This window comes from Bombus bifarius, unplaced genomic scaffold (genome assembly GCF_011952205.1).
Source record: "Bombus bifarius isolate JDL3187 unplaced genomic scaffold, Bbif_JDL3187 scf7180000009432, whole genome shotgun sequence".
NCBI classification, from domain to species: domain Eukaryota; kingdom Metazoa; phylum Arthropoda; class Insecta; order Hymenoptera; family Apidae; genus Bombus; species Bombus bifarius.
The window spans coordinates 335,613-623,970 of NW_022885113.1; the positions used below are offsets into that span (position 1 = coordinate 335,613).

The 288,358-nt window shown below is 35.9% G+C and overlaps 12 protein-coding genes across 17 annotated transcripts in view; 6 read left to right on the forward strand and 6 right to left on the reverse strand.

Annotated features, from left to right (window-relative positions):
* The first annotated feature begins 56,030 nt into the window (after positions 1-56,030).
* On the forward strand, positions 56,031-185,186 carry LOC117215177 (hemicentin-2-like). Of its 4 annotated transcripts, none has more exons than XM_033461585.1 (15): positions 56,031-56,159; positions 88,492-88,700; positions 94,600-94,716; positions 103,156-103,359; positions 105,385-105,536; positions 106,833-106,977; positions 115,320-115,450; positions 120,176-120,335; positions 156,717-157,010; positions 161,242-161,562; positions 170,363-170,707; positions 181,886-182,173; positions 182,806-182,900; positions 183,526-183,795; positions 184,836-185,186. In XM_033461585.1, exons 1-15 carry the CDS (start codon positions 56,032-56,034, stop codon positions 184,911-184,913), a joined length of 2,937 nt encoding a protein of 978 aa, XP_033317476.1. In that variant the 5' UTR covers position 56,031; the 3' UTR covers positions 184,914-185,186. The 4 variants fall into 4 exon arrangements, with proteins under 4 accessions (XP_033317476.1, XP_033317478.1, XP_033317477.1 ...); XM_033461587.1 differs by having other exon boundaries at positions 170,363-170,677; XM_033461586.1 differs by having other exon boundaries at positions 170,366-170,707.
* A 7,336-nt stretch (positions 185,187-192,522) lies between these two features.
* On the forward strand, positions 192,523-193,146 carry LOC117215181. Its single transcript, XM_033461595.1, has one exon. The coding sequence runs from the start codon at positions 192,523-192,525 to the stop codon at positions 193,144-193,146; it is 624 nt and encodes a 207-aa protein (XP_033317486.1).
* A 5,573-nt stretch (positions 193,147-198,719) lies between these two features.
* On the reverse strand, positions 198,720-199,931 carry LOC117215182. Its single transcript, XM_033461596.1, has 4 exons — positions 199,903-199,931; positions 199,483-199,667; positions 198,856-199,408; positions 198,720-198,753 (listed from the first exon to the last, which is right to left on the reverse strand). The coding sequence occupies exons 1-4, from the start codon at positions 199,929-199,931 to the stop codon at positions 198,720-198,722; spliced, it is 801 nt and encodes a 266-aa protein (XP_033317487.1).
* An 8,260-nt stretch (positions 199,932-208,191) lies between these two features.
* LOC117215180 (cytochrome P450 6B1-like) lies at positions 208,192-217,661 on the reverse strand. The gene is made up of 5 exons (XM_033461594.1): positions 217,142-217,661; positions 212,655-213,177; positions 208,973-209,194; positions 208,524-208,775; positions 208,192-208,389 (listed from the first exon to the last, which is right to left on the reverse strand). Exons 1-5 carry the CDS (start codon positions 217,478-217,480, stop codon positions 208,214-208,216), a joined length of 1,512 nt encoding a protein of 503 aa, XP_033317485.1. The 5' UTR covers positions 217,481-217,661; the 3' UTR covers positions 208,192-208,213.
* Positions 217,662-227,813: 10,152 nt separating this feature from the next.
* LOC117215176 lies at positions 227,814-230,393 on the forward strand. Its single transcript, XM_033461584.1, has 4 exons — positions 227,814-227,988; positions 228,262-228,417; positions 229,759-229,920; positions 230,175-230,393. The coding sequence occupies exons 1-4, from the start codon at positions 227,938-227,940 to the stop codon at positions 230,319-230,321; spliced, it is 516 nt and encodes a 171-aa protein (XP_033317475.1). The 5' UTR covers positions 227,814-227,937; the 3' UTR covers positions 230,322-230,393.
* A 2,824-nt stretch (positions 230,394-233,217) lies between these two features.
* LOC117215189 (centrosomal protein of 290 kDa-like) lies at positions 233,218-245,226 on the reverse strand. The gene is made up of 8 exons (XM_033461607.1): positions 244,723-245,226; positions 243,945-244,355; positions 241,488-243,806; positions 239,286-241,155; positions 237,643-237,756; positions 236,575-236,765; positions 235,923-235,967; positions 233,218-233,674 (listed from the first exon to the last, which is right to left on the reverse strand). Exons 1-8 carry the CDS (start codon positions 245,224-245,226, stop codon positions 233,348-233,350), a joined length of 5,781 nt encoding a protein of 1,926 aa, XP_033317498.1. The 3' UTR covers positions 233,218-233,347.
* A 10,663-nt stretch (positions 245,227-255,889) lies between these two features.
* Positions 255,890-260,303, forward strand: LOC117215183 (uncharacterized protein PFB0145c-like). The gene has a single exon (XM_033461598.1). The coding sequence runs from the start codon at positions 256,353-256,355 to the stop codon at positions 260,286-260,288; it is 3,936 nt and encodes a 1,311-aa protein (XP_033317489.1). The 5' UTR covers positions 255,890-256,352; the 3' UTR covers positions 260,289-260,303.
* Positions 260,304-264,130: 3,827 nt separating this feature from the next.
* On the reverse strand, positions 264,131-265,169 carry LOC117215188 (26S proteasome non-ATPase regulatory subunit 9). Its single transcript, XM_033461605.1, has 4 exons — positions 265,023-265,169; positions 264,774-264,873; positions 264,511-264,695; positions 264,131-264,434 (listed from the first exon to the last, which is right to left on the reverse strand). Exons 1-4 carry the CDS (start codon positions 265,131-265,133, stop codon positions 264,207-264,209), a joined length of 624 nt encoding a protein of 207 aa, XP_033317496.1. The 5' UTR covers positions 265,134-265,169; the 3' UTR covers positions 264,131-264,206.
* A 243-nt stretch (positions 265,170-265,412) lies between these two features.
* Positions 265,413-270,390, reverse strand: LOC117215184 (tetratricopeptide repeat protein 30A). 2 transcript variants are annotated; one of them, XM_033461600.1, is made up of 9 exons: positions 270,140-270,390; positions 269,039-269,104; positions 268,627-268,965; positions 268,419-268,554; positions 268,164-268,328; positions 267,807-268,075; positions 266,134-266,541; positions 265,659-266,043; positions 265,413-265,583 (listed from the first exon to the last, which is right to left on the reverse strand). In XM_033461600.1, the coding sequence occupies exons 1-9, from the start codon at positions 270,170-270,172 to the stop codon at positions 265,441-265,443; spliced, it is 1,944 nt and encodes a 647-aa protein (XP_033317491.1). In that variant the 5' UTR covers positions 270,173-270,390; the 3' UTR covers positions 265,413-265,440. The 2 variants fall into 2 exon arrangements, with proteins under 2 accessions (XP_033317491.1, XP_033317490.1); XM_033461599.1 differs by lacking the exon at positions 270,140-270,390 and adding an exon at positions 269,313-269,574.
* On the forward strand, positions 266,537-268,220 carry LOC117215187 (nucleolar protein of 40 kDa-like). The gene is made up of 3 exons (XM_033461604.1): positions 266,537-266,704; positions 266,786-266,904; positions 267,005-268,220. Exons 1-3 carry the CDS (start codon positions 266,701-266,703, stop codon positions 267,674-267,676), a joined length of 795 nt encoding a protein of 264 aa, XP_033317495.1. The 5' UTR covers positions 266,537-266,700; the 3' UTR covers positions 267,677-268,220.
* Positions 270,391-270,401: 11 nt separating the features above from the next.
* On the forward strand, positions 270,402-287,069 carry LOC117215186 (egl nine homolog 1). The gene is made up of 5 exons (XM_033461603.1): positions 270,402-270,798; positions 270,997-271,697; positions 281,691-281,810; positions 285,312-285,522; positions 285,802-287,069. Exons 1-5 carry the CDS (start codon positions 270,402-270,404, stop codon positions 285,831-285,833), a joined length of 1,461 nt encoding a protein of 486 aa, XP_033317494.1. The 3' UTR covers positions 285,834-287,069.
* Positions 287,070-287,448: 379 nt separating this feature from the next.
* The window catches only part of LOC117215185 (DNA polymerase epsilon subunit 2), a 2,525-nt gene continuing 1,615 nt past the window's right edge, over positions 287,449-288,358 (reverse strand). The window contains exons 5-6 of one of the 2 annotated variants that reach the window (XM_033461601.1): positions 287,850-288,358; positions 287,449-287,772 (exon numbers count right to left, since the gene is read on the reverse strand). The exon at positions 287,850-288,358 is cut by the window's right edge and continues 175 nt beyond it. In XM_033461601.1, coding sequence (XP_033317492.1) covers positions 287,497-287,772; positions 287,850-288,358 — 785 coding nt within the window. In that variant the 3' untranslated portion in view covers positions 287,449-287,496. The remainder of the gene's footprint in view (positions 287,773-287,849) is intronic. The other variant, XM_033461602.1, reaches the window with a different exon arrangement.

Sequence of the window (288,358 nt, forward strand, 5' to 3'; positions counted from 1 at the left end):
ATTCTTCGTGGACAGACTATTAGTTTGATCTCCTAATAAAATGCTCTGTCTATAAAATCAGGCTAGATCTTCTAAAAGAGAGATATAGAGTAGCAATTTTAAACCGTTATAAAAATCTGTGCTTTAAATTTGACTGGATTTCTCTCTCTCTCTCTCTCTTTCTCTTTCTGTCTCTGTCTTGAATTGGGAATAAGGAGCGTCAAAGAAGATGAGAGCAACACAGGAGAATCTCTGAGCGCATCCGATATAGCATTCTAGGGGGGCATTCAGGCTCCGGAGCACGTCGTGAACGAGGAATCCGTTTCATGGGGCGCAGCGTTAACTAGAAGCTATCTAAGATAGCGTACGAATCGCGATGATAACGAGTTAGGAACGAGGAAAACGAAAGGGAAGAGTAAAGAGCAGAATATGAATATACGAGATATAAATAAGAAAATTACATGTTAAGGGAATTAACAAAACTGAAGCGAGATAATAAAGGAAGGAAAGAAGAAAACAATGTACAATTAAGAGAAAAAAAGAAAAATTTGAAGGGGAGGGGACAAACAGATCATTGGAAAGAAAAAAGAGGAAACAAGAGCGGAGAGTTGGAGAAAAAGAAAAAATGCAACTACGACCGCGTGCAGAAATTTCATTTTTCTAAATACAGTATATGATGTGCATATATGCGGTGAAAGATAAATGACAAGATACTTCAAGTTTAGGAGAGTGTTTAAATTATTACCATATATATTTAAAAATCGTTATTTATGCAAGGTATCTCAGTTAAATGATTTAAAATATCTGCCTTGTTTAAGATTGTATGACAAAATTTTTCTGGGCAAAGTTATACTATTTCAAAAGGTACACGTGATGATGAAAAGAATCTTCTTTTAGGATCATTCTTTCAAGAGATTTCGAGGTTATCGGTATATTTTAAAATAGAGCCCTATATATTTTTTATCCATCAATTGATGAGTTCCTTTATTCTCTGTACAAAACTGTAGAAAGCGTATACGATAATTATTTAATTTATTACTATATCGTAAAGAAAAGTATTCCCATACCATTGTCATAGTCAGACAATTTACTCGGCTTGAATGTCACTGAAAATATCTGGAGCTTGATGAAATCGCCTGTGTGTTTATCTTTGACATGAATATAAATGGAAAGATTGCCAAGCACTACAACAGAAAACAAGAAACGAAATAGAAGAAGAAGAAGAAGAAGAAGAACGTAGAATACAGGAGGCATGAATGCAAACAATGGCAAAGACTATAGAATATAATGGAAAATAAGATATAAAATCGTAGAAGAATGGAGACATAGAATATTAAAACGACGAATGAGAAGAGTACAAAGATTTACAACATGAAACAAGAACAAAAGAACATAAGAAGGACTCACGGTGTAAAAGAGAAGAAAAAAATGTGGAAAAGAGCAAAGGAGATTGATAAAAAGAAAGAAAGGAGAAGAAAATTCATGGAACGAATGAGTGAAGAGAAAGAAGAAAACAGGTGTATATAAAAATGAAGATGGAGCAGAAGAGGAAGAAGTGGCGTAACGCGAAACGATCGGGAAGGATTTGCCAGTCTTATTCGGCAATTTACATTCTATCGGCCGTAATCGATTTATAAAGCCTTCGAGTCCTGAAATAATTATGGAAATGGGATCGCGCGGGGCACAATTGAGCGTCGCGCGCATTTGCTAAATTACCGCTGTCATGAATTAAACATTCTTTCTTTAAGCCAAATGAAATAAATCTTTGCTCGTTGAGGGATGTATCTCGAGACGATGCATTGGTTCGATTATAGGTTCTTTCTTTGTGTATCTTCTTCCGTTCCTTCGCCTTCTGTCTGTTTTCGTTAGTATACTACCTCTGGAATTAAATACGGCGGAAATGTCTTGTTTTGAGAGTTTCAGTCTAATAGGTTAAATGCTATGGTTAATCTTCAATACTTTCTATAGATGGAGAGTTTCAGATGGTGGCCCTCGATTATATTTAATCTTATAGCTAAATAAAAAAACAACTTTGCAAATGTAAGATTGGTTTGCAATCTGTATTAAGGGGAATTCTCTTATAATAAAGATGGAAGCAAGTGATTTTTATGCATTTCTTTTAGACTGATTATTAATTATATGGGATTGGACCTTTTTGAAATGTATAGTCTTGAAGTATAAATGAAATTTATTTTCACTTCAATTTTTCACAAATTTTTCACTTCAATTCCTCTTATTGCTTATCAGTATTTTAAACTGGCGTGCACGATAACTGGAAAACTAATTGCTTAATCGATTTCGGATAAGTCTCATTCACTTTGCAACCAGTTTCTCCAAGGATTCCGTCTCAAATCTTTCTTTAGTTATTTATAATATTTGTTTAAACAATATACATTCAATCTATATACCAAAAAAGGAAATTTTACATCTAAACGCTACAACTTCCCGATTTTTCATGTTTTTCTTCCAAAAATGGGTTTAATGCCAACATCTAGTTCCATATAATCCAGTAGTTAGTCTAGAAAAGCTCATAAAAATGATTTGCTTTTATCGTTTGTTACTCAAGAATCCCCCCTTAAATTTAAAAACTCGAGACAACACAGAACAGATAAGTTTATTTTTCTGATTCGAATGTTACTTGGAAAAACAGAAATATCTGATATATCTAATTAAGAAAAGCAAAGAATTGAATCCAAAAATATAGTAGAATACAAGTCTTTTAGAAGTTTTGTAAAGTATCCATGATAGATTAATATTATAATGGTTAACATTTCTTAAATATTCAGGTAGAATACACATGGTAAGAATACACATTCAATTCCGAAATCAAATAATTTTATTTAATAGGAATTTATTTAATAATATGTATTCGGTTCACAGCATATTGAATTTAAAAATTACTGTCCCATTAAATGTTAATCTTTTTCCTATAGTCTTCAATTATTCTTCTCCAAAATAATTAAGAAAACGGTTTACCATATTTTTCCCCTATAATTTTCGTACGATGTATTATGATGTTATGGCACTCTTTTCTCGGAAATACTTTAAATTCTTGTCTGTTTACTTCTTATCTCCAGGTCCAAATTTACGCGAAGTTAGGCTCATTTAGGGAACAGAGACTAGAAAGTTTGACTTATGAGGTCCAAATTGATAACTAAGAGTTAAGATCATCCTACTAAACACTTCACTCTCACAATTTATATCAAAAACCCTTAGTTTATGTCAGACGCTCGTCAAGTTGATTTCTATCTTTAGACTCTGCCGCAGGCTTCGCTATGGCAAGAAACTGTTGCTACGAAATATATTGTTGTAAACTACGTGTCCAAGTCTGTCCTGCTCTGAATTTCAACGAACAACCCCTACGGGCAATATCTCGTTTCTCTGCCCGATTGCAATCAGTCAACGATCATTCGGAATATTATTTTAGACAACCGGTGCTAATGGAAAGAGCTATAACCAAAATTGCCGTAATTTAATATTACGGCTATAATTATAATATCGAGGTTGAGTAATTAAAGTGTGGAAAATTAAATTGGACAGGTAAAATGAAAACCTCGGGAATTAAGGAAAAGTAACGTACCAAAGATAAAAATATTGATGGCGATGTAAAAGATTAAACTTGTCGAAGTTAAAATGTAGGAAATTAAAGTATCCGAAACGTAGGAAGTCAAGATATCGAAAATTAAGTAGTCGAAAGCTAGAATATTAAAAATTGAAATATTGGAAATTGAAATATCGAAAAGTAAAAAGTTAGAGGGTGAAGTATCGAAAAGTAATATATTGAAAACTCAGATATCAAAAACTAATCTTTCCACCTTCATTTTAAAAATTCCTATGCAGATACTTTTTTATTCCAAGCACTCTCGTTTTTCCACTAACTCTCCCATTACACATTACTATGTATCATATTCTTCCATTTATCCATTCTACCATCTTTCAACACAAAACGTAGAAAAACGATACATCTGAAAAAGTTTCACTGCTCCTTTGCCAAACGATATCGTTAAATTTTTACGACACTGGGTGTTCCTGCCGATGCTTGTTAATTCTAAGCTAATTGAGCTTAAAAAATTAAGCTTCAGCTTGAAATCCAAGGTTTCGTGAATCCTGAAGCCACGTGGTTGCGTGGCGAACCGTAAACTAAAGAGGAACTTAAATTGTTGAATCCCACCAGGGAGCCTAGCATGTTTATTATTCAACGACATGGCAGGTTTCGTTTCCTCGATCCAGTTATCGAGAGAGTAAGGAAGAAAGGAACTGAAAGAAGCGACGCGGATAAGAAAAGAAAATTACATTGCTTTCCTTATACGTATCCGTATTTTCATTATTTCCTTATTTTATTTTTTATTTTATTAATGCTTACAATCGTACCACCAACGTACAACAGTACCACCAAATGATATGAAGTTAATTATAGTTAGACCTAATTAAATTGTTATATAAATGTAATAATAAATAATAATATCCTTGTTCTGTAATGAAATGTTGTATACAATTTTTGATTTTCTCTGAGAAACATTTTCGCGAAAATATTGCGAGATCCAACGAATATTTTGCTTGGAAAATTGAAGAGCGCCAAGAATTTCTTTATTTGAAGATCGTTTCGTTTCTTCTTTGCGACTTTCTTTTTGAATTGCAATCTCCCTGCGACAAGAATGAAACTACTGTTCCTTCAATTCAAAAAATGCAAAAGGAAACGTAAGCAAGAAAATGTAAACTGACGAATTTAAAAAAGGAAGAAACTATAATTCCTTTTGTCATTCAGAATTATAAATAATTTATTTCTTCTTATTAATAAAAATATATATTTAAATTAACATCAAATTAACTATGAAGAAAACACAAAATTCACTTTTTAAATAATAATTATATAATATATAATATAATAGTAATACATCATAAGTTAAAAAATGAATTTTATAGAAATTGTATGTTGTATATGGAAGAAAGAGAAACATTATTTTAATTAAAATACAGACATATACAAACACTTTTGCAATATAATATTGCAAGATTCAAAGGGAGTTTTATAAGGTCGATACTGTAGCTATTACGTACTTAGTTCTCGGAATAATCGTTGCAAAGTATTACGTTTCAAAGGACAATTGTGGAGAAGTTGATACCTTTTGCGAGAGAATGGCCATAAAAGTTTCACCTATACGTTAATTCGTTATTACCTATATAATATAAAGAAAACTTTTACATTAGCTCAAATACGATTTGAATTGCTTAAAAAATAAAAATCACGATAGAAAATTATGCATAGAAATAAAAAAGAGTTTATGAGAAAAATAGGTCAACTCTAAGATTACTCTCGGACTATCAGTTACGTGTATTGTCGATATTTTAAGGTTCTCAATTACAGGAATCTATATGTATTATCAATACAATATCGTCAATATTATACAATGATGTTGAGAAACTTAAAATATCGACAATATTATTGATTGCCTGAAGGCACCCTAAGAGGTACTACGAATATTAATAAAAAAACATCGTTATTGCACGTGAAACGTTATCAAAAATAAAAGAGAGGGACGTACATGCAACTTTTACATATATGTAAAAGTGAAAGCGAGCACTAAAAATAGTACTCTATCGTTTAATCTTAAAACCAGAAATTTTTCGTGTGAAAATCTAAATTTATCATATGTATATAAACATTTTATATGTAACCCATGTAAATGATTATATAATAGTTAAAATGGCATGGGGAAAGTAACTATGAATTTATAATCACGACATTATTCTAATAAAAGCCAATATTAACTTCATCAAAAAGGGAAAAAAATACTTGTTGTTTTTAATGATCGCAACAATAAAAAACCTAAAACCCGTTTTACCCATAAAACTCAGTTATCACAGATCGAGCTATACAAGCATTTATGTCAATAAAAAAGATAATCGTCTCATTTGCATCTCACAGTCCAGTTCTTGGATCATTCTGATAAAAGAAGTTTCACTAAAGCATCTGCACGCCGTATACGATTCAAATTAATCCGTTCCTAAGCCCGTAAGGAAGAGGAAGGGGGCACTAATTACAAGAGCTAATGACCGAACTTCGTACAATTACTCAGAAACGTGTGGCACGTTTAAACCAGAACGTCAGTGGTGCTCGTTCGCCAGAAAATATGTGCGGTCAAAGATGAAAGCCGCAAACGGGAAGAAAGGTGAAAATGTGACCCGAACCGAAAGTTCGTCGAACAAATTTCTTGACGGCTACCGGGTAACATTTCATCGTCGCCATTTGAAATTTCATACCAAATTTAAAGAAAAGAAAGGAAGAAGAAAATGAGAACGAAATTAAACTTTGTTTCTTTCCCTTTTCTTTCTCTCTCTCTCTCTCTCTCTCTCTATATATATATATATATATATATATATATATATATATATATCCTTTCAGCTTCAGAAAAGATATATATATATATCTTTTATATTATTTTTATTTATATATAAAAGATATATATATATATATATATATATATATATATTTTCTGAAGCTGAAAGGATAGATTTGATGAAAATAAAATTCAAATATCTATGTCTTCACTCTTTTTCTTCTTCCAAAAATGGAAGGCGTCCTGTAATGAATTTGATGAAAGTGAAATTAAAATAGTTAGCAAAGGGTAACATTCCCCATTGTAAATCACCGATTTTGGTGATATATTTTTGTCGTAAAACGACGATCCATTTCAAAATTGTTAGGTATAAACTTCAAATAGTTATACAAACTACGAATAAATAGGAATTTTAACATTATAACAAAAATTATTCTCTCCGTTAATTTTATCAATTCTACGTATTTACTTACATAAATGAAGTCGTTAAACAGTTATTTCGATGTAGTAAAATGGTTTCATTGCGACGAAGGCGATAAAAATGGCGATTTTACATAAACAAAATCCGCAAAAGAAAGTTGTAATGAAGAGAGCCTCCTCATGACGAAGCATTCGTGGCGTTCGAAAAGTGATTCGAAATACCAAAGGAATCTAACGTAGCGACATGTTATTGTCTGTGCAGCCACATGTGTTGAAAGAACTACGTAACTTAGCAGTCAAAAAATGTACGAGATGCGTAAATATTTAAAGAAATTAATCTTAATCCATAAATATTCGAATAAATTAAACTTCATGTGAGAAAAGTGATCGTTCCGTTATCCGAAAATTCCATTATTTCAAAAGTTTTGTCTGTCTATTAGTTCGGATAAGGGAGGCTCTACTTTAATTACCGGTGACTTTTCATAAGCGACCTCGAGATCCGAAAAACTACATCCCTCGCTAGAAACTAATCTACGTCGTGCACTCCCTAAGAAACAATTCTTTCCGCATGATTCACCCTGCACAGATCCAGGTTGCCTGGTCACATACGAATTTCGAAGGGTGCAAGGGTGCGACGACACCCCACGAACGACGGAGATTGCCCGCGTGAAGAATCCAGTCACAGCGTTAACGAAGATACGTCTTGAAAGCGTCTACGCGTCTACGCGAGGGATTGAAATGCAAAGAGAATGAGGAAGGGAAGGTAGTGACGGAATAAAGCGTCGACGAGGATTCTGAAAGAGTTCCGTTCGTCGTGCGAGTACTTGGAACCCCTTGTCACTTTTTTTCGCTCTCATTCATTTGTCTCGCACCGAGTGGCTGCCAAGCTGATCCCAATTAAAGCGAGCAGATACGAAAGGAGGCGAGAAAGGGCCGGAAGTGGCGCGGTGCCGATCTTAAACTCGCGAGATTCGACAGTTAGATGAGGATCCTTTCGAATTTACGCAGAGATTCGGTGAGAATTGAAGGAGAATCAGGGATGGGAGGAAAATTGGAAAGGGGGAGATAGAGGGATTTTTATATGATATTTTATTTATTGCTATATCAGAAGGATTTTGACGCGTTGTTTGATTTGTCGCATTAGAAGGAGGGATTTTATATGATACTTGATTTATTGTTGTATTAAAAGGATTTTCATATAGTTGACGTATTGTTATGTTAGTAGGGCTTTTATATAATATTTTATTTATCGTTGTATTGGAATAGATCACTCGAAAATTTCTTTCTTCTGTTTATTATCGAGAGAAATTTGATTCACCGTGAAGAGTGTAATTTGCTCTTTACGGATGCATTTTAAATACGATTCATTGAGAAATATTTGGCGCCTGCTCAAATCACTCGTGTATCTTGATTATCGTACAATTTGAATCTGAAATTTCATAAAAAATTCAAGACGTTTAGTAAAATAATAATTTCCCTCTTTTAAATGGAAAACTTCTTCGATTCTCGAGTTTCTCAAATTCTTTAACTGTTTCAAATAAATCGTAACGAATCGATTGATAAAAAATTCGATAAATCAGTTTCGACTTTTCTTTGGTCACGATTTCTACGATCTTTGAGCGGATCCTTTAAGAAATTCTTCAGGAGGAATAACGAACTCGAAAGAATCCAGCCGACAAATTCTTTTAAAGAAAATGTCCTGTTTCTTACGCGAACGACAGAATCTTCAAAGAGTCAAAGGTCTTTCTGTTTCTTTCTATTCAGAATTTGAAACGAAGATCAAACGGTTTCAACGAAGCATGAATCTTTCGTGGAAAGAGTACGAGTTAATTATTTACCTTCAAAGGACAAATCATGCAAATTATATTTACTAGTATTTAAATGTGTTTTCGTTTAAAGATTCAAAGTTTTGTAACAAAATTTCATTTTCTATAGTAAAGCTATATCGTCCGTTGCTAATAACCATATTTGTACAGTGAACTATTTAATGAAACCAGGTTAGAACACTATGCAAAAGTTTTCGCTATCTACCTTACAAATCTTATAATGAGAACTAAACATATTTTTACACATATTGTTATATGAAAATAACTATTTTTTTTAAAGATATTCTCTTTTTTCATGCTATACGACTCTCTTTTTTAGATTGTTGTAGTAGATTCATTATTATAATATTCTAAAACACGTATATAATTATTTAAAATGAGAGAAAGGGTTTCTAAAAAAAAAACGAAAATAAGGAAATGCAGAAGAAGTTTGTTAAAAAATTGTTCGAAAATAATTACATAAAATAATGAAATAATTTTTGAAATAATAAAATAAATTTTTGACGTTATTATTACTGTTTCTTATATTAAGTACTTCTTACGATATGGCAACAAAATTGAAAGAACACCAAATCTCGTTATATTCAGATTAAACAAGATGAAGCATTTCTACTTTATGAATGGTATAACAGCAGGACATTTGCACAGTACTCTATGTAGTGATTTAACAGATCATCCTTAGAAGCATAGGGGCGTACCCGCTCTTTAACACGATCTTCATTTTTCTTTACGAAGATACCCTCCGTTGTCTGCCTCTTTTTTTGACAACACCCTGTCCTTGTCTTTCCTGATGTAACACCTTATTTCTTCTGTTTTTCTTCCCTAATCTACAAGCTTTCTTCGTCTTCTTCCTCATGACGAGAGTGGCAGTGGACAAATGACCTTGACCCGCCAATACATTTACCTTGTACTTTAAGTTAACGAGGAAAATCAAAGGAGGGCACTCTAATGGAAAATACTATATGTGACCATAGACCAGTGTATCTTTTTTTTTATTTCTATTTGTTTCGACATGAACGCAGAAAGCTTCTTCTTTTTTCTCGATAGAGCTGTACAGTAAAATAAAAATAGTCCGTATCTTCAAAAAACTGAGCAGATGAGACACGATTTGAATGGAAATTAACTTTTTCTAGAACCCGTAAAAAATGTATCACGTGATCGTTTCTGTGATACTTTTGAGATAGTATCATTTCAGCATTTTTAGAGTATTTAGAGTATTTCGTAGAAATTCTCGACTTTGCTATGTCCTTTAGATCAATGTCGACTAAATCGTGTTTTTCTATGGTTAGGAAATTTGTTATATTTACAGAAGAAAGGAGAAAATCGTTATTACGAGGGACTATTTTATTTCTATCAAAAATATACGATGGCTTTTAACCTGTTTAAAGGGACTGTTATTGACAATATCGTTTTAATTATTATTTACGATCGCTAATAACGTATTAAATAGTGATTAATTACTCCAGTAATACATTAAAATCTTCCTTAGCTAACGTAAACATTTTGACGTTTACACAACGTAACTTCGGATCAGTCCTACTAATCCTTTAATTAATAACTTCTTACTAACAATTAAGCATTTCTATAAATATTGTTGTGTAATCATCATTCTGAAATTAATAATGCAGCCAATTTATCCAGATGGCCGGATATCCGGGATTTCCAGAAGGTAACAGAACGCATCTGTTCGACGCGTTATTCGTTTATTTGATTGTTTCGATAATATCCAGGTAATTATTTGGAGTGGTTAAATAATTAGACATGAAGGGAGACAAGGATAGGTAGAATCTTTCGGGAACTTGTCGATTTATTATTGAATTTCAATGCAAAATTAATACAGAAGTTGAAACATTAAACGATGCAAATGTAGGAAGCAGAGAATTCCGATAGAAACATAAACGGCTTTATAATATTACAATACTGCAGATATTAAGATATTGCTTCCTCAACCTACCAACTTGCTTTTAAAAACTTAGCTTTTTAGGTCCAACAGGTCGTTTTCAGTTTCGATTATGTCATATTAAAATCCTCTTGTTCAATTATAGAATGATATGGAAACCAAAAAATCGACAAAAATATATTTATTAAGTTTCTATTCTGTTATTTTCATATATGTTATATTTATTGTATGTTTATTCCTATCCAAACTTGAAACGGAGCTCAAATAGTGTTCAACAAGCCTTGTTGTACAAAAAAATATTATCATTTTATAAAACAGATTGTATTTGACAAGAGAGATAAATACACGTGATATGTGCTTTAGAATAGAAATATCTTTAGAATAGAAATGCGATAGTTGCTAACAGGTGCAAGTAAATTTCATATAAAAGATTAAACTTTCTTTTGTCTAATAATATTATTATTTCAATCGTTGCTCTTCTCGAATATAATTTCATCTTATAAAACTATGCTGTTTTTTCCAATCCTTGTCTTATACAATTTCTTTCGTATATTATAGAATTTTAACGCAAGAAGATATTATATAATAGAAAAATCATTTGACCAGCTACTTGACTGTGTTAATTATCTCGATGATCCGTGGCTTTGCGTTTCGCCTCTCCTGTTTGTCAATCTGGTCGTGTAGCGTAACCAAATCTATATTTCCGTCTAGTTTCCACGTAGCTCAATACCTCTGTGCGTCGGTGTATCGATATTAATCGATCTATTGACTCATGTCCCTTGGATCAGCTAGCCAATGATCCGTTGATACGCTCGACGATGATCTACTCACTCGCCCGTCTGTTTGATTATCTGTTCGAATCGAGTCGTCAGGAACGTGAATACTTGATGAAGTTCCAACGTATCGAGAAACAAACGAAAACTTGTAAATGGATTTTGTTGTCTTAACATGCGCACGTTCGCTTAAGATACATTGATTGGTGACTTGGTCTTGATCGAAAAATTAATGTTGTTACAGGATTAAAGAGCAATAAAAGGGAACATGTGCTCGTTTTAATGCGCGTGCAAATATGATTACAGGAGAAAAATGTTCCGATGATGGAACTTTCAGATGATAGATCACCCATCTGACGTTGTTTAAAACACGCTGGACACTGTGAAGTTCATTTATACGAAGAAAAATTATTACTATTTTTGAGAGTTTGAATATTTAATTTGTTTTAGACTTTTGAAGCGATTAGGACTTTCGAAGCGACTTACAATTCGTGTCACTCCGAATTGTTTAGAATATTGAATTTTGATTATATATTATACATAGAAGAATGGTCTTGGAGAGATTGTATAATGCAGATTAGTTTGTTTTGAGAAACCTTGGAGGCTCTGAGAAAATATTTGGGAAAGTTGAAAGCATCGACTTCATGGTTGCAGTGAGGATGTTTTCGAGATTAAATGTTGATTCCGACAATATTTGACTGGAAGATAACGTACTAACCTCGTGATTAATACGCATTTAATCAGCTTCCTTCGTTTTTTTATTTCTTTTAATTAAATCACGAAATTCCATCAAATTTGTGACGCTTATTTTTCGCAAATAATACTTTAAATGTAATTATTACTTATTTTCCATAGCGATTCCATTGCTGGTTCTAAAATTGATAATAACTAGACTACGGACTTTTGTGCACTGTGAGGAAGTTTGAAGGTTGACATAATATGCAAAGATACATGAAATGTCTATAATATAGTAAAATAATCATCTCCACACCTTTCATTTCATAAACTATATTCACGAAAGTATCAATCCGAATAGATAATCACAGTTTGACAAGAAGGGAATAATTATAACAGTGCAACGACAACAAAGAAATCCACACAGACACAAGCAAACAAAAATGGCGACTCTAATGACTAGTAGGTAAGTACCCAAAAACGTAAACGAAAGAAACTCGATTCGTGAACAAGCCGAGCGTTACGGCCGCTTAATAAACGAGACGTCGCGATGCCAAAGAAATCGACTTCGTTTCATCCATGGTGGCTCTATGACGTGGTGCACCGCGTAAGCGTTCCCATACGCATCTTGATGAACTCTCTTCACGAACGACGACATTGGGAAACGTGGGCTTTTATTACCGGCTGTGACCTTATTAGCGAACTTTATTTGGATGGTCCTGGACTCAGAAACTAACGGAGGCTTGCCTTTTGAACACTCGGCAACCAAACGAACGGGATATTTCGACGCTTTTGGTGTTCTATGAGATCCCGCGAGGAATCATTTTGTGGCATTGTACAGGTGCAGTCAAGAGAATAGAGGATGTTTTCCTGCGCAGAGTGATTTCCAGCGTAGATGATTCGATGGCCAGTAGATTTCAAGACACGGTGATTTCGACAACTATTCTTTGGGAATTCGATGATTGAAAGCGAAAATTATGACGATTAGGGTGACAGCTGGTGCGGCTGTAATTTCTGACGTGAAATTTTGGCGATTTGGAGAACTGTTGTTTGAAAATTCTGTGTAAATATTGGAGGTAGTGAGGAATGTAATTATATTTTGGAGATGGTCGATTTGAGAAGCTGTTTCAGGATTCGACAAGTAAAGACGAAAATTTGGAGGATCAGAGCAATTAATGTAATCCTACTTTGCTGATGTTGAGAACTTTTATTTGAAAATTCCGTGTAAACATTAGAAGTTGCAATTAATGTGACTACGTTTTAATGGTTGCTCCATTCCGAAAGCTGTTGTTTGAGGATTTGATGGGTAAAGATGAAAATTGTGACGATTAAGGATAATAACTAACGTGACAGCTTTATGATAGGATTTTATTATCGTTTTTAAGAATTCGGTAAGCAATGATGAAAATTGTGGCAAGTACCCAAAAGTAGAAAATAACATGACTGTATAGATATAAATTGTTTCCCAATGAAAGTTATTTACTAATTTCATTCGCATCTTCATTCCCTATTAACGCGCGCCAAGTTTGTTTCGCGAAACAGGTTAAGATTACGAAAGTATCAGACGTTTTTCGCCGAATATAAATAACATGCGACGTTTAATTATTAAAATCTTAAGTGAAACAAGGGGATGATAAAAAATACATAACACGTCATAAGAAAGTAAAACTCTCGAGAGTTCCGTCTGCGTTGCTTTCAGCGTTTGCATTTGAAAATGTCAACACTATCATGACAAGCATCTAGGTGTTAAAACTCACCCCCTATCCTCTTCGTTTCATAGTCCTGCAGATACCAAAGACAGGGTGTTTAAAAAGAGGGTAATAATAATTTCATCGTGCTACATTGCTGCCTTGTTACGTTAACCGATAAACAGCTTTTCTTCTACCTCTTTCCCACCTCTTTTGGCTACAAACTTTTAGTCTGGCGCTGATATTCTCGTAGCCTGAACGAGATGAAGAAAATTTTTATTAATATCTTGTAAAAAATTCGCAAACAGGATCCTGTATATAGTTTCAATTCGCCGTGTATAATAATTTTTATTTATCTCAAGGAGCAATTTTGAAGCGTTCCACGTTTATGAAACTTTCCATTGATAAATATATTATAATCTAGTCTATAGAATATCATATATTTCTAACATTTTAGCGAATATTTGAAAGCGTTAAAATTTTCTTGTAATTTTGGCCTTTATAAGCTTCAACTCGATTCTGGTATATTAAATATTAAATAGTTATTATTCCACAGAGTTAGTGTATTGAATTTTAATTATCAGTAATTACTGGATATAATAATGACTACAGTATATTAAATATTAAATAATAATAGATATTGTATAGAATTACTGCATTGAATTTAAATAATAATAATTGCTGAAAATAACAATGGTTATATTAAATATTAAATAGAATATCGTAAATGTGCGGTACTGCAGCCACGTTTCGGTTAACGAACTTTCGCACAAATCTTTTCCGTTTCTCTTTCCCAAACTCTTCTCTTTACATTTTCACTTCGTTATATTTTTGCTTCTTCTGCTCATGCAGAGCATGAAGTATGATGATACACGTGAATGAAACAACTCTTAATTGGTATCGCTGGGTCATGAATGAATATAATAATTTCGATAAATGTTTGATTCGCATTCTAAATATATTGATTCTTATCACTGAAATATAAAATACAAAAGAATATGGAATACTTAAAGATTAAGTGATATCATTTAAAATCGTTGTACTAGTCCATGATCTTACGATGACGAATAATTAAATATTAAATTGAATAACTGAACATTACGATTGAATATAATTTACACACGATAACCATAATTTTGTCTCTAATCCTTTCTATTTCTTTAGTTTTTTAACGCAATTTGAGTCAACATTAATAAAAGAAGCGAATGCCTTTGTTGGGAATAATTTAATAACACAAAGCGCTATATAAAAGAAATTATTTCTATAAGATATATTTCAATTATATAAATTGCTCTTTAGATTAAATCTAACAAATGATCAACTATTTTAATTAAATACAATATATATTTTTACTTTGTAGAAGGATAAAATGATAAAACTGCCTCTTTATGAATACAATTACTTTACGTACATTAAGTCAATATACGGGCATCACGTGTCTGACACAGTCGTATTATACGATTGGCTTTGCAACAAAGAATGCTGTGACGAAAGGATTAAAACGCGTTGAATTCGTGCAAGTACGTTCGGGAAAGGGATAAAGCAGAAGAATTTTGTAATTATTTCAGGACTTTAAATAGCACAGGTTTGCGGTTCGTTAAAAAAGTAATTTTCTTTTAGCTTGTTTAATACACGACATTACGGGACATAAATTCGCGAGACGGACTGCTTCGTTACAACACGCGAACACGGAATACAATCAAGTCTTTCCTTCTTTGCGTAATGGTGCCCTCTTTGAACCTTTAAAGCGTGGACTCTTTGTATGTGCGTTTGGAGCATAATATTTTAATTATTAAAAACACACTATCCCTTTTTGTCTGTATTAGTCAAACTATACGAGGAAAATGTGCATATAAACTAAATTGATTACAGGATTTGTATATTGTTAAGCGTGGCAATAAATAATAATCCTTTCGTTTTTGGGAGAATGGATTCCAAATTTCAAGCGCTCAACATCATTTTATATTAAATGCGCAGGAAAATATGATGAGAATTATTTGATTATATTTGTGATTACTTGCATATCGTTAAATGTACGAATAACTGATAATCATGTCGTTTTTGAGAAAATGGATTTCAAACTCCGCGCGTTTACGTTTATCTTGTGTTAAATGCCGAGGCAAATATGGTGAACATTATTTACAATAAATATATCAAAGAAAGAAACATGAACTTGATAAAAATTAATAGATTTTTTATTGGTATATTGAGTGTTAGTTTTGTAATTATTATACCACTCGAATTTATGCTTCGTTACTCAAGGTAACCCAATCAACTTTAATCTTTCTGCACACGACGAGTGGAAATTTGAATTGAAATTAAAAACTTTCCGTTTATATGACAGGATATGATTTTCCTAATCGACTACGTAAAATAAAAGATGCTACTGAAAAATGCAAACATGCAAATGGTATAGTGACTTTATTTATTTGACCGATTTTTTATAGTGATTGAAACAGAAAAACGATGATTATTTAATTAGAGCTTAATGTAGTAATGTAATACAACTAATCGACTACTCATGACTCGTGACTAACTCCAACTAACTGGCAACCAACTTTCTCCACTAAAATATCTTTTCATCACAGTTTTCGTACTGCCACCACATGCACGTGTTCCGCAGTCGTTCATGACCAATGATAGTCACGTACGCCTTTTTCAAGTAACTACTTTTCGGAAGGACCGCGGACATATCGATGGGCAGGCCCATGTAGTTCGTACAGCTAGCGAGTTTTTTCTTATGATTATTCCACGATACTACAATAGTATCATGATACTATAGTAGATATTATAGTAGAGTATAATATAGTATTGTATTAGGTTGTCCGAAAAGTTTCTTTCATTTCATAAGGTGATAATAGATGAACAACAATTTCTGTTTTATATTATTTTATTGAATTAGGTATGATCCATTTCGATACATTTCTATTATTATGTTCGTGCATAATTCAATAAACTAATATAAACAAAAAACATTGTGCGTGTATTATTTCCTTATAAAACGAAAGAAACTTTTCGGACAACCTAATAAATATCACGATAATACAAATGTGCATACTACAATAGTATGCAGAAATACATATAATATATGTAGTATAGAGTAATTATAGTATTTGCTGAATATATATATAATATTTGAAATTCTATTTCTTTAGTTACATTCGTAAGAATTTCAATTTGCATGAGCATCCTCTGTCTAATAACAATTAATTCTGGTTTATAATGATAACTCCCATACGAAAACAAAAAATTAAAAATCAAAATCACTGATCAATACAAAGCTATTGACCTCCATAGCAACGAGAGTGTTATAGAATGAATTCCAATACATATTGGAATACCACAAATATGCATAAATAGACATATATTTTTCCATATATATATATTATATAACGCATATATTATACTAATATAACGCGCCTATTTATATATTTTCTTAATAAATATAAAATATGCATTATATATAATATATAACGCATATATTATTTCATCTATATTCATATATATATATATATTCCATATATATTCCATATATAATATATAATATATAACGCATATATTATTTCATCTATATTCATATATATATATTCCATATATATTCCATATATATATATATATATATATGAATATAGATGAAATAATATATGCGTTATATATTATATATAATGCATATTTTATATTTATTAAGAAAATATATAAATAGGCGCGCCACGTACTAACAAAATAAGCATTATTCCACATTTTGAATGAAAAATGTAATGGTCGAAAGAAGGATCAGGAACAGGTACGAGCGACCCATTATTGGCAATGTATTGACCCCACGGTCCAGGTGCATTTCATCGTTAATGCCAATTCTTCTCAGCCTCTGATAGGCCAATCTGATGATATTTGCATGGAATATCGAACAAAATATCATGGGAATTTACGAGAGCGATCGCAATTATGGGGAAATGTGTAACAATATTGACTCACGGCTAAATTACATTGGACTTTATTGCTAATTTGCTGTTTGATTATTTGGTAGCATATGTTAATCGAGATTTCAATCGTATGTTCCATCGGCTAACATCAGGACTCTCTTTAGAATCGTGGATAATTATGGGTATATTAAAGTCAGATCCTTGTTTGCAAAGATACCCTTTATCAGTATCTCAACCGAGGAGAATGGATTAAATCATTGTTTACAGGATTTTGCCACTTTTTATATGGTTTTTTTTTATATATTACCATAAATATTTATCAGCAGCGAAATCTTCGGTTTTTAACTTTATCGATTTACTTACATATGTTACAATTGTTACGACCTTTCGCGGAGAGACGCGGTCGCGAGGAAAACGCGTCAGCGAGAGGCGTAAATTCTCGCTACGATTCGGTGAATCGACGCCGCGAAGTAGTCGTTCCCCTGTTTCGGTTAAGATAACAGAGGTAGTTAAATGAATATGACACAGCAGAGTAAGTTATATTTCACCGTTTATTCCAACAACTTATAACGAAGGCAGTTACGCTGATGCGTATGTACGAGATGAGTGAGTGACTGATCTGCGGGTGTGTATACCCGGTTAAAGGATGTTGACCGTTCGAAGGATGTAAAATCAGTACTGTCTTGGGAGACGATGCTGTCTCGGAGGAAAGCTAAGGATGGGTGTGTCTAGCGCACGGGACCATCGGATTTGTTGGTGCCGATGTTAGTTAAGAGAGTGAGGGAAATAGGCTTCGTTGTTAATTGGTTAAACGAAGGGTCTTAACCGCCCTCGAGAGAAAGTGGTTAGTGGGAGGAAAGTTGCAGCGTACGTGAGAAAAACTAACTTTCCCTTGTCCCGCCGTGGTAGACAATAGTCTTTAGAAATTCTTCGGAAATAGACGTTTGTTTGGTTTGAAGGACCTTTACTAGGAAATCTATGAGATTTATGGAAGGTACTTGAGGCTATTGAGGGTACGCAGTGAGTATCCGAAGACATCTGATTGCCATCTTGCCCGCGGTGTGTGGCCTGGGCTAGGTAGAGTGTTTACCCGACGTAACACAATATTTATTGTTATGAAGTACGAATATTTGATTTATCCATATTTAATACTGTAGCTTTTGATAAAATTAATAAAACATCTGTGCTTCATTCATTTGAATTAATATTTTTTTATATTATTACGTATTGCATAGTGATGTTAATTAAAAAAATACGAATTGTATACGTGTTATTTAAATATATATATATATATATATATATATATATATGTCGGAGCGGACATTAGAATTAGGGTTAGGGGCGTGAAACGAATCTTCGTTTGGGTTACACGTTGTCGTTATGCAATAGAGAAGACATTGACTAGTGCAAATACGATTATTATACAGCCGGACAAGTAACCGTGGTAGTTAGGCACTCGAGAAACTAATGACAATGATCCTAGGTTCAATAACGAATCCGCGGTCGACGGGATGATAGATGAACGTACTCACAAAATCTAAGTCGGATGCGTGATATTCACTGGTCGTAAAGGGTTACTCCTTTCATCAGTGAGATCGCGAACGAGAATGCCTTTCCCGTCCCGATGATGCCACAGAGGAAAACTATAATGGGGTGTGTCTAAGGATACGAGATCATCGGATTCGTCGAGAAAAGCCTTCGTTCAGAAAGTAAGGGAAATTGACGTTGCTGCTAATTGGTCAATCTCCATATCGGTGGTTAGAAAAAGATGCTAGCCGCCTTCGAGGGAAAGTTGCTAGTGGGAGACGCCGCTCGTTGAAAAATATGTCTCCCCTATCTTCCCGTAGTTGGGACAAAGACTGTTTGTCTGTTTGAAGGACTTTAGTTAACTAAACCTTAAGATTTATAACGGGCCCTCGGGCTAGCCGAACATGTACTGCGGAGACGCATCGACATCTGACAATCATCTTACTCGAAGAATAGGGTCTGCGTGTGGCGAGCCACGGGACAGAAACCGTTGGAATGTTTACTGTCGCGTGTCGCCACGAATATTTCCTTTAAGGAGAGCTATAGAATTACTCCATACCTTTGCTAGGCAAAGCGTTCATCCCGTGACCGCGGCTACGTTCGGCGACTGACTGTCGCCTCGAGCCCAAGCTCATTATCACAACTCTCGAACAATTACAATCGGATTGAATAACTACAATTGTTCAATTACAGACTCCGGTGTTCTTTCATCTCCGACATATATATATATATATATATATATATATATATATATATCGCACAGAGTACGCAGTTAATATTGAAAATATCATCCTAATACATATAATTATAATATTTTATTTCCTAAGGGAACTAGCTGTAATGTTGGAGGAACGTCGAAATATAATTCCTTACTGAACGTTACTGAATAACTGAACAGTATATTTCTGTTAATACTCTTATTAAAAATATTGCTGATATAAGCTTCTTTCGCGAATAATTCTTCTTTTCATTTTCGAGTCTATAATTTAATCCCGATATATACTGAATGAACTCGAAGAGAGAATACCCTGATGACTGCAGTGCAGGTAACAATTAAAAAGGAGTCATTGAAAGAGAGCTATAATTACGAAAGGAAAAATTAAGAAATAATTTTGGAAATTTAAAGATTAAAAAATTTGAATATTTAAAAATTCGAAAAATCGAGAATCTCAAAACTCGGAGATTATAAAGTTCAGGAACCTGACTATTTCAAAATTCAATAACTCAATAATATGAAACTTTGAATACCTGGAACTACCTACCTGTAACGTAACAAAACCTTCTGAACTAATAGAATTCCGAAGAATAATCTATACGAACTTCAAATAGTACAAATGAAAACAGTAGTGCCATACACAAAACACACACTGCGTGGTAGAAATCATCGAAGTGTGTATCTATCACCACGTCAAACTGTCGATTCGAATCTACAATTCCAAATGTAATAAACTCAGGCCAGAATCGTTTTTGTGCCTCGGTGTCGCTGATTTCAACTACCATATACCCAAGTACGTACTCTCGTTGCGTGTACATCCTCAATTACCATGAAGGGCGGCGCGAATCAAGAACAGACAAAGCTGCAGTCTCAGAGTTTTATCTTATTACCGTTATGTATAGTGACGAATAAAAAAAAAAAAGAGTTTAAAATTAATACACTACGAATTTTAGCGATTGTTACATTAAAAATTTATTACCATATTGGTAACAGCTATTTATTCTATGATGTATATTATATTCACCCATTATTAATCCTCAATGGCGGATAAAAAAAGAAGATTTGAAATTAATACACAATTAATACACAAATTACATACAAAATACATACATATAAATCAATACATACACAAATTTTAGTTACACTTTTGTATTAAAAAATTTTATATTATATTTATTCATTACTTTGATTTACCTGCAATTGTTACCGTTTGGTATTGTAAGTGAACTTAGACGTCTACAACAAAACGCATATTCTGCAGTCTAAGTGATGAAGTTCATCAATGACGTTGAGGGAGATGTAGAATTTAAATAAAAATTAAATATTTCAAAGATAAGAAACTTAATCTAAACTGAATAGACATCTACTATATAGCACAGCAATAGTTACATTTTTTATTTTATAAACAATCCTTTATTTGCCACTGTAATTATCATCACTACTGAATTTATTTTCTCTTCTATATAATATTATATACCATATATTCAAAAACAAATGCATACGCTCTTGTCGCGTGTGCACCCCTAAGTTATCATGAAGAGTGGCACAAATTAAGAGCAAACAGAACCACGTAGTCCACCAACCAGAAAGGATCGAACATAAAATTGATACATTACGAATTCTAGTACCTTCCGTAATAGCGCATGCTGCATGTAATTATATTTATACATTGCTCTTATTAGATATAAATCCATTTTGTAAAATTATAGTATCCCGTTGCACTCCTTATTTCATAAACTTTCTTCTGTCCGCCACTATAATTATCATTACTTATCTTCTTTTCCATATATTATTATGTACCATATATCAAAGGACATATACTCTCGTGGCCTGCGCACCCTCAGTTCCCACGAACAACGACACAAGTTAAGAACGGACAGAGCTGCACTCTCAGAACCTCGCGTGCCACCAACTAGAAGTGATCGAACAAGGATCTCGTCAACAAACAGCGACAAGATGTGAAAACGTAGAAAGAGTGACACTGGTGGAGCATGTTATCCGCGCGAATTGAGACACACCAGCAAGGACAACGATAGGTTGAAACTCGAAACACAATGAAAGGAGTACAAGAACAGAAGAGGAACTTGGAGGGAGGGACGAACGGAAGGTAGCATGAAAACAAGTTCTGAAGGGATGGAAATGGCACGAAGGGCTGGAAGAGGGATGCTTGAAGGACGACGGTGCAAGAGATACGCGGCAATACTCTAAGGTCGGGAGGATGAAATGAATTCATATTTACGAAAGCTGTATGCATATGCGGAGGCAAGTTTGCAGCGCGAGATAGGAGACGCGGGTGCACCGTGCAGCTATATGAACGCGTGCACATAATACGAAGACCAAGCCGTAATGTTTAAGCCAATTTCACGCGATCTCGACACTTTGCGTGCCAAATTAGGCTCCGAAATAAGGCTACGTTTAACGGATGGGGTGACTCGCTGCACTTAGTCGTTAAGGTTGCTGCTGTTAGAGAATTCGTAGTTTATGTATAATACTAGTTGCGAAGTAGTTGTAAAGTGTACGTGATGGGAGTATGTGTACAGATTCATGAAAGTATTTGGTGTATTTTTAGACACCTTTTATGAGTAAATTACATGCGTTATGTTTAGAAATTTCATTAGCAGTTGTAGTAGTTTCAGTTCACTAGCATCTGGTGCGAAATGACCATTATAGCTATATTAGTTATCGTGATTATATTACATAGGAAATAAAATACTCATGAATTGTACTACGTAGAAGGTTAACTTAGGATACTTATATAAACTACACATAACAAAGGATACAGCATCAGCTACAAAACAACTGTATTAGCTAATTAGGAGAAGATTGAAACTGAAAATAATAAATAGCAGGTGATATACACAACAATGGTTAAACCAATATGGACATATGGGGTAACATCTGGAGTATAGTTACAAAAAACAACCAAAAGAAAATTACAGAAAGTTACATAATTGAAATAATGGAGAATGACGCTGGATACACCATATCACAGGAAGAACGACGATATAGAATACACCCTAGACATCTCATGAGCTGAACAAATTCTTAAAACCATCAAACAAAAGATCAGAATCAATTCCATTCAATAAAATTCGACGATAGAAGATTGTGTGATATTCTGAACAAATGCCCAGTGCCACCACTGTAATACTATGAAAGCGAAGTCACGATTACGAATGAATGTGGAAAGAATGAGTGGAATGAATGAATGAATCGAGTGAATGGCAGTAAAATAAGTACAAATCACAGAAAAAGGCTATAAATAGTAAGATTGGTGTATAAATGAAGTTATAAAAAAAAGTGATTACATTGACGAGTTTGTAACAAGTTCGAAAATGTATATTGAATTTACATAATATTTATTGCTGATACGTACTTCGCGAAAGTCACAGAAGTATTTAAACAGCCAATTATCCATTCAAACAGAAAAATAAGCCTTGATATTTAATTGGATTATCTTTAGCATTAATTACACAGGTTCGTGAAAGTATTCGAATACTTGTAGAGTATCTTTCAATGGTAAATTTATCTAATTTAAACTATCATTTTTGATATAGATAGCATAGGATTTAATCGTAGGTCTCCATTGTAATGTTTCTTTCATTTATTGTATATAAAAGTTTCGCGTACGACTGTCTTTTCTGATAAAAGTAAATAAAAACAAAAATCAAACAAAATACTCGGTACACTGTAACAAACAAGTTGTGGTTTTATAGAACTCGTTCTTTTACGGTTCATAATTTCAACGTATCTATATATAGATGAAATGTTATATCGCTAAAAGACGGTACTTCGACAATGGACTTCTATTTAACGATTCAATTGCTATATAGATACTGACTGACAAGATCACGTCTCGGCAGTATTTATGGATTGCATGAAATGGGATTTAGAGCGATACACCATTCAACTATGAAACATAGTTAATCATTTTTGCTAGTTCTGTGTCGATCTTTTTCTTAATTCCAACATAACCTTAAACGATCAATAACTTACATAAATTTAAATTACTAATAATATTCTAATAAGCAACGTATGCTTAATCTAGCAATTAACAATGTATATTTTCATATTATATATTATTTACTGTTATATTTATTATTATATTATATTAATATATAATATATACATAAATATTATAATATTATATAATAAAATAAATAAAATATTATATAATATATATATTATTTATATTATTAATGATATAATTAATTATATAAGAATATTATATAATATATATATAGTAAGTATATTATAGTATAATAATACATGGTATATATAATATATATATGTGTATATATTCTAATAACATCTATAATAATATAATATAATATATGACAATATATATAAATTGATGTAACCTTTCTTTTCCGTCTACACCTAAAATTTTGGCTACTTTCTTGTGATATTATACCCCGTACATTTGAACATTCTCTGGAGAGAACGAACGAACAGGCGACAAAAGAGGAAGAGATCGTTTGTGACGTCAGTGTCTACTTTCCACTGGTGTAATTGGGATTAACGTTTGATCCTGAACTAGAAGACCGGAGAACGTTGGCGGAATATAAAATACAAATGGAACGTAATAAAGCGGAAGAATGACGTGGAGGAGTTCGCTTTAAATCCATTAGCAAACGCTCCGACTTCACCGCTTGTCGGAAAGTAGCCGATTCCTTTTCCCTACCTTCCCTCTTTTTCCTTTTTTTCACTCTTACTTAGGGTAATTTACTTTACACACCGTGAATATTCGTTTTAATGAGCGTAATAATGAGATTAACCAGTTTTGCAATGGTGATAGCGTTAGTACTGTTCTCTCGCTTAATTTGAATACGGTAGCGCCAGACTTACTGTCGCATTCTTACTAATTTCTCGAGTTGGTATAACAATCGGTGTTTTATGATTTAGCAATTAGTACATCGTTGTGTCTGTTTTAGCACTTATATACTAATTAATTAGGACTGTGTATGTATAGTAAATTGTTCATCGTTTAGTAGGACATTCGACTTCAAAAATTCGATACTGTAAAAATGAAACGTATATCTACGTAATTTTATAAACAAAATGTTTCATTGGAAAATACATGATTACGTCAATGCCTTTTTGTAGCATTTTATGAATCGTGCATTTAGTGTTATGTCCAAATCTTCGGATCCATATATCCAAATATCGCAAAGAATTGTTCATAAAATGTTGATCCTTGTAAAACATTCTATTTTAAGGAAGAGGTATCTATATCAGGTTTGTGGATATTTCCAAGTACATTAATTGCTTCTAGAATATTACCAAATCGATGAGAGGAATGATGAACTGAAATATTCGAAACGACATAATGGAAGATATAATCTTAAGACTCCCTGAAGAAAACTGAAACACAACCTCATAAAAAAAGCAAAATTTATTAGATAACAACCTAATAATGATTTGCTAAGTTTAAATAAACCTTCTAGCACAATTTTGAACAGTCATCCATTTGACTTACACGTATTGTCATCGAGAAGCACGAAGAAACGCGAAATGTCTTTTCATCAGGCAATTAACCAAACTCGAAAACGACGAAACGGGGAGGCAGTCTGTCGACTAGATCGTAATCCAGCCTCTAACCATCCTGTGTCTGGCATAGGTCGTTAATTTCAAAAACGGCCATCCCCAATAAGCCAGTTCAGCCCTCGGAAGACGCTGTAAACCCGATTATTAGCCTGCACACTCAAGGAAATTGGATTCCCAACTGCGACAATAACAATGTACTGCAATATCTTTGGTTACCATTTCGAGTATAACCTTGTTACACGCGTATCCTCGCAATGAAAATGTAAATACCGGTTGGCTGACGATAAACGCGATTCCCTTCCAAGCTGAAATTTCAAACTGCAGAAGTTTGACCAACGAAACAGGTGTGTTAGTCAACGAAATTCGCGTTGCCGCGGTTTTCCACGGGGAAACTAATAAATTTCGACTGACTCGCTGGCATAAGTGATTTATTTCGTTCGAAATTCTAGCCAGTCGAGGGGAAAACGTCTGCTACACTCCCCTTTACTGTTCGTCCCTCTTTTTCCCTCGACTGTGCCCGCGTAAATGAAATTGGTTTCGTTAACTGACAACCGCGACGCGTCGGTGTCGTTATCAATTACGAATCGAACGATGGTTGGTTTTGTTTGGAAGGAAACCAACGTAGGGAGATTTTCCAAAGTATTCGTTCGATCGAAACTTCGCTGGATGCTTAAGCACGCGGGCGAAATTGGTGAATCTAGCATACATTGAAATAAGTGAAAAACGTTGTATGAACACACACATACTCGCTCGAAAGTCTTAGGACAGTTCATATGTTGGCTTCGGAATTGAAGAAAATAAAGTATGTAATAAAGATAGCAAGAAATGGCATTTAATTTTTAGATTGTGTATTACTAATATAATTACTGTTTCGTTGAAACATAAATGGGGTCTAAAATAGATATTCCATATTGTGGCAATTAGAAATACATAATCCACATTAGAAATCACAATTCTATTACAAGTAGGTGTTCGGAAACTTCTTAGCGATGGTATATGCACGTTAGTTTTCGTCTATGAATGAAAGAAAATGTGCAAAATGTTTGCTTCGATATGTAAGACTCAGTATGTAGATTCAATATGTAGACTCAATATGTAATAATGCACTTCTTAATGTTGCATATCTATATAGATAATATATATTAATGTATAATAGATAAGCTATAAAGATATTGTCTGAATGACATTTACAACTGATCTGCAGAAAAGTTTCTATGTTCGTGTATTTATAAAAAGAAATTCATTCTCAAAAATAATTTCTTGCCTTAGAAAAGTGTTTTACAATACGCATTTAAAAAGATCGCGCGATTATCCGAGTATCATTAATAGTTGCCCGGGGAAAAAAAGTGTTAAAGAATAAATAAGTTTTAGTCGAGCTAGAGCCAGCCACCTTAATGCGATTAAGAGTAATGGAATTGCCGGAGAACGAGGTTGAATCGCGTTTGGAAGTACTTGGGATGCATAGTAAAGTGTATGCACGTTTACTGAAAGACTACACAAACCGGCTATTTATAGGTGTTACTGAATGGTAGCGTGCAGTTAAGACGATTAGGTGATATGATATAATGGACTGAGTTTTGGCACGTCCTGTGTTCGCCGCGATGCGCGAAACAAACCCTCCAAGAGCAATGGAATCGTCAATTTATGCCCATTATCTAACAAACAAGTATAATATAAGTAGTGCTTCATTTATCCGTTTCAGTAATTTTCATCACTCAAGGCATTTCTAAAGATTCTAAAGACTGAATTGTTTCATTAGTATTTCGTTATTCGTTGTTTGATTATATTTAGTGCATACTAAATTACACTTATAAATTTGTAAACTTATTAAAGACATAAATAGAATATTTATTGAACTTGAATTTTGAATTACGCAATGTCGAATAGATATAATTATCTCATTCTCTATAATTATCTCTATTTCGTAAAATAGTGGTAGTGCTTATTAGGTGATCAAATGTAATAAAAATTATTAACATAATAAAAATACATAATAACAATTGTGGTTTAACTGATACATTAACGCATTAAAAAGATTAGCGGAAACATTATTACGTTCGTCGTATTTGTTATTTCAATCTGTATTAGCTTGTCTATACAGCACGCCTTGAACAAGAAATTAGTTTACCTGGGAAATCAAGAGTCGTATTAAGATCAGAACGAAAGGGAACTCTGTAGAACTTCATATTTATGCGCCCGAGTCCGTTTAAATTCCCGAGGACAGTTTTTGCAACATCTTAGATAGCACAAGTGTACTTTAATTTATTCTTACAGGCATCCTATTAGGACTCCAGATTTTATCAAACATTCGCGACATGGTGAATGTCTTGTATGAAAATTGGAAAATGCCTTAGCTTTTAAAAATAAATAGCTAATAAATAGGTTCCTTTTAGTAGAAATAAATCTTCAATTAAAGCTAATGTTGCAAACGTTCGCTGGTTTTTTCATTTCTTATTTTTATCTAAGATCATCCGCATTAAACCTAATACACTTCTAATAATTTACTGTTTGATAAAAGATAGTCTAGCGCAAGAAACAATCCAGTCAAAAACCTATATACTTTAACAGGGTACTCCGAATACATCATACTAGTGCCACCCAGTGAGATCGTTAATACGAATCAGCAGAGTATTCAGCAATCACCAACCAGTCAAAACGAATAACCAACGTAGCGCGGCACCGCGAAACGCAGCCACCTCAATGTGACACAAAAACTATACAAATTGCTTCGCGCACCTCTCCAAGATGCTCTCTCGAGAGCGGAGTCAGTGATTCCGGCCCCATCAATGAGACCTCCTGGCAAAAATATCGCCAGCGTCGACCAGCCACGATGAAAATAATAAATAATGCGCGTCCTGGCGCGATTATTACGCCCATATATTTCCCTCGAAAGAAAGCGAGAAAAAAAGCGACTAACAACAAGATAAAGAAACAAAAAGGAATCCATTGGACGGACAGAAACGCTCGAGCGCCAGAGAAAGAAACGCCCCACGGAGCGCGTACAGGAGCTCCTACACGTTGAAAAACAGAGCGTTAACTGCTGATAGTTACCCTCGCAGGGACAAAATCGGGACACAGTAGTCTCATTGTCTCCTACGTCCGATTGTTCCACGAGCGCGAACATTCTTTCTCTCTCTCTCTCTTATCCTCTGGTTGTGTTTTCACCGGCGACGCTTCGGCACCCTTCCCATTTCTTTCATTTCTTTTTTCTTTTTTTTTTCTCACGAATCCTAGCCACGCATATGGTGTTTGCAGGATGAAAGATAGAGGACAAGGCCTGTTTATTCTGCGAAAATTTTTCTGCGCGATACCGCGCGTGCCATATGCCATTAATTCAAGCCATTCATCAACATCACCCCGGGTGTGCCGCGCACGCTGATGCAAGGAAGAATTATCTCGGTCCGAGAGTAGTCCACCTAGTCGCCGTCGCGTGTCTCCCGAACCCTGGATGAACTAATGTTTGGAATGTAGACCGCTAAGTAATTTCGCTGGATCCGGAGCGATTGGTGTCAATAAATTCAAACTTATGTAGTTTTACGTAAATTGTAAAATTTTTCATAAATTGTAAGATTACGTAAGTTTGAATCTAAATCGTAAACACTTTTGCTGCTCTATATAGACAATAATAATGGAATTGATTTTGGAAATTAGAAGTGAAGCATGAATGTAAAACATTGGTGCTATAAGATGTTCATTGTAATACTTCTTACATCCTTAACTCTTGCAGAGCCCAGGGGAAATAATTGACTGTAACTAAGACAACTTCTCTTAAAGCATATAAGGGGAAAAGCGGACCTTCTCTCACAGATGGTTGAAATGCAACCACTTATCACTGCTGGGGCCCGTCATGCTTGTGTCAAAATAAGTTGACCACCCCTTTAAGGGAAGGGGCCGCTATAGAAGTATATAACAGGTTTTTAAAAATAAGTAACATTTATACGCAGAGTTTCGTTGGTGGATTCTGCACGGGAAGTCAATACAAAGAGTTTCGTATAAACATACACCCTATTTAATCTTGTTTTCGAGTTATTGCGGTTTCTTTTTAAACAAACTGCATCTGCATAGTTCCGCAAGAGATGTTCAAAATGATCTTCTTGCATCCATATACAAGACTGAAGAGGCTTTATCATTGATTATTTGCTCCCTCCTTTATTTCTACAGATAATGTTCGTTAGATACCTTTTTGATGATGACAAGAGATGTTCAACATGATCTTCTTGCACCCAAATACAAGACTGAAGACCTTTTATCATTGATTGTCATATTCTCTCCTTTATTTCTACCCTTTTCATTTCTATGGTTAATGTTCGTTAGATACTTTTCTTTATCGTTTCCATGTGCAGAATCCACTACCGAAACGGTTGCCCAATATTGCGGGAAACTCTGTACTGTGTATTTGTGCATTCTATACAGCAAACAGTATTTCTATTTATTACTACCATTACGTGTGATATTTCATTATCATTTGCAATGAATCTACATAAACATTCAATGAAAATTCACAGAATATACTCACGATTGCCTCACTATTCTCTATAAATTCTTCAGCGATTTACACACAATACGATTCTCTAAGAACTCATAAAGGTACCATGAACAACTTTTTCATTTCTTAGGCTACGCTTATAGCAAATGCATTAAAATTTACTCTGACGAATGAAACATCTGAAGGCCGATGCAGTTAGTCTGATAAAAGTCTGTGCATTTTCTATATATTCGTGGGAGAACGCATCACCCTAATCGTAGCCTTAACTATAAATTGCGGTACCGCGTTACTATTACCTTGCATATCGCCCCTAAATATCGAAGTCAAACTAAACGAAACGAAGTAGAGAGGAGCCAAAGGAAAAAGAGAAGGAATAGTAAAAAGAAGAACGGAGCAAGAAAGACATTTAAAAACGACAAAGTCGTTTAAACAGGCAATCCCCCAACGACCCGAGGCGACATAAAAGATTCTAGGAAAGAGGCCGCGAGACATTACCGGCGAAGGAAGTTGAGCCGAGAGGAGCTGGAAAATAAATAACCGCACGAATTACGGTATCCGCTAACGGGCAACTTAATTAAACCACGCTGGCTGGAGGGAAAACTCCGAAAGTAGACGATAAGCTGTCTCCTCGCAAATAAACTAAGAGCATAGTGAAACACGTGAGCAGAGAGCGCAGCTGCATATTACAGTGTGTTTGTCCGTGTGGCCATTTACATGGCCGCCACAACGTTCGTTAAATAATTAACCGAATGCAAATATCAGAGGGACTACTAGACCAGACCTTCGTATTGTTCTACAGGTTCGTACCAAAGGACCAGCGGCGCGTAATTAATGAAAAGGAAAACACGAGCGTTTCCTTTAGCAAGAGAAAGAGGGTCGATTTTAATCCGCGACGTGTCTATCGCCACAAAGTGCAAGGGACCAAGGGTGTGCACCCAAACAGCATCCGAAGATTAAACCGATGTAATATCGCGTCCTTGATGGAAAGTTATGGTACGGAAGACGTATTCTTTTAGTAGTTTGTCTTTGGATATTTTTCGTGTTGGAGGATTTGTTTCTTGGTTTGCCTTTGATGATACATTCTAGAGCATTTGAATTTCGAGGTCAAAGATTTTTAAGCATATAGTTGGAGAAAATTGGTCGTGAGATGATGATTATGGTTTGGGTTAGTCTATTTGTTCCTTTTTTGTTTTTGATGATACGTAGGGATACGTAGGGAATTTGAACTTTGAGGTTAGAAGATTGAAACGGAAGAATGGATTGCGAAATAATGATGATGGTTTCGATGAGTGTACCTCTTTTTACTGTATTAGTATAGTATTAGTATAATTTCTTTTTTTGTGCTGAGGCGATTTGTTCCTTTGTTTGTCTTTGATGACGCATTTCAAGTGAATGATTTGGGTAAGTTTATTTACGTCTTCTTTATTTTTGATGATAGGGAATTTATATTTCGAGGTCAGATATTTTCATATATATATAATTGAGGGGAAATTTATTATGAGATGATTATTATGATTTGAGTCTACTTGTTTCTTATTTATCCATGATGATGCATTGAAAGGAATCTGAATCACGGGAGTGAAGGATTGCGATGAAAAAATTCATTATGAGATAACAATAATTTGTATGTGTACTTTGACTAATTTCCCATAAAAGTATAATATAATATAATTTCCAATCAGTAAAAGTATTCCACAATATGTATTAAATATAAAATCGAAAAAGTCGCGTTAACGCTGCACTATTCTTATTTAACACTGAAACGATCCTTAGTACCTTTGTTAAAATTTCCAATTCACAAAAATACCTCGAAGAAAACACGCCTCGATTTCATATTCAAAGAATTTCACATGAAAGAGACAGTCATGCCGCAGACAATACACGATAGTGTATCCCTATGCGAGCGTTATTGAAGGAAGAAGAGAAAGAGGAAATCCGACAGGTAATTAATAATGTGGCGTAACGTTACGGCAAGGTGTTTCAAAGGAAAACGGCGTCATGGAAAAACGAAACGGACACAGGGAGGAGTGAGCGGCGCTTCCTGTTTCTCAACCGCGGCATTGGGGTTGTCTTCAACGTCGAGTAGAAGACATTCGAGGATTATCCAGAAACGACGCAGTGCAGCTCGCTGTCGCTTTTATGATGATAATATTTCAACGGTACGTCAGTCTCGTTTCTGTTCCTCGCGTCGTTTCGAGGATAAGTAAGTAGTTGCACGTCGGAAAATCGCGTGGATGGCATGATTTCGCGGAAAATCGAGGGGAAAAATCACTCTATATTCTCGACAAGACGCTCTTCGAATATTATTCCTCGTATTTTGTATCGCATTGAATGAGAAGTACCTACTTGGAATTTTGTTACCTATTTTGATAACTTGTCCGTTCCTTTAACGACGATTTAGGGGAAAAATTATTTTTACTATATTCTCGACGTGGGGTTTTTCAAATAATTATTTCATATATCTTTGCCTATCTCGTTTGACAATTTAATCTTTTCTAACTTTTGTAATATAGATCTAATATAAAGCGATATAAGCGATATATTTGTAATGTAAATGTGATATATTAGAAAACATTGAAAGTTACAATGGAATTAGATCTTTAATCTTGGAGAAGTAGAGGGAACATTAGGTATTTAAAGATCAAAGGATGCTTACGAAGAACTGTTCAAGATACAACTAAGAACTTTTGAAGAATGAAGTTTTGGCGTTTAGTAGATCATTTGAAAAGCAGTATGTATTACGTGACAGTTTACGAATGAACAAGCTATAAAAGTAGTCTTCAAACAAGATTTTGATATTCTATGCTAAATGTATTACTTCTACATAACAGTGAAAGGATAAAAAAAATTACTGCGAGATGCATCAAAAATCAAAACTATCTATACTTCAAGAACCATAAAAGCAAGCATAGAAATCTAACTGTCTGAAATAATCGAGAATCCAATGAACCCAAAAATTATCATAAGGAAATGGTAAAAATTCAAATTTGACAGCGAATTAATACCTTGAAGAAATATCAAAACAACCGAAACTCTCCATAATTCGAGCCAAAACTACGAAAGGAAATTTCTGTGAACTCCTTTTCGATGTTTCGATGTTCCAATAATTCGAATTCAAATTACCATGGTCGAGCATCGACGAGTTTGGTCTATGGATCGACGTGTGCCACGGCAATAACAACTTTTATTTGCACAACGGCTGGCTGCAAACTGGGTGTTTTCGCGTGAACAACTCGTACAACTATAAATTAACCGATGCATGAATGCAGGATTCGCTTTTGTACGATATTATCCAAACGGGCGGGATTAACTAAAATGTCACAGCTGCGATTACAATCCGTTCGATCGACGCTGATTCGAATGCAGGATCGAAAGATCGACAAAACGAAGAAAACCGGCTCAACGGCTGGGCCAATAGCGCGTATTACTTTCAATTCGCGCGATAAACGAACGCGTTATTCAATTTACCTTATGCCTGTGCTTACAAACTCTCTGTCACGAACGGAGAAGAAAAGAGATAATAAATTTCCAGAAAAAATCCTTGTTAAATGGATGCAGGAAAACAATGGTTGCTAACGCTAATCTTTTTATATTACTTTTGACGTATCGAATTTCGTATATAAAGTTTATGCTTTGCGAAACTCGTATCAGCGAAAGAACGGTGTTATCACTTCCAATAAGGATTTTACGCGACAGTGATTCATTCGTTCATATTTGAATTTCTTCATTCTGCGACTTTACTACTTTAATTTTATTGCTTCTATCTCTTCTCTTTGATAAAATTGCCCTTCGTGATCCGTATCAGCGAAAGATCTTTTTTATTCCTTTGAATAAGTATTTTACGCAATAGTGGTACATTCGTTCATATTTGAATTTTTTTACTCTGCTAGGTTAATTTCTCCGTTCTTAAATATAAAGTCCCGAGATTTGTATCAGTGAAAAATCGGGCTTATCTCTCCTAATAAGAATTTTATACAATAGTAATTTATATTCGACTTTTTTACCCTGCGATTTTACCCCTTTCACTTTTCTATCCTATTCTTTAAGTTTTTTTTTAAATATCATCGACTCTATAAAATGATACCACATATCTGCAAACGTATGTATATCATACTAATGCACATCGGTATATTTTTTTAACACTTCCACACGTCATCGCTCCGATCCTCAAGAAAACACTCCGCTACACAACAAAACAAAAACTCCACTCTCTCGTTAACAATCGATCCAGCCCAACAACTGTATTTTCTCCGAGCTAGCCTTCTGCATTTTCCGTGTTTCCCCCGCGGGACTCGTCTCGCCGTTCTCATATAAAGATCACGAAAACACAGTTGCCATTTCTCTTGCTACTGCGTATCTTTTTCGTGTGTCTAAACGGACCGAGACAACGGTGTCCCCGGTGCTCAGGGAACGCTGAAATCTCGATGGCGGAACCGTCGTTCCCGAGGGAGTATTCTGACTCCTCGTGCACGCACACACGTCACACACGACTTACTTACACGTGTCCATACGTATGCATCCCATCAGCATGCATATAACATCCGAGTAATTAATGTATGGCTGTCTTCCCTACTATTTCTCTTCTCTGTCTCCCTCTCTTTCTCTTCCTCTCTTGTTCTATATCGTTCCTTCTTTCTCTTGCACTCTCTGTTTCCACACCTCTCCGTCAGCGACAAAGTTTTCAAGTCATCCACGTAAGCACCTCTCCTATTCCTGTTCCCCACCCTCATTTCTTTTTTTCTCTTTCAGTTTCGAGCGTTCTTCCTTTTGTTCACCACTCTCTGCAAAACCACCGTGACTCTCCCCAAGGTCCGCCACGTTCGGTTATTAAATTCGAGGCGAAACCGGTTTCGGGGATCGCGATCCGCGACGTGTTCTCTCTTTTATCCGTAGCTCGCGATGCGACATGGTGTTAATAACTGCTGGGGTTCGTGGAGAGAATATCGGAGTTGGGGAACGCCGGGTGAAGCTTGTGGAGAGAATACGTGGTTAGATCTCGCGAGAGCTGAGATGGAATTAATTAATGAGAATAGGATTTTTTTGTGGGTCTGGTTGAATCCACCGGTCGTGTTGTCTTCATAATTATGGATGATGAATGCAGAGCATATTTCTGAGATATTTGGCGTTTGATAGGAACTTTGAAGTGCAGAGTAACGTTACCGAATACGAGATTCCATTTATTCTTGATTAATGATCAGGATTATAGAAAGAGAAAAAGTTTCATGTTTTTGTGCTTTTACATTCGCCGTTTATTTGCATATACTTCAGAAAAATATTAGTTTCGTAGATATTATTATTTATTACGAAAGTAGAGAAAATATAAAAAAGTAGAAAATCGATGCTTGTAAAAAAGTGTTCCCGTTTAAAATCTGGATTAAGACCTAGAATTATGATTTAAAATTAAAATGTCACTCATTCTTTTGTCTTTTTAAGACAGTTCGTACACATGTAGGCAACTTCGGTAGCCCCATAATATAATCCATCTGTAGCACTTGATGCATTTGAACCCATTGTTCATCAGCTTAGTCCTTAGAATATGGACACGAACAAAATAAACATTCTGCGCCGTCATCCAATTCCGATTCAGAACTGTCTTCCTTGCTAGTCTGCTCCTCTTCCGAATATTCATAAGGCGCTTCTGTCTTTGACGAAGTATCTCATATCAGGAACTACATAGGGTCTCGTATTAGGAACATCTTAGATTCTCTCTCTCTCTCTCTCTCTCTATATATATATATATATATATATATATATATGTAGAGAGAAAGAGATATATATGTAGAAAATCGGGTTTATTTTAGGAATAATTAAATTAAATACAATAACAAATCCACTACAAATTTTACCTAGAAAATCGAGAATCAATTTTCTAAGTCCTAAACCTTACCGTTCTTCTCTAGTGACCTATTCTATTGAACAAATGACTGTCGGTAAAAAAAAAAATAAAAGTAAAAATGTCGGTTGGCAGGTAGTTTGAATCCTATAGAATTTACATATATAATAAAAAAAATATATAATATATATTATGGTAATATATATGATGATAATATGTAAAGATAATATACATGACAATAAAATTAGTTGATAATACTAAGACTTGAAACTAATAGAGGAACTAATGAAATAACTTACTTTTGACGTTACGTAAACCTTCTTTGTAAATAAATGTAGAAACTCGTGAGAGAAAAGAACACACTTAATGACTGAAATGATCGTAACGTTCTAAACTTTACCGCAATGTTGTAGCATTTCTTTGCAAAATTACGACGAGGTCTCATATTAAACACATATCCCATGCTCAGTAGCATTTCTAATACTTTTTAAAATACTCATTGAAATCTTTTAAATGTATTAATAAGAGAAAGTGTAGCTCCTACGGTGAAATATTCAGGCATGTATTCTGAGAAATATAAATATAATTATATGTGGATCATCTTATTGATTGTAAAATTTTCTCGTAAGACAATATTATCGCCAAACTTCGTGTACATAAACCCAACCTAGTTTTGCCCAATTAAAACCACCATACCGCAACAAATGTAAACACTAATCAAACACTAACAACCTCACCTCAAGCTAACATCAATCTCCATACTCGTGCATCTATATCCAACAAAGATCAGAGTAAACCTAATCTTCGGCTTCCAAAATCAACCACCAATTGTCTTCTTATTACATCAGCATTCTTCAACCAAAAAATTAGTCAAAAATTCAGTGAAATCCCATCTATTGTCTTATTGATGACTGATTGATGTTCTTGAACCAAAAAATTAACTAGAAATTCAATGGAATATCAGGATATTGAGAGGAGGGTGTTAGAAACGAACATAGTCACGTAACACATATTACATTTTCTTTAGAACATACCTTCACCAAAATGAAACAGTCATTGTTAATTACAACTGGCCAATATATTTGAACCAAAAAATTAATCAAAGATTCAATGTAACACCAAGATATTTTGTAAAAGGCGTCGAAAACTCACATAGTCCTGTAATATACCTTCTACCGAACACAATCACCGGAAGAATAGACCACTGCTTTTCAATAACTGCGCCTCGTGAATCAGTTCAACCTTTCTTTTTCTCTCCCCCCTCCCTCTCTGTCTCCTCCCTTTTTGCCATTTTTTTTGTTTGTGCGAGTCGAACGTCGAACACGGTGGGACTTTTTTCGCGGATTCGCGAAAAAACGAGGTGTCTCTGGAAAATCAAGCACCTTTATCCGAGGCTACCTCTCTTCCGCGGAGGTTGTTTTAAATGCTCCCCCAGCATTGTTTGCGGCAACTTTCAGCTGCTTTTACCGCCGCAAACAACCATTTTCATTTAGTTTTCTTTTCATTCGGTCGATGCGCTAAGTGAATTTTACTGCCCACTTCCATTTCGTTCTCCTTTCATTTCCTACGCGCCGCTCAACCCTGTTTGGTAAATCTAATCCTTGCTTTTCATAAAATACCCCGCCACGCCTCCACACCCGCTTTCCTTGCTCTTTCATTCATTTCCTTCGTTCCAGTTTACTTTACTTTTCTTCTTCCCCGTCTTTATTTATTTCTCTCTTTCTTTACTCTTCTCTTTGTTTTCTCTTTTCTAGCACAACTTTCCTTCCATTCTTCCTTCTCTGTTTTTTCTTCGCCAGTCGTCATCGTCGTTCCACTTTCTTCTTTCTTCTGATTCTCATATTTTTCACTTCTTACGCAGGTCGGTTTTGTTTCTAGGTTGGTTCCCTTTTTGTTTCTCGTTTATTGTTTTCCACATGATATAGGCCGTTTACTTCATTCGCTTTTCAACGCGGGTCGCCTATGTTTAACTTGATTTAGTTTCGCTCTGTTTTATAAGACTCTTATATCTACTTCCCTTCGCGTCTCTGTTTGACCGCGCTGTTTCTCTACCTTCCCAGTTTTTCAGACATATTCGCGACTACCTTCTAAACTTGACCTGCTTTTCACATTTTCCCACCGTTCCCCGTCTTTAATCCTCCCTCTCTCTCTCTCTGTCTTTTAACCGCGTTAATTTTTGCTGCAGCTCGTTCAATGGGTCTGAGATAATTCTGAAACTGTTGATTTTGCGATAAAACGAGAAATCTGCTTTTAAAGAAGATGGAATTATTTCACTTTATCGCTAATTTTGAAAATATATTTGTATAACTCTTTTTGTATAATTTAGTATAATTTTAATTTTTAGAACTATTTCATTACTATTTTAATATTAAATGTCAACATCGTAATTTTATTATGAAATTAATTTCACGTTGATATCGTGTATTACTGTTTGACAATGCAATTTAATAACAGCATTGTATTTTGTATTTAAAATATTAAAAAATATATTCAGTAACTGAAGCATTGGAAGTCATATTTGAAGAATTTGGAATATGGAATAGTTGAAGAATCCTTGATTTTTAGGAATTATCAGCAAACGATGATTTTAGAATTTGATAGATTTATTTTAGAGATCATTTTCAATTCAATTCTTTTTGCTCCTGTTTATATATCTACTTGTGCAACCTTTCTGAATAATTTGGTGAGATCTTTTTTCATATTTCGCAGAACTAGAATATTATTATTGTAATACTTGGATTTTTATTTTATCAAACCTAAATAAAAAATAATGAGTCATTATTGATGTAAAATAATTAGAAATTTTACAAACCAATGAATATGATCGTATCACATATTGTATAGCAATATTATGTTACACACAATTACGTATATTTAGATGGAAATGTAAAAATATATGAAACAGATTTATTTGGCGGAAGATCAACATTTGGTGTAATGTTCTATGATAATGTTAATCTTACATTCATATTTCCTCTTAAGACATTACCATTTATATCAGAAATGATGTTTTGTGTTTATGTTCTTGATTGGAATTTATATGTATCAAATAAGTATGATTATAAATCAATGGCAGATATAAATAGCTTTATTAATAATAAAGATATGAATAATCGAAACTTGTAAATAATAATTAACTTAAGAATATTTCATAACAAAAAATAACTCTGCTTGACTCGATTAGAGGTAAAGTGTCTATTCTGCAATGTATTAAAAATTAAATTCCGTCATCCAATAAGTGGATTGTAATAATCATAAATGGACATATATAATAATATAATAAAAAATAAAAATAATAACATAATAACTGAGTATGAATCGAGTCATTTTTTCAGCTGTAGAGTAACATATATGTATACAAATCCAGTTAAATTTTTCACAGTGATTTGTAAGAAGACATCGAATGTACTGAATATAGAAATATAAGAAATTTCTGTACCATTACTGTACAATTATTTCACGTAACTTCTTCTCCTTTCATTTTAACAGAAAATCATATTCGGTTTTTAAAGTAATATTTATGGAATATTCGATCAGAATCTGATTAAAATTGTTCTTTTTTCAGCAGAAGCACATTTGGTTTTTGTAGTAATATTAATTAAATATTCGACCAGAATCTGATTAAAACTGCTTCGTTTTTTTCGGCAGAACCCATATTCGATTTGTGTAATAATGTTAATAAAGTACATTCGATCAGAATCTGATTAAAACTGCTTCAGAGATTTAATGGATGTGTGTGACGAAATTTACGATTCCCCCATAAGAATGAAAACGACTTACAAAGAATTAAAAATCTCTCAAATGATATATCAAAAAATCAACTAAATCGAAATTACATTGCCTACTAAGAAACTAAATTACAGAGGAATAAAATTAAACGTTGCAAAAGAAAATAAACCTTGTACATATTTACAACTTGGTAAAAATTTTCGCAGCGACCTTTTAAAAATCCATCACCTTTCAATTTTTTCATGTTAAATATCAGAAGCCCGCATAAACGTTCAAATATATCGAATATACATATCCCTTAGGCTGACCCATTTTTCGTTAATTGTAGTATTTTTTATTACGCGAGACCACTCGAGAAACGATCTTTTTCCACCGATTGTGGCTGGACCTAACTTTTCGACCCATTTCACCCTGTTCCACTTCCATTCTCCCTTTCTCGTTGCTTTTCCTCTGGAACACAGAAAAGTTAATCTCCTGCAAGGTTGTTACACGAGATCAGAGCAACTCGTTGAATTGGAAAGAAAAACGTAGAGAACGGTAACGAACGAGAAAGAGAGAGAGAGAGAGGAAGAGAGAGACAGGGGAATGTGAGAAAAAAGGGAAAGAAATAAAATTCGTCAATCATACATTCAAATGTAACACGCGGTACGTGTGACAAACAGAAGGTGCAAATATAATAAAAAAAGGAAGTGAGAAAACAAAGGCTCCATTTAAAGCGGTTTCCTGGTTACGATATCGGCGACGTGTAAACCCGTTTCATGAACGATATGGATTTTATTAATTTCAACATCCTTGAAAATGATATTGAACCGTATAAAAAAATATTCAGTTCCAACTTCGATGGATATCAGAGGGTTTAGTTCGACATTTTGTTTGCAATTTGTATTATATTCGATAAAAGCTGATTCCCACTGCAAATTGTTATTTTATAATCCCTCTGTGCGTGGTTTTGTTGCCGAGTTTATTACCATCTCTATTAATCTTGTTTTTATTTCGTATTCAAAAAATAAATAGAATTTGAAATTAAATAGGTTTGGGAGAGTATCGTTGTTCGTGATGAAAATATTAAAATGTAATATTTTATTGGTCTCGATCAAAGTAATGGTAACTGTTTGGTAGTTACATGAAGGGATTATTCGTTATTATTTTATAAATTATTCGTTGTTGATTATTCATTACTCCTACATTCGTTCAGTCCACCTACGATCTGATATTATAATTACTGAATAAACATGTTGTAAACGAGTGGATGAAATATAGGTGGAGTTAACAAAGAAATAATTCGCACGAACAGATGTAAAGCAGTTCTCTGATATGATAATTTGACTGTGTAGTGAGAATTATTATGTAAAAACTTCGAGGATTAAAATATGGACTCTCATCACGTACTTTCTATACTAGCGAAGCTTTCGTTTTTTTAAATATCCAGGCATTGTTTTACAATGAAAAAATTGCTCAAAATACATAAAATACATTAAATTATATATAAATTCTTATTCGAATATATTATATATTAACTTTTTCAAAAAACGTTGCATGAATATACATAAATTCATAAAATTCATAAAATATGTTCAATTTATTAGAATCAATGGTATTAATCTACCATTAAAACTATTATACAGATACTCACTGAAAAGGACTTGTAAGGTTCTAAAGTTCTTCAGTCTACTGAAAAAGGTTCCTATGATATAAAATGCAAAAAGAATGTAACTCTATGCAGTTACTCGCGTAATCCACAAATATTTGAAAAAACTATCGATGAATCTTAATTCGTGTTTAAATAAATGAAATTACTGTTAGTATGGATAATTACTTTATTGTATATCAGAATTCTCAATCGTAATATTAGGTTGTCCCAGAAGCTTCTTTCGTTTTATAAGGAAATAATAGATGCACAACGTTCTTTGTTCTTTTGGAATAAAATGGATCATACATTCATTCAGTAAAATAATATAAAACAAAAAATGTTGTGTATTTATTATTTCCTTATGAAACGAAAGAAGCTTTTGGGACAACCTAATACATTTCCATATTGACTTTAAATTAAACCCATATATCCGTAACAACGGTGTCTCAGCAGTACTAACAAAATTTCGGAATGTTTCACATAATAATACGCATACAATATAGGCGTAAAAACTTTCTGTTTTAGGCATTCAAATATTTTTACGAGCAGATGTATACACTGTATACGTGTACATATACATTGCGTATGCTAAGTATAATTGAAACATAAATGATTTTCCGCAGAAATCCCTGACAATTGGAGAAAATGCATTAATAGGTATACTTGCACGGGCCAACAACGTAATCGATTTTCATACCGACGATTTAATCGATAGTATCGCCTACGCGGCGATTACTGCATTAACGAACACGATTACCCTGGTGTTGGCAATTAATGTTTGATCAGTCTACATCGTTTTAACCATGTCGTTCATTGTCCCGTTAAAATCATTGCGAAAGGATTGGATTTTCCAGTTATCGATTTTCGGCGTTGCGAAACGCGTAAAACCCCTGTAGGAATTGTACGCGGGTACAATGCTCGAGCTCGACGGGGGTGAAATCCCAAAACGAAACGACAGCATTCAACGTTTCGCCCCAGCGCGTATCGCTGAAAGAAATAAAACGATGTTTATTTTCAAAGGTGGAAACATTTTCAGGAAATTGCGATTTCCAAGAGATTAAAAGTAATTACAGATATCATGGAAGATGTAAAATTCTGCTGAAATTGAATTTCAGGTTGATATATTTCGTATATTATACTTTCATAATGTAACTTAATTAGTGATGTTTCACATTAAACTTTAATGATGTATTTAGTAATTGAATTTGTATTTTTATGACAGTAAAAAATATATAGTTATAGTTAAAATAAATACGATACACAATGGCCCATGAAAGTGTTCGAATACTTAACACAGAATATTGTTGCGAATATATTACGTCTATTGTATGAAACATGTGAGATTTCGTTGCTATTGTAACGAAACACGACTATCGTGATTGTAACGGTGAAGTTTGAGACTAATCCGAAAAATTATATACAAGTTACGAAATATTTACTGTAAACATACACTTAGTGAAAAATTAGTATTTACTTAAACATACAATTGGTTATAAATATGATTAATATGATATTAAGACTAAATATTGTGGCTTATGAATATAGTGACTGTTAAAATATTTTGGTGGTCTTTGCAAGGTGTATTACAATTGTTGAGATATGTATAATTTTCTGTGCTGGACTAGGTTAAGTGCGTAGTAGAGATACTTGTATGTGAATATCAGTGTGTGGAAGTATGTGTCCGAAGCGTCTCGAAAACAAATGAATGTAAACTCCACAGTCGGTTAAGGGTCGTCGAAGAGTCGGTTTACAGTCGGGTATAGAAGAAAGTGCTGAGACGCGTGCAAATGTGTATCAATGAATATATAAGGAATCTTCCATGAAATAAATACATTATTATTTTATTATTAATCCTCAGTGTAAATTTAGTGTTCCTATAACATTATTTCGGCCTCAAAGATCCACAATTCTCAACAACAATAAATGTTTTGTAGCTTCTATATAAATTTTCAGACGCGTGTCACATGTTACAATACTAATAAGATTTCAAAGTGTTTTGTATAATACATACAGTGGCTTACAAAAACATTCAAGTATTCCTAGAAACTTTTTATGTATGTGTTATACGAAACATTTTGAAATCTCATTAGCACTATAAAGAGACATGATTATCGTGATCATACTGATAAAATTTAATACGGAGCTGAAGAAGTATATAGAAGGTCCACGATATTTATCGGAAGCATACACCTCGTAAGATCCTCAATTGTTTGAACAGTTATTCACTACATTAATAGTTCGCAATATTTGGTGAAATCTAACGTTGCTAACTGACCTAACTGTAATCCTTAACACTAATTATATCTTTAAGACTAAAATTTAAGATTAAATCTTACTACATAATCACGATAGCGCTAACGAAATTTTAAAAGGTTTCATATGATACGCATATTATATTAATACAAATTTTCTGTGGCAATACTTTCGTTAGCCACCGTACACGAAAAGTTTTTATTTGTTCCTACATTTAGATTAAATAAAAGAAGTCAAAAAGTTGCAAGTAATTTCGTTTACACCAAGCGATATTTATGAATTTGTTACTAGCTAATTTCGAGCTAATTTGTATTTCTAATGTTAAAACCGACTTATCACGAGTCGTTGGTTCAGTTTCTCGTTTCCGGTTCTTCCTATCAGGCGAAATCGAACACCGCTTGGGGAATCTACGTTTGGCCTACGCGTGGAAACCGGATTAACCATCGTCCAATTTTACTTGGCGAGTCCGCCCTCGTGTAATCTTCCGTGAGTTTGATTAATGAGATTCGGTTTGCCGCCGTTACGCGGCGAACCTTCCTCGAGATTATTCGAAAATTAAAAATAACTCTCCTGTGTCACCGCCATACCTAGCTACCGTATTCGATTATTCGTTTCGCTAATGAATCGCCGTCAGCCAATGAATCATTTATTTCGACGTAATTGAGTCGCCTGTTTCAAATGGGCCGCAAGTAACCGGATAATAATTCAACGTTCAAACGCGAAAGAGAATTTAGATCAGAGCGTATCATCTGCGAATTTCTGTGATGCAAAAGTTAATTCTGGAAAACGAATGGTACTGTTGAATTATATCGTGAAGCAACGGGTCTTCATTTTCGCTAATACAGTGGCTACAAAAAATATTGGCACGTTACTGTGTATTTATTTATGTATATCAAACGATTAGTATATTAAAGCACAGTATAGTTCAAGTATATTAAATTTCGTATGAATTAGACCTTTGCGCTCGAGGACTTTTTCAGTCGGGCGAAGTAGCAACTTGAGATGATTTAGCGCATAAGTGACGCATGTCTTACAGGTAGCGTAAAATGATTTCATACACACGTTAACGTACAAAAACATTATATTCTAATAATTTACCTATATTTACATCTTTGAAAATATGATTTTGTAATATTAATTTCTGTATTCTTTTGTATGATAATTTATAAAGCATTTACCAAGATGCATCTTTGGTTTGGTCAAAGTTCTTCCTTGGTGACATTATGCCAAACTGAATGTGATGATAGTATCCTCTCCCTATCATTCTTCCAGCATAATTATTTCTTTCAGTTGTTATTTGATTTATTAGCTCGTTGGCAAAAAATATCTTAAAAAACATTTTACAACATTGTTGCACGACATTTGAGGATACTTGCGGCTCTGTAGGTTTTCCGCCGGCTATGAATTTTATTCTCTGTAGTGTTTTGCTAGATTCTTCACAAGCTGTCGATTTTGAATTATTAGAACCTTGTGGAGCATCACTGTCACTTTCGCATTCATTATCTATTATTGTAATTTTTCGATTTCTTACACCTAATACTGTGTCACTATCTCCATCACTGTTTTCATTTTCTCTATCAATAATTCATTCATGAATGCAATCGATCTCATTTTTCAACAGTTCAAGTCCAGTTTATCTTCGTTTGAACTAATTTCATTTCCGAAAAGCATTTTTCTAGGACTTCTAGACTATAATACTTTTGCTATGATCGTCGAATCCGAACTAATGTTGGAGACGTTGTCAGAACCATAGTTTCGGAGGAATTTGGGATTAAATATTTTATCTCCATTATAAAATGTTACACTTTACACTTTCTAACAAAGAACATAAAGTGCTAAGGCACCTATTTATGAACCAATACTACGCTCTTATCAATTGGAGATGTCGAAATCTAGCACAAACAGGGATTGCCGCCTCTCAGTCGTCACTCGAGTTAACGCATGAAACGCCGTGGCGACTGACTCGCCTCTCGAGCGCAAAGGGTTAGTAATACTTTCATATAACTACAAAAATTTGATAGATATGAATACAAAATACAAAATCTGATAAAGAAATGTTCTATTGGAAAATAAGGGAATGTATTGATACTTTTTGCAACCACTGTGTGCAATTATTGTGTACGTTACGACTCTGTAGTCAAAAACATGTATTGTGAAATGTAAAAGGATCAAACGAAATGTTGTCCTGTACATAGAGTTGCGGGGATAAAGTAGCAAATCACGATGTTTTTATAAAATTCAATTATAATTGACAAAAGCAATAAATAAACAAGCCACTCAGAAGCCACGTCGATCAACACTATACGTCGAAAAGCAGAAAAAACTGACGATGCTGCGATATTTTTTAAATTGATTTTAGAATTTGCTATTATTTATGTCATCTTCTTGTAATGGATGAATTCATCAAAACGAGCAATTTGTTTTTCGACAATTGAACATTAATCATGTACTTATGTAATGAGATTGAGAAATTGATAAAAGTGCGATATTAATCAGTTTGACAGCGAGGTTCAAATATAATATATACTCTACAACAGACAATTTTTATCAACGTAATAAAAGAATTCCAATACAAAACTTATTAACACTCGCATACGCAAATACCTGTGACGGATGAAAAGAGAGAGAGAGTGCGTTTCGTCCCGGGACTACCGGTGGACTCGTCAGTAAGGCTATGCCCGGTAGTCCCTGCCTTAGACGTAGAGGGAGTCTCGCTAGGTGCGGTATTTGTATCAATCGCTCGTATATTCGACCGCTAGCGAGTTAGACAGACAGACTCGTTGTCGTCGTAGCCCTCTAGTATTGGCGGTTGGTACCCGCGGCTCGACCTGTCGGCGTCCTATTGATACCGATCCGCCACATACCAATCCAAAATCCTTGTTCGTTACCGATCTGTTTTTCTATAAAATATTATCTCCAGTTGTGCAATATTTTCATCCTTGTTTTAATAAACAATAGAATCATAGACAGATATCGCGATAAACAGAATGCCTTTCTCTGGCTATACGCCGTAACAATCGAAAACTTCCGCTTTTGTTCGAGCGCGAACGTAATACAGCCGAATCGGCGGCGATTTTTCATCGGCTCGACGACAGGTAAATTAAAATTGGTGCGGCGCATAAAACGCCACGGTTGGCGCAGTTCGATTTCTCGAGCGACAAGCCCTCGAAAACATTTGTCGCCTAACACCGTACCAATCGTCCCTCGATACGTGTCCATCGTCGGTTTTTCATTGATATGTTAAATGGCTCGGAAGCCCGGACCCGATGCCATTTTCAGTATTCCTCTTTAAACCACTGTACATGCGGAAAAACAATAATTAATAAGAGGCATCGATTAATCGCTCTTCTGTTTCGCACCACGTCAACGACAAATTTTCGACCACGGTCGATTCGTTACTGTTCACTGTTCATAAAAATTACCGTGTTTCATCGAACTTTTCGCATCGAGAGAAAACATTCGCAAAAAGCCCGTGTACCAACTATTTCACTTACGTCCCATTCCTGACCGAGGAAGCGAAATTTTTGAGCGGCTCGTTTAGTGGATAGAGGAAGTACAGCATATTTGGAATATCAGTTCCTTTAAGATACATAAAATATTACGGCGTAGGATAAGAGCAAATAAAACTGCATAATATCATAGGGAAACTTTTATACTTCAAAGTATGAAACTCGGTAATAGTGAAAGAAAGCAATCTGGAAGTTTGGTCTAATTGAAAAATGACTGAAAAATGATTGAAAATATAAAGTAACGATTTTGTTACAGTGCAGGTAATATGCAATAGCGGTATTCCAGTTTATCTTCGTTATATAGAATTAAAAAACAAGTAGATGATAAAATTATTTTCTTTTATGATCTAATCATACTTAGAACTTAAAATTTACTTGCAGTAGTTACAGGTGTAATTTCCACGATCATAACCAACACATCCACAATATACTTGTGTGTATTCATCATGTATTTCACATGAAACACTGCAGCCACTCTTTCCCTCTTTTGCCTTCGCTATAATTCACAGCGCAAAAAAAACACACAACATCCATCTCAGTAGTTTTCCTGAATTTGCAACATAAAATTGAATTTCATGTCACGTTTTGTATTTGTATAAATATTATATTTATTGTAGTACATATTATATTAGTAAATAATATAATTGTGAATATATAATATATTTGTAAAATTAGCACGAAATAGTAGATTAAGCGATCTACTCTAAAAGTTTTGACATATTTTAACCGTGATTGCAACAATTGTTATTGGTTATTGGAATGTTATGGGTTAACAGGTGCTTCGTCCCTGTTATTTGCGGCGTTGCGAACTAGATAACGTTAGTAGTTTTTTTAGGTACATCGATATTCTACATTACCAACAGTATTCCAAATACGCTATATTTCCTCTACGTTTCATCATTTTCAACTCGAGATTCGAGCGTTGGAGTTTGATTTCCAGCGTGTTCCTTTGTTACGCTTTGTCGTAATTCAGTATAGCAGGTGCTAATTAAATACCGGGATTGTTTTTTGGAAGCCCTCTTGAAAGTGGAATTTGATTCCATTATCCACTTTTAAGCGATTCACTTTTGGTCTTTTGTGTGGAGTTTTGATCCACTTTAGACTATAGTTCGATATTTATATATGGGTGATTTTACAGATGTGAGAATTATTTGGCAGTGATTTTGTCCACATACTTCTTCATTTAATTTATGAATTGTAACAAATTTCAGGTACAGCAGAAGATATGTCGGTATTGCTACAAAAATGGTCAAACGAATAAATACAATAACTGTATATGATTTTATCGGTATTTTTTTAATAACTATCTACAGAGGATTCAGCAAATGTTTACTCACACTCTTTGTCACAAAGAATTAGTTAAAAGATAATTAGTCTTCTCAAGAATTACTTACGAAATTTGAACATTCAACATCATACATAAATAGTAATTTTTAATCATTTATATCATAAATGAATCAATTACATTAATAATTGGTAGTTTAACTTCAAAGTGAAGACAAAAATAATTAACTTATAAAATAATCAATACTTATTATAATCATAAACGAACTAGCTATCAATCTCAACAGTTGTTAGTTAAACTTAACAACAAAAGTCATTGCATTTTTATAACCAATGAATATTTGTTCCTTACATAAACAGACCAGTGATCAATCTTGCGTTCATTATTAAAAATTAAAATAGATAAATCGTACACTTTGCATTTTCTAACGCTTGTAAGTATTAACTTCGCTTGATTACTTTCGAATTTCTTTACGTGATTCTGCTTTTAATACCATACGTATCGTTTCTTTCTTGTTTTTTTTAGGAATAAGTTTACAGACAGAGGACTGAGATGTAAAAGCGTCGACAATGATGGTAGATGTTTTTTGTCAATAAAATGAAGTCGACTGAAATAAAAATAGATATGAATGATAAATGTGACTATTATAAAATATATATAAAAGGGAAAAATTCGTAAATAGCATCAAATTCATTCATCGAGCATGAACCGTAGTGTAAGTATCGTAGTTGGGACATGGCAGTGCACTGAAGATTTCATGTATAAAAGTAATTTTTGGTATATAAATAAATTAAATTGATATCTCTTATAATAGTCTGTCTACACAGTTATTATCTTTCTCTGCCATGCAAATATGGTACAATTTACCGTTTTTAAGAGTGTTAACAAGAAAGAGCCGCAAACATTCTCACGTCAGTAGAACCACCCATATTCTTTCGTTTCTTCGGAAACAAGAGTATTGTGTTGGTGATTTGTTTGTAGTAAACAGTAGTGAAAATTTTGTGGTCACATTCGAGAAGAAGCTAGAAATGCAAAGAAAAGATTCGTAATACTAAAGGGATAACAAAATGAAGATCTATTCGAAAGCTATTGACAAAGGAATTAAAAGGAGCGTCCTTGATAAAATTTAAGAAATGTTTAAATGGAACTATTCTAACCACCGATACTTACTGACTACTTGAAGAAATATTGCTTTGACCGACTTCTGTCTAATGAAATTTGCAAAAGTGATAAATCATCTACGTTACTGGTCTTATTAATGGCAGCTTTTATTTTCCATGCTTTTACGTTATATGGAAATGCGTTTCTACGTGCTGTTATATGGAAACGAATGTGAGTGTTTCTCGTTTATGAGTTCCTCTGCTACACAAATTTCATTTTTAGAAATGTTCCAGCAAATAGATGCTTGACCCAAATGTTATAAAATATGCACGGAATTGATTATAATGCAACTAGGACATCAAAGGAAGTTAAAAGCGTCTATACAGTAGTCTCTTGGTATATCGAAAAGAGAAAAGCAGAAAGTATGAAATAATATATTATGGAATTGTTCGATAATTAAATCATCTAAAAAAGTGATGTTATTGTCACACAAGGTACTAATTATTTCGAACGAATATCTTACGAAAGCCGCGATCAAATATTTTTTAAGAAATAACGACAGAATTAAAATAATACTACATTTAATTCATTTACTAGAAACAAAACATTTCTCTTCCACAGTCTAAAATTCTTGCTCAGTAGATATATTATCACATCTATTCTTTAACCATGTCGAATTATTTCATCAAGTGAAAAATCAAATTGATAAAAATCAATTGAAAATAGAAACTTTGAAACAAAAAATTATTAATTATTTATAGTCATACAAATTTTGTCTACAATTTGGATAATATTTCTTTGCTTTTGGGAGTATTTAATAAAATATCGTGTATGTTTGCTCCTCGCTGTGAAACAATATGGTTAAGCAATTTCTATGAATATCTATACTGTACTTATGACCATTCTTCAGAAACTTATAAATATTCTTCAGAATCAATATTTGTAGATATCTTAAAAATGACAATTTTTTTAAACGTATCGCGTTTGCTCCTTTAACAGATTTTCCTCTTATTCTACGAAAGAATTATTCATTTTTTGACTCTCACACCAGTCAGTGTCAATATCTGCTCTACGTCCGAGTTTACTTAAAACTATTGTGTATCCTTTCTACATCTGAATCTACTTAAAACTATTGTGTGTCTCCTCTACGTGTAAACCCCTTTGAAACTATTGTCTTTCCCTCTATATCCGAATGAAAACTACCATTTCCTCTCGAAGTACACAATCTTTCACATTGATATATACTTACAATACGTTTGATCCCACCTCGCCTAAAGACTACGGCCCCGTGAAATATTCAATCAGCCCTGTAACATCATTATCAGCTGTTGAAGAGATCGTTCGCTACAGCACGTGTGTATATAGAGATAGAAGACTGTTTCGCTCAGTTGCAACTTGTCCCCTATTAGGATCGTTCGTTCCAGATTCCTGCGATCGACAATCGCATCGACGCATAGCGTCGAACGAACACGTAGTACCGTCTCGATCGATTGCCACGCGTATTAATAACATCGTTCAAAGCGAAGATGCAAGAGGACGCACCACGGGAGACGCCAGTGTTTTAATGTTTGCGGGCCACGCGAACAAATAGCCGGCGCATTAAAACGCGTTTGCATATTCATAAGCGAAGGAACGCACTTAAGCGAGTTAACGACTCAACGAGCGGCTGAATATTCTTGACAGCCACGCGAGCGAGCAACCGGCCGTTGCGTTTTAATTAACGTTGCGAACCGTTGTTGACTACCGGCTATCCGTTATGCGTTTCAAATTATCGATCCGACATATCAGCGCTTCAGATAAAATCATCCACGTTTCGACACGTAACGAGTGTAATAATATGGATTAGTTTAAACGTTCTTACAGCAAGAAGTGTTGTTCATTTCTACGCTGGGTAAGTTGTCATGAGATGTGATCTGATAAAGTTTATTAAGTCTTTATGTTTCTTTCTAGAATTGCTCTTCATCAACGTAGTAGTTGTCGTATCGGACCGTAGATTTTTATGAACTGTGAATTTTAATAATGAAATTTTATGAAAGTTCTGCTTTATCTCCATTCTTTTAACCGTTTGAGTCTCAAGGATATTGAAAAAACAGGGTCAAAAGATCCCGAACAGCGCGATAGCGCTTGTCTTAATCGATTGCGAAGAGAAACAAGCGGCGTAATAGCGCTCGTCATATTTGTTATTTTTATGAAATACATCTATATTATTATATATGCATATTATTGATTTATAAATATTTCAAGTTTTGTTCAATAAAAATTATTGAGAAGATAACAATGAAATACAAAATTCCGTCAGTCGTCCATAGCGTTCAAATGTACTGTGACCTTTCGACACAAAATCTAAACAGCGCGATCGCTCTGCTTGGGACTAAAACGATTAAGTTACATCCATAAGTATATGAATTTGTATAAATATTTATAGACCACTTATTAAAGTAATGATAGGTGTAGATTAATTTATATATATATATATATTGGGTTGGAAACTAAGTGATTGCGGATTTTATCATTAGGTGGTATTGATTGAATTTAGGATCTGTTTTCTGATTTATGTGTATTGTTTTCAATCAATGTATGCACCATTCCTTTCCATGATTTTTTGTCACCTTCGTGTTAAAACTTCATTACTCCATCGGCGTAGAGTTGCTCTTCTGAAAAAGAGAAACGTTCCAATTCGTTTTTATACTCTTCCAAAGCAAACGAGTTCTTATTGTTGAGATAGTTTTAAACGAGCGGAATGAATAAATGATAGTCTGGACGTGCAAGATTGTGGAGAATATGATAGATGGAGTAGAACATTCTATCCGAGTAGCACCATCTTTGTCGCATGACGATTGACACGTGCAATAAGGCTTTGTCTCTTCATGAATTATATTTGAATTTATGTCAGGCCAACAAAAAGCAAGTATGTATTTCCAAGAATGTTTGTTTTATACTTTACAGTTGATTCTTAATTAATCAGCAATACCAAGTTAGTCCAATTAAAGTTGGGGTGAATAGTTATTGTTTAAACTTAGATCGAAAAACGGAACAAATTTCTGTGCAACCCAACATCAATTAAATTTTTAAAAATTCTCTTTCATAAATCTGCAAAATTTCTGTGAATGTTTGCTCAGTGTTTTGCCTATTCCAGTGGTTGCGATATTAAAATAAAAGGCTATAAAATTTTACTAACAGTAATAACTGTTTTATCATTGCATTATATATTAAGAAATAGTTCAGTAATTGTATAAGCTTCGTTTAAATAAAAGTGGTCCTTTTTGACAGGGTACAAAAGCTTTTGAGGAAGATCGTATATGCTTTTTGTAAATTTCCATCATATTATTTATACAGTAGTCAGTCAAATAATTTTGTATGTCGGCTCGGTTTAACATTGTGTTTCAAACATGTCAAGCAATCTGTTCGCGGTCTTTCGCTCTCGTCTCAGCGATAAGTAGTGAACCGTTCTATCTGGTAATTAATTTTGCATAATAGCCATCGATTAATCGGCCATTCTCGTTTGCCGCTGACCTGGAATCCGTCATTGTCGCTGTCGTGTGACAAATCGACTACATCGTTTTAGAACATCGTTTGATCAGGAGTAGAATGTGGAATTTACAATAAAAAAACATATCGGGGATCACCGTAGAGACATATTAATTATCGTTGTCGCTAAAAGTAATTGAAATGTAGAAATAACATCAGCTTTTTTTAAGAAACTATGGGTGAATGTCGTCAAGAGATAATTACAGAAGATTCTGTGAAATAGACGAAATTTAAAGGAAAATGTGAAGATCAAGACAAAATGTATAATAATCTTCTCGCTTTGCAAGAGAATGCTTTACTTCGAGCATAAAAATGTAGCAATATATTAATTAGAAATAAATACATAACATACATAGAGCAGGTATTCCGGAATGTGCGAAATCTTTAACAACGGTTATATAAATATGTAAATATTAGCGTTCTTAAAAAAAAAAAAGAAAAAATAGAAAACAATAATTTTTTGGTACCATTAATAAATCTTGCCTCTAAAAAGATTAATACAACATTTAATGTCGTTTCAAATAAGAATGGAATGTTCATGATGGATTTTCATAACATTTTAGGAACGATGATAACAAAGGCAATGCAATTTCCGATGAAAAAACCAGGAAACGAAATTTCCTCCCTTTGGTCTCATAAATAGTCAATTTGGTGGTATTTGACGTGCCATTGACACGTTTCAATATTCAGCGCCAGATAGGCGATACGGGTTTATCATGTTTTGGATACGCCTCGCGTTTTCCCTCGACGAAAGCCGAAAAAAAGCGTCAGACATACCAGCGTCAAATCATTGTGAATTGTTACGTTTCCTGACCTTTGTTTTCTTGATATTATAAAAAACAATCGATAAAATATCTTTCCATTATGATATTTAAAAAATAGCAGTCGATATAGTTGTTGGAGGAAGTGATTGAAATCTTTGAAACGAAGGGAACTATGGTTTACTCTAGATGAACACCTGCCAGTAAAACATAGCGCAGAAACAAATTTTTTTCTTAGTAATTTTTCGATCAATTTGTTGAATGTTAAATATAAGTAAAGTAAGGCCAGTTTATGAGAGTAATTATGAAAATAACATAAAAGTGTTTAATTAATTTGTAGCGGCATTCGACAGGAACTACGACCAGACGACGGCAGCACAGTGGTTAGCGCCTTTGGTTACGAACGTTCGGGACCCGGGCTCTTCAAATCCCGACGCCCGTAGTCCGATTTTTCCTTTCCGCGCGTGCTTTGAAAAATGCAGAAGAAACAAAAGGAACCAATTCAATCCGTGCAAGTCCTCGGCCTACACAGCAGCAAGCACTATCATCTACATCCAATATCCACCTCAAATTTACAAAGTGTTTAAGTAATTTGAAAAATTTAATTGAAAATTCCGTTTGCATTCAATTTGGTGCAAAAATTTCTAACATATGGAATAAAGAATTCTTGAAAATAAAGACCTATCGTATTATTAATTTCATTAATCTTTTTGATAAGAAGGATTTTTATTTCGAGGAAAACGTGATTGAATCGAAAATAACTTCTAACTTCTACTATTTTTCTCAAAGTGTAATTATTCAATTATCATACAAATGTTTGAGAATTCACAGTTTTCCATTTACAATCTCGCCAAGCTTTTCGAAAGAAGTATTCAAAATGCTACAACGAACGAAACAAATAAATCAATCTACTCAAATATTTTGCTCGTTTAATCTTCTCAATTCCTAACGCTCAAAGGACTTTTTAGCGAACACTTTTGGATAAATCATGCCAATACGATTATACATCAAATATTAATTTTCCTTATTCGTTCGTGACCGCGCTGATTCACGCTCGGCTATACCATAGCTCGTTACACGGTTAGAAAAAATGGACGAGCAGAACTAAAGAAAGTGTAATTAGAGGCATTAATCAAATGTAATTGCAGCAATTAACCGAACCGTTTTAAAGTCTACCGGTCTCTCTATACCACGTGTGGTGAATGCATAATTTTCCTTAATAATTAGAGTAAGGACAAATGGAGGCTAAGTGTAACGCAACACCGGCCAAGATACTCCGTTAACGACAATTAGTCTGTCTATATTTTTACCCGACATGATGGTCGTGTGAAGCCATTCCACCCACCCTCGTTTCTTACACAAAAGCTCGCCAAGAAGTCGCGTGAACTTTATATCTCGGGGCAATTGGCAAAAATTCGTAGCCAGTTAAGAAAAGAAGAGATATATTTAGAAGCGCAAATTTCGACGAATAGCTCTGACCATCAATACACTTGTTTCTTCTTTTCTGAGTTCGTTAATTCTTAGATTCTTACATTACATCTTTCGTTACATGCGGATTACAGATGAAAAATGTAATAAGTATACTTTTGTTGAATTTTTGATCTTAACGTCGAATGACAGATTAGTTTTTAAATGAGAATACTGGGTGGTCTTCGAAGAAAGTGCTCTAAAAAATGAACGGTCGTGCGATACTCTAAAGATTGAAGAAAGCGATTAAAGCACGTCAGATTCTTAACAAACGAGATAATTGGTGGGTAATATATCTTCTGCGATCATCCGATTATCTTATTTCTAAAAATTTGATGTGCGGTTTAGTAGAACGATTTTAGTGATAAATGAAAATTGATATCTGCAATATTTTCACAATTTACTTTTCAAGTTTGAAATATAAGGACTATATATATATTTTTTTTATTACATAGAGAAATACACGAAACTAGATAATAATTGTAGTACTGATAATCTTGGTATTTTTTTTATCAGTATGAAGTTTTGAAATTTTTCTTTACTTTTATGGAAATAACTGACTCCGTGTAATACTTCAGGGCTGGCTTTAGAGCCATGACTTTATCCATTTAAACAGTCAGATATCCATATCGATAAATCTTGATATTTAATGGGACCATTTTCAGCATTAATTACGCAAGTATGTAGATACCTTTTATGAATATATTACATGTGTTATATTCAGGGTAGTCCACTAAAAATTACCACTGGAATATCTCCAATGTTTTTAGAGATATGGAAAAGTTTAACAACGAAAGTTGTTAGGTATGATGGCGACTATAATATGGCAGTAGTAACGTTTTTGCAGCCAAAGGAGTTTCGGAGATTTTAAGATGACTTCCATTTTAGATGGAATCCTGTATTTTTGTATGCATCACTTGATGCAGCTTGAATACAATGTAATAACAATGTCTAGAAAAATGTAGTAACTAAGAAATAGATCAGGGGAAGAAAAATCATATTTTTCTATCGGACAAAATACTTTATCAATATATTCCCATGCGATCGTAAAGCCAGACGATTTGACACAAACTGCAGTCACGCTTTGCTCTCATCATATGATGTACCTGACTCACAGCCCGTCTTTGTCATTACAGTGACAATGATAGATGCGGAAGCAGTGGCAGGTGGAACTGCTCAGTTACCATGCGACGTGGAACCGCCAGTCCCTGGAGACAAGTTGCATCTAGTTATTTGGTACAAGGAGGAAGCAGACGCGCCGATATACAGGTAAATTCCACTTTTGCATTCCTTATTTTCGCTTCTCGTTGTACGGTTCAAATCACTCCTGCTTCGCTGCTCGCCTCCAGAATAGAAATCGAGGAAAGCAGCGAGACACGCGGTTTCCTCTTCTAACGACGAGTCCTGACAGTTAATCCTCCACGAATAAAATTTCATTCGCTTATCCAGACAGGAATTAAGCGTGACTATTGTTTCTCATCTGCGTTTAAAAATTTAGAGATCAGTAATTGTTATAGATGTTGACGTAGAATGCGCATTATTATGAATATACAATTGGTATATAGTATTCTGTCGTATAATATACTGTATGGTGTAAATGCATAATATGATATATTATGTGAAATGTAGTTGTAAATTGTTTATAACTTGAAAGGTAAATCTTAAATAACATTTCGCAAATTAAAAAATTTTGAGATAGAAGCTTAATGAAAGTAATAATCGTAAATTAATACATTTTTTATGATGTTGTTACAAAATATCATTTGTTTCAGCGGGCTTTTATCATAGAATAATGAGTCCATAATAACTCCAAATAACGAAGTCCGTAATATTTAAATTAGGGATCCATAATAAACTTTTTCCAACAACTTCTGCTTACTACACATATACATCTACTTTTATGTTTAATAAAAAATATCGAAACACGCATTATTAATTTATTTCGAAGTAAAATTAAATGGAAACTCGATCTTTAATGCTTAGTAATACTATTAAATGAAACATTTGTATAATAGCATTATTCAGTAGAATACCGGTATATTAAAAATTATTGAAAAAATCTTTACGACAAAAATATTTAATCGACTGAATATTACATGAATCGTCAAGGCAAACAAATATTCCAAGGCAAACAGTTTTCTTAATTAAATTCAACGCGTATCGCTCCATCACCCTCAAACCACAGAACAACACTTTAGTCTTCAAACAAGCCGCTCGCGCTTCGAACCAATTGAGTTGCACTTGCAACAAGCCTTAATTAAAGAAGCAACTCTTCGCGTGTGCTATAGCCTGTCTGAAATCAATCGACTGTTCAAGGCCACTAACCAGGAAACCCCCCACCATAGCACCTAACCACTATCATCGTTCAATTTCAATTTAGTCAAAATTTCACGTCTGTAATGTCTGTTGTTACGCCGGGCGACTCTCTGCCTGGCCCAGGTCACACACCGCGGGCCAAACGGACACCAGATGTCCGCTCTTCCGTACGGCGTACCCTCAATAGCCTTAAGCATCCGTCATAAACCCGAGTCACTTGCCTGCTAAGGTCCTTCAAACAAACATCTGTTTCCGAGGAATTTCTCGAGACTATTGTCTACCACGGCTTAACTAAGGAAAGTTGGTTTTTCGCACGTACGCTGCAACTGTCCTCCCACTAACCACTTTCTCTCGAGGGCGGTTGAGACCCTTCGTTTAACCAATTAAAAACGAAGCCTATTCCCTCACTCTCCTAAATAACATCGGCACCAACAAATCCGATGGTCCCGTGCGCTAGACACACCCATCCTTAGCTTTCCTCCGACACATCATCGTCTCCCAAGACAGTACTGATTTTACATCCTTCGAACGGTCAACATCCTTCGAGCGGGTATACACACCCGCAGATCAGTCACTCATTCATCTTGTACATACGCACCAGTGTAATTATCCTCGTTATAAGTTGTGGAATAAACGGTGAAATATAACTTACTACTGTGTCATATTCATTCAACCACCTCTGTTATCTTAACCGAAACAGGGGAACGACTACTTCGCGGCGTCGATTCACCGAATCGTAGCGAGAATTTACGCCTCTCGCTGACGCGTTTTCCTCGCGACCGCGTCTCTCCGCGAACGGTCGTAACATCTGTAACGTTCAATTAAATTGTTAATAACCCTTTCCTATTGATTAACATGAATGGAAATATAAAACGAATGAAATGAAATGAAAATATTTCTTTGATCATCTTTCTAAAAATATAAATTTATATAAACGATCTAGTCCTCCATCTAATGATTCACCAACACAAATATTTTCAAGATTTTCGCAGAATATATAGAGCAATTACATTATTACCGCTGAATGTTCCATTTTCGAGGAAGCAGGCGAGGAGAACTATTTACCATGAGCAAATATTTTGAGAAACCGAGTCAAGTATACCAAAGAAATCGGCTGCCACGTGGAAATCGCGTATCTCACTATTTCGATATCTTGTTATTAACCCCTTAACCTACGATTTACGTTCGAGAATTTTGGACCGAAAACGTAAACAAACTATTATATATTATATTATATATTATACTTGGCCCGATCATCTACTACGGGCTATGCCCGTAATATTTACGTTTGGCCCGATCATCATACTACGGGCTATGCCCGTAAAATCTCGATTATTTGAATCTAAATGTAATCCAACTCAAAGAAATCGAGTGTAACTTGCAAATCGCATATCTCACAATTTCGACGCACTTATTAAAAAAGGAACTTAATTATTTGCAAACTTAAACCTAAGCTAAATCGAAAAAGTCGATAGCCACTTATAAATCGCGTATCTCAAAATTTCGACGCCCTATCATTAAAAGAAAAAAGTTACAAGGAATTTTATAATGATTGTGCAGATCCTTCAGGCTGTTCATGATGATCCGTGCAGTAGAATCGCAAAATTCGTCCCTCTCGAACACCATTCTTTTCGGAAGTTTGTTTCCGCCCGTGAAGGACTTTATACCTCTGAAACGTTCTCAATCTCCTCTATTTATTCGCTGTTTGTATTTTCGCGTCTGGTCTCTTTATTACCATCACCTTGCCTCACGTTCCTTCTTAATGGAGATTTAAATTAAGTTTCGTGGGATTTACAGAGACTCCTTTAACATTCTACTTCATATTCTTTCATTTCGTTCTATATCACTAAACTTAATATACGGCTTAGTCGATTGCAGATAATCGAGTGTTCCTCGAACAGAAATACCTGGGTCATTTGAAAAGTTCTGGGACGAGATAGAGACAAAGTACAATAGGAAATTTCTAATTTATCATTTTTTGATAATTTTATGGTAATTCGTAGCCTTTAGTTTATTTTACTCTCTGGCTGATTTTCACTCTCTGATGGCAATAAACTGTAATAGACAACGAAGAATTTAGAATAAACGCTTTAGAAAATAATTATCTCCTTGTCCATAAGATTTCCTGCATTTACGGCATCAGATTAAAGACATAAATAGGTTCTAAATTTTTGTAATTATAATATTCATTTGTACCTATGCTAAATGAGCTGTCTCGTAAGTTACGAATAATGGAATACTCCTAAACATAATTTAAATAAAAGATTTGAAGATTTCAAGCAGACATTCTATTTATCACAACTTAATAAAATTATTCGTCATAATAGAAAAAATAGCTTGAAAACGATATAAGCCATTCCATTCCATTCCATTCCATTACAAGAATTTCCTAATAATAATCCACGTATTAAAATCGTTATACGTAATTGCACAGGATAATTAAAGTAGAAGACAGATGGGAAAATTTAAAGGATGGGATTTATCCTGTCAAAGCGTTAGCTCCGTTTGAATTTTTAAATCGTTGCATAAATCGGCGGTTGCGTTTAATTAAAGTTTTCTTCCGGCAACACTATTATCGCTTGACCCAAGTCGCAACGTTATAAAATCTCGTCGAGCGACGAAACTTATAAAAAAGAAGAAAAAAAAGAGAGAAAAATGATAAAACGTCGCGTCGTGAATGTTATTCTCGTCGAGAGATAATTAAAATTTGTCAAACCCGTTGATATCAAAATGCGTGGAAAGCAAATTTCGTCGGCGAACATTTTAATGAGAAACCTCTCGCTTCTCCTTCTCCGAATGACATCTATTGTCACGGTAAAAACGACAGAAACAGATATACGTATAAATATTTATTTAAAATATTTCTCTGTGGTACAGATTAAAAATCAATTTACGTATATAAATTGTGTTGAAACAATTAATATCGATGGATTCGTTTCATTATCAAAGCATCACGATTTGTTTTGCTATTTAATGTTGCCCTTATTTAATATTATGAGTTCTTAAATTTCTGGTCTACCATTTCTTTTCTAAAGATTCTGTAAGAAATAAACAAAATTGGAGTTCAGAGCTCCTTAAAAATACTCACGAGCGAAATTCAACAACTCGGTACTTTTATAATAGTTTTGGTTAAATGTATCTTTCAAATTTTATAGAAATTCCAATTATAAAATATAAAGATTCTATGATCAAAAAAGAAGAAACTTGATTGTTTGGATTAATCGTAACACAGTCTGTTCGAACAATCAAACTTCGTCTTTGTCTGAGAGATATAAACTAACATCTAAGTTAAATACAATAATATAAAAATCCGATATAAACATCATTAAGCTGTTTAAATACTTGGTCGAACAAAAACCTAGTTCACTTTTTAATTACTTTTTCATTAGAATCTTTTAATAAGGCACTTATGTATGGACCACCTGTGTATGTGAAACTTTTTTCTTATTTTTACTCATAGAATGCGCTAACTTTTTTTTACTCGTCGTGTAAAAACTTACGCTTTACAACCAATGTCGCTTAATTCCTTATTTTCTTTGCTGCTCAAACACGTTGACGTTAAAAAACATCTAAATAGACCAACATTTATAAAATATACCAATCGATAAAATCACATTTCTATTTTAAACTCCCCTGTCGCAAGGTCGCTACCAGGATCGCTAACATTCCAAAAGAGCAAATGAAACGACGAAAAACGAGATTCGTAAAAAAAGAGAAAAAAAATGAGAGAAACGAAGAAGAAAGAGAAACATTCTCGTCTGAAATCGATACAGTACAGTTCGATGGCGCGAATTGCGAGTTGGACTGGATTATTCAACCTGCACCTGGACAGGTGTTCTCGAATCTTTCCCTCTGATATAAAAGGCCACGGGCAGGATGAGGTTGTGGCCGACCGACGCCCCCTGGGGCTGGCTCTCCGAACCGGTCCTGGGAGGACGTTTATACGCCCGTTCCGATCGTTTCACCTTGTCAAGTCTCTCTGATATCGTGTGAACGACTTTCCTTCGTTCCACTTTCGGCCCGAGATTTTCTGCGATCGTTCAAACGATGTCTTGAGTGCAGAGATCGCAGTTTTGAATGCGTTTTAAAACGCACGTGTATGGTACAGTGATGAGAAAATGAATAACCGAACGAAGGAATGCGGATCTGATCGGTGATTTCCGATTGACCGAATACAACCATACAGATAAGTATTGACTTTGAAAATGTCGCGTGCAGTGGCGGATAAAAGAAAGTTAAAAATTAATACACTACGAGTTTTAGTAACCTTTGTAGCAAAGATTGTTGAGCATATTGGTAACAGTCTCTATATATACATGTGTATACAGGGCATAACAGAACATGTGGTGCTCACTTCAAGACCTGATTCTAGCAAAACAGTGAAAAAATCTCGTATACGCATATGCTTTATCTGTCTTCGTTTATGAGATATAACGAGTCTATTGCGTACGCAACACCTATTGAAAATATTGAAATACTAATATTCAGAATAGAAAAAGCTTTTCAAGAAATTCGGGAAATGCCTGGAACTATTCAGAGTGTAACCAGATCCGTGACAAGACGTCTATAGGCTAGCCTTGAAGCTAAGCAGTAATTTTGAACATTCTCTGTAAAAATGAATATATCACGGCAAAATAGAAAATCTGTTACATTTTATAAACGAAAACAGATAGAATATATGTTTATATGACATGTTTTCATCGGTTTTTAGATATACAATCAACTCCTAAAGTGTATCCCACATGTTCTGTTATACCCTGTATAGTAAATATAGGGTGGGGCGATAATCGTATTATAATCAAGCAGAGGGCGATTCTACGTGAAAAAATAAGAAAAAGGTTTGGTATAACATTGTTTCATTTAAGGCTTCGTTTTCAAGAAAATCAACTTTGAAGATTTGACAATTTGGCTAATTCCGGACTGGACAAAGGTAAATAATCGATAGAGTTTTAAATTGCATTTGAAAATAAGTAAAAAATATAGAATAACATTTTTTCATAAAATGTTTCATTTTCGGCAGAAGTAAATTTGGAAATTCATCATGCGTGTGTACAAGACCAGTTTTTAATTTAACATGTTTAAACCTTATTTTCTTGAAAACGAGACTTTAAACGGAAAATTTTATTTTACATTCTTTTTACTTATTTTCATATATATTATAACCTGCCGTGAAACTCCCAATCAATATTTAGCCTCGTTAAAGTATACTTGGCAAATATATATATTTTTAACTTATTTTTTCACATATATCGAAGTACATCCAAATTCGTACATGTCCCATCCTATATAATACATATCAATTCTGATACGTATTATTTAATATTAGTGATGTACACATGATAGGAATAAATTAATAGAATTATAATAAAATAATTAAGAAAATAGAAGCAGTGGAAAGCATACAATTTAAGTTAACATGAGAGATCGACCAAATACTTATGATCGATATTATATTGATTGCAGATTGGTAGTTTCAGTGTTAGTAAATTTTAACTGAAACGTACGATGATAATTGTTATTCACACTCTTTTATCGAACATTTCGCATACAAAATCACCAAACCTCGAATGTTCGCCACTTCGAATTGGAAACTCTACTTTTAAACGAGACGGTTTTTTAATCACCAACGATCGGCAAATGTTTGTGTCGGTGCTTTCATTGGCGACCCTCGATGATATTTTCGTGCGTTTTAAACGGCTTCGAATCGGATCGATTTTGTTGTAATAACGTGACAGGGTAAATAAGGGATGGACAGGGAAAAAACAGGACGTTCATTTCAGAGCGGAACGAACGTTTGTTTGAAGTACTACGCTTGAATGGAAAGAAAATAAAATTCGTGATGTTGCCGATAGTGGATTTGATCTTGAATGATCTGTCGAACTTGTAGAGATTTACATGTATGTACAAGTTAATGTTTTCTCGATGGATCACCCAGGTTGAAGGATTTCAAATTATTAATATGTAAATAATGATTGTAGTATTGGACGTTTTATGTTGCTTTTATTTATTTATTTATTCTAAAGTGGTCACATTAACAATGAAGTTACCAGTGATCATCAAAAGTAAATAATTAGTAATTAAGTATTTACAAGATTAGATGATACTCAACTATTTAGAATATTGAGTAGATTTATATAATACGTTCAAAAAATACCGATGCATTATGAATGCTTTTAGAATTATCACGTCAGACTTCAAGTCATGTTGCTTTATATTGCTTTATGTTGTTTCATGTTGCTTCATGTTGCTTCATGTTGCTCTTGCTGTGTATCATGTTTGTTTCTTTCTTGCTCATGTTGTGTATCTGAATGATTATCAAAGATTTTTAAAAAGTCTTATTACTTTAAAGCTTTTATTCTTTTATTAAAAAATGTCAATATGTGCATTTCTATATTCTTCACATTATTTGATGATTACTCGTGAATGAAATTTTCCAAATATTGAAACAATTAGCCTTCTAATATTATATAACCCCATTAATAACTTATACAACGCTAATATAGTTCCACGTTCTTACAATAATTACACAATGCTATTCTATTACTACGTGAACAATCTTATAATTTTGTAATTTATCAACATTATGGTTCTGTCATTCTATGAATATAATTCTGTAATATTAATCTCCATATTTCAGTAATAAAAATTTCACTATTCTTTCTATCCTGATTTCCCAACATTCCACATCCTCCTACTAACGTGTTTCGGCATTGCCATCTTTTACCTCTTAATTTCACTATTTTACAATAGTACGATTCTACAACTCTCCCTTATTCCACATAGTTTTACACCTCTCACTAGCATCGTATCATACCGCTACATTCTATATTCAATACTGTCGCAAAATTCTTCGCTCTCGCACGTCGTCATAGTATATTTACGCAATATCCGAATTCAATTCACGCTTCCGTAATTCTACCATTTCATTTCCATGCCATTCCATATCTTTTCATCGCTTGGAAAGAATATGACGACCCATTAAATTCAATTTATCGCGTGAAACGAAACGAAACATCCTAGGCTACGTCCTCCGTATCTGTACATTGTCCCGCGCGCGGTTGAATCATATTGTCCCATACATATTGTACAACGCGCGTACATCACGCATATCCGCTCGCTGGTTTATTGTTACTAATAAATCTACTCATTTGACAAGCCTTCTGTCCCAAGTCCTCGACTCTACACTCACGAAATTGTCTCATCCTCGCACCCCTCTTATGCGTGGCGCGCCAAACGGACGTCCGTTTTGAATCGTTCTCCACAAAAATCCCAATTTTCATAGCGCTACGATAACATATTAGAGATTCCGATTGCTGCTCTATGACTTTCCGCAGGGAGGACTTGTTTATGTGAGTCTATGGGGGCTGGCAAGCCCACGTTCCCGAAGCCAGGGAGGACCGTCGGGATAAGCGTCCCGCTTACGTGAGTCCTCTATGTACACCGCAGGGAAGATCGCCGGGAGTGTTGTTATTAAATATAGGTTTGGGGTTGATATTTAATTGATTCATACAGATTCAATTTACCTTTCTATATTTCACCTCCTCGTACAATACGTCTGAACACACCGGATACACTTAGATAATTAACACGTGGTCGACTCCTAAGACAAAAGAGCGTCGTTAGAAGTCGTACCAACTTAGCTTGTAGGAACTAGCGATCATACCAACTTAACGTTTCTCAACAGTCCCAACGTTTCTACAAGCCCCATAGCTTTGGTAAAGTATTGAGTTTTAACTCTATTTAAACCATTGGTGAGAATGTCGGCAACATTCTCAGACCTAGATATATAGGTATAATCTACTATCTCCTTTGACACGCACTTCTTAACATAGAAATAACACACTTGGACGTACTTAGAACACTCAGCAACTACTTCATCTTTTGACCATGAAATAGCTCCGATGTTAACGCAGAAAATTTTACATGGGCGAGGGCAATATGACAATTGACCCAACTCCCTTAACAGTAAGGATATCCACACAGTCTCCCTTGCTGCCTCTTGCATCGCTACAAATTCTGCTTCGTATGTCGATTGAGATATAATTGGTTGTTTCTTTGACAACCAAGATGTTGCACCACCAGCGAGTATGAAGACATACCCACTCCTAGATTTCCTATCTATTGAACAGCCCGCAAAGTTTGAATCACAAAACACCTTCAAGGGTTGTCCTGTCCTTTGGTACACTAGTTTCAAGTCTTTGGTCTTTAACAGGTACTTGAAAATCCGCTTCACTGCTCTCCAATCAGATACAGTCGGATTTGTGCATCTTTGGCTTAACTTTCCTATTGCACACGCGATATCAGGACGGCTTACAGTGGCGACATACGTTATAAGCCCCACAGCCTGCTCATACAACTTAGCATCGAAAGGTTCGTTACATTCAATGTCAAAACCGGCTTCACACTCCTTAGCTGGCGGTGTTGACACTCCAGCCTCATGAACAATGTCAAACAGATCCAGCATTTGACTTATCTGTACGGATTGATCAAATACAACAGTGGTACCGTTTGGCTTGCTCGAGTGGATGGATAGAAATTCAGTATCAGTACCCAGCATCCTCACATTTAATTTCTCCTTAATCCTAGTTTTAAACACATCAATCATAACCTTCGTTCCAAATGCAAGAATGTCAACTACATACACAACTACAATCAGATCTTTGGATGCATTCACATACACCCACGGATCACTCATACATGGGTTCAGACTCATACCTTTCAAAATACTGTTAATGTATCTAAAACACATTCTCCCGACTTGCTTCAGTCCATACAGGCTCTTTTTAAGTTTGCACACATATTGAGTTCTGTCTTTTCCTGGAACTTTAAAAAATTCAGGTTGCTCCATGTATATATCCTCATTCAAAGGACTACTGAGGTGTGCACACTCCACATCAATATGTTCATAACTCCACTCATTCTCCGCACACAGAGCAAGCAAAATTCTTAGTGTGTTGCGCTTTACAATTGGACTAAGTGTTTCTGAATAGTCTACTCCAGGCTTTTGCCAGAATCCCCGAGTTACGAGTCTAGCCTTATATCAATCAGGGTCCCTTTTTATGACAAGTACCCACTTACAGTCAATCACATTTTGTTCAAAGGTCTTTGCACTATGTTCCACACTTCTTTATTTGTTAAATTGTCTAATTCCTTCGTTATTGCATCGGTTCACTTTTGAGCATCTGGCTCTTTCAGGGCATCGTACACATTCACAGACACACATAAACCTTGAGTCTTGCAAACTGTCGCAACGTGAGCACAACTGTTACACGTCTTTGGCTTATGCAATCTTGGTGATCTCCTAGGCACAGTCGGTACACTCACAACCTCCTCCTGATTATTCTCTGATTAAGTCGTTCCTGAAATAATCACTTTCCCCTTCATCGTTTTCACCATCACTTTGAGTTTCTACATCAATTGGATCGACTTCCCTTTCAAGTTCGAAATCTTCCCATATCCATTCAGAGAGTTTCCTTTTGATGTTCTTCGTGTCCACTTTAATGTTTTTGTAGGGAAACACATTTTCCTCGAACCTGACATGACAAGAGATTATTACCTTCTTGGTCTTCGATAGGTAGATCCTATATCCCTTGATCTGTCGGTCGTAACCTACAAATATCCCTTCGTCTGCCCTGTTATCAAATTTTCCTCCGCCTTGGCTTCTCAGGTACCAGACCGTGCATCCGAATACCCTTAGCCTGCTGATCTCCCCTTGGATGTCGCATCCCTCACTTTTCCATAATTCCAATGGAATTTTATCTCTGATAGCGGTGGATGGGCATAGGTTTCTAATGTGACACGCAGTGTTCACAGCTTCTCCCCACAGGTAGTCAGGGAGCCCCGACTGAATGAGCAAACACCTGGACATCTCAACCAGGGTTCTATTTGCTCGTTCTGAAACTCCATTTTGCTCAGGGTTCCTTGGGACGGTCTTCCTGTGCAGAATGCCTTTCTCCCTTAGATAGCTCTCAAAATTTGCTCCTGTGTCACCTCCATTGTCGGTTTGGAGGGCACTTATTTTGGACTGATGTAGAGCCTCCAGTTCCATCTGGTATTCCTTGAGGCACTTAAATACTTCGCTCTTCCTGCTGATGATCCTAACGTGCATGAAACGAGAGAAATCATCGATGAAAGTTACAAAATAATTACCTCCACCTAATGACCTGCACTGAGCTCTGCCACTAACATCTCTGTGAACAATTTCCAAAGGGCGTTGACACATATGATGAGCTGTCCTCGGGAATGGGACCTTTGTCATTTTTCCCTTCACACAGACTTCACATCTTTCATCGTGTTGCTTGGAGTCCTCCTTCACGCTCCTTACAGGAATCTTCCTCATTGCATTACCATGCAGGTGACCCCATCTCTCGTATCACGATGCGGTACTCTTGTATGCCTTTGCCTCAACATCTTCAATGTCTTCGTCATTTTGGCCAGGCTGATCGTTTTCCACGGAGACATTTGCTACGCGCCCTTCAAAGGGTATTGTCTCTAAGTAGTATACATCATTACCTACCTTTGAGTTGAATACGACGTCTCCATCATCGTGTGTCCCAACGACCTCATCCCTTGTACACACTGTAATGACACCCTTTTTTGCCAACTGTCTGATCGAGATTAGATTTAGATCTCCGGCACCCACAGAGCGTTCGACAAAGATAGGGTCCAACCACCACAGGACTCAGCCATTTTCACGACGATCTTTCCCTTTCCCTTAACTTCCAGATTCCCCTTGCCAATCCTGATTTGCCGGGTTGCAGGCGCGAAGTTCACAAAGCGATGCCTGTCCGGAATCATATGATTTGAAGCACCTGAGTCAAGGTAGCTAATCCTCCCCCTATCCATGTGGCTGATGGACGATAAAGCCAATGTCGATATAAGTCTCTTGGACCTCGAGTTGTCTTCTGATCCCTTCTCCTTCTTGTTATCTTCCTGTCTCTTCTTCTCCCTTTGGCTTTTCTCCTCTTTATCTCCTTTCTCCTCTTGACACTGGTGCGAAATGTGGCCCCATTTTCCACATTTGTAGCACTTCCAGTTATGTGGGTCTCTGTTCTTTGGTCTCGCGCCATCTTTGTTCTGTTGTGGCTTGGGCTTCCATTGTCTCCTGGTCGCCATTGCGCTGCCTTTCTCGGACGAGTCCGCAGCCGCATCGATCCTTCTTTCTTCGAGTAGAAGGTCGACTTCATGGCCTTCGTGGTCAAATTCTTATCAATTCTTGTTGCCCTGAGGTACGTCGAGTAATTTGGATCCGCCACGAGGCCGGCCAAAAGGAAACATACCATAACGTGGTCCTCGATTTTTATACTGGCATTGGATAACTTATCACACAGGTCTTGGATCCTTCCGCAGTATGCGGAGATATGCATGCTAGGGGTCTTCTCGATCGTGCCACTGGAACTGTCCCGCATGCATAAAACAATGTCCATCGACGCAAATCTCCCATGGACATCTTCCACTGCTTTCCAGCACTCCCTTGCCGTTTGTTATCCATTTTTATTCAGTTTGGTCTCAACCTTTCTGCTACCGTTAATCCTGACTCTACTGCATCCCAGCAGCCCAGGAAAACCAACAAGGCTTCCATCATCGTCTTGTAATATTCATAATTGCCCTTATTCATGATCGGATTCATATCCTTGTCCACATCACCCATTTTCTCCTGGGCGTGATCTCTTCTCGGATAATTTCAGAAAAACACAAAAACTCAACAAATAAATGTCTTTACTGTCGCAGTTTACTGCCCTGGGCCCATAACCTGTTATTAAATATAGGTTTGGGGTTGATATTTAATTGATTCACACAGATTCAATTTATCTTTCAAAACGTACAAAATCGTACAAACGTCTGAACACACCGGATACTCTTAGATAATTAACACGTGGTCGACTCCTAAGACAAAAGAGCGTCGTTAAAAGTCGTACCAGCTTGTAGGAAATAGCGAGCATACCAACTTAACGTTTCTCAACAAGTGTAAGGCGTTTAAGCACGGTTACACTATCTCTACGTGGCCTTGGATAGTAGCGCACCCACGACCCTGAAGCGAAAGATGGAACCGTTGGGATAAGTTCCCGGGTACTCTGTACCTTGAGGCCCTCGCTTACGTGAGTCTCATCTGGAACTGTCGAGCACGGATAACAGGTCGCTGGCCGGCAGTGACGTGACCGTACATCCACACGATAGTCCCACCAATGACTAAGGTTGGTACCACGAGGGTCGAGTAAAAGCCCGGAGGGAGTAGTGACCCCTCAGCTCGGCCAATTATGGGTTTGGACTCGTGGTGGCAGTGGTTTATGGCCAAGATGCTGGCAAGAGGGCCGATTTAAGGGGTACTTGGATCACCCGAATGGTTTTCAGCGGGTGAGCAGCGTCCCACCTGCTCCGGAACCGTCCTGGAGAGACGGTAAGGCTTAGAAAACGCTCCGTTCGATCTGAGACGAGTGACAGCTCCTGCCAGGCTTAACTAATCCAGGTAGCAAGGTACTGGGTGCCTTGTGCGCTGGTTGGGCGTAATCCCAACCCCTATGGCCCTAGGGGTGCCCGGGTACTGTATAGCGATAGATTTGCGCTCAGGAAAGCACCCGTTACCAAAGATGACAATACTTGCTGTTCTATGACTCTACATGATTTACAGATGGAATATATATGACATTGAGTTTCAAACGTACATAGTTAAGCAATTACCGTAGAAATCTTTTTATCTTCATATTGTGCATTGCACAAGGTGCTCCAGAAATCGTGACAAAACCGGAAAACAGGTGAATCATCGTGTAAAAATAAATCGGAAAAGTATAACAAAATTTTTTTGTACGAGGCTTCGTTTTAGATGAAATTGCGTATGGAAATTTATTAACCGTATTAAACAGGACTCGTTGCTACTCTATATGTAAAAAATGTAAATGAAAATAAGTCGAAAATGTGGAATAATATTTTTCACAAGACGCTTTGTTTCCGCGAAAGATAAATTTAAAAATTTATGTCTGGGTGTACTAAGTCACTTTTTAACTGAACATATTCGAACTCTAGTTTCTTAAAAATTAACTCTGAAAAGGAAAAATTTAATTTCGTATTTTTCGCTTATTCTCGCATGTAGAATAAATTCCAATTCGACTTCTTTCCCCTAGACCGGAATTAGCCATGTTCAAGTTCAACGCTTCATGAATTTTTATATTCATTTTTTTTTTAAACAAAGCCTGGAACAGAAAGGTTTTATTCTATATTTTCCTTCTACTTTCGTGCGAGAAATCAGAACCTTTCCGGCTCTACCACGATTTCTGGAACATCCTGTATAAAACATTTAAAAACTAGAAATTATTAAATTAAATTTAATTTTGAAATCCGATTGTCGTAATTATGTTAGACAAATTTGAAACTAGTCCGAAAAGGTACATAGAAATTACAAGATATTTGTTACAAAAATATACGTATTTAACGTAAAATTAGTATGCGACATGAATATAGTGGCATAATAGAATAACAGAATAGAACCATAGAATAGAAAAATTCTTGAACTCCGTGGAAAAATAAAAAAGTCTTTAAAATAATCACGCAAAATAAAGCTACAAAATGCAGAACATGCAAAATTTTTCTATAAGAAAATAGAGCATTGTGGAGCTATGAGACTATAAAATTCTAAATCTCTGACAGCAGAGGACAAAAGCAGAATGAAAGTATAGAACAATAGAACTGTGGGATTATAAGGTTACACAACTACAAAACAGAAATATTGTAAAATTTTTAAATACTAGGGGAGATAATAAAATAACGTTAAAAATAACCGAGCAATTCTACCTAAAAAAAAATTGTTTTACAAAGTCACAGAAGCCAAAAACCAATAAACGCAACAGATATAAGTTTCCAACATAGTATAGAGACATTTAAAACAATCCAGAGATTTTGTTCCAAGAAAAGACACAAATTGCGGACATAATCGCAGACATAACAAAATTAAGAAAACATAAAATCTAATAAACCTACAAATACGAATTTCCGAATGAAAGAATTCTATTCTCCAAAATAAACTATAATAAACCTATTATTCAAAACCTGCTGAAGATTCTATGAGGGAGCTCCATCAAATCTAAAGCTACGTATTGAATCTTTTGATACGTGTTATCTCTCTCTCTCTCTCTTTTTCTCTTTCTCTCTCTCTTTTTCTCTTTCTCTCTCTCTCTCTCTCTCTCGTGCATCCCTTCTCCCGATTTTTATTCTCGAAAGTTGCTATCACGATTCGATCGCAATTTATGCATAGAAACTAGAAGAAGCAGAAATCCCATCTTTCTTGCTATCGTTACAGAGGATCGCATGCTCATCTTTTGCTTTACGTACTATTTCTGCCGTGTCTACCGCATAGTCGTTTCCCTTATACCGGTAGAACTTCAAGATCGTGCTTCTTCTTTCCTCTTCCATGGTGAAACCCTCCTCCAAGCGTTTAAAATGTATGAACATGTTCCAGGTTAAAATTGAAATTATATATAAGATATTTCGTTGAACTGCTTCGATGCTTGTGACGTTATCAAGAAGAAATGGGTACTCGTGTTAAAACTACTCGAAGCTCATGTACGAAAAGCACCACAGCTCTTACGGGGGAACGTTTTATGAACTTTTCTTTCGTCCCCCTTTATAGTGTCTGAAAGCGTATACAGATTGTTCGTATTATTACGTCTCAGAGGCTTTTTGTAGGTGATGAATTTATAACGACATAGAAGAGCTTCATTATTTTTAGTGTTTACAAATTTTTATTATTTTGTTATTTACAATGGTGTTTCTTTACGCATAATTTAATGTCGTTTGAAATAGATTTGTTAAAATGGTTTAATAAGAACCTTTGAATTATTTATACAGTTTTATCATTTTCGCTATATATATAATTTTATTATTTACGAAGTTTTATTATTTCTACTATTTATAAAATATTGCTATTTTTATTACTTACAAAATTGCGTTACTTCCTACGTGTATATAGGTTTTTTTAATTTGTCATAGTTTTTATGTAATGACAAGACCATGAATGTTTTTAAATTCATAATTATAATTCTTTCTTAGCGAAACATTCTCGTTCTCCATGTTTGTAACAAATCTACCAATTGCGAAAAAAATGTTGGGAACTAATAGTTAAACACTGTAGATTACATTCGACATGCATATATTTTTGTTTTCAATCTTTTTGATATTTTAAATATCTTTCATTTTTTGTTATGATCTTTTCTTTTTCTCCAAAATCTCTTGCGTTTTTGCTTTTGATATTTTCACTGGGAAACGAACTAAATTATTATTTACGCAATTAGTACAACGTTATACTCGTAGTCGGCGAAGGTCAAAGTGGAGTATGTAATTCACTTTTACTAATTGTTAATTTCGCGTTTGAGAGAAACTTCTCGTGGAGGAACGAGATAATCAAACTTAACAGATTAAACTTCACATTCAAAACATCAAACAAGGCCAATTTAAAATTGAATCTCGTGTGACTTGCATATAGAGTAATATATTCTATGTCTGCTGTATTCTCTTAATAATAATTGAATTATCCTGGATTCTACAGATTATATAACAATTCAGAATTCTGGATCTTTAATTAATGAATAAACGAGACATGATGAAATAAATAAAAAAAAGAAAAAAGAATCTAGACATGATTCTCACCCTCTAATTTTGGTTTATGACGTCTTTTCGATCTTAGAGCTACGATTTCGCCTAGTTGCATGAAACACTATAAATATTTATGAGGCCGTAACTTTCGTATTTATTAATACGAGTACTGTCAGCTAGGAGTTAAAGGAAGCTCCCTAACACAATTATTTAGACTGTACTGCAGATGATTTTTTCTTCTGCTTAATGTATTCAATTATAATATCGACACTTCATTATTATAACGATATTAATATGAGATCGAGTGAGGTCGAGTTTAGTCTATTTTTTTCCGATATAGATAATATATCATGGGAAATCAAGAAATTTCAATATTTATTAAGTGGAGTGAGAAATGAGTGACACCGCCATTTAACAATTGAGGATTCATATTTTCTACCATTAATAATGTTCTTCGTTGTACCATTATTTTTAATCTAACGATTAGAATAATATATATAATCATATAGTGATATATATATTATCATATATATATATATATATATATATATATGTCGAGTCAAGTACCGAGTCTGGGCCCGAGTCGTCCTCGTGGCGGGGGCTTGGGACAGGTAAGGATTCCTCACTGAAGCTATCCATGTTTTCTTTTACACTGAAATTATTTTTATTGACACACGAAATTGTTACAGAGTTGACACAAACTCACAGTGACCACACACTCTCGACGCTAGTGACAATGGTCTTAGATTCGATAACGAGTCCGCGGACAACGGGACGGTAGTCGTACGCACTCGCAAAAGTCTAAGTCGGATTCTATGTTGATATTCACTGACCGTAAGGCGTTAATCTCCTTTTCGGTGAGGTTGCAAGAGAGAATGACTTTCCGTCCCGGTGATACCCCAGAGGAAAACTATGACGGGGTGTGTCTAAGGACACGAGATCATCGGATTCGTCGGGGATATCACACGTTCGGAAAGTAAGGGAAATTGACGTTGCTGCTAATTGGCCAATCTCCATATCGGTAGTTAGAAAAGGATGCTAACCGCCCTTGAGGGAGGGTTGCTAGTGGGAGACGTCGTTCGTGGAAAAATAGGTCTCTCCTGTCTTCCTGTAACTGGGACAAAGACTGTGTATCTGTTGAGGGATTTTAGGTAACTAGATATTAGTGTTTATAACGGTCCTCGGGCTAGCCGATCACGTACTGCGGAGAGGCGTTGACATCTGGTAAACATCCTGCCCGGAGAATAGGATCTGCGTGTGGCGAGCTACGGGACAGAAACCGTTGGAATGTTTACTGCCACGTGCCGCTACAAATCTTTCTTTTAAGGAGAGCTATAGGGTTACTCAATACCTTTGTTAGATGGAGAGTTCGTCCCGTTGACCGCGGCCACGTTCGGCGACTAATTGTCGCCTTGAGCCCAAGCTCATTGTCACAAGTCTCAAACGAATACAATTGGGTAGAGTGACAGCAAATCGTTTAATTACAACTGTAGATTTTAATTACAATGTTTCTATGGATTTACCCGAGGTTTCGGAGGGAAGGCATCGGTGTCCTCTTATCTCCGACATATATGTCGGGTTTACATTAGAATTAGGGTTAGGGGCGTGAAACGAATCTTCGTTTGGGTTACACGTTGTCGTTATGCAATAGAGAAGACATGGACTAGTGCAAATACGATTATTATAGAACCGGACAAGTAACCATGGTAGTTAGGTACTCGAGAAACTAATGACAATGATCCTAGGTTCAATAACGAATCCGCGGTCCACGGGATGATAGATGAACGCACTCACAAAATCTAAGTCGGATGCGTAATATTCACTGGTCGTAAAGGGTTACTCCTTTCATCAGTGAGATCGCGAGCGAGAATGCCTTTCCCGTCCCGATGATGCCACAGAGGAAAACTATAATGGGGTGTGTCTAAGGACACGAGATCATCGGATTCGTCGAGAAAAGCCTTCGTTCAGAAAGTAAGGGAAATTGGCGTTGCTGCTAATTGGTCAATCTCCATATCGGTGGTTAGAAAAAGATGCTAGCCGCCTTCGAGGGAAAGTTGCTAGTGGGAGACGCCGCTCGTTGAAAAATAGGTCTCCCCTATTTTCCCGTAGTTGGGACAAAGACTGTTTGTCTGTTTGAAGGACTTTAGTTGACTAAATCTTAAGATTTATAACGGGCCCTCGAGCTAGCCGAACATGTACTGCGGAGACGCGTCGACATCTGGCAATCATCTTACTCGAAGAATAGGGTCTGCGTGTGGCGAGCCACGGGACAGAAACCGTTGGAATGTTTTCTGTCGCGTGCCGCTACAAATCTTTCTTTTAAGGAGAGCTATAGGGTTACTCAATGCCTTTGTTAGACAAAGCGTTCATCCCGTGACCGCGGCTACGTTCGGCGACTGACTGTCGCCTCGAGCCCAAGCTCATTATCACAACTCTCGAACAATTACAATCGGATTGAATAACTACAATTGTTCAATTACAGACTCCGGTGTTCTTTCATCTCAGACATATATATATATATATATTATATATATATATATATATATATATATATATATATATATATTCGATTGAAAAATGAAGTCACGCCTGATTTTACTTCCTACGACTATTCCTTATTTTCTAACGTAAAAGTTTCATCAAAAGATACTGTTAGGGAAGTGATACATTTACACTGTACATGAGAGTGTGTGTGTAAGGGTTAGAGGGCGTCAAGGTCTTAGTGGAGACAAAAGACTGTTGCCAGATGTTAGAAGAATCTAGGATAGTCGGTTGGCGACCAGCGTGCGTGCAAGACGTTCTTCAGAGAGTAATATAGATGTATAACTGTTGTGTGGGAAATATAGTCAATAATTTGTATTCCCAAATCCTCGAATTTCCTTAACAGATACTATTTTCAAATGATTGATAAAGTGAAACGAAAATAATTTGAAAAAATAAAAATCCCTTATCTAAGATCATTTTTCAAAAAGGTTTATAAAGAAAGAATCGTTTTAAAATAGAAAAAGAAATGATATTCGACTGATGAATAAATGAAGCTTCATACGTTAAAATCTCAGTCTATAAAATCATACTATCTTTTACTATAAAATATACACACAAAAATATACAAAAGAAAAATATAAATGTTCAGGAGAAATATACAGAAAAAAAATATGCAAGAAATATACAGAGGGAAATATATACACACACAGAAGTGAATATACACAAATATACAAACATTTTTTCCATACAGATCGCTTCCACTAACGCGCAAAGATATTGAATTCGCCTCTCGCGCATAGCTTTCAACTCCTTAACAGAAAACCGAACAGCAGCATACCAAAATTCAGGCGCATAAAATTGTTTTCCTTTTTCATCTTCCCGTATAGGAATTATTCTCAATTGCCTGGAGAATTTCTGTCCAATTACACAATATCCCCGGTTGACAGTCGACCATTAAACATTAAAGAAACGACAGTAACCAAATGCACGCGCCGAGCACAGGGACGAGAATCCTTTTTGGGATGGTGTACGCGCCATTTCCAACTGTACAAAGTGGTCGTTTGGCAGGTGGGACGTAATTAACCGTGAACTTTAACGCGTAACACCGGAATAATTGGTTTGCACGGCGAAATCGCCGCGAGATCGAACCGGACACCAGCTGGATTTAATAAAAATCCAGCTTTGGTTAGTCGGTTAATTTCAACCCCCTCCCGTGCGCCTTGGTAATTCCGTTGACTTCGTTTCGTAACGGGAAAACTTCGTTACCTGGTTTAATTCGATAGAACTAATAACGTCCGGTGTTGATACCAAAATCAAGTTTAATCCGCGAGTTCCGCTTCTTTTTTTACTCTTTTAGCGGCCGGTCCTATATGTGACGCGGAATATTTCCGAATGGAAATTTTTATCAGAGCGTTAACTCGTTCAGTACGAACCATTTGAAATTGGAAATGTTTCCTCCGATGCAGAAATCGATGTTTATTTCGTAGGTCCTGTGTATAAGGTTTTATATGTGCTCCTTTTCTTTTTTAGAAACGAAATCTATTGTTTGAATTAAATTTCACAAATTTCATTGAATTTTAATAATTAACAGCGATTGAATATTATATTGTACTTATTGTATATTGAAATTTCATATTATATTTCTAATTTCTTCTACAAGAAACATTCTATTCTGAAGAATAAAAGAAGAGGAGACAATATGAATAAACACAGTACTGTTACAGTGGCCTACTATTAGTACACATATACCCATATTGTAGTATCGTGGACAAAAAGGCCTAAGAGATATCGAGTAAACTATAAATAATGTCGCGAGAGCTGAGGCGCCGTCGGGCCCGTCAATGTGTCGTCCTTCAATTGAATAATGTAATATCATAAATATATATTGATGATTTATTTACAATAAGTGGATTGTACAGATGTTGATTAAACAGAAGCACGATGGTTGTTTAACGTGAACCAATCACAATAACGTATTATAGTCTAGACAACTCAATAGTTAATTTGCAACTCTCGTCACAACGGATCCAACGCTCTCTCTCTATCTCTCTCTCTCTCTCTCTCTCTCTCACGTGGACCACACTCGCACGATCCACACCGCTAGTGTCACGTAAAATTGATACTTGGATTGTACGAGAAAAGAAAGCTGAGTCGTAACCCAATTAACTATCCTTTATTGAACTTTATTATAATTTTAGCACTTACAATAATAGAATAACACTAAACCGGAGAAAGGGGGTTGTACAAGAACAGCGACTAGAACAAGAACTGCCCGACCTGGGTGAAGCCTCGGTTTATATACGTTTTGGCTTAAGGATGTTGAGGGCTCTCGGTGTAGGTTATGATGTGGAAAAGTGTCCACAGGTCGGGGGTCGATATCCTATCTCTGATGTGGACTAAGGTGCATCACAGCCTTGGTGTAGGATATGATGATAAGGTGGTGATGTGTCCAAAGGAGTCCAAAGCGCGGGGGTTAATGTCTTATCTGTGATGTAGGTTGAGATGTGATTGATGCCACACTAGCAACACTATCCCGACAACGCAACTCGCACTCTCTGACTTCTCGATTCACACTTTCTGGCTTCTCCACCGACACTGCTTGTTCTAGCATCCTTTTGTCTTTCCTTAGGCCCACCACGCACGTGTTCCGTAAACACTCGTGGCCAGGGTCACGTAGGCCTTTTCTACGCATCGCGCGAGCGGTGGCAAGCTCCCTGTGGCGCAACGTCTCGTGCCACCAGCGTCCCCCGACCAGGACCAACGTGTCGTCCGCGTAACATACCATACATGTGAGGTGGAATAGTGTTAGTAGTTTGTTAGTGATAGTGCTATTGCTGGCTGTAGAGCCCGAGATAGGTTCTGCTGCTGGTATAGATGTAGCTGCTGGGGTACTGCTGCTTTTCTTCTCATTCTTGTATCGTGGAAGAAAAATCGGACTACGGTCGCCGGGATTTAAACCGGGGGTTCCGAACGTTCGTAACCTAAGGCGCTAACCACTGCGCTGCCGTCGTCCGACACTAATTGGTGTCGCGTGCCGCTACACATGTGTCGAGGAGCATAGAACCGCGAGGCACCGCGTCGTAGCCGATGGTCCCAAAACCCAACCCCGCGAAACCCGCGCTCGATGGACTGCAACCCCTCTACATTTTTGCCGGTGTACCCGACCCACCTGTCGGTCAGGTAGGTCCGTATGATACGAATAATGTAGGGAGGCACCTCGAAGAATTCAAGGACTTCTATTATCCCGTCCCAGGATATGGTATTGAACGCATTGACTATGTCTAAAGAGACTGCCAGCGCTACCCCACCCCAGGAAATCATAGCCCGCGACATCTCCCGTACCCGGTTCACCACATCCACTGTCGAACGACCCCGCCGAAAGCTGTACTAGCTTTCGTGCCAACCGGACACTCGTCCTGACATGGTTCCGGTGTCTGATTCGGCGCTTGATGCCATGACCAGGTCTATGACTGAACCTTCTGATCTGTCCATTCTATCTGCAATCCTCTTGGAGTTTTTGGAGACATACTCGTGTGGCGGCGCTGTCGGCGCGTGTCCTAATATGGCCTCCTTACTGCCTCGTCGACAGGGCTGAATTTTCTTTACTTTCCTGTCCCATCCAGTCCGTTACTTATCAATTTTCTTGCGCACTTTTGCACACACAAACTGGCACAACACTCTGGTCCACTTCTTTTGTCGTCTTTCCTTATTTTTTCTATAATTTCGATTGCAGAGTACGGAGTGACGTGAATGCGTCCTCTCTGCATGCCGCCATCTTTGGAACCCCCTCAATATATGTCAGCTAGAGGCTCTTTATTTTCCTTCGCCTGGAACGTCGCCGGATATAAAAATTCGTCAGCCGAAAACCACGCTCATGCCTCGCGCGCTAGTAAAATAAGCTCGCGAGATGCCGGCCTCTCCAGCGAAACGCAGCCTCTTCACGAGAAAAATAAAGTCGAGTTCTCCACGTAGTTGTAATAAAACTATAGATTGTAAAGTTTCCGCACGGTGATGCGATGGCCGTAGTAATTCCTGGATAAGTGGTCGCATTTTTTCCTCGGTAAAGCCTCGCGAAGTCATATAATCGGTTTTATTACTTGTTTTTTTATGAATTGGAGGGTCTAGCGGCGAGTTATGCTCGGGCTTTGCGCGGTTAATTGGTGACTGATGGGATCGTTAAATTTTGAGTGCTCGATGATTTATGCAGTAATGGAAGCTTGGATTTTTATATTTCGGAACATGTAAAATTCTCGATGTCAGAATGTTGTAAATTGTCGTAGCGATTTATTTATACGATATTATATTATATTGAAATGACCGTTATGTAGTATATTCCTTGACATATAAAAAGTTTTCATGCTATTCGTTAAAAGAAAAACTATATTTTTATTAAGATCTTAATGCAGATGAACCTGTGTTAAAAAAAGAGTGTAGATAACCGTTCTAGAAACTCAAATAACTGTCAAAAAATACTTACTCGGTAGCTTAACTAACTTTCGCATATCTCATTGGTTAATTTCCATCATCTTCCAAAGCAACACACACACACACACTCACACCTATAACACTGACCAAACAGAAGCTCTCTTTAAGCTTGAACCCTCCTCGAAAGCGCAATATGTTTCAACAAATCGTTTCACGTAGCTCAAGCATTTTCCGCACGACCAACTTATGAAATCTTATAATGAAGATGAATGTTATTATTAAATTTATTACTAAATTTATTCACTATTAAATATATTTGTAACATCATTTATATTTTCGGTAGAGTAAACTTCTCACCATCTCCTAGATCAAAGAAAAATGCCGGAAAACAAAAATCTCAGATTTGTATAATACGCTCTCAAACTTCCCTCTTATTATGTACTGCCAGTTCGAAAGGATCAACCAGGTCGTCACAATTGTCTTAAGTAAAATCACCTGTTCCATCGACTGAAATTTTATTGAAAGCTGAACAGCGCACACGTGTGTGCATACGGCATCGGTTGTCGACGAGCCGTTAAGGAAAGAAAGAAATATGCGAACGACGTTACAAAAGATACGTTCCCGAGCCGGCTCGTAAACATTTGGAAAAAGATCTCGCGATAACTGCCGCGGTTGTGATAAACGGCGTTACATAATAACGCTGACAGAATGTGGCTCGCGCTGATTGCAGAACAAAACGGAATGCTCACGGGAAATGTAGCATACGCACACCGCCAGATAAGAAAAACGTTGTGGTTAATTATATGAGAGAAGTTTCAGGCTGGTTGCAATTCCCAGGGACGTGTCGTTGATGATGCAACTAGAATTTAGGGCCCAGGGAATTCAACGCGTTGTAACGTGTCTGTAACGTGTTGAAACCATGAATACTTCTTGCTGTTTGGATCTGTAAACATTTGCCAACCTAATGTTCAACATCGCTTAAAATGAAACCATTAACAAAATTTTGTGGTAAAAAAGGAGATGCTTCTTTTACTTTTTCGTATTTCGGTGTAGGTTATACACATATATATCGAACGAAGTAACAATAAATCTCTGTTGACATGGAACGCTTCTTTATAATAACTCTTTTACAATAAGCAGTAAATTTCTTTTAATGTAACACTTTGCTCTACTTTACTCTATTGTTTTTATCGTCTCGCAAATAAAGTTGTCCAGAGATTTTGTTGCAGGAAAAGACACAAATATTATGAAATTAAGGAATCATGAAACCTAATAAACCAACAAATACAAATTTCCGAATGAATAAAAAATTCTATTCTCTAAAAAGAACTATAATAAATTATTATATAATATATATTCGAGGTTCACTTAAGATCCGATAAGGAAGCTCTATTAAATCTAAAAGCATATATTGAATCTTTTGATACGTATTTTCGTTTCTCTCTCTCTCTCTCTCTTTCTCATGCATTTCTTCCCCGAATCCCTGCCAAGTTTTTTTTATTTTTGATATTTTAATGTAGACTATGCACGTATTTGAGAGGAAGTAATAGTAAGCCTTTATCGAGATATTTTAATAAATCTTTACACTCAAATTACTCGAAGTATTCCGTCTTTCTACTAATTCAAACATATAAGATCAATTATATCATATAATAATACATATATTTCAATTCACATATAATATATATATATTATATGTGATATGTGTATATTATAAAATATATATATTACATTTCAATCATATAATAACATATATATTATACTCTCGTTTGGAGAAGAAAGGAAACACGCGGCAAGATGAAAAAGAGAAAACATAAATAGCATATTAGTAAAATACATTCGGCCAGAGGTAGAAATAAATAAGTAACGAAGAGAGGTGCTCTTTAAGATGCTTCCACACGCCATCGATACCCCATAAATTTAGTTAGATCCCGTCACTATAGCAAACTGCGGGGTAATAAAAGTAGCGTCGCGTAAAAGCGAGATATTAGATAGTGAACTGGCTGAAGATCTCGTGTGACTTCGTGCTTTTCTTTGATAACCGTCCCGTGTCCGGACGTATTCCTCGATTGATCGCTTCGCGAGAGTTTAGCGCAGGCAATATGGAAGTTTTGTACGCCCTACCTTCTTCTCACGCTCTTGCTGTTTCTTCTTCTTCTGCTTTCTCGAATCTCGAAGGATACTTCCGTGTCCATCTGTGTATCACGGAATAAAGATGGGCTTGTTTGCGTGATTCCAGTAAAAGTTTCGAATTTCTACGTTTGAATTTTCTACTCTTCTCTTTGCTCCAAACTTGGAAACCTCTCACTATATTTCATCATTTTCATTCTGCTTTATCTTTTGGCTAATCAAACTGATATTTCTGTTGTTATCGTGAATTTGCTACCTTTCGGTAAATTGACCAAATTTTATATCGTTCGATTGTTTATTCTTTCGATCGAATTTCCTATTCTGAATCTTTTTACTCTTTTAATTTTGGAATAAATTGATTAAATTTTCTATCCACGCGTTATCTACTTTTTCTGTTCTTCAAAGAATTCATTGAATTTTCTATTTTCAAATTCTTCGTTTTTTTCTATTCTTGACAGAATTAATTGAATTTTCTATATTTGAATCCTCTATCCTTTTCATTCCTGAATGCATTTTCGATTCTCTTCTTTTGTAACTTCAAGATCTTTCATTATGTTTCTTCTGTTTTGAACATGAAATACGTATAATTACTTGTTAAATATATAGTATAATATTAAGATTATTAGTATTTTTATTTTCATCTATAGAAGCTAACCATTTTGTTGCATAGGAATAGAAGTAAGGAAGTAAACAGTTAGGTTATGTCGTTTTTCTATTGTTTTGTATGCTCGACCAAAAAGAAATTACATTTCATCTCAATCACGTGAGCTATCGTGTATGATGCGTCCAATAAACGTTATCATAGGTTGATTTATGTCTCTGAAATGAATTATTCAATCCTTCGTCAGCAATGGTGGTATCCTTTAATTTAATGTATAAATGCATTCCGTTTGATTTTATGTTAGGTTACCTACTATTCGATTTAACGCTTCCCCTAAAGATTTTATTCGAAACGTCGGACATAAATTTTCTCTTCACGACGTTATTAATTTCATTTAATATTTCAATGGATAAATCTCGTTCAATTAATTTAAGAAACGATACCTAATTTACTTAATTTATAGGTCGAGATAAATACCTATAAAAAGTTAGTACCCGTTGCATAGAGAATCATACAAAGTTCTCTCTTCAATGATGGTAATACGTGTCATTCCATTATTATCCTCCATCATTTTTCATTTATTCATTGTGGATCACTAATGGCCCGTGATATAATGGACAGGTTGCAAGTGATAAATATGGCACAGCTAATGACATTATTATGAGTTTCACGACGATATGCCGACATTTCAATGATAAAAACATCAGCATAATAATTCGGGAAGCTCAAATGAAAACGTTCGCTTAATCCGAAAGCTTTAAAACGATTTTATACTTCGTTTTAAAATATTAATTCCAATGCAAAAATATCATGCATTTCTTTTTAGCTTACGCTAAATCCAATTTAATTTAATTTGTAATTGAACCTTTCAGGGACCATACTAATCAAAAAATTAATCTCACGCATGTTCTCCTTTCTTCCAGGAAAACAAACATATATTTCAATTCTGTTAAATAAAATATTCGTCATATTACACAATACAATTGCTATAAGTGTATATGTAATTGTATTATAAAAGAGTGGTGTTTAACAATTAAACACATCGATGGAGATTGATTTCGTAGACCCGTTTAATTTTTATTCGACGATAAGTTAAATTGTAATTCACTTTCCCTAATACTGACTAGTGGAATGCTTTATTACCTAAGTATCGAACAATTTGACAAGAATCGTCTTTTTAATAAAGTGACAAACATAATTTTAAAAAATTTACCCTGTAACTTAAAGTACTCTTCATATCATGTCTTTACGAGAAATGTACTAATACTTATAGATTTAAAATATTTATTACTTGGAAACTGTGTGCTCGGATAATGAGATCAACATTTCTAGAAAATGACGTGGATTAGTTTGGCCATCGAAAGCCTTAACCATTACTCGGAATGAAAATTTCAAAGCCGTCCTAATTTTATACTACTCCAACGTACAAGAGATGTAATTCTAATCCCAATATTAATAAAAGAAAAATGGGAATAAAGCGTTCAACACAACCTAATACAATTAATTGAATCATCCGCAAGCATTTCACAATCCCAGACTGGATATATTCTCCAATATTTTTTACTCTGAACTATTTTCAAAATTACCAGTACATATTTATCAGAAATTAACCGAGTAAAATTCCAAGCCAATCATCGACGAATCAATAACGTTCGCGTGATCAAAAATTCAAATATTCCACGATATTTCGCGCATGGGTAGAAAAAACAGGTGCTCAGGGTTAAAAACATGGGCAAGAGGGAGAATCCGTGATATTACGAGCGATAACAACACGAGAGGCAACGCTCCGATTACATCGAACATTTCTCGTGGCTTTTAACGCAGTCGCACGAAAACAGAGACGCGCGCTATTCCGTAGCAGGGCCGCGTCAATTTTCCCAATAAAAGCGTTCTTCGTGATCGGTTGCTTGCTTTATATACGCCTGGCAAGTTTATTAGACCCGTGAGCAAACATTTCGAACGCTTTGGCTCGCGTTTCACAGAACTTAATATCGCAGCTGCGAAGAAAGAAAACAGAAGTGGAAACTCGTTGGCGTTGCTAGGTCGGCTTTTCCCCGTTTCTGCACGAGCTTTATCTTTCAGAAAAATATCACAAGCGCACAGCGTTTGTACTGCAACGCTAGATTTCATGCGGCTTACTGATGGTTTTACATGTAATCTCGTGACATCAACAATAGCGTTCAGAAGTAATACGAAATTTTGGTAGGTTTAAGCTACATACGTCTACGTCTATGTCACATAACAAAAACATATCACTATATAGCTATGTTATATAGCTATATTATAGCAAACTTGTGTAACTTGTTGAAGAAACAAAGAGAAAAATGTTATACATGTACAAACAACCAAGAGATGATTCCTTATGAAAAAATAAAAAAATAAAATTCAAACAATAAAATTTTTTGCCCGACGCCTAATTTTCGAGAAAACTGACTTTGGAAATTTGTTTGATACATGTGAATTTGACAAGTCACCGACTAGGTACGAACAAACAGTAAGAAGAAAGTTATACTATATGCGAAAATAAGTGAAAAAGGGAAATAAAATTTTTCTGTTTAAGACTTCATTTTCAAAAAAATTGAGTTCTTTTATTTTCAATTAATAATCGGTCTAGTACACGAGTATGATAAATTTTCAAATTTACTTTTTTCGCAAACAAAACGTCTTGCGAACAAATTTTATTCTACATTTTCTACTTATTTTCACATTTAGAATAATATCTTACCGATTCTTTTTTCCATTTAGTCTAAAATTAGCCATGTTCAAGTGTACTTCACAAATTTTCGAGTTCAACGTTCTCGTTAAGTTAAGTTAATCCTCGGACGAGAAGATTTTATTCTATATTTTCTTCTTGTCTTTTCATAAGAAATCACTTCACGACCGTTTTGTACCGTTACTCGGCCACACTCTGTATAGTATTTTGTACAGATATATATTTACACGCAATATATATTTACAAATACGCGCTATGTATCATTTTTTCTGTTATATAATATATCAAGCTATATAATAAAGATGATAAATAATCGCGAAAAGGGAGCCACTTCTGATTTCGATGATTTTCAAGTATGTTATAGAGTTCAACATTTTGTACATTTCTCCTATTCACATAACTGGCAGTCGTTCTTAGTCTTTGAATTGAAATCTCCCATAATTACCAAAAAGGAATCTCTCGATAATTGTGTCGTCATCACACCCCCCCCCCCCACTGGGAATAGGTTCCCCTCGACGCAACATGAACCTTGACGACCAGCCACAGTCGATTAGTGTAATACGATCCAATGCCAGATATCGCCGAGACAAGTTTCGTATGTACCAACTCAAAAACGAAACTTTTCTATTTCTGACGTTTTTTAAATTAAACTTTTACTAATGTACTTGTAAGGACTTTCTGATTAAAAGGAGACCAAACACGATATAATTTGTATTAGATTTACTCACTGATATTTACTATCACTTATTTAATTATCCTTTATTACGTACGCTAATATGCTCCAAATTACATTGTATTTAGTGTCATTTTAATCAGAAAAATAGTTGTAGTAACAAAAGTGTTGGTAGAGGTTTCATTGATCACAAATCGAAACTAAAATATTTTCATTTTTGAGTTAAAGGTCTCAACTTATCGGGAGCCTTTAATATTTGCCGAACGCTTTGACTATCAATCCTTCTTTCTCTTTCACCCGCGTTGTCCCTTACTACGTTCGGCACAGCTAAGATCTCAATTTCGAGATATAGAATCGTTCCTACCTCTTCATAGCTGCAACACTTGAGTCTCGAATTTCTGGTAAATGTCGAAGGTTTCTGTATATGCAAAAATGCCCCGTCGCTCGTCCTTAGTTTCGAAGCCAGATTGGGGTTAGTAGATAGTATAACATTAATCTGGACATTGCGAGGCGGCCGGCCATGCGAATCCCCTTATCAGTACTAATATAAACAATTCTGGCCGGTCGCATCGCGGCGCAACCGGGTTAATCTTATTACTAGCCGAATCCAGCGTGAAAACTAGAACCGACCGCCAGCTACATGTACAGGAAAAAATTGTTCAAAATGTTGAGCTCTACAAAATCATTTCGAAATCACCGAAATCGGAAGTGGCTCTCTTTTTGCGAATATGTATTAAGATATTCAATGATACTGGTAACTTGTATCTTGTGACTTGTATAGCATCACTGCATAATAACGTTAGTTCAATTGTGACTTTGCTTTCATAAAAATTGTCTTTCGTAGTCGATAAACATGGAGACACTATGGATTTCAATTGAAGTGATTCTGCATGTTGATAGGATTACGTTATTCGATTGTTTAAAACCTGCCTTTTTTTGCATTTTCGTGATTAGAATATTGATTAGATATGATTAGAATATTATTGTAATTAGGATATTAATGTAAATAAAACTTTGTAAAAGTGTTGTACATTGCAGGATTAATTTAAGAATTTGAATACATGCAAACACAGAAATCGAAATAATCCAGAGTGAAATTTTATAAATTTATTTATTGAATTATATTAAATGAAATTAACATGTTATTGATTCAATTTAGCCATCGAAGAGTTTGATAATCGTACGAAAATATCATTCCGAGTTAGTGCTGCAAAATGTGAATTTCGAAACGTCAAATGGTGGAAATGTGTTACAAGTTACAAACAATTGTGTTCGACCGTTCGCGGAAAGACGCGATCGCGAGGAAGTGCTTTAACGGGAGTCGTAAATTCCCGTTACGATTATACAATCGACGCCACGAAATGATCGATCCCCTATTTCGTTTAAGATAATAGAGGTTGTTGAATAGATTATAACACTCAGGTGACAGGTTATAATTTACACTTTATTCCAACAACTTGTAGACAAGATGGTTACGCTCGGTGCGTATAGATATAAGTTAAATAGGTGACTGATCTAAGGGTGGAAACCCGGTCAAGAGATGTTGACTGTTCTAAAGATGGAAAATCAGTAAAGTTTGGTAACGATGCTCTCACAGAGGAAAACTCTTGCTGGGTGTTGATCGCCCCACCACTGGTTGCTTGCGGGTGGAAATACCGGGAAAAATAAGAAAACCCACGTTTCCCCACTTTTTACCTGACAGATCAATAATCATAAGGAACCTGTTGACTTGAAGATGTTTTATACCAATTAACGGCCTTAACGGTAGAATCGAAAAACTTAAGTTTATGACAGTTCCTTAGGATTATTGCGGTCCGCTTAATTATAGTTACACAGCTAGTGGCTGCCTCCACCGTAAAGAGTCACCGGACGTAACAAATTGTAATATGCATGATACCTTATTGCTTAACGCAATATTTATCAATAGATACTACGAAAGTGTATTTGTAATAATGTAGTGAAACCCGTTTCCTTCGAAACTAGGAAACGAACGGAAACTCAGTTTACGAAGATTTATCGCTAACTGAAAATGTGACAATTAATAGAGCTAGGAATAATTGCGATGCTAAATGTATGTTTCATATTTTACGCAAACATAAAGAATTCTCTCAATTTAAACAATATCTTTTGTAGAAAAGAATAACTAATAGAATATTCATACATAACGTCTACTTAATAAAATTAAGAACAAATATCACTTTATACGTTTAACCAAAATTAAATTTCGAGAAAGGAAATGTTAAAATTCTTTCCAAATAAAAATTTCCAGAATCAAATACGATATGAATATCCTCTTTTCACACAAAAATTCCATAACATATTTAATGTAATACTCCTAATATAACATATACAATCAAAAATACACTTTACCTAATAAAGAGAAAGACTCACTTCCTCTTTATTTCACAATTCAATGCCCAAAATCTTAGAAATTCTTTTGAATGTTCAAAATCATTCCATGAGAACAATGGTAAAGTTGTTACAAGAGAAACTCAGTACTCACAAATCGACAGCAAACGGCATCATTATTTATTCTCAGCAGTATTTGAAAAATCATTAAAGTCTCTTCTCAAGTACAGTTTCCAGCGCATCGTGCATCGGAATGCGTCTTCCTAATCTCAACTTCTAGCATTTTCATCGTCAGCTAACCATGTATACGACGCTCGTCTGCTTACAGTTTCGACACAAGGACGCAAAGCACCCTGGAACAAGGGAAACACTGGCAGGATATCAGCCTCGACAAACGTGCCTTCTTCAAATACTCGGAGAAACCCGCGAAACTCATCCTCGAGTCTGTCCGTGAGAGTGACGCCGCCGTTTACAGATGCAGGGTCGATTTCAAGCAATCCCCGACCAGGAACAGCAAAGTCAATCTCACGGTGATCAGTAAGTGTTCAGCAGATCAGGATCTTCGCCTCGTGATCCTTCTCCGCTTGTTTCTCCCTTGCATTTATTTCTTCCTTCCCCTTTCTATTTTCAGGCACGACCTACGCGCGAAATATTTAAATATTGAGAATATAGAAATCGATAATGTATTCTATGTTATATCGATACTATGTTATAACGTTCATAGAGTTGGTTTGCTAGAAGAATGATATAAATTAATGTCTTATGGAATAAAGGCTAAAATTTATGTTTGAGACAAAAAATTATTACCAATTCATTGATTTTTTAACAATGGAAATATTTTGTTCCATATTTTTCTGTGTATAATATTTGCGAGCTTTTTGTTTATGTTTTTTGAAGATTGGGTTGAGATAGAAAATTATTAATTAATTAATTTTTTATTATGCAAAAGTTTCGCTCCACACCCTTTCACTATATAATACTGCAAGAGATCATTTAAAAAAATCTCCATTTCGATTCTATATCTTTATATTATGCTATATATATTTATTTATATTTATAGAAATACGAAATTGTATAAATGTTTACAGCCTAATGACAAATAGACATATTGATACTATAGAGCAGCAATATATGTTGCATCCCTGATGATCCCTACAAGAATATATATGTCAAAAAGATATTCCAAAAAGATTTTAATCACAGATAAGAAGCTCATATCAAGTTTCGTTCACTTTGAAAATTTTGAAAATCTTTTTCTGTTTCATCTTCTGGTCCTTCTTTCATTGCGTATTTTATCCTTTGCGCCGTTTTCCCTTGTATCCTCTACTATATACGTATTTCGTCTGTCCCTTGTGTCTGTCCGTTTCATTCTCCATTAATCTTCTCATTCTTCCGTTTCCTCTGCTTTGAGTCCCCTGCATCCATTACTTCCTTTTGACACGGTAATGCAATATCTTCAAGTCTTTGTCTTTGCTTGCTTGTTTATTACGTTTCCTTTTTTCCTATAGCCCCTGCACCCTTGTTCATTTGTGTATCCGTCGTCGTGCTCTTTCATTTCTCATTCTGTTATTCATTATTCCTTCCTTTTCTCATTTTTCATTTTAATATGTAGAAGAAGTCTTACAACATTTACCTTCTGTATTATCAACTTTTATGTTTGCAGTGTCAGATATTTTTATTGTTTTCTTTTTTTTTGTATTTCTTATTTGCGCATATTTATACATTTATGGGAAAACTAAAACTAATACTACAAATATGACAAAATTAATATATGCTCCCAATGAGATCGAGGCATAATTACATATAATTATTTTATTTTCATCATATTACTTTAATTGTGATTATTCATAGTATATTTAAGAATAAGATTGTTTATTCGACCAATCGCGGGGAGACGTAATCGCGAGGAGAGACGTCAACGGGAGTCGTAAATTCCCGTTACGATTATAACGTTATAAGAGTCGCCCGGCGTAACAAAGATTATTTGTAGTATATTTAAGTTCGCGTTAGGGGTTGGTTAGGGGCTAATGTCAAAGATGTAATGATATATGGAATGAACATATTATACAGAAATATACTACAGAGAATGTTCAAAGTAACTGTTTAAATTCCATTCCTTTCGACATACATACTCATAGAATTCACAAAAATATCCTACTAATAAGGCATAGTACATTTAAAATGAATACTTGTTATAATATTACCACATTTAAAATGCAAATATTATTATAAATTACAAAATTGACTTATTGTAGCTTGTATTAATATTTTTTACTTCTCCATTCTTCATGAAAAAAGGGTATAATATTTAGTGGATGAAACAAATCTGTGCTTAGGTTTCATTTCTTTATTCAGCCATCATAAAAATATGAATCTGCATAAATATTCGCCATTTACTGATACGATTCTACATACATGTTTTTACAGTTTCCATTTGTATTTTAAAATAAAAGTTCCGCGCCACTCCGTGTATTTGTATTTGTATTTGTTCGCATATTTCGCCATATCTCTGGTGAATTCCTCATATACTCTTCTTCAACACGCAACTTGCATTCTGCCTTATTCCCTCCGTCCATTGTTTACTTTTTTAATACGTGTACAGAAAAGTATACAGCAAGTCGGAATGTCATAGAAACATAAAAGAGAAATAAAAAAAAAACGTGCAGTAGAGTCATTCGTATTCCTGTCAGTACACTCAGTTCGCACTTCTTTTCTTGATAAATCCCTAACTTTTCCTCTTACCTAACCGCCCACTTCTTTCGTCTACACCTACGCCATTTCCCTCTTTTTCTCCATCTTATCAATTACACACTTCTCGCTAAGCAAACTGGGCGATACATAAACTACACTTCTATTTCTCTGTGTTTCCTGTTTTAATCTTCCAACTAACGAAATCTCGTTTAATGATCTTTTTATTTTTCTTCAATTTTCTTCCTGTGCTGTGTTGTATAAAGCGTAATTTTATTTCTTCGTCGTTTTTTGTTCTCGACGTCAAAAATGTCTCTTTCGTATATACTTTTTTCGTATTCTTGGGATTTTTCTGATTAATAATTTTTGGATATATCTTCTCGTTTAAAGATTCATCATATTATCCTACGTCTTCACCTTTAGAAAACAATAAGATTTTATTCCTACATTCTTTTGTACAATAATTTGCTCGCGTGATAATTGTTTTCTAAAGTTTCCTTTATTTCACGCTACTTAGATTAAAATAATATCTTTTTTTGTTTCCTCTCTTTCAAGTCAAGAAAATCTCGTTTACCAACTTTCTTCGCCAAATAATCTTTATAATTTTCTCCTTGTTTTCAAGATACGCAAACTATCTCTTTTTCTTTTTTCAAGATCGATGAAATTTCATTTAGCGATCTTTTTTCGTTAAACTTCTTCGCCTAATAATCCTTTTCAAACTTTCTCTTACCTTCATATTACGCAAACTGCTAATTTATTCCTCCTTTTCCTCCATACCAAACACAGCCTGTTTATTCATTTTTCTCCTCAAACTTCGTTTCCTAATAATTTTCGAAATTTCTCCGTGATAGACACGCCAGTTCTCGTCCAAATCAGCTTTTATTATTCTTTTATGTAGACGCTTTATACCTCATTACAGTAGTGATTTTCAACCTTTTCCACCTCGTAGCACGCATAAACTGATTACTAAAATTCTGTAGCACACCAAAATGACATTTGTGCTAGTGTGTTTACAAGTATTGTTTCTTGACAAGGGTGTAATAAATGTTTAATATGACTTCCTTGTATATGAAAGCACGTTTCAATTCTATGAATAACATTTTTGGTAGCTTCTGTTAATATTATCCGAGATATTAATGATGCTTCAGTATCACATTCTAATAATGAATAACAACAAGAGATCAGTAGCATTTAACGTACTAAGTCGTAACAATAAGAAATATTTCTAAACGCAATGGCACATAATATTCCAAATAATTGTTTCATTAGAAGCCTTGTATGACCTTGACCTTTATGTTGTAAACATAAAAAAAAATGATGATGATGATGAGGCTATTATATTGGTCGTAGAAAACTACAAAACTCTTTCCTCTTCATTTATTCCTAATGAATTCCATTTACAAGAAAAACACTGGCTAAGAATTACGTGAACATAGCCTGTACATCTAGAGACGTCAAGTAATAGTATACAGATTACAAGAGAACGGACGTATTGTCTATAAAAATCAATAGTCATTTTAATGAAATTTCAAAATGTCTTATACGTATAACACATAAAACATTTCTATAGTAACTGTTCAAATACTTTCGTAAGCTAGTACATGTGTAGAGGACTTGTGTAGAGGATGCTTGACCGTGAGATTTACTAGATTTTATTGCTCGTTGTCGTAACCGTCGAATATATTTAAAATACCAAATTAGTATACAGACTATATTTGCTGAGACGCTCGTACAGAGTATAAATCAAAAGAGTATAAAGCAAAGAGTATAAAGCAGAGTATAAAGCAAAGTAAAATTGCTAATTAATACTCAGTAAATGCTCGCTAGATAATCGTTGATAACTCGGCAGACAGCTCATCGATACAGAAAGATACTCCTAGATACTGATAGATACTCACTCGAATAATAACTCGGATAATCTCTCGGACAATAACTGCTCGCTCGCGATCACGTCCGTTTATTTATACCGGCCGGGGGAGAGTCGGAAAATCCAAATTCGTCTTTATTCGACGGTTGCATGTAGCGGCGACATTGTTTTGCCCGGAGTTTATTTATCATTATGTTTCATGCGTCAAGGCTGTGTGAATGTCCCGAGGCAAAACAACAATGTGAGTCGCTCTCGATTCGCGTCGTCCTTTGACTCCTGTGCCGCTACACATGTATATGTAGAAGCATCAAGAAATAGTGCACAACAGTACATCAGATAATATATAGCTTGCAATAAAACATACTTATTGCCTATCGAAAACAATAATCATTTGAATGAAATTTCAAAATGTTTTATATGTATAACGCATGGAATATGCACATAAAATTTTTCTATAGTAACTGTTCAAATATACTCATAAGCTAGTATGTATCTAAAATGTATAGGCATTAAGTAATAGTATATGGACTATAACAGAACATACTTGTTGTGTATCAAAAGCACAAAAAATATTTTGTTCTTCTTAATTCATCTTCCTCTTCACCCATCTCTTCATACCTGTTCTTCTAGCAAAACTGCTTCGAGAATTCACTCCCTCTGCCTTCGATCCTGTTGGAGTTGATCGAGGTTTGCCGACCGTTCTTCGCAATTAGCCCGAGCAAACAGAGAGTGGATTCGACCTTGTTGACCCGGATCTACGGTTCAGCAAGCGACGATTAAGGCGAGTTTTATCTGAAAGCCGTCACGGATTGGGGGAAATGCGAAATTCGATTGGTGATTTTACGACGCTCGCCTCGTCGAAATTGCGACTTCGATGTCGACGATATCGATAAGTAGATTCGTACCTGCGGATCTTGCTGTCGCGCGAAAGAATTCGTTTTCCTTCTGTTTCTCTTCGGTTAATCAACGATAAGGAAATTCTAGGAAAATTGAAGTTCTTCTGCTTGGCTTGTAGTTCTTTGAATTTTTCTTACCGATTCCATTTGGATAATATAATAATCTTTGGATAAGTATAATGGATTATTTATTAAAAAGTACTTTCACTGAAAGTTCAGAGCGCTTTTCTTCGATTAAGCAAGAATAAGAAAATTTCACGAAGATTGAGATCCTTTTTTGTCTTCTTCCTCCGTTCGGTTTGTATTTCTTTGGAATTTTTCTACCGATTTTATTTCCATGTATAGTCTTGGATAAGTATAATGAATTATTTACTCAAAAGCAATTTTTGTCAAATAAGAATAGGTTCCATCGACAAGTATTCGTTTAACTCTTTCAACACTGTCAGATATCATATCGAAAACTTTATTTCTAGGCATATCCTATACCCTAACACTCCTAAATTTCTCACAAATGCATAAGCATCTACATTTAGTTATAAGTAAACAGCCTACAACAAACCTACATTACCAGACGTCTTATCAATTACCGTTTTATCCTTTGCGAAGATTAACCGGACACTAACTCCGTTCGAATTAAAATTCCCATAGACAGACTTCTATTCTGCTCCAAAATACAGCTTTACCTACAAAGCTGCGCTATAAAACCTCCTAGAAAATAATTTCTATATCACGCGACTCCTCAAGCGTGCCACAGGGAGCTTTTCATTTGCGTCAAATAAAAATACCGATCTCCATGGACCATCTATGGTGTCCGTCGGATGGCACAGGTCATTAGTTCATTGCCTTGCAAATTGATTCGCTCTGTGGCGCGAGAGCCAGAATTCCATTTCTTCGTCATCGCTGAAGCTGTTTCGCAGCGTGAGCGAAGGGATGAGAGCTGGCGTGAGTCGCGGAAAAACGAACTTATTGTGCGAAATTATTGCAGTACCACCGGAGCAGCTTAGCATATTGGACGAGAGCGGAAGGTCTCATATTCCTTATTACGTGCTCGGCCCGTACAGCGAGGGTGCCTCTCTGAATATTACCTGCGTCGCTGCTGGTGGTAAGTACAGTGCACAGAGCTGAAAAGATGATTAGCGAAAAGATGTAGCTGCAAGCGAAGTACCGCTCTTTATCGGTCTTATTCGTATATGCGACACTTTCAAATATGAGTGCCTATCTTTACGATTGTGTTACCTCGCAAATCGACGAGAAATAATGAGAAATATCAGAAATAACCGATCAGCATTCCTTCGCCTGATCACTTTTTCAGCTCGCTATTATACTTGCGCTTCACTTTGCCGTTTTTGTGCCTACGCTTCTCTCTTCATCGGTTGTCGTCATTTTACAAGATGATCCACGTAATTTTACATCATAATTTCCTTTATCTGTGTAGTTAAGCCTCCATTAGGCACATCCAGTGATTTAGGCGAGTGATTTAGTAACCTAGCGTGCGTGACAAAATCTAGTCGAGTAATTTAGTAAAACAATTTAATCGAGCAGATTCATTTTAAGATGCGACAATAGGGATGTGCAAGCGTCCTTGATACAATAAATAACGACCGATGACCTATGTCTAGTTGTAATAGTACTCTATACATCGATTAAATTTCTATTTAACTCTCATCCATACCTTTATTTATAACTACTCCTATTTACTTTTATTGCACTAATCTTTACTTTGAATAACAAAACTCGCAAATTTTTACATCGTATTAATTTGTTGCTAAAGAACAAATTGAATTAATTACGAGGTAATCGGTATAATTTCTATTTTCAGAATAATACTATAGTTATATGTTTTGTCTTCTCTGTTTCCATGATAAATCACAAAGATACTCTTTCGTCTTTACCGTTAATTCCGTAATTCTTGCACAAAAATCACTCCATTAAAAATACATTAAAATACTATTTTCCAATAAACTTCTATGAACACATAAATATAAATGTAATTTTAATCGTATAGCAGTAAGAAATGAGAAATCGCAGATACTTTGGCGTCCGATTTTTATCTCCATCGCACTTTTATGCGCTGTTTCATTCGTTTTTACCATCCTACATCACGCATTCTTTATATTCCGACTCTTGCCTCGTACAATTTGATTTTTCAACACGAGAAATTCGACACGATGAAATAGACAGCCTGGTCTTTCCGAGTTAAGATTTCGACAGGTGCTGCGGGACTTCAGTATACAAAGAACCTGCATTGTAATCTTTTATTTAAAAAATTTCTTACTAAAAGTACAATTATGTCGGTTTTTAAACCTTGTTCTGGTTGACCATATTTTTTTCTAAAACAATGATTATAATTATATCTTTAGAAAATAAAAAACATACCGATTACTATATAATTCAATTTTTTTTTAAAGCGAATGTAACTGAAATGTTTTAAGCAATGAATTTTTTTCTAATAAAATCCTTATAAACTTTCCATTAAAAAATTGTTTATAATATGCCTGATAAAGTTGGGGATTTAATTTTTTAATTTAGGGAAACATAGCTTCATGTGTTCAACAATTGCAAAAACCAAATGTTTATCAGAATTCTTCAAACATTTTTCCAACACTTAAACGTGCCTTTTTTAAGTTAAGAGAATTAATTTTTTCAAAAAGATCTACGTTTTTCAGAATTGTGAGAAGAAATTTATCAGAAATTTATTTTATCGGCGTATTTGGCAATCCTGTCGTTAGAGATGAGGAAACGTCGACATGTTTCGGCAGATCCTTCGGATACCAATTTCTATTCGCATCAATATTTTTGATCACATTCCATTTTGCATTTGCACGCAATACGATCGACGCTTAATCTCAATGTAACACGACCGACACGCGATCCTCGCGCGTGAAACTTTCCATCAGCGAAACAGCCGGAAGTTGATCGCTTCGGGGAAGAGAAGCATGATTAAAATGAAAATTTAATAGTGCCGGATACCGGCGAAGGAGATGAAGCACACAGCTGTACATCGTGTTAGGTTCGTTACTTGTTACCCGAATATGTATATTCCTGCGTACATACTGGGTGATACATTTGACTTGTCTATTTGTACATTTTCAGTTATTTCTAAATTATTCGTTGATGCTATAAAGGTACAAATTTACGTAATTTTTAGAAGAATACACTGTAATTATTATTTTTCTGCGTTTTTATTGTTTATGTATTACATTAGTGCTGGAAATTCAATAGGACATTTTTTAATGGAACGTGAGGACATGAACGTTATATATATTGTATTAATGGAATTTTAAATAGATTCCACTGAGAAGATTATATACTATATTTAATTTATTAGATTTATGTTATATTTCTTATACTAACTTTGATAAAAAGATCGTATATTATATCTCATTCATTTACATTATTTATTTACACTGCATTTCTTAAAATGATGCAGTATTATTAATAGAAATTAATGAAATTTTATATATATTCTAATAAAAGGATTAGTAGTCATCGGTAAGCTTAAAGATAAAAGAAGTAAAAGGAGGTAGAGTAAAAGAAGTAAGCTACAGTCTGTCTGAAAGATATTTATCGAGATATTCATCATGAAAATCATATTATATTTTAGAAGTTTTACTTGTTAAATTATTTATCCGAAATGCACATTTTTTCAGTTTATTTTAATAAAGTAAGTTAATGAGGAAACGATACATATAATCTATATTTATCTAGAAGATGTCTCAGTAAATATAGTAACCTGTTCAAGAAGCATTAATTGGAAGCATTAATTTTATTTAGTCGAACTGTGCTAATTATAAATTTATCCAAATTATAAATTTCATCACTTTCATGTTATCAGGATCACCCTGTATACGTGCGCGCGAGCCTGCACGTTTATCTTGTCGCGTCTTTTCCATCTGCGCATCTAACTTCTCCAAGCATACATACCCTTGTAGCATAAAGATCTATAAACAGACGCGAAAGGGGAAGAAGAAAGCCGTGGTACATTGAGAAAAGTAAAGGTTATAAGATAGTACTCTGGCGAACACAGAAGAAAACGTTTACACCAGAAACTGAGAAATGTAGTGAAAGAAAAAACATAGGCACTACAGATGAAACGATTTATTAACCCGTTGTATTGCGAGGTTTTTTTAATGGTCGTGTTTGATGAAATGTGTTGTTTAACCGCGCATAAATAGTTTTCTTAAACGTACCAGATCATTTTAAAATAATCGTTTAAAATTATTAGATAATCGTTCTGTGAGTGACGCCAGAGATTTTTATGATGTTACGTTGAAACCATTTGAGAAATTTGGCAGTATGAATTCTAAGTGTGTATCCTTGGTTTAAAAATTTTAATTATCTTAATTTTCAAAAATTTAGTACCGAGAATGGTTGAATTAATTCTTGAATGATTTAATTATTTTAATCGAGCAATATTTATGCTGAGAATAAATAACAAAATTGAAAGTTTTTCCATTTTATTAAATAGTTTAACTGTAATATATAATTTCGTTTGAAAAAGAAAAAACGTTTCTAAAATAGATTTGTATATTCGAGAAATCGAGTTATCCATTTTTATGCAATTATGTTAAAAATCTGAAATTTTAAGAACGGTTAGAATGTCGTAAAGATTGAAAATAAATTTTTAACTCTTCGTATGCAAGAAATGTATCGATTTTTGCTATATGTTAAATATCATCTGTATCAGCCTCTTGTTATATTCATGCACAATTTGCATTATACGAAGAAGTAGGGTAGGAAATAGCGAAACAGACAGGAATTCAGTCTAACTATCTCTAACTACTTCAAGTTGTCTGACTATATATGCAATGGTATTACTCAAAGGCATTCTACTTCGGTGGGAGCATTAGGCTCTAAACATGGAAACTATTTCATTGGGCTTCTAACCACCTTTTGTGGTGAAATTAATTTTTATTTCGTTTTTCCAAGTTCAGATTTTTTTCTTTATCATTGTATTTCAAAATCTAATTTCATATACTACTGTAATATAAATTTATATTTCGATTCGTTATTTCGTCATTGTATTTCCTTCGAATGACTTTGTTTCATCAAATATTATATAATAGATTTATTCGTAAGTAGGAAATTAGATATCTGCGCGGTGTAAGTAATATAGGATAACGTCGCGTATGTACTATAAGGTCGGCTTGATCAGTTTTGTTGCAATAACTAGATCACATTTCTATTAATCTCAAACGTAAACATTACGAAATTTCCTATTTTTCAACTCATTTTCGAGATGCCTAACGCAATTTAAAGTTCTTAATAAGAAAAACGTTATTTGAGTTATATCCTCGTTATTTTACCATCATTCAAACATCTTGGTCTTTTGAAAAAATTTCAAACGTAAACATTACGAAATTTCCTATGATGATAGTGATGTGTCAAATTTATAAGCGATTTGAGGAGGATTTAGATATTTTCAATGACATTCAAGTCGCTTGAATTAGCTGATTATGAGAATACGCGATATTCCTCAATGAAAGGAACTCTAATGGATTTGGCTGTACGACATCCTTTACTATCAAATTAGTTGTTATGTACACGAGAGTTTACATATTGAAACTATAACTGTGTAATCATGGCATCATGTGTAAAATAGTCTGTAAATGTATAAATAATCTAGGTATCCACATGCAACTTGTTATTTGTATAATAATATAGTTAAATATCAGAAATCAGTTGAAATATCAGAAAAGCAAAAATTTTTATACGTAGTCATATTTCAATGACCACAGACGGTATAAAAGAAGAAATCATTTTTACCATTTTCCATATACGATTCTAGAAAACAATAAAGAGCTTTCTCGTATTAACCCATTTGAGACCTGTAGACAATACCCTGAACCATGTAATATCTCTCCTCAATAAAGAATTCTCCAAAAATTTGGCGTCTGAGACATCTATACTTTACATTATCAGATAATTCTCGAATTGCTACCAAAAGAATCATTCTATTTAAAGTAATAAATTGTAAAATAACGTGCTAAACATAATAATAATGACAATGGTCCGGATTGCAAATTTATCAAGATATATGTGATACAATTTGCAACTGCAGTACCATTCGGCCACTGGAGACAATCTTGTCAATCTCAAATGTGTTAATAAACTCGGAAAATATTATTCAGTGGTTATTTATCAAGGTGTGAATTTATTACGTCGCCTTCGTAGACAAGAGAGGGCCATATCAGAATATCAATTACTTTCATCAATCACTCTAAACAACCCCAATCGTTGTTTAACATCAAAACACACGTCATACCGGCAGTTTCCTTGAGATATGTCATCCCTGTGCGTCAAAAGACGTGCTTTACACTAGATCGTATACTTACCCGTACGATATTCACGCTTTCACACGTCGGCGGCGTTTAAACGCGCCGCAAACTGCATCTCGTGGTTTGCCTCGCGTTTATTATTTGCGAGAGGGTATTTATTTATAGGAAATTGTAAACAGAGTGCTTGTCGGTACATAATCCAAAGTGTCTAATGCTGTTTCACCAACGTAACATTATTGCACGTCGCGTGCTGCAAAATATTTTGCCGACTTCCATTTTCCACCATAAAATTACCGTTTATCGTCCTGCTTCCGTAACTGTGCATTCTATCCAATCGTTTGTTTGTCGTTTTCGCGGAAAATGACTGTGAAAATTTCTCCACTACCACTTTTGCTCTAATTTTGTTCGCTATTATTACTCTATGAGGCTATTATATAATAGTGTGCCTCGATTGGCGATGAATTTGGAAAAAAATTTTGAGGAGAAGGTGAAAGAACATCGTGCAGAAATGGAATTAGAAAATAATAATAATCGCAATAATAATAATCAATAATATCGTGAGAAATTATTTATTTCTCGAACAGATATATAAATATATGCGTATGTAGAAAATTATTTATTCACCTTATCAGTGCATCAACTACTTCGCTGCTTCACGTGTGCTTCTCTTGAAAGCAAATATGATTACTATATAATAACTCTTTCGCGACGCTGTATGTATACTGTGTTACAAAAAGATAATCGCTCCTACAGTATCAACTAATGATATTAATAAATTAACAAGTTACAGTTTATAGATTATAGATTTCTTTCTTATAATTTTACAATTTTACATTGAATGAGATAATAGAATAATTTGTTATATGAAAACTTCAATTGCGTGTATGTAAAATTTAATTAAATTTATTATACCAAATTTATATTACAATATCTATTAGTACTAATAAGTTCATTAACAATACCATTCCAATTATGCAAGAGTGTTTGCATAACGAAATATTCTGTAGAATCAAAAATATTCAAACCCAGTAATGACATAGCCAAAATATTAAATTTCATTTACAAACATCCAAAAAGGACTCATCTAAAAACAAGTGAAACATTCAACGTCGATGATGAAAATACTAATTGTACAGCGTTGAGCGCGCTCCCACGATGTATCGTAAAAAATGTTAGATACGATTTTGCAACCAATACCCACCGACCAATCGCACAAATTGCAAAGGATTAAATGTATTATGAGATGAAAATTGGACGGGATGTTTCATCGGGACGTTATTGAACCGTTCGCCGCTCATAGTTTGCGCAAACATGTTCGCTATCTGGAAATACGTCGATACGCTGTTCGATATCATTTTTCGCGCGTCTTTTAATCATCTCTGTGGCCGTATCCACCTGCCTTTTCCAACTCTCCCTGTTCTATTATCTCTTGATTGAGCCAACATATATAAACAAACGGCAAGCAACAACAGCAAAAGATTAAAACGGAAGCAAAATACACAGAAGCATGGTGAGAGATCCGGTGCTGTGGTCTCGATACGGAAAAGTATCGGACGCAGATTTGAAATTCCTATTTCCAGCGGGGTCGTTGATATCTGCGTCAGTCTCCTTCTGTATCAACAGGGGAAAAAGAGAAGAGAGAAAGAGAGAGAAAAAGAGAGAGAAAGAGAGAGAGAGAGGGAGAGAGGGAAAACAGCGCAAATACGGGTAGCGCGTACGATATATTTTTTCTACCTGTTACGAGTAAAAACAGGAAATGAATCATTGATTTTTCAAAAGCTTGTTGCAGGGAGTGAAATGCATGCTTTGAATACTTGGTGACTAACTATGAAGAAATTTTTATCTGTTAACTGAATTGCCTCTCAATTGGAATTAAAAACTCATAAGTGTTAGTAGTAGTGTAAGTAGTTCTCTTTCTTTTACAAAAAAATTTTAATACGGACTGTAATGAATAGACTGTGGATCTTTATGCAAATTCACATTTTTGTGAATATAGTTAAAAAAGTAATATTGCTCGGTTATTTTATATATTTTTTCATATCATCGCATTTTCTGTAATTTTGCACTTTCAAATTTTCTATAAATGCATAAAAATCCTCAGTCTAGTGATGACTTAGATTGACATAAATGTGAGTATAGACAGCCTGACATAATTTAGCTCATGTCGGTAAATTTGTATTATACATGTCGAAAGTGATTTCCGAGTCTCTTTAATCTTTCGCATTCTTCTATGGTGTCCAGTAATTTGGTGGCCAGGATGTCAAGCTGATCCTTCTGCAGTTGTTGATATAACCTGCTGTATCTGGCGGTTTTTTCTCTTACAGCAAGTACACCGGTTTCTTTATTTATTTATTTCTTCGGATTGTACCAATCTGCCTTCGGAATGGCTCTTGACTTTTTGTTGTGCCATCTTTCTATTGATTTTATATTGGAGTTCGATGCTGTGCTCCATAATTGGCAGGCGTACGTCCATATCGGTTTGAGAATATCAGTTTTATATATCAACAGCTTGTTGTAAATTGTTAGCTGTGATTTTTTTGCCAATCAGCTACCGAAGTTTTCTATGTCTTTCGCTTAATTGTCCCATTTTTTCTTTTCTTTTTTTTTTGCGATGCATGTTCCATAAAAGTTTTTTGTCTAAGTGTACTCTGAGATATTCCTTATTTCCTGTTATAGTAGTAGGTCGTTATTTAATTTTAAAAAGATTTGAGAAAATTTATAACAGGAAACGCGATAGAATAAACATTTTCATTCACCTGAACGTAACTACGATCAATCACCTTAACGCTATTGGTCGAGCAGGAAATAAAGAAAATATCCTTAAACATTCTTTACCGACTCTTCTTATAAACGAAAAATTCCTGCAATATCTGAGAAATAACAACGCATTCCTAAAAATTCTTTACCGAACTACGTTCCACGGTCCACGAATTTCGCTTATCATTCTCTATATAACCTATATAACCATATACCTCTAAATAACTGTGGTCGCTGGAACATGCACGTATCAGCAAACTGATTCGATTAGAAGCAAGTTGCGAACGAAACGTAACAGAACGCCAGTTCCAAGATAAAAGGAAAAAGAGAACGAACACTAACAAAGAGAGGATGAAAGAAGGAGGTAAAAAATGGAGAATGTATGGAATTTTTATTGAATCCTTTTTTTACGCGTTCGATGAAAGATACGAGTAAAGCGAGGCACGAAGCGTGGCAAACGAAAGCACCGTTTTCGGACGTCGTTCATTCTATTTCGTTCCGAACAGGTCGGCCACAACCACGTGTGACGTGGTGGCAAGAAAATGCTCTCCTCGACGACACTTACGAAACCGTCGGCACTAAGAGAGTACGGAACGTGCTGCGATTAGAAAAGCTGGGTCGCGAACACCTCGGCGCGATTTTGACCTGCCAGGCGTCCAACAACAACATGGTCACTCCTATTTCCAGCTCTGTCACGCTCAATATGAATCGTAAGTAATTTTGATACATCATTAAAAGTCATGATGCTGATTAGAGTATAGAATAGTAAAAGATAAAAAGATTTATCAGAAGCGTGCAAATATTCTTCATTCTGAAATACGAGGATTCTCCAGAAAGTATTACGCGTTTACGTATAGAAACCATATAGAACGATGGAGCGCACTTTAGATCACCTAGCTTCATTCATGTATTAACATAAGTCATATTTAGTATGAAGTAGTTTTATTTGCGTAGCCCGTACCGAGCACGAAGTAAGCCTGCACTTGGCAACCTCCTCGGGTTATCTTGTCAGCATTTGACCATAAAACACAACACTATCCCCACGAGTCCAACACCCGACAGCCGAGAGCGGGGGCCTCAAACCCCCGCGACTGATCTCGGCCCCCGTAATACCAATCTAGATCATTAGCGGAACTGTCGTAACTAACACTACGGCCTTCTCACTATCACTTGAGGCCCGTGTAAGCTCCGTCACTGGTAATACTGGTAGGAACTCACGTAAGCGAAACTCGATAAAGGCCGAGACCTTGGTCCTGGGACGTTCCCCGACGGTCCCTCCGTTGTAGCTCGGGTCCGTGGGTTCGCCGTACCCAAATGACACACGTAAGCGGGATACAGCCGAGATACAGTATGTGGTCAGTATTCCGGCGGTCCTCTCTGCGAGAGCATAAGTCACACTAAATTTTGCGTTCAAATATTTAATATCGCACGTTTAAAATGACAATGTGTCTAAGTGCGAGAATTCAATAGGGACAGAAAAACTGTACGTGATCGTAAGGATTCGTGCTTTTATTACAGAAGAGCTCAAGAACGTCTGCGACTTCATTGCAAATGATACACTATTCGAACGAGTCAGATTACCATTTTTTTTTTGCAAAACTTAAAAATCTTTTGGCTCGATAACGCTTCATAAGAAACAATCATTTAAAGGACTGTGTAAGACGATAAGTGTTCAAATAGGGCTGTTGGTTGTACTGAAAAATAACATAGTATATATACTAAAGTTACAAATACAAAAAATTTCTTAAAATGCATTTGTATTATTGTTATTTCAAGACAGTGTTACTTTCTCGACGACCCTCGTATATGTAAAATATATAAAATACATGTTCATCATTAGAAATCTTAATACTGATTGAAGTACAGAATAAAAATAAAAGGATATGCCAGTGCTATGATTCCTGATATAAAGTCAAAAATAATTCTAATATGTACCCATTAAGGTAGATTGAAAAAATCAAAATTATGTAACTATTTTCTAGTAGTGAAGAAAAACTTGACTCTACTCTTCTAGATTAAGTATGCAAAATTTGGTTTCTGTCAAATGAATTTTTTAGAAGGAACATTTGAAAATTTGTCGTATCTAGTTTCCTAATTACGTGACATTTCAATTCCACTTATTTCCCTGCCATTTCACTTCTAAAACTTGATACAACGATACAAAGAAACAAGATTGGACATGATACAACAAAATACAACAATCTACGCCAAGAGTAAATAATTCACCTCTATGAATGTATACAATAACACGCGCCATTCATAGTGCCAGAACAAATAAAAGCAGGAACCGTAAACCTGAAAACACACATTTCCATCCACCACCCACGCAAAATCCAATCTCCTAAAAAGAAAGCAAAACACTACAAAAAGAACATCCACTACACTTATTACTTCGCCACAGCAAACAGAATTGCGAGCGAAAGTCAATTTCGTCATCGAATCAACTTCTGGTAGAGAAAAAAAAGTAGAATAGTGTTTAAACTGCTCTTAATGAAACCGAGATTCGATCCTGCTTCTCCATCAGAAGACAAATGTTAAACAAATAATTGAACAACGGAGGCTGCTAAAACCGTGTTCCATATTGGAAACTTTCGCAAAATAGTTTCCATTAACCATGGAACCATTCGAAATGATTACTCAAACACTCGACAGGTTCCATAAACGCGGCGGAATCTTGCCTGCAACTGATAGTTCTTTCGAGCAAAGAGGGCTAATGGATGGTACGCGTGTTTCAGTGAAACCATTATGGGTCCGCATGCAAGGAGAGAATCGTCCATTTAGCGCAGGCACCACGTACGAGATCGGCTGTGAGATAGTTGGAGCGAGACCAAATCCGAAGATCACGTGGTCGAAAGGAAGTTTGATGCTGAGAAACGCCAGACAGACGGTAAAATTAACATTTTCAAGGTGTAATAAAATGTAGAAAATAATTATAGTGAAAAGGGAGAGAAAGAAAGAAAGATAAATAGAGAGAGAGCACGAGTATGTAAATATTAAATTCATTATTGTATCATCATCTAACGATACTAATCTCGTCAATGGCTACAAAACATCATAGTTGTACTTCAAAAATAATTAAACACTTGTAGGAAATTTTTATAAATACATTATGTATATTATACGAAATATTTTAGAAAATTACTATAATGGAACGCAACATCTACCAACATGTTTCAACATATAACATGTATCATGATTATATTGGAAAAGTTTGAAATAAATCTGAAAATTTGCATAGAAGCTGCAACGTACTTAGTGCATGTATATATTTCACAGAAACAGAGACGACGAAAGATTTGAAGCAATCAATTGTTCATTACATTAATAAACCTTAATATTCTTTGACATTTATTATATGCTTAAGACGACTATCATGCCATATACTAATTTTTTTCTAAATATGTGTGCGCAGTAAATATTTTATGATTTCTATCTACATTTTCACATTGTTTCAAATTTTATCAATACAATCATGACAGTCGTATTTCATTACGGTACTAGTGAAATTTCAAAGTGTTTTACATAACATATTACATTACATAACAATATATAAATACAAATTTCCTACGGTAGCTGTTCGAATACTTTCACGAGTCATTGTAAATATACAATGCCACCCAAAACCTAACAAACACTACTTTCGCTATCTTCGAATCATCCGACCCGAGCAATATTTCTCTCTTATAAAAATTCCCATTATACCATCACCTAAAACGTTAAACACAAAAGGAGATCCACGAAGACGTCCGATGCAACAGATTCAGGCTTCCAGATTCGAGGCCGAAGGATTTAATTACACTATGAAAAAAACATGCTCTCGTGTTCAAGAAGCTCGTCGTAATTTCTTTCTCTCTCTCTCTCTCTCTCTCTCTATATGTGTGTGTGTGTGTAAGTCTGTTCCGTAACTAATATTTTGCAAGAAGCCGCGCAATTTCACCGCGAAAAGCAATCGTGCTAAGTCTCTAGCCTTTGTTCTCTTTTTCACACACACACACACACTTTCTCTCTCTCATTCTTTTTTGCACTTTCGTTCCCTGGGGGTTCGACTTCCGGCGGCCGTCAGCTTCAACTTCCCTAAATCAGCTTCGCGGCCAGCGTTTGTTTTTTCTAGCGTGGATATAGCTCAACGATCAGGCAGACCAGTTCGGTAAACTGTTTTAAATTCATGAAAGCCATCCCACAGATGAGCCCCGACTCCAACGTCACCACCAGCATTCTCACGTTCGTACCGACTATCGAGGACGCTGGCAAGTTCCTCTCCTGCCACGGCAGCGTGCCGGATATCCCGGATTCCGAGATGGAGGACGGATGGAAGCTCGATATACACCGTGAGTGTGTTTTCATTGAAATTTCATAGTGACGATCTACGGGGAGTGGAGGTAAACGTCTCTCGGCGATATTTTCTTCTACGACAGGTGGTGGTCACACACCTACCATGAAAAATAGAGAACAAGTAACAAGACAGTTTCGATCAGCTGATTTTCAGAGATAGGTGTTGTGTGTGTTTTTTGGGCTTTGAATGGAATATTTTCTGTTTGGTTGCGGCGAAAATAGAATTTTTAAAGTAGAAAGGGATCTGTCGTGCTGCGTCAATCACTATCGTGCCAAATAATAATTCTCTTTAACCCCCCTTGCATTAACTATTATGCTTCTTGTATTTGCAAAATTCCAACATATAAAGTCAACTAATATTTACTAAATTAAATTGTATAAAGACGTAAGAAGAATTAATCTTATAAAAACAGATAGACTGTATATTTTTTCGATTCAAATCAAAATATTCGTCTTCATATTTATTAAATTGCCTACTTGATACTATAAACATAACTAAACAAATTAAACTTTTTTAAATTATATTCCTAGCTCATCAATTACATCGATAACTAAGAAAATCAACATTTTTAATTATGTCTAGAAAAATATAATTTTGCGTAAATATTCACAGTCCATCAATGAAACATAAAATACTAAAATACTTTCAGGACACCTAATTATAAGCCTGATCCTAATTTCCCTAATCTCAATTCAACGCTCCAAAAATAGCAAAACAGAATCAAAGGAAAGCAAGCGTTGATTACGTAAAATTGTGGAACGGGAGAGAAGAGACGGGAAAATTTGTCAACAGTGTCGAGGACAGATCTAGAAATCTGTCTGATTGGTTTTCCGACGGGGAAAAATTTGGAAATGCTTCAATCGGGTTTTCGTAATGTCTAGTCTACGAGGAAACACGGCCATATAGCTGTCCAATAAAAATGAAATATGGTTGATGAGCGATTTATTGCGTCGCGTCGTGGAACGTAATTTAATTCGCCTAATCGATAGAGCAACGCATTGACGACCGATTGTTTCGAGTGGTGAAAACAGCTTCTCTGAAGTTTGTCTCGTCGACAACAAACCAGGAACTCTAATGCGAAACGCGTGTCGTCATGGCCATCTATTCTTCCAGTCAACTTTCCATGGTACGTAGTTTACTTGGATTAATTAAAAATTTTAATTAATTCTTTCGAGGCTTCGCAGACTGCGCCAACTGAAAAGTTCAAGCCAGAGAACGATGATAACGTTGCAGTATGCAGGAACGGTAACACGATAGTAAAACGTGAGAGCTTTTGAAAATTATTAACCTTAGAATGTACAGTATGATATATAATATTTCGTAGTCGGGAAATGAAAGAAATGTAATCCGTTATTGTATAGGTAAAATAATAGAATGAAATATAATAATTGTGAGGAAACTGAATAATATATGTAATATCGTGATGTAATATGTTTACAAAGAGTGGACAATAGAGATGTTAATCAGACAGAAAAAGACGATTGTTGATTAACTTGAACTATTCATACCAAACGTACAGAAAACAGCGCAATCCACACTCTCTCGGCAACGCCACTCGCAAACTCTGTCTCCGCTCGACTCACACTCTGCTCCTCGACTCGCACACTCTGTTTCTCGACTCGCACTCTGCTCCTCGACTGACCCTCTCTGGCCGTTGTCCCATTCTATTGCCTTTTTCCTAGGCCCACCGCACACGTGTTCTGCAGACGCTCGTAGCCAGGGTCACGTAGGTCTTTTCCACGAAACTATGCACTTGAAAAGACCGATGACACATTGATGGGCCCGACGGCGCCTCGGCTCTCGCGACATTGTTCATAGTTCGCCTGATATTTCTTAGGCCTTTCGTCCACGATACTACATATACGTAATATCAAGTTTCGGTGATAATGTTTATAAGTCATGTCAAATGTCAAAGATTGAGATTAAAAGTTTCGATAATGCAAATTGAAAATATCGAACATTCTTAACCCCTTAACCTACAACTACGGGCATGGCCCGTAGTACGATGATTGGGCCAAACGTAAATATTACGGGCATAGCCCGTAGTACGATGATCGGGCCAAATATAATATATATTATAATATATAATAGCTTGTTTACGTTTTGGGCCCAAAATTCTTGAACGTAAATCATACATTAAGGGGTTAAAATTTGTAATCTGTGATTCAATATTTTTTACATAATCGCTTTTAATACTCGAAGCAGATATTTCACGAATAAAGAAGTTACAACAGTAACAATAACAATAAAAGATAGTAAGCGGAATATCTGTCTTTCGAGAAAATTGAGATTACAACTTTCAATCATTCGAATTGAAAATTTCACCCATTTTTGAAATTTTTAATCTCTAATTAAACAGTTTTTATTAGTGATCGCTTTTAACATACACGAAGTAGAACAAAGAAATCAACAATGATAATAAAAGGAATATCTAGAAAACAGAATATCTGTAGTATTTTCCAACGTTCTTCTCACCATTTTTATTGACAATGCACGAGTTCTATTGTTTTGCTATCCATCCTATTACCACGGTAAAGAGTGCTTCGAATCTCAAGCAGTTAGATTGCCACGATCGATGCATTCTCTCGCATTCGAGTCTTCCGTTTTTAGACATTTCTTTCGCTCATGCAGCCTTGTTCTGCATTGAGTAGTCATCCTTCTGTAAATTTCCGCTCCACTAACACCCACACCACTTAAGAACCTGATGACAGCACACGATTCCCCCGATGTGCAATCTTACAGTGGAACAAGTTTCTTGGCAACCAACCAGAACACATTATAAACAAAACATAAACGCTCAGACCAGAAGCATATCGATGCCAAATATTTAAAAGAATATTTTCAATGTACTATTCGGACCATTTATTTCGATTCCTTCTCGTTTCTTTTCTATTTTAATCCACGAATAGTCTAGAAAGTCTACAGAATAGTCTACAGAAAGAACAATTTGATATTTCTCTGGGGCAGGTAAATATTAATATCTGCCGATTCAGAAAATTTTTAATTAATAAAAGCAAACTACCGAAGCGCAAAAGCAAACTACCGAAGCGTCCTGTTTTGCGACCAAGTTTTCAGGACAGAAAAAAAAGCTCTGCTCCCCAGCGGCTTAAACCCAAAAATTGTATCATACAACGAAAAATGTAAAGCGCCGACACATAATACAGCATGGCTACGTCGTACCGCCGCGTATCGGTACCTTTGCCTAACATACCATTACAAAAATTCACCGTTTATTGTGAATATGTACCTAAAACTGTATTCTTGGACTCAATAAACTTTAAATCTCCCTCAAAAAAATGACGGCAGCGCAGTGGTTAGCGCTTTAGGTTACGAACGTTCGGAACCCGGGTTCAAATCCCGGCGACTGGAGTCCGATTTTTATTCCACGCATCTAAATTAGAAGAAAAATAGCAGATCTCATCAGCAACATCTACATAGCCAGCATCTACAATTATATCACGGTCAACACCTACACCTCACGCTTCTCAGTTGGTTGGCAAATGTCAATCTAATTAATCGATGATAGTACAGAATGTTTTGAATGTTCTATAGATCTTTCAATTCAAAATTGTGTCAGCTCATATTATTTTAATTAAAAAGCAAATGATTATTGCAAAATTATATTCTATTAAAAAGTAAAATATAATATCGCGTCTTTGATTGAAAAAAGCGAAATTTTTACTAATCCGTCGAACGACAAATATCCCCCATCTACTTGACACGATTCGTGCTCCTTATTTCCTTTGCCACCCTCTCTAAGCACCCGTAAACGCGCCTTTTAGCGCCGAGTCGTCTCAAAGGCCGTCGAAATCGCATTCACCTACCGAAATTAAAAACTCGCGTGTATCATCGGCGTCAGAGAAACGAGCAAAAAGAAGGGGTTGGGGAACTTATTTATCCGTTGAGATTCTGTCAAGTTGGGGCCCGTGTATTGACTTCACACTCGATATTTCGCTCTCGTTATTAGCAAGAAATCCGCTGCTCCCTCGTGACCGTTCGCTCGATATCGTTTCTTCGTCGTTGAAACTCGAGCAAGAACCAATGAATGAACGAACAAAAACAACGAGAAAGCAAAATAAAAAAAAAGACGAAGAGAATAACAAATAAGAACGATAGAGGGGATGAAAGGAAAGGGGTAGCAAGAGAAAGAGAGGGTAAAAATCTGTAAAAGAGCAGCCGTGATAGCGATTTACGACGTTCGCCAACCAGTTCTTGCTTATGATTTCATTCGACCTCGGTTCTCGTAATGCGAGTCCACTGAACAAATCCGTTCATTCCGCCGCAAGATCTCGCGCCTGCAATAACGAGTAAATTTTTCCTTATTCCTTCCCGCCAGCTGAAACCACCTCCCCGTCTCTGTGTTACCGTCTCGCTGAAATTACCGACTGGCGCGATTATCGATGGAAAAAGAGAGTGGTTCAAGGAGAAAAGAGGAGATGATGGATTTCGTAGGTAAATGAGCAAAAAAGAGGAAAGAAACTGGGAAAAAGCAGGATGGAGGAGAAAATATGTTAAAGCTTGATGTGAGGCGTGGTTTATGAGTTAGAAACCATTGCCATTTTTGCTATAGTACTACAATTTAGAGTATTTAATGTCGAATTATTTTATTGGAAATCTCATGGTTTCTAAAATTTATTTTCATTGTGAAATATCGAAAATATCATATCGTTGGAAATTTCTATTTTTCTTTTCTTTTTTTTTTTATACCTGCGGGCAGAATTCAGAGATTAAATAGCACACTGCTTAATTAAACATGAGAATTCAGAATTTAAATAATACACTGCTTGGTTACACATCAGAATTCACAGCATAGAATACATAGAGTTTAGAAACAAATATAGTAGCACAACAAGTGTAACTAAACAACCATTGTTAGCAATCGCAAGCATTCATCATTCTACGCGATTCTAAATTCAAGCTCGATCCTAAGTCAATAACTGGTCGGTTCTTTGTGTGAATTGACCAGTACACCACGTGCAAATTTGATCAAACCCAAAGTCACGATGTATACATGAAGATCATAATATGAAGACTACACAAGTAGGAAATGATAAGCGAAGTTTCTAACATTTCACTGGAAAACAAAGTTTTAAAATTTAGTACGTTGTCAATCAGTCTTTCGGACCTAATCATACTCGTCAAAATTTTCAAAATACTAATCTTCATCGTATTAGAATATCGAAGATACTAAAATACTGCTTAATACCGTATGATGTTATTATATTGAAAATATTAAACTCGTGTTGTAGAAATATCGTGTTGTATGGAGGTTGTCTATACATCATATTAAAATCCTTCTTACAATCATAAATTAACATTAAAGCAAAAAGATTCAACAAAAATATACTCGTCATAATACATAATATACTCCTCCTTTGATAACTCCTTTTTGCATAATATAGAGCACGAAAAAAAAAATCGAGAGAAATAGCAAGTAGAAAGAGAATATGAGAATAGAAGATAGAAAGAAGAGCAAGAGCAGTCACGAAGGAAGGTGCAAAGAAAATCTGATGGGAAGAACGAATGGAACGAACTTCTAAACTTATGGGATAGAGCAATAGGTGGATAGAGAAAGGAAAAACGAATTTTATACGAGGAGAAAGAAGGTTTTGGACGAAAACGAAAGGAAAGAAATCGAGAAAACGAGAGAATCTTGAGCCATGGATGGGCATGTACCATTAATTTCCGCGAAGCTGAACTGATCCTTGTTTTCTTCTTTTTCTCCCTCTTTGTTTCACGTTCGTGTCCTCTTACTTCCACCTTGTTCGCTGTCTAGTCGAGGAAAACTTTTATATTGGACAGCGGAATCACGGTGTTAATCTCCAGGAATGGTGGTAGGAATAGCGAGTTTGCATAACGACCGGTTCGTTATGAGATCGGTTTAAGAGGTTATCGCGAAATCTACAGGCGTGTTCCATGCGTCCTGCTGGAATAAAAAGATTTTATCGTACGAAGTCATCCACTCGATTCTGTCGCGCAAACGATTATTTGAAGCGTAATTCTAGACCCGTGAGAACTACTCAAGGATGGTTTTTGCAAATGATTCAGTCAACATCTGTGAGAATAGCACTATAAATAGAAATACAGAAAAGAAAATAAGGATTGCAAACACTATCTTTTAATATTTACCTTGGAATTTGTTTAACTCCTTTTAATTTCATTTGTTGTGAAACACATTTCTATGCAAATATTCAGTTAAATATTCCATACGTGCATCGGTGAAACCCAAAAATTTATACGCAAAATATAAAACATAATATTTTTAAATAATATGTGGAGTATGTCAAATATGTATGCATGTATGAGTATCAGAAATGTGAAGAAGCGATGAAAGTTGTTTGACTTCATGGAGGAAAGTTAATAAGATATTTCGATTTTTTTTACACTCTTATCTAAGGAGATTTCAATGCCGATGTAACTTCTTTAAATGAAATATACAATATACACTTTTTCTATATACCATTTCCTATATATCGTTCGATGCATTTTTTAATTCTCTACAAAAAGGTATTGGGATATTATGGACGAAAAATGACTAGTTTAAAAGATACTTTGACTTTAATCTTGTGCAGCTTATCGTAAGAAAGACAAGGAAAGATAATGCAGTGCGTTTATGTTTATATTTTTCAACGCAATGCTGTATAAAAAGAATGTATAATTCCATTTTAGGAAGTTACATTGGCATTTAATCTATCTAAATAATAATGTAAAAAAAGATCGAGAGATCTTATTAAGTTTCCCCCATGAAATCAAAGAACTTTCATCCGAAACATTTTTTGGCACTCCTGGTGCTTACAAAAATAATCACATGTACACATTTAAAACGAACGTACTCTATATTTATGTGTAAATGTTACAACGTTTATACGTAATATTGTATGTGACCATATGAATATATTTTCTATTTAATCTGTAAATTTCATGTTGCGCCTAATTTACGGATAATTAGTGTATAGATTTTGTTAAGGAAGTATCGATCGAATCGTGGCATAGAAACATCAATTCCTTGGAAGAGTGTGTTGTTGTCGAAAAAACATTGTGCGATGATACAGGAAAACATTGGACCAGTTTGATATATTGTATCTTCCTGATCTCAGATCGCCTGGAGGCTGGAGCCAAGAAAGGATTAACAGCGACAATTGATTTTGTTGTTATCAGAGCAGACAATATTGCGTTAAATACAAGTGGGAATTTAACCTACTTGTGTTGAAAATTATGGATAGTAAATAGATGTTTGGTGTGTAAACAGGGTTTATCATGCAAGCTTATATTGCTGCAAGCAAACTGATTGCTTACCCCATAAACTATACCATATACCGGTAAGTACGCGTACACTCGAGAGAAATATACTCCCCTTTAGTATTTTATAAATTAATAAAAATAATTAATAAAATAAAAATAATGTTATTTTCTAACGATAGTGATTGACGATTATAATTCTTATAACTGAAACTCTTTTCATACACATTTAATATTATATATACTCATTATAAACGATTATACACATATTATTATACTTGTACAATGCTTGCAATTGCTAATTATCTCTTCGAAATATACAGGGTGGTTGGTAACTGGTGGTACAAGCGGAAAGGGGGTAATTCTACGCGAAAAAAGAAGTAGAAAATATGCAATAAAAATTTTTCGTTTTAGGCTTTGTTTTCGAGAAAATCGACTTTGAATTTTCGCTCGGTACGCATGCGGTACGTTATAACGGATCTCACTGTAGATCGTTGTCTCGATGGAAAAATTAAAAAAAAAATTAAAAAAAATTTTTATCCTATATTTTCAACTTCTTTTTTCACGTAGAATCGCCCCCTTTCCGCTTGTACCACCAATTACCAAACATCCTGTATATAATCCTCTTATTATAATATTCCCACAATGTTGGACCATTTCTTTATACGTTCATTTGAGTTCTAAAAGAAGAAACAATCTCCTCTTCTCGTATCTTTCAGTGCACGGAAGTTAACGCCATATTTAACAATACTCCTAAGCAAAACGTAATTATATATTTTAATTACAGACAACAACAACAATCTAATAACGAACACAACTCCCAACACAAACATGCACCACACTTTTCAATATCCCAAAAATGAACTTGCAGCATCTCCATCAACCATACCTAAAATACAGATCCTATTTTCCACCTATTTATGATCCAACTCAGCAGCAAACTCCACGCATAAACAAAACAATCCTATTTCTTGCCTATCGCTCTAACTACTTACTTACACTGCATCCAAGGCGCAAAACGTACTCGCGCGCTGGGTGCAGTTGCCCGAAACAAAACATTGTACCATTTCTTACACAACGACATGGTTAAACTTTCAGACGAACCGGTGGTTATGCTCGAGCTTGGGAGCAATCTGAACTTGAGCGCAATCCGCGAGGGTATCGACGTTTATTTCGAGTGCAACATCAAGTCGAATCCGTGGGTTTACAAAGTCTCCTGGCGGCACAACGTAAGTTCAAACCAACCATAATCGCACCCCTTTTCATCTATTAAGTCACCTGATACATTAAAATAAATTAAAATTATTAAAACATCGAATGAAAATAAATTTCAAAATACAAACGCAACGATCTCTTTTACTATACTAAGAAGTCGAAAACAGCAAATCTTGAAATATGTCATTGTTCCTACAAATGGGAAATACACTACCGGCTAAAAACTTGGAATTATCATGTTACGTAGATCTCGACAGACAGAATCACAAAAAGAATCGGTTTATACTTCCGCAATCTTAGAAAACTCTTTGATAGAGTAAAACTCCGTTCGTATGAGTTAGTGAAGGAAGAAATAATTTATATGATTGCAATTCATGTAATAGGAGCCCATTGATTCTCCTCCCACACCTATGATTTTTTATTCATATAATAAAAGTTCACGTTCGAATAAGTAAATTCAACCAACGAGAGTTCATTCGATCAGACATTCACTGGATTCGACTAAATGGAGTTCATATGAACGCGTAATCTGCTATAAGTAATCGTATACAATTGAAAATTAAACTAAGTAAACGATAATATTCTTGATAATATGATTGATAAATGTTTCAAATTTATATTAAAATCAACAAGTAATTCAATGTAGAAGAACAATTGAAGAAGTGTCGACTCCAAATCGTTGATCGATAGTATATGTTCTATGTAAGACGACGACGACGACGACGACGACGACGACGACGACGATGGGAACGGGAGCGATGGAACGCTCGCTAACAGCCGGATAACGAAATTGCGTGGCAGTTCCGGAATCGATAATTTAGAAGCAAGCCTTAATCGAAAGACGAGATAAGGGGGACGGGTTAGCGCAGCTGTGACGCGAAGTTTCTGTTTAAAATTTACATGCTGATACGGGCCGATCGGGAACCAATGTGTAAGCGTTCTTTGAACTAATAGCCAACGTTCCGCATCGGTAAGAAATTTATCGGCGAGCTTCGGGAACCGTTGACGTAACCCTAAGCGCTTCAAGCTTCTCCTTAAATGGAGTGAAGTCTGACGGAGATCATCGTTAATAGGAAGTTCACAGGGGGGAACCGCGGCAAGTGATGTGCACCGATTTTCTTGGGACTTTGATGTTACGCCAGGCGTTAGATGGTTTGGCTTTAGATTGATAGACCAAGTTCCTGGAGAAATATCTTAAATTTCAAATTTCTCAAGTTTGGCATGTCATGCTACCTTTAGGGTGATACGCGAAGGAATCTTGTTTCATCTATTTTAAGATACATATTATATTATCGTTAAGGAATGAAAGATGATTAATAATTAAAGATAATAGACATAAATTAAAGAAAGAATAGTAATGATTAGAATTCATTTCCAGAGTCAAATGAATTTTTTCTTTTTTTACATTTTTCTTCTTTGGTTTTAAGTTGTGTTTGAATTCGATCTTTGTAACTAACAAGTACATGATAGATATATGTAAATATAGATTAAAGATGATAGGTTATTAGCAAGAAGAAATTAAAATTTATTTGTCGATTTAAAGAAAATTCTTCCCTTTTGTAGCTAATAAAATTGTTTTCTGTATTACTTGAATTCAACTTTTGTATTATTCATTGTATCAAACGAACCTTAAGTAATTACATGGCTGAAACTAGTAACAAATTAATAATAAAAGCTATTGAAATAAGTGGCAATGCCATCCCACTTTATTCGCCAATTACTTCGCTTAAGCAGAATCGCAGAATTAACAGAAACAAAAATAGAACGATGTAGCTTTCATTTCGACGTAGAATTTACTGCACAAATTTTGTAGTATAGAAAGCATAGAATAAATAAGCTTTCTACATAAATTAGTAGGTACCTTATAACACGCATTACTATTTATATTAATTATCAAGTTTGTAAAGAGAGATTATATCGACTAATTACAAATATAAATTCGTGCATACCAAATAAACTTTGTACATACATTAACTAATAATCCATAACTCTACACTAATTATCAGAAATTTGACAGAGATTGCATAGATTAATTACAAATACCAATTTCTACAAAATAAATATGCTTTCTATGTAAATTAACCAACAACTATATTACTATATTATTTACCTCGATTATCAAGAAATATTAATCGAAACGTCGCTATTGCAATATAAGATCTATGTGGCTAGAAACTTTTCCATGCATAATGTATATAATTAAATGATCCAACAAATAAAATATTTTATTTACTATTTAACAAAATTTCATGAATTTCGGTGCGTAATTGTACGTGGCTGCGTGGTAATACTTCGTAAATCTATTGAAACTACTATGAACAAAATGACAAAATCAAAATTAAAAGATTAGTCACTCTCTTGGTCGTTTATTCAATAAAATATTTGATCTGTCATGTAACAAAGCTGTATTAATATCGGTACATAATTATACGTGGTTCTGTGATAAAACTTCATCAGGCTATTGGAAGTTCTACGAATGAAATAACTGAGGGAAGTCAATTGTTGTTCGCGACCGATCCGATGAACCAACGATGTGGGACGTGATTGGTATTGAGCTATGGCAATCACAGCGAGAGATTTGTTTAATCATTAGTTGTACCAATGAACGGGTTTCCTATTCAATATTAATCTGTTTGATATTGACGCGTTCAATCTACCGCGGATCACTGATTGGTTACATAGATGCGATATCCCATTTACGATTAACTCAAAAATATTCTTCCAGCATCTCTTAATTGACAAAATTTCCATTTACTATTAGCTTTCGAAAAATATTCTATTAAGAGAAAAAAAATGCAAAAAAGAACGTAAACCGTTCCTGATTTCTTATGCTTTTCTCGCAAGCCGTCATTATTAATTCCGTTTGCGTTTTAAGGCGAATGCATTCTGACAGTACATCTCACCCGTTCTTTAACGCGCCTTTACGTTTCATAGCCCCAGTCTCTCCAATAAGAGAATCGTATATTTTGCATTACTACGTTCCATTGTGAATATTTTAGCCAGCGAAGTGTAACTTTACTCTTTCGCCAGCGTAGAACAACTCCACAGTCCTTAGACGGAAAGTAGGAAATAATTTCAACTACTTCGTTAATATCATTTTTTCGCACAGTTGTTAAAAAGAAAAAATTTTAATTAACTTCATGACGTTCGATTATTCTTATTTTAACCGTCGAAATAAATAATATATGTATGTGATTACAGTAGAACCTCAATTATCCGACGTGATACGTGAAAATCATAGAAAACATTTTAATAATATTACGTTGTACGTGTATTTAAGTTTGATTAATTATTTAATCAGTTGAAAGTTTGGTTAACCGCTTTCACAATACCTGACTATTTACGCTTTTATACACTTTGTGTTAAAAATTTCATGATAAAAATGAAGTTGTAGTAAAGTTTAGAACATTTCGAATAATACAACCTTAGACAGGACTCTAATAACAGAGACTCCATTGTACTTCGAAGTAAATCTACCTATTCGCAGAATTGATAATTCTTAGCTGCAGTTAGGTCAATTGCGACGAAGGCAAAGCAGACAAGCGACGAGGGCTTCGGGGTTTTCAGTTATAGGGTAACACTGCTGCGTGCGGATCTGGACCAGCTCAAATTATATTCCTACTTGTACTTACACTTCTATATTAAAATATCTTTTCTACCTTACAATTTATCCACGCGTTTCTCTGTTTATACATCTAATAACCTCAACAATCTGCTTAACGCTTTTGTCGAAAGTTCTAAACTTTAACAACTGACAGATTTTACGATTTTATTATATCGTTTCTGTTTACTGCATGCCTCTGTCCCGTAGAGGGATTAGTAAGGTTTATTTTAAACGAATACGAAGGCTCTTCCGTGGTATATTGCATTGTACTGCATTATGTTGATCCGAGTTCCATAAATATTTCTTCGAGCGCCTTTAGATCTCGATGTCATTCTAGTCAAGAGGACATCAGGCGCCTTTGTCGATTCTTCGTTTGATTCGAGAACGACCACCGGTACGGAAGATCTCCGCCACTGATGCCAATGTGTTTTGAAGAAATTCAAAGGAGATTTCCGACACTCGAAAAAGGAGAACGTAATACATCGGTTGGCACGGTTGAGAAATTGAAAAACTGTCAGCAGCCTTCGCCTTATTTTTTCCCCTCCCTTTCTCTAGTCATCCTTTCTAATTTTTTCGGCAAATTTATGCATGGAATGGTATCTATCGATCTGCACGCGCATCAAGTTCACGTAAAACTATCAATCATCGTGAACGGTTCACTTCGAAATTACCCTCACCGTCTGCCGAAGTGAGCTGGACGAGGAAACAAATACACGTATATGTTGCTCGCGTAACCTCAATTTGCATAAGAAAATCACAGGACAAAAGCATGATGAGCACAGTTTCGTTGATTTCCTGATTTTGATGTTATTTAATAGAACAGAAGAAAAGGACGGTTTTGCTGGACTTTTAAATTTCCCGTAAATTCATAAACATTCCACTCTATCTCCGAAAAGTATACTTCCTCCGATATCTGATCAGATAACATTTCTATTCATAGTCAATTAAGACAATAATTACAATAGGAATGAACTTAGAGAACTATACATAAACTAGATTTCTAGGCAGTGTGCCGTACACGAAACATTTTAACGACCCATCGTCTTTATTGTTCTTCGTCATCGTCGTTTGTCGAAAAGTTAGATGTACTTCCGATCTATGATGGGATATAGTGATCACGATTTTATATCGACAGGGCAATCCGCTGTATCATAATCCAGCGACAGGAACCATAATCAGTAATCAAAGCCTAGTATTGCAAAGCGTAACACGAAGCAGAGCTGGGATCTACACGTGTATTGGCAGCAACCAAGAAGGCGACGGAGAGAGCAATCCTCTGAATCTGGACATCAAATGTGAGTATATTGGCAATTCAGCTTGGTAATTCTAACTAACGCAAGATGTAAATAGATATAGGTACAGTTCTCTTATGAAGACTGAAATATTGCATAGAATTTGGAATCGTCGATTTAAATGGTTATAATATACACTTTATACTTGCATTTATTCTAATTATAAATTCGAATATAATTACATGTATTCTAATTACAAAATTACGGATAAATCGAACTAGGAAGAAAATAAAAATAATAAATTCTCAAATTCGTCACGAATGGAATTTTTGTTTACTTACGAAAAAATAATTAATACTATAGCTTCGAATTTGGCTCTAAAATTTTTAGATTAATAAGTGTGAAAGATACGCTACTGATCAAAAGTATTCGTAACGCTTGCTTATTCTCTATAAAATATATTTGAATAACAAAATTGCAGATGATGTAAATTATTAACGATACAAGTATTACTATTGACTATTGGATAAAATGGTTGTATAGAAATGGCTGTCTTATCGCCCATCTTCACGCAACATTCCCTAAAAACACAGGAAAAAGTGACATGATAATGAAAAGACGTAGAGGAAGTTCCAATTTTTTTTAAATTTTACAGGGAATACGTCCGTTGCAACTTTGTTCCATTAAAAGTTTGTACCGTGATGTCACAAGCAAATATTACCACGACCCGATCTTCGCAAAAAAATTTAATCAAACCGGAAGAAAAATTTTACAAAAAGGACACAAAGCAGTTACACGGTATAAAAATATAATTTTTAGAAAAACCGTAAACGTTCTTTTCCAGAAAGCAATTATTAGTTGTATAAATTTAATTATTTAGATAGTCCCGCCAATAGTGAAATATTTTTAGACGATTTAGAGTTTTTCATAAAACAAATATTCATTCGAGCAACTGAAGTGAACTTCAAAGATAAAATATTTAACTGTATTAGTTACATATTTAAACTTTAAAAACGCTTAAAATTACATCTATTAAAAATAACTTACACGAGTATCTGTTATCCTTAAATAATATGAAACTATGTTGGTATTGAATATTTACCAAAACCTTCGATTTGGTAAAGAAAAAAAAATTTATAAAAATGTAATATATAGATATATTCTCTTATTTAAAACTAATTACCAGTATTGAATATTACAAATATTAAATAGTTTCTAGAAAAATCAAGTATCTTTGAACGTTAAAGGATACTGCATAAATATTCTATTGTAGTATGAAAGATTGATGAAATGAAAAATCCTCAACAAATACTTATCGCATTTTTCTTTAAATAACAGCTTTCGACATTAAAGATTACGGCCATTAAATAATTCCCACATTCACAGAGGAATATTTTTAAACGTTATATAACTCTGCATAAATAAAATATTTATCAAAATAAATCACGTAAAACCTGAAGAAGAAACAGCAAATAATATCCAACGTATCCTTCTTGAAATAATTATTAAATATTACAATCACTAAAGAACATCTATACAGTCCACAATGAAACGAAACATTTATAAATAGAGTTGAAACGAGATCTGAAAAGCGAAAAGGCATTCGAATAACGCATCTAGCCCAGAACCTGCTATTTCCTCCGGCTGGTTGCAGAAATATGTAGAAAGTATGATTCGCTGCGTTCTGTGAAGCGATATTATGTACAATGAACGAAGAGATTGTTGCGATTCCAGCTTTGTGGATTTATACCAATTCGAATAAAGAGAGAAGTGGATTGTAAGATGGGTCGGAGGGAGGGGGGAGGGGGGAGAGAAAGAGAAAAGCAGTTGAAAGAGGACATAAAAGGTGGTGTACTGACGTGGCCACTAATAGCGTTAAAGGAAACCGTCTCGTAGCAACATGCTTTTGTGACATAATGATACATTTAGGTAGATGTGTACAAAGCTAAAATCCAGCGTCTATCACGGATGTAGTAATACAATGCAATGTCGCACTAAATGCAATATAGTCCCATTTTTACGTTAACAAAGTCTACCATTCTCTATTAACAAGGTCCACGCTCCATCTGGGTTTTCGATACATCATTACTTCCGTTTTTGCCATATAAATAAAATATTGTGCCATATTTCCTCCATATTACGGAGTCTGGTTATTAATTTTATTTTGGATACACAAAAAGTATTATCTCTATCGTCTTTGTAATATTAGGGAGATCCGGTCTTGCAAAATTTAAAATAACTATCGTACATCATACGTGTATGTTAGCATTTTTAAATAATAAAAATGCTACTATTATACGTAACATTACATACTTATTTCTAACAAAAGGGTTTTCAGTGGAAAAGAAACAACACAAGAAGTTACCGTTTAATGTGTTACTTTTAAAAGCTACAATAGTTGTTTGTGACTTTATTTTTGAAAAGCTATGGTCTAGCAATTTAAGAAACAAAAAAATATATTAGATAAAGAAAATGTGAAAAAACTGTTACAGTAATAAAGAAAACATAGAAAAGAATAGAATATATAGTAGTAAAGAAAGCGAAGGAGCCAAGAAAGGAATTATGGTAGCAAGGAAACGATAAAAGAAAGTTAGAAGAAATAGCAACAATAGAAACAAGTAACACAATAAAATCGAGAAGCCACAAGGAAAAATGAAGTTTCACAAGGTGAAAATAGGCAGATTTCAAAATGCTCTCGAACGGAGAAAATGTGGAATTTCAACTTTCTAGAATCTTTTGGGATTCTAAGCGACATATGTCCAAAATTGAAGAATGCCAGTTTTAGGTGAAATGAAATCGAATTACGAAATTGATGATGCGAAAATATCATACAATAATACACGTATTGCACGTAGTCGATAACGTATACAAATGCAGAATAAAATTACTAAAACTTTATATATGAATAATGGATATTATCCATTTTGCCATAGTTAAAATAAAAACAGAAAGTTTCACACAAAATTTTAACACAGACTAAACACTATTTAAATATAATTTCTTCAGTAAACACGCTGCAACGAAAAATCTCACCACCAATTTATATATTATTAGGCAAGAGATTAAGTTAACCATGAATTTATTTTGCAATATGCAGTTTGCTTGGTAACGTATATAGCGCATATATTATTAAAAATTTCATACCGACGAAATTATTAGGTGAAGTAAAAAGTTCTGAGCGCTTTTTCGCTTTATTTCGACGATGAAATTAACATAGTCAAGATTATTCGATTTAGATTAAATATGCGCCGTTTTGTTCGATTACTTTTGTCCATTTTGAAGGCAATTTCATAATTCCGCGGTTGAAGAAGTCCTCGTCCCTATTGGTAAAAAACTTGACCAGCTCATTTTCACAAGCCTCTCTTGAGGCCAGTTTTGTACCATCAAGAAAATTTTGCAAAAACTTAAAAAGGTGATAATCGCTTGGTGCCAGGTCTGGACTGTACGGCGGATGCGATAGAACCTCCCAGCCAAGCTCTCGGAGCTTCTGACGCGTCGTTAAAGATGTGTGCGGCCTGGCGTTGTCTTGATGGAACACAACACCTTTCCTATTGGCCAATTCTGGCCGCTTCTGGTCGATCGCCTGCTTCAGTCTGGTCAGTTGTTGACAATAGAGGTCCGAATTAAGTGTTTGCCCCGATGGGAGCAGCTCATAATGGATGATTCCCTTCCAATCCCACCAAACACACAATAAAACCTTCTTGGCCGTTAATCCACGCTTGGCGATCGTTTGGGCCGGCCCACCGCGATTGGACCACGATCTTTTTCGGCTGTTGTTCTCGTATGTGACCCATTTTTCATCGCCAGTCACCATCCGCTTCAAAAATGGGTCGATTTCGTTACGTCTCAACAAAGAATCGCAGGCATCAATTCGGTCCAAAAGGTTCTTTTGCGTCAATTCATGTGGCACCCATACGTCGAGCTTCTTCTTGAGACCAGCCTTATGCAAATGGTTCCAAACGGTTTTCTGGCTAATCTTCAGTTCCTGGGCAATGGAATAAGTGCTCACATGCCGGTCCGACTCGACGATTTCCATGATTTTATCCACATTTTCGACGATTGGCCTACCAGAGCGTGCCTCATCTTCGACGTCCATATTACCAGAACGGAATCGTTGGAACCACCGCTTTGCTGTTGCATTCGATACTGTACTGGGTCCATAAACAGCACAAATTTTTTTGGCCGCCTGCTCCGCCTTTTCACCTTGGTCGTAGTGGTACTGAAGAATGTATCGAATTTTCTCTTTTTTTATCTCCATTTTCGAACGCTGTAACACACAACTGGCTTCACCGAACACAAAACTGACAAAGAACCTTTTTGATGCGTAATATCACCTTGAAATCGGTGTATACTATGACTCGATGCGATGTGCACATCGTGAGATATGGCTCACTAAAGACATCTAGCGAAAAACGCTCAGAACTTTTTACTTAACCTAATATATATTTTCTAAATGTAATATAATAAAAATAACCGAAAAAAATTTACCAAAGAATGAACACTTTAAATATTATCTTTTTAATACACATACTATAACAGACACTCTCGACGTTAATTTATTCTGTATTATCAAACGAACGATTAAGTTAACGGCAAACTGATTTTTAAAAACGAACAACGATTCGATCAACAGATATTTGAGAGAATTTTCTTTGTTGAAGTTCTTCGGTGACACAGTCCGCGTAACACGAAAGATAGGAGTGCACTTTCCCTGATTTCAACTGCGTCGACTAAGATTTTATCACATCCACTCCCGGGGATCGAATCATGGCGGTCCAATCCGACGTCGATTCTGCTTTCAATTTACAGCACTCCAATTTCAAATTTTCTCTGCGGCAAGAACGTAGAAGTCTGCTAGCTTGTCCATTCGAGAAGGAGCTTCGAAAAGAAAGTCAGGATACATTTACCCCCCTCCCCCCATTTTATCCGCGTTCATTTCGATTTTTGTCTAATCTATTTTGTTTTAATACAGCAGTAATTCTATTCCGCTTTATTTTACTATAAATGCGATAGCTTTTTCAATCTCTATTTTTTTTACGATAATTCGAAATAACATGGAATAATCTGATTTTGCAAAATTCCTCGGATATACCATCGATTTCGTCCATTTATAAGATTGAAACTTCCAACTTTCTTAAACTATTAGAATACAGAAAATGTGGTTTAGGCTTGTTTTTATGCGGTAAGAATCTAGTTCGAATTTTTGGTCAATAAATGATGACTTTTAATCTCTATTTCTACAATAATTTAAGAAGACATAAGATAGTCTCCTTGTACAATATTTTTCAAGTATAGTATCGATCTAGTTGTCCATCTACAAGGTTGGAACTTAGAACTTCCTGACTCTCGGAATGCAGAAAATTAGTAAATTCCGACGTCAAAGTTCGTGCTCCACGGAAGAAAGGCCAAAGTATTTATCCTAATTTCGTTCGTGCCAACTTTGGTCTCGTCGTGTCCACTTCGTAAACCGAACCGTCTTTTCTTCATTTGCCTTAGATTTACTTTAAACTTACTTTGTTCCAAAACTTCGTTCCAAAATCGAACTTCTCTAGATATTCAACGTTTTATCAAATTTCAGCTTAACTACTCTTGACGTTCGTTCATCCAGATGAAACGAAATTTGAAACCGTCTCTAACGATTTTCAGATTAAATTACAGGGTTTATTTTTTATGCACGAGGGAGTCAGTTCAAGCCCTGCGGCGAGATCAATCTTTAACTTCTTAGGTACGGTTAAATTTTGTGCGGGGCTATTTTTCTGCATAACAGAGTTTGACACGAATTGCACGTAAACGATACAGAACTGCAATGTGTGACGGATAATGCTGTTCTCTACGCAAGCACATTGAAATGAAGTTTTAGATTATAATTTTTCTTAAAGATATGATGCATATATTTTAACTTTAATAATTTACTTTAATAATTAATAATACAATTGAGTGTGATATATTTTAAAGCATGGTATGACACATAGACCCACGTCACAATTTTCACTCATAGCGCGATAGTGTTTTTCAAATTGTACTTCGTTATTTATTTTGAAGCGACATCTTGAGGTTGAAGATTCTACGAATCGGCATGTTAAAAAGAGCATCTAATAATGGTATATTTATTTTAACGAAAAGCAACAATTGATATCTGACACTGGCGTATCAAAAACAAAGACTATATATTCTGTCTGTGTATTGTTAACATTATTATAATACATTGTGAAGGAAAAAAGTGTACAGCAAGACAAATGAAAAAGATCATTTAGTTCAAACGGTGAGCGAGCAAATGAGTCAGTAGAGCGAGCTACTATAGCGGTGCGTCGTAATATAAGATGACATCCGCAAAAGCCACTATAGCGCATCATATCTAAGAGGTTAAAAAGAATTTCAAAAGTCAAGAGACTCGTCCATCTAGCAAATATAAAAATTAGAATTATCTAAGAGATAGGTGAAATTTGCTTTGTAAGAAGAACGAGTCTATCAAAATTTTGCTTCTAGCCCAATCTTTTAAAAGAATTTCAAAAGTCAAACAACTCATCAGTTTAGTTTATACAAAAATTAGAAACAGAAAACTTCTCAATGGATCTAACATTTTCTATTAAAGATTCTCTTTGATCCTCCTGTATATACAACTTCAAACCCCCAAATTTTTTTTCAATGATATGAATGATTATTTAAATAACGTCGTCGGAAAAAGACGCGCAATCTCTACATAACATTTTGTAAAGATCAAACGTTGTAGTATATTTCAATCTACTGCCTCCAGAGAAAATATACAAAATTTGCGTGACAGTCAACGCGTGTCAAAATAAATAACCGCAGACATAGCGAACGTGATTAAACCGATCGCGAAATCGGCTAAGCCATTTCACCGTCTACTACCGCGCGTTGGCGCGAACAATTGATCGCCCCCCCCCCTGCCTGTCGTTCAATTTCCTGTGCATAGGTTATGGTGGTAGCCTCTACAGTCGTAATCCTGTGTCTCAAGTCCCGTTCTAACCTACGAGCGAATGACAGTCGGTCTCACCTCGCGTGTCCATATGGTCAGCCAGGCAAATCGGTGTGTAATGGCCTTAACGCCGGCGAACTGCCACGGCTAATCCGTTGGACTGCGCGTCGACCGCCTGGTACACGCTTACAAATGCGGCCCTCCATATCGACGAGCTACCGTCTGACACATGCCGGAATTCACCAGGCCAGGTCCGTGTTCTCGTGCACGATGCCATGTCCGCCGGGTTAAACGGCCCGTCTGAGGCAGTTAAAGGCGACTGCCGCGGTGTTTGATGAGATTCGAATCGTGCGCGGCCGGTCGCACACGCACGCATACTCCTATACACGTGGAACGCAGCACGGATCGTGTGGAATTATGCGCGTGTATGCCACGTGGTCTCCCAATAGCCAGAGCCCGGAAGCGGCAGGAGGATCTGCGCGTCCGTGATGGAGGAGAATGGGATGCCCTGCCCGCTTGGGACGCTGCGTTTCATGCAGTTCGGTATGGTGTCACGAGATTTTGCTGTTCACGTGATTTAGTAGTCGTGGGGTCGAGGATAGAGTTAAGTTTTTGGAGTTTGAGGTTGTGAGAGAAAATCAGAGATAGCTGATGAACAGACCGTAGAGTTTTATGAATTTATACATAAGGGTAATATTAAAAAACATTCATTTTTGGACATTCTTGCGAGCGAAAAATTCTTGCAGGACATTCAAGCGGATTCCTCAAGGAACAATATATGTTAGTAGCGTTTATCCGAAATGTGATGGGAAAATTGAGAAACAAGACTGCAGAGATGAAAAAATAGCAGCGGTCGAACTCATCCACGTGTTACATTTATCTTCATTTCTTGCAAATTTTGATCCACCTACGGAATAACTATTCATGTTATTGAACATAATAACTCTCCGGAAATTTTGGTGGTAAATTAATTGAAATCTAAAATCTGGCGAATCTGAAGTACCACCAGATTGTTGCTACGTGAAAACAATAGCCAAAAATGATTTTCTGGTACTTCGGATTTGCTGGATTTCAAACTTCGATTGATTTATCAGCAGAATTTTCAAAGAATTATTTCGCAGTATGAAGGATGAAGATCAACTGTAACGTATGGATAAGTTTCAACGCTGCCTCTTTTTGCTCTAATATTTTTCAACTTTCTCTTGAGATCCTCTGAAATGGCCTGCACGAATTTTTCGTTCACAAGGAAGACCAAAATTGGACATTTCTTAACATCCGCCTTTAAGATTGCAAACATGCACAAAAAAGATATATGAAATATTTGGGGCATAATAAAATGTCTGGTGTCATTCTTTTCCAAATTTATCTGTATTCAATGGACAAGTGTTCGATTTTCGATTATTTACTTTGCTCTGAACTATAGTATAAGTATAAACTAAAGTGTCACGGAAGTTGTATTGCATAAGTTTATTTCGTTTAGCCTTTTTAAAGTTTTGAAAGCTTCTCATTCGTTTGAAGTTGGCTGTATCAAAAATCTGTCCACGAAATGAAAGTTGTTTTTAGCATAGAAGAGAGAGGAATGATTGCTAGAAGCGACGGGGACACAGCCCCTCTAGTTAGGTTTATAAAAATAGGAATTTGCGTATAAATCTGTAAAGTATTTATAAGAAATTTGGAAATGCAAAAATGAGCAGAATGTAAATCATTTAAAGATTGTATAACATATTCAAAATAGAATAGTCTCTATAATATTCAGAAAGTAGGACGATCTTCTGCCTAGATTCAATTTTTTTAATTACATTCAGTAGAATGTGAATTTGCATAAAAATCTGCAGTCTACTGATGGGAGTTGTTAGGTTGATTAGAAAAATTTGTTTGTTAATATTGTTTGAACAATAACTTCCTGAAAACTTCTTAAAACTTCCTTTCCTGGGTCGTTACAACAAACCCAAAAAAATCAACAAACGAAGATCATGACTGCTCAGTTATAAAGGAAACAGAAACGGGAACTACACAAAAGAATGATGAGAAGAACAACAGCAACAACGATCTATCACACCAGAATGAAAGTTGGAAGGTTGTAACTCCCAGCAAAAAACGAAAAATAACATCAAATACAAATGCTAGGAGGGCTGGAGAAACGGAAAGGCAACAATGGCTTCAAGAAATTCCTCTCCAAAACTCCTTCAGCGCACTGCCACAAGAAATGGAATTAGACCCAGCGGAAAAACCAAAAACACACACCGCCAAACCACCACCAATCTACATAGATGCCCAAATTATAGACCCCCTAATTGAACTGCTAAACATCATGACAGGTAAAGAAAATTACAGCATTAAGCAACTAAAACTGGACCAGGTAAAAGTCCAAACTAATACCCCGGAGACTTATAGAAAAGTGGTAAAAGTGTTAAAAGAAAAAAACGCCGGGTATCACACTTACCAGCTCGATACTGATAAAAGTTGCAAAGCAGTAATCAGGGGAGTACACCCAAAAACAAATACAAAAAACATATGCGAGGAACTAGCTAAAATCGGACACCAGGCATCAATTCAAGAATCACTACACCTCGAGGTAGAATCCTGGAAAACTACATTAGAAAAAATAACCTTAATATACTATCCACAGGAAGACCGACATACTGGCCGACAGACCTGAGCAAAATACCTGACCTACTTGATTTTGCAGTTACTAAACGCAAATAAACTAAATATAGCACCCTGCCTCGAGCTTACCTCCGATCATACACACATAATAATTACATACAGAAACAAACCAATACTTTAAAGCAATTCAGAGACACTATGCAATAAAACCACCAAATGGCAAACATTTAAAGAAATAATCGAAAGCAAAATGAACTGCAACATCCCATTGAAAACACCCGAACACATCGAACAAGCAGTAACAACATCTACAGAAACTATTCAAGAAGCAGCATGGGCAACCACTATACCTGAATCAACCAACAGACAAACAAAAATAATTCCATTAGACATCCTCGAAAAAATTAGAGAAAAAAGAAAAGCGAAAGCAAAATGGCAAGAACGTAGAACACGAGAAAACAAAAAATAACTAAACAAACTTGCAAAGGAAGTAAAGAACAAAATAAAAGAGTACAACAATAACGAATTCACAAAATTCATAGAGTCACTCTCTGCACACGAGAACTACAACTACTCCCTATGGAAAGCCACAAAAAAAAAAAAAAAAAAAAAAAAATAAAGAAGACAATAAAAATGGTCCCAGCAATCAGAAGAGCAGATAACACATGGGCAAGAAGCAACGAAGAGCAAGCTGAAGAATTTTCCAACCACCTATGCAACACATTTACACCACATAATATCAATAACAGCAACCACAATTGTCATACAGACGAGAATGCGCTAACCACTAGTACATCAACTGACAAACACTGCACCATACCTAAAACAACAGCACAAGAAATTAGAAACATAATCGAAAAAACAAAAAATAATAAAGCACCAGGAATCGACCTAATCAATTGCGAAATCTTGAAAAACCTTCCGCCAAAAGCGATAAGACAAATCACAATAATATTTAACGCAATACTAAGAATTCAATATTTTCCTAAACTATGGAAACTGGCACAGATCATAATGTTACCTAAACCAGGCAAAGATCCACATCAAACTACATCATGGAGGCCAATATCATTACTTCCTGTATTCTCTAAAATACTAGAGAAAATAATTTGCGACTGCATAAAACTAATAATAGAGAAGGAAAAATTAATACTGGATCACCAATTCGGATTCAGAAACAAACACTCCACTATAGAGCAAGTGCACAGGCTAGTCACCGAAATAATACTAGCACTAGAAAACAAACAATACTGTACAGCCCTCTTTATGGACATACAGAAAGCATTTGACAAAATAAACCACGAAAGCCTACTACAAACAATCAGGACACAATTCCCGGAGCAAATGTGCTAATTAATTAAATCCTACTTAAGCAGCAGAACCTTCGTAATAAAAATCAAGGACACATACTCCGAAGTCAAAGACATCAAGGCAGGGGTTCCGCAAGGAAGCGTCTTAGGACCAATACTATACACACTATACACGGCCAACATACCAACAACTACCAATAGCAAAATACTGACATTCGCAGACAACACAGCGGTACTAGTCAGGCACACTAACCCTGTAACAGCAGTCACATTACTACAAGAACATATCACAAAAATAGAAAAGTGGCTAGAAGTTAAACAAATTAAAGCAAACCCCAGTAAATGCAACCATATTACATTCACACTGCGAAAACAGATACCAGCAAATCTTTCTGAGGGGCACGCACATAATTCAAACAAGGCAAGTCAAATATCTAGGACTCCACATAGATACACAACTCACATGGAAATAGCATATCAAATCAATAACAGACAAAATACAGACAACAAGGAGACAAATGCATTGGCTAACAAGTAGAAAATCCAAACTAAGTATAGAAAATAAATTAAAAATATACAAAACGATCATAAAACCAATCTGGACGTCGAGATACGACTATGGGAAACAGTAGCAATGAGCCATATAAACAAAATAGAGACAATGCAAGCTAAAATTCTTAGAATAATAGTAAACGCCCCATGGTACGTTAGACACGAAGACATTTGGAAAGACCTGGGAATACCAACGGTCAAGGAGGAGATTAGCAGATGTGCAAGAAGGTACAGAGAAAGAATAGCAACGCACCCGAAGCGGCTGGCAACGGAAACAATCAACACATCAAGCATAGAAAGAAGACTAAAAAGGAAACACCCAACAGATCTCATAAAGGATATAACCTAACTGTTAGAATTTAATCTCGGAATTAAGATTAATAATCTGTGAAAGACACAATTTTGTGTTGAAATAATATTATGTGATATTTATTAAACAATTATTACAGGAAATATAAGTGAGTGTCGTGGAATGTAGACAGTTGGCTAGTTATTCTCAGACTGACTGACTTAGTGACCCATGGCCCTTGAAAAGGTTTTGAACCCCACTCTCTATACAGTAATGAGTGTGACCTGTGTAGATGTCTGTGTGGCGTCACATGTGCCACGGAACCTTCTAGTAGCTTCTCGACGTGCCCAATGTTCCATCCATATCCTTACGCTTTTTCCGTCGAATTCTCGAAAGAGCATGCACGCGTCAGCCGCCGCGGTACATCTCACGAACGCACGCTAGTGGGGATATCGCTGGGCAACGAAGGGAAGAATCCGTTCGATCAATCACCTCATCTGTATGCGATTAATATCGTTGTATTCCAACACTAACAAACACGAAGATGATACCCCGCTGGGGGTAGCCACCCGCATGATAATCAAACAGCCAAAAAATTCTACCAAATATCCAAATCGGACAAATTGTGAATGTAAACATCTAAATAAAAAAAAATCTGGTTGCCATCTTGCCCGCGGTGTGTGGCCTGGTGTAGGTAGAGTGTCGCCAGACGTAACACAATGATAGTTTATTATGCGTTTATACATTTATCTTGCTACGTGATATCTATATGTATACGATATTATCGTAGAAAATATCTCTAATGTTAAAAATTGAATGGGGACTAATCTTCAAACTCAAAACTTTTTATCACAATTTTCTTCATACCAAATCAAAACAATTATGTCGTATCGGAAATGTACTATTGAAAAAAATTAGAAGATTCTTTTCTGTGTCAATTTGATTTGTGTGCTCAATTCTTCCTATTGTGTAACTTTCTAAATAATTACTATAGAATCAATTTTTATGACAATGTTAGATTGAATAACGTATCAATCTATTAATTCTATATCATCTTCCTTCATCTTTGTTTGTGTCACGTAAACTTGAGGGTTGGATGATAAAGTAAAATAATTGAGTCGTAACACAACTATCAATTTTGCTTTTATTAAACTTTATTATGAATTCAGCAATCACAATGGAATATACACTCCAACAACTTTATGTAGAAACTAGTTACACTGATACGTTAAGTACGCGACCGGTCTAAGGGTAGAAACTCGGTAAAAGGTGTTGACTATTCTAAAGATAGAGACTGAGTAGTCTTTTGTGACGATGTTGCGGCGGAGGACAGCGAGGGATGGGTGTGTCTAAGGCCACGAGATGAGCTGATTCGTTGAGGACAATTTTAGTTAGAAAAGTGAGGGCGATAGACATTGCTTTCGATTGAAGCATAAGAACCCTGGTGGTCTAGGAAGGGTCTTAGCTGCCCTTGAGAAAAAGTTGCTAAAGGAAAATACCGAACGTCAGAAAACTAACTTTCCGTATCTTCTCGTAGTAAATAAAATGTAAAGAATACTGGAAATAGAAGATGCTTGTTTTTTGGTCCGAAGGATCTTAACTATGAAAATGCCAAGATTTATGGTCGGCCCTTAAGACTATTGAGGGTACGCAGTAAGAATGCGTAGACATCTGGATGCCATCTTGCCCTCGGTGTGTGGCCTGGTCTCTGATGTGGATTGAGATTTAATTTGATGTCACATTTGCTTGGCTAGAACAATAGATCCATTTATATTAGTGTACATCCATGGAGGAACCAGTGTATCCAATAAATATGGAGCACAGCAAATATGGATAATACAATCGATCTGTGGCGGCACTCGATAGCACAAATACCGCCACTCGACATAAACAACTAACGGACGACGGTAGCGCAGTGGTTAGCGCAATAGGTTACGAACGTCCGGGACGCGGGATTGAATCCCAGCGACCGAAGTTCAATTTTTATTCCACGATCTTAAATAGGAAGAAAATATAGCAGTACCCCCAGCAGCGACATCTACAGCCACCAGCCACAATCATCACGGACACGACTTATACACCTCAAATCTATAGTGGCATTAAAGCAAAATAACCACCCTTAGTTGATTGGGCCGTTAGGAGGGACTACTCCTCCTAGCGCTTCGTTGTCTGGGCCGTCATGCAAGTCCGAGGAGGGGGGGGGGCAAACCCTCCCCGGCGTGACGGCACCCTCAATGGATAATGACTTCTCACCCTTTCACCCTCGGCGCGCTCCTTTACGAGCATGACTTCGTCGCAGTAGGGCCGGACGGCGATGTAATCCTATTGCCCCCTCAGCATGGCCTCTACGATCGCCTCGGGGGCCAAACTCTCGCCGATAGCGAGCCGTAGGACACGACGCGGTTCCTCCCACGCCGGACAGAACTCCAGCGTGTGCTGTGCCGTGTCTTCCTCTTCCTCGCAGTGGTGACACGTGCTGGTCACTTCCCGCCAAACCCTTAGCAGGAAATCCCCGAATGCTTCGTGCCCGGTGAGCACCTGCGTCATCCTGTATGTCAGCGGAAGCTCGCCACGATCTCTCCAGGCCACCCAGTTCGGTAGCGAGCGGTCAGCAGCGAGCTGAATGTGCCACCGTTCCCAGGCTTCGAGCCTTGCCTCCTCCTGGACGTCACGGACAGACTGGTCGGCAGAGGGAGGATCCCCGCCCGAGCACGGGCTCCGCAGTTGATGGTACACCCACCGAAGCGCTAGGGCACGTAGTTCGAACGGAGGAGACGCTGCCAGCACGGAATCCTCTGCAACCTCCTCAGTGGCAGTAAGCTGCGATAATTCCTCAGCAGATCTTCCGCCCGCACCGGGGCCCCGGACAGGACTCTGGATCGAACCACTCCTTAGTACAGTTGACGAACTTCGACTCCAGCCCCGCCAATGTTTGGCAATAGGCCGCATAAGGCGTTGGCTGCGACCGTCACTTTAGGGACCAGGAGCTCAAAGTGCGGCCCGAACGTCCATTGACTGTCGATCGTGAGGCCCAGGTATTTCATCTGGAGTCCTACCTGTATTTCCTCTCCGCAGATGTTCACACAGAGGCCAGGAGAAGGGATTCCTCCTCTATATAGTGTTGCTCGAAGAACCACATGGCCTCAGACTTGGCAGGTGACACGCTTAAGCCCAGCTCCTGAATAGCGCGAACCGCGCACGCCTCGGCAACTTCGCCGAGTTGGAGTGTCTCATAAAACCATCGCCCCCGGCCAGGATCAAAGTGTCATCGGCGTAGCAGACGATGCCCGTGTTCGGAGGCAGGGGACAGCGAAGGACTAAGTCATACGCCGTGATCCACAAAATAGGCCTCAACACAGAACCCTGCGGAACACCCCACTCAACACTCTATTGTTTCTGTAGGCGACCCACTTGTCGCTCAGATAGGCCCGGATGACACGGACAAGGTAGGGGGGAGGCACCTCGAAGCGTTCCAGCGCCTCCACTATCATGTCCCAGCGAATGGCGTTGAAGGCGTTTGTTACGTTCAGCGAGACCGCCAACGCCACCCCGTTCTGCTACACCATGGCCTCCGCCATAGCCCTTACACAATTCACCGCATCGACGGTCGAGCGGCCCCGTCGAAAGCCGTACTGGCTATCGTGCCATCCGGGCATCCGCTCCGATATATGGGCCTCTAGACGGGTGGCGATTATTCTTTCAAGGAGTTTGCCCACCTCGTCCAAAAGGCACACCGGTCTGTACGCTCCTTCGTACTGGAATAAACTGTATAAGAAACAAGGACATCGATTCTCAATTTATTACATCTTTAACATATATATTCATGCTGTATACTAACTTTCTATTTAAATTAACTTAAATTTGAAAGAAAGACTTTCGCCACAATACATTTTCGTCTATTTAGCACCAATGAATTCTCGTCTCCGAACAGCTGATTGCTGTCTTGTTACAGTATTGTAATCGAATATGACAATTAGCCAACGAAATTGGTATGGTTCAGGGTGCGGACTCCGGCGTCCAGGGAGAATGAGTTCGTGGGAAAACAAATCGTCCGCTCGAAATTTCGCTTCTAGAGACCAAAAGAAGTTGGAGGATGGGGTAGGGACGCATACGTGTCACTCACGAATCGGTCGATTCGCCGCACGCAACGCCATCCCCATCTGCATACGTGTGTACACGAATATACATATGGCAGCTATGCAAATCCACTCACTAAACCTGTCGTAATGATTTAGCGCAGCTCTTAATGTCTCTGCAGAAGACTGACACGTGGTCCCACTCGCGAGACTGTCTTATGAAACATTGTTTCTACAGACCATTTTACCCTACCCTGGAAGTTGTGTCTGGTTAAGTAAGGAACGTACGAAGCAACGTTTAATGATATACGCTATCTCACGAAAGTATTCGAATCTTTGTTATGGGAAACTTTTATGCATACAATTATGTGTGTTATGTAAAACGTTTTGATTTCATTAGCACAGTAATCAGACACGACAAATAGAATATTATACAAGATATTGTAGAAATTACAAGATATTTAGCATAAGTATATAGAGACCACAAATATATTTAAATAGTCAATTATTTGAATACTTATCGTAGCAAACATCTATGTATATAATTATGTGTGTTATACAAAACATTTTGAAATTCCATTAACACTGTAATGTGACACGACTACTATATTAGTAAAAGTTGCAAGAAATTTAAAAATGTATATAGAAATTATACGGTATTTAATACAAGTATATAGGGATCATAAAAATATTTAAACAGTCAATTCTTTATTACATTAATAAATCTCATCACTTCTAGCGAAACTGTAAAGTATAATATTCTTATTAAATATATATTTTCAAAAAATATCTTCTAACTTCTGTATAATATACATTTTCAAAGTTGATATACATTAATGTAATTTCAAATGTTACCAATATAATCGTGACAGTTGTGTCTCATTACAGTATTAATGAAATTTCGAAATATTCCATACATACGTATAGCGCATACGATGTGAATATAATAAAAGATTTCTTACGATAAATGCTTTTCGTTAGTGTGAATTCACACAATTTACACGCTATTCCCGCTCACCTTCGAGTCTCCGTAAACCACGCGTTAGGCGACACTCGCCGGTGACGCGAATTAGCTTATTCCAACGAGCGTGGACAATTCGCCGTCCGGAGGAGTCATTTCCGGGGTAGCAGAGTGACTGCAGCTCTATAGGACTCAATTCGTTCGCGTTTCCTTTTCAAGCTCGGGTCACCTCTCCATCGCTTTTGTGTTTCGTCTGGTAATAATTTACATGCAAATGGAGGCGTAAGGAGGCAAGAGGCAGACCACAACTTGTACCACCAAACTGTCAGAGAAATAGAGAAAGAGGGGAAACGGAAAATATAGAGAACGGAAAGAGACGAAAAGAGAGATGGACGGGTTTCGGGCTCCATTTATGGCGATAACGGAGCTTAAGATTTCAATTCAGTTTTAGGACATATTATTATGCGCAAGCGAGAGGGAAAAGCGCACCTCTTTCTTCGACGTTTCGTTCGTTGGAGATCTTAAGCCGCTTAGTTGCCTGTAAAATGGCGAAGCCGAGTTCTCAAGCGCGGAGAACAAAGAAGGCGTGGATTAAATGCAAGCCGAATTCACAATGACGTTCAAATCGTACGAAAAAACGGATTACTAAATGGGATATAATTGTCGGATAGCCAGGTACCGAGAATTTTAACCAACAGATCTCCTTCCGATGGAACGTCGTTTAAACCGTTTACTTATCTTCACCGACGGGGAAAATGTTCCGTTGAGTTTGCTAAATGGGCCGACCAAGCCACCTGTACAACCGTCGCCGTTTCAAAAGCCACGGTCACGCTGCACTCTCTTGCTTCCTGTTCGAATAATGTCGATTGTTTTGTGAACTACTAGTAGTTCAACAGTTTCCTCGAATGGTTTTCTACCCTTCGAGATGGAAAAGGAATTAAAGTTATAAATTGTTACAGGTATTAAACTAGCAAAAGACTTCAATTTTTGTAAGGAACGATGAATTTACTTTTTTGTTTTTAGGGTTGACTTTAGTGCTTCTTATATTTATGGGTCGTTGAGAATATAGAATTATAGTTTTCTTTTGGGTAATGAATATCTCTGCTTTGCTTAGGAAATTGTGTTAATTATTATTAATTTATATTTTATTATTATTAATTACTTTTTTTTAAATCGAGACTTACATTAGTTTGGTTTGGGTTAAAATAGATTCTATATATCGAGATGTATTTTAATCTATGTAGTTTCTGTTTCGGTAGTATAAGTCAATCATTAATTTGCCGTCTAGATTGTGTACCTGCTAGAATATTTTCTGATGAAATTTTCAAAAATATCGCATAACATGTAATGTATTCATAAAAATATTCAATGATAACATGAGTAACTGCATAAAATATACTACTATAAATATACTACTATATGATATACTATTATACATAAAATTTTTGACGCAAACGATAAAGAGCTTCTTTCTTGTTTTGTTTACTCTTGTAAACAATAACGGCTATTACGATCGGATAACGATACAAAACTCCTCGTATAGAGACAAAAAATGTTGGGAAATTCGTGGTTGCGATGATAGTAGATGCGGTTTTCCCGAGTACAAACGTTAGGCTGTCAATAAAGCAGTCTAGGGCGGATGCGAAGGCCGAATGTGACAACCTTTAAAAATTCACAGAGCTGCAATGCGTCGCGACGTCTAACACGATCACGTCGACGTCAGTAACGTCTTTAGACATCCAGACGGATCGATGCCCTCGTGTTCGCGAATCAAGAAAAGTCCGAACTTCATTGTCGTCATTCGATTTTCGTCGTAATTACATTTCTGCCCCTTTCTCTTTTCCCCGGGGAGAGAAACGAGAATCGAAGTCGTCCGGCCATTTTTATGAATGACACCACGAGGGCAACCACCTCTCGTCCTCCAGAAATTGAGAGGAATTTATTTCGAGCGTAGTCTCGACGTAGTGTGATTAATAATCGAATAGATTGCGCCATTTCTATTTCAACGTTCTCCACGCGATACAGTCGTTTCTAAATTTGAACGCAAACAGACACTTTGTTAATGATCTCAGCTATCAAATGAACCATTTCGTAAGGACTTTTCTTCAAACTATGCGCCGCTGTCGGCTAAACTGTTCGAGAAAATATTTAATCTTCGCATCGAGAAGTATTTCGCAAATTATTGCTATTGCTATTATTGCTATTGGCTGCTTAGGATTTATTGAATCGTTTTATTTCGAGTTCCGTAAAAATTGCTATTTTATTTGCTGCGTATAATAGTGGACATACGAGTATATATATATTTGTAAACTTATATTAGATAGTTTTAAGCTATTATTAATTAATATATAGATTCCAACTAAACGTTTCATAATCTCTTCAAACTATCTTCTTATACGCGACCTATTATAGTGTCTTCCAAATTAGACTCCTTCTAATTTTAATTCTAATTCTATCATCACAAGACATTGTTGGTCTATTTTTCACGAAAAGCCTCAATCGTATTATATTCGATCCAACTATTTACATCTCGTTCCAACCGAACTTCTTCAAACAATCTTCTCATGCACGATTTATTTCAGCGTATTCTAAATTAGAATTCCTCCCAATCTTGATTCTAATTCCATCATCACAAGACGTTGTTCGATACTAGCAATCGTAACTATATAATGAAATAATAATCATAACTACGTCTTCTCCAAAAACTTTTTTGGGGCCATTAACAGAAATCGCTGAATTCAGCAAAGTAGTGTTCCATTTCATATTTCAATATCTGAGACCCAACTATGTCTCTATGTTTGAGTTCAAACTTATTCATCAACTAACCTCTACCATATCTATAATTAGTTTCATCTCAGTCAACCAAATCAATCTACAGACGAAACAGGCTTATTTTTTACTTTCGTAATACCATGTTTTTGGTAATCGTATGAAAATATTACTAAACGATACTAAATTTTAATAGACTCGGACCCTATTAATTAATAGATAAGTACTACAATAAATGGCGTATTAATATTTTTAATGACCATCGTACTTAAAAGAATTTGCATGTACAACGATAGAAATACGATGTATTATGATAATTGATTATGATAAATAATAGTTGGAGTGAATTCAATGATCTCCTCGGCCCAGTTCCGTCGTAAGTTCACTTATGGTTGTGATACACGTGTTTGCGTATACACACCGCCCGGGTCCACTCTTACATCCCCTTTCATCGTCGCGAATTCCATGCACGTACGTACTTTCGCGTAGTTTGTACCTTTGCGCGTCGATTAAACTTAACATCCTCCAACCGCCCCATTCCAACCCCTTTGCCTCTTTACGACAACGTATATCCGAACCGTTACACGCGTCTCCGTGTCCCCGCGAGATACCGTGGAAACTAATTGCCACTAATTCCGCACACCGCTACTCCTACTACCTCTCTGAACCACTTCGAACCCCTTGTTGATACGTGGTCCTACTCTGTCTGTTTGTCTGTTTGCCTATCTGGCTCACTCTCTCTTTCTCAGATAGCTCTGTCTCTGTCTCTGTCTGTCTCTCTCTCTCTCTCTCTACATTGTTTCTTGCTTGCTGGGTGTACTCCGGTACCCAGAGGTTGTTCGATCCTGTTGACGCGCCCTGGCTAACTCAGTATCAATGCAGTTCGGTTGATCGGTGGAATGTTGGTAGTTTTGGAAATACAAATGGGCTGATCTCACCGGATAATAGAGATTGTGATGTAACGAAGTTGTTGGAATTAATACCATGCGATATAATTAATGGACTCTGGAAATTGTTTTGGGTGCAGCAAAATCTGTTCGCGGTAAATTTTTTGCTGAGCTTCTCAGGAAGAATTATTCTTTATTAATTTTCCGGGTATTTCGATGATTTATATTTAGGCTGCTTATGTTTTCGAAATACAAATGATTGCATAAATAGAAATTGTTTTATGATAAAGTTTTGGGGGAATTATGATACGGGATGTTCAGTTGTGGTTTAATTTTTAGTTTGTAATTTAAACTGACAATTGTTGTTTGTATGTTGTTACATTTAATTATTTTGTTTAAAAGAGAATTAACCAGTAGGTTTAAAATTATAAAAAAATCTTGTAGAAAATTCTAGAATTCTCAAAATACCTTTTAGAAAAGAACTAACTCCTCTTTTATTAAGGACATATTTATTAACGATATAAGTATATTACGCTAATGAAAAGTTTGAATCGCTAATCTTCTCGTGTAGCATATAGAATTCTAGAGAACGGAATACAATGTAAAATTTAATAAGACAAGGAAACTGGACATAATTAAAGGGAGGAAGAGAGGGAAGTAGATGGATGGGAGAAGTAATGCACCTAATTGGTAAAGCTGTATAACAGTACCTTAAATAAGAAAACAGTGGAGGCTAGGTCAAAGGATGTATTTGTGTATACCTACGGGGTGGTATTACCAGCGATACCATTAAGAATTCTATATTGAGGTGTGATCCTTACAGTGCTACGAATTTAACAAAACCGCCAATGATATTTATAACTACAGGTCTATCAAACGCCCACAACCCTGTTCGACATATATATGTCGGAGATGAGAGGAAAACCGGAGCCTTCCCTTTGCAACTTTGGGAAAAGTCCTCTAATGCTTTAGCTTAGATTTTATCATAGCTGTAATCAAGCAATTGTTGTCATTCAATCTGATTGTAATTGTTCGAGATTTGTGATAGCGAAATTGGGCTCGAAGTGACAACTGGTCGCCGAACGTAGCCACAATCACGGGATAAACGTTTTACCTGACGAAGGTGTGGAGTGGATGTATTGTTCTCCCTAGAAATGTGGTTGTGACGGCATATGGCCTCAAGAACGGGCCTGGTCACGTGGGATTGTACCTTGGAGGTGTCAATATAATGGAACACACGTTGTATTAATAATCAAACTCCAGACAGAAACTGCCTAGCAACGGCGTTTGGAACTTTCTCGATGCTTCCAACGAGTATATCTCAAACTTTAGGCAGAAACTGCCTAGCAACGGCGATTGGAACCTTCTCGATGCTTCCAACGAGCATATAACAAAGAAATGCAATCGTACAGCGAGAAAAATTTCCATCAGATATGATTCGTGTATCGCCTTGGAGAGTGACACATCGAGCAGTTTATACCGAGCGTCTCAGCAATCGTATTTTGTGCATAAAATTATTCTACGCATAGTAAAGAGTTATCCCGTTGACCGTGGATTCGTTTGAACCCAAGAACATTGTTAATAGCGTTCGTTAAACTCGTTATTCGTTAAACTTATTATTCGTTAAACTTATTATTCGTTAATCTTATTATTCGTTAAACTTATTATTCGTCAAACTTATTATTCGTTAAACTCAATATTCATTATACTTTGTAAAAGTCTTGTATATACGTGTAAATATAATCTCTGCTTCGTAAAACGATTGCTAATCCAAACGAAGAATCGTTACGCGCCCTAAATTCTAATGTTAACCCGACATATATAATTTAGATTCATATCTTTTAATAAGAAACAACGTAATTTATCATATGTTACAATCATATGTTACAATTGCCTTATAATTTTGAAACATTTTATACACGAACGTTTTACATATGCGAATAAAATATGTCTCGTTTCGATAAATTTTAACGCGTTTCGAGTGCATTTAAAATTCTTATCCTTTCTCTACAAATTTTTAGCACAAAATTTTAGTAATAATAATCATGAGCCGCACTATCGATCAATAATTTATACCATGGTTATATCGTACATAGTTCAACAAAAACCAATTGAACGCTATAAATACGTAATTCAGATATTTATCTACCGCAGCTTCTCTCGAAAAGCATCGATCACTCGAAGGGGTATAAATAATTCAAATTTCTTTCAGCACGAAGATCAGTAATAGATCTACTAAAGATGATAACACGATTACAGAGTTACTTTTTAAAAGCACCGTTGCTGTACTAAACCCATGCTTCTCTCCATCTTTGATTTCCATCTTTACCTTATATAATTTCAATTAAGCGAACGTAAAATTATAGGCCCTTCGAATCGGACTTCCGGATCATCAGCAGAGCCATTCTCAATGGACGAAAGCCAATAAATAAAAAGAAAAGCACACGTATTCAACTTCCTTGTACCTCTTACGAAAAAGAAAACTTCTGAAAAGCGTAGAATGAAATCTTGAAAGTTTCCTAAACTTCCTTCCAAGAAATATACTCAAAACGTACACTCCAGAGAGCGATCCGGAGTTCGAACGAAACGTGATCAAATTTTAAAGAACGCTATATTTAATTACGCGGAAGTCCCCGGGCCAAGAGCGATAACAATCTTTTTGGAAGTCGTTAGCGTGAGAATCTCGCGAAGATTAATCTGTTCCTCCGATTAAATCTTGAAGTATTCTGTCGTAACGGTTCCGATAACCGCGACGATAATCGATCAAAGACCCCATAAAACAGCGGAAACGCTATCAGGATGATTAACATCTTCAGTGGCCTGCCCGGCAGGAATGCTGCAACTTATCAATGGATTAGTGTATGCAGATACCGGATGCGTTACGGATGTTTGTGACTCGAGATGATGCATGAACATCGATACACCAGCTACTGTTAATGAGATACATTAATTAGCCGCTGTTAATGATCATTACAAAGCGTCTAGGAGCAAGACTGGGATAACGCGCACCGATCGATTCTTCGCTCAAATCAGTTTTGGCTTATCAATTTCTTCGATGCTGATAATGCGCTCCTTAATGTATCGGTCCGGCTGATTTAAAAGAAGAGGCTAACGTCTTTACACATTCTATCGTAAATATGCACAAGTACCGCCAGATAAGAGGGTTATTTGGCTTCTTCGTATATTATTAGTTAGAAATTTAATTTACACGAAGGTTGGGTAGGGATGTACAAGTTGCGACTGAAATTTAAGGAATCGTATTATCAAAGTTGATAAGATGTATTGTGAAATGTTTGGGTGATATTTGAAACGTTAGTGGTGAATTGAAAAGAGAACGTTCGAAATAGATTTAGAAGAAAGCAGGAAATTTTCCGATCGAATAAAATTTTTTCCAGTTCGCTGTTGAGTGCCGAAACGTGCAGACGTGTGTCTAGTGCTCTGTGAAGTTCGTAAAACACGTGACGCCCATCCGTCTAAAGTGATTCGAAACAAACTTAACCCAAGTGTTTCATAACTAACCAGTGGAAAATCCAACGCTCCTAATCTCTGATCCGAATCATAGCCTTTCGACTAGTTACTTCAAATTGAATTAACTAAATTGATGATGGCCCAAGTATCCCGACCAGGCTCTCTTGAGCAAATCCACAACTGCTTCGCTCTTCCTCCCCCGTGGCAAAAGGACAATATGTTCCTCCTAACATTCGAGACGAAAAACATCAAAAAGCGTAAGCTAGAAATAGCTAAAACTAACGCAATCACTAGCCAAAACGAACAGACAACAAGTGATGTAACCACCTATAATAGATACTGTTTGTTCGACCAATCGCGGGGAGACGTAGTCGCTAGAAGAGACGTCAACGGGAGTCGTAAATTCCCGTTACGATTATAACAATCGACACCACGACTTGATCGATCCCCTGATTTCCGTTGAGATAATAGGGGTGATTGAGTTTGTATAACACTGTGATTCACAGAATTATAAATTATATATTTCCAACACTTAGATTGCACTGATGAGCATAGATAGATAGATAATAACTTATCGCACGAAGATAAGATAGATATGTACGTTAGAGCAGGGCTCTTATAATTGGATTTAATGTATTAGTGGACGTAGCACTATAAGATATTTAGAAGAGGAAATGTATGCTCGACAATACCGAGACAGACTCTCGCGTTATGCTTAGACTGCCCCCATAGGCATTAGCGTTAGACTTAGTAGTTGACTTTTCCAACGATGTAGAAGAAGTGAAGTTGAGTGACGATGCTGTGTCGGAGGAAAGCTAGTGATGGGTGTGTCTAGCGCACGGGATCATCGGATTTGTTCATGCCATTTTAGGTCAGGAAGTGAGGGCAGTATACATTGCCTCGGATTGGACAAACGAAGGTTGGTGGACTAGGAAGGGTCTTAACCGCCCTCGATAGAAAGTTGCTAGTAGGAAGCATCGTACGTGAGAAAAACTAACTTTCCCTTGTCAAGCCGTATTAAACAATGGTCTTTGGAAACTGATTTAGAAAAAACATTTGTTGGGTCTGAAGGACCTTAGCAGGCGAGTGACTCGGGTTTATGACGAGTGCTTAAGGATATTGAGGGTACGCCGTACGGAAGAGCGGACATCTGGTGTCCGTCTGGCCCGCGGTGTGTGACCTGGGCCAGGCAGAGAGTCGCCCGGCGTAACAGATACTGAATATTAGAATCCACTAATGACTCCATAGACACAGCTGAAACACCAACAAACCAAAATACACGCAAAAATCCCCCTCCCCCACCTATCTTCATTGACGACGTCATCGACATTCAAACAATGGTAAATTCCATTGAGAAAGAAATTAACAAAGAAGACTACAAACTTAAAATAAACAATAACCAAGTCAAAATTCTGCTGACCAACCCAGAATCATACAGGAAACTAACCAAGCTACTAAAAACCATTAACGCAAACTTCCACACGTATCAACTTAAGCAAGAAATGCCTTTGCGAGTGGTACTACGCAACATCCACCACTCAACTAACTTGGACGAACTGAAGTCCGAACTCCTAAATCATGGCCACAAAGTAACAAACATAAACAACATAAGACATAAAATCTCGAAAAACCTATCCTTATTTTTCATAGACTTAAAACAAAAACCAAATAATAAACAAATTTACAACATCAATCGATTAATGAACTCAGTAGTCAAATTCGAACCTGCTCTTATAAAAAAGGGAGATAGTGCAATGTAAAAGATGCCAAAGGTACGGCCACACGCAGAAATACTGCAACCGTAATTTCCGCTGCGTTAAATTTGCAGGTATACACCCTATTGAGCAGTGCACAAAATCTCCAGAAACCCCTGCGAAGTGCATCCTCTGTCAAGGAGACCACCCTGTGAACTATAAAGGTTGCTCTTCCTACAAAACCCTGTACACAAATAAGTACCCTAAACCCAGAGCAAAAGAGATAACCAACCAAGTACTCAGTCCTCAAAAATTCTCTATTACTTCAATGTTCTATGCCCAAGCAGTCCAAGGAAATCAAAACAATCCGAAAACCCATAGGGACCATTCTCATAATAACGTTCCCAGTTCACAAAACACGGATAACTTCTCCAGACTCGAAAAATTAATCGAAAAACAATCAGAACAAATTAATAACTTACTATCATTATTAACACTCATCATGGATAAATTAATACGACCCGACGCAAAGTAAAACCAAGACGCATAGCTGTTTGGAATGCCAACGGTCTAGCTCAACACGAATAAGAACTAGAACTCTTCTTAAAACAACAACAAATCGACGTAATGCTCATATGTGTGAAACTCACTTCACCGACAAAAATTACCTGAAAATAAACGGTTATAACTTCTACCATACCCAACATCCCAGTGGAAAGGCCCACGTCGGCACCGGAATTATTATCAAAGCCAGTATTAAGCACTACGAACTTCCATCATTCCAGAAAGACTACCTTCAAGCAACAAACGTAGCAATAGAAGACTGCCATGGTACAATCACCACTTCAGCAGTATACTGCCCTCCCAGACACTCCATCGCCAAAGAAGACTTTGATAACTTCCTTGACGCTCTGGGTAATAGATTTATAGCCGGAGGAAACTATAACGCCAAACACAGCCAATGGGGCAGCAGACTGGTCACAGTAAGAGGCAAAAATCTCTTAAATAGCATAATCACCAACAATCTCAATTACCTCACCACATATGAACTCACACACTGGCCCACCGACACTAACAAAATACCGGATTTACTTGACTTCTTCATAACTAAAAATATCTCGCCAAGATACGTCCAAATCAACTCCTCGGCTGATCTCTCCTCTGATCATTCTCCCGTGATAGCAACAGGCAGTTCAACAATTATTGAGAATACACCTAATGTCTTTATTCATAACCAACTCACCAACTGGCAGCTCTTTAGAGAAGTCTTTAATCACTCAACTTCAGCCTTAATTTCACTAAAAACTAATGAAGATATCGAAGCAGACGCGGAATACTTAAATACGAGTATAATAAACGCTATCCGCTCCTCCACACCTATCAAGACTTCTATCAGCAAACGTGAATATCCCCATCACATATTAAAAAAAATAGCATTAAAGAAACGTAGACTAAGAAGAGTATGGCAGACCTACAGAACACCGGATGATAAACGCAAACTAAACAACGCAACCAGAAAATTAACCAAAATCATCAAAAATTATAAAAATGACTGTTTTCATAAATATCTCGCCAATTTGTCCCCAACAGCTGACTGCAACTACTCACTATGGAAGGCTTCCAGGAAACGCACACGCCCCCCGCAAATAATCCCTCCAATCCGCCGTCCGCCAGGTGGATGGGCGCGTAGCACTATAGATAAAGCCAACCTGTTTGCTGAATACTTGTCTAAAGTATTTAAACTCCATTCCTCCAAAGCTGCCGCGGACATTACTGATAACCTGCACTCTCCCTTCCAAATGTCTCCTCCTATTGAACCCTTCACTTCTGCCGAGATTATAGAATCAATCAGTCGCCTAAATCCCAAGAAAACAGCGAGGCATGACCTAAGAGGCAATAAAGCAATCAAGGAACTTCCTATAAAAGGAATTTCACTCCTCACATCGATTTTTAACGCAATTCTTCGCCTTGAATACTTTTCTAAGGCCTGGAAAATTTCACTGATTACTCTCATCCCTAAACCCGGAAAACTATATGAAACTAGCTCTTATCGCCCAATTAGTCTTTTGCCTACCCTGTCTAAACTATTCGAGAAGATGCTAACGAATCGACTCCTTCCACTCCTAGAGGATTTGAAAACACGTCCAGATCATCAATTCGGTTTTCGGAAACAACATTCAACAGTAGAGCAAATCCATCGCATAAACATATTATCAGCCAAACCCTTGAAAAGAAAAAATATTGCTCAGCGGTATTCCTAGACATTCAACAGGCATTCGACAAAGTATGGCACGAAGGGCTACTACGCAAACTTAAAAAAATCCTACCACACACCTACTACTCCATCCAAAAGTCCTACCTAACCAACAGACAATTCATGGTTAAATACTTAGACGTCACTTCCACAACATTCCCAATAGAATTTGGCATACCCCAAGGTAGTGTCCTCGTACCCCTGCTGTTCTCCATCTACACTGCTGATTTACTAATATCAACAGAGATAACAATAGCAACATTTGCTGACGACACAGCGCTATTAGCTTCTCACGCAGACCCGATAATTGCTTCATCCACTCTCCAGCGATGCCTCGACTCTATGGAAAAGTGGTTTCATAAATGGGGCTTCAAAATTAATGAAAAAAAATCCACACATGTAACTTTCACACTGAGGAAACAAACCTGCCCACAGGTGACCATTAACAATATAACAATTCCTAACAAGGATTCAGTCAGATACCTGGGCATGACTCTGGACAGGAGATTAACATAGAGACAACACATCACAGACAAATCGAAGCAACTCAAGGACAAACTCAAAAAATTCTATTCGCTCATTGGCCGACGCTCCAACCTAAGCACACAGAATAAAATTACCCTCTATAAGACCATAATATCACCTGTCTGGACCTATGGAATCCAACTATGGGGTACAGCAAGTAATTCTAACATTGAAATACTTCAATGCTTCCAACCGAAAACACTAAGAACCCTAATAGATGCACCCTGGTATGTTACCAACGAAGCAATACATCCCGATATCAAGATACCCACAGTAAAAGAAGAAATAACAAAATATAGTAATAGATATATCAAAAGAATTAACAAACATCGAAACCACCTAATTACTAAATTACTTAATACGTCGGAAGAGATCCGCAGGCTGAAGAGACACTACCTACCTACCTGAAGAGACCTAAACGCTAGATTCAATTAGTTATTTAAATTAAGTAATATTTACTTATTTATAATACTTACTTACAAATTATACTTATGTATAATAAGCATTAACTTATAAATAATTAGCCATGTCACTGCGCTACGCCAGAAAAAATTACTGAAAATTCTCAATGCGAGAAGTGATTGTAAATTTTAATAAATAAAAAAAAGATAAAATTTTGAATAAAATCAACCCTCTATTAACCATTTATTATTACCATGTTATTTGAGATATTCAGAAACTGTATTGAACAACTCCATAAATTGAAAAGTAAAAAGTAATGATGATGTTATAAAGCCTGTACTTTAAACTTGTCATTACTTACGTCGTCTTTTTGTGGTGATTAAATTTATAAAAATAAATCATTTATTTAATAGAATATTATTCATGTAAGTACGTAATACGATTAAAAAATTGATAAAAAGTGGAGTTGATCAGTTTCGGTTTGGCTTTCGAGAAGTTCATATTTCGTTACTATTTTTATCCCGCAAACTTTAAGACTATTTGTTTTAACACGTACATTACAACGAATATTTTTTATAATCAGTATAGAATGAATTCATGCGTAATATCTCAGGAAAAAAATACTCATAAGTACCACTACAATTCCAAGCATGTTCGATGTTTTAATGAAAACGAAACTTTAAAGTACCTTTAGCACATAATACGTTAAATTACTTTACAGAAGCGATCTACCATAAATCAAAGAATATATCGAAAAATGTAACACGTAATTTTTCCTGTTATCCATTTAGCATAAACTAAACTTACAAATGACAATGAATGTTTGTGTATCGCGTATGTATAAAAATGTATGGTTAGTTAATTTGTTGATTATTGCAAATTGCACAGGACCGAACGTAATTCTGTTTGCACCGGGATAGTAGTCTAGGACGAATACGCCTTGTCAGATGATTAACAATCCGTTACTAAATTTACTCGACTAATAAGTTTTCCGAAGCATTTATTTCAACGGAAGTACTATTTATCATCCGTCTCTGTATCTCTGTTTCGGAGTTTAAACTCCGCACAAAGCCTAACTTACATGTGTCGCTATTAAAAGCTCAAATTTTCCTCTTCTATCTGAATTAGTCCAATTAAATACTCTCGCCTTATTAACAGCCGTGCACCCGTGTGTTCCTTAAAGGTACATGCGAGGGAAAGAGCTTCGTCCTCTGATGAAAATATAATTAAGGAACTTGCTTCGCGGCATTCGACACAATCTGATAAATGAAATAAATGAAAAGAATTTTGTCGAAAATTTTATTCAATGATATTGTACGTAGTATTGTAATTAGTATTGAAATTTAAAAGTAGGAAGATACACAGAATACATATAATACGCAAAGTGTAATATTCTTCTTCCTATTACTATGAATTCTATTCTGTATCTTCACGTGATTACATTATCTGAGTTCATCTTTCCCTTTTTTTTTTATTATTGTCAACGAAATTTCTTAATTTCGAGGAACCTATGCAAGAATCATTGGTAATACGTGTAACTTTTTGCTTTAATTTCATTTAAAGTTTTTGAAGTTTCTCTTAAAGCTTCTCAAGTCTTACTCTCTGTTGATACAAGAACGAGATTGAGATATTTAGAATTCAAAGACTGTAGCAGAATCAGCTTCGCATAAATGCTAGCAAATAAATTCAAAGATAGTTGGATTATGATTTTATAAATTATTAAATTGTTTGATAAGTTCTTAGCGCAATTTAAACAGAAAAATATCGATTCTTTCACATGGACGTAAAATTTGTTCAAACTCATCGAAGAGAGAAAAGAAAGATCATTTGGTAAAATTCATAACGAACCGATTTTAGTCCTACCAAAATAAAAAACTATTCGAAAAATCCAATATATACAGTGGCGGACGAAAAAAAGTTTATAAAGTACAAAATATAAATTGACACCAAAATTAAAAAAAATGGATCTATACATAATAAGAGCAATTATATTCTGTCTTCTTATTTATTATATTCAATAATAGATGGCTGTTACTAACATGGTAACATATATTCAATACAAAAAATTACTCAAATTCATAGTGTATCGTTTTTAAACTTAGTTTTATCCGCCGCTGCGTACAGATATAAAATATCATTGCGTAAATATAAAACAAGTTTACAAAAAAAGCAAACACCACGAGATGTTGAATGATTTTTCAAGTCGGAAAAGCGACCAAGGAAAGTGGAACAAGTCCGAAAATAGCGACGATTTCATGAATGACTTGTTTCGTCTCTTCGCAATAACATTATACCGAACGACGGCTGAATTATGCATCCGGGTAACATAAATCGCTATGATAGTTAGCACAGACACTTAGCACGTGGCAGGGTCATAGCCGATCCGTCATTAATGCTTAATGGACGGCATTAATTCGTTATTGTCGGTGGACGATAGTGGGAGGAATCGATAGAAAGTCGCTGGCGTAGTTGCTGTGAATTCGTAAACGCAACAATATGTTGGCGATCGGCACGACGTTAATGTGACGTCAATCCACATCTGAGGCCAGATGTGTGCAGGTCCTCACCGCATACCCTCAATAACCTCAAGGACCCACCATAAACTTGGATTTTTAGTTTATTAACCCTGTAAGTGTTATTGGTTTATGGATGGTCCTTGGAACAGTCCTTAGATTTATTATACGTTCGTACAAATTACGGGGGAATCTCCCTATTTTCATTTATTAACGTAGATTACAACCAATTCGCATTGCGGATCGTTACCCTCACTTTTCCTAACGAAAAGTATGAACAACGAATCCGCGTTGTTAGTTCAAAGGGCACATCCACACCGAGCTTTCCTCCGTAATAATACGAGAACACCTCGGGACTGAAATTACAAACTCTCATCAGTCAACATCTCTCAGATCAGTCGCGTAAACTGTGCTTATAAAATTGTGCTATTTAATAAAGTTCGATAGAAAAGAAATATAAAGTTGTGCTGCGGCTCAACCTTCTTGTCTTTAAAACCTAAGCCTTAATTTTACGTGACATTAACCCCGTTACCGGCCAGGAAAAATGGGAATAACCGTGGGGCTGGTGCAGAACGTCTCTCCGGATCAGAGACTTGGAAACTCAATAACGCAGGAAAACGCATCGAGAAATCTGTCGAAATAAGTGAAACACGATGTCGCCAGGTTTTTCGAGATATTTCCGTGTCTTCGTACGTTTTTACGGGATTAACGTCAGCAACGATCGATCGGTAAACAGTTCGGATTGTGGATTATGGAGTAGTTCTTAATTTACTTTACCCTTACTTTATAATATTGAATCGTGTATGAAGATAGTTTTACAAATTCCATATAGCTTAATAATATGAATAATATAAATCTTGTATCAGACATTATTTTTTGTCCCCGCGTTTGATGTCGATTCAATTATATTCAAACGAGAGTTAAGAAAACTTAATTTTCTATCTTTCGAAAAGAGAACTTTTTTCAATTAACCTGACATGATTCTGAAAAAAATTTTATTTAACATAGGCGAGAAATTAAAAAATCAATTGATCGTTTTATACGACATAAAATTATTAAATTATTAAAATTATACGTAGTTTTATTATAAACACCTTAAACTTATTGAAACTAAATGATGTCTTAGATGATAATCTTAGTCCTTGGGTCCTTAAGACTATTGAGTGTACGCAGTAAGGATGAGCGGACATCTGGTTTCCATCTTGCCCGCGGTGTGTGGCCTGGTCTAGGTAGAGTGTCGTCCGACGTAACAAAAGACAAAAAATAAATTTTTGTTTATTCCATGTTTGAGTATAATTGGAAATTTATAGGAGTTTTTGAAATAGAAGATTATAGTCTAAAATGTGTCACTTATCGATAATTCGCTAATATTAGTAATTAATAAATGATTATCCAAAAGATCCCAGAGTAGAGAATGTATTTTTTTAAAAGACAAAGCACGTTATTTTCGACTGTGAGACGAACATTCGACATCACTATTTCACTATTACGGTTCTTTCAACTTAACCACTTAATATTTCAGAAATCGTTCGAACCAGCTACTAAAACTAAAACTAAAGAGAACTAAAAGTTTTTCTCTGAAGATTAATGATACTCTCATTTTTCGATGGATCTAAAATACAATATGAAAGCACTTAACCTTCCTGACACTTCTATCCTACGATATATTCCACAGCCCAAGCACAGTACAATCGCTAAAACGAAGTTTGGGGGTGATGTGGCCCTGCCAGGTGAAAAGAGAATTCACGTTTTGTCCCGGGACTACCGGTGAACTCGTCAGTAAGGCTATGCCCGGTAGTCCCTGCCTTAGACGTAGAAGAAGTCTCGTTAGGTGCGGTATTTGTATCGTGACACCGTATATTCGACCGCTAGCGAGACAGACAGACTCGCTGTCGTCGTAGTAGCCCTCTGTTGTTGGCGGTTGGTACCCGCGGATCGCCCAGGAGGTGTTACGACCGCGTTGATACTTCGACCTGTCGGCGTCCTGTTGGTACCGATCCGCCACAGAAGAATTAACCGTATCCGCCAGTCAATCTTCTTTCTCTCTGACAAACGAAGACGATATGGTCACGTAAACATTCGTAAATTTATGCAAATTGTCGAAAACGGAAAACGCCGTAAAGGTTTTGCCAATTAATTTTTATCGGACTATCTCATCAAGTAACAGACAGCTACTGAATTTATCGCTCTCATTATACGTTATACGACACGATATTTCATTCCACTAAATGTTAATCTCCTTTCTTCCTATTATCAATCACAATTATCACGGAAATTATATCCAGATGTGACAAACGCAAATAACATTTAAATTATCGATTCATCGATAATTACGTATCGCTCTACTGTCAGAAGATTCTGAATTTTTGTTTTACTACTATGATAAATTATACTATAGCAAGTTTCGTCCAGACTCAAAAAATGTATTTGAATAACAGATACATCGCGAAAGCCTACTATAAATCAGAGACACAGAAAGGAGTTTTATAATTTGAAAAAAAAGGAAAGGTCGTTTATTGCAGCGCTATAATATATTTCAACTTTTTCAGACTTCTTAAAACTATAGAATCCAAATGGGAGAAGAAATAGCGAGGAAAAATAATATCGGTCAAATATTCTTGGAATTCCTCTTAATAATCTCAATATGAATTTGATGAAATTCAGTAATGCAAATTGATTAGAAAAAAACATTAGAAACAAAATGTTGACGGACGTTGATCCTTAATGGGTTAAAGAATCGGCGAAAATTATTATTTTCACTCACGAATATAATTATCCATAAACTTTTCGCTTCAAACAAACACAAGTATTTATACCGTATTTTATGTAGAGCAATAGCAGATTGTATTTCAATAATTCTCTCTATAGTATAAATGGAATATACTTGTATAGAGGAAATACTGATAAAATAATAACTGTGATGTTCTTGGTATTAAAGGCACAAATAAGTCCTCAAATTATCGAGTAAATAATTCACGAAGAGAAAGATAACTAAAGACAATTGTCTGTCGGATTATCCTTTATTCGAGACGATCCTCGAAGAAGTCGGAGGTCGATCGTTATTTCCAACAGCTTCCGCAATTGACATTCAGCTACAACAATACCTAGAGAGAGGAGAATACTCGGTGTAACCTGACAGAAGATCCCATGCGACCTCGACTTTGGGACGGAAGTCTCGTTCAGTTCGCCTAGAAATTCAATAATACTTTGTATGTGGAAGCGGAAAGTAAAAGAATGTATAGGTACATACAGATCGTACACTGACAACAGCAGAAGGAGGACGAGCAAAGGACTGTGAGTAGAAAAGGGGCTGACCTTTCATTGATTAGATCACTCAGAAAATTCTACGCGATATCCGGCACCCGCCTACCGTAACCTCCGCACTTTTTCCATTCCCCTACGCGTGAAGAACTTTCGTCGCTCATTCCTCCCTCTGACTTCCGTTTTCGAACGGTGATCGCCAAGTTAGGACTTTTTGATGTTAAGTTTCTATTCTCGTCATTTTTGTTGATCAGTTAGCAGATTGAAAATAGTAAGATCTTAATATGTAAGTACGTCCGGGCGGGGGAGGAAGGTAATTTTGAGAAGTAGATGAAATTTCTGCATTGAGAGCAGCGAATTTTTAATCGCCAATTTTGTTTTGTAACTTGAAAATAATCAACTTTTGATGGTGGTATTTTTTGAGGAATTAAATTTTCAATAGCCAATTTTGTCTAGGTATTGAAAATAAGAAACTTCCAAGAGTGGTATTTTTTAAAGGAATAATCTCGGGAGATGGAAGAGCTTTTTGCTTCGAGAACAGTGAATCTTCAATTACTATTTGTGTCTGTAAATTGAGAATAATGAACATTGTATCGTGCCGTGCGGTGGGGGAGGGGTTGATTATAAGAAGCAGAAGGAATCTGTGCGTTGCGAAAAGTGAATTTTGAATAATTACATTTCTCCGTAAATTGAAAGTAATGAACTTTAGATGATGGCATTTTTCAGAAGATTGATTTCGAGAAGTAGAAGGGATTTATATGTTACAGATAATAAGGTAAAAATACAATTATTTTCATTTTAATGGGAAAATACGTGAGCTAATTTTTTCAATTATAGTAAACTTATTGGTAATGGTAAAAGGATTAACCTCTTAGACATAGTCTGTTTTATGAGCATTATGAGTTCATATCAGTGGTAAAGGGGTGCACCTTAATGATGTTAGTATCCTTCGACAGCAGATAGCTTCCTATCCATATACCATATATACTTTCTATATACATATACACGCATATGTATATGTATATATTATGTATTATATATTACCACGAAATCTGATGCTGTTCCTGGCTTGCGGTTGACAAGGACTTGGAAATGACGTAGGGACATCGATGATATCATTAATGCTTAATCATGGATAGTGCTCCATAATCGTGTTACCTTTGTCCTGTACGAATATTAGATAGCAGTCGATCACTCATCTACAAAGTCGCGGATCGAAAGGCTCAACTTACGTTCCACCGTTCAAAGCCTAGTGCTACTATCAAGAGACTTTTGACGTGGGAAAATCATCGATGTGGATCGTTGATTTCCTTAGAAACACGCATACTACTAATTTTATCTATAATTCCAAATAATCCATTTCCTTTAAAATATTTTACATTCCAGATATCCCGATGACAGTAAATGCAGTATTTTTGTAATAACGATTTTTGGAAAATGAAGGGACATTTAGATGTTTTGCCGTTTATTAAAATATTTATTAAGAAAAATTTTCTACTTTCAGAACAAAAAATTCATTAATAATCGTAAAAACGTAAATAAAAATTGTAATTAAAAGTTATCGCAAATTTGGTATAGTGTATTTATCTTTTAATAATGATTCTGATAAGAATGAAGAAATAGAATGTTTAGAAAAAGTAACCATAGATACTAATTGATTTTCGAAGATAAAAGAATATTTAAATATAATTTGTGTATATTAAAATATAAAAAAGAAGTAATAATAGATAATGAAATTTCCTATTCCTAGGTATATATATATATATATATATATCTTTGATATCAATTAAAATTAAGACATATTTTTCTGTATCAATAAAATTTCACGTCAAACCATAAAATTTATAAGAAATAATAAAATATCTAGGGAAAGGGACACCGTAATACTCAATGGATAGTGGAAATCGGAACTGTATATGCATTTCTATTTCTCTTTCAGTCACTCCAGTCTGTCACCACGGTCAGGTAAAGGTGTTCGGTGTGGCACGACAGGAAACCACGAGGATACCGTGCGAGCTGGAGGCAAATCCACCGGAAGTAACATTTACGTGGAAGTTCAATAACACAATGGAGGCGATCGACATACCACAGGCACACGTCACCAGCGAACGAACACGTTCCACAGCCTCTTACACACCGATGACAGAGTTGGACTATGGTACTTTGCTTTGTTGGGGCATCAACGATCAGGGTACCCAGCTCGAGCCCTGTGTCTACCATATTGTGCCGGCTGGTGAGAGTTCTTCACATTATAAATACAGACTTAATAGAATATTATCACATTTACAAATATAATTTTATCAGTTCGATATTTTAAATCCATTCCCTTTATACTTTTTCAATTTCATGTTCGGTTATGGAAAACGTTTGCTTTGTATTTTTATTTTCGCTATATTCAATTTCTTCTAAATTTTTTTCTGAGACATTTTAAGATGGGGAAGCAAAATTCTCTTTTCCCAGATTATTTTCATAAGGAGAAGCATTTTTATAAACATACTAATATGTACCATACTACTTTAAACACTTTGTTGATGCTGTTACTTCATATAAAGAAATAATCCGCATTAAAAGCATTAAAGAATTCCTGTAAATTACAGCATCTATATTTTCTGTCACAGAATATTATCAAATACGACAATTAATGAAAACTTCCAAACAGCAATAAATTCCTTAACACTGAAACAAAAAGAACATACTTTACGTTCCTTCCTCTGCTCCCTTTCAAAAATGCTTTTACCTAGCTAACAATCAAAAAGAAAAAGTAAAGAAAGTCAAATTCAAACATTTAGAAAAATATCCATGTTGAGAAATATCATGCTAAAAATGAACAACACTAAGAACAGCGGACAGCTTTCGTTGAACATTAAAACATTCATTCTTAACAAGCGGCGTTTCAAATGCGTCGAGATATTCGCGGGTGTCTTCGGATAATCCTTTAATTCCAAAGAGAATTCGCATTACCGTGAGTAGAAAACGCGAGAACGTTAACATAATACGCGTTGAAAATATACCTCCATGTGAAAATTCCATTCGGTTCTTGAAATCACGCAACGTGGCTACCTTCGCAGGAAAGAAGCTTCGCTCTTGATTATGCAACAGTTTGTAGGACGGAAATGAAGATTTTTAGTAAACACAAATCGTGAGGATTTATTGGCCGCGGAGAGGGGAGTGGAAAACTGGCAAGTAAGGTATAGAACTGCAGAGTAATCCTGGGAAATGTGTCTCCCGTGGGATGGTTGATAGACGTAAATTAGATTTAAAAAGTTTCCTCATTATGCAGATTAGAAACAACGACAGCCGACTTCGTAACCGAACATCCGTTTCCTTTCCGATGTCTCGCTCCTTTTTGCGTTTGACGACCTCTTAACGAAACGTTACGGGAAAGAACGACCACCCTTTCGTGTTCGATCGAAGAAGTTGCGAAGTAGAATTTTCTCAATGTAACATATTGCCAAGATTGTTACAGAGAAACCGTAGATTCCTCTGTGTTCGATCCAAGAAATAAGAAAGTGGAATTTTCTCGATGAAACGTGATGCGTAAGACAAATTAAATTTTGAAGATTCCTACAGAAAAGTCAATCAGTTCAATGCATTTGATCGGAAGAATGACAAAATGAAATTTGCCCAATGGAACATGTTACCTAACATAAATTAAATTGCAAGAATTGTCACGGACATAATTTTGAAGTCTGTTAGTCAGGTGATCAATCCTTTATTATAATATGACGAAAGTAAATCATCTGTAGGATTTATATGAATTGTTCATATTATTATGAATATTACGTGCTTTCCTTTTTGGCGAACAACGACATTTTTACAATACCTGTAATATCGTGATATAATGTATTTACAAGGAATGGATGATACAGATGTTGATCGGACAGAAAAAGACGATTGTTGTTCAACCTGAACTATTCATACCAAACGTACAGAAAACAGCACAACTAAATAATTAGCTAACGACTCGACTCTCACAAAATGCATTCAACGAGTGTTGAGAGAGTTCTCGGCAATGCCACTCGCAAACTCTGTCTCCGCTCAACTCGCACTCGGCTCCTCGACTGACTCTCTGGCCGTTTTAGCATTCTATTGTCTTTTGCTGGGCCCACCGCACACGTGTTCTACAGACGCTCGTAGCCAGGGTCACGTAGGTCTTTTCGGCAAAGCTATTTACCTGAAGGACCCGGTAATGCATTGATGGAGCCGACAGCGCCTCGGCTCTCGCGACATTGTCTGTAGTTAGCTCGACGTTTCTTGGGCCCTTCTCCCCGATACTACATACCTATTCCTAAATATTTTTCCCACTCTTTTTTGCCAGCTCCTTTAAGATTTTGATGTTGTATAGTACTTGCAGATTAAATTTCGTTCGTATATATTTAGCACTGTAAGTTTGTACATATAACATACAATGGCACATATTTGAATATATTCAATAATATAGAAATTCTTGCTCCTTTTATAATTACTTTCCAAATGTCCGAATATTTTCATCTTCCACTGTAACTGTTTCCAAGAGAATGGATATATCTACTAAAAAATCTACGTATCTATACATCTATTAAAAATCTAAACGTCGGCTTTGCCAAACGTTTCCCAATTCCGTAAACTTTCACGAGTATGATGCCAACAGCGGATCTCTCGAACCACTTTCGCTAAGTCCTATGAAACATGTGAAAACGCGAATGAACTGTACCGTATCGAGGACGTGCGAGGATATGACATCGTAGATGGCCGCGTGACTACGTGGCAAACGCACTTTAGTACCGTAGGTGGGGATTAAACCAGTGAAATGACGCAATAAAAAGCGCTATTAAAGAGGACGTTGCATAAAACGTAGTCGTCCAAGGAGAACTCAGCCCCATCTCGAAAGGAAAACCTAACTAAGCTCGTATCTGTTGATTAAAGACGACTGAGAAACGGCGTCGTTTGATAACACCAGTTTCACCGGTTCGTACGTGAACTGGGAGACACTCGAAGATGGTCTCTCTTGCCTTTCAGTATTCAGTTCTCGTCTAAAGGAGGCAGACGTTTGTCGTCGTAGTTTCATCAACTTCGGACCGCTTCATCTCTTGCCTGCTCGACGCAATCACAGGTCAGCTATCCCAGAGAGCTCCCCTGCCAGCATACACCAAACGACGCCACGGCTACGTCGAACAGAGATAGCTTTACTACGTCTTTAACCGACAGAGTTGTTACTTTTTAAACGATCGTTTTTCGCAAGCGAGAAAATAGAAGTTTCCGTAGGAAGGATCAGTAAAAGGAGTGGAAAGTGTGTGTACCAGATAAGACGTGGTATGTTCGGACGTGATTTAAAAGTTCACATCGAATCATACTTGTGGAATGCTACATAGATCGTGTTGAATATTTTAAGGAGAGACATTTTAAGTGGAGTCTTTCTAAAACGCGTAGGATTTTAAAGAAGCTTTCAAACATTTTATAAATTTCCAAAAATTTCCATTCATACTCGTAGTACTGTATTAGGATCGGTGGAATTATGTGATACATAAAATAGTACGAAACAATATAAAAAAAACAATATGATCTTTTTTTATTGTGCCGCATCATAGCTACTTTGTTATATATGTAACGATTTGTGGGCGGATATGTAGTTGTGGCGGATGAAAAGAGAGAGAGAGAGCGTTTCGTCCCGGGACTACCGGTGGACTCGTTAGTAAGGCTATGCCCGGTAGTCCCTGCCTTAGACGTAGAGGGAGTCTCGCTAGGTGCGGTATTTGTATCAATCGCTTGTATATTCGACCGTTAGCGAGTTAGACAGATAGACTCGTTGTAGTCGTAGCCCTCTAGTGTTGGCGGTTGGTACCCGCGGATCGCCCGGGAGGTGTTGCGCCGCGTTGATGCCTCGTCCTGTCAGCGTCCTGTTGATACCGATCCGCCACATAGTTACTAATAAAAATATCTCAACTAATAAATTTACAATTTGGAAAAATATAACCAAAAATATTAAATAATACTAAACTTCACCAGATATCAAACTATACAAGTTTTTCGATAAAGATCTTGGTTAGAAGTGCATCAAATATGCGATTGAAACGTATCATTAATTTGACCGAACGTTTTCCTTCATAACTGCTTTACGCATGTTTATAACATGTTATATCTTTTATCACAGTGGCTACAAAAATTGTTAGCACCTACCCTTATTTTCCAATGAAACATTTTTAACGAGGCTCTATATTTCACTTCTTAATACATTTTTACATTCCTACGAAAGCACCATCGAATGTTACAAAATTTGGACCTCATTAAATAGTATGTAAATGCTATAGTAAATGCAATAATGTACCACTAAAACGGAAAAACTACTTTCTAAGCCATTATATACGTATATTCGTGACACAATCTCACAAGGGGTTACTGAAAATACACGCTACGTTGCCTAGACACTACGAACCGTAGAAACTTGTGATTCGAGTCGCGATCGTACTAATTATTCGGCTTTGCAGGTCACCCAGACACGCCACACAATTGCTCTCTTCTGAACCAGACAACGGACTCGCTATACGTGGAGTGCACAGAGGGGTTCGACGGCGGTCTGCCGCAAAAGTTCACGATACAGGTGGACCGTGAGGTGGGAACCAGCAGTACGTCGTCGAAACCGAGCACGACGGTCTACAATCAAACAAGCAAAGTACCGTCTTTTTCGGTGAGCAACCTCGAGCCTGGCACCACCTACGATGTACACATATACGCGAGCAACAGCAAAGGCCGCAGCGAGATGGTTCACTTCCGTGCAACTACGCTGAATCTACCCGAAAGGCGAACAGGTGAGTTTCAATCTCGAGTTTCAATCCAACTCGAAATAATATTCAAAATTAATACATGAGCAGCCTATTTCTCACGAATAAGGATCGATCGTATGAGATCGATCGTTAAAATTAACGTGCCACACACTTGTGACCTCATTCGAGCACTGTCTGCTACGCTGCACGGCCTTGCATCGTAGAACTCACGTGATTATCTATATTTCTTCTTTTTTAATGCTCCCACCCCTGTTCGTCCTCCATTTTTCTGACTCTTTCTCTCTGTCACGAACATAGATATATACGCGTGGCCCGCCTCTTTCCATGGTTCCGTTCCAACCATTGATCTCTCTGCTGCTCCTCATCGATCCTCCCGTTCTACTGCCACCCCCTCCCCCCATTAGAGAAATACTCTCTCCGGCCGGTTTATTTACGATCCACAAGGCAAGAACGAGCAAACGCTGCAATACAGGCGTCGATGAGTCTTCCGTGGACCAACTTTATATACCTGGAAATCCGAAATGGAACCTGACAGGGTTTTTCTCTAGAGAACCATCATGTTGCTGAAGGATTTTGACGGTTAAATGACGATTCGATGGTATTCTGTGATTTTTTACCTTTCCTTCTTCTTTCTTTTTCTTTGCTGTTAAGATTGTTCCATCCGTAAGCAGACAGAATGTCGTTCGCGTTAGGGATGAGAGCGAAGCAAAATGTAGAAATTTATTAGAATATATCATTTAATATCCTAATTTCTGTATATGTACACTTTTCAGATTGGTTTCAAATTTATAACCATCGTAACATTGTTACATGAGGTTTCAATTTTCAGCGCTAATGTAATATCAAAATATTTTATATGACACATACAGCATATATGTATAACATTTTCATAGCTATCAGTGCAGTACAGTTATCAATACAGTTTATCATTAAGTGAAGAACAGATCTTGCATCGTGTTGCAAAGCGTGCTTTTCTCAAAGAGTTCACATAGTTCCATTATCTTGATTAGACTGCAGTTTTACAAAGGAAAAAGTGTCAGTTAGTGTCGACATTGTCACATTGCAGCGTTTACTCGGTCTCTGGTATCGTAGACGCGCGATTAGGCGTTCGATATCGATCGTTTCGACCCTCGATCACCATCAGTCAACCCAAATCGACGGACTTCCGGCCCCTGTCGAACTCGATTATCGTCCCCTATGCTCTACACAGTTCACATCTCGTCAGTCATAGTGACACCACGAACGAAAAATGTATCCAAACCACCATTCTAACGATTCTACGGATTTGACAATGAGAAAAATCTATACATCTTTTTCTAAATTAATTCTTTCTGCATTAACACTTTTCGTTCTCTTTCTCTCTTCTTTCTTATTTGGTACTGTATTCACTAGTTAGTTTGTGGAATTAATAAGGATGAAATAGAAATTAATCACTATAATATGGCGTTGTGATTTATGGGGACAATTAATTGACGGCAATGGATTTAATTAATGGCTCGATTATGATAATAAACTTCATGGCGTTCACTTACGAATTGAACTAGACTGGTTCGCTTTCGAATTCGATTCTATGGAAGCACAGTGATACTGTATGGAAATCGAGTTACCTATTGAAGATCAGTTACGACGCCTTTAGGCTGATAAGAATGTCAATTGTTTCACTTGAAATCTCTGCTAGGTCGAACGATGTTCAATTGTTTAATTGTTTAATATTTGTAATTAATTAGCGACGAGAACTTCCTCTAGTCAAAAAGTCTGATAATTAACCTGTTTATTTATCGAATGCTTCATAACAATCAAAATCAATTCATTAATTGCTTAACCCTTTCAGGACAAAGTTTTTTAAAGAATATTTTTTATTAGGCATCGATTAAATGAACAAACGCAATCCTAGAGTTTAATAAAATTTAATGAATACGTAGTGTATTAAATATAGGATTTAATAAATATGCACTGAACAATTTATATGTACAAATTTTTATAAAAATATCGACAAATACAAAAAAAGTGTCCAAAAAATGTATTGCCTTATTAAATTGCGTAATATATTTGTTGCAGTAGAAGTTCATATTTCATTACTTATGGATATATTTACTTATAAAATTAGGATGTAATAGCATACATTAATTAGAAAGCTTACACGTTTACTAAATTAGTATATTCGCTATAATATGTGTTATTTATATATCCTGCTCAATTATATAAAACGGTGGTATCTATAAAACAATTAGTTTGTGGCAAAGTAATATACACTGTATTTTATAACTTTATTATAATAATCATTAAAATAGCAAATATATTACTCACTCTTTTTTGGCAGAGTATTACATTTTATTGCAATAATTGGAATACATCAAAAGAACAAAGGAACTCGATTCATCCCGTTTTTTAATTACTGGCTTTTTCTATTCTTCGGCAATATTGAAATGCACATCTTGAAGTCCTAATCAAAAAGGCTTGAAAAATACTCACTGAAAAGTGGTATTCCATCATTCAATAATTCAACAAAATATCAAATACAATTGTCCGTCCTGAATCGGTTAATCAATCCCAATATCATAAATCTGAAGTCAGAATCATATCAAACCAAAGAGAAACAATATATGAAATTAAAATGAATCTGGAAAACAAATTTTTTTCTACTATATCTGACGAGAAGTAAATAAGAAAAATATTTACTGCATCTCGCACCTAATCAAACATAATTAAACATCATAAGCATAACTTAAGTTAACATTATGGCAAGAGGACGAAGCAGATGAATTACCGAGAAAATTAATGAGGTACAGGATAGAAGGGTTGAAAAAGGGGATATTCTGGGAAAATCTTTCTTCTTTACGGTAGCCAGGAGATGAGGAGGCAGGTTCTGGAAAAGGAATCTCGCCTGTAGGCCGGCAAAATAATTTTGTCCCGGATTCCGACTCTGCCAGATTGCGAGCACATTCTTCCTGCTAATTGCTAACAATTAACGGTGGAAACCGGGTCCAAGCTGGCCGTAAACGCGGCCTGTGTACAGTACGCGTTAATAATGCGTGGCTAATTGGGGTAGGGAACTTGGGGGTGGTCGGCGGCCGTTCTCCTCTCTTGTCGTTGACTCAACCTATTCTGTTCGTTGGCTAACTGGAAATCGGTGTACATTGTTTCTGGCCGTTGGCCCGCGTTCTAATTCCCTCTGTGCATTTTATTAACGACGAACAGAGAACTCGATTACGATATACGGTTTTTTATTTTTTTCTAATTCGATTAGAAGATGTTTTTGTATATTCTTCGTAAATGCAGGCTATAGGAGAACATGATATGTCACATTTTTTATTTTTTACAAAAGAACGATTTCTTAAGCCTCCACGTTAATATACATATTACCAAAATTGTCTTTTTATTCGGTTTTGGAACTGAACACGTATTATTCCAAAATAATGTTGTGTATAATCTTAAAAACAGTGCTCGACATAATGTTAAAAAATTAAATTAACATATTAGATATTAAAATATGAAATCATTGCTTGTCTTAATAGTTGTGTTAGGCTTTGGAATTTGTAACGAAATTTCGTCAACTTTAAAGCTACTTTTAAGATGCTTATTTTTAAATTTAACAAGTTGTTTTCATTTCCAATTATATTGTATTAAAATACTATTTTCGCATATTTCGTTTCATCGTGCTCACTTGTAATATTGTTTGATACTAAGGCTATCTATTAAAATGGTTAAAATGATCAAGTTCCAATCGTTCATAGAAATGTAGATCGATAGGTTAGTTTTAAGGTTTCAACGATCTATTTTATGTATCACTTTGTATTAGACACACTATTAACTAGATCAATTAAAGGAACGTTTAGCATGCCATTTTTTATTTCTATATTCACTTTTTCTATCTGTACATTTTTTTAGTTATTATTTTCAAGCAAATCATTATGACAACAGTGTGTGAATAACATTTTAATCTATTAAGCCGATAGAATATCGATTTGTTTGAATTCTACACTAATATCGTTCATAAAAGCTCTCTCCTCTAGTTATTTTTGGTAGTGTATATTTTCATATAAATTTCTTTGGCACAAGTTTCACATTCCAATTGTCGTCAATGCTAATATTAAAGTATATTTGATTAAAATAGTTCATAATTGATCAAAAGGAACCTTCGATATTTGGTTTTAATCAATGGTTAGACTCTTTACAAATAATTTTACATTTTTATCGTGCCTGATTGCTGAATCGTTTGAGTTGGGTTTGATTTGGATTCGTAATTGATCAGAAGGCGTCTTTGACATTCCTATATACTTTTAATCAATAAGAGCATTCTTCATAAATGGTATTATGCTTGTTTGCAGAATCGATCGAGCTAGATTCGATTTAGGTGGTTCATAATTGATCAAAAGAAACTCGATATTTGGTTTTAGCTTAATTTCATTTTATTTGACTTCAGAGCCGGCTAAATTAAATTTGATTTAGGTTCTTCGTAATTGGCAACGCAAAATTCTTAATGTTTAATTTGATTCCTCGTAGATGCTTTAACTTCAGTTTTCTCGGCCGATAGCGTTGGTTGAACTAACTAAGCTTAACTCGAATTTTTCGTATTTAAACAAAGCAAGCTTTTAATCTTCAATTTCATTTGTGTTCCAATAACAATTTGTGTTCAACTTCGTTGAGCTTGCTTATAGAATATGTTGAATTTACATATTTCTGATGATATCTATACTTTTGCATATAATTTGATTCGATTAATACATTGAAAATTCAAAAATTAAGTGAAATATTACCGAAGATCATCGATTATGGTTTAATCTTCCGAATGTTGTTCCTCTGAATTGTTATACAAATATCAAAAGAAATTAAATCTCTACTAACAATAATAACATACTCCATCCGAAATGCAATATAAAAGATAGTACTCTAGTTGCATTTCATTTCTGATATAATCGATATCTCGAAATAAAAACAGAATACATCGTTTTCCTCTAACGGCAAAAAGTTGAAATAAAAATGCGAGAGTTCCGCGAATTTTGTTAACGATTCTTTTCGAGGGTGTTTCAGAGAAAAACGGGATTAAATAGCGTTTAAACGTAGCACGACTATTCGATAAAAGTAACACGAGATTGTAAACCAGATAATTTTGTTTGTTCTCGAATGTAGTTGGATCTCTTGCGCGCAGTGGTTTGTGTCAATAAATGAGCTGGCAAAGTGTCAAGTAGTACGTCAGTGATATTCGCTTCAACTGCTCTTTACAGCTCGGTGAAACAGAAAAAAGTGATCCTTTTTTTTCTTCAGCATGTACGGTTACCTGCTTTAAACAAGATAATATATAAGATAATTGCAACATATTATCGACTTTCTCGCATTTAAAATGCAAATCACATTTTTGTTGATCACATTTGTGTAAAACGCTTCGATATAAAAATTTTAATCCATTTTCCTGACGTTGAATATTTCGTAATTTTACATTTAAAGCTTTTTGTCGAAATCGTGAGAAAAAGCTTTAAATTCTTTCATTTAGAAATTAACGTTACGCTGAAATATTTATTATTCTAATATTCATATACAAATAAATAAAATTCTCTCGTCATAATAATAATGATAATTAAATGTTTCGCTTAAAAATTGTTCATGATCTAGACCTTTAACTCTTCTTACAGAAATTTGAATTTGGATGAACTATGAATTTATTATCTAATTATAAGCGAGCAGTGACTGAAACAATAGAAATGTTGCTTTATTATATGCTCATAGAAACATTATACTATAGAAACTATACTCTTGATACTTCATACACTATCGTGAGTCATTTGCATTCTGCGCATTTTCGCACTTTCAAATTTCTCATAAATGCTTAAAAACCCACCATCTCCACTAATCTAGTCGTTCACAGGTCGTATACAACCTCATTTTCGAATTTTTTTTTAATTTTATTTTTAACTTTTAAATTTTTTATTTTAATTTTTTTTTTAATTTTCATATAATTCCAACTAATTTTCCCTACATATTGTTTTGCAAGATTAACCGATTTGGCAAAGAAGTGGTTCAATTCCAGACGAACACTGGCCGGAACGACAGGAATGTGTTAAACGAATCTCTATTCATCGAGACAGTCGATATCGTTGACCAACGTTGCTCGATTCTCACCAGTCGGTTTATTGGCTTGTACCCTCGTCGAACTCGAACCTTCACACGCCTTGGCGGAACGAGAAAGAGGGCAGGGGAAAAAAAGATCCTGTCTAACAGTTCGGGCTCGTTCGCGCGTGTAAACGCTTCTTCCATCGAGTCAGACGAATATTTCATTCGATAAAATAGCCACTTCGCCATACTTCCGGCACGGACTTAGCCTCGAAACGGAAAGGCAGACGCTTGTTACGCAACGTGTTGGATCGAACGGTTCGATATCGATACCGACCTGTCTAATCTTCTGGCGGATATCGATTACGCTTTGACGTTTATATTAAAACATGTTCGCGCTCCGAATGAGAAACGTGAGCTGGGGCAGGTTGCTACGTTTTCGGCTGGAAATTCGTCGCGATCGAGCTTACTCAAAAAACGAGGACTTCCAGGATGTTGCTTGAAAATCGGTTACGTTCGCAATTTATCTGGAATTTCTTCTTTCAAGGAAATTCTTTTTGGATTAAAAGTGATGCATACGTGATGGTTTTTCATTTATTTTTGGTGTACTGAACGTTTGTTTCATTGGTCGAAGTTTTCAAATCGTTCGATAAATAATGGTGGACTTTTTCCATTTTAACGATAACATCGAAGATAGGGACTGATTAAATAGTGGTGAATTAAAACGTTGTTGACTTTAAATGTACTGAAAATGTATCGATTATTTTTTTTATAGAAACTTGTTGGATCACAATTAATTTCACCCTTTGACATTAGTTATACATAGTTGCATATAATTGATTAAGATAATTAGATATACGTAATTACATTTCTGTGATAATAAAATGTCAAAATACCTCCATATTCTTAGTAATTGCAAAAACAACAAATCTGAAACTCATTACTTCGACGAATATAATAGTTCTAATGTTAAAATAATTCTATACAGTCTAACCTCTATAATGACGAAAAACCGGCACACTATCGAAAAATCGACGAAAATAACGAAAATTCCTTTCGAAAAACCCTTCACTGCCTCTTCTCCCGAAACAAAACCAAAAGAGAGAAAAGAATCATCCGACATGAACGTTTGCCAGCGTTGAGCACATCATCAACGCCGGACAAACGGAATACAGAAACGCGTTATCCAGGAATACAGGACTGAAGTTGTCCCTTCGACCGAGCAAAAGGAAAGCACCCCTTTGCGACGCACGGCGCCGCTGAAAAACTTATCCCAATCTCACTTTGAACCTCCATTTAACCCATGCCTTAAGGAGAATCCACAAAGGGGGCAACAAAAACTCTAGCAACAAATCAGTACCATCCCAACTGTACAAAAAGGAGCAAAGTAACGAACACCTTCTTCATTCTCTATAGAGTGTCACAAAATATTTGCAGGATTTATAGGATCGATTCTAGATATCAAGACGAAGAAAGATGTTCATATACAAAAATGTCTTTTGAAGCATATCTTTCAAGTTATAAATAATTTTTCGTTGAGGGAGAAATAACACTAGCTACGCAAGCAGACACAAATACAAGCTCAGCTCACATCCCAATCAATTAGCAAAAACGTTTTGAGTAGGAAATGGAGCAAAGATTAGAGTCCAGAAATTCTCGGCATATCGGCAGACCTCATAATGCGATTTAGTTGAGTTCAAGCTAGCCCTCAGTAAATATAAATAATTAACGATAGTCAGCCGCTGAGCAAGTATCTACGTATATTGTCAACGTTCCATTACAAAACTTACTTATTGTCTTAGATAGACTGTAAATAATCTGGAGCTTAAAAAAATTAACAATTTTATTTTAAAAAGTAAAGGATTTATTTCTATGAATTCATTTATCGCAGCTAGATGATATAAATAATAGAAAATTCCACGATGAACTTCAAAAGTAATATTTGTAACATCGTCACCTTTAACTTATTAGCGTGGATAATTGAAAAAAAATAAAATAGTAAGGAACATAAGAAAAAATGAAATACAGTTGATTAGTGTGGCTTTTGAAAGATTTATTCGTATATTTAACAATCATATAACAGTCCATACCCTATGTCATTTATCTACATGAATTTTAAAAAGAAAGGTACGAAGTACAAATAGGATAAAAACGGTTCACCAGCTGGTTCATCAATATCGATATATATGAGCGATATATGACAGGCTGAAGTAATTAACTGCACCTTTTGACATTTTTGTCAATTTTAGTGCCAAAGCACTCGATTCTTACCTTGTACACTTTCATCGATTTTTCAATTTTTTCTTTTTTTTTTTTGTTTTTTACCAAATTAACCGAGTTTGCAAATGAGTGACTCATATTTATACCATAGAACAAAGTTGTTTATAACATGCAAGATATCCCTCAGACGACATTTTCCTATATAAACTTTTTACATCGTTTAGATGTTTAAAATCGATCCTATAAATGTAGAACTCAAAAGTCAGTCAACGTAAGTCAATCTTTCATGAAAAATGACTTATACTACCCCCTTATAAGATGTAAACACCCCTTCGTTGTCAAAACAGTTTAAACGTTATAATAATGACAGAGTACGAATATAAAAGACTAACTTGCACCAATTAACTTCTGAACCATCAAAATATCCCTCACATATTTTGTGACACTCTGTACATAAGAAGGAACCCTTCGACCTCCCCTCCTTTTACCCTCGTAAAACTCGCCGAAGTAGCTGTAGAAGATGGCTGAGGCTGGTGTGTTGTGCCCGGTATGGTAGCAGGTGAGAGGCTGGCGCAACCTCCACCCCCGGAGAATTGTACAATCAGGGAAGAGAGTCGGACAACGGTCAGGGTGAGCTGCGCCGAGAGCGAGTACATCGACCCGCGCACTGCCACCTATGTGCTGCAAGTCTTCGACGCAGACACCAGGCGCCTATTGGCGTCCGCGACTAGCATGACGCCTAGCATGCTCGAGATCACCGATCTACCAGCGGAGAGGAGTTACTCAGGACTGGTTCTCTCGCTGAGGATCATGACGGAGCACGCGATGAGCGACGCCACGGTTCTTCACAGCCCGCACTTTGTTCAGGAGGGTAAGACACAGGAGCATCAACGATACCCAGGTAGGGGCCAGCTAGTGTTCGATTTCGAGTCAGCGTGCGCCATCCGTGGACCACATATAAATTCTGTCCAGAACACTGAGCCAGAACACGATCGTGGTCCAGATCGTCCCTATATTCTCATTGATCTTTCCTTTTCTATCGGGTAATTGTTGTTCTTTCTTTCACTTTCTCATTTTTTCTTTTTACTTTTAATTCCCTTGCGGATTGCAATTTGTTTCATTAGTTATTGATTATCGGAATCCTTCTCGGGAGATTGTGTAATATATTTGATGGAAATTTCTGCATTCGGGGCTGAAGAGAATCAATTATTATTTTGTAGAATTTTGGGAAATGTAAAATACCTGGAACATTGAGAAATATAGACTCTTTGGAAAAATATTTGAATAGTTTTGAAATCATTGAAGTCGTGGATCGTCCTTTTCCTTCCGAAATTTGACTATCCAGTGTTTGTATCATGATCGTTGAAACGTTCTTTTTTTTTTAATTTGTTGAAATTTATTTCCTCGATCTCTCGAATTTCACTCATTAGTAGTAACGAGGATCATTTTATCGCGCTTGTTTCAAAGTGAATAAGGATATTCTTTTTGATATTGTGGACCAGTTGATTCTCGATAAGGATAGATTCTATCTGAAACGCGGAATCTGATTCAATGCTAACCCAACTACCGAATTAAATGTTGAAGTTCTAAATAGTGGACCATCCACTCTGAACTGCTCGTAAATTGAAATCCGATCAGAATTGCGTTCGAACTAGTTAGCCTGCTTGATTTGAATGTTGCGCATCATCGATATCGCAGCTCATCCTATCGATCCTGTTTCGGTGTCCGACCAACGAATCTTCGTTTTTAAGAACCCGATTGTTTCAAGTTTCTCCTGTGAATCACCTTTCTAAGATCTTTTCATTTTATTTTCTTCATTATCACAATAAAAAATTTCTTGTGTTCGAATTCCTCAGCATGTTGTAATTTTTGAGTGACATTTCGATTTTTGATGCGTTTCACATGTTTGATACGATTCTAAAATATCAATTAATACAGTTGACTGCTAACAAAATATGGCCTTTGCCCTATTGAACAGGCAATATCAGTTAACATTAATCAATTCTTTTGCATAATAGAGACAAATAAAATTTTCGAAGTAAATTCTACAAGTAACAAATCTGATTATTCTATTTGACGTACCATAATAAAATCGCAAAAGAGAAGTAACCTACAACTTGCGACTTTTCGATTCACTAATATCATTAGTTGTAAAATTATTATACAAACGGAATATATCATCAGAAATATTCTTATTTTAACTAATAATATTTGCTTCAACTTCATTCGCTTGTTGTTACTTTTGTTCTTCTAAATAATTTTGTCGAAACATAAAAGCAGCAACCCAACAGTTGCGTTAATTAGTTATTACTGAAAGTTAATAACTAGGTTGTCAAAAACTTAAACAACACAACGTTAGCAATGGCGAATCTATCACAAAGAGTTTGTCAGATAACAAACTAGTTTTATAAGATTTATTTGATTGCAAACATCAGTCTCGTTATTACATATTGACTTTTACAATTCAGCTTAATCGTTTCGTCACATTCCACAATGTAGCTACCACGAGGATAAAGATTAAAATTATTGCAATTCGATCTGTCCTTAATTTTGTAATTAGAATATACTTCATGAAGAATAAGTGTTCGATACTTTTTAATGGTACTATACCTCACATTTCCACCTCTTTGATACGAATTCTGCAATTATAACCGAGTAGCTCTAGTGTTAAACTCCAAATGCAAAATTTATTACATGTTTAGCTTCTATTCGTGCCGCTGTACCTCATCCAGATATTTCAAATCGAACAGAAGAATTAAATAATCGGACGTCACTAGCAAGATAGTCGTTAGTACAAACGGAAATTCACGTTAGCGTACCGCTGTCAGTTAGGTCGGTGTTCGACATTGAATCAGCCATGGAGAAGAGCATCACAGTATCAAATTATGCTGTCAAACGTGTCCCCGATAGCTAATCCAGAATTCACGATTAGCCAACATAATCCAGACTTAATCTGGGATCAAGCAGAGATCGGCCGACCAGCCGTTTTAATCATTAAATCATTGGATCATCCTAGGAAATCCGACTGAAAATCTGATCCAAAATTAACGCTCGCCTACGCCGGAATTAACAGAAAACCGAACACCGGTGCTGCGTAAACACAGAATCAACATCATATATAAACTCGTGGAAAGGATCAGCAACTTCGCCTCCAGTCAATGTCGACTAACAATAAGAATGTGTGATGTTACCACGATTTAAAACTAATCTCGATCGATCAGCCAAATAGAATTGAATTCTGTTGTTAAACCGTTGGATCAACTTATCGTATCCATTCCATCGATGGAAACACGATTCGAGATTAATCTCTACCAGTTGATCGCCGATTTAGATCGTTATTGAATTGTTCTAGACTGAAGGATGAGTGGATGAAATGGATTTTGTCGAGATATGTAATAAAACGTGAGGATCGCAGGAAATCGATATGATAAGTCTATTTTTGTAGATTTTAACCATTTCGACTTTCGCCATTCAATATCTAAAAGGGACCAATACAACGTAATTGAAAAAGGGAATAATGCATCGAGTACAGAAAAGATAGAAAATTGATAAATGATATAGATCAAGGATTTTTGTTATATTACGATCCATACTTTTAAAATGTTCAGGAGGATGGGGGAAATACAGACTTAATGCAAAAAATGTATTTTTTAGATATACGCTAAAACTTTTATATAAAGACTGTCCCTACTTATATGATCACCATTATATATACTGCACGAAAGTTAAGCCCTTGTTGTACGAGTATAATGTTATCTCTTTCTAAGAGCAATAAATTTTGGTATCTAACTCTGCTTATACACGGAAACTAATGAGCTTTAAATGACGATATTTTTTAGGGTTGAGGATTAAGATATATTTTAATTTACATTTGTAACAACATTATCTAAGCAAATAAAACAAATACATAATTATGGAAATATGAAAACTAACAACAAATTAATGGCCAGAAAAGCGATATTCATCTTAAGAAATCCACAAGTCATGCAAATATAAATTACTGCATTATTTATTTAAAAAATCCAATCTTAGATATCGATAATCGAATTTTCAAAAAACATTCTTCCTAAATTCTACCAAATCTTCCTAAATATCATAAAGGTATATCTAGAAAAATCCACAAAAATTAACAATATGAACCCAGCCAACAACACAAACCGTCAAATTCCTCCAAACAAAGAAACAAACTAAAGAAGCTAACAAACTCGTCTGCGCTTTCACTTTCATCGTAACGATTAAGCCATCATCAGTGGTTTTACGTGGTGTACGGTGATCAAATTTATAGACGAGCATTAGTCGACGTCGTGTGTCGTGTCACTGGTTATTAAACGGCTCGTAGCCGCGTTAATCGTTAAAGTGAACTATAAATGGGTCGCGGAACCTGATTACAAAACGTCTTTCCGCTAACCATGGCCACGAATATGCAAATGGACGGGCTCTTTGCAAATTCGTGGCGAAAGGCTCCCGCGTATATATCCTGTAAACGGTTAGTATGTGCATAGCAGAGAAGTCGGGAAATTCCTGGTTCCGAGGGACACCACTAAGACGACCGCGCGTACGTGAGGACCAGCTGTAGAGCGTTCAACCGAAATTGGTCTGCGGCCAAACGCGATCCTCCGCGTCATCGGACTTCAAGAAAGAGATAAAAGAGAAGGAAGAACGGAAGCTCGATAAACTCTCTTACAAAGAGAATCGTGTGCATACGATGGCTCACAAAAATACGCTACCAGCCATAACTAGGTATATAAATATTTATTACATGTCATACGCGTTAGGAGCAGTATTGTCACACTCTTTACAAATAGAATAACTTTTTTAACATTGCAACAAACAATTTGAATTTTTTTGAAAAATTAAAAGAATTACTCTACTGGATGAAGCGTGGAACAAAATCTTGAAAAAATTACAGATTGAAATTGCAAGAAAAATAGCAAGGATTACCTTTTACAACTCTTTTATTTGAGACTGTAATGACAATTTTAAAAATACGTTTTGTAGATTTATGTCATATACGTGCTGAAAATTTCATAGAAATCGATTGATGTAAGAATAAGCAACAGACATCGAAAGATGAACAAGAATGTACATTACGATTAATGGCTGTTTTTAACTGTTTGTAACTCGTAGCAACGTTAATCAATCTCAATGACATTTTCAGCATATATGTAACTGACATAAATCTGCAAAACGTATTTGTTATATTTTCATTACAAGCTCAGATAAAGAAGTTGTAAAAAGTGACTTTTACTAATTTTCTGCGATTCCAACCAATTACAATTTTCTCAAAATTTTTTTACTCGTTATCTAGTAAACTAATCCTTCTAACTTCTCAAAAACCTTCAAGTCATTCGATACATTTCTGAAAAAGTTATTCTGTTTTAAAGAGTGAGCCAATACTTATGTTACTAACTGTATGTATTTATGGGATAGATGAAACAAATTTCGCTTCATTTCATATTTTATTGTGACCTGCATATGAATATGCAAAGAAAATAACAAATTTATGATAAAATAATTAGAGACTAAGAGAATTAAATTTATACTTCGTATCGATAGATGTATTAGTACTTATGGTCGGCAGTGTGTTTGAAGACTTACAGAAAGTTTTCACAAATATATGAGTCAAACTAATCAAATCCTCTTCTTGTATATTTCACACGAGCTTATTAATTTTATTATCTAACATTTGATTCTCAAGAAACGGATAATGCATTGCAGTTGACAAAAATAGCTGTCCGTTTTTAGTCTATTAATGGATGTTTGGTAAAATAACAATCAAATTTGAAAGAATTTAAAAATCCTTTGCAAATTGTTGAGCACTTTTTCAAGAGTAAGAAAAATCGTGCTTGGAATAGATTTAAAATAGTCGCAGTACTAATGAACGATATTTTAACATGTTTTTCTATCTGATAAAGTATCGAGATGAAAAACTTTTTCACCTTTCACGTTCGGATTATTCCGTGATTATTTAACAAAAAAAAAAAAGTAAGAGACCATCGTATTTTATGCAAAGAAGGGGTATCGTTTCAATGGTAAAGGCAAATATGCTAAAAAAAAATTGCAGTTGATTTTTCCACCGCTTTATAACTCATAACGATAAAAATCCCCTCCTGAACAAAATGAGACAAAAAACTATCTCAATTTGCATTGTCAAATAGAATATCGTATTTCTGTAGGAAAAAACAATAATTTAGTTATTTAAACAATTTCTCTGATTTTAATTTTGAAAGTTACTAAAGTTCGTTCTCCGATTTTAATATATACAACGATCTCGTTGCTACGCGAGTAACCGTACCAGACGGTTAAATTATCCTGTATTTAAAAAGTATTTTTAAAAGAAACAAAGAACCTAAACTACAAGAATATAAAATTGCTTTCGGATTAACTACTTTTCATCCTGGTAATAGCAGAGATGCTGATGTCACGTCTATGTTGAATCTAGCCTGCTGCGTTTAATATCAACTTAGAATCACAGAAGCAGAACAAGAGGGCTACTCGTTTAGAGGAGTTTGTAAATTTAAGTGGATTCTGATTAATCTCGAACTTGAGTGCGAAGCGTAGTTCTGGACAGTGCATCTGAATCCCAGATTCATTGCTGGCGTAACGATAATTCACGATCTCTGCAAACACGTCGGACCACCTCGGTGTAGTCGTGTTTTAACGCGAAAAACTGTGCTGAACCTCGTCACGTTTCTATCGTAAATTGAAACGATAGTCCCTGTCTAAATTACGAGTATTGTAAAAATAACAAGCTTGAAATAAGCAATACGATCGTGTAGAATTAAATTGGAAACGTGCAGTTCAATTTTACGTGAACGATGAGAGATATTTATTCTGATAAAACTTCTGACGACAAAACGACGGACAAAGACTTCTGTGACAAACATAGAAAGTTTGAAACACAATCTTACAAAATTATTTGTTGATCGGGTAGATCCAATTATACCCGTAACAAGAAATACATATCACCGATGTCGATAAGTTTTTATTCGAGATACAGTCGAAATTTATGTAGCTGTAATACTTCAAATTTAATTCAATTTCTATTGAACGTATGTTTATCTGAAATCGCAATGTAACATAAATAATGGTGAATTCTGAGGCAAGAAAACAGAGTTCGTAACAGCATCGCTTTTTCGTACTTTTCAATTTACAGAATTAAATATACTTTTCTAAAATTGAGAATTTCCTCTGTCGTGTATGGTTTCAACTCCTTCGCTTTTTTGTACGTAAACGCATAATTTTTTAGATCGAGTGAGGTATGAATCGCTAATCGGTCATTCCATACGGAACAACTAGACTGTGAATAAAATTCAAAAATGAAAAATTCAAACAATGTATTTTTTTTAACTATATCCATAAAAATATAAATTTACGTAAATACACGTAGTTTAGTAATAATAATCTAATAAAGTACTTGTTACATACTTCAAAATTTCATTGGTTATTCAATGAAAAAATGGAAAAAAAAGAGATAAAACTCAATTTCGTCTATCTTCCGATCCATTTCGAACGTTAACGCGACGATCGATCCGGAATAAACTGAATCGGCTAATTGGCGGTTGGACGTCCACTTACATGGATCAACTCGATCAACTGAGGACCGCATGGCATAGACACGAACACGAGCGGACGTGGCAGTGTTACATCGGCGTACAGATATAATCGATTAATCCGAAATTAGCTGGATCGGTTAATTCGCTCGAGGCAGTTGGCGTCGAAACGAAATCGACGTTTCCAATCGGCCGCGATTAACGTCACTGTCTCTCAATATATTCCGTAGAACGCAAAACGAAACTGAAGCGACAGAGAAAATAATCTACCTCCCAAAAATGGAAAAAAAACGAAATGACAAAAAGTAGGAAGAAGAATAGGAAAAATTAAAATAATTGAGTGACGGATTTTCACGTTTAAGATTCCTAATTATTCCAAATTTCTTTCATGATCACCTTTTTGAAACTCATGCATTTCTTCCCTTTTATTATCCGAGTAAAGAATTTTCTATATTTAACTATCAATAACTTCTAAACGATATTCGAATTTTGTATTTCAATTCTAAAATCTTAATTAATCTTTATATTCACTGCTGAATGCATGTTTCTTTCATGTCTTTATTTTTAAAGAGCCAATTATTTAAATTGAAATTTCTATTAATTAATCTCTAATATATTTATAATATAATTTATATTTATTATAACATTCTTGTTTATGACTATCTTCTACTTATTCGAGCCTCTCTTGCACAAATCAACTAAAATTATTAATGAAACTTTGCAAGTCGCAAGTTATAAGTTCGGAAGATTACTAAATTCTTTCGTATAACAAATATCGCAATAAAGCAAATAGAATTTTAAGAGCAAAATTTTAAAAATACCAAAGCAAAGTGCCAATAGAAATGAACTGTCTGTCAAAAAAGGACGAAAAGAAGACGATAAAAAGAAAAATAGGAGAAAGGGGAAAAGAGGGAAGAAAATTTAGTCAAAATGTCGATTGGGATTCGCACGATGGAAGTCGACTTACCATTTGAAAAGTTTCAAAAAGTGACAACACCATGGGAAAGGGTTGAAGCGGAAGTGCCTTTACGATCGCAATCCCGGAAGCGTACATTTTTATGACCCTGTCACGAACGTGTCACGATCCTTTTCTCATTCTTTCGTACTATAATGTCTATCTCTTTCTTTCGTAGCATAATGGCTATCGCTTTCTGTCGTATTATAATGTCTATCTCTTTCTGTTTCGACTGTGCCCCGAAAACTCGGTGGAAATCTGTCCGTACTTTTAGAAAGTCATCATTTATTTGACGCGTTTCGTTCATTCATTTGTCGAGATAGCGGTGCACTGAATGGTCCATTTTCGTCCTTCCATCCTATTGTCTTGAAAATTGGTGTTGTTGTTCGAGGGGAAACGATTTCCACTGCGGAAACAGAGGAGTTTTTCTGGAGAACAATTTCTGTGGGCTTCTTCCCTTTGAAGACGTTGCAGGAAAAGATTTCAAGGTTGTCTCCTCTGTTCTTGTTCGATAGAATTGTCGTGTAATTTCTCTTATGTATCGTTTTATATGAACCTCATAGAAGCCAAACTGATCAGTACTCCACTTTTTCATTAGTTTATGATTTTATTAATACACGATTAACATTCAACTATCAAAAGAAATATTTTCGCTTCAATAAGTTCATTTATCGCAAGAAGCTGATACAGATAATGATAATATTTCAAGACATTAGAAAACAGTGTTCGTATATGACATCATCGTTTTCTCATACTTTTCAATTTATGAAATGCACCAGTGTGGTTTCTGAACGGTTCATATAATGCTACTCAATTCAGCTATATTATTAGGTTATTAACAATAAGTATATTATCTGCGTTTTATCTGTGACTCTCAAGAGTACCAACTTCACAACAATCTATACCGCTCTCATGCTCTATCAGCTAGAAAACTGCTCACAAAGAGTGTCATTCACAAAGGTGACGATTTTCTAAATAAAAAATAAAACTTTCGTTTTCCTCTATAATAGAGTAAAAAGGCTAATTCATGGAGTGATAGAATGTAAAGGAAATTGGAGCACACGGTGACTCGTGGAAAGAACAGTAGAGAAATAGGTGTTGAACGGCATACCACTATCACGAGAAATAGATATGAGATATTCTCTGCTTGCAACGTGCCGCGCTTTCGCTTCTCATCGTAGATCTGTGTTTCACCTGCCTCTCTGTAGATACCTTGGCCCTCTGACAGTTTAATTAATATTATCAATGAAATTGTACAAAACCACAAGTTGTAAATTATCGATATCAATTAGTGCCAATAATAGCGCGCAATAAATAATATGCAGAAATAATAAAACGGTGCAAATAAATTTGATAATAAAATTGTTAAAGTTCTGAAATAGGGTGGGCCTATTTTTCTTTGTTAAAATTGAAAATTTTTTAAACTATTTATGCGATAAGAGCCTGTAGTTTACAACTTGTCATTTGTATGTTCGTTAATATTATTAGTTTATAAATTATCATGCAAGAAGGCCGTTGTCATTGCATGCGAATCGTGAAGTCTTGCTACGGTAATTCTAATGTAGTGTGGAACAGGCTTAGATGACGCACAGCTTCTTTTCACTGCCATAACGAACATTGTGATGATGTTGGACAAGGTACTAAATTAGTTTTTAAAACGTATATTGTCAGCACTGAATCTACTTAATTGATTATGATTAATCAGTGAATCAGCCTGTATATTGTCGGATTCGTTAGCATATTTCTTGTATATTGAAGTCTGAATGAAATTTTTAATTTAGTAGAAAATTCGTCTAATGAAATCTCAACAAATATTTTAACACGATTGTTGTTCATAGATCTTTGTACCTTTCCGAGAATACATATTCTAAATTGATTTTAAAAGCCTTGATGTTACGATAATAACTTTATCTTTGGATTTCATAATCTAGATATCATTCGTTACGATACTTTCTTAACAAAGAATATTAGATAAGAAACACTATTACGTAGGAATGGAATGTTTACATGGAATGTCTATTTCAAATATTTTGTATTCGAAGGATGTAGAACAGAATTCCTGAAATACATTAAAACATGACCATACGCGCAATCCAAAAATATATAACGCGATCCCAGTGTGAAATATTTGTACGCTAACGGTTTTCCTTATTTTAGACTGAAAACAGGAGTATTATCGTCGCGATCAAGAACGACGATCAGCCCTGCGATGATATTTTATTTATACAATTGTCGATGGCTAAATACGAAATCCATTGGACCATGGTTAATCATTCCAGTGCTCGTTTATTATAAAGATATTAATCCATTATTAACTGGAATGCGAAGGGAGAACATAAATCAAATCGAAACTCGAAATTACACGCACAAGTGAATCACGATGACGCTTCAATGACCTTTTTTGCATTTCTTACGCCAACCATTTTTTATTTTACAATATAACAATTCGATTTCTCAACATGTAGTTTTGTTGTGAAACGAATCAGAAGAGTATTTTTGTATACAGCTAAAATTTTATCACTCTGTTATTATAACGTGTGTATAGTAACTATAATAAATCTTCTTTAACACTGGCTATTTTTTACTAGAATAAAGGAACGGTACAATGTTCTCCGATAATATTAATGTCATAAACGAAGTTTCATACACAAAAAAGATATTAAACAACCGAAGAAACTGATCTCCAGAGTGCTCGAATTTCACTATATCCAAATCCAAAAAAAGGAACGCGAATAATAGTTTCGGAGGAAAGAAGATAGATATGTATGCGTATATGAAAATCGTATGAAAAGCTACACAAGCTATTTGCTAAATAAGTACAGCTTTAGACGATTTCACCATTCTTCTGACTATAATGTGTCTGTACTACTTGTCTGATCAGATCTAGCTCTCTACTTAACCAAGGAGATCTATTCCAGTGACATCTTTATTCTACTAATCTAACTGGGATCAATCTTACTCCATTGCTTCTTGTTCTCATTTATTACCCAAATAATCAATTAGTCTTCTGTTTAGATACTAATTCTCTTTCCAATTCATCTAACCCTTCCAACTCGATTACATTTAAAATTAAAAGCGGTTAATCATAGACTTATAATTAGAAGAATTAAATCTCAGATATATCAATAGCTAAATCACTTTTTTTAATGATTATATTGCTACGATAAATAAAATTTTATAAAATGAGAACTTCTAATAAAATCTTCAATGAAATTATTTCATTCCCAGTTCGAAGTAAATATCTCAATTTTTTATGAGATTTTATTCTCAATAAAATAGTCATCAATAAAGTTCAATGACAATAAGTTTCTAAATTCGTGTGACAGATCATCGTTGAGTCGGATTCCATCACCAATCACAAAAAACGTGTATTTCATAAATGATCCTAAAAATCCATAAAATCGTATCCACGACAACAATAATGGAAAAATTTCATTTTCAACGGTTGTAATCGCGAGGAGAGACATTTATGAGTGTCTCAAGAAGCAATCCTTTCGTCCCCCGAACAATGAGATCCCGCGAAGAAAAGGAAGAGAGTAGGAAGACTGATGGTACTTACCATGATTTCCAGCTCTGACACCGGTGATGCTGTCGCTGTCTGGACCATTGCTCGGTGCGGTGGTCGGAGCAACGGCGGGCCTTCTACTCGTGATCTTTGTGATAGTTTTGGCTGTGAGATTACGGTATCGACCAAGGACTCAGGAGGACAAGGATTCTCACGACGACGGCGGCATGGCGAATCTAGCCGCGTCCGGAACCGGCAGTTCCTCTCCACGCGATAAATCGTCGACTCTGCCTCTCAACTCTGACAGCATCGAGAGCTTCGAGAAGGACCCCGATATAATTCCTCACGCTAATGGTAGGTAATTTAATAAGCGCTGTATTTTAACCAAAGTTGATGATGTATGTGATTATCGGTTAGCACATTGAGGAACTTCCAACCATTTGATTCTTCGATTATAATATCTATATGGTTACTAAAATTGTATGACAGGTGATGTTCCCTGAAACCTAAAAAGGAAATGAGAATTATTATACACATTCTTTCTACTGAAAGAATGACTAGATTCTAACTAGCGAAGAAGTACACTATAAGATGGGATGCCATATATCCACGAGACAATTTATTTTGGATACATACAAAGATAGAAATGAAAATATTATAAAATGAGAAATACTATAATCTTCTACTGCAAATTAACGATGTAAAAATGTTACGAAAATTTAATGGTTATGAATTAATAATTGATTTCAGGGTTAACTAAACATAGTTTTATACTAGATCTAATTTTATATCCATTATTTGTTTAATGAGTTTATGCGTTCAATGAGTTTGTTTAATTGATCAATACAAATGTGCAAAAATTCGAGTGTCGTTTCATTAAGAACTCAATAGGATTGAACAATTAAAAACCAATTGCTTTGACGATACAGCAAAGAGCTATTACCCTCAGTGCATTAACAATCATCTTGAACTCTATATTGCCACAGAAAATTCTTACGCCGAGCTGTGCAAGGGCACTTCACCAAGATATGTGTTACACCAGCAACGAACGGATGCAAGTACTTTTACTAACACAAGCAATGTGAGTACGAATTTCATCAATTGAAATATAACACTAGATGCATTTACCTATACATGTACGTAATACATACCACATAAACAAAAAACTAACATCGAATATTTTGAGATTTGAATTAAGAAACTTCAATAACTAATGTTTTCATATCTGTTAGTTTCAACTTTGTGCCAAAATAAAGCAAAATCTTTTACTTGATTAAAAAATCATGAGAATAATATATCACTCATTTTATAATTTTTTATATCTTAATCTTTCTTTAATTTCAACAAATAAGAAGACTCCTAATATTTTAACGATAACTGTAGTACAATGTTTAAATAATAAAATACGCATGATTCTTTTATATTTTCCTTAAATTTAAGAAATTATGAAAATAACTCGAACAAGTTAACATGGTTAAAATACTATAGGAATAGGAATTTTTTGTAACCGTAGTGTATGGGACATGAAATAACATCTCCTTGTTAAAGTTTCCCTTAAATTCTTTCGCTAGAAATGTCAATAAATAGATGCAATGCTTAAAAGATCAAATTTCTTATTGTTATAATCATTTAGTTATACTACTACTCTATTCTATCTATTTGTGAATTAGCATAATCGGTAATGAGCTATCGCTCTGGTTTTGCAGGGATCAGAGCTAACGTACGCCGAGCTGTCGCTCCGTAACCGACGAATACCTCCTAATTGTTATCAGCCAGTACAAGTATCCAATATTCAGCGGCCTCAACTGCTGGCCATGTCGACTCTGACGCGTAGGCAACCAATCCAGGAACCAACGATTTACGCGCAAGTCGCCAGTCATTCTAAGCCGATTTATGTACCACCCCCACATCCGTACATGAGTCGCACCAACGACGAGACCACGGTAGAAACTCCATTAATCGGACATGACAATAAGGTGACGACGATTAATAGACCTATCCTACCATTTGTTTCTGAAAATGAGTACGATTCGATGCAATCACTTGTGACTCTTCCATAATTTGTTAATATTGCATTGATAACAAAAATTGGAGGTTCATTAGAATAAAAGTTTACAATAAAATATTGGTAATTATATAATAAGTTTAAAATCAAGTATAGTCGATCGAATTGGAAAATAATCATACACATTTTCGGAATAATTTCAATGTATAACTAGAGTGCGGATTTTTACGCATTTATAGAAAATTCAAATATACAAAACTACACAAAACGTACTTACTATACAAAAATATAAAAAATATCTAAAACAAAGTACTCCTTCTACTATTTAAGGAATGAAACAAATTTTTATTTAGATTCCATTTATATGTAAAAACGTTTGCAGTCTAAATATAATCACGTTATAATAAATAAAACTAATATATAAAACTATATAAAATTATATAAAAACTATATAAAAAAACTATATAAAACTAATATAAAGTATCAAAAATACGTTACCCGTTATAATACATATTTAACTTTAACTTAATTGACTTATTATTACTTAATTTACCCTCTCTTAGCTTTGTTATGACTTCTTTAGTTGCGCTCGTAAAAATTTGCATAAATATCCGTAGTCTAACAATAATCGTATCTCCTTATCTAATAAAATTTCAAACAGTCTGATATAACACACATAATATTGTATTTACAAAAGCTTTCTATAATAAATCTTTAAATACTTCTGTGAGTCACTGTGAATGTTTCCTTGAATTAAAATTTTTCATTCTGAAAAAACGTAATCCTGATAAATTTCAATATTTTCATTTAAGACAGTCACCATTAAAACCTTCTTCTGTTGATGACAAGACACTTCTTCTACATATTGACGATATAATCCTATAAGAGGAACGAATCTGTAGAATTTAATCACTTAATTTTTAAATAAATTAAAACTGCAGTTTGTAAAAGTTACTTGAATTGAAAATTTACTTAAATTAAGATTTAATGAATGAATGATTTTGTTCACAGATCACCACGATCAGCCAATCTGGTACCTCAATATGGCGTACCGACACGCCGCCAGCTTCAAACGCACCAACGACATGATTCTAAAACACGATCAAAGCAACATTCCGCTCTTATACACGTTTCTCGACGCGCTCTTTAATTATAAAAAAGAAAGATAAGTTAACCTCTTTAATAAGAGAAACAGGAAAAAGAAACCAAAAGAAAAAATCGAGGAGACGACGTTCCGCGTAGCTCGTTTGCGTGGAACGTGTACGATATGTATTATTGTTAAACTTTCTCGTACATATGTTACAGAAGGTATTTATTAAACTATGAACGATGAAAGATGAAAGTAATTTAACAAAGGAAAAAAACATACACATACACAAATATTTGCGTGAAGTATAGTACGAATATATTATATATGCTTTCCGAATGATTTGTGATAGAGTTGTTATGTAAATCGAGCGAGAACGATCACGATTTTTCGATATATCATCGGGATATCGTGATTCTCGATACATGTTTCGAATAATATTCTGTTTGGCGGGTAAAACAACAGACGGCGCAGCGATCGGCAGTAATGGTTCTAATGATCGAAGAGCGTGAAATTGGCGGGCCCTATTAAACCGTCCGTAAAAGAAACAAAAGAAAGCATAAAGGCATCAAAGATTTGAAAAATCTCGCAAAATGTCAAGTTTAAGAAAATTAAAAAAAATGTTATGTTCTCGAAATTCAGAAATTTCAGCAACTTTTATGATTCGAAGCTCTGAATAATTCATATAAATAACTTACGAAAACATTAATTATGAATAAAACGATATAAATTTATTTATATCTAACCAATAATAATCCAATTAAGTGTGTGTTTTTTAGACTTTAAAATCGTTTCATTACAAATTATTAAAAACTTAATTTGTTGGTTTCTTTGTTAACATTTTAATCCCTGACAAAATAGATATTTCTTATTAGAGAAGAAAACGAAGCGAAATGAGATTTCCGAGTTCCAAGAGTTTCAAGACTTCGCGAAGTCTTTAGATTCTAATCTTGCGAATCTCAAAATGAAATTTTGTCCCATCTCAAGTTTTCTTTTATTGTACACTTCGATTTAATTTGTAAGTATAACGCGTTGTCGTTTGCGATGCCATGAACGAAGTACTACAATCAAAACGATGAACATTCAATTGTCCTTTTTTCCTTTTTCTTTTTTCCGTTTAGCATTTTCTCAGAGTATAATTGGTAGAAATGCGGTAGAACTATGATGATGATAATGATGATGATGAAGATGACGATGATGATGATGATGCCGATGACGATGATGGTGATGATGACAATGACGACGACGATGATAATGATGATGATGCCGGGGATGATGATGACGATGATGTCGATGATGATGATGACGATGATGATGCTGATGGTGATGATGATGATGACGTTGATGATAATGATGATGATGATGATGGTGGTGATGATGATGATGATGATTATGACGATAATGACGGTGTTGATGCCCATGATGATCTACATGATCTAGATGATCATGATGATGATGTCGATGATGATGATGACATATATACATATATTAAGCATTCGTCGAAAGTTAAGACGTATCGAGGTGTTTTTTCGCAGCTTAATTATTTATTGTTGGACATAAACAATGCGAAAATTTCCGTGTACAGATTTAGATAAATGCGGTGTTATTATAACGATGTTATGTAGTCGTGATTAGAATTTAAAGATGGAAAAGAGAGATACAGAAATTTGAAGATTTTTCAAGTAATATAATATACGCATCTGTTGATTATATTAGACTCATTCTGTATATTCGATCGTTGCTCATTTTCGAAGCTTTAACCGTCCTTAATGGGAAGAAATGTTTCTTTTTTTCTTAAATGTAATAGTTACCCGCTACTTGCGTACTAATCTTTAATTAGAATAAATTGTTTAATTTAGAGAATGTTATATGGTAAGGTGATCGTATCCTTTCATTAAATGGAAAGGTTCGAGCGAGAGAAGTAAGATGAAGATATAGAAGGGATACCGAGGACTCTTTTTCATTTCCTTTGAGATCATTAGAATTTTATGTATACAAACTCTATCACAACCAAAGTACCAGTTTTTAATAACAAAGTATGTGTTGAAGATAAATTAAATTACCGTTATTAGATATTAATTCGATTTCTGCTGTTTAAACATTAATATCAATAATATTTTATATCGATATATTAATATTAAGTCTTAATTTTATAAAGATATATGTATTAGCTTTATATCAATTTTATATTTTCGTATTAATTTCATATATTAAGTTTCTATTTACTTTTCGTGCTAATTTCGCACGAAAGTATTTTCAATGATTTATATTTTTAAACAAATATCTACTTTTATTTTATATTTACTATGTATTATGGTAGTATTATATTTTAACCTGCTTAGGAGGATATATACATATATATATATATGTATACCTGCTAAAAAACGTGAGATATGATCACCCTATATTTTAGATGAATTACCGGAGGAGGGTATGCATATGTGAAAGGAGAAAGAGTGGTAAAGCATAACGGGAATAAAATTCTCGAACGTTTTGTTGAGTTTTCTAGGGATACGTGTTTAGAAGACTGAGAATAGAAAAAGGAAGAAGAAGGAACAAAGTGTGTAAAGTTTATATTATGTAGTACGTGCCATATAATTGCAACGCCAATTGAAAACGTGACGCACCAAAGTGATTCCAAGTTATTGCATATCTGGATAATATATGCAATAGTTAATAATCTTGTGCTCACGGACTTTAATTGAAGCTCATTTTACTCGAAGCAATATGTTGTGCTTCGCGTTTCTGTCTTTTATAATTAAATGAACCATTTTATTACGCTAATTTTATGCGCGAATTTTATTTTATTACGCTGTGATTACGCCGCTATCACAAAAATTGTTGTGAACGACACAGAGAAAACATTCCATTACCACATACTATACGTTTCTTTATAGGTTGACGATTCAAGTTCGAAAAAGAAACAATTTTTTAACGTAGGAAGCCGAATTGAAATGTTTTTCACAGCTCGCGTTTCTCGCAAACGACTATCGATAAATGTAGTATTATAATCATTAGCGTTCTACTATTACCATTATTTTAGTCAATGCCACTTTGCATCTATTATGTCCTTAATATCCAATTAAACAGTTTCTTCCATTCGATCGATTTTGGATTATATCGTAAGCTCGATTCACAATACGAATTTTATACCATTTTTATATAAATCGAATAATCTGGCCAGGAGTGTTAAGCAAGGTCAGATATGTTTACGAATGTTATACGGTTACACGCGCTGTTTAATCTTCATCTCCGCGTAACTTCTTTCCGAGATAGCGTGTGAATAATAATGTAAAATAAAGAAACGGTCGCCGCCACGGGTTCAAACTATGATTAAGCCGATATTCGTTTAATAGACATACGTGTTTGAAAAACGAACATGTTTGACTCTTCTGACCGGCGGTAAAATGAACTGTTTACCAGCGAAATTTTCTTAATAATCACGAAATGATCAGGGTTCTTGAATAAGCGCATGTGAACAAAAATTGACACTTTCGAATGTTCTTTAATGCTATCGAATGGTTCGCGTATGCGAGATAGAGATAACGAATGAACATAATGGTGGTAAACAAAAGAAGAAAGACAGAAGTAGAAGAAATGGCAAGAAAGCGACAAACAGTGGAAGAGAAAAGAAAGAGAGAAGAAGAAATATTCAGTATTTTGTCAAAAATTCATATTACCAGTGTAATAAAAGACTTTGATATATTGTTAGAATGCGTTGTAGGTATTACAGAATGAATTTAAATATGAATATACACGACATACAAGCATACGCATCTATAAACGTGTGTATGTATGTGTATAAGAGATAATTAAGATCTTATAATTTTAAATGACTTTTAATATAGGTTTACTTGTGTAAAATAAGAAAAAAAAAAAAATAATTGTGCTCAATAAATTTCAATAAATAACGATTTTGCCTATGCCAATAACGATTATTATTGTAATTATTTTTGTATAGAGAAGTAAGGATATTATCTAAATATTATAACTACATTACAAATATAATAGTGATTACAGCATATGTGTAATAAAAGTATTTAACATTGCATGTATTTTTCTGTAATATCCTGCGCCACTTAATGGAACACATCTTGCGCACCGATTCTTTCTCAATTCTTATATCACATTTTGCTATTACTGCTTTTATTTAAACATTCAAGACACACCGAAAATATTTATAATTTCAAATCTAATCTATTTATTTTTCTATGTCTAAATATGTATTTTTAGGTGCTTTCATTGGCTATGTAACAATTCCTCACCTGTGGCAGCACCGCAAAATTTAATTACTTCTAACATCAATGCGATGTCCCGTATACAGGAAGGTTAATAACACTGATGTTACATGGGAAAATACCCAAATAAATATTTTATCGCGTCTTATGTCCTGAAACGTCTGAAATGCCGACCTCGACAAAAATCAATGTATTTCTTATGTCACGGACGAGGTACAGAATAGCAATAGACATTACATGCAATGCTTTTTCGTGTTCCACGTTTCGGGGATCAACGGAACTTCTTATCATTTGTACGCCCATGTCACGTACGATGTTATTGATTCAATATAGTAGTGTTGATTTGGATTAAAGCTAAAATCTTATATGGAATTATAAATAAAATATAAAACAGGATATCCTATAATCACAACGAAGTATAGATTTCTTTACTTCTACAATATTTCAGATTAGACACACTATCACACAATATATGTATTACTGTACAGCAATAGTTCATATTTTTCTTCTTGCGAGACATTGAACGAACACCACGAGCTTATCACATTTGTCAATCGCTAACAATAACCGTTTTATCGCTCCATTGCCTGCCGAATTAGGATATTATAGCGGCCGCGCCTATTATGGTGATTATTGTGTCCGGAGTGTTAATAGTGTTCGACCGTATTCGCAGGGAGATGTATTTGCAGTATAACGCGTCAATGAGAGTTGTAAGTTCTCGTCTCGATACGATAATCGACCTCACAAATCAGCCGATCCCCAATTTCGATTAAGATAGTAAAGGTAATTTGAATGATATTAACACTGAGTCAACAATTATAATATCACTATTTATTTCCAACAACTTCTGAATACTACGAATTCTACGAATGTTGCGTGTGATAAATGTAGGAGTGTTTTTACTGAAGAGTAGATAGCAAGTATTTTATTTATACCGAAGAGTTGTTAGCAAGTGATGTTCGGTGACGGTGATGTCGAGAAGGAAAACTAGTGATGGGTGCTAGCTGCCCCCCCGCCCACCAACGGTCGCTCGCGGGTGGAAGCGGCCTTCGAATATCGTACATGGGAAAACCCGCTTATCTCATGTTTGGCCATAATGAGTAATAACTCAAGGGAGCATCTCGACTTGAAGTATGCATTGTATCTTATGACGGCAATTAATGGTTCCTTGGGATTATTGCGTGTCCGAGCAAATATGTTTAAACAGCTAGTGATCATCTTGACCGAACAATGGATTAGAATATATGGTTGGATCACGGGACGTAACAAGTAGAGTGTCAAAAATTGTTAATAAAAAGACTTTCCTTTGCGTGATCCGTGAAACTGCACTCATTACCAGACAACCATTGTACATCCTCGTCAGGATGGTTCCAGCTATCCAAGTTGAACGTTTCAAACAAAACATACTCCGTTTTTGATGCCGTAAGACGCGCACGTTAAATCTCTTACCTTACATATGAAAACAATAATTTAGAACAGTTCATCATAGTCCTTGACTTCACTTATCTCCATACCTGTCTGGGATATCCTGACAACGAAACGTGCGTTCTGCACACTTTGTTTGATGGCAAATGGTACACACATTAGTTTCTTACCTTAGGCATAAAGACAGCCCCGTTCATTTTAACTCTGCACCTGTCTGGCGTATTCTGATAACGAAATGCGCGCAATACTCCATTTTTGACACCGAATGGTACGTAAGCTTCTGACATTAAGCATAAACAGATTGCCGCGGATTGCAATTATTTAAAATGGTTCATTGTAGCACTCGAGTTCGCACATCTCTGCACCTGTCTGAGATATCCTGACAACGAAACGCGCGTTCTGCACACCTTTTTTGACGTCAAATGCTGCACACATTTGTTTTTTACATTGGATTTATATCCAATGTACTTTGTTCATACAAAATGTCAGAGAAATGCAACTATCCGGAATACTTCATTGTAGCCTTGGGTTTCACACACCCCCGCAACTGTCTAGATTATGCTGATAACGAAACTCCCCTTCTACTCCGTTTTTGACGTCGAATGTTACACACATTGATCTCTTACTTTAGGTATGAACATAATACCTATTTGTCGCACAATAATTCATGGATCTTTACCAATTTGACAGTATCATTCATGACGCAATATCTTTCTCTCAGGTACAGAACGATTACATAGATGGTTACGAAGGTTTTTTTTTTATTTATTTGTTGAAATTACAATCAATTCTCGCGTTGAGAATTTTCAGTAATTTTTCTGGCGTGGCGCAGTGACATGGCTGTTTATTTACAATAAGTTAATGCTTGTTATAGATAGGTATAATTCGTAGGTATTATAGGTAAGTGCATATGCTTAGTTTGGATAACTAAATGAATCTAGCTTTTAGGTCTAGCGGGTAGTGCCTCTTCAGCCTGCGAATCTGGTCCGTCGTGTCAAGTAGTCCAGTGATTAGGGGGTTTCGGTGTTTGTTGACTCTTTGGCTATATCTGTCGCTGTATTTTGCTATTTCCTCTTTGACTGTGGATATCTTGAGGTTGCGATGGATGGTTTCGTTGGTAACATACCAAGGTGCGTCTATTAAGGATCTTAGCGTTTTCGATTGGAATCGTTGTATTATTTCGATGTTGAGGGCGACGGCCGCGGCGAACGCTCTGTGCGGCCTCCTGCCGCAGGCGGAGCAGGAGCGGGAGTCCGTCGACTCTACGAGGGGGTGATCCGGTCCCGAGTACTGTACGGGGCCCCGGTGTGGGCGGAAGACCTGGCGGCGAGCCGGCGCAGCCTGATCGCGCTGAGGAGACTGCATAGGACAACGGCCATTCGCATCACCAGGGGGTACAGGACGACGTCGTACGTGTAACGTCAATTCACATCAGAGACCAGGCCACACACCACGGACAGGATGGCACCCAGATGTCTGCATGTCTTTGGCGCGCACCCTCAATAGTCTTAAGTGCCCACCAGGGGCCTTGGCATTTTTATAGTTAAGGTCGTTCGGACCAAGCGAGTATTTCCTGTCGTAAATTCCGTCCCTTGTCCTTAGATACCCCCACCCCTAGCTTTCCTCAGACACAGTATCGTCAGTAAAACTTCACTTATTCTGTATCCTTAGAATAGTCAACATATCTATATCGGTCTCTACCCTTATAAGTCGCGTACTTAATGTATTGTTGTAACTAAGTCTTACACAACGTGGTTGGAGTGAATTGTGATTTATGTTAATTCAGTGCGTGTTACATTGTGATTGCTGAATTCATAATAAAGGTTGATTAAAACAAAGTTAATAGTTGTGTTACGACTCAACTATATTTTATTTTCACCAACCAACCCTAAAAATTTACGTGACATACGCGTCGGCGACCGTGCTGGCGGCGTCGCCCCCGTTCGAGATGCAGGCCCTGGCGCTCCGACGGGTGTACGAACACCTGAGGGGCTCGAGCTCGGACGGGCCGCTATCCCCGAACACCCGGGAGGAGGCCAAGCTGGAGATCTGGGAGCGATGGCGCTCTCGACTGCTGGAAGAGGACGCCGCGCGGCCGCACCGAGCCGTTCGCGCCGTGCTTCCCAACTGGGACGCCTGGAGAGAGCGAGGCGGGATACCGCTGACATTCCGGGTGACACAATTGCTCACCGGGCACGGAGTGTTCGGCGAGTACCTGCTGAGGATCCGCAGAGAGGTGACGTCCACCTGTCACCATTGCGAGGAAGAGGAGGACACGGCGCAACACACGCTGGAGTTTTGCCCGGCGTGGGCGGAACAGCGACGCGTCCTGCAGCTCAAGATCGGCGAGAGGTTGGCCCCGGAAGCGTTGGTGGAGGCCATGCTCAGAGGGCGTCGGGAGTTCGCCGCCGTTCGCACTTTCTGCGAGCAGGTGATACTTGCGAAGGAGCGGGCGGAAAGAAACAGGGTGAGAACGCGGCATCCTTCGAGGACGACGCAACAACAACATCGGAAGAACACCTCGCGCCAGAGAGGCGCGACGCCGCCACCGGCGCCGCCGCAGCCACCGTAGGAGCGTGATGAACCAGGAAGAGGCGTTAGGAGGTGTGGTCCCCCCCTAACGGCCCACGGAAGCCTCCCTTCAATAACGACAGGGAGATAGACGCCCGGGGGTAACCGGTAGTAATTCGGGAGAGATCCCGGGTGCATCTCGACTCAGGCGTCAGGACAGACGACCGTGGAGTTTTAGTCGGTAAGAGTCCGACAATACCCGCTAGCAGGTGTCCATGAGGATTTCTCCACGTTAAAAAAAAAAAAAAAAGGATTTCGATGTTGGAGTTACTTGCTGTTCCCCATAGTTGGATTCCGTAGGTCCAGACAGGTTTTATTGCGGTCTTGTAGAGGGTAATTTTATTTTGTATGTTTAGTTTGGAGCGTCGGCCCGTGAGCCAATAGAGTTTTTTTAGTTTGTCCTTTAGTTACTTCGTTTTATCTGAGATGTGTTTCTTCCACGTTAGTCTCCTGTCCAGGGTCATGCCCAGGTATCTGACTGAGTCCTTGCTAGGAATTGTTGTGTTGTTGTTGGTGACCTGGGGGCAGGTTTGTTTTCGGAGCGTGAAGGTTACATGTGAGGTTTTCTTTTCGTTAACTTTGAAGCCCCATTTATGAAACCACTTTTCCATGGAGTCGAGACTTCGCTGGAGAGTGGATGAGGCTATTACCGGGTCTGCGTGGGTAGCTAGTAGCGCTGTGTCGTCAGCAAATGTTGCTATTGTTATCTCGTTTGATATAGATAGGTCGGCAGTGTAGATGGAGTACAGTAGGGGTCCGAGGACACTACCTTGGGGTATGCCGGAAATGTTGCGGAAGTGGCGTCTAGGCATTTAACCATGAATTGTCTATTGATTAGGTAGGATTTTAGGATGGAGTAGTAGGGGTGAGGTAGGATCTTTTTAAGCTTGTATAGTAGCCCTTCATGCCATACTTTGTCGAATGCCTGTTGGATGTCTAGGAAAACCGCTGAGCAATATTTTTTCTTTTCGAGTGTTTGGCTGATCGTATGGGTTATGCGGTGGATTTGCTCTACTGTTGAATGTTGTTTTCGGAAGCCGAATTGGTGATCTGGGAGTGTTTTCAAGTTCTCTAGGAGTGGAAGGAGTCGATTCGTGAGCATCTTCTCGAATAGTTTAGACAGGGTAGGTAAAAGACTGACTGGGCGATAGGAGCTGGTTTCGTATATCGGTTTACCGGGTTTAGGGATGAGGGTAATCAATGAGATTTTCCAGGCTTTAGGATAGTGTTCCAGGCGAAGGATAGCATTAAAAATCGATGTGATGAGTGCTATCCCTTTTATGGGAAGTTCCTTGATTGCTTTATTGCCTATTAGGTCGTGTCCTGCTGCTTTCTTGGGGTTTAGGCGACTGATTGTTTCTATAGTCTCTGCAGAGGTGAAGGGTTCGATAGGAGGGGACATTTGGAAGGGAGTGTGCAAGTATTCAGTAACGTCCGCGGCGGCTTTGGGGGAATGGGGTTTGAATACTTTAAACAAGTATTTAGCAAACAGGTCGGCTTTTTCTATAGGGCTACGCGCCCATCCACCTTGCGGACGGCGGATTGGAGGGATTATTTGAGGGGGGCGCGTGAGTTTCCTGGAGGCCTTCCATAGTGAGTAGTTGGAGTCAGCTGTAGGGGATAAACTGGCGAGATATTTTTGGAAACAGTCGTTTTTGTAATTTTTTATGGTTTTGGATAGCTTCCTAGTTGCGTTGTTTAGATTGCGTTTGGCATGTTTGCGTGTTCTATGGGTCTGCCATACTCTTCTTAGTCTACGTTTTTCTGCTATTTTTTTAAATATGTATTGGGGATATTCTTGTTTGCTGATGGACGTCTTTGTCGGTGTGGAGAGGTGGATGGCGTTTATTATGCTCGTGTTTAAGTATTCCGTGGCTGCTTCGATTTCTTCCTTAGTTTTTAGTGAAGTTAAGGCTGAAGTTGAGTGTGTAAAGACTTCTCTAAAGAGCTGCCAGTTGGTGTGTTGGTTGTGAATGGAGCCATTAGGTGTATTCTCGATAATTGTTGAACTGACTGTTTGCTATCACGGGAGAATGATCAGAGGAGAGATCAGCCGAAGAGTTGATCTGGACGTGTCTTGATGAGATATTTTTAGTTACGAAGAAGTCGAGAAGGTCGGGTATTTTGTTGGTGTCAGTGGGCCAGTATGTGGGTTCGTATGTGGTGAGGTAGTTGAGGTTGTTGTTTATTATGCTGTTTAGGAGGTTTTTGCTTCTTGCTGTAACCAGTCTGCTGCCCCATTGGATGTGCTTGGCGTTATAGTCTCCTCCAGCTATGAATCTATTGCACAGGGTGTCCAGGAAGTTATCAAAGTCTTCTTTGGCGATGGAGTGTCTGGGAGGGCAGTATACCGCTGAGGTGGTGATTGTGCCATGACAGTCTTCTATTGCTACGTTTGTTGCTTGGAGGTAGTCTTTCTGGAATGATGGAAGTTCGTAGTGCTTAATACTTGTTTTGATTATGATTCCGGTGCCACCGTGGGCCTTTCCGCTGGGGTGTTGGGTATGGTAGAATTTGTAACCATTTATTTTTAGATAGTTTTTGTCGGTGAAGTGGGTTTACGATACGAGCATTACGTCGATTTGATGGTGTTTTAGGAAGAGTTCTAGTTCAAGTTTGTGTTGCGCTAGACCGTTGGCGTTCCAAAGAGCTATACGCCTTGGTTTTATTTTGCGTCGGGGCGTATTAATTTTTCCACGATGAGTGTTAGTAGCGATAGCAAGTTATTTATTTGCTCTGTTTGTTTCTCTATTAGCTTTTCAAGCCTAGAGAAGTTGTCTGTGTTAGGTTGGTTGGGGACACTGTTTTGGGGAAGATTCCTTTGGCTGTTCGGGTTATTTTGGATGCCTTGTACTGCTTGAGCATAGGAGGTTGAGGTGGCGATGAATTTAGTAGGACTGGGTGTTTAGTTGGTTGAGGGGATTGGGGTAGTCGTGAATTTCAGCGGGCTGGGTGTTTGGTTGGATACCTCTTTCGCTCTGAGCTTAGGGTACCTGTTCGTGTATAGTATTTTATAGGCTGAGCAGCCTTTGTAATTGGCAGGATGGTCCCCTTGACAGTGGATGCATGTCGCTGCGGTTTCCGGTGATTTGGCGCACTGGTCAGTGGAGTGAGTGCCTGCGCATTTAACGCAGCGGAAAGTATGGTTGCAGTATTTCTGCGTATAACCGTACCTTTGGCACCTTTTGCATTGCACTATTTCTTTTTTCACAATCGGTGGTTCGAACTTTACTATCGCGTTCATTAGGCGACTAATGTTGTAGATTTCCTTATTGTTCGGCTTTTGTTTTATGTCTAGGAAGAATAAGGATAACGGGTCTTTCGAGACTCTATGCCTTATATTACTTACGTTGATGACTTCGTGGCCGAGTTTTGATAGTTCGTATTTGAGTTCGTCTATGTCTGCTGAGTGGTGGATGTTGCGTAGAACCACTCGAAAAGGTCTTTCTTGTTTGAGTTGGTAGATGTGGAAGTTGGCGTTCAGGGTCCTGAGTACCTTGGTGAGTTTTCTGTAAGCTTCTGGGTTCGTCGGCAGTATTTTTACTTTATTGTTACTTATCTTAAGGTTATAATCCTCCTTGGAGATATCTCTCTCTAGGGACTTGATCATTGTCTGTATGTCGATGACGTCGTCCACAAATATTGGTGGGGGAGGGGGGATTCTCTGTGAGTGTTGGTTTGGTGGCGGTTCTACGATTTCCATGGCGTCGTTTGAGGATTCCAATACGGCGAACCTGTTGTGAGTGTTTATTTGTATTGTTGTTTCTATTTTCCGTTTCTTGGTAGTATTAGCGTCGTTGGTGCGGAGAGTTCTGCTACACTTCTGCGACGGGGGAGGTAGCGCGGGGTAGCTGCGAGTCTGCTCCGGAGAGCCTGGTCGCGATTGCTGGGCCATCATCGAGCTAGTTAATTCGGAATGAATAACTAGTCGTGAGGCTATGAGGCTAGTATTCGGGTTGGGGTTAGGTGCGTGGGATTTTCTTCTCCCTAAAGGGTAGGGGACACTTGGCTGTGTTCACTTTCGACGGTTGGGCGACACGTGTTGTTCTTGGACCACGCTGGGTACCAGAGACACGCCTGCACGCTTCGGCACTCCACAGCGAACTGGTTACGAAGGTTATGTAATAAGTTGTAGGTTATAGCCTAGGTATATCTATTTTATAGTAACTAAAACACATACGTCCCATAATGTCCCTATCATGTCCCATGATATTCCTGCGATATCCTATGATGTCCCATGATGAGTTATTAGTCTAGATCAAATCACTCATAGATTTCAAAAGAAAATTTGTATGGTCTAGAATCTAGAATGTGTTGTGTTAACATAGATCTTAAATTAGCATCGCTTTGCAATGATTAATGAACAAATACAAAAACTATGTAGAATGCGCGGGGTAAGGGCAGTTCCACTTGGACTGAGATTTAGTCAGATAAGTTCTACTTGTACTGTGGACAAGTACGTTGAGTCACACCAGAACCGTGGATCAAATCGCATTCCTCATCCCGTTGACCGTGGATTCGTTATCGAATCTAAATTCATTGTCACCAACATTTCGATTATCTCATCGCCGGTATTACTTGTTAAACTCTGTAGTAATTACATTTGTATCAGTAAGATATCATCTATAGTACATAACAACGATGGCCAATTCACGGGCAGATCTATTATACGCACCTAACTGTAATGATAACCCGTCATATATATGTCGGAGATGAAAGGACATCGAAGCCTTCCCTCTGTAACTTCGGGAAAACCCCTTAACACCGTAATCTAGATTCTACCATAGGCGTAATTAAACAATTGTCGCCATTCAATCCGATTGTATTTGTTCGAGATTTGTGATAATGGGCTTGGGCTCGAGGCGACAACCAGTCGCCGAACGTAACCGCGATCAGGGGGCGAACGTTTTTACCTAACAGAGGTATGGAGTAATTCTATAGCTCTCCTTAAAAGAAATAGTTGTAGCGGCACGCGACAGTAAACATTTCAACGGTTTCTGTCCCGTGGCTCGCCACACGCAGACCCTATCGGGTATGATGGTTACCAGATGCCGACGCATCTCCACAGTACATGTTCAGCTAGCCTAAGGGCCGTTATAAATATTAAGATTTAGTTATCTAAAGTCCTCCAAACAAACAAACAGTCTTTGCCCAACTACGAGAAGATAGGGGAGATCTATTTTTTTAACGAACGACGCTTCCCGTTAGCAACTTTCCCTCAAGGAGGGCCAGCATCTTTTTCTAACCACCAACATGGAAATTCACCAATTAACAGCAACGTCAATTTCTCTCACTTTTCCGAACGAAAGCTATCCGATGATCTCGTGCCCTTAGACACACCCCATTATAGTTTTTCCTCTGCAGCGTCACCGTGCCGGAGAGACACTCTCTCGTACGATCTCATCGACGATTTAAGTAACGTTCTACGAGCAGTGATTATTCCACGTTTTAATATAAAGTCCAACTCAGAATTTGACGGAAAGTCAATTCGCTGTCCCGTTGACCGCGGATTCGTTATCGAATCTAGGATCATTGTCATTAGCTCCTCGAGTATCTAATTACCACGGTTACTTGTCAAATTCTGCAATAATCGTATTTGGACTGTAATCTTTGCAAACAATTAAAATAAAATAGTTGAATTAAAATAAAAACAGTTACAATAAAATATCATATTTGTTTTCTATATAATATAGAGTAATAACTAACATACCTCTGCAAAGGTAGTTCGCTTACATTCTTACTACTTTTTGAACAAGTTAGCATTATTACATCTTCATCTTCATTTACAAATAATTGTTTATCTTTTGTTTCATCTTCTATATTCAAATTCATTCTCTCATTATGTTTATTTTGTGAAACATATATATTTGGAGAAGTAGGTAATAGTTCGTTCAGATTGCAAGTCAAGGTGAGCGAAATTAAACAACTCCGAACACCTTCTGAATGATTTGTCTCTAAACTTAATGCACAAGGTTTTGAAAGTTCATTTGGATCTTTTATGGCATTGTTGTTACAGTTGACATTATTGCACATTGTAGTATCAAATGTAACTATCGGTATCTTATGAACATTTAAAGGAGACTTATTACTATTATTTTCATTTACAAGTTTGGAAAGACTTAAACAGTCCTTGTTATCTGGTTCATTTTCTATAAGAATATTATCTGAGTTACCATTCCAATAATCTTGTGTGTTAAAATATTTTGCCAAGTTTTTTACTTCTAGTACTATTGACAGCGTCATCATACTGTAAGTATAGTCATCTATTTGAAAATTAATGCATGCATTAATCATGCATCGTAATCGTATCAATTTTAAACAAAATGTAATATCTTACTATATATTGAAACATTAAATCCTGATTCTATGAATCTGAAAAATAAATTTTTATCATCTTTCATAGCAGCAATGCAAAGTGGTGTAACATCATCATTTAGAGAATTCAATAGTGCTGATGGACATGCTTCATATATAGTTTCAAACATATCTTTAATTATTGCAGCTGCCAATCCAAAAACATGCCTACAAACCAACGGAAATAATGTATTTACTGATATAACAATATTATATATGTCGGAGATGAAAGAACACCGGAGCCCTTGGAATTTTGGATAATCCCGCAACATTGTAACCTAGAGTCTACTATAGCTGTAATTGGACAATTGTAGTTATTCAATCCGATTGTAATTGTTCGAGAGTTGTGATAATGAGCTTGGGCTCGAGGCGACAGTCAGTCGCCGAACGTAGCCGCGCTCACGGGATGAACGATTTGTCTAACAAAGGCATGGAATAATTTGTGGCGGCACGGGCCACGGAACTTTTCAACGGCCCCGGATGCAAAGCGCGACGCCGCCAAAGCGCAACACCGACGTGCCCAATGTACCATCGATATCTTCACACTCTTTCCGCCGAATTCTCGGAAGAGCATACACGTGCCAGCACTGGCGGCACATCTAATGAATGCACGCTAGTGGGAGATATCGATGGGCTACGAAGGGAAGAATCTGCGCGATCCGAAACAAAAGGGCAGGCAGTCTGCCTTACGCCATTAAATGTGTAACTCCTCGGTACTATTTGCATAGCAACGCGTCGAATGATCTCTCGGTGTCTATCGTTATTTGTTAGTTGTTACCAGTTGTCTGTTAAGTGTAATTGTTAATTGTTAATTGTTAACTCTGATTGTTGATTAGTTCTAAATAAACTATTGTTCGTTAAAAACACCAAGAGTAGTTCCTTACACACCTATCACTATACCACCTCAAACTGGTGACCCCGACGTGATTTAACGTGATATTTAGTGAAAGAGGTGACCGTGATAGTGCTATTGTTTTTAACCACCGATTTTGAGTGCACCGCGACGATGGAAAATAATACACAGGGAACCATAGCCAGCCAGGTGATCAGCATGTCTCCACTGCTGCCCACGAACACGGCGGCATGGTTTGCCCTTCTGGAAGGACAATTCGAGGCAGCGCGAATTACGGAAGACACCATTAAGTACGTGACGCTGGCAAAATGCCTCAACGGTCAACAGCTCCAGGACATCGAAGACCTGATGACGAACCCTCCAGACATCGGACGCTACGAGAAATTAAAACACGCGCTCATTCGCAAATTATCCGATACGGACGCGACCCGGATAAAGAAGTTGGTGGAAAGCGAGGAGATGGGAGATAGAAAGCCATCCCAGTTTTATCAACATTTAAAAAAAACTCTCCAGCCCCTCCACGCCCGATGATTTTACCCTCACGCTGTGGAGGAACCGATTACCCGCCCGCATCAGGCGTATCCTCGCGGCAGTCGACGATTCGGACCCAGAAAGGTTATTGCGGCAGGCGGACCTGATCGCTGAAGAATTCACGGAGGATTTTCAGCGCACCGCCCGAGTAACGGCAGTAATGGACCCACCAGCGCAAAACGCTGGAGTATACGAACCAATGGCCGCCGCAATCAACGTGTTGAGCGAGCGAATATCACAGTTGCAGACACAGATGAACGCGTTGAGCATCATTAATCATCGTCGACCACGATCACGATCACGCTCGCGTTCGCGATACCACAGTCTGTGTTTCTATCATGCAAAGTTCGGAGAACGCGCGAGGAGCTGTCGTTTCCCATGCACGTGGAAGTCGAGAAACGAGACCAGCCGTCCGTAGACGCGGCAGACGACGACGGCCTGAGATCCCGCCGCATCTTCGTTACGGACAAGGGAACGAAGATCTCTTTCCTCGTAGACACCGGCGCCGACATCAGCGTATACCCCCGCAGTAAAATCCATAGGCACGTCAAGAAAAACGCGTACGAACTATTTGCGGCCAACGGGACGCGCATCGCAACGTATGGTACCACTGCGATTGACCTTAACCTGTCCCTAAGACGAGCCTTCAAGTGTAACTTTGTAATTGCTGACGTTCAAACGCCTATCATAGGCGTAGATTTTTTAAGCCATTATGGGTTGCTCGTGGACCCGCGAAACAAACGACTCCTCGACACGACAACCCAATTATCATCAAGGGGATATGCTGCCACGACGGAAGAAATATCCAACAAAACCGTAATCGGCGAATCGGTCTACCATCGACTTTTGGCGAAGTTTCCGGATCTAACTCGTCCACCGGCCTTCGGACTAGAGAAAATCCAACACAGTGTGGTACACCATATTGAAACCATACCCGGGCCACCCGTCTACAGTAAACCTCGACGTCTCGCACCGGATCGTCTCAAGCAAGTCAAGGTGGATTTTGCAGCAATGATCGAGCAAGGAGTGATGCGGCCATCGAAGAGTCCATGGGCATCACCCCTGCATGTCGTCCCAAAGAAGGACGGAAGTCTACGACCATGCGGTGACTATCGTGCGTTGAACGCTCGCACCATATCCGACAGGTACTCCCCACCACACATCGAAGATTTCGCGCAACATCTGTACGGTAAGCGTGTCTACTCAAAAATCGACCTTGTCCGCGCTTACCACCAAATCCCGATCGCGCCAGAAGACGTTAAGAAAACCGCGATCACGACACCTTTCGGACTTTTCGAAGCAACCAACATGATGTTTGGGCTTCGAAACACCGCGCAAACGTGTCAAAGATTCGTTGACGAAATTACCCGTGGTCTGGACTTCGTGTTCGCTTACATAGATGATTTCTTAATCGCATCCGAAACCGAAGAACAAGATCGCGAACACCTTCGGATTTTGTTTGAACGCTTAAACGAGTATGGCGTAGTCATCAACCCAGTAAAGTGCGAATTCGGTGTGAACGAAATCACATTCTCGGGACACACCGTAAACGCCGACGGGATAAAGCCGCTAGCCGAACGCGTTGACGCTATTGTAGAAGTACCGCTCCCCGGGACCGTTAAAGCACTACGCAGGTACCTCGGTATGATTAATTTCTACCGACGTTTCATACCGGGGGCCGCAAAAATTTTTCAACCCCTAAACGACCTATTAAAAGGAGGAAGAAAGGGCAACGCGCCCATCAAATGGACAGAGCAATCCGAAGCTAGCTTCCGCGAGTCGAAACGCGCCCTCGCTAACGCCACGATGTTAGCGCATCCGATACCTGGCGCACCTGTTAGCCTCGCGGTAGACGCATCCGACTATGCAATAGGAGCGGTCCTCCAGCAACGCGTCAACGACTCTTGGCAGCCGTTAGATTTCCTTACCAAACCGTTGAACTCCGCGCAGCGAAAGTACAGCGCGTACGACCGCGAATTACTCGCTATGTACACAGCGGTAAAGCGATTTCGACACGCCATAGAAGGGAGAAATTTTATAATTTACACCGATCATAAACCCCTTACATATGCGTTCAACCAAGATCCTGATAAGTGTTCGCCGCGACAATTCCGGCAACTAGATTACATCGGACAATTCACCACCGACATAAGATATATCAGGGGGTTAGACAATAACGTTGCCGACGCTCTGTCACGCATCGAAGCGATAGGAAAGTCTGTGGACCATCGAGCTCTCGCCGCCGCGCAAGAAGCCGACAAAGAACTAAGCAACATCGTCAACTCCGGTACATCCGCGCTACGGTTAAAGAAAATACGTTTCCCCGATCACGACGTAGAAATATATTGCGACGTACCGGGTGACTTTGTACGACCGTACGTACCGAAATCCTTGCGGCGCGACGTATTTAATTCGCTCCATGGACTTTCCCATCCAGGGATACGTGCCACTCAAAACCTGGTGACGACGCGTTTCGTCTGGTCGTCCATAAACAAGGACGCCCGAAATTGGACACGACAATGTATCCCGTGTCAACAATGTAAAGTCACCAGGCACGTATCCTCACCCGTCGGAACATTCGGAGAATTAGCGGGCCGTTTCGAACACTTACACATAGACATTATCGTGATGCCATATTCAAAAGGCTACCGATATTGTCTAACGTGTATCGACCGTTTTTCGCGTTGGCCCGAAGCCATTCCCATCGCCGACATGGAGGCGGCAACCGTCGCTTCGGCTCTCCTTTCCACGTGGATATCTCGTTTCGGCGTGCCTTTAAAAATAACGACCGATCAAGGACGCCAGTTCGAGTCGAACCTATTTAACGAACTATGCCGGTTGCTCGGCATCGGACATTTGCGCACGACAGCCTATCACCCCGCGTCCAACGGGATGGTAGAGCGCCTGCACCAACAACTAAAAGCAGCAATCAAATGCCACGATACGAGCAACTGGGTGGATATCTTGCCGATAGTTCTATTAGGCATACGAACAGCTATTAAAGAGGACCTAAACGCGACGGCAGCCGAAATGGTTTATGGCACCGGCATACGATTGCCGGCCGAATTATTTATACCGACTAAACAACAGGCCAATTCGGAATTCGCAAGTCGCCTAAAAGACCGAATAGGAAAAATCAGACCTCATCCAATTACGCGACACGGCGAAAAGAGAACCTTCGTGTTCCGCGACCTCGAAACATCACCTTATGTATTTCTGCGTCGCGACGCCATCGGAGACCCCTTACAACCACCCTACGACGGGCCGTATCAGGTTATAGAGCGAGGAAAAAAGACCTTCACTATTAAAATAAATAATAAAAACGTAATAGTGTCCATAGACCGATTGAAACCCGCATTTCTATTTAACGATAATATTGAACACCATAGCACGGAAAAGCGCAATGTAACAATACCGCCTGGTGCCCGAAACGAACAAAGCGAAGGGGACTCAAGAGTTCATCACACCACACGCGCGGGCAGGAGAGTTCGATTTCCTGATTGGTTTCAGGCGGGTCTCGGATAGGCGTTAGGGGCCGGCGAACGTGCACCCTTGCCTGTAACATTTATATATTTTTCATTTATATAGCGTTATCACTGGTAAGGGGGTACTGTGGCGGCACGGGTCACGGAACTTCTCAACGGCTCCGGATGCAAAGCGCGACGCCGCCAAAGCGCAACACCGACGTGCCCAATGTACCATCGATATCTTCACACTCTTTCCGCCAAATTCTCGGAAGAGCATACACGTGCCAGCACTGGCGGCACATCTAATGAATGCACGCTAGTGGGGGATATCGATGGGCTACGAAGGGAAGAATCTGCGCGATCCGAAACAAAAGGGCAGGCAGTCTTCCTTACGCCATTAAATGTGTAACTCCTCGGTACTATTTGCATAGCAACGCGTCGAATGATCTCTCGGTGTCTATCGTTATTTGTTAGTTGTTACCAGTTGTCTGTTAAGTGTAATTGTTAACTGTTAATTGTTAACTCTGATTGTTGATTAGTTCTAAATAAACTATTGTTCGTTAAAAACACCAAGAGTAGTTCCTTACACACCTATCACCATACCACCTCAAATTCTATAGCTCTCCTTAAAAAGAAAATAGTTGTAACACTCGACAGTAAACATTACAACGGTCTCCGTCCCATAGCTCGCCACTTGCAGACCCTATTCTTCGAGTAAGATGATTGCCAGATGTCAATGCGTTTCTGCAGTACATGTGCAGCTTTCCCTCGAGGGCGGCTAGCATCTTTTTTAATCACCGATATGGAGATTGACCAATTAGCAGTAACATCAATATCCCTCACCTTCCGAACGAAGGCTTTCCTCGATGAATCCGAGGATCTCGTGTCCTTAGACACACTTCATGTAGTTTTCCTGTGTGGCATCATCGGGACGGAAAGTCATTCTCTCTTGCGATCTCATCGGCGAAAAGAGTAACGCCTTACGATTAGTGAATATTAACAAAGAGTCCGGCTTAGATTTTGTAAGCACGTACATCTATCATCCCGTTGACCGCGGATTCGTTATCGAACCTAAGGCCATTGTCACTAGTGTCGCGAGTGCCTAATTGCCATGGTTGATTGTCAAGTCTGTAGTATCCATACTTGTGTTAATAAACCGTACCTTTGTTATACCATAACGATGGCTAATTCCAATGAAGATTTATCAAACGCCCACAACCCTATTCCCGACGCTACCCCGACATATATGATATATATATATGTTGAGTTCACATTATGATTAGGGTTAGGAGCGTGTAACGAATCTTCGCTCAAATTAGACATTGTTGTTATACAAGGGAGATAATATGTATTGGTACAAGTATGGTTAATACAGAATTCGACAAGTAACCGCGGTGATCGGACACTCGAGATATTAATAACAATTTTCCTAGATTCGATAACGAATCCACGGTCAACGGGATAACAAAATGTGTTTTCTTCCAAAGCATAAGTTGTAGACAACTTGCTTGTCTACGGTACAAGTATCACTCAACTAACTCTTTGTTAGAACGTAGAGTATTCACTGACCGTGAAGACACTATGTAATTCGCTAATGAGACCTGACGAGAGAATGACTTTTCGTCACGATGATGCTGCAGAGGAAAACTATGATGGGGTGTGTATAAGGACACGAGATCATCGGATTCGTCAAGGAAAGCCTTCGTTCGAAAAGTGAGGGAAATGGACGTTGCTGTTAATTGGTTAATTTCTATGTTGGTGGTTAAAGAAGGATGCTAACCACCCTTGAGAGAGAGTTGCTAGGAAGCGTCGTACGTGAGAAAAGCAGACTTCCCCTATCTTCCCGTAGTAGGTGATAGATTGAGGGGCTGCTAAAACTAAGACTATTTATCAGTTTGAAGAAGCTTAGCTAAATAAATCCTAAGATTTGTAGCGGGTCCTTAGGCTAGCTGGAAATATACTATGAAGATATATCGACATCTGGCAATCATCTTGTCCGAAGAATGAGGTCTCTGTGTAGTGAGCCACAGCACAGAAGCCGTTGGAGGGTTTATTGTCGCGTACCGCTACAACTATAGCTTTTTAAGGAGAGCGATACGATTACTCCATATCTCTGTTAGGTAAAACGTTCATCCCGTGACTGCAGCTACGTTTAGCGATTGGTTGTGTCACTTCGAGTCACAAGTTCATTGTCACAAATCTCGGGCAAACATGTGGCGGATCGGTATCAATAGGACGCCGACAGGTCGAGGTATCAACGCGGCGCAACACCTCCCGGGCGATCCGCGGGTACCAACCGCCAACACCAGAGGGCTACGACGACAACGAGTCTGTCTATCTCGCTAGCAGTCGAATATACGGGCGAATGATACAAATACCGCACCTAGCGAGACACCCTCTACGTCTAAGGCAGGGACTACCGGGCATAGCTTTACTGACGAGTCCACCGGTAGTCCCGGGACGAAACGCAAAACTCTCTTTTCATCCGCCACAAACAGAATCGGATTAAATCGTAAACAATTACTTAAGTACGGCTTATGATAAGAATCTAGACTAAAGTATTGGGGTTTTCCCAAGGATTCCAAAGAAAAGGCCCCGATGTCCTTTCATCTCCGATATACACAACATATATATGTCGGAGCGGACATTAGAATTAGGGTTAGGGGCGTGAAACGAATCTTCGTTTGGGTTACACGTTGTCGTTATGCAATAGAGAAGACATTGACTAGTGCAAATACGATTATTATAGAGCCGGACAAGTAACCGTGGTAGTTAGGCACTCGAGAAACTAATGACAATGATCCTAGGTTCAATAACGAATCCGCTGTCGACGGGATGATAGATGAACGTACTCACAAAATCTAAGTCGGATGCGTGATATTCACTGGTCGTAAAGGGTTACTCCTTTCATCAGTGAGATCGCGAACGAGAATGCCTTTCCCGTCCCGATGATGCCACAGAGGGAAACTATAATGGGGTGTGTCTAAGGATACGAGATCATCGGATTCGTCGAGAAAAGCCTTCGTTCAGAAAGTAAGGGAAATTGACGTTGCTGCTAATTGGTCAATCTCCATATCGGTGGTTAGAAAAAGATGCTAGCCGCCCTCGAGGGAAAGTTGCTAGTGGGAGACCGCGCTCGTTGAAAAATATGTCTCCCCTATCTTCCCGTAGTTGAGACAAAGACTGTTTGTCTGTTTGAAGGACTTTAGTTAACTAAACCTTAAGATTTATAACGGGCCCTCGGGCTAGCCGAACATGTACTGCGGAGACGCATCGACATCTGGCAATCATCTTACTCGAAGAATAGGGTCTGCGTGTGGCGAGCCACGGGACAGAAACCGTTGGAATGTTTACTGTCGCGTGTCGCCACGAATATTTCCTTTAAGGAGAGCTATAGAATTACTCCATACCTTTGCTAGGCAAAGGCCTCGAGCCCAAGCTCATTATCACAACTCTCGAACAATTACAATCGGATTGAATAACTACAATTGTTCAATTACAGACTCCGGTGTTCTTTCATCTCCGACATATATAATAGTATAACTGTACCCGTATACATATATAATATATTGTATATCAACTTTATGTATTAACTTATTATTAATTTTTAATATTATATATCAATATTTATTATTAGGTATATGTTCTTATGCGCAATCGTGTTTAAGTATATCATACATAAACTTAAACGTAAGATTTCGCAACAAGATACGCTACTATTCAGTCAACTTCGTCAATATATAACAAAAGAGTTATAAATATACAGAGCAAAGAAGGAAAGAAAGAAATATAGGATATAATAATAATTACTGCTATTTATTAGTCATTAAAATATGTTAGAAATTAAATAATCATAAACGTTTTTATGCTGCCGCAACCTTTGACATTTTCAGGTATATTCCATCAGCGGGTTGGAGAAGGAACAATTGCCTCTTCTCAGGTTTATATACTTTGCGAGTCTTCTCACATACTTCGACCTTGAATTTAGACACGATGGTGACCATTCCTACATGCAATTGTTTCATTGCCAATCGTATGCCTGAAAGAAATATTATTTGACATTGTTATTAAGATATTTGATATTATTATTATTAAGATCATTTGAAAATTATTGATTTCAAAATTCATAATTTAGGAACATTTTATTAGTTTTTTTATAAGAACGCTTCTTACCACTGCAGTGTCTTGGACCATCTCCAAATGGTAAGTGAGCCATTGCATGTCTGGTCTTAATATTTTCATCGGAAAATCTATCAGGATCGAACACTTCCGGATTTGGATAGATTTCTGGGTCTTTTTGAATTGCATAAACAGGTAGGAAGATTTGTTGACCCTTTGGTACGGTGACTTTTGTTCCTGAGAATGTGTAGGTTTCCATCGCTGTTCTTGACAGCCATTGGATTACTGGATACTTTCTTAAAGTTTCTATTAATAAATATACAGTAGTTAGGTATATTGAATACGCTTGGCTGTAAAAGATAATAATTTTTCAATTTTAGTTAGTAACTGGAAATTAAGAATTAAAAATTACGCATCAATGCATTGAAAATAATTTCAAATGAATAGTAATAGACCCCGTCATGAAATAACGTTTTAATGAAAACTGTAAGAATTACATATACCTAGTAGGCACGCATTTAGATATTTCATTTCGCATATTCCGTCATAAGTGATCTCCCCATTATATTTCTTTAAGACACTTTGGATTTCCTCTCGGAGTTTGTCTTGAACTGTTTGGTTCCATGCAAGTTCGTACAAAGCGTTGCTGATCGTCAATGAGGAATTTCCGAAACCAGCAAGGAAGAAAAGCTGAGCCTGAGATGCCAGAAACAAACTATCCGCTTCTGTAAATAATATATTATAGTGACTGTATTTATTTGATGAATTTATTTACAATAATGAAACAGGAAAGTACGACTATTTAGAGTTATTTCTTAATGTAGTAATGTAATACAACTAAAACAACTAAATTGGTACAACTAATCAATTTGCAATTCACAACTCACTACAATCGACAACTCGCAACTAACTAACTTTCCCCACCGAGTCATCCATTTATCACAGTTTTCACACTCCCATCACATGCACATGTTCCGCAGCCGTCCATGACCAACGATAGTCACGTACGCCTTTCCCAAGTTCTTTTTTTTTGTGCATACAATTTGTCCAGCAAATTTAGTAAATTTTTCTAACACTTTATTACTATATAACACGTGGATGGCTATCCCCAGCGGGATACCATTTCACAGTTTGTCAATTATATTTCTTTAACAAGATCGGTGAGATGTTTTGTCCTTAGCCTTCTTTTGATATGGGTTTTGCACGTTTTAGCAGCCAGCTGGTTTGGATGTGTTGTCGTTCTTTCCTTGTATTTTCTTGCGTACTTGCCGATTTTTTTTTTAACCGTTGGTATTTTCAAGTCCTTGCGTATATCCTCGTTTCTAACATACCATGGGGCGTTGACTATTGTTCTGAATAACTTCGATTGTAGCGAGTTTATTTATGTGGTAACTTATATGGGTCTTAGAGTAAGGACAAGTGATGATGTTTTATTTAGAGTTAAGTTTAGTTTAATAGGCGATACTCAATATAAAACCCGATTACAATATCGTCGTACGTCTTATTATCATACTCGACTCTCAACTTCCAGATTCATACTCTCCGGCTCCTCCACTTACACTCTCTGATTTCTCAACTCACACTCTGGCTGTTCTAGCAACCCTTTGTCTTTTCTTAGGCCCACCACGCACGTGTTCCGCAGACGCTCGTTGTCAGGGTCACGTAGGCCATTTCTACAAAACTATACAATTGAAAAGACCGACGACACATTGATGGACCTGACGGCGCCTCGGCTCTCGCGACATTGTTCATGGTGAGCTTCATGTTTCTTAGGCCAACAGGCATTCGACAAAGTATGGCACGAAGGGCTACTATACAAACTTAAAAAAATTCCTACCACACACCTACTACTCCACCCTAAAGTCCTACCTAACCAATAGACAATTCATGGTCAATACTTAGACACCACTTCCACAACATTTCCAATAGAATCTGGCATGGCAGTGTCCTCGGACCCCTGCTGTTCTCCATCTACACTGCCGATTTACCAATATCAACAGAGATAACAATAGCAACATTTGCTGACGACACAGCGCTATTAGCTTCTCACGCAGACCCGATAATTGCTTCATCCACTCTCCAGCGATGTCTCGACTCAATGGAAAAGTGGTTTCATAAATGGGGCTTCAAAATTAACGAAAGGAAATCCTCACATGTAACCTTCACGCTCCGAAAACAAACCTGCCCCCAGGTCACTATCAACAATGCAACAGTTCCTAGCAGGGACTCAGTCCGATACCTGGGCATGACCCTGGACAGGAGGCTAACTTGGAAAAAACATATCTCAGATAAAACGAAGCAACTCAAGGACAAACTCAAGAAATTCTATTGGCTCACAGGCCGACGCTCCAACCTAAGCACACAGAACAAAATTAGCCTCTACAAGACCGTAATAAAACCTGTCTGGACCTACGAAATCCAACTACGGGGAACAGCAAGTAACTCCAACATTGAAATACTTCAACGTTTCCAATCGAAAACGCTAAGATCCCTAATCGACACACCTTGGTATGTTACCAACGAAACAATTCACCGCGACCTCAAGATACCCACCAACCAAAATAGAGGCAATGCAAGCTAAAATTCTTAGAACAATAGTAAACGCACCATGGTACATTAGAAACGAGGACATTCGGAAAGACCTGGGAATACCAACGGTCAAGGAAGAGATTAGCAGATGTGCAAGAAGGTACAGAGAAAAAATAGCAACGCACCCGAACCGGCTGGCAGCGGAAACGGTCGACACATCAAGCATAAAAAGAAGATTAAAAAGGAAACACCCAACAGATCTCACAAAGGACATAACCTAACAAACAAACACTCGCCTCACTAAAGAAATAAAATAATCAAATTCGAAGATGGTATCTCACTGGGGGTAGCCATTCACATATTACTTACCAATTAAGTTAGAAAAATTTACCAAATGACCAGCTGGACAAATTGTAAAGTATAAATTAAATAATAAAAAAAACTGGATGAATATTTTGTCTAACAAAGGTATCGAGTAATAGTATAGCTCTTCTTAAAAAGAAATAGTTGTAGCGGCACTCGACAGTAAACATTACAACGGTTTCTGTCCCGTAGCTCGCTATACGCAGACTCTATTCTCCGGGTAAGATGATGACCAAATGTCGATGCATCTCCACATTACATGTGCAGCTAGCCTGAGGAGCCGCTATCAATCTTAGGATTTAGTTAACTAAAGTCCTTCAAACAGACAAACAGTCTTTGTCCCAACTACGGGAAGATAGGGGAAGTCTGCTTTTCTCACGAACGATGCTTCCCGCCAGCAACTTTCCCTCAAGGGCGGCTAGCATCCTTTTCTAACCACAAACATGGAAATTGACCAACTAGCAGTAACGCCAATTTCCCTCACTTTCCGGACGAAGGCTTTCCTCGACGAATCCGATGATCTCGTGTCCTTATACACACTCCATCATAGTTTTCCTCTGCAGCATCATCGCGACGGAAAGTCATTCTCTCGTGAGGTCGTATTAGCGAGTTACTTAGCGTCTTTGCGCTCGGTGGATATTCCACGTTTTAACAAAGAGTTAGTTTAGTAATACTTGCACCGTAGCCAAGCAAGTTGAGTACGACTTGGGTTTTGGAAGAAAGCGCATTCTGTTATCCCATTAAACGCGGTTTCGTTATTGAACCTAGGATCATTGTCATTAGCTCCTCAAGTATCTAATTACCACGGTTACTTGTCAAATTCTGTAATAATCAGATTGGTGCTAGTCAATGTCTTCTCTATTTCATAATAACAACGTGTAATCCAAATGAAGATTCGTTTCACGCCCCTAACCCTAATCATAATGTGAATCCGACAAATATATTTCGCATCTTCTTTCTCTTCCTCCCTCTCTCTCTCTCTCTTTCTCTCTTTCAGTTTTTCTTCTTATAATTAATATTATAATATACTAATTCTAAACAATAATATATGAAAGATTATCACAATTTAAAACTTAGTTTTTATTATATAATCTTCAGGTACTTCAAGTCATACTAGCACATAATAAAAAATCAGTGTCTCATTTACTCTATACTTTACCAAATTTGTATGGATTCTGCATAAATAATTATGTACATATTTGCAAACTTGTTTAAAAGCATTTAAACTTTTATCGAAGATGAAGACAAAAATACAATTTTTTATACAAAAACAATTTTAATCTTTTTTCTTACCTTTAAGGTTAATTTTCTCAGGGTGTTGTCTCAAATCTGCCAAAATATCGATAACATCTTTTGTGTGAACATTATTCTGAATTCTGTAATCCATAGCTTCTCTGGTGGCTGTTTCGAAGAAATTAATAACATCATGATCAGTGAAGAAGCGACCAAAAATTCTGAATAGGAATGGATATTCCCTCAATCTATCCGTGAGAAATTGTCCGGTGTTTGCTGCAAGAGCTCTCTTTCCCATTTTACGAAACTGACAGTTCTCATCCGTTATAGCATTCGTTTGAATACTAAACGCGCAAGCAGCGATCACGTCAATGGTGAATTTCGCGGCAGTATCACGAAATTCAATCGGCTCGCCCTTTTCTGCTAATTTCTCTAGGTACTTGTCATAAGTGTTCGCACAGTCTGTCATCAAGTGGAACATTTCCTTTAGCTTTCCTGTCGAGAAGAAGGGTGAAAGTTTGATTCTTAGTGGTCTCCATCTTTCTGCTTCCAGCCTGAAGATTTGCTCAGATAATGGTTCGACCTGTAAAATTATAAGAATTTTACCTGTTTGTTATATGTGGTATGAAAGATAAGCCGGAAACAATTTTAATACAATTATACTTATATAATTAGGTTATAGTTAATATAAATAAATATATTATTATACGACTACTCAGCGGCTACAATGCGGGTACCACAGGTTTTTTTTTTATTTAATTATTTACATTCACAATTTGTCCAGTTTGGACATTTGGTAGAATTTTTTAGCTGTTTGATTATCATGTGGGTAGCTACCCCCAGCGGGATACCATCTTCGTGTTTGTTGGGTTGTATCCTTTGTGAGGTCTGCTGGGTGTTTCCTTTTCAGTCCTCTATCCATGTTTGAGGTGTTGATCGTTTCCATAGCTAGCTGATTTGGGCGTGTTCCTATTCTTTCTTTATATTTTCCTGCGTGTCTTCTAATTTCCTCTTTGACCGTTGGTATTCCCAGGTCCGTATATCCTCGTTTCTAACGTACCATGGGGCGTTTATTATTCTTCTAAGAATTTTAGCTTGTACTGTCTCTATTTTGTTTATATGGCTCATTGCTGCTGTCCCCCATAGTGGTATTCCGTACGTCCAGATTGGTTTTATGATCGTTCTGTATATTTTTAATTTATTTTCTATGCTTAATTTGGATTTTCGACTTGTTAGCCTATGCATTTGTCCCCTTGTTGTCTGTATTTTGTCTATTATTGATTTAGTATGCTGTTTCCATGTGAGTTGTGTTTCTAGGTGGAGTCCTAGGTCAAATGACTTGCCTTGTTTGCGGTATGTGCGTGCCATTCAGTAGGATGTTTGTTGGTGTCTGTTTTCGCAGTGTGAATGTAATATGGTTGCATTTATCGGGGTTTGCTTTTATTTGTTTATCTTGCAGCTATTTTTCTATTTTTGTGATATGTTCTTGTAGTAATTTGACTGCTGTTTCTGGGTTAGTGTGCCTGACTAGTACGGCTGTGTCGTCCGCGAATGTCAGTATTTTGCTATTGGTAGTTGTTGGTATGTTGGCCGTGTATAGTGTGTATAGTATTGGTCCTAAGACTCTTCCTTGCGGAACCCCTGCCTTGATGTCTTTGACTTCAGAGTATGTGTCCTTGATTTTTATTACGAAGGTTCTGCTGCTTAAGTAATGTTTTATTAATTGGTATATTTGCTCCGGGAATTGTTTCCTGATTGTTTGTAGTAGGCTTTCGTGGTTTATTTTGTCAAATGCTTTCTCAATGTCCATAAAGAGGGCTGTACAGTATTGTTTGTTTTCTAGTGCTAGTATTATTTCGTTGACTAGCCTGTGCATTTGCTCTATTGTGGAGTGTTTATTCCTGAATCCAAATTGATGGTCCGGTATTAGTTTTTCTTTTTCTATTGTTGGTTTTAGGCGGTTATATATTATTTTTTCTAGTAATTTGGAAAACGCAGGTAATAATGATATTGGCCTGTAGGATGCAGTTAGATGTGGATTTTTGTTTGGTTTGGGTAACATTATGATCTGTGCTATTTTCCATAGTGCAGGTAAGTACTGTATTCTTAGAATTGCGTTGAATATTATCGTTGTTAGTCTTATTGCCTTTGAGGGAAGGTTTTTTAAGATTTTTCCATTGATCAAGTCAAATCCTGGTGCTTTACTTGTCTTTGTTGCCTTAATTAAGTTTGTAACTTCTTGCGCTGTTGTGCTGAGTATGGTGCAGCATTTATCAGTTGTGTTGCTGGCATTTTCCACTTCTTCATTTGTTTGCCATCTGGGGATGCTGTTATTAATTTCGTACGGTGAAAATATATTTTGTAGGTGCTTCGAAAATTCTTCTGCCTGCTCTTCGTTGCTTCTGGCCCATGTGTTGTCCATTTTTCTGATTGCTGGGATTGATTTTATTGTTTTCTTAACTTTGTTAGTGACTTTCCATAGGGAGTAGTTGGTATTCTCATGCGCGGATAGTGATTCGATGAATTTTGAGAATTCGTTATTATGATGTTCCCTTATTTTATTCGTTAATTCCTTTGTAAGTTTATTTAGGTTTTTCTTGTTTTCTCGTGTTCTCTGCCTTTGCCATTGAAGCACTGTTTTACACGTCCGTTTAGCTCGGCTGCTCGAACAGAACTCGGTACCATAAGTAACGCGATTACGACAAGAATTAAAATGATTCTGGTATAATCGGACATTCCCATTTGATACTATAAATTATAAAAAATTATAGGTTGAATCAAAATCAAAATTAAAGGTAAGTCTTCGTTAATTTTTGCTAACAATAAGAAGCATTTTGTACTTTTATAGATTTTGCACTTTTGTAAATAAACGATAAAATGTACCTATTATGGTTAAAGAAGATACTCTTACATAAGATATTGATATTTAGTTGACGTTATGTAATAGACGAACCAACATCATAACAATGTCGCAATTGATAAATTTCGTATAAGTAGATATGTCCGGTTCGTCGTTATTACAAGAATTTCAACAAACGCACATATACAAAGTTTAATATCTACAAAGATACAGACTAGTATCTAATAAGGTCCAAAAACCTTGAGTTGTTGATAGCTTGAATTTAGATTATTTAATTTAGATTACGATAGATTAATGAATGTTTTGACAAAAATAATTATTTGCATTAAAATTTTAAGTAATTTCATTATACAACTTTGATATAAGTGTAGTAATTGTTTTAAATGTCAAATAGTGGTTTCAATTATAGTACCTAACTGCTTCCGATTTCTGGGTACATGTACTTGGATAATACTTTTTTACTATAAAGTAATAATATTACAATATATATAAATGCTAATACGAATAATTGTTAAAAATAATGTATAACACCAATAATTTGTTAAAAATAATATAGTGAATGTGTATTCATTTGTAAATACTGAATTCTAAATTCAGTGGTGGGAAATTTTTTCTCTTTGAAGCTACTATTTAATTTACGTATCTTTGCACATTACGTATTCAAAAGTTGTTTATTCGTATCGTTAATATGAACAAACACATCATTTGTTTTCACTTATTCATCATTTCGTAGCAAAACATAATAATAAATATGTGGAATTTACAATTTATAACAAGCTAATATATCTAACAAATAAAGATTCGCTTAAAAACAGAATGTAAAAAATCATTATAGTCGCATTTCTGACTATAAGGTAGGGAATTTGCAATCAACGGGTCATAACAGATAAAGTATAATCACACGTAAAAAAAAATATTGAACTTTGTATCTTATTTACCAATAGCTTATTTTTAAAAATAATGATGTATTTCAATTTGTGTGGAAAATTTTATTTCATTTCGTTCTAATTTAAAACAACGTGAACGCCAACTCATTCAAGCTGTGAATAAATGGCTCACACAATAATAGCTGCAGGTGTTATAGCAATTGAACGTGATTTCTATCAATACAAGTATTGCGAAGCGTAATAAATACCAATAAATATAAGAATAAAATACCTCAATATTTTAGCTAATAAAGCCAATCAACTTTGGCAAATAACACGGAATAAAAGTACAGTTACGCTATGAAACTTCACATATCGAATTTATGATTTCCTTGCCTGTCCATAGGCTATTATTATGTAATTCAGCTCATATCTTAGTCTCTATTTTTCATATGACTTAGAGCGATTGCAAGAAATAAGACCGGAAAAATTGAACAAAACATTGAAACAATAAAAGTTTCAAATACGGTTTTAATATTCCGAACTTTTGTCTTACTTTGGTTTGTTTTTCCAAAATTTGTTTCACTAGCTATCAAACATACTGTATATTTGACTATTTTTATTTGTTCATTCTGGAACTTCTAACAAAATTTATTTAATAGCTACAACAGCTTTATTAGAATGAGCAATTTTCCAATAAACCCAATTATAATATAGCACGTAAAATTTCAATTACTTCATAAGATGTATATATCAATTATCATAATAATAATAAAATTAATGATTTGTTTCAGTAAAACATAAAATGTTAATACATATACCTCTCGTACGGCGCCATGCGTTCTTTGAGCAAACTTGTTAAAATCTTTAATAAGAACATCCTTGATCAAATCCAGATCTCTTAATACTAACAGCGGTTCGTGACCTCCGTAGACTCCAACCATCGGTTCATCTCTAAATTCATTGTAGGCTTTTTGGAAACAGTCCGTAGTCGAATCCTTTCCCAGAAGCACATCCTTGAAATTACCCAAAAATGGAAGAGGCTTTGGTCCTTTGACACCACGTTTTCGCCAGTAGTTTAACTTTATCATAGAATAGTAATAAAGCAGGACGAATACAGTGACAATAAATCCAATCGTCTCTATCATTAGCCAAGACATGATGATTTTGTTAAATTCTAATTTTTATCAAGTTGGAAGAAATTTTGCACAAGCACAAAGTCGATTCCCGAAAGGAATCTACAAAATTAACTTTTTCCCAGTTAGTATGCTTTCTTTGATGCTTCACTGTCCCGATCTATTCGACGAAGTCCCGAAGAATGTAGATATGCTAATATAATTTGCGTCTTAAATACACCCAAATGTCGAAGTTTATCGAAATGTACGATATGCCTGTCTAAAGATGTATTCTGAATTTCGATAGCGCTGCGCCGCGTCGTAAAAACGTTTCAGAATCTTTCTGGGTTCACGAACCTCGCTATGTTGTCGCGTAACAATACTTGCTATATTATATGCAGAAACGCGACAAAACAGACAATGTAATTGATAACGTGATCGAAATCGAGTTGCATTCTTTATGCAGATCTTGAAACGTCGAATCTGTAACGTCAATTTATATCAGAGGCCGGATGTGTGCGGGTTTCACCCCGTATCCTCAGTCACTTAAACTTTTTAAGTTTATTATTTCTGTGTTATCTGTTTATGGGTGGTCCTTGAAACAGCCCTTAGGTTGTTATACGTCCTTACTAATTACGGGGAAAGCAGGGAGTTTCCTAATGAGAAAAATCCAATACTTGACTAACGAAAAAGCTGGTTTTTCCCATAAACAATATTACCTACTAGCCACGTTGGTAGGAGGCTTTCTCCTCCTATCTTCATTTATTAACATGACTTATAACCAATTGGCATCGTGGATCGTTACCCTCACTTTTCCTAACGGAAGGTGCGAACAGCGAATCCGCGTTGTTAATTAAAAAGGGCACACCCACACCGAGCTTTCCTCCGTAATGAGACGAGAACACCTGAGAGAAATAGAAAAAACCATCGAACAGTGAACATCTCTCCGATCAGTGTATGATAAACTTGTGCTAGAAAATAAAGACAGTAGTTGTGTTACGACTCAGCTACTTTATTTCATCAACCTACCCTTAAATTTACGTGACAATACGCTAAGCACAATACCACTGATTTCTGTTATATATGTATAGGTATACATAATTGCTAATATTATAATTATGTATTTTTATTATAATCGTCGATTAAAATTATATAAGCAAGAAGATACGAGTCGATTAAAAAGAAAACATCTAACGAAGATCACTGGCTGTGAGTAATTTTATAGCTAAATATGTAATTGTTACAAATACCTATACCGTTACATTTTAATATTTTATAATCTGTATTGTCATTTTTTGCATATGTTATATGTGTTATATATATATGTCGGAGATGAGAGGAAAACCGGAGCCTTCCCTTTGCAACTTTGGGAAAAGTCCTTTAATGCTTTAGCTTAGATTTTATCATAGCTGTAATCAAGCAATTGTTGTCATTCCATCTGATTGTAATTGTTCGAGATTTGTGATAGCGAAATTGGGTTCGAGGTGACAACTGGTCGCCGAACGTAGCCACGGTCACGGGATAAACGTTTTGCCTGACGAAGGTGTGGAGCGGTTGTATGGTTCTCCCTAGATATGTGGTTGTGGCGTACACGGCCTCAAGAACGGGCCTGGCCACATGGGATTGTACTTTGGAGGTGTCGATATAATGGGGCATACGTTGTATTAATAATCAAATTCCAGACAGAAACTGCCTAGCAACGGCGTTTGGAAATTTCAACGAGTATACATCAAACTTTTGGCAGAAACTGCCTAGCAACGACGATTGGAACCTTCTCGATGCTTCCAACGAGCATATAACAAACAAATGCAATCGTACAGCGAGAAAAATTTCCATCAGATATGATTCGTGTATCGCCTTGGAGAGTGACACATCGAGCAGTATACCGAGCGTCTCAGCAATCGTATTTTTATGCCTAAAATTATTCTCAAAATATATCCACTTTTCATCGCCAGTCACAATTCGGTGGAGAAATGATTTTCTTTTGTATCTGGCGAGCAGCATTTCGCAAGTGGTTTTTCGGTTTTCTTGCTGTCTTTCATTCAGTTCATGTGGAACCCATTTTCCCACCTTCTGGATCTTTCCCATGGCTTTCAAACGTATGGAGACGGCTTCTCGTGTCACGTTTAATTGATCAGCGAGTTGTTGTTGCGTTTGAGCGTCATCCTCATCCAACAATGCTTGCAATTCACTGTCTTGAAACTTTTTCGGTGGTCTTCCACGTTCTTCGTTCCTCACGTCACAATTGCCACTTCTGAATTTTTTAAACCACTCAAAGCACTGTGATTTACCAAGAGCATGCTCACCGTAAGCTTCGACAAGCATTCGATGCGATTCTGCAGCAGTTTTCTTCAAATGGTAACAGAAAACCAATGCTATCCGCAAATCGTAGTTTCCAGGCACAAAATTTGACACGTTCAACGCTATTACAAACTATGCTGTTGTATGAAACTTGTATTGTTCTGAGTCGAAAATGTTTGTGAGATGTCAACAAAGACTTTTGGCATCAATGACGCAGTTTAGTGGTAACTACATTATCAGCTAGGCAAATTCCGGTTTCATACTTACAGGCCTGATATATACGCGTAAATATAATCTCTGCTTTGTAAAACGATGGCAAATTCAAACGAAGAATCGTTACGCGCCCTAAATTCTAATGTTAACCCGACATATATATATCGGGTTCACATTATTATTAGGGTTAGGAGTGTGAAACGAATTTTCATTTGGATTACACATTGTTGTTATACAATAGAGAAGACATTGACTAGTGCAAATATAATTATTAGTACAAGTGTGAATATTCCAGAATTGACAAGTAACCCCGGTGATTAAACACTAATGACAATGATCTTAATTTCGATAATGAATCCGCGGTCAACGGGATAACAAACTTTCTTTCAAACTTTCTTCCAAAGTCTAAGTTGGACTCGATTTACTTGTCTACGATTCAAGTATTACTAAACTAGCTCTTTGTTAAAACGTAAATATTCACCGAGCGCAAAGACGCTAAGTAACTCGCTAATACGACCTCACGAGAGAATGACTTTCCGTCGCGATGATGCTGCAGAGGAAAACTATGATGGGGTGTGTATAAGGACACGAGATCATCGGATTCGTCGAGGAAAGCCTTCGTCCGGAAAGTGAGGGAAATTGGCGTTACTGCTAGTTGGTCAATTTCCATGTTTGTGGTTAGAAAAGGATGCTAGCCGCCCTTGAGGGAAAGTTGCTGGCGGGAAGCATCGTTCGTGAGAAAAGCAGACTTCCCCTATCTTCCCGTAGTTGGGACAAAGACTGTTTGTCTGTTTGAAGGACTTTAGTTAACTAAATCCTAAGATTGATAGCGGCTCCTCAGGCTAGCTGCACATGTAATGTGGAGATGCATCGACATTTGGTCATCATCTTACCCGGAGAATAGAGTCTGCGTATAGCGAGCTACGGGACAGAAACCGTTGTAATGTTTACTGTCGAGTGCCGCTACAACTATTTCTTTTAAGGAGAGCTATAAAATTACTCCATTCCTATGTTAGGTAAAAACGTTCATTCCGTGACCGCGGCTACGTTCAGCGATTTGTTGTCGCCTCGAGCCCAAGCTCATTATCACAAATCTCGAACAATTATAATCGAGCTAAGTTATAGAGGCTAAAATATTGAAGTTTTTCCGAAGAATTCCAAAGAAAGGCCGCGGTGTCCTTTCATCTCCGACACGGCCATCCTGACGATCATACGTCCTCGGGTGTAACTAAAATATTGGGTTTTCCCACATTAGACTCGATACAATTAACGTTGTTTACAATTTAGTTAAATGTCCAAATAAACCAAGGGTCCAGTTCAACAGCAAATTTTGTTCGGTGATTTGGTAACAAAAGGAATAGAAGAATACAAATTAGTAGCAACATGATTAGTATTCAAAATGCTAGTTGCATCCTGCGGGTTATCAGTTTGATCGCAATGGCCTGATGGGCCATTATCGATTTCGCACCCAAATGAATCTCGTTTTTCTGGATCGCACGACCACACAGGTCGTGCGTTTGAATGCATTGTCGCCCCGGGTGCATGTGAACCCATCACACTACCTCATCAAGGTTCATAGCATTATCACTCATGGTGCATGTGATCCCATCACACGATCTTAACAAGCTTCATAGCATTATCACTCATGGTGCATGTGAACCCATCACACGCGACCTTACCAAGCTTCATAACATACTCGGCTAGATGTTATGGTCATTATGCTTATGATCCTCCGAGATCGGGGTACTCATATCGCCATGGTCACTGTTCTCGCCATCGCTACAGACACCCAACTCAGCGGGAATACAACTATCTGGCATTTTTCTCAATCTGTCGTGACTGTATTTATAGGATCGTTCACTGTCTATTGTTTTCGAAACGTACCTATCTCCTTCCAGTATTTTAGCTATTACAAACGGGCCCTTAAATTTTGGATCTAAATTAGATTGATTTTATTTTCTCGTTTTTGCGTAATACGAAATCACCAAGATTAAACCTAACTACTTTAGCTTTAGTTTTGTCAAATCCACCTTTATCGTACCTAGCACTAATTTCTATGTTCTCCATTGCCTGCTGTCTTACATCGGAGATATCTACTTTTTGTGAACATAAGTTTCAACGTACCCATAATATGCTCTACCTGTCCGTTGGCCCTACTCGCACCAGTTGAGATTAAGTGAAGTTTAGTGTTTACCTTGACAGAAATCTTGGAATTCTTTGCCAGTAAAAACATCTCTCTTGATTCGCTATTATCCGGCAAGGACCGCCGAATAAAAATATAGCAGACTTAAGTGTTTTAACGGTACTAAGGGAATCTATTTTACGAGTATGATGCAGATATACGATATGTGAAGACGTCGACCAAAACAATGACATATTCTTTCGAATCACTTTTACTGCTTAGTTTGCCCGTTATGTCCATGTGAACTGTATGCCAAGGTATGCTGGTCTTAGGTATAGGATGTAATTCAGTTTGTAATTTACCTGAACTTGCCTTCGAAACTTGACAAACATGACAGTTCTCTACGAATTTACGAACATATTTCGCCATTCCTTCGAACCAGTAATACTCGTACAGCTTCTCAAGCGTTTTATCCTAACCTAAGTGCATAGTTGACTGGTGCACATGGTTAATAACAGATCACCTAACGCCTCTTGGGACAATGGGCAAGCAGAGAGTTCTGCCTTTTCTTTGTATTTTACGATAAAGGGTACCAGATCATAATTCATACACATTTGCGACATCTTCCGCGAGCTCATCATTTTGCAATTTAGTGACGATTTCTGAAATATGAGGATCCCGACATTATTTAGCTAACAGCCAATCTTCTGAGATTTCGGCCACATTAACTTCTTTTCTTTGACTTTGTTAATTATACTATGATCAATATCTATAGGATTCCGCGGAAAGAAATCTACGTGAGCCATTCGTTTACCTTCTCGATACACAATGTCAAAATTAAAAGTTTGTACGTAAGCCCAACACCTGTAACCCTGTCATTTAAATTCACCTTATTACTAGATACCTTTAAGGAATTACAATCAGTGACAACAAGAAATTCTCGTTCGTGTAAATTGTGGGGAAAATGTTTAACAGCATTTATAACTGCTAACGTCTCTAGCTCATATGAATGATATGTAGATTCCGCAGGGCTAGATCTTTTACTGTAGTATTCTACTATTCTACTTTTTACCTTCATCCTTATGCATTTAAGCAACCCCCTTATCCATCCGAACTAGCGTCAGTATGTAATTCTATCAGATAATTAGGGTCAAATATCGTTAACACCAAAATATCTGTCAGGACGGAAACTATCTTTTGCTCAGCTTTTCGTGCTTATCTGTCCAAGTTATTTTTTTTTTTTTTTTGTTACCGGAAGTAAGTGTGTATAGAGACGTGTGAAAATTTAGAGACGAATTTTCGGGAGAAACTAAACCTATGAATTGCCAATGCTGTGTGACGGTCGTCGGTTCAGGTAAAGAACTCAAGGCTGGTATTTTACCCGGATTGGGACGAACTTATCCGTTATGGATTACATATCCCAAGTAGAGTACCGATGTCTTTAGGAAAGAGCATTTAGAAAAATTAGAAGAAAATCCGGCATTTACGAGGGTATTTAATACGGTGTACAATCTTTCTAGAGCTTGATCTATGGAGATATGGCAATAATTAGAACATCATCCAAATAGACAACAATGTACGAACGGCACGTTGACTGCCACGCGTGTTTTCAAAGAAATCTCAAGAATGATCTCTCGTTTCGTTTGTTCACAACATTAAAACCACTAGCTGTTGTTGAATATAATGAAGAAAAGTGTGGTATAGATTATTCCGACCAAATGGTTTCTTATGCCACCACAATTAGAAGAGGGATCAAATGATACAGAAGACTTGGCATGCAACTTCGTCTGGGAATTTCTGTTGTAAACGCTTTGATGGTTTACGAAATTGCAGCAAGAACATAAATATTAGAATATTTAGAAAAATATTAGTTGCAAAATTATTAGGGTTGTTTGAAAATGCAAAAATCCTTGTTTTCGACGGAGTCAGCATAATATCGCCGTTCGGAAAAATGATTCCGGAAGAAACATTAGACGCGCATGCGAACTATGTTATGCAAATAAAAGACGTCGAATGGACCGAATAAAGGCACAAAAGAATTTGAAGGAAATAACAACTTATTGTCCAAATTGTCCATCGGAGGTAACCAATGCTGTATACTTCCTAGAATTAGGATGAATAGGGATTTGGTGAATCCCGCTAGCCATGTCCAGACTAATAAAGTATCTCGCTTTTGCAATCTCGCGATTTGTTCCGCAATAAGGGGTAAAGGATATCGATCCGCGACCGTATTTTTATTTAGTTCTCGAAAATCTGCAAATCATCTATCTGAACCATCGTTTGTCTTCACGTGTAACATAGGGCTCGCGAACGATGAATTACTAGGCCTTATGATATTTGGCTCTAATTGATTCGCTTATTCTCTCACGTACTATTCTGCGCTCTTCCTCGCGAAATCTATAAGGACTTCTTTGTACGGTGATGTTAGGATTAATTAATTGTATTTCTAACTGGCCTGTATTTACGCGAGTACGTAGGAAACCCGTAACGAATGAATCTTTGAATTTTCGAAAAGAAAAATTAATCGATTTTCATCACTACCACGTACATCAGTGTCAATTTTCCTCTGACACAGCATCGGCACCGTAACTTACTTATTCTTCAACGTTAGAATAGTCAACATGTCAGTACCGGGTTAGTCTTTTCCCTTATTGCTACGTCAACTAGAACAAAAACTCTAAGAGCCTTGCTCGATTACTAACGAATATTGTGCCAGTGTATCGCATCTCTATACGCCAAATCATTGTCTACAACGTATATGACAAGCAACGGTGTAATTTAAGTGTTAAAAATATATAGTTTTTATAACCCTGTTAATCGCAGAGTTATATCCTCTCCCTATCTCAACTAAAATCAGGGGATCGATCAACTCGTGGTGTCGATTATTATAATCGTAATGGGAATTTACAACTCCCGTTGACGTGTTTCTTCACGATTGCGTCTCCCCGCGATTGGTCTATTGCGCGATTTCGTTCTATAACGTAAGAAATTTTCTGGTGGTAGATCACACCTCAATATTAATCCACCTTCTATAAAACAGTTTAAAAAACTTAAATCAGACGTTACAGTTGCTAAAATCCCTACAAACCATTCTTTCCCCAGAAATATGAAACTCAACCTATAGTTTCAACTAAGACGCTAATAATCTATTACAAAAAAATAACTTGCTAAAATTTCTTTCTAACTAATAAATAATTATAATGTAGAACAGAGAATCTCCAATCTACTAAGAATGAGTCAGAAGATAAATCTTGTACCTACGCAATAAATTTTCATTATCCTAAAATCTATTACGTCAAATATCTCGGCAATGACGAGACTATTCTCGCCATTCATTATTTATCTATATAAATCCTCGCCGTTCTTTATCTCTTGGACGTTTCCCTTACAAAAGATATCACAGACGCGCAATTTTTCTAAATCTACGAGTAACCGATATATGCTACACCGATGGTGTTTACAACGACCAAGCTCGTTCGCGATCGTATAAATTACTTTAGCCGAGTAATTTAATCGCGTCGCATCGCACAGGTTACATTCTAATTAACGAAGCGCAGCATGGAGGAACAGATAGGAAGAAGAAGGAAAATCGCGGCGGAAGCCAATAACGAGCTACGTTCTCAAAAACAACACGCGATAACCTGTTTCGTTTTGTAACACGGTGTTGTTCGATCGAGATTAATTCGATTGCATCGTAGGCCGCATCCGTTCCCACGACTTTATCAGGAACCGTCGTTGCTGTGGCTCGCGTGTACAGTGTGCAGTGTGCATGTACAGTACGCATATAATCGAAATGCGCAACTAGATCAAGTGGTAAATGAATTGATGAAATCCATTTAACCGCGTGTCCATCCAGTCGGAATTAGAATAAGTTCGTAAAGCGTCCGTGTATTATCGAAGTGATGATAGGTCGTAAGTTAGCGTTTGCGAAATTTCCTGTTTTGCTTTGTTGATTTATCTTTCGGGGGATAAATTAAATTTTTCACGAACGCGATTTGTTTAGGAAATTTCAGACTCGATGCACTATCGTTGAACTACAGATGTTTATACACAATGTACATTAAATGCACATGCATATTTTCGCAGTAATTGACTAATTATTAAATTAGTAATTTTGAAAATTCCTTTAGGTCTGTGGAGCAGTTTATTGTTGGAATTTATTAACACTGACTAAGAATGAGAGACTGAAAATCAGAATAAGCAATTTAGAAAATAATTATTTATTCATTGTCAAAATTTATTGTATTTCTGGGATCAAATATAAATAGTATACGGTATTACTTTTAACTTTTCATAAGAAACAAATATTAATGATTGTATTATGTATGTTGTCACTTGAAACATGAAATTTTATCGACGTTATGATAATTGAGATTCTACATTATTAACCGATGGGTATGTATAGGTGGAAATGTTGGAGGAAGATTAACGTTAAAATCATATTTTTTACATTTACATATTTACACTTTTTGCAAAACACCAATGTCCAGATTATTCGTAGGGTTATTTGGTCTCGGATAGATATCCTCGAGAGCAAGAATTTCATCGTGAAACGAATGCATCAAAGATATTGTAATTTATCTTTTGGCTAGTGAGCGATGTATTGCTTCAGGCAACAATGATAACTCACTCGTTCAAGGTCATGAATCGAAAAATAGCGGATACAGGTCACGTTATGTCCCTTTTTTTGTCGATTAATAGGGAGCATGTCAGTGTTAACGGCCAATAAATTGTCTTATTTGATAGAAGCTGGCTGCAGCCCGAGAATATCATTTTTGTTGATACACAGGCACATTTCTGCGGGAAATTTCAATTTCTCACGGATGCATGTAGTTTTAGGTGAGAGAAGAATGAAACAAAAAAATGTAAAATGAAAAGTTGGTCACTCTTTGAACTCTTGTTCAAACGTTATAAGTTTCGACCGATCATTTATCTTATTCGCTCATTCAAATTGAACGGTTTGCTCTTAAAACAGCCTTTAACCATATACGGTAACGAACATATAGGTAAATAGAAAAATTCCTCATTTCACGTTTAATTTAATTTAGTTTATAATTATTACTCGAAATAAAAATTGGGAAAAATTGAGAAATGTTCTACACTTATAGTGCTTCAAGGTATAAGAAATGTATTTTTAGACAAAAAAGAAATCGAGATAAAAAGTTTATAATACAACAAATTGAATCTACGATTAAACATTTTGCTATTTATATATTTATTTCATCGTATATTATGCAATAATATAAACAATATTGTTGCGAGTACTTATTTAGCAGCCAGAGTGGGAGGAAACAATGTCTTCACTGTATAAAGAGTGAACCTTCTGGAACGTTTAATACATAATCCGATGAGTTCTAATCTCGCAACAGTATTAAAATTCTTCTAAACACGTAAGTTGAAAAAATATCTATTGTATGTATGTTTATGATAGTTGACGATTTAGTGTCGCTTTGAGGAAAGGTTAGATAATGCGTCTAATATCGATGTTACAAAAAGCTGTTGAAATATGTTTGCGGCGAATACGTTGCTATTTGTCAATGAACATATGTAATGATAAATAATAACATAATAATAGTATACTTACATACGTAATAAATAATAACATAATGATAGTATAGCAATCTTTACTATGATCCTCGTAATTAAAAATGTACAATGTTCGTGACAAATGTTTTTATGTAGTTGTTCATTGTAGTAGTTTCACGACTATAAAAGACAATAAGTTGTGATAAAATCACAGATCCACCAGATGTTACATTACCAAACGGGATTCTTTTCCTGGGATAACCGAATGACAATATTATTCGCTAACAGATTGAAATAGTCCATTTAATGCTACTTGCTGTCTAGGATACTAGCTGTCAAGATGCTCTTCTGGTTGTTCACAGTCTGCGCGTTAGGATGGTGCATGGTGCAGGTAAGGATAAAATAATTGAATAATTAACTTTTTCCTACAAATGATGTATTAAGTCGTGTAGTAAGTTTATTTTCTCTTTGGAGTAATATTTTATGAAATACTATAAAAACGTTCCACGTTGTTCAAAAGTTCGAGGTACGTTTGCTTTTTGGATGAAACAAACCTATTGTAATTATAACCATTTTTTTAGTAGAAATAATTACAGTTTGAATATTACAAGAAAATAATACATTTTTAATTTTAATTTAAGTAATTTATATTTGTTAATATAAGGCAGATTACGACATACTATTGGAAGATATTGACTGTAGTCAAATTAATGAAGAATATATAAAGTCATGCGATCTTGAACTAAACTATGATAGCACATATGGGGCTAGTCTGAACGTGTATGTAGAGATCATTAAAACACTTCCTGAGGACACTAAGGTATGTATTTAAAGTATTTTCGATTACAGTATCATAAATAACGATTAATCATTTAGCTTAAACAATTTAATAAAAATTTCAATACATTAGGTTGTCCGAAAAGTGTCTTTCTTTCGCAAACGTGTTTTTTTACAACAGTGCACCTTCATGCACAATCGTGATACCAAGTCTGTGAAATGTCGCGGTGTTTATCTCAACAGAACAAAATGGATCGTACGTAATTCGACAAAATAATATAAAACAAAAAACGTTGTGCATCTATTATTTCCTCATAAAACGAAAGAAACCTTTCGAACAACCTAATATATGTAGTTGTAGTACAACCATCTTACGTCAACTAAGATTGTCGCTCTAATTTTTTATATTTCGTATATTGGCTGCTATTTCTACCTACATATGTACGTGCATATAAGTATCTTGCTATATTCGAAATTTTTCTACAATTGCTTTGAATATTAATCATTTTTAGTTGTTTAACTAATAAAAACATGTAAAAATTTGTAGTTGTTAACACATATTCGAGTTTATAGTTTAAATGTACATTTACCTCAATGTAACAGTAATATCATCAAGTGTTTTAATTACTTAGCGCTGTGAGTAGGAAATAACTATGATACGTAATACCTACCTGGAATACCTACTTACAAGGGAAGAAGTTTTTGTAATGTAATCATGATTACTAACCGTAAGTTAACTTTGCATCTCATTGAGATGCGTCTTCTTATCGATCTCTTTGAATAGAGAAAATTCCGCTTTCTTAGAGGAAAATGATGAACGTATATCCATTGAAAAAAAAATGTTATTTGCATATTTTCTTCTTACAAGTATTCAAACGATCATTATAGCGAGACCAGTGAATTCTCTAATTAAATCTCTTTTTTTTATTTGAGTTCTTCCAATTATACATGAAAGAGAAATAAACGACGATTAGATTAAAAAAAAGATATATGTATGTATATAGTAATTAGGTAAATTAATTATGTGGTTTTAGAAAAGCTTTATTAAAATAGAAATGGCTTTTATATTATCTTCTCTATTAATAATATGTATTATAGTTTATATTAAAACAATAATCCTACCACGAAAACGGAGTGATTAAAATAAAGGTTAAAAAATTCATTATATTATCATGTAACGCATGTATTATTATAATACATATTATGATATATACAAGACATATTAATTATATCTCCTTGTAATAGAAACGATATGAAATTATGTAAAATATATATAATATATAATATATATAATAGATATTATATATATAACCTATACATGATAGATTACAGAATTACTCGTATCATTAAATTAATATTCGTATCATCAACATTTGTTTTATAGGTAACAGCCGACGTATTTACGGTTCGAATGGGTGAATATACGGTTGATCTTGGGCTTCATGTAGATAAAAGTATTTGTGAGATTGTAGCGGATTCAAAATCTATAATGGTACCTATGCTAAGAGCAATCGACATGGATAACGATAATTGCCCTCCGGACCCGGTGTGTAAACAATTTGATACTCAAAAATATAATACAGACGAGAACCTTAATTTATTTTTATCAAAGAGGAATTAATTATTTTTTCATCCATATTTTATTATATGCCTAATAAAATACAAATTTTGTTTTTTATTCTGATAAACTATTTTACAATATATGTACATATGTAATGAGCAAAGAAAGAAATCATCTTGTATTACATACATTTTTCTGAGAACGTTAGGTAATTAACTTTATAATTTATTACATTTTAGGGGGTTTACCAACTAGAAGACTACGTAATTGACAACATGGATGGTTTACCGCCATCACTTCCCGATGGTCATTATTTATTTAATATGACATTAACAAACGAAGATACCACCATAGTGCACATTGATGTTTATATAAGAATATACTGATCAATTTTTCGAACCTATGTTCGTATAGAATTCAAAATAATGTTTAAAATAAAGATTGACCAGCAAGCATACTATACGTTGTTTACAGTATTTTAAATATTCTTACTGAGGTATCTGCTAACTTATAGTTATTGAATTAGCGTACGTATTTTGCTACATATTGCAGATGAGTTGCGATTTTACGGATGAGTCAGTAAATTAACCCTCGCAGCCAGGTCACCATAATTTGATCTATAGATCGCTCACCGTATCAGCCGACTCGCATCTTACAGAAAATAAAACGACGAAAACAAAACAATGTTATTGCAAAACTATCTGTCTGTGGATCAATTTAACCCAGCATTCGGGCTCTCCGTTGCTATTTCACTATTCGGTACCCAAAAAATTAGTTATGAGGATTCATAATTGATTTTTACTAACCTTTCAATTGTCCCTTTATGAAATCAGCAGATGACCCAATATTTATGTGTATCTATACATACTTGCAATATTTATTTTCACCATGCCACTTTAATTATAATCTCTTTTATGTTTTACATTTTAATTATAATCATTTTACATATTATAACATACACTCCTTGTCAAAGAGATAGCCCAGGTGTGCTATCCTTTATGTTTTCGCACGTTCGCGGGGAGACACGATCTCGAAGAAGCGCGCCAACGGGAGTCGTAAATTCCCGTTACGATTTGCTAATCGACGCCGCGAATCGTTCGATCCCTTATTTCTTTTGGGATAATAAGGGCGGTTAAATGAAAGATAACGCTGCTGCTAACAGGTTATTATATATTTTCACAAACCAACAACTTCGGTGTAACACAAAATGAATATTTGCTATGAGGTGACTACGAATGAGTGCGACCTGAGTCTCTAGGCGGATTATCGCGTATACTGATGGATTTGTCGACTCACTGTATTCGAATTGCTGACCGCTTGACGAGATGCTTGATTGAGACTGACTGATCTTCGGGTGTAAACCCGGTCGAAGGATGTTGACTGTTCGAAGGATGTAAAATCAGTGATGTTCGGAGACGATGCTGTGGCGGAGGAAAGCTAAGGATGGGTGTGTCTAGCGCACGGGACCATCGGATTTGTTGGTGACGATTTTGACTAAGGGAGCGAGGGAAATAGTCTTCGTTGTTAATTAGTTAAACGAAGGGTCTTAACCGCCCTCGAGAGAAAGTGGTTCGTGGGAGGAAAGTTGCATCATACGCGAGAAAAACCAACTTTCCCTTGTCAAGTCGTAGTAGACAAAGGTCTTTAGAAATGCTTTGGAAACAGACATTTGTTCAGTTTAAAGGACCTCGATTAGGAAATTCCTGAGATTTATGGAAGGTACTTGAGACTATTGAGGGTATGCGGTGAGTATCCGAAGACATCTGGTTGCCATCTTGTCCGCGGTGTGTGGCCTGGGCTAGGTAGAGTGTTACGCGACGTAACACTTTAATTTCTCAATGACGCGTGTAAAGTTTTTCGTCTGTAGCGTATAATATTAAAACATTATGAGCTCAGAATATGCGGTTCGTTGAAAATAATTAAAAATATTATGAGGTTTAGTGTGTAACAAAAAAAAATTGTTTTATTCTAAGAACGAAATAATAGCACACTCTGTTAGTATGTTTAGAAATTGCTCAGTAGTTTATGATCTATCAACGAGTAAAGATAACAGTGCAATATTATATAAATTTGTAAGTATGGAACGCGGAAAAATATTAAATAAGTCTGAAAAAAAGCAAATTCCTGAACTAAAGCAGCAACAGTTGTCAGTAGCAAAAATATCGAAAGTAATAAGAAGAAGTCGTAAAGTAATACAGAATTTCTTAAAAAATGTTGAAGATTATGACAAAAAGAAAAGTACTGGTCGGCCGTTATCGTTATCCGATCGTGATAGGCGAGCAATTTTGCGTGTAACTTCCAACTCGCAGTTAACAACAAAGCAAATAATGGGAAAATCTAGTGTTTTGGATTTGGGTATGGTTGTCGCGTAATTTTTGGGTTGGTTGGTGAAAATAAAATATAGTTGAGTCGTAACACAACTATTAACTTGGTTTTAATCAACCTTTATTATGAATTCAGCAATCACAATGTAACACGCACTGAATTAACATAAATCACAATTCACTCCAACCACGTTATGTCAGACTTAGTTACAACGATACATTAAGTACGCGACTTATAAGAGTAGAGACCGACATAGATATGTTGACTATTCTAAGGATATAGAATAAGTGAAGTCTTACTGACGATACTGTGTCTGAGGAAAGCTAGGGGTGGGGGTATCTAAGGACAAGGGACGGAATTTACGACAGGAAATACTCGCTTGATCCGAACGACCTTAACTATAAAAATGCCAAGTGCTCCTGGTAGGCACTTAAGACTATTGAGGGTGCGCGCCAGGGATATGCAGGTATGTGGGTGCCATCCTGTCCGTGGTGTATGGCCTGGTCTCTGATATGAATTGACGTTACATGGTCGTTGTCACATAAGCAAAGTCAGCCTCTGTTCTGTTCTCACATGTAACTCAATTTTGTTTTTTTAATTATTAATATTTTGGATTATGCTTACCTGAAATGTAATTACAAAGCAACTTTCTTTTCAATTTAAAATTGCATTCAACTGCCAGAATTATGAGTGAATTACAATACATTGTTCGCATTCTTATGAATATCAAGGCCCTCTTTCTATTTCGTCGGGCAATTTTCATTTTTAACGTATTGAACATTTAGAGATGCGGAACTAACGTGAAAACAACAAATCACACAAGAAAGTTCGAATATTAATTTTGTAACGACATACTTTTTATTTACATATACTTACATCGGCGATCATTAAATAAGAAATAGATGTATCATCGATAACACAATTTCAGGACCTATGTTTTCTTGTACGGTTTGTTGATCTTATAGTTCACTAAAAATTCGTTAAATTCATTAGCTTCAAGAACCGAGGGAATATAATTCTTCTCATCCGTGGAATGTCTTGGAGAAAACAATCGTCGAACGATGAACGAGGTTAAAGGAAAACCGGATTACGGTGAATCATCTATGCTATGCTGAAGGTTCAAATTGCGTTTTCTCTCAAAGTTCATCTGATCGGAGATTCGAATTAAGTTAGCCTGCTCGTTTTGAAGAGCCCTCCTCAGCTCCTGAAGCTTCCAATCTGCCTCCGTTCGCTTTTCCGCTATCTGTTTCTGCAAAGCAGCTATACGCTGGTTCAAAATATTATAATCCGTCTTTGACGAAGTCGCTGGTTCATAACCATCGCACGGCACCGCTCTACTGTCCTGGTGCACCATGTCCAATGTCAACTGACAAATCTTATCGTGAAGCTCAGCTAACTGTGTCAATGTCAATGACTGCAAAGAAAAAGAACAAAGGAAAAGATTGGAAAATATTTACGTAATGTCGTATTTTTATGGGCATAACTGAAAGATTGTCATCACAGAGAATAGATTCAATTGATAAAGCTGACAATTAAGTTAGAAATATCCCATTTTTTGATAGATGAACAAAATTATGAATGTAATTTGCTTAAAGTTATATTATTTAACTTTTTACTTCAATTTGAAGATACATTTAGAACATTCAATTTAATAGAACGGAGAAAGTAGGACATTTATTATTAGGTGAAGTAAAAAGTTCTGAGCGCTTTTTCGCTTTATTTCGACGATGAAATTAACATAGTCAAGATTATTCGATTTAGATTAAATATGCGCCGTTTTGTTCGATTACTTTTGTCCATTTTGAAGGCAATTTCATAATTCCGCGGTTGAAGAAGTCCTCGTCCCTATTGGTAAAAAACTTGACCAGCTCATTTTCACAAGCCTCTCTTGAGGCCAGTTTTGTACCATCAAGAAAATTTTGCAAAAACTTAAAAAGGTGATAATCGCTTGGTGCCAGGTCTGGACTGTACGGCGGATGCGATAGAACCTCCCAGCCAAGCTCTCGGAGCTTCTGACGCGTCGTTAAAGATGTGTGCGGCCTGGCGTTGTCTTGATGGAACACAACACCTTTCCTATTGGCCAATTCTGGCCGCTTCTGGTCGATCGCCTGCTTCAGTCTGGTCAGTTGTTGACAATAGAGGTCCGAATTAAGTGTTTGCCCCGATGGGAGCAGCTCATAATGGATGATTCCCTTCCAATCCCACCAAACACACAATAAAACCTTCTTGGCCGTTAATCCACGCTTGGCGATCGTTTGGGCCGGCCCACCGCGATTGGACCACGATCTTTTTCGGCTGTTGTTCTCGTATGTGACCCATTTTTCATCGCCAGTCACCATCCGCTTCAAAAATGGGTCGATTTCGTTACGTCTCAACAAAGAATCGCAGGCATCAATTCGGTCCAAAAGGTTCTTTTGCGTCAATTCATGTGGCACCCATACGTCGAGCTTCTTCTTGAGACCAGCCTTATGCAAATGGTTCCAAACGGTTTTCTGGCTAATCTTCAGTTCCTGGGCAATGGAATAAGTGCTCACATGCCGGTCCGACTCGACGATTTCCATGATTTTATCCACATTTTCGACGATTGGCCTACCAGAGCGTGCCTCATCTTCGACGTCCATATTACCAGAACGGAATCGTTGGAACCACCGCTTTGCTGTTGCATTCGATACTGTACTGGGTCCATAAACAGCACAAATTTTTTTGGCCGCCTGCTCCGCCTTTTCACCTTGGTCGTAGTGGTACTGAAGAATGTATCGAATTTTCTCTTTTTTTATCTCCATTTTCGAACGCTGTAACACACAACTGGCTTCACCGAACACAAAACTGACAAAGAACCTTTTTGATGCGTAATATCACCTTGAAATCGGTGTATACTATGACTCGATGCGATGTGCACATCGTGAGATATGGCTCACTAAAGACATCTAGCGAAAAACGCTCAGAACTTTTTACTTAACCTAATAATTTCTGAAGTACGGAATGATTTATTAGATCTATCAGGTTTATTCAGTTAGTAAGTAACATCACTAATCCACATCATTGTGATTCACATGCGGTAACCAACGTCGGGGTAATACAATATTATATCGATATTACATAATTCAATAACGCACCAATATTCGTATATATCAAAAAATATTTGTACTATCTATATGTTAAACATTTCCATATATGAATAAAGCGCTTTTTAAATTATTTTTCATTATAGAAATTCTTGATAATGTTACAGCATCGATTCTCAATAACTGATGATTTGAAAGATATAATCAATACCAATAAATTTGCAGGTAAAATGAGAAATAAAGAATTCAAATTTCTCTTATGAGAAATTACGCATGAATTATTAACGTTTATGTTAAAATTTATTAGTTTGTTGAAGATTCGAATCTAGAACCATTTCACGCGAAATCTTATGACAATACATTTTTTCATTCTTACATTTTTAAATGGATGCTTTTTTATCAAAGATTTGAATTATCTATCTATAAATATGTTTCTCTCACCTTTCATCAAGGAAATCTTTTTTGCATAAAAATTGTAGCTAGTGCCAAGTCCCGATTAACATAGAATCATTCGGCCATTAGAAATATACAAAAATAAAATTCCAATACTATGTAAATTCTACTAGTATATCTAATGGATCTCGTCTTCGGACTTACGTTCAGCCAGCTGTCAGGATCGAAAATGCCCTCGCCAGGTTTAGCCTGTGCATTACATTAAAATAATAAATGATCGTATTAATACATATACATATAAATATGAGTTTTTTCGTAAAGCTACATCTAATTGTTAATAAATACTGTTATTAAGTATCTTTATTATTAAGAATCATATTTTATTTAAATATTTAAATATACCATAAATATTTATGCTTTTATACATTTTTAAATATTACGAAAAAAAACCAAAACAATGTGTTGATTTTTATTTTAATAGATATTATTATGCAGACTACTTCAATAAAACGAATAAACCTAATTATACCTAATTATAATAGAAGAAACGTAAAGTCGTTTATCATTTATCAATAGTCACAGTTTTTTTATCCTTAAAAACTTTAAAATAATAACATAATTTTAATTTAGGTTCTTACCTTTTCAGTTGTCAAAATAGTTTAAAATGAAAGAAATTTCGAAAACTGCTTTAGTAGGAAATTATTCAAAAAAACAGAAACAATCACTTGATACGTTATCAATAAATCAATTCCCTTGTTAACTATGTTATATGTTAGTCTTTCGAAATATACGACTTAAAATATTTAAAATATAAAACTTGTTTAATATACCTATCTATCGCATATGTTATACATACTCCAAGATTTTTTATTTCCTGTTCCGTTTGATAGATATCATTAGATAAATCATGAGATTTCTTCAACAAATCTGCAATGTCTTTCTTTAATACTGGATCAATTTCTGGTTCTTCTTCCGGCCTGTCCGCCATTTTCGGTTCTGTAGCTTTACCTTCCAAATATCTAATATAATTCCGAATGCGCAGCACACCTATTTTAAATGTTACAAAATGTATATTTTACATTTTGTAATTTAAGGTATAAATTCGGAATACAATATACTTTAATAACTAAAGATCTAATAGGTTATGACTATGAATACTATCAAATGTAAATCGTTAAAATTGTAGAAACTCTAAAACTCTGAATTTGGAAACAATTCGATATACCTTTCTTTGATTTAACATATTTTTATTTAAGAAACTTTTTTTTTATTCGTTTTAAAATTTCATGATTTTTTCTTCAGCTATAATAATTATTTCCCTCCTCTATCAATTTAATTAGCATAATATTGCGTCGTATTTAGTAATATACATCATAATGTAAACATTAGATGTAACCACGATGGATTTTTATTTCTCATTTTAAAGCAAGCATGGAAACGAAAATTCTTGAACTTTGAACTATTCATGCACTTTCATCTTTTTCAATGAACGAGGAAAAATATTTGTAGCATATATAATAATATGTAAACAATTTTATGAGTAAACAATTATGAGTATTTATAAATATTTACAATAAAATTAAATAAATTTAATGCGATTCGATATACGATACACGTCATTGAGAAGTATTAATTTAAATACGATTTATTTCAATTATATAGTCACACTTTTATGTGAGCTATTGACAATGAGATCTTAATAAATAATTGTAGAATCGGCAAAGTTTTTAAGATTGTAAGCTCATTTAGATTAAGATCAGAAATTACATCAAATAAAAATTCTAAATAGTCGTATTCAGTAACATTCGTTAATAACAGTTGCTTTAATCGTGAATTTGCGGTTGTAACAAGCAATAAAACGATAAAAATCAGTCTTCGGAACTTTCGCGTTCTTTATTTGTAGAAAAGTTAATGTAATTTTTACCTTCATTCTGTTTTTTGAATTTCTTCCCCAGTAATTCATTCCCCTTTATGAAATCACCGCAGTCATCCAAAATATCTTTGTCCATCTCCGTTTCCTTGGGCTCCACCTTTTTCACTGCATAAAATTGATTTCATTAAAAATATTTTATATATATATATGTCGGGTTTACATTAGAATTAGGGTTAGGGGCGTGAAACGAATCTTCGTTTGGATTACACGTTGTCGTTATGCAAGAGAGAAGACATTGACTAGTGCAAATACGATTATCATAGAACCGGACAAATAACCGTGGTAGTTAGATACTCGAGAAACTAATGACAATGATCCTAGGTTCAATAACGAATCCGCTGTCAACGGGATAACAGGATGCGCCTTCCTCCAAAGCCCAAATCGTACTCGACTTTCTTGGCTACGATGGAAGTATAACTAAACTAACTCTTTGTTAAAACGTGGAATATCCACTGTTACGTCGCGTAACACTCTACCTAGCCCAGGCCACACACCGCGGGCAATATGGCAACCAGATGTCGTCGGATACTCGCAGCGTATCCTCCATAGTTTCAAGTACCTTCCATAAATCTCATAGATTTCCTAGAAAAGGTCCTTTAAACAAAACAAACAAAGACTATTGTCTACCACGGCTGGACAAGGGAAAGTTTGTTTTTCTCACGCACGCTGCAACTTTCCTCCCACTAACCACTTTCTCTCGAGGGCGGTTAAGACCCTTCGTTTAACCAATTAAAAACGAAGCCTATTCCCTCACTCTCCTAAATAACATCGGCACCAACAAATCCGATGGTCCCGTGCGCTAGACACACCCATCCTTAGCTTTCCTCCGACACAGCATCGTCTCCCAGGACAGTACTGATTTTACATCCTTCGAACGGTCAACATCCTTTAACCGGGTACACACACCCGTAGATCAGTCACTCACTCATCTCGTACATACGCACCAGTGTAACTATCCTCGTTATAAGTTGTGGAATAAACGGTGAAATATAACTTACTACTGTGTCAAATTCATTCAACCACCTCTGTTATCTTAATCGAAACAGGGGAACGACTGCTTCGCGGCGTCGATTCACCGAATCGTAGCGAGAATTTACGCCTCTCGCTGACGCGTTTTCCTCGCGACCGCGTCTCTCCGCGATCGGTCGTAACATCCACCGAGCGTACAGACGCTAAGTAACTCGCTAATACGTCCTCACGAGAGAATTTGTAACTCCCAGCAAAAAACCAAAAATAACATCAAATGCAAATGCTAGGTGGGCTTTCTTTTTTTTTATTAACGTGGAGGAAATCCGCACGGACACCAGGCCGCTTCTGGGGAAAAGCGGCGTGGTAGTGCCGGACTCCAACCAACTAAAACCTCCACGATGACCGTCTCGGCCCGGGCCCGGGAACCGGTGTGAGCGATATATTCTTACAGTCTAAAAATATCAGAGCACAAGCACTTTAAAGTCGAAATAAGAGGAGAAGATTGTCGCTGTAAAATTATACCTGATACTGTCTGAGGTAAATAATAATATTAAATGCCGTTCATTAACCACTCTGCTAAAATTTGCGAAGTGACTTGAACAAAAGATCAACTACTTGCTCTTCTAATTTGGATTCCAAACAAATTGAAAGGATAATTATCATACCTTCTTTCAATTTTGCATTTTCTCTTTTCAGCTTTCCCAATTCCTTGCGTAGCCTTTCCCTCTCCTCTTGGCAATCGAATAACTGGCTTTTCAGTTTCTCATTTCCATCTTTTAACTCGTCATTCTCTTTCTTCAATTTATCCAGATCCATGGCTAGCGCAGTATCGCGTTCTCTGTGCCTATTTTTCTCATCCCTTAGTTTACCTAATTCCGACCGCAATTCACCATAATCGCTTTTCAATTTATCCAAATCGGCTTTTAATTTATTCACTTCGTTCTTCGCCGTGTTTAAATCGTCCTGCAGTTTTGCATTTTGCGACTTCAAATCTGTCAATCCATTACGCAATCTTTCGTTCTCTGTTTGACAATCGGCTAACTCACCCTTGAGATTCGCATTCTCCTTCTTTATTTTGGCTAATTCTTTCTCCAATTCTGCGTTCCGTTCTTTCTGACTATCTCTCTCCTTCTTCAGGTCAGCTAATTCAGACTTCAATTTGTCGTAATCGCTTTTTAATTTGTCCAAATCATTTCTTAACCTATTCGATTCCTCTATGGCGTTATTTAAATTGTTTTGCAGTTCTGCATTCTCTGATTTCAATCTATCTAGCTCTGGCCTCAGCCTATCCAGTTCTTTTTTAGCATCTTCTAATTGTTTCTTCAAAGGCTCGAGCTCGTTCACTGTGTTCTCGAGATCGGCTATTTTGTTATTCAAGTCGTCGTTTTCTTTCTCTAGATCGTTTAGCTGTTTCTCCGCTTCTGCCAATTTGTTTTTCGTTCCAGTTAACTCCGTCGCCAACTTTGCATTGTCATTCTTTAGATTCGCGTTTTCGTTCTTCAGATTCGCGTTTTCGTTTCCCAGCTTCGTATTATCGTCCTTCAGAGTTTCTAATTGCCCGTTCAACTTGGTTAATTCCACATTCAGCTTTTCGTTCTCGTTTCTCAGCTTATCGTTTTCGCTGCGAACCTTATCCAACGCCGCTTTTAGAGCGGTCAGCTCATCCTTCATGTCGGCCAATTCCTTCTTGGCCGCATCTTTTGCGGCCATCTGCTCTTCTAGCTCGTTTGTACGATTGTTTAGCTGTTCGCGAAAACGATAGAGTTCGTTGACCAGTTCTTTTTTCTCGGCTAGCAAATCGGATAGTTCACTTTCCAGCAACTTTATCTTTGCTTCCGCGTCCGCGAGCGCCTTCTTCAGCTTATCGATCTCGTTCTTTATACGATTGTTTCCCTTTGTCAGTTCATCCAACTCATTTTTCACTTCGTTTAATTGTTTTTGCAACCTATCGTTCTCAGTTTGGCAAATTTGCAGATCTGCCCTCAATTTTTCCGCAGCTGCCTCCTCTGCATTCAAGATTGATTTCAATCTATCGATCTCTGCTTTCTGTCCATCGCCTTCTCCTTTCAGCCTAGTATACTCATCTTCGAAATTTTTCCTATCTTGCAGAAGGTTTACATTCTCCTCTTTAAGAGAATCTAAATCAGCCATCAACTTATTATATTCGTCCTTTAAACTTTTCAAGAGATCCAATTGAGACTTTAGTGCGTTATTGGCATCTCTTAATATAGAAACCTCTTCTTTGCACTTCTCCAGTTCATTTTTTGTTACCGCAAGCTGTCTTCCTAGGTCGTCTATTTCGTTTCTGTATCTGTTGTTGTCAGCTCTCAATTTACCTAGTTCCTTTTTCAAGGCATCCAGTTCCTCCTTCAAGGCCGCAATTTCTGAATCACCCTTATTTCTGGCCGATTTTTCTGCTTCGAATGCTTTTTCCTGTTGCTCGAGTTGAGAAGTTAAATCGACAAGCTTCTTGTCAAGCTCGCCTTTCTCAATCTTGAAACGGTACATCTCTGCTTCTAGTGCTTTCTTCGAAGCCTAGTAGATATTAAAATCAAATTTAGGAACATTGAAAATGATACAAGTGTTGTAGATTAATGGATGTTTCACTTCTTTTCAATTAATTTATAATTAATAAATAAAGACATTTCTCGTATGAAAGATACAAATATTTTTAATGAAAAATTACGCTAAAACATTAAAATTATTGCTAAAATACCTAAAATACTTAATAAATTTATGTATGTTATGCATATACGTATGTATAACATAATACTTAGTACCAAAATTTAATAATACATTATAATAAAAATATATACCAAGATAAATACGCATTTTTACGTTAATACTTATAAATCAACACAATTTACCTGGCATTCGAGCAAATCTTTCAAGGCTTTCTCAAGATCAGCTTTCGATTTATCAATGTCCAACTGAAGTTTGCAGTTCTCCATTTTCCAATGATCTATGTTTGCTTCCAGTTTAGCAATTTTTTCTTTCAATTCATCGATTAATTTCTTCAGATCAGCAATCTCTCGTTTCAGATCCGCACATTCCGAGTTCAAATTCGATAGATCATGATCCATATCCAATAACTTGGCTTTTAGACCTTGATTTTCCTGTTTCAAAGTGTCATTTTCTGTCCTAGCATTGGCCAGGTTCTTACTTAGATCGTGCACCTGATCCTCCAGTATCTTCAGATCGTTCTGTATCTTTTCATTGTCAGCCGTTTCTCTAGCCAATTTTGCTTTGAAATCGTTGGCCTCGTTCTCCAAACTCGTCAAATCGTCCCGCAATTTATCATTTTCACTATGCAAACGGGAGATCAGCGGCTCCAGAGACCGAATTTTCTCCTCAGCTCTGTCGAGATTAGCCTTTAATTTATTCAATTCGTCGTTCGATGATTGCAATTGTTCCCGTGATTTTCCAAGTTCGTCTTTTAATTTGTCATTCTCTTCCTTGCACGAGTTTATCTCTCCTTTCAGCTTCTCATTTTCAGCTTCCAGATGATCCTTCTCCACTCTGAATTTTTCGTTTTCCATCTTACAGTCGCTCAATTGCTTGCTCAATCGATCTCTTTCGCCTTTCAAAAGAGAATTCTCATTCTTCAGATTATTTAACTCCGCCGACAAACTGTCCCCTTCGCCCCTCATTCCCTGAATTTCAGACTTCAAACCACTGTTTTCAGTTCTCAGCTGATCCATCTCGCCAACACATTTATCCAGTCCGTTTTTCAAAGAACCTATCTCAGATTTCAATTGATCCATATCCTCTAAGGTTTTTTCCAATTCATGTCTCAAACGATCAACTTCACCAAGTAAATCCTCATTTTCCGACTTCAATTTATCGAATGCCACTAATTTTTCTTCCAATTCCGCGTTTTTTGCTTTCAGATTGGCGATTTCTTTCGTTAAGCGATCATCAAGTCCGTGAATATCAGACTTGAATGCTTGATTCTCCAATTTAAGCTGGTCGCTCTCAGTTCTCAGCTTTTCCATCTCGTCCACGCACTTATCGAGTGCGTTTTTCAGAGATGTTACTTCGGATTTCAATCGATCAACTTCTTCCCAGGCTTTTGCCAATTCCTGTTTCAAACGATCTACTTCATCAAGCAAATCAACATTTTCTAGTTTCGTTTTATCCAATTCACTTAACTTTTCTTCCAATTCTGAGATTTCTGCTTTTAAATCGTCATTGTCTTTCATTAAGTGATCGGTAATTGCTTGCATCTCAGACTTCAAGGTTTCGTTCTGTTTTTTGAGGTCGCCATTTTCGATTCTCAGCTTTTGCATCTCGCCCACACAACTATCGAGTCCATCCTTCAAGGAACCTATTTCGGATTTCAATTGATCAATGTCCTCCAACGCTTTTTCTAATTCTTTTGTCAGAAGATCTACTTCAGCCAGTAAATCTGTATTTCTTCCCTTTAACTTATCCATCTCCTCCAGCTTTCCTTGTAATTCTATTATTTTAGATTTCAAATCATCATTTTCCTTCGTTAAGCGATTCTTTTCGAACTTGCAGTTCTCTACTTGTTCTTGCAGCTTTGCAAGTTCAAGTACCTTATCCTTATCCGTCGCTTTTAACGCGTCACCAGCGGCTTTTAGTTCCTCCGCTTGCCTTCTGGAATCCTCAAGGTCATCCCTTAACGCTTTCATATCTCGTTTCAGTGAATCGTTCTCAAGATTGATCCCATCGAGGCTCTTCTGTAGCTCATCCTTCTGTAGTTTCAGTTTATTAAGTTCTTTACCAGTTTCGTCCAATTTGGCTATCAGACTCTCGTTCTCCGCCATCGCTTGTTCCAGCTGCTTTTTGATACCATTATTCTCGTTCAACAATGCATCGCGTTCTTGCTTCGCCTTGGCCAATTCATCCTCCAGTTTGTTGATCTCTGCTTGCAAATTGTCCAAAGCCTGCTTCATGCTATCGTAGTCGTTCCTTAGCTGGTAATTCAAATTGTCTAGCTCCTTCATCCTTTTCATCAGATCATCGTTCTCACTCTCCAACTGCTCTAACCGAGCCCTCAACTTTTCCCTCTCGCCGACCGATGCTTCTAACGTTTCGCGAAGCTCGTCGTTCTCCTTCCTTTCGGCATCGATCTGATCTTTCAGATCGAAAATCTCCCTCTGTAACAATTCAATCTCATCTCGGTCTCTCTCCAGTTCCTTCTCCAATGCGGTCCTGGCGCCCTTTTCATCCTCCAGTTGTCCAATGAACGCCTCCATCTGTTTCCTTGCCTCGTCCAGTTCGTTCGACAAATTTTCCTTGTCTCGCCTTAAAGTGTTCACCTCACTTTCGAGATTCGCTATTATCGCTTTCGCGGCTGCAAGGTCCTCTTCGAAGCCGTGTAGCTTTTCCGAAAGTGCGTTTTTGTCCAGACAGCACTGTTCCAGCTTCGCGTTTAGCGTCTTGCACTCTTCCAACTCATTCTTCAGTTTGGTTATCTCAGCTTTCAAATCATCGATCTCGTCATTTGCCTCATCGAGTTTTGACTGTAATTCTGCCGTCTTATTCTTGCACTCCTTCTCCAAGTTGTTCCTCTGCTCTAGTAAATCTATTATCTGATCGTCTCTATCCTTCAGTGCTTCTCGCAGTTTGTTTAGTTCGTTCAGTAATTCAGTTTTCTCTGATTTGAGATCATGTAACTCTGATTTCAGGTTCTCCACTTCGGATTTCAGAGAAGATAACCCCAATAAGTCTATTTCTGATTGTCTTAGGTTGTTCAGCAGTCCTGCGATCTAAAAAAGGAGCTACAGTTTTTTAATTGTTTTTAATTGGTATCATGGTTTCGGTTAATATCATATTTTCGAATTTCATTAAAAAATATTTTATTTATATATATGTCGGGTTCCCATTATGATTAGGGGCGTGTAACGAATCTTCATTTGGATTAGACATTGTTATTATGCAATAGAGAAGACATTTACTAGTACCAATATGATTATTACAGAATTTGACAAGTAACCGTGGTAATTAGATACTCGAGATGGTATTATCGTTTTACAATATTAACAAACTTTTACTGCTATATAATAAATTTTACAAACTTATTTGGAATAGCCAGCTGACGTTAACTTTAAGTTTAGAACTATCGAGATGTAATACCTTGTCATCTTTCCTCCTAAGTTCCTCTTTCATGGCTTCTATCTGTTCCTCTAAACCTTTTTGACTGCTCATCGATTCCAGTTCTTTGTTCAGTGCATCGATTTGCTCGTCCCTTTCTTCTAACTGCTTTCTTAGATCAGCCACGATATCCTCGCAGTTGTTCAGCTTATGCAATAAATCTGAAATGTCAATATACTCCGGCACTGTGGTTGTTTCGGCCGTTTGCAATATCGTTTCTGGCGTTTTCTTTCCTTCGAGATCAACCAATGCACTGCGCAAATCTGTCACTTGTGCAAGAAGACGTTCGTTTTCCAAACGCAGATCATCGCAGTTCTTGGAAAGATCCACCAAGGTTTCAATCGATTTCTCCACAACTTTGGAAATCTGTTGTTCAGCCGCTTCACCTTTCATAAGATCACGCAGTTTTGCCCTTAAACGATATATCGCGGGGCAGCTGATGTCCTCTTCGGTCTGCGCCAGCTTCAACCTCAAATCCGATATCATGTCTCGCAATCTGTCAGAGCAAGAACATTTCTTTGACATCTTGCAATTGAGGTCATAAAAAATTTTCAAAGAAGTATGTTTCATGGATAGTTTTGGTAGAAGATATACATTGAAGTGATAACATTAATCAGGTTTGGAAATACAAAACATTTTGATGGATAAAATACAAATTTAAAAGGCGTAAGAGGAAATAAGCAACTCTTGTCTTATCAGGAATGTAAGGTTTCAGACTTAGTTTAGTTAAAATTTACTATAAATTACATGTGTCGAACATTAACGTCTACAATAAAAATATGAAATTTCATTATCGTAACATTAGTATATAACCAGAATGTTGGTGTGATTTCCTCAGGTGAATGTAAATTTGGAAGAAACGCTATGTATGTTTCTGCAGTCGTAGATTTATTTGAGCACAGTTAATCGACCAAACGTTCAGATACATATGAACAATGACATATATATTTCTGCTACCAATGATTCATTGTTGGGAAGCGGAAACGATTAAACGAGATCTACGAAGCGGAGAAAGTAGTGAGCAGTACTCTTTCTTTTCAAGCGCGAAACCCTCTCTAAGATATCTTATCTTCTCTCTGAGAAAGTGGATCGTGGCGTCAGGATCGTCACAGCAATCTCGCTCGGCAAGAGTTTCCTCAAGATCCCTCGCTTTATCTTGCAGCACCGTGTTTGCATTTTGCAGCCTTTCGATTTCTTCTCGGAAGTGCACTAGCAGCGGATCGGGCTTCAACATCTCATCCGCATTTACACCTACACGAAAACATCTGATCTTTAGAAACATTCGCAACAGTGAATATGTACGATACTGTTCAAAGAAAGCGCTCTAAATTTTGAAAAAAGTCCCTGATGCTAGGAAGCTCCAGTCTACATTCCGAAACAGTCTTCGGTTTGTATTACTATTACGGAATTTACTAGTAAAACGGCTGAATACATATAGTACTACGTCCTAAAATGAATAATGTAGCGAAAGTTTGATGTATTATGGGAATAGTACAGGAAAGGTGCTAATGAGAAAATGAAGATTACAGAAATAAAATATATCTACGAGTTTGTTGACTTTGATGTTATTTAATAATTAAAATTTATTGGTATATTTAATACAACTAAAACATAGTTAAAAACAGAAACAATCTATCCAATCCAAAAGTGTAAGTTTTATAGCAGTAGGTGAGAAATCCATCAAGTTTTGTGAAAAAACTAACAGCATATCGAATACCTAAAATATGATAACTAGACTGCGAATTTTTATGAAAATTTACATTTTTATAAACACAACTAAAAAACTGGAGACTGAATACAAATTGTTTACCTGTTAAAAAGTAGATACCTAGATATAACCAATACTTCGATATTTATATGCATTTTCTGTATTTTTCCATCTTTAAATTTCGCGTAAATGTATAAAAATGCGCAGTCCATTATAATCGATTAAACTTTTAAAATGAAAATATTTGAAGTACATGTTTTTTAAGAGAATCCCCGAAGCAGAATTTTTTTAACAGTTTGCGTTCATAAAATAACCTAATGCTCAGTTAAAGTGTCACGTCCCGTGAGAAAATAAAATTGAACATTTCTTTCAAATCAAGGTAATTTTAAACGTTTATTTGAAACCGTGTTTACAGTATTTGAAGTGAAAGGCAGTTAAAGCCGCTAAAAGCTATATCTTGCGAAAACTTATCTATGTTTTTATATTTACCTAACTATGTTTTTATAACGATATTAAGACAATTTAAATTGTAAACAAAGTCGGCAGTTTGAACAAAGTTTGGGGATCTTCCCAAACATTTTCAAAAAGACCCCGACGTTTTTTCATCTCCGACAGATATAGATAAATACAGCGACTCAGAGAAGTCAGTAACAATAATTACCGTTCTTCTATCGAATAATAATATTACCGTTCGTCAACCAAATAATTACCATTTGAAGAGTTGGTTATCATTTTGTCAATTGTCAATATCGAAATCGAGTAAGATTTGTATAAATCATTACATATTGTTAATTTACTTTCGAACAACTTTAATCCTCTTCCGTGACAGTATTCCCGCACATAGCAGGTTAGCCGAAAGGGGAACTTATTGCCAGTTGTATTAAATGTCAGTTAACGCTACCTTCTCGTCGGCAACTAAACAGAACGTGACAAAAGACACTTGTTCGCAAACTATTAAACGAGACGATCAGTATGTATGTAATTTCTGCCGTTTCGCTCTTTATAGTACTAATTGCGTGGAACGTTACTCCTTTCGACTTGAATCAAACAACTAACTCGTAAGAGAGGAGAAACGCAATCACAAGGGTATCCGTACAGAATTCCGATTAATCAATTTCGCACAAGCTAACTACTAAACGAATCAGAGAGAGAAAGAGAGAGAGAGAGACAGACAGAAAGAGAGAGAGAGAGAGAGAACAAGAAGGAGAGATTCAGAAAGGAGAAAAAAAGAAGAGAAGGGGATAATCTACGAAATATCATACATCGATACCGAATGATTGGAGGACTTGTTTCAAAGACCTATTTTCGCTCTCGAGTTGAAGTCTTTCCATTCGCCACTTTTTCATCTGACACTTCATTACAGTGAGCTTCTTCAAGGCAAACGAGAGATCGTAGATTTCTGCTTCTTTGTCGCTGAATGGATCGTAACTACAGCAACAGCACGGCTCGTGCGGTGGATCGATCGATTCTTGCGACGATGCCTCGCATCCGCACCGACAAACCTCCATTATTCGAATAATCTTTCAAAATTTTCTGTAATTAGAAACCGCTTGCCTCTCAGCATAAGACAAGAATTTTAACATCGATTCGTAGCTGTAAGAAGGAAACGACCTTAAAGCTTAGAGGCCGAGCGAACTGGTTTTAGAAATTCAGACTTAATAGTAAAGAAGCTTTATACAATAATAATGTCGACCAAACAACAGAATGATTGTATCCTAATATTTTCTATTCCTATTTGTAGAACATCTACGATCGGCGTTCTTACTTCGTTCTCTAACCTTCTAAATCGGTTTTTCCGCCAACCATTATTTTAGAGGTTATCCAAACATAACTATTTTCCTGCTGTGTGTTCTTTCCTCCCTGTCACCGCGCCGGTGTCGCCGAATCACCGATATAAGTGAATTATGATCGTAAACCAATTACAGACAGTTCGACGCATCTAAGCGCGAAACTAGCCTCGAGCACCAGGTCAAACAATACATTTAGCCTAGATACATGAGGTTGACATGATGTATTTTGACGCGGCAGTCAAACTTTTGCTGCCACACGATAGCGGTCATCGATAAAGATCGATAATCTGATTTAACGTCAGACTGGTCTGTTTTATTGGGCCACGTAATAAATTCGTTTATATTTTGACGACACGACACTTAGGTAGATGCCATTTTCATACATAATACATATATGTATTATTTAACGTGTTTCCATAAATATCCAGAGCGCACCATTCTCTATAAAATTTAGGATAACTTTTCCATTGTTTGCTATAATTTCCAGATCATAGATTAACATCATCGAAATGGCAAAAAAAAAAATATCTTTCCGTACAATATTAGCTGGCTGCTACTTTTCTTTGCTCTATATATGCAAATTAACTGTCCAAAGACTGAATATTTTTTCTGAAATTCTGTCAAAAATACCTTATTTCTATATTATAAAGTTACTTACTTTAAAATTACAAGATTCATACACGGAAAGTCGCGCTCCTATAAATTTTGAAATTCTTCAAATAAAATAAAAGAAATATGTACGTTTTCAAATAAATAATTCGGTATACTTCTGTAACTAAGTAATTAAGAATAAAGAAAAGTGCATAATAACTTCTCTGTACTGTTTTATTATAAATTACTGTAAGAAATTAAAAATATGATTTTACTATAATGGTATCTTGTTCCACTTTTTATGATTACTGTTACGCCACGAGGCTTACCACAGGCTGTATTTTCTAACCGTCGCTCGCGGTCCTACAGTGTCGCAGGCAGATCGTCTTATCTGCCCGCCGGATCATATACAATGTATCGACGAGCGTGTAACGTCAATTCACATCAGGCCACACACAGCGGACAGAGTGGCACCCAGATGACTGCACATCCTTGGCGCGTACCCTCAATAGTCTTAAGTACCCACCAGGGGTCTTGGAATTTTCATAGTTAAGGTCCTTCGAACAGTTCGCTGTGGAGTGCCGAAGCGTGCAGACGTGTCTCTAGTGCCCAGTGTACTCCGAAAACAACACGTGTCACCCAACCGTCGAAAGTGAACACAGCCAAGTGTTTCCTACCCTTTAGGGAGAAGAAAATTCCACGCACCTAACCCCAATCCGAATACTAGTCTTATAGCCTCACGACTAGTTATTCATTTTGAATTAACTAGCTCGATGATGGCCCAGCAATCGAGACCAGGCTCTCCGGAGCAGACTCGCAACTACTCCGCGCTACCTCCTCCGTGGCAGAAGTGTAGCAGAACTCTCCGCACCAACGACGCTAACATTACAAAGAAACGAAAAATATAAACACCAAAACCAGACATGAACGACACCCGGAACGAACAATCAACGATAGAAATAAACACCCACAACAGGTTCGCCGTATTGCAATCCACTAACGACGCCATGGAAATAGCAGACCCGCCGCCAAACCCACAAGCACAGAGAATCCCCCCTCCCCCACCAATATTTGTGGATGACGTCATCGACATACAGACAATGATCAAGTCCTTAGAGAGAGATATCTCCAAGGAGGACTACAACTTAAAGATAAATAACAATACAGTAAAAATACTGCCGAGGAACCCAGAAGCTTACAGAAAACTCACCAAGATACTTAGGACCCTGAACGCCAACTTCCACACCTACCAACTCAAACAGGAAAGGCCTTTCCGGGTGGTCCTACGAAACATCCACCACTTAGCAGACATAGACGAACTCAAATACGAACTCTCAAAACTCGGCCACGAAGTCATCAACGTAAGTAATATAAGGCATAGAGTCTCGAAAGACCCGTTATCCTTATTTTTCATAGACATAAAACAAAAGCCGAACAATAAGGAAATCTACAATATCAGTCGCCTAATGAACGCGATAGTAAAATTCGAACCACCGCTTGTGAAAAAAGAAGTAGTGCAATGCAAAAGGTGCCAAAGGTACGGTCATACGCAGAAATACTGCAACCATATTTTCCGCTGCGTTAAATGTGCAGGCACTCACTCCACTGCCCAGTGCGCCAAATCACCGGAAACCCCAGCGAAATGCATCCACTGTCAACGTGACCATCCTGCCAACTACAAAGGCTGCTCAGCCTATAAAACTCTATACACAAACAGGTACCCTAAACTCAGAGCAAAAGAGGTAACCAACCAAACACCCAGCCCGCCGAAATTCACGACTACCCCAATCCCCTCAGCCAACCAAACACCCAGTCCTACCAAATTCATTACCACCTCAACCTTCTATGCCCAAGCAGTACAAGGCATCCAAAATAACCCGAATAGCCAAAGGAATCTTCCCCAAAATAGTGTCCCCAACCCACCTAACACAGACAACTTCTCTAGGCTTGAAAAGCTAATAGAGAAACAATCAGAGCAAATAAATAATTTGCTATCGCTACTAACACTCATCATGGATAAATTAATACGCCCCGACGCAAAATAAAACCAAGGCGCATAGCTCTTTGGAACGCCAACGGTCTAGCGCAACGCAAACTTGAACTAGAACTCTTCCTAAAACACCAGCAAATCGACGTAATGCTCGTATCGGAAACCCACTTCACCGACAAGAACTACCTGAAAATAAATGGTTACAAATTCTACCATACCCAACACCCCAGCGGAAAGGCCCACGGTGGCACCGGAATAATAATCAAAACAAGTATTAAGCACTACGAACTTCCATCATTCCAGAAAGACTACCTCCAAGCAACAAACGTAGCAATAGAAGACTGTCATGGTACAATCACCACTTCAACAGTATACTGTCCTCCCAGACACTCCATCGCCAAAGAAGACTTTGATAACTTCCTGGACACCCTGGGCAATAGATTCATAGCTGGAGGAGACTATAACGCCAAACACACCCAATGGGGCAGCAGACTGGTTAGAGCAAGAGGCAAAAACCTCTTAAACAGCATAATAAACAACAACCTCAACTACCTCACCACATACGAACCCACATACTGGGCCACTGACACCAACAAAATATCCGACCTTCTCGACTTCTTCGTAACTAAAAATATCTCATCAAGACACGTCCAAATCAACTCCTCGGCTGATCTCTCCTCTGATCATTCCCCCGTGATAGCAACAGTTAGATCAACAATAATCGAGAATACACCTAATGACTCCATTCACAACAAACACACCAACTGGCAGCTCTTTAGTGAAGTCTTTACTCACTCAACTTCAGCCTTGACTTCACTAAAAACTAAGGAAGAAATCGAAGCAGCCACGGAATACTTAAATACGAGCATAATAAACGCTATCGGCCTCTCCACACCGACAATGACATCTATCAGCAAATATGAATATCCCCATTACATATTAAAAAAAATAGCAGAAAAACGTAGACTAAGAAGAGTATGGCAGACCCATAGAACACCGGATGATAAAAAATTACAAAAATGACTGTTCTCATAAATATCTCGCCAATTTGTCCCCCACAGCTGACTCCAACTACTCACTATGGAAGGCCTCCAGGAAACTCACGCGCCCCCCACAAATAATCCCTCCAATCCGCCGTCCGCAAGGTGGATGGACACGTAGCCCTATAGAAAAAGCCAATCTGTTTACTAAATACTTGTCTAAAGTGTTCAAACCCCATTCCTCCAAAGCTGCTGCGGACGATACTGAATACCTGCACACGCCCTTCCAAATGTCCCGTCCTATTGAACCCTTTACTTCTGCAGAGACTATAGAATCAATCAGACGCCTAAATCCCAAGAAAGCAGCAGGGCTCGACCTAATAGGCAATAAAGCAATCAAGGAACTTCCCATAAAAGGGATTGCACTCAACACATCGATTTTTAACGCTATCCTTCGCTTTGAACACTATCCTAAGGCCTGGAAAATCTCACTGATTACCCTCATCCCTAAACCCGGAAATCCGATATATGAAACCTATTGCCCAATCAGTATTTACCTACCCTGTCTAAGCTATTCGAGAAGATACTAACGAATCGACTCCTTCCACTCCTAGAGGGTTTGAAAACACTCCCAGGTCACCAATTCGGCTTTCGAAAACAACATTCAACAATAGAGCAAATCCATTGCATAACCCATACGATCAGCCAAACCCTTGAAAAGAAAAAATATTGCTCAGCGGTTTTCCTAGACATTCAACAGGCATTCGACAAAGTATGGCATGAAGGGCTACTATACAAGCATAAAAAGATCCTACCTCACCCCTACTACTTCCTAAAATCATACCTAACCAATAGACAATTCATGGTTAATTGCCTAGACGCCACTTCCGCAACATTCCCAATAGAATCCGGCATACCCAAAGGTAGTGTCCTCGGACCCCTACTGTACTCTATCTACACTGCCGACCTATCTATATCAAACGAGATAACAATAGCAACATTTGCTGACGACACAGCGCTACTAGCTACCCACGCAGACCCGGTAATAGCCTCATCCACTCTCCAGCGAAGTCTCGACTCCATGGAAAAGTGGTTTCATAAATGGGGCTTCAAAGTTAACGAAAAGAAAACCTCACATGTAACCTTCACGCTCCGAAAACAAACCTGCCCCCAGGTCACCATCAACAACACAACAATTCCTAGCAAGGACTCAGTCAGATACCTGGGCATGACCCTGGACAGGAGACTAACGTGGAAGAAACACATCTCAGATAAAACGAAGCAACTAAAGGACAAACTAAAAAAAACTCTATTGGCTCACGGGCCGACGCTCCAAACTAAACATACAGAATAAAATTACCCTCTACAAGACCGTAATAAAACCTGTCTGGACCTACGGAATCCAACTATGGGGAACAGCAAGTAACTCCAACATCGAAATACTACAACGCTTCCAATCGAAAACGCTAAGATCCTTAATAGACGCACCTTGGTATGTTACCAACGAAACCATCCATCGCGACCTCAAGATACCCACAGTCAAAGAGGAAATAGCAAAATATAGCGACAGATATAGCAAAAGAGTCAACAAACACCGAAACCCCCTAATCACTGAACTGCTTGATACGACGGACCAGATTCGCAGGCTGAAAAGGAACTACCCGCTAGACCTAAACGCTAGATTCAATTAGTTATCTAAATTAAGTAATATTCACTTATTTATTATACTTACTTATAAATTATACTTATCTATAATAAGTATTAACTTATTATAAATAATCAGCCATGTCACTGCGCCACGCCAGAAAAATTACTGAAAATTCTCAACGCGAGAATTGATTGTAATTTTAACAAATAAATAAATAAATAAATAAAAAAAAACCTTTGTTAGACAAAGCGTTCATCTCTTGACCGCTGCTACGTTTGGCGACTGGCTGTCGCCTCGAGCCCAAGCTCATTATCACAGATCTCGAACAATTATAATCGGATTGAATAACTGCAATTGTTTAATTACAGCTATAGTAGATTCTAGATTACAATGTTGCTGGATTATCAAAAATTCCAAAGGCTCCGGTGTTCTTTCACCTTCGACATATATATACATATATATCATATAATATTAACAGCTAAACATATGTGTAATGTTATGATAGAAAATTTTTCATCATTATAATATTAAATATTTATATGGAGTGCATTATAGATTATAGTATTACATATTATCATATAATAATATTACTATTACATATATACTATTACTATACAGTATTATATAGCATTATAAGTTAATGGTAATATTTATTAAAACGTCGTCACTGAGACTCCTCACATTCCTCAAAGTGACGTCCGATTGCACGCGACTGTTGCACGTGGGTATAGCACATATGCATACATATATTCTATATACTTTGCAGCCGCACACGACTGATTTGTCGCGATAAATCGTGCCTTAATTTCGCATTAGCGAGCGACCCGTAGTCGCAACAGCATGAATGAAAATCGTGCCATGTACGATAATGCAGTCGCGCGACTAGTCGCAAAAATAAAGAAGGTCTTTTCTCTGAAAAAAGAGACCTAAGACTCTAAGAGTTGTATGGGATTGAGATGGAAGTTAGATATATATAAACCAAGCCCTTCTCTCTATGTTCAACTGTAAAACTGAATTAATAAATATATTAATGATAATAATAATAACAAAACAGCATTATGACGCTGTGCTGCTTTATGTGTACTAGAAGTAAGAAGAAATATATGTACAGAATGCAATGATTTTCAAAAAATGTCAGTTTCTAGATTTTGATATAATATATAATTACAAATTAAATTTTTTACAATAAATAAATAAATAAAACCATTAGCGCTCTGTATACTTCATTTCTGAAATTTAATAATCGATGTACATGCATAGTACATTGCATATATATGTATATATCATGCGATGTAGAAAATATTCAGCAAAAAAGAAAACGTTTATGGATATTTTAAATGTACCCCATCAAATTGGTTGTAATATTCTATTAATTTGTATGATTCGCTGCTTTGCATAACGGCATAGACGGATATTACAGAAATACCAACTTCCGGATGCACCTTGGATTATGCACGATGACGATGTAGTTGCTATGTTGATAAAGAAAATTTTGCAGATGTTAGAAAATGCAATGAAACCATGTTCATAATTACATTTAACCTACTTGTGTATATAAAATGTCGAAATTAATACAAAATATTATAAAAAATGTAAATATTCGAAATATATTTATTCTTTTAAACCCCTGCTATCTTTTAGGTATATGTATCAACAAATCCTTCTGTTTTCAATTTTATGAACATATTTGTATCAACAATAATACTAAGGCATAGTTATATTTATCATCGACAAATTACATAGTCTATCTCTCATCGTTCTAATCGTTTTATAAGTTCAAGTTCACCTTTAAAAAAGAAATATACGATTAGTATAATTCTACAAGAAATAACTCTGTAATCGATATTTAAAAAAAAGAGTATGTCAGTCAAAATATTAATTTCCACTAAACAAAAAACGATATGTGACGGCAACTATTTCTATGACACGATTAAAAATGTCAAATGAATTTTCAACGACGTAACCACAAATTTTTAGACAAAAATTCCTTAAAAATGTGAAATGCTGTAAAAAATAAAAATTTTATGTACGTATACAGATGCAGAAAATCTGAGAACTGTGTTTAATGCCTCCTTAAATAATTTGTATTCAATATATAGTAAGTCATTTATTTATTTATTTACAAAACTTACGCTGTAACTTACATGCATGTATACTGTACATTATTTAGGTCTACAAGTTTAGATATGTACTTGAATTACGAAAATAAGTGAGTCAATAATAAAAATTACAGTTATCAAATATCAAAGTAGGAAAGTATCAAATACAGCTTCAATATAAAAATTAAGTTATAGTTATATGTATATGGCGAGACCGTGATTATCTAAACTAATTATGGTACATGCTGTTCGGATAATCGAATAACTTTGTTCTCATATGGCAAAATATAATTTATTTTCATCTATTGTATAAATATTACTATTAAATAAGAATAAAAGCTATTGCAGAAAGTAAAGGAGAAAAAGAGACAAGAAGTAAGGACAGAGGTAGATGTTGATAATAATTATAGTTTATAAAATTTGTAAACCAAATCCTATTCTATCCCAATTCATGGCCGCTAGGCTGAAATAAAACTATCTATCGATACAAAATCAAAAGCTTTTGAGTAGAAACGTAACAGTTTCTATTCTTGTTTTTCAATCTATCTTACAAAGGATCATTTGCAAATTTTTCATTAATCAATATTCCGTTAATTCTTCTACTTGACTATGTAAACAAAATCTACATAAAGGTATTTTTGCATCACTTTCAGCACCGTCAATTCAACCGAGCAAAACTCGGCCAGCGAATATATCTCTGACGTAACTGGATCGTGATCAGCACACCGACTCGGAAATTTCAGTTAAAATTAATCGAAACGAACATTTTGGTTTCACTTACATGGTAGGCAGACGAATATCTAACAATGATGGACGCATATCTTGACAATTGTCTATCGATCGAGGTAAATAACGATAACGCGTTCAAAGAGAAGTCGAGAATAGCACACGTCGCAGCTACCACACTATGTAAGATGAATAGTATAATGAAGCAGATGAGAAACTGGCGAGATGACCGTATGAAATTACGATCCAACATTTGGCGGTTGAAGCTAGCTTTACGAGTCGCTGCAAGAAACACGGACGACACTTTGCACGCTGTCCGATTGATCGAACATCAAAGAGCAGAAATCAGACGGCTAGAAACGGTGAATAAAGATTTGAAAAAAGAAATCGCTGATATTAAATCGGCTCTGCTAAATGGAGACTACGTTACGCGAGAAACCGCTTGGAAATCCGATGATAAGATCGTGGAAGTTAAACAGGAGTACTTAGTCGAGAGAGAACGTTTGAACAACGAGATTCAATATCTGAAAAGTCGGTTGAACGAGGTGGAAGAGGGTCACGAACACAGTTCGGAAGTGGAACACTTAAAATGCAAGCTGAAGCACTTCATGATGGTCGACTACACTATGGAAATTATATTCATCGATATAGTTAACAAAGTCGCCGAGACAATAGCGAATCTATCCGAGGAACTAGTGAATGTAAACGATCGTTTGCACAAGTCGCAAACGAAAAACGATAATTTGTACGTCGAGATCAATAAACTGAAAGCTGTGATAAGATACAGAAATGGTAATCTCACGGATTATCGGAAGAGAATTGTTGAGCTCGATAATCTAACGAAACGTTTGAAGACAGAATTAAATAGATTCAAAGTTAATGACGGCAATAATTCTTGGAACATTGACTCGAATAGTCAGAATAACCTTAATAATATCGAACGACTGGCAAAAGATTTAAGAAACAAGTTAAAAAACAACCATGAGGCACTGCTTGCTGGTGGCGATCCGGATTGCTTAAAATATATACAGAAAATCATCGAATTGAGCGTTAATTTAAAGCAACTGCACATCGGATTTGCAAAATTTAGTGACCAACTTAATCCATTATCTCTAGGCAAAGTAATGAAATCTAACGAGTATTTGAAACAACTTGCAACATTGGATTCGACTTTAAAGGAAATCGACGTCGAAATTGATAAGTTAAAGAATAATCATATAAACAACCATTACAGAATTGGCGGCAGCGATGGTCTAGAATACTTAATCAAAATAAAAGAACTCGAGACGATCATCGAGAAGACACGGTCGACCATGAATAGATTGAATCATCGTGCGGAAGGAAATTCAAACAAATCGAAAGACCTTGAAGAATTGGAAAATTTCGTCGGTAGAGTGTGTCACGAGATTAAGCAGTTGGAAGTGATCGTCGTATCCAGCGATCGTCTAAGTACATTCAAGAGAATTGATCAGTTGGAGGGTTTGATCGTTCGATTAAAGTCGGAACTGAATGAGAAAGACGCCCATATAAACGTTCTTGACCAGGAATTGTTCGGTACTAAAAATTTGTTGGAACAAAAAAGAAAAGAATTGGAGCATACACAGAAAGAGATCGCCATGATAATAGAAGATAACAAAATTTCGAAGTTGAGAATGAAGATGATGGAGGAGAAAGCGTTGGAACTCCAGCGTGATCAGGAGGATTCGAGAAAGGAGCTGGTACAATTACAAAAGATGGAACGCGAAGCGAGCTTAACGAGAAAAAAATTACAAAATCTTCAGAGCGATAAGGAAAGATTGTTAAAGGAAATGGGAAAAATTCGTGACGCCGTACAAAAGAAAAGCGAGGAAGCAAGGAGCGTTCTTATCGAGAGAAACACGATGGAGAAAGCATTAAACGCCAAGATCACGGACTTGACACGAAACCTTCAGATTACTTTGAAGGAAAATAAAAAATTAAAAGAAAATGAAAATGCAAAGCGTTCGGAAGAAGCGATGGAGAGAATGAACGCTGAATTACAACAACTGAAGGTGGACTTAGCAATTTCGAATGAAAATTTTGATAATGCGAATCGCGAAATTGCCGATCTGAAAGTTAAATTGCACCATTTTTCTGATGCTAAAACAAGACTGGAAACGAACATTTTTCATTTAGAGTCGAAAAAAGAGGTGCTCGTGTATCAACTAGGAGCAGAAAAAGCTACCGCCGATGAACGACTGAAAGATTTCACCAACTTAAAATCCGATTACAACGAATTAGACATCAAAAGGGCGAATCTCGAGAAAGAAAAGGAACAATTAAACGCCAATTTGACGAATATAAAGATCGAAAAGGAGCTACTAGAAAAATCCGTAAATCACGTTCGCACCAAATGTACCATGCTTGAGGACAAGATTGATAAGTATAAATATGAACGCGACAGTCTACTCGAAGAAATCAGAAACTTTAGAAGGAGCAACGAACATTTAAGTAACAAATTGGAAGTTACGCAAACAGAATCGAACAGGACCGGCGACAAAATAAAACAATTAGAATTTGAAAACTCGAAACTGCACGACGATTTAAATGAACTGACTTTAAAGAAAATTAGCTTCGAAGACCGCGTGCAAACACTTCTGTTAGAAAAGAATCAACTCGCAACACGTATTAACGAACTAGACAAGAACGATGTCACACTAAACAATCTATTGAACCAAGTTAAAACGGTGAATGAACAACAATCTGTTGTCGAATTAAACAAATTAAAAGCGGATTATAGTAAAATGAGATCGGAAAACATGACTCTACAAACTACTCTCGATGAGGTAAGACAAAACAACGAAACGTTGAGAAAAGCAACCGAGGAACTGAACTTGAGACTGAATGAAATTCACAGCGAATGCAAGATATTGGAGAACCAACTACAAATTTTAGAGGTGATGAACGCCACATTGAAAAAAGAAAAACAATTGTTGGAACAGGAGTACACGACCAGTTTACGATCCAAAATCTCCAATATGGAAAAAGAGGAAACAGTGGCGTATAGCGAGTCGATTTTTAGCCAACAAAATGAACAAATCGTGGAGCGTGCAACGAGAAAAGCTGTCAATAGCAAATCTGGTAAACGCTTGAATGACAAAATAAAATTAATGGAAGTAAAAGAAGAACTAAAGAAAGTGATTGTAGAAAACGAATCGTTACGATTCGAGGTATTAAACTTGAGGAGTCAGAACTTTGAAGTTAAAATGCAATTGGCTTGCACGAAGGACGAGCTTCGAAAGCAGAAGACTGAATTAGTAGAGAACGAAACGAATGGAATCGTGTTTAAACCTATCTCAAACAAGCTAGAAATCGTGAATCTTTATTATAAAGAGATCAATAGTTACTTGAGTCATGATATAAATAATACAAGTGCAGTAACACGTATCAGTCAGCCAGGTATATGCCCTTATGACAGGTCGACAACGGAACAAGCCGGAACGCAAATCGAGAAATTAATGGAAATTGCGAACAAACTAAAAGTGCAGAACATTGCCCTAAAAATGGAGATAAATTCTCTAAGATGCAGCTTGGTTGTTAATTTCACGAAAGACGAGAAAAGGAAGGAAGAGCTGCGAATCGCGACTGAAGAAATTCAAGCATTGAAAACGGAATTGACGACACTGAGGGATGAAAAAGAGTCGTTACGGGTTCGGTTGGATACAGCGAATTCGAAATTGGATCGGTTAGAATCTGAGAAAACTGCTTTGAAAAATGAGCTATGTGCCTTAAGGAAAATCAATTCCGGTCTCAAACACAAAACAAGCGAATTACACTGCGCTTATCAAAAGTTGAAGGAGAAGAGTGTAGAATTTGAGAGCTGTATCATGAGAGCGATTAATAAAATAAAGAGATATACGATGAGTGCGGATAATCTGAACAATCCAAGTGATTTGAAAGATCTTTTAAAAAAGTACATCTCGAGCGAAGAAATTTTATATTCAATCGAACAGAGAATAAACATAGAAGATACATACAAAAATTTTAAGATGATGTAATTCGATAAAATTATTTCGTTATAATGAAATAAATTGATAGAGTATGTACGTAACTACGTATAAAGAAGACAAATTGTAATATAGGGCCTATTTTTATTTTTAGGCAGTTTTTTTATAACAAGTGAGCTAAGTAAGTTAAATATGTATTTTAATTTGATTCAATCCTGAAAGCACAGCATTTTATTTACTGTCACGTTAGGGCTAGGTTAGGGTTAGTTTAGCATGGTTGAGGAAGCTGTCGAGATGGTATCGCAGATAAAATACCTGCGTCTCATCATCGACAGCCACTGGACGTTCGAGCCGCACTTTGACTCCTTAGTCCCAAAGGTGTCGGCAGCGGTCAACGCTTTGTGCGGTCTGCTGCCGAACATCGGAGGGGCAGGAATCGCGGTGTGCCGACTATACGAATGTGGCGTTCAGTCCCTAGCGTTGTACCCCCATAACGGAACCCCGGTATGGGCAGACGATCTGATGGCGAGTCGCCGCAGCATTCTGCTCTTAACACGTTGACTACCACGACACCGACTTCGGGTGTCAGCAAAGTTTCTGGTCAGGCCACGTAACCCATATTTAGGTGTCGCTTATTTGACTACTTGCGAAGGATCGTCGTAGGTATTTGAAAAGATATTCTGTAATAATAAATTGTTAATTAATAAATAATTGTAATAATAATTGAATTGTTATAAAATAAAAATACGGAAATGGTTTATTAAAAAAATTATTTAGGATGTAAAACTTTAAAGCATTCTATACATAGCTGAGATTGGTCGGGACAATTTGGACAATAAGTTGTTGTTTTCTTCAAATTCTTTTGTACCTTTATTCGGTCCATTCGACGTCTTTTATTTGCATAACATAGTTTGCATGCACGTCTAATGCTTCTTCCGGAATCATTTTTCCGAACGGCAATATTATGCTGACTCCGTCGAAGACAAGGATTTTTTGTATTTTCAGACAATCCTAATAATTTTGCAACTATTAATTGTCTAAATATTCTAATATTTATATTTTTTCCTGTTACAATTTTGTAAACCGTCAAAGCGTTTACAACAGAAAGAATTGAATGCCAAGTTTTCTGTACCATTTGATTCCCTTTCTAATTGTGGTGGCATAAGAAACCATTTGGTCGGAATAATCTATACCACACTTTCCTTCATTATATTCAACAACAGCTAGTGTTTTTAATGTTGCGAACAAATGAAACGAAACCACTGTGGAGAGGACAGGGACACGGCGCAGCACACGTTGGAATTTTGTCCGGCGTGGGAGCTGTCCCGCTACACCCTGCGTCTCGTAATAGGCGAGAGATTCGCCCCATCGGCGATCGTGCAGGTAATGGTGAGTGGGCAACAGGAGTACGAGGCTGTTCGCTCCTATTACGAGCAAGTTATGCTGGTAAAGGAGCGGACAGAAAGGAAGAGAGAGAGAAAAGCTCTCACTCTTGTAGAGTAACACATCTATGTAGAGTAACTCGGACGACGACTAGCAGGCGCTAGGGGCAATGACCTCCCCTAACGCCACAGTTAATCAGTTAGGTAGTTTACAGGATTGGCTCAGCGAGAAGTTGCGGGCAGTGCACCGGCAGTAATTCGCAAGAGGTCCCGGGGCACTCCTATCAAACGCGTAGGTAGGCCATCGTGGAGTTTTAGTGGAGTTCCCCAGAATCCAGCGGAGTGTCCATGAGGATTTCTCCACATATAAAAAAAAAGAAGGTTAGGGTTAGTTTAGGATATTTGTTACCACTACAAGCGGCCTACACCGGGCACGTCAACGAAAGTGTTATAAATACTTGCTAATTACAAACAGATTATTGTATACGCTTCTTTTGTACCTCTCATCTAACATATTCGTTCATTGCTCATTCCTTTTTCATATTGTTTTAATTTAATATCTGTTTATTCTTTTTCCATATTTAAAGAGTACAAATAAAACGAAACAAGGAAATTTACCTTTGCATTTAGAAATTGATTTTACACCGATAGATCTGACATTACATAATATGTATATGATACCAGAGAAGATTTCCTCTCATATACATATATAGATGGAGATGGAAAGAAGTCCTCTGAAAGGAATGCGAATCTGATTGGTTGTTTTGACATACTCAATACAATCGTAAAGTTAAACATGCATATTGACCAAAAGTATCGCATATAAAAACAGAACAAGGCAGTAACGCGTAACGATGAGTGATATAAGGCCGTATGTAAGTACATACTTACCTCCCTTACCCCTGTGCCGCCACGGTGGACTTCTTCCCATTTCCGTGTTGTACAATCTATGTATACGTGTATTAATAAGAATGTACTTACATACTTGCATACTTACATACAACAAGGCACTTTGTGTCTCACGTTCTGAAATACCGACCTCGATTCCTTTCTTAACCCCTGTGCGATTTGCTACGGTAAATATAGGAATCATCTAATACTATATTAAATGGATAACATCGCATGTGACATAAAAATGGTAAGGGGATCAGGTAACTCTCAAAACAAGTCGTGGATCATGAAAAAGCATTGCATCGATTACATGTCACGTCTATTTTGTACTTCGTCTGCGATATAATGTTGAAAAGAGTGTAAATTTAAAGACATTTATGAAAAGTTAGTAAAGCATAAAATAGTCTAAAATTTCGTACAATTCGTAAATAGCTATAATAATAAAATTCGTAATAGTATAATAAACAAAATTCGTAAATAGCTATACATATTTTAACTACATCTAAATATAAAATTTAAATGTGAAATATGGAACATTAAACCAAACAATAATTCAGCACTATTTTGAAGTCAGAGATTGGAAATAAAAGTATTTCGACTTTACCTATAAATCACTTCATGTTTAATCAAATCTTCTAATATTAACATTAATACAATTTTCTGCAAGCAAAATTATTTTCTATTATTAACAATATAACATACATAAATACTAATATCTAAAATCACTTTGATTCATTAATACATATATCTTCCCAAATCATAAAATCCAGTTGAAATCCAAACAATATTTTATTATTTGTTTTGAAAACTTGTATCTTTGTATCTGTTTCTCTGTAATATTGAAATATATATTTTATGAGCATCATATGAATCATCATATCATAATATGAATAGCTTTTATATTATTGCTCATAAGATATGTATTTCAATATTGTAGTAGGTTTTAAGAAGTAATGATTAATATTTACATAATTATAAAACTGTGGTCTGTTTACTAGTAATTGTTCTTTGTTTATAGTTTTTGTTTCATTTAAAAAATAAGATAAATTATCTTGTATTTTTATGTTTGTACCACTACATTGAACATCATCAAAGAGTATTACTGTCTGTTCTTGTTCACGTGGAGTTATAGTTACTATATTGGCAGAAATATCTACACTTTTGTCCTCCACCACACTTCAAGCAATATTTCAGAATTATAGAATGGGTATAAAGTATAAACAAGCAACCATAGACATTGATCAGATTACTCAGAAGTATTAGTTTGACTTAACACTTGATATCAACAAAGAATTAAGCTGAACGTTGCCTATACAGAAGAAATGTTAATAAATAAGTTAATATACAGTAATAATACAAATTATAACTTACAATCAATGAGAAATGCATCATGCTACTGCTTTTCAGTATCTACTGATGCTTCCTCGAATCTGCTTGACTTTATAGCAACTCACTTTAAATACTAAAATAAAAATTCATATTGACAGATTATATGTACTTAATTTCAAGGTCTCTAACTATCCAACATCTTAGGATTATACCTCTAACATTTATTTAATGCCAACTCCAAAGTCATTACATAGAAAAAATATACTATGAATGCAATAATTATAAACGCAATAATTTATAAATATTCTTTTATTGACTAATATACACACAAAGCCAACATATAAATAAAAATTTCTCTCACAAAGCTTTATCTTTCAACTGACTCTATAGGTATTACATTGCAACCCAAAAGACCATTACCAATCCAAGGACGTGGAATTAAAGTCAGGGCTACAATATTAGATCCACGTTTGATTTTTATATTTACTGTCTTATATCTGCTATTTTGTACCAAAGTTCCAATATCTTTTAACGATTTAAAATTCCGACAATCAATGGAACCAAATTCTAAGATGAGATCATCAACTTGGATTCCCTATATAATTTAACATTTGTAAATCACAGTTTCATGAGTTTAGAAACATTATGGAAATCTAAAATAAATTTTTTACCGCTATTTCTGCTGGGGAACCTGGGGATACTAAATTCACTTTCAAGAAAGGATCCAATTGTGCATTATCTTGAACAATAGCTGTAGTTGCAAGAGAATTTTCTGCTTGATCTCCTGCTAGGGCATGCAATTTATGCAAACCTTCTTCTATTTTCTTCATCAATGTTTTATGATCATTTCTGAGACCTAATCACTTAATAATGTACTAATAAGTCCAAGTTAGTAGAATCTCATGCGAGAAAATTGCGTAGTATTTAGACGCACATATTATCTTATGTCTCACATGTCTCACTTGGTAAACATCAATGTCATTTCGTGGATATCCCTCGCAGTCCACCAGAGGATCATCCATGCCAACATGATTCTACAATTCATACATATGTATAAACATTCGGTCATTTCCTCGAAAATTTGACACATCATTCTAGTATAAACTATATTATGTTTATTTTCAATAACGTCATTAAACAGATATTCTGTGCAAATTTAAAATATATCAATATATGTACATACAATATCTAAGATTTCTTTCAAAGCCTTCAAATCCGATTCAATTTTATCTTTGTCTTTCATAAGCTGAAGAACGTAATCCTTAGCTTCCTGTAACTCCATGTCGACCACCATTTTCACTAGACTGACGTACGCAGTATATCATCAAGTATGTAACTTGAAAATGAAAACATGAAAAATCATTTTTAAATTCTCAATGCATTTTCAAGATTTCACTTTCATAAATTAAAAACGAATATATAACCAATAAAATTTTTTTCTAGATAATGAGTAGTACACATTTAGATGTCGTAATTTGTAATTAATATATTTTTATATACATTTCGATATAATATTTCAATAATATTTTATAAGTTTTATACATATTATACATATATAAATATAAATAAATAAATAAATAAATAAATATATATATATGTATTTAAGACATCTGCAATTTCAAAAATAGGGCTTTCAAATATCGCGCTTCATAAACAACCGTTTGCTTTCCATTTGGAGTAATAGAAAACATATCTTGCATATCAAAAGGCTCTTCTACTACTGTTACCACGTCCCTTCCGTAAACTAGAAAGAAAAGTAATAATATTTCAACAATTGTACGAAAATATTGTTAAATATATAAAAATCGAAAATACATACCTTCACAGTGTTCTAAAAATTGTATACACTCCTGGAGTATAGTGTCTTTTAAAACTACTAATTGTTTAGCCAACTGTTCTAAAAGGGATAGAAAACACCTCTTCGCGTAAAACCAAGTATCTGTTCCTAACTTTTTATTGTAAGGTTCCAAACTTTTCATTACCCTAGATATACCGAATTCGTAATTTCCTTTAGAACAATATAAAGTTCCGATTACCAAATTCACAATACATAAATGAAATAATTTTTTATCTTGATCCTCTCGTGAAACAACTTGCTCTTCTTTTTCTATCTTTTTCATTAATCCTTCAGCTTCCGCATTTTGGGATGTCATGATATAACTTACACATAAATTAGCGAGTACTATAGCGCTCACATCTAAAATCTAAAAGTTTTATAATATTTAATAATTTCCATATTAACATACATATATGTATAGATCGCACTATAAAAAGCTAAGGATGAAACAACTAACATTATCATATCTTTTTCTAACAATTGGCTCATAAAATCCCGTTGCTTCTTTAAACTTATTTTCTTGCATAAAAAGAGTGTGAGCTACATTTAATTTCCATATATCATGTTCATTGCAAAATTCGACGCTTTTCCTAAAAATTTTTTCGACTTGCGTATAATTTCCAAGTTCCCAGTAAATTTTAGCCTGTGCCATTAAAACTGGAACATATCTTTCCAAAGCTTCCTCGTAATCATTAACAGCTTTTTTAACAGCGCTATCGTCATGATTTAATCGTGCTTCCTGAACTCTTTTTGTTGCTTTCCGCAATATTTCCATATGTTTGTTACCGAGATCGTCAAATTTGCGATATGCTTCTTCTGGTGAAGTTTGTTGTGTGATTAATGCATCCAGAAAATCATATAAATACTGAAAAACAAATATTATTATAATTACAATAAAAATTTTCATATTATTTTTAATTTTCATAAATTTGTATTGAATACAAGAATATACTAATAACATTTTCATTTATCATTCTCTGCATTCTAAAATTCATTTTCTTGCTATAGTCCTGCATTTAGCATTATGAGTATGAGTAAACCTAACCTTTGCATCAAGTTTGACTGATATTTATCTGTTGTTGTTGCTTCTTGCCTAAATACATTTACAGAAATGACAAGGTGCAAATTAAATCAAATATTTATTGGAGAAGTTGCATCTGTACAAAATTATGGAGCTTTTATCAGAATTCCAGGTTGTTCCTTCCAGGGATTGATACATAAATCACAAGTATTAGAAAAATATATTCGCAATCAATTAACTTATTTATATTCTACAATACAATTAGTTTGTATTTTTGTAATTTTATATGTTTTCATAATTTCATTAGGTAAGCTCTGCTCATATCAATAATGTTGGAGAAGTTTTGCAAAAAGGAGAACGTATATGGTGTAAAGTTATTCATATTGGAGATGATGGCAAAATAGGACTATCTATGAAGCATGTAAATCAAGGAAATGGTACAGATTTAGATCCAAATGGAATACAGCTACAAAGAGATGTGCAAAAGAAAAGACCTATAGAAAAACATGATCGTAGAACTATACACTTAGAAGCAATCCTTAATACTACATGTATGAAATGTGGAACTGCTGGTCATTTATCTAAAGACTGTTTTATGAGTCCTGATGGAAAACGGTATGAATTGATCCCAGAAATTGAAGAAAAACAAGACGTTATACAAATACAAAGTGATATAAGTAAAAAAGACACAAGACATAAACAGAAGAAACTAAAAAGGAAAAAGAAAGCAAAAAAAATCAAACAAGATGCACTTGATAGTGATTCTGATGAAAAAGATGTAATTAAAAAGAAAAAGAAGAAATATTCTAAAGACCAAAAGAAGAAAAAGAAGAAACATGAGAGTTCTTGTAGTGATAAAAATTCTAGCGATAGTTCTTCTAGTCATGATGTGAAAGCTCATAAACGAAAGCATTCAGAAAGTTCAGGAAAATGTACTAAAAAGTGTAAACATTCAAAAACTAAATATGCTAGTGAATGAAAGCATAAAAACTAGAATGTAAATTTAATCTTCATGCCGATTTTGTATATTTTTAAATTATTAAAATATTTCTCTTGAAATATCTATTTTACAGTGTATCTAACAATATAATAATAAAAATCATACTTACTGATGTTAAATATTTATAGGTCAAGTGTACATTTTCAGCAAGAACATCTGCTGCTAGATCATAATATTGGTATTTGCAATATAACAATAATAAGTTTGCAAAAGTTTCAGGTGGAAATGGATTTTGTTGTAGTAAAAACTGAAGTTTCTCAAATCCTTCACTTGGCTTTGTATCCATATTTATTAAAGCCTGATTATGCAAAGTAACAGCATCAAGTTCTTCCTCAGATCTAGGAGGCATATCTGTTAATGCTTCTTTTGCTGATTCATCTAAAAGCAGTAAATAAAGAGCATGGAATATTAAATACACTATGGAAACTTAAACTTAAAAAATTAAATTAAACTATGGGATGATTACAATTTTGTAATTGATATTCTATGGCTGCTTTCAAGTTAAATGCTTCTGTTAAAGCTGTTTCATGAAGTGTTAATGTATTTCCAACACTGCGTACTTCTATACCTTCTGTTGTCATACCCACTCCTAATTCTGGATGTTCCCTTATTCCTTGTTCTATAATATCCGCTATCACATGCATAATATGTGTTAATATAAAATATTATATTTTAAATATTTGCTTATGAACCTAATGATTTATAACAATATAAATGTTACCGATATGTTTTAATGATGCAGCATATTCTTTTAATTTAAAATAACAAAGTGCCACATTGTATGATAAATGAGGCTTGAAACCTACAATTTGCAATGCATTTACAAATTTTTTTAAAGCTTGTTCATACTGTTCCTCCTAAACAAGAAAGTAGTATACATTATTACGTAAACAGAAATTTTACTTCTTTCCCTTTAGTACTTTTTGTACCTTATATAGAAGACATCCTAAATTAATTTCTGTATCAACATCATCCATTGGACATTGATCTACAAGATTTTTCGCAGCAACAACGTCTTCTTGCCCATATTTTATTGCTGCCTGTAGTTTCTTTACTTTAAATTCCAAATTGCTTTGATTAATGATGTTGGAACATATTGTCCAAGCCTCTTGATACATACATGCTTGGTGTAAAGATTGAGCATGATACAACTTATATATACTTTCATTAGGACATAATTGAACTAACTTTTCATAACATTGTGCAGAAGCTATGAAATCTTGTGTATAAAAATAACAGTGAGCAAGGAGAGACAAACAAGGCCTAGACTGTAAAATAAGTTATTAGCACAGAACATTGATATTGATAAAGAAATTGATATTTCAACATAGTCATACATACAATGGGGTAAAAATCTAGAAGAATAATCAAAACTTTTATTGTTTCTGAATATCGTTGTTCTTTAATCTGAAAAATTAATTTCCGTACTGTACTTCGATATTTAAAAAAATCGCTTTTAAAATTTATCATTTGACTTTAACACATATATGCTATTAAAATATTAAATTGTATACTTGTAATTAAAGGAATAAATTTTTAAATAGTTAAATAATCTCTAAACTTAAAACACTGACTAAAGAAGTAATAGAATTTCTGACATGTAAGTGAATTGTACCATTGAATAAATAGCTTTTGTGTATTCTCCATCTTTAATATGCACATTTGGTATAAAAGTAGTCATCTTTTTAGGATAATTTTTCTATTCACAAAACATTGAATTGTCTCTATACAATAAAGTTTTAATGACCTCACTATGTTACACGTAATATGTGTATAGTATATAATGTTATGATACAAGAGGAATATCGTAACTATAGAAACAACTGCTTTTTTGTAAAGGAAATCAAATCTCATATATTTAATACTATGTATTTTAAAAATCAAAATATAAGGAACACAACTCAGTCACGACATGATTTTTTTTATAATAAATAAGTATCTACAGAGATTTGTTATTTGTAAAACATTTTCTTACATTTTGTATATATGTATTATATATTGAGTTTATATAATATTACAATAATCCCACTATGTACATTTATGTATCAAATTTTTATGTATTCATTTCTTTGTAATTCGAGCTTAGCTAAAATAAAATTACATGAACAACAACGTATTTATTACTCATTTACATTTAATACAGATCCCTTTTTGTATTGAATAACAAACTTTTGTTCTTTAAAATATTTACATATGTATTACTCATAACATGATATAAGAACGGCTTAAAACTAGATGCATAATTAAAGTCAAAGATCGTGTCCGTAAATTGCAAAATGTAATGAATTTATATTCTTGATCGCAAAAACATGAGCATAAACTAGCGCCCTCTTAAGGACAATGAACAGTCAAAATAGTAAATATATACTCGTATATCTGACTTTTAAATGAATTTTCAAAGAGACTCGATGCAGAGTATAAGTATGTATATAGGACCACATAACACGTAGTAAGAACGCAAGAACTAAAGAACATCGAAGCATCCGTGTTTCGATTGTCGTTTCACCAATAGTTTTTTTGCGGATCCGATAACATACATATATGTAGTATGTAAACCAACGACGATTCGTACGTACTATAAGTGGTATAAGCACTGCAGAGTCTCGATAGCGCACTAGTACTATACGCAGATTGAGTGCGTGTGTGACTTCCCTCGTTGGAGAAATGTCGTCGGCACTCGTGGCCGCTAAATAAACGACGAAACATGTCCGGACCGATAGTCAGTCGTGCGCAGACACTCGGCGGTGATGTTCAAATTGGTATAACGGTAGGCTGTGTTATCTGTAACAGAACTGACAAGCTCCTAAGGTGTTCACGGTGCAAGGCCGTATTTTATTGCACCAAAGAACACCAGAGGCGGGATTGGAAACGTCACAAAGAATTTTGTGCGACTCATTCTGTGGAATCGATCGTATCAAATACCGTTTCGGCTACTAGTCAAAATCCCACTTTGAAATCCGCTAAAAAGGAATCCTCCTTAAGAAACTGCCAGAATTTAACTACACCAGTGGTTTCTAACCTAAGCGAGAATTCGGTGTTAGAAAGAACGCGAGGTTTGAACGCTGCTCCAGAAGTGCATAATAACGGGAAACATCTTGGCGGTACGTGAAACTTGATCTTGTTCCCACGTGCCTTTTTATAAAACTATTTCACGTTAGAATTTTAGAGTTGTGTAATCTTTTACTAGCTAATAATGTATTATATACTATAAAATATGTATGATTTTTTGTAAAATAAATACAACTTCTTTGTTTCATTTATTTTAATTAATAATTGTTGCATGATTTTGTTGTTTACAGGAACCAACAAACAGATAGAAAAGATAAAAGGACAATCAAATCATAAGGATAGTCGAAATTCCAAGAGGAAATCCAATAATACTAAGACAAAAGGTACTTGTACTAACAGAGTGGATGGATGGACTTCTCCCATAACATATGAAGGAAGTTCTGAAGACACGATCTTGGGTGCCAGAACAGAATTGTTGAATCCTGCTCTAGAAGGTTCAAGAATCCTAGATAACCTACAGGACCATGAATTAGATATGCCTACACAACATCATAACGGTATGAAGAACTTTCCAGAGGTTCGTTTAACTCGCGAAGAAGAACTTTTACCACCTTTCCTCCATAAAAATAAAAATAATCTTGAAGAATTAATAGATGATATAAGCAGAAATGTGATTAGAGACATGGATGAATATGGTATGTGTGTGGTAGACAATTTTCTAGGAACCGAAAAAGGTCTTGCAGTGTTAAACGAAGTTTTAAATATGTACAGTGCTGGGTTATTTAAGGATGGACAATTGGTTTCTAATAAAGCAGGTGCAAATGACTTAAAGACAATTCGTGGTGATCAAATAACGTGGCTTGACGGAAAAGAAAAACAATGTCAAAACATTGGAATGCTCATATCTCAAGTTGATGCTGTCATTATGAGGGCAAATAAAATGTGCAACAATGGGAAAATGGGAAATTACACGATTAATGGAAGAACGAAGGTAAGCATAAAAATAGTCCCACATTTTATATATCATATAGTTTTGTTATCATTACATATGACAAAAGTATACATTAGTCTTATATTTATTTCAATCTTTAATTTATGTCTTGTGTTGAATATCCTTACTTTGTCAAAGTTTATGTTTGTACTATTTGAATCATAAGTAAGCATTTCAAAATATGTATTAATAATTAATAAGATATGTATTAATACTCCATTAATCGATATACTAATGCCTATTAATAATCTTATAGATATACAAACACATTCTTGTAAGTCTATATACATTATTAAGTTCACTATATTTCTATAGTTTTGATAATTTCTTTTTATTTCTAAATCAATTTTAGAAGCATTGAAAATGTTATTGTAAGGAAAATTTTTCTTTTACTCATTTAATATGATAAATTTGTTTCATGTTTGATTATGCGTAAAATATTAATTCATCGAACGCATAATTGAATAGTTATTATAATTTGAAATAAACTTTGGCAATAAAACTGTTTTCTTTTTTATGAATACAATACACAATCACATACATATATTTTTAACAATTGAAAATTTTGATAGTTTAATATGTTTATACAAACTGCTCATGTTTTATTCCAATATTGTAATCTTCTACATAATTGTTATATTATATGGCTTTTGTTAAACAGTTATATATTTTATTTATTATCATAAAAATTGTACAATATTACTTATACGTGTAAAAAATAGCATTTAAGAAATTAAATTTGTTACAATATTTACACATTTAAATTGTTAGATAACAGTAGATTGAAAATGTTATTAATTTTAAGCAACTATCAGACTAAGTTCCAATCTATGTATGTATATCATTACGGAGAACGAGAATTATACAAACCAATGAAAAAGTAGTTTCTTGAATATCGTGAAAACAATGCAAATGCGGAAATATTTGTAACACTGGCCAGAAGAAATGATCTGTTGTTTTGCACGATAGCCGTAACAATCAAATTAATCACTGAGATGCAAACCAATTCACGTTTTCTGATTTGCTATAAAAATCTGATGAACGATATTGGTAAGGGGGGGACGCGCGTTCATTCTAGGTATCAAAGCAGTGAAAAAGCAAATCCCTTGAAGCATCGGTTTAATTTCTTTAGCAGCCAGAAAGGAGAGGGAGGAAGCGACGGTAGGCAGAGAAGGTCAGGATTCCGAAATTGCAGTGATCTTTCGGGTAGCTCGTGCGCTAAACAGAGAACCGAAACGAGAGTAGCAAACCACGAAGTGCAGTCGGTCACGTACGCCGTACGGCTGACTCGTTCATACAATTATGCAGTTATCTCTTTCTCCCTATCTTTCACTGACTCTCTTTCGTCTCTTATGCCAGAAAATAGGCAGTGTGTATGCGTTTTTCTCGATTACGCATCCTGTCTCCCGTAAGGCCGTAAACAGAATCTAAACCGCGAGCGAATGAGTGGGACGATATGAGTTGTTATGTAGACCGACCTAAGTAATCAGTAAAGTATCAATGATCAGTAGCGACTTAGGAGTGTAGTTTTCTCAAGTAAATACTTTATTCGTATAATATATGCTACATTTGGTTCATATGTTCGTGTACATTTGATTATTTTCCAGACAACGAGAACAAAATTGTTCATCTGAACTTGTTTGGTTCCATACAGGAAACAGAATGACAGAATTGAATTGTCGTGTGATTGGTGGTGTTGGATATAAAGATTTTAAGATTATCTCGACTCACTTTTTCTTCTATAAAATTGTGTGATTTAATAAACTAATGTTGTAACGCGCTTTGAAATAAATTTATCGAGCTGAATAACTTTTTATATACTCTTGAATAACTTTTTAGATATTACCACGAATATCGACGATATTTGCCATTGTTTTCTCAATATATGACAGCGGATTTCATTTCTCTGTTCTAAATTATTTTATCACTATTATTTATTACTATATACAGTAATATTTCCTAACATTGTTTGAAGGTACATGTTATGGAACTCAATGTATTTTTGATATTAAATGTTATAGTGATGCAATGCAAATATACATTTGTATTAAAATACATAAAACACGAACGACAAAGAATAGAAATAAAGAAGAAAAGTGAATGTGATCCTAAAATTCTTGCAACTAATTGTAAAAGTCTAAAAAAAAAGTTTTTAATCTTACTATCGTAATTGATTCTCCTTTTAAACTAAACAAAGCTTTGTCTCTTCAGAAATCGAAGAAACAAGCGAATACATATTTTTAAACCAAACATATTGCTCCGTTCTGTTGCTGCTTCCATTTATAGTTCGCAAGAAAATATTCGATACAATTCGAATTCTTTTGCTGTCTCGCACCAAATCTCCCATTTAATTAAGTTGAACTTCGTTTCTGGATACCGTTCTTCTTTAACTTTTTTTTGCATTTTCTGATAGTACTCGAAGAATTTGGAATTGAACATTTCGCAAGTATTGTATAAATATGAGAACTACCACCTAACTGTTATAATTTTTCCTTTGCACGTCGAGTGAAGTACAAAGAGAAAAATAATTGCGGCAATGGTTAAATGTGTTTTTAAAACATATTCACTTTTTCATGTTGAAGTTGAATCCTAACTTACTGACGATAAATGATGATATAATATTGAAATTCATTGATTCAACGTAAAATCATATTTTTTATGTATTCTAGGTTCTAGATAGAAGATTGCTATCTATCTAGACTAGAAGAGTGCTATCAGTATCGTATCTGCATAATGAGAAAGCTAGGTACTTCATCTTAAGGGGAATTTTATCGTTAGATAATTGTGTATTATTAAAATTACACGATATTGCGTAACGATATTTCGGATCAATACGACTTTATTTACAAATATTCAAAAATAGTGCTGAGTTACTGACAATATTTTGAAATATTGCATTATTTAACGCGAATTCATCCTAATGCAAAGAACATATATTTAGCTCTTCCCTATCAGGTTCGGGCGAACTTCCGGTTTTACAATGTGTGAAGAACATTTATGAAAATAATTACAAATTAATTAGTAATTACTAATAAACATAAAAAATAAAAATAATAATTTTTAAAACAGCGTGCAATATGTTAGATATCTATATTCATTGCTTATTTTTTTGGCAAATAAGTATATTTAATAGAAGTTAAAATTCTATATTTTATGTTTTATTTTTGGAGTAATTGACTATTGTACACAAAGTGACTTGACAGGTAATTAATTCCGTGACTAAATAATTTCATAAGCTAGAAAGAATAATCTTGCATAAATGTGAAATCCATTATATGGAACTGAAATACTAAATGTTATTAAATATAAAGAAATATGACAAATTATACTGTTTTTTTTAAAGGTAATATTTAAATTATGCATTCTTTAATACATAGTTCTTTCATCGATAGTGACTAATATATTCGTGTTAGGTCGTTCACTTTCGATTAAATCCTTACAACCGACTGGTTGCATCTCGCTCTTTAACCTTCGTGAAGGTGAAAAAATCAACGAGGTATAAATGTACAACATACAAAGTATGTATGCATTTGCACATATAGTTAGACGGTTGAGAGCGTGCCAATCATGTCTGAAAACGATTTCATTCGTCTCTCTAGCGTCGTGTCGTTTCCACGAGGGTATTTACCGGTGTTTGTTGACTTTCTGATCGGTATGACATATCTTCCGTGTTATTTATAATTATAATAGCCGCGTTACAATGCTTTACGGCTCACGATATTCCCTTTACATTTCAAAATTTAACTATCTGTTTCGCGATAAGTAGAGATTTTCGCGTTACTATATGAATATTTAAAAAATATAAAACATACAAATATACGTAAATATATAATAAATGACTTGAAATTTCTCAGTTTCATTTTCGTGGTACACGATCATAGGATCTTTTAGACGATTTTTTCAAGATCGATGTTCCGCAAAATCGATGGTCTTAAATGTATATTTATTCAACAACAAGTTTCAGCTATAGATTATTAGCAATGTTAATTAATAATTTTAATGATCAATATGATTCTTTAAATCTACTCTCTAAATTAAACTTTGTTCCTTTTTTTATATTAACATTTTTTCATATCTTATATTTTCTAGATTAATACAAAATAAAAGTCACTTCTCGTTACCAGATTATTATGAAATTCCTTATTTTTGGCCATTATCGTTTATCATTTTGAAATTTTTAACATTTACATTTCTGACTTTGTCATATTTTCATTTTCATCAGTATGTATTCCAAACTTGCACTAGACATATACAAAAATATAACAAAATTTTACATGTCTCTTCGAAAGAGATTTTCAATTATCAGGAAAGGTAATAAATGAAAACTTCATGGCAATGTAGCAACAGGAAATATTATAATCTGGTAGAATCTAGTATGTTGAAGCGCATGGAAATTTTTATAATTTATGACATGCGCATATACAAATACAGAGAGAGAGAGAGAGAGAGAAATATGAAGTAAATTGAGCATAGATAACAATATTTCCTTGTTCAATGTGCGATGTATACCAAATATTTCCTACGAAAAATTCTTTTACAGCAACCATACATAAATGGTATTATAGCGTAGGGAGAGGCATTACTTAAAACTTAAATGATTGTTTAAAACTTGGAATGTAAGGATATGTTTATTAAGATCAAAATAGATGAATACCATATACGTTTTCCTGAAGGGTGATCCAACGACTGTCGAACAATCAACTGTAACTCAATTACGCCAACATAACAACAAAAAATTTACAATCCGCGTTCACGTTCACGCCACTAAGTTGCTTCGTGCGCGACAAACATTGGATCGCCTACAAAGTTACATTTGATAAAGAATTTTTACAGTTGTCTATGTAATTATGTATCTACTTAAAAGCAGAATGTATTATGAATATAGTCAATAATATAGAAAAATTGTATGATTCTAATCGGTGACTCATACTCATACTGCAGAAATATTTTCCGTATTCGAAGTGTAACAAACGTCGTATGTTTTCCTTTCGGTTCTATGAAACACGTGCAATAACATTAGTAAAGCGGTTTTCCCCTGAAACGTAATACCTGTTTCATTTAAATGAATAATATACGGATGTTTTTCCATTCCTTTTCGGTTTGTTGCCTCGATTGTTGCTGATTAGTTGCATTGTAACTATAGTTGTGAAGATTTGGTTGTCACATTACAACGAGTATTAGTTTCAATGAAATGAGGTTTGAAATAATTTTTGGACGTTGTTCAAATGCTAAAAATCCGATTGTGGCATAGTTGCTGTATATCGAAAATAATGCGAATTTAGAAGAGGATAGAAAGAGAAGAGGATGTGGCTTTGCTTCTTCCAGTGAATTGTCGCTTCTAGTCCAAAGCCTTATTTAATATTCATGATGTCTAAAAACGGCTATGAAATTTAAGGTTGTTAAAAAATATCTTTCACAAAGTAGCTTTAGTACAATTTTCAGTATATTTTTCGCTAATTAATTTATTTTTTGCGATAAAAACATGCATATCATGTATGATTAGAAATTCGAAATTTAATATAATTCAGTGAGTAATTATATTGTACAAAGGTGTTAACGTTAACCGGTCACTTAAACCAGTTGTATTATACAAACTGTTGAACTATGAATAACGTAAACGTCGTATTTGGTACGACACTGTTATTTATTTTTTAAACGGTATGTTATATTCGTTGCATTTCGAATTTATATTCGTGAAGAAATAGTGAAAAAATAACCTTCATCTCATCTTCGGCTTATTTTCGAGCAAATGATATTTAAGAAGTTGACGGTTGATATTCGTATTAATCTTATAAAATATTTCTCAGTTCTAATTTTTAATATATTTTAAAAATATTGCGTTAAAAACTAATTGAATGTCAAAAAAAGAATTTTCAATAGCCAATGCGTAATTTATGAGAAATATAAACTGCGTCATTCATAATACCACTTCTGCAGATTTATTTAAGCATTGATCGGTCATTTATTCTTCCGCAATTTGTGCTGTGGCCTTTTCTCCGTTTTTTACATACTTAGGTACGTTCAGAAATTTAATCAAAATATGATAATGCATATTTTCAATATATGTATTTACTAAATTGTACATCATTTATATACACGGTAAGAATTATCAGAATTTTGTTAATCGTTTGCATGTGATTGTCTATTTTAAAGTTTGATTGTATTTGAAAGTATTTAAGCAGAATACCCAGAAATATATTTTTTATTTTGGTGTTTCTGTCATCTTTTGTACACAAAGCGAGAAATATTGGGATTTTTCGATATAAATTGCTCTTATTGAAGAAAATATTACGAGATTTATTAAAAATATTTGAATGTAATTGATATTGCATATTGCATTGCGCATAAGTGGCTGAGTGGTTGCAATTCTGATAACAATTCGAGTTTAATCATATGTTTCGTTAAAATCGTTCAGTCGCAAGTACGATGATCAATCATAAATTACAAAACAAGCAGCACATATAATTATCCATCAAACATGCAAAACAATTTTTTATTACTTTCTCCTCTATTAAATTAAACTTTTGTTAGGAAAACAACGGATATAAAAAACAAACGAAGAAAGATTAATGAGCTAAAATCTAACAGCAGGAATAGTAAAACATTTAACATACAATCAACATTCGAGACGTAGAAAAATTTCTAAAACGTGTCGAAAAAATCACCCATAGATATTATTATTATTTATTACTTCATCTATATAGGTAGTTTTTTAATTTAACAATAGGATTGCACTTGAGTAGACAACTTAAATCTTAAATCTTAAACCTTAAACCTGAGAAAATTCACCGATGTTTATTTTACGTTTTACCCATACGGAACATTATAAAAAATTAAACATTCATAAAAAATATGAAGAAATATTTAAAAGTTCAAGGAAAAAGCAGATTTTTCAACTCTTTACGGTCAAATGTTATGTTACGTATGTAATATTTGGTTCGATTTTTTCCACTTCTTATATTTAAAAATAGTAAAATGTATAGTCACTATTGGTTACAAAAATGTGAAAATATACCTGTCTAAATTATGCATTTTTTTAAGCTGTAACTTACTAATCATAGACCATTTAGAATAAAATGTCGAATGCTGCACAGATTATGAAGGATTAATTAAAATTTGACAGATTCTTCCACAAACAGCCACACGAAAGTATGTATCATTTTCTGCCCTCCTTTCTATTTTTCTCTTTCTTATTCAAAGGTATGTACCATCTTCTCAGTCTCCTTTTAAACTTGTACCAAACAAAGGGACAAAGATCGCACACAGACGTTTGACTTTCGGTTTAATAAACACGATAAAACAAATTTCACTGTGCGCAGCATTCATATCAGACGACTCTATCGCGTATTCACGTCAAGAATTCACATATTTTTGACGCTGCTGTTCGTAATCTATCGCAACGATTCTTACGTTATTATCGCGATGGCGTACTTTTGGCAGGTTGTGTTACTTATCTAAGGAACGTGACGAGCTGCACGTAAAATGTACGATATCGAACGTTTTGTCTCGATGTTGCAGTCTATCTATAATATATCGTATCAGTCTACAGATAACGAGGTCACTGGGAGGAACGAGAGGAAAAAAGATTTCAAACAAGGTGTACGCGCTCTTTTATACTGTATACGTCTTGTAAATCACAGAATCGCAGGTTATTGTCAATTTAAGTCAATTTATACGATTATGATTCATGTTAGAAAAGAATGTTTCGTATTTAATATGCTTCAGCAATTTCTGTCGTCGAATGGCGCGGCGGAAATTAAGAAAGATAATAGTTAACTGATTACACGAATGTTTTTCTGCTGTCTCTAACGTTTAAAACAAAACGATGTGCACGGCGACGAGCTCAGTATCAATTGTTCGCCTCTCAAGGTGATTCGATGGTGCACAATAGTTATTGAATACTATCGATATGGATATCAATATTGAACGTGGTAAAATGCGATCGTTTTGAAGAAAAAATATTTCCGATTGAACCATATACGTGTCTGGAAGTTGTTCTTTGTTATCGAATAGCTGTTTCGTTTGTATCGTTTATAACTTGGCACGGTGAAAGTTATTTGCCATTCTGGATCACTATTAGAGAATGCGTATCGAGTATCTATTTACTTGAATTAGAATGCGCATTTTTCGGTAATTCGGTAGAGACCTTGAAGAAGTCAAAGTGTTTTTAAGAAAACTCATTGTTATACATAATATGGAAGTTTGTAAATGGTTTTAATAACTATTTCTTTCCTTTTTTTTTTGTTTACTATTCATGACCAATTGTCAGAGTAAGATTTACGTCGTTTGTTTAACGAATTTATTTGATTAAATGCAACTATAGAATTCAAAAGCAAATTTTTACCACAATATTTAATTAACAGTAGCGAATAATATTTACTTCTGAGAAAAAGTTTATGATCTCTTGAAATTCATAAAAGAGAGTAAATTAATCAACCTCCTAATATAATATAAACAACAAAATGTATTCTTATGGAGCACAATATGCTGATTCGTCAAATTCTCGCACACCTTTCTCATTTTGCAGTTGAAGCGACATTAAACGTTAAGTAAGAAAAACATACTATATATCTCGATTTTGAGAATTGGTAACGACAAAGACACATCCCATGGATTTCTTACGCGGATGACAATGACGCACCCTTATACATTGACGTTTTTGATTTCAAAACGTAAACATAAAAACGATCGTATGACACATATTTCGTGGATTACGTGATAATATACACGCCGCCTAATGTAGTGCCAAGGACATCGAGGTTAGTGGTCTATTTAGGTCAAGGCTAAATTGTGATCAATATTTGTATGCATATACGCCCTACCTCTGAAGAAACTGTGTAACTGACTATCTCAGCCCTTCTCGGGCATATGTGCGCACTCATTGTCAGGGACCTTTGACTGCTCTGCTATTTAACGTTTCATTGATACGTCTAGCTAGACGTTTAGCTAGTTATACGTCTAGCTAGCTAAAGTTTACTTTACGTTTACTGAAACCTTTAAAATATTCCATAAACATCTGCTCTTGTAACTCTAAAATCATTGATTGTTTCATTTGTGTAGATATAAATAGGATTACTAGGTTACGGATATTTATATAAATTCATATTCTTATGAACGCAATTAAAGAAATGGTAAGTATCTAAGCAATTTGCAAAATATTTTATATGAAAACACTTTCCGATGGTTATATGTATACATATAACTTGGTACGCAATATGAAAAAATAAACAAAATTATATAATTTTTAAATTTTATCGATTACTAATTGATTAATTTTCTGAGTATACATATGTAGGACTAAAACGAAATGACGAAGTGAGTAGATAAAATTGCGTTAGAAGTTTCAGTTCTAGACTTTTAATATTGATTACGCTTGAATTGATAATTCAATTTAATAATTGCTATCATTCTTATATTTAAAAAATGAATAAAAATTTCGTAAAATAATTCAACTACGCGTTTCACTACCTATACGAGATGCATCATTACCTATTACGATCTACAATCTGTAATAAAAATCTAATAAATTAATTTTTTATAAAATGATTTAAAATCAACAATGATATAAGAACTTTGGGAAAATACACATACTTATAATGCGGTAGAAACAAATACCTTAGATATATTGGTCTTCCATAAATATGCTACGCGCCTATTTAACTTCTGATAATGTAAGATTATCAATTACGATATCTGACATTTGTTTTATTACATCTCTGAGACCACTTATCTTCGTCATTTTGTCGTTTTTAATTTAAAAACGCTGTTTATAAGTAGTTGATTGAATTTGATTTATGTTTAAGTTAAAACGGTTGCCATTATAGAATGACCTATCTCTTCCTGTTTAAAAAATCAACGAGCTGTTATTACAAATTTCACGACATATTCAGATCTACATTCCTAACGATTAGTCAGCTTGCGAATGCATATAAGCCAGTTCGCAAGAACAGTTTCGTTTTTTCGATTAAGATGATGCGATGCATTATTTTTCAGGCGATGGTGGCTTGTTATCCTGGTCACGGTTCGCATTACGTGAAACATGTGGATAACCCCAATCGAGATGGAAGATGTATCACAGCTATATACTATCTTAACCGAGATTGGGATATCAAGGTAAGATCTATGTGCATGCCACGAATAAATATGCAAAGAAATTTATATCACTTAAATGAAAATTTAGTACCGAAATACATATTTAGTTATTTTTATCATTATACTAAGGCTTCAAGAGATAAAATAGTTATTTGCGCTTGATTGTACTAATTTCTTAATGTTCATAATATATTTCTAATAAATATATAATTAAATACAGATAAGATATATTGAAAATTCCATCAAGTTTCTCCATCTTCTTTTATAACTCATCAATAAGTTGTAATCTGTAATTTACAAATATAATTTTATGTTACATTGCTAACTGATTTTTATTAAGATTTAAAATTTTTGTTCTATTCTTGCCTTTTTTAATTCTAAAATAATGCATGAACAATTTTATAGTCCAAAGTAGCCACTACAATAATGATGTGTGCCTTCTGAAAACTAATTTCCTGTGAGGTATAGATTTCAGGGCCGTCCCTTTGAGTGATGTTTCATGAGATTTTCCTTTACTTCAATGATTTTGTGTAGTCTTTCGAAAGTGTCTATTTTCGTTTGGTTACAAATAGTAAGTAGATAGAAAATCACAACTTTACGAAGTCAATTCAAAATACAAATTTCTATTATAATTTATTCACATTAGAATAGAAGTTTTAAAGATGTATGTATATACAAGAAATGCAACAGTATCGTGCTAGAATAGATGTCTGATTGACTGAACTCTAGTTGAATCCACTTACCTGAAAATTCACATTCTTTGAGTGAAAAAATTCAGTGATTTCCTGTATGAACTATTTAACCCCCCTCATTTTCGAGTAAATGTTCTGCTTCGCTTAACCTTTTGATGGTGTAATAAGATAACATAAAATCAACACTATAGAAAATAATTAACAATCCTTTTTATCGTCGAGTCATTGCATTTTTGGTATTACATATAAGGGACATGTACATACTTCCAACTTTTTACAACAAATAAATATTAATAATAATATTACGCATGGTAATATATGTACAATATATACAGGATATTGTAATTTAGTATATTTGAATGATACACTTGTGAGAGAGTTAAATTCCTTAAGTTAATCAGAAGTGATTGTAAAAAGGTAACAAATTACAAACTGTACAAAAAATAACGATTTGTTTATATTAATGTATGTATATATTTCTATTCTTGTATTATAATAAATTGTAATGATCATATAATAACTAGAATCGTATAATAATTTACAATAAATTATAACAATAACAGCATGATGACTCGTTCTCACATGTACTTTCCTTATTACTTCAACCTGCACGTGCGACTATGCGTGTTTGAATGTTAAAAGTGAGGACACTCTGAGAAAGGGTAGGCGATAGAGTTGAATAGAGCACGAAGGGCATCCAGGGCCTACGTGAGTTGCCCCATGTAACGCTTCCGTCTCGCACATGCACGAGAATCTCGTATTGAGCAATGTTTACGTTGACCTACACAGAAAATAGGGGCTGTCAAACATATGCTGTCTTGAAAAATATAAAAGCACCGTTTGTAGAATGTCTCATCTCACAACGTGTGCCTGTTCCTGTTACCTTTAACCGTGAATGAATACATACATTTCTTTCGAACAAGAACATTATTAAAGAGAAACTTGATGAATTTGTGTAAAGTCCTCATGTTTATATTGACCTCTTTCCAAACAAGCTTTGAGTCTGGAACTTTTGTATCTCTAAATGCGTTCAAATTTTGCTTTAATGAAAGAATTAAAAAGTTAACGAACTTAAAGAACCCAGAAGTTTTCTTTATTGAAGTAGCTAATTTTTAAGAAAATTCATATTGTAATCAATCAACGAATTAAAAAAAAAAAAATAGGAATAATTGATTTAGAAATTCACCCTCATCACCGATTTTGATGATTTTTGAATATATCGTCGAGGTCCTGATATTGGGAAACTTTTTTCTATACATGTAGCGGCCGCTCGATCCTACTTTCCGAGATATTTGCAAAAAGACTGTCGATATCACTACAGTGAATTCTGTCTATAAATATACGTCCGCGGCAGCGTATGCGTTAGTATTGGTTGTCAGCCGCCTTGCGGTGGCCGAATACAATGCCCTAACTCAAACCTAACTCTTATCTTTTGTTTATGGTTAGTATGAATGAACGAGAGTTGGGCGAACTTGAATATTACAATATTTGGATATTCCGATCATTTCTATTAAGCTGGACGAAATGTCTGCTATAACTCAATTAAACACAAATATCATCAATGTATTAGGTTTAGTTTTGGGTTATTTTTCTCAATCCGGATGCAGTGAGGAGACCGGCAATGCTTGCGTAAAATAGTAATAAATTCAATATAGGGACAAAATGATTAAGAGACTCAAAGGTGAAGAGAGTCAAATCTTTTACGCTACTTACAGCCAGATCTGTGATAAGATTTAAATAATGAGTCTCAAGTACATAAGCACAGGACTCAATGTGCTAAGAATGACAGCTTTTTACGAATATCTTGGAAGCTAGGGCGTAGCAGTTACATATATAGAAAAAAATTGTTCGGAATCATCTACTCTCCCTGCCGACAACATACATATTAAAAAATCGTCGAAATCGATGATGAGGGTAAACCTCTAAATAATTAGTTTAAATTTAATTATTCTAAATAATCGAAATAAGAATTTATATCACAACAATTTCATGCTGAGTAACACAAAATATTACTATATTTAAAGAGTAATCTTTATATAAATGTCAATAGTAAAAGTACGTATGTTCTTGAATTTGTGTTTATTTTATTTAAACTTTCGCTATTGTTTTATCTTCACATCTGCAAATTTAATCATTAATTTTTTCTATTTTTCATTGAAATATTATATTGGGACAAATAATATTGTGACTCATTAATACTTAATGAGTATGATTGGTAATAAATTATGAATAATAATGTATTAAAGAATGAACATCTTTTGTATTAAATTGTATTAAACAAAAAACATCTCACACGGAAATTGCAAGACTGCGAAATCTCGAATGAATTAGCTGTACGTATGTGTATTTGATGCTTTAGGCTGATGGTAAAACAGCTTCGAAAGATTTTGAGTGCACGATCTTTTGTTTTCGAGAAATTAATAACTTTTTTATATCTTATTTTATAAATTCTTTTAATATTAATATTATGTTTTTTTTAAATATTAAACTTTTATAGTTTGCTTTGGTACATTTTTTATTCTGTTTATTTATTATGGTACTCTTGCATATGCCCACAATTTTGATGGGAGAAATTGTAATAAAAACATTTAAAATATAAAAAATTACTACACCAAGAACATAATTCGATATTCGCAGTTTTTGCTATCACCTTGTATGAATTTATAAATATTCTTCAGACAATTGTTTAGACATGCTATGATCTAATAAATGAATAATTCTCGAAATATATCACTTTAAATTTACAAATTTATTGTAAATTTTTATTTCAAATTATTTCTCATCTTATAATACTATATAATAATAAATTGTATTATTTTTGCATCAACAGGAAAACGGCGGCCTTTTGAGGATATTCCCAGAAGGCTGGCGTGATCAAGTGGCGGATATTGAACCTCTCTTCGACAGAATATTGTTCTTCTGGTCTGATAGGAGAAATCCGCACGAAGTTCAGCCAGCTTACAAAACCAGATATGCAATCACTCTATGGTACTTCGACGCGGAAGAAAGGAATCAAGCTTGCCGTAGATATCAAAGAGAAAGTAGGTACACAATATATGTATGTATCAGTTAGAACCAAAGCATTCATTGTCAGTTTTAAAAAGCTCATGTTTCAATCAATAACAGATTTTTTATTGTTCAAAATGATTATAAAAATGTATTAATGGTACTAAAAACAAAATAATACATATTTAATTAAAAAAAGATAAATTTTGAATGAAGAGACAACCAAAATTAGATAAAACTTTACAAGCAACCAATATGTTATTCAAATTTGAAATGATATATGTACATATTTGATTTAACTATTGATTTTTCAGGAGAATTGCACGCAAAGAAAGAGAGTTCGTGAGACATGGAGTCTGAAGGACCGTTACACCGTCCATCGACTGAAATTGTAACTCTACTAGTTGAACTTATGCATCTGTACATAGTTACACGAAGAAAGCACTGGTATATAAACTATTATGTATTATTCTGTATTATGATATAGCTGAGAGTGTAGGAGATGCTGACATCGGAGTATATAAAAATTTAAGGACGTGCAATAGATATAAGCGTGTTCTTCTTTTTTTATATAGCGGCAGTGTAATATATTTCGATAAGTATGTGAGCGTAGTCCTGAGAGTTCATAATTATACATATTAACTATTAATCTTTGTTTTTTCTAACACTAATGCTCATACCTTAATCGAACGTTTCAGATGTAATAAAAGTTTAACATACGCTTGCCACGATTGAAAGTACGTTATATCGATATGATACTTAGCTTCAAATATTTGGAGCACTAAACGCAGATTTTTGCGGCATTCGTAATCCGTATACGATTGCTAAAATTATATAATGTACAGAGAGAACGAGAAAACGTGTGTGTGTGCGTACGATACGAGTGGAAATTTCTGCTAGAGAAAAAAATCAATCCAAATAATAAAAATTAATGTTTCTACACACACACACACACACACACACACACACACACACACACACAACCCAATGCGTTAAATGACATATATATATCCTTTAACGCATTGGGTTTTATACATTCTTCTATATATATGTGTGTATATATATACATATATGTATCCTTTAACGCATTGGGTTTTATACATTCTTCTATATATATATGTATATGTATGTATGTGTGTGTGTGTATATATATATATATATACGATATATATATATATCGTAAAATTTGCTGAACAGAAATTGTGTCTTAATTATTATATTTACATAACTTACGTATGTTCCCTTTAACTGTACAGCTGGTATTATTGATAGCAGTTCAGCTCGTTATTAATACGAAATTGTAATATTTGCAGATCATACTATCGCGTTTTATTATTGCATCTCATACGTTATACGTTGTTTTACAAAGTTATGATCCTTATAATGTTTAATTAAACGGCCAGTAATTGACTTATGCTTCCAGCGCAGTGAATTGAGATATGCCGCGGCCCAGTCTGTACCTGTAATATTGTTATGTACATTGCGAAGAGGTAGAAACACATGTGTTTAATATTGTATGTATCTATTTATATAAATCGATAAGAAAAATAATTAAATAAACGCGTATTTCCTGTGTCCCAGATAGAAAGTCTGATATACAAATTTGTTAGGCAGTCTGAAGAGAAGTGAGGAGAGTGTTAAATTTGTCCGAGGTGTATTATGTTGATAATATTAAACATATTCGATCATAAGAGTCACTAAGTTATTCTTCAATATTATTTCGTTGCATTGCTAAACAACATGGACCAAGAAGTTATCCAGTATTCTCAATGAATAAAATAAAATAAAATAATTTTTAATTATAATTAAATTATTTAATAAAGATTAAGTTATTTTCAATAACCAAACTTGGCTTATGAGATCTGTGATGTGAAAATATATACTCTATAAAATTGGCATGCAATTGTTCATAGAGAGGTAGAAGGTACAGTAAATTACTATTATTATTGAATTTACAAAAATATGTTACTTGTTAATACTTTATTTCAAACGTCAATAATAATTTGTTGTTAAACACCATCCATATCTTTGGGAATAGCACAATGTTCAACTAAATTTAGCGCTGGAACGTATACTTTGAAGGAATGGTCGTTTTTTGAAAATGATCCTGGATTGATTATATGACAATTAGAATAGGTAGTTTCATATGCTTCAAATCCATCTGCAGTTACAATGAGATCTGGAGTAGGATATATTTGTAATGCATGATTGTATTTCCAATATATAGGTAACATTGGAAGACTTAGAGGAGTCAGATGAGATTGAGAGATAATTGATTTTGCATACTGAAACATTTATCAAAAATAAAGTTACACACTTTTATATAACATACATAAACAATCAGTAATATAATAAAGCTTACATGATCGTGGATATTGCCTTGAAATGGAAAGTAAAGAGTATTCCTACACATTTTCGTTAAAATATCTCCCCTTAGTACCACAATTTCTTTCGTACAATACTGAATTCTACATGGATTAGTAGCAAATATTGCTCCAGGTATATTTTTCCTAAAATCTTCTGTAAGATTTTTGGGCAGTGGCAATTTTGGCAAAATTTTTGGTGATCCAATATCATCTATTGCAGGTACAAAAATAAATTTGGAAGTTTGGTTTATATCTGGATATTGTATTATTATATCAGCAAGATTTTTTAATCCCTCTATCAATTTTTGCCTGCTTGATGGTTTTGCAGGAAAACTTAAAAAATGTCCACATAATACAAAAGCTATAGGTGGATATTCAGAATATCCTTCCAACATAATTTTAAATTTGCGTAAAACAATTTTATCATCTAACCACATTTCGGATACAAAAACAATCATTCCATCTTTGTTACTTTCTTCATAAGTTTTTAGTTTTTCAGAAAGTT

Coding starts and splice junctions, on each gene's coding strand:
- LOC117215177 (XM_033461585.1), top strand. CDS start 56,032: ATGATAGATGCGGAAGCAGTGGCAGGTGGAACTGCTCAGTTACCATGC. Junction 161,563..170,362: donor TCTACCCGAAAGGCGAACAG/GTGAGTTTCAAT, acceptor CCGGTATGGTAG/CAGGTGAGAGGCTGGCGCAA. Junction 170,708..181,885: donor GGAGCATCAACGATACCCAG/GTAGGGGCCAGC, acceptor CATGATTTCCAG/CTCTGACACCGGTGATGCTG.
- LOC117215181 (XM_033461595.1), top strand. CDS start 192,523: ATGCAGGCCCTGGCGCTCCGACGGGTGTACGAACACCTGAGGGGCTCG.
- LOC117215182 (XM_033461596.1), bottom strand. CDS start 199,931: ATGCCTTTGTTAGACAAATCGTTCATCCC. Junction 199,668..199,902: donor TTAGACAAATCGTTCATCCC/GTGAGCGCGGCT, acceptor GTTGGTTTGTAG/GCATGTTTTTGGATTGGCAG. Junction 199,409..199,482: donor ATTTAATGTTTCAATATATA/GTAAGATATTAC, acceptor ATTTTCAAATAG/ATGACTATACTTACAGTATG.
- LOC117215180 (XM_033461594.1), bottom strand. CDS start 217,480: ATGTCTTGGCTAATGATAGAGACGATTGGATTTATTGTCACTGTATTC. Junction 213,178..217,141: donor CGCATGGCGCCGTACGAGAG/GTATATGTATTA, acceptor ATAATTTTACAG/GTCGAACCATTATCTGAGCA. Junction 209,195..212,654: donor TGAGAAAATTAACCTTAAAG/GTAAGAAAAAAG, acceptor TATTATTTACAG/AAGCGGATAGTTTGTTTCTG.
- LOC117215176 (XM_033461584.1), top strand. CDS start 227,938: ATGCTCTTCTGGTTGTTCACAGTCTGCGCGTTAGGATGGTGCATGGTG. Junction 228,418..229,758: donor CACTTCCTGAGGACACTAAG/GTATGTATTTAA, acceptor TTTGTTTTATAG/GTAACAGCCGACGTATTTAC. Junction 229,921..230,174: donor ATAATTGCCCTCCGGACCCG/GTGTGTAAACAA, acceptor ATTACATTTTAG/GGGGTTTACCAACTAGAAGA.
- LOC117215189 (XM_033461607.1), bottom strand. CDS start 245,226: ATGATATCGGATTTGAGGTTGAAGCTGGCGCAGACCGAAGAGGACATC. Junction 236,766..237,642: donor ATTCAAAAAACAGAATGAAG/GTAAAAATTACA, acceptor CATTTAAAATAG/GTGTGCTGCGCATTCGGAAT. Junction 235,968..236,574: donor AGGAAATAAAAAATCTTGGA/GTATGTATAACA, acceptor TGTAATGCACAG/GCTAAACCTGGCGAGGGCAT.
- LOC117215183 (XM_033461598.1), top strand. CDS start 256,353: ATGATGGACGCATATCTTGACAATTGTCTATCGATCGAGGTAAATAAC.
- LOC117215188 (XM_033461605.1), bottom strand. CDS start 265,133: ATGGTGGTCGACATGGAGTTACAGGAAGCTAAGGATTACGTTCTTCAG. Junction 264,696..264,773: donor TGTGAGACATAAGATAATAT/GTGCGTCTAAAT, acceptor TTAAGTGATTAG/GTCTCAGAAATGATCATAAA. Junction 264,435..264,510: donor GTTCCCCAGCAGAAATAGCG/GTAAAAAATTTA, acceptor TAAATTATATAG/GGAATCCAAGTTGATGATCT.
- LOC117215187 (XM_033461604.1), top strand. Junction 266,905..267,004: donor GATTGATACATAAATCACAA/GTATTAGAAAAA, acceptor TAATTTCATTAG/GTAAGCTCTGCTCATATCAA.
- LOC117215184 (XM_033461599.1), bottom strand. CDS start 269,378: ATGACTACTTTTATACCAAATGTGCATATTAAAGATGGAGAATACACA. Junction 268,555..268,626: donor TAGGATGTCTTCTATATAAG/GTACAAAAAGTA, acceptor TTTCTTGTTTAG/GAGGAACAGTATGAACAAGC. Junction 266,044..266,133: donor TTAGAAAAAGATATGATAAT/GTTAGTTGTTTC, acceptor TAAAACTTTTAG/ATTTTAGATGTGAGCGCTAT.
- LOC117215186 (XM_033461603.1), top strand. CDS start 270,402: ATGTCCGGACCGATAGTCAGTCGTGCGCAGACACTCGGCGGTGATGTT. Junction 270,799..270,996: donor TAACGGGAAACATCTTGGCG/GTACGTGAAACT, acceptor TGTTGTTTACAG/GAACCAACAAACAGATAGAA. Junction 285,523..285,801: donor CCGTAGATATCAAAGAGAAA/GTAGGTACACAA, acceptor TTGATTTTTCAG/GAGAATTGCACGCAAAGAAA.